Raw genomic sequence first — 212,380 nt, 5'->3', positions numbered from 1 at the left:
GAGTTCTCATCTTGTCTAGCTTATTGATGATAACTTCTCCTTAAAATGTTCCTGCGCTGGCTTCTATAACCGCTCTCTCTCCTGGTTCTATTTCTATCCATACCAAGCTCCATTATACCTTCTCTTTCTCACAAAGCATTCTCCAAGGCGCCAACCCTCTTTTAATGCCATACTGTCCTCGTAACTGGTTTAATGCCTTCTCACAGTTTCAAATATCATTCTTGAAAATGACTCAATTTTGCCTACACGTTGACCTATGAGTTGTACACCTACAGTTCCACATATACGTCTTACAAGCCCCTGACACGTAACATAATGAACACGTTTATTGATTTACGTCACCTATGTACTCCTCCTGATTTCTGGGCTTGGTGAATGGCATCACCATCCTCTCTTCCTCTGGCTTTCTTCTTGTTGTTTTCCACTCTTCCATCTCCCGAAGTTACTATATGTTTCTCTGTATGCCCTTCCCAGTCGTTTCCATAGCCTTGGCTCAAGCCTTCATTATTTCTTATCTGGATTACAGGAGCGTGGCTCCCACTCAAATCTCTTCCTACCCTAATCTGTCCTCCAAGTTCTTTTTCTAAAGCATTAATCTAAGTTTGTTCTTCCTATCTATGATGTTCCAGTAACTTCAGAATATATTCTAAACCCCTAAACTCAGTATTCAAAGGCCTTCATAGTTTAGTCCCTCTTACCTCTCCAAACCCTGGATACTCTCAACAATAGTTTCCGCCTGTTCTCCACACGGTTTGGCTTCCAGGGTTTTGCTCAAGCCTGATGTACCTTCTACAAGGCCTCAGCCTTCAGCAATCATCTGGTCGAGTTCTGCCGATTCTACAGTGCCTAACTGGAAAGAAAATTATCTTCTCCAAGAAGCTGTCCTTGAATTCCTCTCCTTCCTGCACCCTACAGGGTACTTCCACGAAACTTTTCAGTACCTCTAATATAGCACGAATCTGCCTACTCTGCATTCCTCCTGGAGTAGGTGGAGAGAGAAATTATTTGTCTTTCTATCTCCCGTCAACAGAAAGGATCAATAAATGTTTGCTGAGTATAACCACAAACACATCATAGCACATGGATGAAACTGAGTTTGTCTTAGTTACTGCCAACAGTCTCTGGTGCTTTATTCACTCATGTCTAGTCCCTCCCATCGTGGACAACTGAGGGAAAATAGATGTTTCGCCCGTGATCGTGTTGCTAGGGTTTAGAATTCCCATTCACTGAGCTTGGTGTGCTGGAGACGGCCTCCAGCAGGCTGCGCTGAACCTTCCGCACTTCTCAGGTACTCAAGCCTCCTGCCACTTTCAGAGGCTTATTGGTATCTTGGGTTCTTGAAAATGATGCTGTCCACACAAGATAGTTTGAATGGATTGAGCAGAGATGCCAACAGGCACCACATCTGTGGGTGGTTATCCAGAGAAAGGCAAATAACTAGTGCCCTCTGCTGACAGAGGACAGGCTCTCAGTGCACGTGTCTCATGGTGGTCAGTCAGCTGTCAGTGGGTGGTTTGCAAGTGTTGGTGAAGCTCTGGTGGGCCTCTGCCATTGGGCCCAGATGGTTCTCACTCCGTCAGAGCCTGGGGTGGGGGTGCGTCTAATGATACTGACTCTTTGTGGTTCCTCTAAGTCCAGATACTCCCCTCGGCCCAAATCCCCAGCCAGGGAAATCTAGTCCTTTCCAGTTCATTCATCTGTAGAATGAGAATACCATTGCTTATCTCAATCTTATCGTATAGATGCAGTGAGCTACACATGTAAAGGATATGAGGCTTTTGAACTTGCTTACATCCATTGTTTTTATAACCTTCATCTCTTTATTAACCCAGGCCAAACTCAGCATCTGTCTCCTCTGGGCATCACATTCTGTGCCACTGTCCCCACCCCAAATGCATCTGTGCTACGTGTGGTGGACAGACCCTAGGATAACCCGTCATGATTCCCTTCCTGGTGTTCACGCCCCTTTTATAATTCCTTTCCCTTGAGTGTGGGCAGGACCTGTGACTTTCTTCTAATCAATAAAATATGGCAAAGGTGATGGGATGTCACTTCATTGACCATGTCACATTACGTAAGACTCTGCTGCCACATTCACTCTAGAGAGTCTCTTAGCTGGCCTGATGAAGCAGCCATATGGCTTCCATGGCAAGGAACTGCAGGTGGCCTATAGGAACTGCAAGCAACCTTGAGGGTGCGCTCCAGGCAAATAACTGCAAGAGACTGGACCCTCAGTCCAACACGCCAAGGAAGTGAATTCTGCCAACAACCTGAGTGAGCTTGGAAGCTGCTTCTTCCTTAGTCAAGCTTCTAGATGAGATCTAGTCCAGCTGATACCTTACTTGCAGCCTGCGAGACCCCAAGCAGAGGACCCAGCTGAGACATGCCTGGACTCCTGACCCGCAGAAACTGTGAGATAATAAATGTGTGTTGTTCTAAGATGCTAAGTTTGTTGTGATTTGTTAGGCAGCAATAGCTAACTAATACACCAAGAGTAGGATGGCATCTGATCCAAGGGCAGCTATTCTGTGCGCTGTCTGGAAGGAAAGTTTTGTTCACACTAGAAGGAATGCAATTAACTAATCTTCTCAATTCTCTCCAGAATTTGAAAGTGATGTAGAGAGATTAGAAGGAGCAGGAGCTGAAAAGCCTTAGCCCCAGGAAAGCCATAAGAAAGCTGATCCAGGAATAGGCTGAAGCCATAAGACAAAAAAGTGCAGCAGGAGTTCCCAGCGAATACTGGCAGTGAGGGGCAGCCTGTAGAAGCAGAAACAGGGAGGGGCCGATTCACCAGGCGGCCGAAGGGAGATGGACAAATGCCTCTTAGCAAGCCAGGGCAATCAGCTGACTCAGTCTCTGGAACTGACTGGGAACCTCCTGGATCTTCATCGACAGCCCACTCTTCATGAGACAGAGCAACACCCATCTTCTTTAAGGGCATGCATAGCTTTTCATAAATTCACATTAACTTGTGTGAGTCTGATTGTGGCAGCCGAAAGCTGTCAAGTTAAAGCCTGAAGTCTGAAGGAGGCAGCGCGGAGTTGATATGGTGGCTGCACAATCTGTAAGGATCCGGATTGCTATCTTCTGCTCTGCCAAATTTCATCTGCTGCCTCATGACCCAAGTTGGCAGCATCAGCTCTAGCCATCTACTCTGTTTCTGCCTCAACTGGTCTATACTGAGTGCTCTGCAATTCAGTCCTGACACTAACCATTCAGCTAGTGCGGGCCCCACAAGTTGAGAGCAGAGTCCTCCACAAGGCGCCCCTCAGTTCAGATGTCAACCACAAGTCGCAGCAGGTTCCCAGGTCACCCCCCACACTTTGGACTGACTGGCCACAAATTTGGGCATTCCTGCGAATTTGTTCAATAGTTTGTTAGAATGACTCACAGAACTCAGGAAAGCCCTATACTTAGAATTATAGTTTTATTCTAAAGGAGTTCATAGGGTGTTACCCTCCCAGCACATCAAGGTGTTCACCATCCAGAAAGCTCCTCTGAATTTCAGGGTCCAGAGTCTGTATTGGGATTTCACTGTGTATGCGTGAGAACTAAATGATGGCCACACGATTGAACTCAATCTCCAGCCCCACTTCCTTCCCCAAAGGATAGGCAGCTGAAAGTCCCTGCCGTCTACGCCCGTTCTTAAAGCAGAGGCCCAAGTGGAGTCACCTCATTAGCATAACAAAGATGCTCCTATCACCCAAGAAATTCTAAAGGTTTTTGAAGCTTGATGCCAGGAACCCAGAACAAAGACCAAATTATTTGTCATACCACACTATTACATCTGCTTTCTAGCCGGGAGTAAAGAGCGAAGAAGGCCCATCCCTTCCTGTTAAAGACATTTACTGGACACTGCACAGGACTATTCCCTTATACCTCAATGGCCAGAACACAGCCGCTGTGCTGCAAGAGAGGCTGGGGAATGTGGGTTTTTACAGCAATGTGTCTAGCTAAAAAGCGAAGATGCTATTTCTGAGAAAGGGAAGATTGGCTATTCGGTAGGCAACCAGTAGTATTTACAAAGAACTCACCTAAAGGATAGAGAGAAACACAAAAGGCAGAAAGTTCTTTCACTTCAGCCTCTGTGGGAAGTTGAGATGTCAAGGAACCACTAACACAGCTTGAGTAGTTTCCATGGTAACAAATGCAAGTGTCCTGGCCCCCAACCCAGAGATCTGGCAGTGCCTGCCAGCAGCTGAGCTGAGTGTGCCCACGTCAGAGGCTAGATTCTTGTCCGTGGTATCATCAGGAACAGGAGAGACCCAGCAGCCAGAAGAGAAGAAGACAATGGCACACATCCCACAGAGCAGACAGGAAGAGCAGGCCACTCACTCCAGGAATAGCCTGTGTGATAGGCAGTCCACAGAAGCTAGGAATGCAGAGCCCAACGAGACAGACCCATCACCGCCCTCAGGGAGCATCGCATAGATACAGTACAACTGCACTGCAGAGGGGTGGAGGCAGAGTCAGACAACTAATAATTTGTGATCATTATTATGACAATATTTTTACTCCCAGGCCCCTGTGGCCATAGAAACCTCTATGAAGAACTGCCGTTCAAATGTTTTTTAATAGAAGAACTGTGACTGAGCACTGTAGTGAGCAACTGGCCTTCCTTTTAGGAACTCCTCATCTCCACAACCTGGAGTGTCATGATGACAGTCACGTGGCCCTCTCCCCTGACCACAGGAATGGGTGTGTGCGCCCGCTGGGAGAATGAATCCTCTCCCGGGAACTGAAAACCTGTGTGAAGTACACAGAGACTGAACACGCGTGGAGCAGTCGCCCCCACTGCAGCCCCTCAAGGTTCTGGTGCACAGGATGCCAGCGATGCCCGGCCGCCTGCCCTTCCTGGAGTCTGCTGCTTGGGCTCTTGCTTTGGTTCTGTGGGTTCTCCAGTAGGTATCTGAATTAGTTTCCTATTGCTGTTGTAGCAAATTACCACAAACTTAAAGAACCCACATTTATTATCTCACTGTTCTGCAGGTCATCAGTCCAACGCGAATCTCATCGGCTATCAGTGGGGCAGCTCTCCCTTTGGGAGGATCTAGAGGAGAATCCATTTCCTTGCTCCTTTGGGTTGTTGGCAGAATTCAGTTCCTTGTGGCTGTAGGACTGAGATCTTTGTTTTCCTGCTACTGTCAGCTGAGGGCCGTTCCTAGCTTCTAGAGGCCACCCACATTTCTTGGGTCTTAGCCCCTTCCTCCTTCTTTAAAGCCAGCAATATGGGTCAGCTCCCTCACATGTTTTGAATCTCTCCTCCTTCTTCTGTCTTATCTCTCTGACCGAGCCAGGAAATGTTCTCTGCTTTTAAGGACTCATGATTAAACTGGGCCCACCTGGATCATCCAGAATACTCTCCCCATCTCAAAGTCCGTACACTTAATTACATCTGCAAGTTCCCTTTTGCCATGTAAGGTTCCAGGGATTAAAGTGAGGGCATCTTTAGTGGGCCATTATTCTATATACCACACTACACTTCTGATTAATCGCTGAGAGTCTGGGGACCTGATTTCAATCCCAACTCTGCTTCTAGTCAGCTGTCTCATACTAGGCTAGACACTTCCTCTCTTTGAGCTAACAGGTCACACCAGGAGTTCGTGTCATAGTAAGCCATGTTGGCAGAGCTGCCTACAGGCTGACACAGAGCAGATGGAGCAGGTCAGTTCCCTGGAGGTGTCAGGGTGGACTGAGCCTGAGGGCAAAAGCAAGGCTGCCCCTGAGGAAGAGAGCAGGAGAGGCGGAGCATGAGCCTTGGACCCCAGGGTTTCTAAGAGGCAGGAGGGGGCTAGGCTCTCCGAGCTCGCCACATGGAGTGCCCAGCACACATGAGTGGGAGGGCAGGCAGCATCCGGGCTCAACCAGGCGACAGCAGCAGGCCACTCCCTGGGCCTGGGGCCCTCTGCAGACTTCAGGAGCCTTTTGAGATGCTCATCCTGCCCTTTGATTCTTGCCGGCCTTGTGGCCTCAGGCCATCCGAACACTTGGACACATACCCTACCTCCCTTCCTCCTGCCACACGGAGGAGGGCCCTATAAAGTCCAGGGGCTCTCTCCCCAGGCACAGAGACTTGCAGGGTCTGCCTCTCCCCGCCTCCCCCCAACCAGGCTCTGTTTGTAAAATCCCCTGGCGTTCCCCAATGCCTCGTTACTTCTACTGACCATAGATTTGGTCAGCAAAGCCTTGAGTTGGCCTCTAGACCCTTCAGGAAGAGAGTGATCCACAAATAGACTTAGGGCTCACTGCAAGCTCTCTTGGATCTGGAATAAGGAAAAGCACAGGCGGCCTGCCAGACCTGTCCAGGCATTTTCCCCTGCCCTGATCCACGTATCTTGAAGTCACCTGACTTTCTCTCACAAAAGGTTGGGCCTTCCAGCTCAAAGCCCTTTGTTCCTGAGTCTCTTTTTCCAGGAAGCTGGTCTTGAGAAAAACACCTGCTTTAGGGACAGGAGCTACTCACCGTAAAAGTCACTTGGAGGCCTGACTGCATGGGGTGCAGCGTCCTTGTGAAGAGTCCTCAGATGGCTCTAGAGCTGGCAGTGCTGCTTTTCAGTATTCAGGTATACTTTGCTATTTGCTTTTTTTGTGTGATATTTTTATCTACCCCAATACCAGCATTTCTGTGGATGTAATACTATTAATTCCGACATCGGGCCACCACTCTGTTGACCCTTCTTGGCTCTGTCTCCAATCCCTTCACCGGTCCCTCAATCATGCCTGATATTTTTCTAGTTCCTCTTTATCCCTCAGCTCTGACAACTTCCCAACCCCCTCACATCTACCACGGCCCCCACAGAGAAGAGAAAAGAAAAAAGCCCACAGACGCCCAGCCGAGGATTCCTCTGGGCGAGGGGAGGCATCAGAACATGCTGAGAGCCAGAAGATGTCCCAGATTGGCAAGAGAGAAATGGAAATGACTTCAGTTTGGCCCCTGGCCCGATGGGAGTTGCTGCCCAGAGGTAGTGCCCCTGAGCGCTGCGCTGCACTGGGGGAAGCCACACAGAGCTGGGTAGAGAAACCCTCTGGGCAGTGCCAGTAGCAGCTCCCACGGGTTCCCTGGATGGAGAGACTGAAGGCAAAGGAAACAGTAAAGTCTGGAGGGACAAGGGAGATGTTTTGTAATATTTACATTTTTTTTTCTGATTTTATGAATTCTGTACACTTCAAATAATATAAAATGCCAGTTCTAACACTGGAGTTTCTGTATTCCCCCAAATAAAAATGACATTATTAGACTTGTCCTCTTGTTCCACCATTGCAATCCCTCCATCACCACAGCCTTGAAGAGCTGGGATGCCCTGGGCAATCAGCACACTGAGACCAGGGTGTCTGCCTCCCTCAGGTGCCTATGGACCAGAAGGCGAAACCAACTGGGCCTGGCTCCTGGAAAGCGAGAGAACCAGGGGACCACAACAACAAGGTAAGTGAACGGAGCAAGGTCATAGAATATAAGGTCAATACAAAAAAGGGAATCTACATACCAGCAGTGAACTTTCAGAAAATGAAATTTAAAAGCAATACCATTTATAGTAATAGCAAAAAATAAAATACTTAAGGATAAACTTAACAAAATATGTCTATCAGACCTGTATATATACTGAAAACCTCAAAAGATTTGCTGAGAGAAATTAAAGAACTGAATGAGTGGAGATACACACTGTGAGCTTGGGTTGGTAGACTAAGTGTAAGGTGAACACTTTCTCCAAGCTGATCCGTAGATTCGGCAGTCCCAATCCCAATCCAGCAAGCTCTTTTTGCAGAAATTGACAAACTGATTCTAAAATGTCTTTGGAGATAGACATTTTAGAATCAGGAGATGCGAAAGACCTAAAGGAGCCAAAGCAATCTTGAAAAAGAAGAATAAAGTCTGAAGACCTACACTACCTATTTCAAGTCTTTGGAGACTTACTGTAAATCTACAGTAATCAGGGAAGTGTGGTATTGCAGTACGGACAGACATGTCATTCAGCAGAAATAGAAACAGAACAGAGAGTCTAGAAATAACCCCCCTCACATATGATTAGTTGCATTTCAAAATGGTGCAAAGGTAATCAACAGGGATATAGTCATCTTTTCAATAACTGTTGCAGGAGCAATTGGGTATTCATATGGAAAGAGAAATGAACCTTGACTCCTACCTCAAACTATAAATACAAATTAACTCATGCTGAACTTATGAATAAGACCTTTAAATATGTTCAAAGAAAGAAAAAAGAAATAAAATTATCATCCCAATTTCTTAGTTGTTATATAAATATTAATGAAAATGCCTTATGTCATATTTAATGACATACTGTGTGGCAAAGGAAGAAGGCATATAAGAAATACTCTCCCGTCATGCATGGACATAGGCCATTTGATTTTTGATAAATCAAGTAATAAATTTAAAAATATCTCTAAATGACAATAGAATATTTCTTCTAATCTGTGCCACTGACAAAAATTTAAAAGAATACCTATAGAATTTGTAGTCCAACTTGATGAGACCAATGACGGCATTCGTTGTGCAACCCTTTATGTCTGATATGTGTGGCAAGATTGTTATGTGGAGTGTTTGCTCATATACTTATCACATATTTATTTAGTGCCTAGTATGAGTGATGCATTATTCCAGGTGCTGGGGATACAGCAGTGAACATGGCACGTACAGCTTAGTGCTGTGTGAAATTAACCTCAAATCCAAATGGAAACTTACACAATTGGAAAAGTACAATGTTGAACAGCGGAAGTTAAATTTAAAATGTAGTAAAAGAATTAGAAGTGATGGAGTAGTAAATATAACCAGAAAACACACCAAACATAATTACTATCTATGCTGCTAATAGCAGTGCTGATTGGCATCACTGTTTTATCCATCTTGAAACGCTGGTATCCAAAGAAATTTTGCCATATCTTGTGGATGTACTGACAAATGCCATGGAATTGTAAATTTTACTAAAGTAAAGTAAGCTTGCTGAGTAGCACACTTGAGACATGTTCTGTTCAGAAGCTGGGGCTAACCAGACCCACCTATTGTATCCTGTCCAAGTACTTGCTAGGAACACTACTACTTTTGGAGTAGAAGTACTAGAATGAGAATCACATTCTTCTAGTTGAAAGCAGTCTCATTTGGCAAATATTTTCAAGATGATATTGAATTGGCAAAATTGGCATAGTTAATTAATTTTTTGGTGTTCGTTTTCACTAAGTTTGAAACCACAGGAGAAACATGATTTCTACATGTTCAGCATATTTAAGGGCTCAAAAGAAATTATTGTTACAGAAAGTAAAATAAGAAAAAAAGACTGCCCCCCCTACAGTATGAAGAAAATGTTACAATGAAGATAATTTGAACAAACACCATAGACGCATTGCTACCTCTCCCATTATCTGTCTCCAACTTTTGTGCGTTACTTTCCCCGGAAAAATTTGAAACATTAAAGAAAAATATTTAGATAAAATATGCGTTTGCAGATAACTGAATTAACTTGGAGTCTGAAGAACAAGCTGATTTCTTATTTACATTGAAGAATGATTACAAGACATTAAGTAAGATGGAAAACTTTCAATTGTCAAGTAAAAATAATGTATGGTTACAATCACTGTCCTCAGTGACCTGTTAGTGTGAACTGCAATTTTCAACCCTGACCTGATAAAAATCAAAAGAAAGGCTTGACCATGTGTTAGCTGTGCATGTTGCATTGTCCCGTGTGTTTGTGTGCTGTACCAAACGTATCAATAAGCAAGCACATCCATTGCAATATATATAAAATCCTTTCTAATATTTTTTTAAATTTTTTTTATTTTTTATTTATAAAAAATTTTTTTTTTCCTTTTTCCCCAAAGTCCCCCGGTACATAGTTGTATATTCTTCGTTGTGGGTCCTTCTAGTTGTGGCATGTGGGACGCTGCCTCAGCGTGGTTTGGTGAGCAGTGCCATGTCCGCACCCAGGATCTGAACCAATGAAACACTGGGCCGCCTGCGGCGGAGCGCACGAACTTAACCACTTGGCCACAGGGCCAGCCCCCTTTTCTAATGTTTTTTTGGGGGGGGGTTACCTGTTGCATTGAAATATTAGTAAATAACGTTTTATGTAAATACAGTTATATTTTTACTTTACAATATGTTATGAGCTGAATTGTGTCCCCTGCAAATTCTGTATTGATGTCCCAGCTCCTAGTACCTCAGAATGTGACTGTATTTGGAAATAGGGCCTTTGAAGAGGTGATTAAATTAAAACAAGGGCATTAGGGTGGTTCTTAATTCAATCTGATTGACATCCTGATAACAAGAGGAGAATAGGACAGAGAGGCACCTGGGGCACCTGCATACAGAGAAAAGGCCCTGTGAGGACACAGCGAGAAGGCCGCCATCTGCAAGCCCAGGAGAGAGCCCGCAGGAGAAACCAACTCTGCGGGTGCTTTGATCTTGGACTTCTATCCAGAACCGTGAGAAATAAACTTCTGCTGTTTAAGCCATGTAGTCTGTGATATTTTGTTATGGCAGCCTGGCAAACTATATAGCATACATACACTATATGTCGTAGGGTATTGTTCTATGAAATTTTAGTTTCAGTTGTGTATATGTGTACTGAGTCTCAATGCAAGATGCATTTCTAATATGAGTTGTAGGTCAAAATGTCTGAAAATGGGGGCCGGCCCCGTGGCCAAATGGTTAAGTTTGTGCCCTCTGCTTTGGCAGCCTAGGGTTTCACTGGTTCGAATCCTGGGTGCAGACATGGCACCACTCATCAGGCCATGCTGAGGCAGCATGCCACATGTCACAACTAGAAGGACCCACATCTAAAATATACAACTATGTACTGGGGGGATTTGGAGAGAAAAAAGAAAAAAAAAATGTCTGAAAAACATGGAGCTAGAAGAAACAAAGTATTTTGCCTCCCAGCCCTGAAACAAGCCAGTTGAACTAGAATTGTCTACTATGCAAACCTGGAGAATCTCTGGCCCCATTTTTCCCAGAAGAGGGACTAAGGAAAAGAAATGGCCTCTAAGGCTTTGGGTTCTTGTGGAAACGACTCGAGAACAGTGTTCCGTAGTGGAGTCTGAGGGTAGAAGTTTCAGGGTCTGTGAACTTGGATGGGAAAAAGGTACATGTTTATTTTCACTAATGTCTACCTGAAAATGACCATTTCCTTCAGTTATAAATGGAGGTAACAGATTTTAATAATATAAGCAGTACCTATAACTTTGTCATCAATAGAAATCACATACATTTTCGTATCACATTATACAAACTGTCCCTCAAAATACAAATTGCAACCATCACTATATTGAAAGTATCTTGGCTATCAGATTTACTGACAGTGCCTCTTATTGAATACATTCATAAAGAAGCACATGTATTACTATGCACAGACGTGTTCTTTTATATATTTCGATAATAACCATGTTTGTACATAATTTGTATCCTTCGGAACCCTACGTATTTTATCTTATGCATTTAAGAACATTTTTCTGAGATGAGTCCATAGGTGTGATGAGACTGTCAAAGGGAGTCTGTGGCAGATAAATGGTTAAGGAAATCTTCTCTTCAGCTATATTTTTATAGTCTTGGGTCCTGCCTCCGCTACACTTGACCTGAGTCGTTTTTTTTTTTTTAAACATTTTCTTTTTTCCTTTTTCTTCCCAAAGCCCCCCGGTACATAGTTGTATATTCTTCGTTGTGGGTCCTTCTAGTTGTGGCATGTGGGACACTGCGTCAGCGTGGTGTGATGAGCAGTGCCATGTCCGCGCCCAGGATTCGAACCAATGAAACACTGGGCCGCCTGCAGCGGAGTGCGCGAACTTAGCCACTTGGCCACGGGGCCAGCCCCTTGACCTGAGTCTTATCTGTTTCTTTCAGCTTTTCTCCTCTTGGTTGTGACAAGACTCTCTTTCTGACCAGTTTCTTCTAACCGAGGACTGCTTTGATTCTGACTTTGACTTGATGTCTTCTTGAAGGCAGCCTCTTCGTTTCCCACCTCCGCTCTTGCAGTGCAGCCCAAGGGGAGTGGCCCTGCCCTGCGACCTGGGCCAGGAAACCGACTCACAGGGCCATGACTTCAGGACTGCTGAGCACCAGTGGAAAAAGGTGTGTTAGCTACCCAGGACCACAAGGCCACCCAAGGAGCTGATGGCCATTAGAAAAACAGCTAATACCATCAACAGCGCAAAATGGGAACCCTTCAGCTCCAGGCCCCATGGACCTGTTCCTGCCTCCTGAGCGTGTTTGGCTTATTTTGTGGCTCCTCGACCACATCATTTCATATTTAGACCCCTAGCTCATGACCTGAATTTGTAGCCCTATACAGGGTCCTCTAGACCCAAGGTGTCCACATTTCCATTGCCCACCATCAATGGCCATATGGAGCATGTTCACCTCCCACAGCATGTCGTCGGCCAGTTCACACTAATTAGCATCTTCACTCCCTGTGGTTTCCCCAAGCACACAGCACTTCCATTCTTGCTCTCCCATCTAGCCAACACTGGGGGGAATTCCACATTCTCACAAAGAACAGAATGATAACTTCTGGTGGTGGGCAAGGACCACTACTAAATCTCCTCCAAACCATGCCCTTTGTGGGAGAAATCATCCTAAAGAGATCTTTAGCTCAGCTAAAGCTCAGCTCCTGCACAGCCCCTCTGTCAGTGGCATGCTCTGGCCTCTAGAGGGATCCCCAAGAACGAGGAAGAGGAGGAGGAGCAGCTCTGAGCCTTCAGGGAATGTGGGTCTCAAACCTTGAATCACCACCTGCCCAGGGGAATGGAGCTCAATCTTGGCCACATATCCTGAGTTCCCTGATGTCCTTTGGGTGGGAATGCCCTGCTTGATTTACCCTGTGTGGTCTGTCTGCCCACTGCCAGCCTTTATCTATGTGGTTGTCTGTGGTTATGATGCAGACACATTCTTGACCTCCTAGGCTCAGCCGAGCCTCACCTTCAGTACCCAAGCACAGGTCTCCCCCGCTACCAAAAAGCAGGGTATTTCCACGAAACCTTTCATAAGCTGAAATGCAATGCCAAGAGCGATTACCATTAATTTCTATGGGAAAAATTTTTGAGCACTCCCAGACCCAAAAGATAGCCTACCAAATCATAGGAAATAATGCATAACACCCAAAATAACACTAACTTATTATGGTAAAAGCAGGAAGGATGTGACAAATGCAAAGCCTGTATGAAGTAGAAATAGTGTATGCACAGTGTAGTCTCACTTGCCAGAAGCGGAAAGACAGCGAACACACGGGAAGGCCGACAGGCGGTGGTGGTGCTGATGGGCTTAGGCTGAGTCGTCGGAGTTTGAGGCAGTGCGAGGTCCAGGAGACGGGGGTGCAGGAGAGAGGAAGAGGTCATCTATTTTAACATTTGATCGTCGTCTGATTCCATGAGGGCAGACAGCTCACTGTCTACACCTTCTGTGTCTGCTGCCTCAGTGTCAAAGGTCGAGGTTCGTCCTCTGCTATGGCTGATGTGGAAGGCTTGAAATACGACGGTTTGCTTGACTCCCTAGCCTCTGTGACAGCAGGCTGGAAAACAAACACTGAACGCTATTTTCACAAAAGCAAAAATCCTATTCGGATTTCTTTCAGTTAGAGAAAACAGGTGCTAATACAGGAATTTCATAACAGCGATGTGGTGTAGCGCAAACTTTTGGATGGGGGGAACCTGTACTGCAGATTTTGGCAAACAGGTGCAGTCGGCGTATCTAGAAAGCAATCAGTCTGGGGCAAATGTATATATATCCAATCTCATCTAGGCTTCTATCTAAGACCAAATAATGCTCTGTATCATGTTAGTTTTGTTTTCTCCCTTTAAGCTGATTGTTAGAAGCACTTCAACATATTATTTTTCTTTTCTCACCTTTTTATTTAGAAATATTTCAAACATGCAAAAGAACTGAAAGAGTTGCATAACAAACAGCTATATTCCATCTACCCAGATTCAGCATTTTTTTTTTTCTTGTAAGGAAGATTGGCCCTGAACTAACATCTGTTGCTGTTCTTCCCCTTTTTGCTGAGAAAAATTGTTGCTCAGTTAACATCCATGCCCATCTTCCTCTATTTTATATGTGGGACGCCTGCCACAGCATGGCTTGACGAGTGGTGCTAGGTCCGCACCTGGGCTCCAAACCTGCGAACCCCAGGCTGCTGAAGCAGAGCACGTGAACTGAAACACGATGCCACCGGGCTGGCCCCCAACAATTTTTAACATTCCCCTTTCTTTGTGCCCTCACCCGTCCCTTCATATGTGTGTGTGATTGTGTTTGTATACACCCACCTTTTCTTCCCTGGACCGTTGGAAAGTAGGCTCAGGCATCAAGATGCTTCATCCTAAAATACTCAGAATGCATCTCCTAAGAATAACCACTTTCTCCATCAAAATGTCAATCCCAGAAAGGCTGCTCTGATGAGCTCCGCATCCCCAAAGGACCCGGGTCCTCTGCTGTTCAGTCGGGAGACTGGCCTTCTGGGCAGGCCTGTCAGCAGTGGCGGGCACCAGATGCCAGGCTGTTGCCTCTGGCTGTGCCCCAGGGCCGGTCACTGGGCCTGCCTTTTGTGGTTCAGCCGAGGCCTGGCCCTGATTCTGATTAACAAGCCGGAAACTCAGGGGCCAGTCTTCCCAGGCACAAATAACCCGCCAGTCCTGGTACTTAAGCTTTAAAATTTATTCTTTGGAGTAGCAAATACATTCCCATGTTATAAAAGGATGTATAACACCAAATCTCCCTCCCATTGCTGTCGCTCAGCCCTCAGCTCCTCGTCCTGGAGGAAACCAATCTCACTAGCTTCTTGTGTGTCATTCCCAAGATTGCTTATGTGTTTACAACATGTTTATGAGCAAATATGTGTCTATCAATGATTCCCTTTCATTACAGAAATAATAGCACGTTATACACACTGTTCTGCACCTATTTCCATCCACAATTTAAAAATACGTACGTAACTAAAAGATAATCACAATCTTATATTTGAAACTGGTGCCTGAATTCCAATACTCTGTTGTAGTCAAGCTTCAACAGCAGCTTGAAATCTAAGGGCTAGAGCTTTCCTCTATTTTAGGAAACAGTCTGGCGGCCACAGAAAGTGATGTTTGCTCAGGGAGCCTCCGTTCTTACAAAGGGGTTTCCCCAGAGACCCTGCGGAGAACTGTCAACAGAAATCCAAACTCCTCCTAATCCGAAAGACAATCCTATCTGGCGTAGCCCCGGGCCCTCTAGGACCGGTTTAAACTGACCCCAGTTTATCAACAACAGAACGTTAAAGCTGTTTTTCAGGGGCAGCAGCCAAAACTGCAAGTCGTGTAGCTGGAGCATGGCAGAGGAGAAAATTTTGACCTGAAATAGCACCGGGAACCAAAGATTCTCCACGCCAAAGGACCCAAGAACCAGGACACGATCGGAACTCGAAAGCCGGACTCTCTTCAGAAGGGAGGGGTCCACTGTCTAGGAAGATCCAGTGTTAGAGCCCCTTTCCACACTTTACCGTAAACGTTCAAAGTCTTCCAGTGGAAACCTGCCCCCCAGCGCCTCTGCAACCAACCTGCTCTCCTAACCTCTTAAATTGTGCCCCAAACCCGGGACTGAGGAGGCAGTTTGAGCGCTTTCCCTCGTGTCTCCTTGCCGGTCAATCTCACAATAAAGCCTTTTCTTTTCTGAAAAGCAGGTACCATAAGTATTGGCTTTTTATGTACATCAGGCACCAGACCCCCTTTTGCTTGGTAACACTAGTACCAAACATATTCCTGACTACTACAATATTGACACTCTCTCTTTCCAGCATCATGTGTACCACAGTGACAAGTACCCTTCTTTTTTTTCTTTTTGCATATGATTCAAAATTTCTGTCTTTTTAACATCGACTACATTTTTTTCTTTTTACCTTTTGACTCCCTTCACCCATTTCTTGCACCTCCCACCCCCATCTCCAGCAACCACCAATCTGTTCTTTGTATCTAAGAGCTTGGTTTGTTTTTAGATTCCACATTTAAGAGAGATCATACAGTATTTGTCTTTCTCTGTCTGATTTATTTCACTTAGCACAATGCCCTCAAGGTCCATCTGTGTTGTTGCAAATGGCAAAATGTCACTCTTTTTATGGCTGAATAATTTTCCATTGTGTCTATATATCACACTTTCTTTATCCATTCATCCAGTGATGAACACTTAGATTGTTTCCATATCTTAGCTATTCTAAATAATGCTGCCATGAACATTGGGGTGCATATATCTTTTCAAGTTAGTGTTTTCGTTTCCTTGGATAAATACCCGAAAGTGGAATTACTGGATCATATGGTAGTTCTATTTTTAATTTTTTCAGGAATCTCCATACTGTTTTCCATAGTGCTTTCACCAATTTACGTCCCCACCAACAGTGCACAATGGTTCTCTTTTCTCCACATCCTCACCAAGACTTATTATTTCTTGTCTTTTTAATAATAGCCATTCTAACAATTGTGAAGTGATGTCTTATCATGGTTTTGATTTGTGTTTTCCTGAAGATTAGTGATGTTGAGCATCTTTTCGTGTACCCATTGGTCACCTCTATGTCTTCTTTGGAAAAAATGTCTATTCAGATCCTCTGCCCATTTTTAAATCAAATTGTTTGGGTTTTTGCTCTTGAGTTCTTTTTATATTCTGGATATTAACCCCTTGTCAGATACGTGGTTTGTAAATATTTTCTCCCATTCAACAGGTTGTCTTTTCGCTTTGCTGATGGTTTCCTTTGCTGTGCAGAAGCTTTTTAGTTTGGTGTAGTCCCACTTGTTTATTTTTGCTTTCGTTGCCTTTGCTTTTGGTGTCAAATCCAAAAAATCACTGCTAAGACCAATGCGAAGGAGCCCACTCCTTATGTTTTCATCTAGGAGTTTTATAGTTTCAGTTCTTACATTCAAGTGTATAATCCATTTTGAGTTGATTTTTGCGTATAGTGTAAGATAGAGGTCCAGTTTCATTCTTTTGCATGTGCCTCTCCAGTTTTCCCAACACCATTTATTGAAGAGATTGTCCTTTCCCCACTGTATATTCTTGGCTCCTTTGTCATAAATTAGTGGATCATATATGCATGGGTTTATTTTTGGGCTTTCTATTCCATTCCATTGATCTATGTGTCTGCTTTTATGCCAATACGACACTACTTTAATTACGATAGCTTTGTAATTATAGTTTGAAATCAGGGAGTGTGTTGCCTCCAGTTTTGTACTTCTTTCTCCTGATTGCTTTGACTTTTCAGGGTTTTTGTGGTTCTACGCAAATTGTAGGATTATTTGTTCTATTTCTTTGAAAAGTGCCATTGGAGTTTTGGTAAGGGTTGCATTGAATCTGCAGATTGCTTTGGTGGTATGGACATTTTGACAATATTGTCTTCCCACCCATGAGCATGGAATAGCTTTCCATTTATTTTTGTCTTCTTCAATTTCTTTCACAAATATCTTGTAGTTTTCAATATACAAGTCTTTCACTTCCTTGGTTAAATTTATTCCTAGAACTTGTATTCTTTTGTATGCAGTTGTAAGTGGGATTATTTTCTTTATTTCTCTTTCTGATAGTTTGTTATTAGTGTATAAAAATACAGCAGATTTTTGTGTATTGATTTTGTATCCTACAACTTTACTGAATTTGCTTATTAGGTCTAACAGTTTTTTGATGGAGTCTTTAGGGTTTTCCATACGTAATATCATGTCATTTACAAATACTGACAGTTTTATTTCTTCCTTTCCAATTTAGATGTGTTTTGTATCTTTTTCTTTCCTAATTGTTCTGGCTAGGACTTCCAACATATGTTGAATAGAAGTGGTGAGGGCATCCGTGTCTTGTTCCTGATATGAGAGGAGAGGCTCTCAGCTTCTCACTGTTGAGTATGATATCAGCTGTGGGCTTGTCAAATATGGCCTTTCTTATGTTGAGGTATCTTCCCCCTATAACCACTTTGTTGAGAGTTTTTATCATATATGGAGGTTGAATGTTGTCCAATGCATTTTCTGCCTCTATTGAGAGGATCATATGATTTTTATCCTTCATTTTATTAATGTCGTGAATCACATTGATTGATTTGTGGATGTTGAACCACGCTTGCATCCCTGGAATAAATCCCATTTAATCATGTTGTATGATCCGTTTAATGTATTGTTGAATTCGGTTTGCTAATATTTTGTTGAGGATTTTTGTATCTATATTCATCAGGGATATTGACTTGTAATTTCCTTTTCTTGTGGCATCCTTGTCTGGTTTTGGTATCAGGGGAATGCTGACCTCATAAAATGAGTTTGGGAAGAGTTCCTTCTTCTTCTATTTTTTGGAAGAGTTTGAGAAGGATTGGTATTAATTCCTCCTTGAATGTTTGGCAGAATCCACCAGTGAAGCTGTCTGGTCCTGTACTTTTGTTTGTGGGAGCTTTTTGATTACTGGTTCAATTTCCTCACTAGCAATTGATCTGTTCAGATTTTCTATTTCATCATGATTCAGTCTTGGTAGGTTGTATGTTTCTGGGAGTTTATCATTTCTTCTACGTTGTCCAATTTATTGGTGTATAGTTGTTCATAGTAGTTTCTGATAATCCCAAGGATTATCAATTATGATTCTGTTGTATCAGTTGTAACATCTCCTCTTTCATTTCTGATTTTTAAAATTTGAGTCCTCTCTTTTTTGTTTTTTGGTGAGTTTAGCTAAAGGCTTGTCAATTTTGTTTATCTTTTCAAAGAATTAGCTGTTAGTTTCATTGATCTTCTCTATTGTCTTTTTAGTCTCTATTTCATTTATTTCTGCTCTAATCTTTGTTATTTCCTTCCTTCCACTAATTTTGCGCTTTGTTATTCTTTTTCCAGTTCCTTGAGGTGTAAAGTTAGGTTGTTTATTTGAGACTTTTCTTGCTTATTTTTTTTTATTATTATTTTTTATTTTTTAAAGATTTTATTTTTTTCCTTTTTCTCCCCAAAGCCCCCGGTACATAGTTGTGTATTCTTCATTGTGGGTCCTTCTAGTTGTGGCATGTGGGACGCTGCCTCAGTGTGGTTTGATGAGCAGTGCCATGTCCGCACCCAGGATTGGAACCAGCGAAACACTGGGCCGCCTGCAGCGGAGCGAGCGAACTTAACCACTCAGCCACGCGGCCAGCCCCTTTTCTTGTTTCTTAAGGTAGACATTTATTGCCATGAACTTTCCTCTTAGAACCACTTTGCTGCATCCCGCAAATTTTGGTATGTTATGTTTCCATTTTTGTTTGTCTCAAGGTATTTTTTGATTACGCCTTCGTTTCCTATTTGACCCATTGGTTGTTCAATCTCTACATATTTGTGAATTTTCCAGTTTTCTTTGTGTAAGTAATTTCTAGTTTCATGCCATTGTGCTTGGAAAAGATGCTTGATATGGTTTCGATCTTCCTAAATTTATTAAGACTTGATCTGTGGCCTAACATATGATCTATCCTGGAAAACATTGCATGTGCACTTGACAAGACTGTGTTCTCTTGCTTTTGGATGGAACATTCTGTATGTATCTGTTAAGTCCATCTGGTCTAATGTATCATTTGATGCCAAATATTTCCTTATTTATTTTCTGTCTGGATAGACTACCTATTGATGTTAGTGGGGTATTAAAATCCCATAGTATTACTGTATTGCTGTCTACTTCTCCCTTTAGTTCTGTTAATATTTGCTTTATACATTTATGTGTTCCTATGTTGAATGCATAAATAATTATATATGTTGTATCCTCTTGTTTAATTGACCCTTCTGTCATTATGTAATGCCTGTCTTTGTCTCTTTATAGTCTTTGCTTTAAAGTCTGTTTTATCTGATATAAGTATAGCTACTCTAGCATTCCTTTGGTTTCTATTTGCATGAGATTTCTTTTTCCATCTCTTCTGTTTCAGCCTGTGTGTGTCCTTACATGTAAAGTGAGTCTCTTGTAGGCAGCATATAGATGGGTCTTTTTCTTTTTTAAGTCTATTCAGCAACTCCATGTCTTTTAATTGGAGGATGTAATCCATTTATATTTAAAATGCTTATTGATAGATGTGTACTTATTGCCATTTTGTAAATTGTTTACTGGCTGTTTTTGAATTTCCTCTCTGTTCTTTTCTTCTTCTCCTGCTCTCTCCCTTTGTGGTTTGATGACTTTCTTTAGTGGAATACTAATATTCCTTTCTCTACTCTTTTGTGTGTTTGTTATTGTTTTTTGCTTTGTGATTACCCTGAGGCTTATATATAAACACTTACATCTATAACAATGCCCCCAGGCACTGCACAGGCAGCAGACTGTGTCTCATCCTCTGGTCTTTCTGTGAAGAAAGCCTCTTGGCTTGTCCTCGAGCTTCAGCCTGAGGGGCAGGCTTCAGGTTTGGCACACATCTAGTAGACTACATAGCTGCTGTAAGGGAATGTAGGCTGTGTATGCCATTTTGGTGCTCTCTCTCTGCCTTGTTCCAGCTCACCAGTATGTCCCAGAAAAGAGCTTATACACTCATCTGGAGCCCTGATTTTTTGTGACTGCTGCTTAAAGGACACCACCAGATCACCTGGCCAGTGGGGCTTAAGATTGTGGTCCTGCATGACTGTATATATTTGCATACTTTTAAGAGGTGCTCCCCAAGGGTCCGGCTTCCAAACAGCCTGAATATAGGTTCTGAGATCCCCGCCTTAGGGACACTGACAGGACTTGGCACGTCCTCAGTTACTCAGGGAGCCATTAAAAATATAATAGGGGGCTTGGACGAGCACAGAGGTTTAGAGACAGCCAAGAGCTGGGGCAGAGTTGAATGACATAGTTCATCTCCTACATGAGGCCACTCCTTCAAGACTGGGAGAAGTGGCGGTTTTATCTACTATATAGAAACCACACAGAGATCCAAGCAAAATGAAAAAAATAGAGGAATACGTTCCAAATGAAAGAACAAGATAAAACCTCAGGAAAAAAACCTTAATAAAACAGAGATAAATAATCTGCCTGATAAAGGGTTCAAAGTAACTGTCATAAAGATGCTCATTGAAGTGAGAAGAAGAATGGATAAGCGTAGTGAGAACTTCAACAAATAGATGGAAAATATAATAAAGGACCAAATAGAAGTCATAGAGCTGAAGAATACAATAACTAAACCGAAAAATACACTAGAGGGATTCAACAACAGGCTAGAAGAAGCAGAAGAAAAGATAAGTCAACTTGAAGACAAGACAGTGGAACTCACCTAATCAAAGCAGCAAAAAAAAAAGAAAAAAAATGAAGACAGCTTAAGGAGCTTATAGGACAACATCAAATCAACTAACATTTGCAACATAGGAGAACTAGAAGGAGAAGAGAGAGAGAAAGGGGAAGAAATCTTGTTTGAAGCAATAATGGCTGAAAACTATCCTAACCTGGGGAAGCAAACAGACATCCAGTTCCAGGAAGCCTAGAGAGTTCCAAAGAAGATGAATTCAGAGAGCCTGACACCAAGACACATTATAATTAAAATGTCAAAAGTTAAAGACAAGCAGAGAATCCTAAAAGCAGCAAGAGAAAAACACTTGTTAATACAAGGGAACCCGCATAAGACTATCAGCAGATTTTTCAGCAGAAACTTTGCAGGCCAGAAGGGAATGGGATGATATATTCAAAGTGCTGGAAGAAAGACACTTTCAACCAAAAATACCCTACCCAGCAGAGTTATCATTCAGAATTGAAGGAGAGAGAAAGAGTTTTCCAGACAAGCAAAAGCTAAAGGAATTCATCACCACTAAACCAACCTTACAAGAAATGTTAGACAGACCTCTTTAGGCTGAAATGAAAGGGGCAAATTGGTAATAAGAAAATATCTGAAAGAATAAATGTCACTGGAAAGGTATATATATATAGTAAAGGTAGTGGATTAATCACTTCTAAAGCTAGTATGAAGATTAAAAGACACAAGTAGTAAAAATACAATAATTAGTTAAATATACACAAGTAAAATGTGACATCAAAAACATAAAACAGAGTGGGGAGAGAAAAATGTTGAGCTCTAGAACAGCATCAAACTTAAGTTGCTATCAACTCGAAATAGACTGTTACCCCTTCTAATATGTAACTTAAAGTACTAGAAATAGTAGGCAGCTCCTACACCTGGAGCCTGCTGAAGTTATTCAAACCCGCCCATCCTAAACCTGCTTAGCTGCTTCCTCTACCTTGCCCACTCCTTCCCCTGTGCCACAATAAAGGCTCTTGCTCACATTTTCCCCTTGCTCTCTCTGGCTCCTGACCAACCTGGTGCTTCCTCATGTGGCCCTTCGTGGCATGGCATGCCCCCTCCTCTTGGGAACTATGAGTAACAAACTATCTTTTCAGTGGCAACCATTTCCTGATCTGTTGGTCTTACCATTCCTGAATCATATTTAATCCTACATTTGAAACAATCATGCAGTTTGTATAGTTAAGAGAGGGTATGGTAACATCTCTAGTGAATGTTAATCTAGAAGTTATATATTTGTGTAGATGGAGTACAAGGGAGAATTACAATGGTCTGTGTAATACTAGACTAGCTTGAGTTAAATTACTCCCAAGACTAAATGGTGAATGAGATTCAAAGTCAATGAATCAAATGCATGGTGATTTATCAGGTAAACTGATCATTTACAACAGAAAAACCAGAATTAACCATTTGATTTATTTACTCATAAAAGGGAAATTTAACTATGTCCCCAGTAGTCTTTAGATTTTCCTCCTGTTAAGAGCAGTAAAGAGCAGGGCGTCTAATTCCATCTATAAGAGTATGTATCTTACAGATTCAACACAATGTCTAACAAATCCTGGCTGGCTTTTTTCAGAAATTGACAAGCTAAAATTTATAGGGAAATACAAGGGACCAGAATAGCTAAAGCCATCTTCAGAAGAACAAAGCTGGAGGACTTGCATTTCCTGATTTCAAAACTTACTACAAAGCTACAGTAATCAAACAGTGTGGTACTGGCATAAGGATAGACATATAGATCAATGGAACAGAATTGAGAATCTAAAAATGTACCCTCACATGTGTGGTCGGTTGATTTCCTAGAAGAGTGCCAAAATAATTCAGTGAAGGAAAAAATAGTCTTTTCAACAAATGGTACTGGGACACTGGATATACACATGCTAAAGAATGAAGGTGGACCCTTTGCTTACATCATACACAAAAATTAATTCCAAGTGGATCATAGACCTGAATGTAGAACTAAAACTGTAAAACTTGTAGGAGAAGTAGTCTGACAAACAAGAGTAAGTCCGCATGACTTTGAGTTAGGCAAAGTCTTCCAAGTTGTCCATCAAAAGAGTGAAAAGATAATCCACAGAATGGGAGAAAATATTTTCAAATTATATATCTGTTAAGGACCTCATACCCAGAATATATAAAGAATCTTATATCTCAATACTAAAAAGACAAATAACCCAATTAAAAAATAGGCAAGGATAGGAACAGATATTTCTCCAAAAAAGATATACAAATGGCCAATAAGAATGTGAAAAGATGCTCAATATCATTAGTCATTAGGGAAATACAAATCAAAAGCACCATGAGATACCACTTCACATCCACTAGGATGGCTACAGTAAAAGGGGCAGTAACAAATGTTGGTGAGGATGTAGTATAATTGGAATCCTCATATCCTGCTAGTGGGAAGGTAAAATGGTGCAGACACTTTGTAAAAATTCTGCCAGTTCCTGAAACACAGAGTTATCATATGAACAGAAATTCCACTCATGTATATACCGAGAGAAATGAAAACATACGTCCACACAAAACTTGCATGTGAACTCGCAACATTATTCATAATAGCCCCAAAATAGAAACAATCTAACTGTCCATCAACTGATAAATGGATAAGTCAAATGTGGTATGTTCATACAATGGAATATTTATTCAGTCATAAAAAGCATTGAAGTACTACATTGGCTATAATGAAGTGCTGCAAACGGATGAAATGCTGCAAATGGATGAACTTCAAAAATATCATTCTAAGTGAAAGAAGTCCCACAAAAGACCACATACTGTATGATGTCATTTATATGAAATTTCAAAAATAGGCAGCCCTCAGTTCCATGCCATGTAAACCTTTCCAACACGGCTGCTTGTATCACCAACACATGCAAACGGGGAAGGCAGTAGAAAGAGTCCGCTAGCAAGATGATGTCATAATCCCTTGTAACCTATTCACCAGGGTGACCTCTGTTGATGTCCTTAGAACATGACATGCCTTTGTTGCATTCTGTTGGTTAGAAACAAGTTGCTAGGCCAGTCCACATTCAAGGAAATGGAATAACATGAGGGTGTGAATACCCGGAGAGGGGGATCACTGGAGCCATTTTAGAGTCTTCCCAGCACAGTTGTACAAACCTCTAATTTTTTCTTGGATTATCTAGAGTGGCTTCTGTTTTCCCAATGGAATCATGATTAACCCAGCCATCCTGTCAGGATTGCTTCTGCATCCCTTTTGTGAACTAGGAGATTGTTCTCTTGCCTAATCAAAGGTGCAGAGATCATAAAACCCCTGTGGCTTCCATCTCTATGCACTCAAATAATCTTCCCCAACAGACCAGGCTGCTTAGACATACCCTCCACCTCTGATATCATTCAATTCTAAGTGGTGCTAGAGGATTAGACTCAGGCCTTCCCTGAGGCCAGTTTCAACACCAGATACTCTGAGCAGAATGTGAATAAGAAGAATTTTTCTCCTATATCTTATTATCGAAGGATTTGTGGGAGATTGACGCCTTCCAGGGGTGCTGGATTTTACCCCCCTCCCCCACTCCAGTCACAGCATTTATTTCCTGATAACAATAAGGTTAGGGGAAGGCATGACCGTTAATCTGAAAAGTAAAGAAAGAAGAAGGAAAAGACTGCCTTTTCAACAAACGGTACTGGGAAGACTGGATATCCACGTGCAAAATGATGAAGCTGGACCCTTACTTAACACCACGTACAAAAATTAATTCAAAATGGATCAAAGACCTAAAATTATAAAACTCTTAGAAGAAAACATAGGGCAAAGCTTCATGACATTGGATTTGGCGATGATTTCTTGGATAAGACACCAAAGGCACAGGCAATGACAACAAAATAGAAATTTTTAAATGTTGTACATCAAAAGGCAATATCAACAGAATACAAAGGCAACCCAAAGACTAGGAGAAAATATTTGAAAATAATATATCTGATAAGGGATTAATATCCAGAACTCCTAAAACTCAAAAACAACAAAAAAATCTCATTCAAAAATGAGCAAAGGACTTGAGTAGACATTTCTCCAAAGAAGGTATAAAAATGGCCCATAAGCTGATGAAAATAGCCTCAATATCACTAATCATTAGGGAAATGCAAATCAAAACCAGAATGACATACCACCTCATGTTCAATAGGATGGCTACTATCAAAAACAAAAAACAAAAACCAATAAACAATGTCTTGGAAAATATGGAGAAATTGGAACCCTCGTGAACTGTTGGTAGGAATGTAAATTGGTACAGCTGATGTGGAAAACAGCATGGCAGTTCCTCAAAAAATCAAAAATAGAACTACCATATAATCCAGTAATTACACTTTTGGTTATACCCAAAACATTTGAAAGGGGAGTCTTGAAGAGATATTTGTGCGCCCATGTTCACAGGAGCGTTATTCACAATAGCTAAAATGTGGAAGCAACCTAAGTGTCCATTGATGGATGAATGGATGAGCAAAATATGGTATATACATACAATAGGATATTAGCATTAAAAAGGAAGGAAATTCTGGAATATGCTACAACACAGATAAACCTTGGGAACTTTATGCTAAGTGAAATAAGCCAGTCACAAAAAGACAAATATAGTATGATTCCACTTGCTTGAACTACTTAGAATAATGAAAATCATAGAGACAGAAAGTAGAGTGGTAGCTGCCAGGGGCTGGGGGAGGAGGGGATGGGGAGTTATTGTTTAGTGGGTATAGAGTATGAAAAATAGATAAGGAAACCTGACGTAAAATGGAGTTAAGAAACCATGAAGAGAGAGCTCTCACACACGTACCACTCATTTCAATTTGCATAAACCAGCAGGAATAAGGAAGATTTTCACATCCCTCAGTAACAGGAAACTCTTCGCCACTTCAGCCAATGAGAAACCACCACAACCCTGGATTGTCTTGTTCTCCTCTAACGAACTTCTGTTCAAAACAACCCTCCCCAATTTCCTCCTAAAAACTAATAAAAGCTGACCATCCCTTTGTCTCCTCGGACTTACCTATGGTTTGCCATAGTTTGCTTGCCCCAAATAGCAGTTCATGTGCTGTTCCCAGATAAACTCATTTTTGCTTAAATAAAGTTGCTCTCTGCTCTGTATAAGGTTGACATTACATGGTGTCAAAAGCAGGACCCCAAGGAGACAACCCAAGAGAAACTGATGGTCCCCAGAACTGTGTGTGGTACGCACTTGAGCCCTTGTGCTCTCCCCTTCCATGCGTTGTCCTCTTCCTTTTGGTTCAGTAAGTCTCCTCTTGGATTCAAGACCCCTCTCTTCGGTTGAGCTCTCTGACTTTATTTGGGATCTATTTTTGTGAATGCACCACCCTTCCTGATGAGTACTCTTTTGTTTTCTAAACTCCAGTTTTTGAGTTATGGTATTCCGATTCTCTGAGCACGTTTAAGAGGGCCCTCCTTCTAGGATGCTACCTGGTTTCATGTTCAGAAATTATGGTCCCTCCTCATGTGCGTTCTTAACTAAGTGGGCCAACCTAACCAAAGATAATTTAGAACTTCAGTGGCCATTATGGGGAACATTTGATCTCCCCAAACTTGTTTTTCTCAGAACTAGGTTAGAAGACTGTGGCACTAGAGTGAAACAAACTGAATGGGATGCCATTTTAATTGGTACCTTGAGGTTTCCAAGCATAGTCAAGATTTCAAAATTGCTTCTTTAAAGAATACCATTTCTAAATTAACCAAGGCAAATAGGCAATTGAAAGAAGATAAAAAGACATCAGAAGCTTCTTCTTCTCCTTTGCCCTCAACACTAACTTCCTCTTTCCCTACTGTGACAACCCCATGTGCTCTGTACCCTCCACTTCCTCATTCTAATCCTCTCACCTAACTTCCCTTTGTCTCTGAACCTCTCCCCACTTCCTCTTCATTCAAACTTATCAGGACCTGCCCTTTTAAAATTAGGGTCTTCCAAAGATCCTAACGCTAAGCCCTTAATTTCACGTCCCCTGGACTAAGGCTGAACTGTGAGCTGTAGTCAAGGACTTCCCCGGAGTAACTGAAGACCCTCATAGATTTTCCAAAGAATTTAATATAGTTGTCTACACCTACGAACCCAATTTCTCAGACTTATATCAACTAGTCCATATGCTTGTCGGTGAAGGCCAAGCTCAACTCTGGATGAAAACCGCCAATTGGGGATGATCCTGAAAGATCTCTAGAATTACAGATGGGAGACCCTATCATATGACCAGGCTCATGGAATTGCTAAATGACTGCCCTAGGCAATTCCCAGAGTCTTCCCCCAACCTATGGATTAGAATAAGATCCAGGCTTACACTCAAAAACCTCGTCAGCCTATGCACGACTATTATAGCTGACCCCAGATTGTTCTTAAGGAAATTTCTGGTCAGCCCATGGATGTCAAATCCACATGGATAGCTTTCAGCTCTATGTTCATTAACGGGCTAAACTGAGGTCTTTCCCTTTTAGTAAAGAGAACTAGAACAGAATGGGTAACTATGTCTCATATGACTTAGTTGATTTAGTAAATTGGTTAGCCCACACTCTAGATGAGTCTACGAAAAAGACCATGAAAATCCTTAATCTCTAACTTCAACAGAGGGAGGGTCCTAAGCAAAATCCTCTTGGCCTCTGTAATTATTGTAAGAAGCCAGAACATTGGTAAAAAGACTGCCATAAACTAAAATGTTCCCAGCATCATCAGTCACCCAACCAATCCTTCCAATGACCTCCCACTTCTCAATGGTGGCACTTCGAGGAATCACCAGGGCCTTTCCCAATCCTTCCTCTTAACTAGCTTGGAGAAACAACTCTTCAGATTGGGAATAAATCTCTATCAATCTTTATTGACACTGGAGCTACACTCTCGGTGCTCAACCACACTGCTGTTAGACAATGCCTGCCTCGGGGTACCAAAAAGGATAAAACAGTGGGGATCTCTAACAAACCTCCACAGGTTCCTCTTTCTGAAGCCATCCCCTTTTGTCTAGGCCCTTTGAGAAATATCCATCCTTTCCTACTATTTCTACCCGTATCCGTCTACTGGGTTGAGACGTCTTAGAAAAATATCATGCAGAGATTTCTTTCTCCCAAAAGGAAGAAATAATTTTAGAATTTGACAGTAACAGCTAAAATAGCCAGTGCAGTGAATCAAATGAATCCTCTTTGACATCCTTTAGTTGTACTGTCTCTGACAACACTAAAGTAGATACCAAAAATTCTAACCATTTGCCTCTATTGGATCAGTTGCCACCATCCCTGTTGGCAAAATCATCAACCAATATTGGTAGAATCCATAGTGCTCCTCCTATTAAGATCCAGATTGATCTCTCAAAGCCTCTCCCCAGAATTAATCAATATTTTATAAACAAAGAGTCTTACAGGGAATCATACTGATCATAGAGGATTATAAGGTCCTGGGACTCATAATCCCTTGTACCAGTCCCTGCAATATCCCTATTTTACATTTAAGGAAACCCAATGGCCACACATGGAGATTTGTCCAGAACCTCCGAGGCATAAACAATATTGTTATCCCTCGTTAACAAACTTCGTACTCTACCAGCCTCCATCCCTACCAAAAGCAAATTTTTCACCATAATTGGTTTGTGTAGCACCTTTCTTAGCATCCCTGTGGGTAAGACCAGTCAATATCTCTTTGCCTTTACTTGGGAAGGACAACAATACACCTGGACAGTAATGCTTCAGGGTTTTACTGAAAGTCTTTCTTACTTCTCACAAACCCTAAAAGCTGATTTAGATGATGTAGAATTTCCTGAAGGCTCTGCCCTATTACGATATGTAGATGAATTGCTTTTCTGCTCTCCTTCCCAAGCCTCTTCACCGGAGGACAGCATCAACCTGTTAACATTTTTAGCCTTAAAGGGACACAAAGTCTCTGAGGAAAAACTGACGTTTGTTCAAACCCAAGTTTGTTATTTAGGACACTTAATCTCAGAACAGGGGCTACACCTAGACCCAGACAGGGTCCACAGCACCCTGAACTTCCAAAGCTCACTCCTTACGTTTTCATCTAGGTGTTTTATGGTTTCAATTCTTACATTCAAGTCTGTAATCCATTTTGAGTTGATTTTTGTGTATGGTGTAAGATAGAGGTCCAATCTCGTTCTTTTGCATGTGGCTATCCAGTTTTCTCAACACTGTTTACTTTCCCAACACCACAGCTGTCCTTTACCCATCATATATTTTTGGTTGCTTTGTCATAAATTAATTGACTATATATGCACAGGTTCATTTCTGGTCTGTCTATTCTGTTCCTTTGATCTATGCATCTGGTTTTTTTTTTTTTTAAGATTTTATTTTTCCTTTTTCTCCCCAAACCCCCCTGGTACATAGTTGTATATTTTTAGTTGTGGATCCTTCTAGTTGTGGCATGTGGGATGCTGCCTCAGCATGGCTTGATGAGTGGTGCCCAGGATCAGAACTGGTGAAACCATGGGCCACTGAAGCAGAGCATGTGGACTTAACCACTCAGCCATGGGGCCAGCCCCTATGTATCTGTTTTTATGCCAGTACCATGCTGTTTTCGTTACTATAGCTTTGTAATATGGTTTGAAACCAAGAAGCATGATGCCACGGCCAGCCCTGTTGCCTAGTGGTTAAGTTTGGCACACTCGACTTCGGCAGCCTGGGTTCTGTTCCCTGGCCTGGACTTACTCATTGGTGGCCATGCTGTGGTGGTGATCCACATACATAGTAGAGGAAGATTGACACAAATGTTAGCTCAGGGTGAATCTTCCTCAGCAAAAAAATTATTTAATTAATTAAAAATAAATAAAAATAAATTGAAAAAAAAAGAAGCATGATGCCTCCAGCTTTGTACTTCTTTCTCAAGATTGCTTTGGCTATTTGGGGGTCTTTTGTGGTTGCATCACATTTTTGGATTGTTTGTTCTATTTCTTTTAAAATGCCATTGACATTTTAATAGTGATTGCACTGAATCTGTAGATTACTTTGGGTAGTAAGGACATTTTAACAACGTTTATCCTTCCAATCCTTGAGCATGGGATATCTTTCCATTTATTTGTGTCTTCCTGATTTCTTTCATCAATGTCTTGTAGTTTTCAGTGCATAGGTCTTTCACCTCTTCAAATTTATTCCTATGTATTTTATTCTTTTGGATGCAATTGTAAATGGAATTGTTTTCTTAATTTCTCTTTTTGAAAGTTTGTTGTTAGTGTATGGAAATACAAGTGGTTTTTTAACGCTAATTTTATATCCTGCAACTTTACTGAATTTGTTTATTGGTTACATCAGTTTTTTGGTGGAGTCTTTAGGGTTTTCTATATATAATATCATGTCATCTGCAAATAGAGACAGTTTTACTTCTTCCTTGCTGTTTCAGATGTCTTCTATTTCTTTTTCTTGCCTAATTGCTCCAACTAGAACTTCCAATACTGTATTGAATAAAAGTGGTCAGAGCAGGCATCCCTGTCTTGTTCTTGATCTTGGAGGAAAAGCTTTCAGCTTTTCATTGCTGAGTATAATGTTAGCTGTGGGCTTGTCATACATGACCTTTATTATGTTGAGGTATGTTCCCTCTATACTCACTTTGTTGAGAGTTTTTATCATAAATGGATGTTGAATTTTGTCAAATATTTTTTCTGCATCTATTCAGATGATCATATAAATTTTGTCCTTCATTTTGTTAAGGTGGTGTATAACGTTGATTGATTTGCAGATGTTGAACCATCCTTGCACCCAGGGATAAATCCCATTTGATCATAGTGTATGATCCTTTTAATGTATTGTTGAATTCAGTTTGGTAATATTTCATTGAGGATTTTTTCATCTATTTTCATCAGGGATATTGACCTGTAATTTTCTTTTCTTGTGGTGTCTTTGTCTGCTTTTGGTATCAGGGTAATGCTGGCCTTATAAAATGAGTGAAAGTGTTCCTTTCTCTTCTAGTTTTTGGAAGAGTTTGAGAAAGATTGGTATTAACTCTTCTTTAATTATTTGATCGGATTCACCAGTGAAGCTATCTGGTCCTGAACATTTGTTTCTTGGGAGGTTTAATTACTTATTTAATCTCCTCACTAGTAATTGGTCTGTTCAGATTCTCTATTTCTTCATGATTCAGTCTTAGTAGGTTGTATGTTTCATGGAATTTATCAGTTCCTTCTAGGTTGTCCAACTTTTTGGTGTATAATTGTTCATAGCAGTTTCTTATGATCTTTTGTATTTCTGTGGCATCAGTTGTAATGTCTCTTCTTTCATCTTTGGTTTTATTTATTTGAGCCTTCTCCTTTTTTTCCTTGGTGAGTCAAATTACAGGTTTATCTATTTTGCTTATCTTTTCAAAAAACTAGCTCTTAGTTTCTTGATCTTTTCTATTGTCTTTTTAGTTTCTATTTCATTTCTTTCCCCTCTGATCCTTATTACTTCATTCTTCTACTTGCTTTGGGCTTTATTTGTTATTCTTTTTCTGGTTCCTTGAAGTGTAAAGTTAGATTCTTTATTTAAGATCTTTCTTGTCTCTTTTTTTGCTGAGGAAGATTAGCCCTGAGCTAACATCTGTGCCAATCTTCCTCCACTTTATATGTGGGTCACCGCTGATGAGTGGTGTAGGTCCACACCTGGGATCTGAACTCAGGAGCCTGGGCCACTGAAGTGGAGTGCGAATTTAATCATTACACCATGCGGATGGCCCCAGGATCTTTCTTGTATCTTAATGTAGCCCTTTATTACTGTGATCGTCCCTCTCAGAACTGCTTTTGCTGTATCCTATAAGTTTTGATATGTTGTATTTCCATTTTCACATTTCTGAAGATATTTTTTGACTTCTCTTTTGATTTCTTCTTTGACCCATTGGTAGTTCAGTAGTGTGTGGTTTAGTCTCCACATACTTGTGAATTTTCCATTTTACTTCTGGTAATTGATTTCTAGTGTCATGCTATCATAGAAGGAAAAGATGCTTGATATGATTTTAATCTGCTTAAACTTACTAAGGCTTTTCTGTGGTCACTTAAAGAGGAAATCCACTTTAAAGATAAAGGCAAAGTAGATAGATTAAAAGTAAATGATGGAAAAAGATATACAATCAAAACCCTAAACACTAACAAACAAACAAAATACCTAGTCATATTGGCCATATTATTATAAAAAAATGTACTTCAGGGGCTGGCCATGTGGTGAGTGGTTAAATTCGTGCACTCGGCTTTGGCAGCCCAGGGTTTTGCCAGTTCAGATCCTGGGTGTAATGGCACCACTCATCAGGCCATGCTGAGGTGAACCAGAAGGATTTTCAGCTATAACATACAACTATGTACTGGGGGGCTTTGGAGAGAAGAAGAAGAAGAAAAAAGAATAAGATTGGCAACAGATGTCAGTTCAGGTGCCAATCTTTAAAAAAAAGTAGTTCAGAACAAAGAATATTAGCAAAGATAAAAGGGGACATTATATTATGATAAAGTGGTCAATTTGCTAAGGAGATATAACAATGCTAAATGTATATGAACCTAATAATGGAGCTTTAAAATACATGCAGCAAAAGTGAAACAACTAAGAGGAGAAACAGACAAATCCATAATTATAATTGGTAACTTTAACACTGCTATGTCAGTTATTGATAGGAAAAGTGGACGGTAAATTAGTAAGAAGATGGAAGGCCTGAACAACATCATCATCCAAGCTGACTTAATTGACATTTATAGAAAATTCAATCCAACAAGAGCAGAATACATATTCTTTCCAATTGCATGTGGAACCTTCACCATGCTGGAGCATATTCTGGGCCTTAATAGATTTAAAACAATTGAAATTATACAAATTACATTTTCAAACCATAATGGAATTAAAGAGAAACAGAAAGAAATTTGGAAAATCCTTAAAAAATTAGGAGTTAAACAACACATTTATAAATAATCCATAAGTCAAAGAGTAAATAAAGAACTTTAGAAAATATTTTGAATTTAATGAAAATAAAAATGCAAAATATAAAAATTTGTGGTGCACAGCTAAAGATGCAGTTAGAAATTTAGAGCATTAAGAAGAAAGGTCTCAGAGATCTCGTCAAGATGGCGGCATAAGCAGACTCTGAACTCATCTCCTCCCACAAATACAACCAGGTTACAACTATTTTTGGAAAAATTTCACTCGATAGAAAACTGAAAACTGGATAAAAAGAACCCCCACAACAAGAGACAGTCCTGACTAAGGTGGAAGAGGCAGAAATTACTTCTAGAGAGAAAAAAGAGTCACCTTCAGGAGCAGCAGAGTTTCTCAGCCAGGCAGGCAGGAGACACTCTAAGGTATGCAGCACTCCCTGGAGGAGTGAGGTCTGGAGCCAGGGTGGAGACTGTGATAAGCATCCTTCAGACTCAGCACAACTGAGATGAGGGTCTTACTATCTGGCTTCACTGGTTAATAACTGCAGTGGAGATACCTCCAGAAAAGCTATTGGACAAAAGCTGAAAATACCCATGTCTTAAAGGGATCATGCAAAAACTCACCCATCTCAGCAACCTAAAATCACCAGAGAGAAGGCTGACAGTCCTTTGGTAAAAAGGGACTCACCTGGTGGGCTCTGGATGCATCTTGGTGGGAAGAGAGACCTCTCCAGAGACTGAGACATTGGTGGTGGCCATTGTGACCTAGTCCAGGCGTGCTGATGCAGACCCCAGTAGATGCCACTGAAATTCTTCCTCTGGCCTGTTAGCCCAGGGGTCTGCCACATCCACTAGAGTGAAGATTTAATCCAGTTCAGCCAGGGCAGGCAGCTCACCCTGGGGTATGGCTCCATGCAACAGCAAGCCCTCAGGCTACTTGTTGGCCTGCATTGACTGAGTGCCTTGATTCTCTACAGGCAGGCAAGTGTGTCTGCCTCAGTAGAGCAGGGCCTATGTGAGGACCAGGTGAACTGTAGGGGGCATTGGTGGAGAGGTGGGGGCCTCTGCAGTGGGGCATCAGGGTACACTCCAGGGGCTTGGGAATTGTGCACAGACCAGAACTGTGTTGATGTTGTATGTGGTCCTGTTGGGTGGGGGGAGGTGAGGCTTATCAGCAGGAGAAGACCTGTGCTTCACAAGTAGCCATAAAAAGGATCAGCCCCACATTCCAAAACTGGAAACAATTGAGTGCTCCCGTGCCTAGGGTCAGCCCCACTCAGCTGCACTGCTAAGAGAACTGACAACAGCCTTGTAGGCCTCAGGCCTATGGCAACTGTAGGGCCCTGAGTCTAGCAACCTGCTACACTGGGTAGCTACCCAATTAACAGGAAAACTACAACAGGAGTGTGCTGTTAGACCTTGTAGCCAACAGTGCTGAGGCTCCCCAAACCAGATTTACAAACAGCTGGCCAGGGAAGGAAAGACTAGATGCCCTGGGTACCTGCATTAAGAGCAACCCTGCCACAGCAGAAGGACACAAGTATCCCACAAAGGGGTCACTCCTGGATCATTTGAACTGGTGATGAGAGAGAAGCACACTGCTGGAGCTCAAAAGGCATCTCTTACATAAGGCCACTTCTCCAAGATCAGGAAACATAGCTGACTCACCTAATACATAGATATAAGGACAGAGAAAGAGGCATAATGAGGAGACAAAAGAAAACATTCCAAGCAAGGGAACAGGACAAAACCAAAGAAAAACAACTAAATGAAACAGAAATAAGCAACCTATGTGACAAAGAGTTCAAACAAAAACTCATAAGGATGCTCACTTATCTTGGGAGAAGACTGGATGAACACAGTGAGCTCATCAGCAAAGAACTGGAAAATATAAAAAAGAACCAATCAGAAATGAAGAATACAATACAGGAAATGAAAAATTCACTAGATGGACTCAATAGCAGAGTAGAGGATACAGAAGAATGAATCAGCAAGCTAGATGAAAGACTATACAGAACATTCCAACCAAAACCCACAGAATACACATTCCTTTCAAACGCACATGGAACATTCTCCAGGATTGATCACATATTAGGCCACAAAACAAGTCTTAATAAATTTAAGAAGATCGAAATAATACCATGCATCTTTTCTGACCACAAAGGTATGAAACTAGAAATCAACTACATGAAGAAAACCAGAAAAGCCACAAAAATGTGGAGATTAAACAAAATGCTACTGAACAATGATTGGGTCAATGAAAAAATCAAAGGAGAAATAAAAAATTCCTAAAGACAAATGAAAATGGAAATACAACATGCCAAAATCTATGGGATACAGCAAAAGTGTTTCTAAGAGGGAAGTTTACAGCAATTCACGCCCACCTCAACAAAGAAGAAAAATCCCAAATAAACAATCTAACAGAGCATCTAAAGGTACTAGAAAAAGAAGAACAAACAAAGCCCCAAATCAGCAGAAGGAAGTAAATAAGAAAAATAAGAGCATAAATAAATGAAATAGAGACTGAAAAAAAATAGAAAAAATTAATGAAACCAAGAGCTGGTTCTTTGAAAAGATAAACAAAATTGACAAACCCTTAGCTTGACTCACCAAGAAAAAAAGAGAGAAGGCTCAAATAAATTAAATCAGAAATGAAGGAGGAGAAATTACAATGGACACCTCAGAAATACAAAAGATAATAAGAGAATATTATGAAAAGCTATATGCCAACAAATTGGATAATCTAAAAGAAATGGATAAATTCTTAGAAACATACAACCTTCCAAAACTGGACCAAGAAGAAGTAGAGAATTTGAATAGACCAATCACCAGTAAGGAGATCAAAACAGCAATCAAAAACCTCCCAAAAAATAAAAGTCCAGGACCAGATGGCTTCCCTGGTGAATTTTACCAAACATTCCAAGAAGACATAATACCTATCCTTCTCAAACTCTTCCAAAAAGTTGAAGAGGAGGGGAGGCTTCCTAACTCCTTCTACGAAGCCAACATTATCCTGATACCAAAACCAGACAAGGACAACACAAAAAAAGAAAATTACAGGCCAATATCACTGATGAACGTTGATGCAAAAATCCTCAACAAAATACTAGCAAATCGAATACAACAATACATTAATAAGATCAAACATCATGATCAAGTGGGATTCGTTCCAGGGATGCAGGGATGATTCAACATCTGCAACTCTGTCAACGTGATACATTGCATTAACAAAATGAAGAATAAAAATCACGTGATCATCTGAATAGATGCAGAGAAAGCATTTGACAAGATAGAGCATTTATTTATGATAAAACTCTAAATAAAATGGGTATACAAGGAAAATACCTCAACATAATAAAGGTCATATATGACAAACCCATAGCTAATATCATTCTCAATGGAGGAAAACTGAAAGCTATCCCTCTAAGAACAGGAACCAGACAAGGATACCCACTGTCACCACTCTTATTTAACATAGTATTGGAAGTCCTAGCCAGAGCAATCAGGCAAGAAAAAAAAAGAAAAGGGATCCATATTGGAAAAGAAGAAGTGAAACTGTCACTCGTTGCAGATGACATGATTTTATACATAGAAAACCCTAAAGAATACACTCAAAAACTTTTAGAAATAATAAACGAATACGGTCAAGTCGCAGGATACAAAATCAACATACAAAAAGCAGTTGCGTTTCTATATAAAAACAACGAAGTAGCATAAAGAGAAATTAAGAATACAATCCCATTTACAATGGCCACAAAAAGAATGAAATACCTAGGAATAAACTTAACCAAATAGGTGAAAGATCTGTACACCGAAAACTATAAAACATTGTTGAAAGAAATCAAAGAAGACACAAAGAAATAGAAAGATATTCCATGCTCTTGGATTGGAAGAATTAACATAGTTAAAATGTCCATACTTCCTAAGGCAATCTATAGATTCAATGCAATCCCTATGAAAGTTCCAAGAACATTTTTCACAGAAATAGAAAAAAGAATCCTAAAATTTATATGGAACAGCAAAAAACCCCGAATAGCCAAAGGATTCCTGAGAAAAAAGAACAAAGCTTGAGATATCACACTCCCTGACTTCTTTTTTCTTTCTTTCTTTCTTTTTTTTTTTAGGAAGATTAGCCCTGAGCTACCTGCTGCCAATCCTACTCTTTTTGCTGAAGAAGACTGGCCCTGAGCTAACACCTGTGCCCATCTTCCTCTACTTTATATGTGGGACGCCTACCACAGCATGGCTTGCCAAGCGGTACCATGTCCGCATCCAGGATGCAAACCGGCAAACCCTGGGCTGCTATAGCAGAATGTGCACACTTAACCTCTGCGCCTCCGGCCGGCCCCACACTCCCTGATTTCAAAATATACTACAGAGCCGTAGTAACCAAAACAGCATGGTACTGACACAAAAACAGACACACAGATCAATGGAACAGAATCAAGAGCTCAGAAATAAACCCACACATTTACGGAGAGCTAATATTCGACAAGGGAGCCAAGAGCATACAATGGAGAAAGGAGAGTCTCTTCAATAAATGATGGTGGGAAAACTGGACAGCCACATGCAAAAGAATGAAAGTAAACCATTACCTTACACCATGCACAAAAATCAGCTCAAAATGGATTAAAGGCTTGAATGTATGAGCTGAAGCCATGAAACTTCTAGAAGGAAACATAGGCAGTATGCTCTTTGACATCAGTCTTAGCAGTGTATTTTGAAGTACCATGTCTGACCGGGCAAGAGAAACAAAAGAAAAAATGAACAAATGGGACTACATCAAACTAAAATGCTTCTGCACAGCAAAGGAAACCATCAACAAAACGAAAAGACAACCTACCAATTGGGAGAAGATATTTGCAAACCATATATCAGATAAGGGGTTAATATCCAAAATACACAAAGAACTCATATAGCTCAACAACAAAAAAACCAACAACTCAATTAGAAAATGGGCAAAAGATCTGAACAGGGATTTCTCCAAAGAAGATATATGGATGGCCAACAGGCACATGAAAAGATGTTCAATGTCATTAGCTATCAGGGGAATGAAAATCAAAACTACAGTGAGATATCACCTCACTCAGGTCAGAATGGCTATAATTAACAAGACAGGAAACAACAAGTGTTGGAGAGGATATGGAAAGAAGGGAACCCTCGTACACTGCTGGTGGGAGTGCAAACTTGTGCAGCCACTGTGGAAAACAGTATGGAGTATCCTCAGGAAATTAAAATGTATCTCCTATATGATCCAGCTATTCTACTGCTGGGTATTTATCCAAAGAACTTGAAAACGCAAAGACATAAAGATACATTCACCCCTATGTTCATTGCAGCGTTATTCCCAATAGCCAAGACTTGGAAGCAAGCTAGGTGCCCATCAAGGGACGAGTGGATAGAGAAGATGTGGCATATATACACAATGGAATACTACTCAGCCATAAGAAAAGATGACATCCGGCTATTTGTGACAGCATGGATGGACCTTGAGGGTATTACGCCAAGTGAAATAAGTCAGAGGGAGAAAGTCAAATACCATACGATCTCACTCCTAAGTAGAAGATAAAAACAACGACAAACAAATCCATAGCGGCAGAGATTGGATTGGTGGTTACCAGAGGGCAAGAGGGGGGAGGACAAAAGGGGGGATTAAGCTCACATGTGGGGGGATGGACTATAATTAGTTTTTGGGTGGTGAACATAATGTAATCTACACAGAATTCAAAATATATTACAATGTACACCTGAAATCTATATAATATTATAATCCAACGTTACTGCAATAAAAAGAAAGAAATAAAAAAGAAAGAAAGAAAAGAAAGAAAGAAGAAAGGTCTCAAATCAATGCTCTAGGCTTCCTCCTTAAAAAACTAGAAAAAGAGAAGCAAATCACACCAAATCATGCAGAAAGAAGGAAATAAAGACAAGAGCAGATATCAGTGAGAATCAAAACAGAAAATCAGTAGAGAAAGCCAAAGAAGGCAAAAGGTGGTTCTTCAAGAAGAGGAATTAAAATGGGTAAATCTCAAACTAGATGGATTATGAATAAAAGAGAGTCTACACAAACTACTAACACCAAGAATAAGAAAGGTGACATCTTCACACATGCTGCAGTTATGAAAAGGAGAAAAAAGACATATGATGCATTTTATGCCCCCGAATTTGGTAACTTAGCACAGGGTCAGCATATTATGGCCCATGGACCAACTGAGCCCAGGAACTAAGTATGGTTTTTTACATGTTAAAAGATTGGAAGAGGAAGAAGAAGGAGGAGAAGGAGGAGGAGAGGAAGAAGAAGAAAAGAATATGTTGCAGAGAATATATTTGACTTGCAAAACCTATAAATGTTTACTATTTGGTCTTTTGTAGAAAAGTCTCCTGATACCTTAGATGAAATAGACAAATTCTTTGAAAGATACAAATTACCAATGTTCACAGGAGAAGAAATAGATTACCTAAATAGCCCTGTATGTATTAGGGAATAGGGCTGGGGCTTGGTGAGGCCAGTGAGGCAAAGTGAGAGTGCGAAGTTTAAGGAGCTACTTCCTTTCAGGATCTACCTAATTCAAGAAAGTAAAAGCTCCTTAAATTTTGTGCCACTCTGATAACAGTTTGTCAATTTCTTATAGAGTTAAATATATATTTACAATATTATTCAGCAATATTACTCCTATATATTTACCCAAATAAACAAAATCAAATGCTCACACTAAATGTACGTATAAATGTTTATAGTAGCTCTATTCATAATCACCAAAGCAAATCAAATGTTGAAAAGCTGGTGAAGAGATAAACAAATGCTGGCACATCCATTCAATGGAATACTACTCAGTAATAAAAAGGAATGGACTACTGTTTCATGCAACATGTATGAATGTCACATAGATTATACTAAGTGAAAGATGCCGGATTCAAAAGGCTACATATGGCCTGATTTCATTTCTGTGATATTCTGAAAAAGGCAAAATTATAGGGATAGAAACAGAGCAGTAGCTGCCAGAGGCTAGCGATGGCGGGAGGGATTGTTTGGCAGTGGGGCATGGGAGAGTTTTGGGAGTTGATGGAACTGCTCTACTTTGTGACTGTAGTGGTCATTACACAAGTGAATGTGTTTGTCAACACACACAGAACTCTTCACTAAAAAGTGTGAATTCTATCAAATATAAATTATAACAATAAAAAATGTGCGAGGAAGTTCTTCATGAACATGTAGAGGATTTCTGGGATATAGTTTTAAGTATTTAAAAAAGAAAAGTGCAAAAGAATATCTAAAATATGTTACCTTTTGGATAACAAAGAAAGGAAAATAAGACCGAAAATAAGTAAGAATACAGAAGTCTTGAATAACACCATCACCAAATTGACTCAATTGACTTTAAAGCATTCTGTCTAACATGAGCAGAATGCACATTCCTCCCAAGTGCACACAGAACGTTCACCATGGTGGAACATATTCTTGTCTATGAAACAAGTCATGATGAATTTTAGTAATTTGAAATCATGCAAAGTATGTTTTCTGACCACACCAGAATTAAATTTTCAATCAATAACAGAAAGATGTGTGGAAAATCCCCAAATATTTGGAAATTAAATTAGTCAAGGAATTTGAGTGAAGTAGTAATGCCAAATGCATTTCCAAATCTATGTAATAGTGATCAACTCAGTTTTCAAGGCTTAGAAGATGGTGTTTGCATGTAAAAGTTTACATGTTAAAATAAAATCTCCCAAAGCAAAAAATCTATGCATAGAAAAAATAATAGAAAGAAATAGATGGAAATTTTAAAATGAAGTATGTTTGTATGATAGACATATAGGCTAATTTTTCTACGTCAGAGTTTTTCCAACTTTTCTTTATCTGATGGGTTATATTTTTTAACAATGAAAAGCATTATTATTTCAAGAGAGGTAATCAGAGAACTTGTTAGCAGTTTTCAGGAAACCTTCGCTGACTCTCCTAGCTGGCTGAGTGCCCTTTCTCTGGGGCCCCTCTCTTAGCCTTTCACCTGTTTTATAATCATCTGTGCCTGTTTCTCTCTCTCCACAGCCCGGGCTCCGTGCAGGGGAGGAGCGTTTCTGGCACAGAGTGAGTATTAGTTTGCTGAATGAATGTAAGAACGTTGACTGGATATGCCATCCCTCTTACATCAAGAGACAGGAAACGTATGGGGAATTTTGTGAGACAAAGGCTTTGGAATAGGAACCAGAGGTGTGGGAGTCCCAGAGGCCAGAGACAATGTCCAAGCCAAGCTTAACCTATCCCACAACAACTGCCCCGTGACTAGTTTGACTTCAAAACAAGGGATTTTGGTGGCTTGAGTCCTGGACACTAGAAAGTCTATTGTAGGTACTCGCAAAGCTGATACAAGATGGCCTGGGGCCTCAAGGAGGATACTTTGGGTACAAGCTAAAGAATGGACTTTCCCATTCAGGACACCTGTGCCTGCACTCAGAAAGATTAATAAGAGTTCTGGAGTGGAAGAATGAGGATGGAAAAGCTGACTTGGAATGGAAAACTCAACTGGTAGGAGGCCCTTCCATGACCCTCTGGCCAAAGTACTGCTACATTATTTTAACTCTGTGTGACCAAGGGTTTGCGCCGTCAGAAGATCCAGAAACTGTACGTCACCAACACTGCACAGAGCTCAGTGACAGTTACCCAAGGAGAAACTGCAGCTGAGTGACAGACCTACACTGCAGATTCCCCGTGTGTCACCTTCAGGTTTTCTTTTTCACATCTAATGAATTACAAGTACAGATTGGCTGAGATTTGTCTCCTTTTTCATCTTTAGCATTCTTCTGGGTTTACACCTCATGTGAGTCCACTGTGCTGTTGTGTGTACCCAGATTTGTGCATAAACCTTAAAACACCATCTGGAAAAGCAAATGGCTCTTTGAAGTCTGTGGAGAAAGCACCAGATGGAAGCTTATGAGACTCTTGTTCCCAAAAGCCCTGCATCTAAAACAACCTCAAGTATGACAAAGACACAATTCATTCAGAGTCCTAGGCTTTGTTATCAATAAGATGTAAATATGTTAGCATGCATCGCTCTGTTCCTGTGGTCAGCAGAGTGACAGTCCCCAAAGTTGTCCACACCCTCATCCCTGGATCTGTGAATTTTACCTTACAGGGCAAAGGTGATTTTGCTGATGTGATTAAGGGTATGGAGTTTGAGATGAGGAGATTATCCAAGCGGGCACGATCTAATCACAAGTTCTTAAACGTGGAGAACTTTTCTGAGTTGCAGTGGGAGAGGTGCAACAACGGAAGAGTCAGAGAGATGGGAGCATGAGGAAGATTCAACACCCTTGTGCTGGCTCTGAGCAGCAGGGGCCTTTGTGCGCAGACCAGAGAGAGACATCTAGGAACTAAGGGCAGCCCGAGGTGACAGCCATCAAGGAAGTGGGGACCTCAGTCCAACACCCACAGGGAATTGAAGCCTGACTGAATGAGCAAGGAAGTGGGTCCTTCCCTAGAGCCTCTAGAGGGGAATGTGGTTCTGCTGGCACCTTGACTTGAGCCCAGTGACACCATGTTTCTGACCTACGGGAACTGTCGAATAATAAGTGTGTTGTGCAAGGGATGTGCATTGGCTATCAGTGGTGTTTCCAACTTTTGCTTACGAAAGCTTTGTTTATTTGTCAATTTATTCACTGGTAAGTAAATATTAGTTTGCCCATTGCCAAATTGGAGGCAGTGGATTTGTGGAGTTTAATTTTAATCTTAACATAAGGCACAGCTGTGAAATGTGGGAGAATCTTATCTGCAATTAGCAAGTATGAGACTTTCCACTGAGTTTTTATTGTGAATGTTCACACATGTCTCAACCAGATATGCACATAGTAGCCTTGTCCTTGAGTGTTCTGGGCTGGAATAAATTTGTGAACAGGCACTAAACAAAGTTATTCCTAATTTTTTGTTTTTGTATTTTTTCTCCTAGATTATGTATATGTATGAATAGAATAATATTGGATATGAACTTTGTAATGTTTTTACATGATCAAGTGTGCAAGTGTGAAGTATTGTTTCATGATGCCTTTGTCAGTTTTATAGATATGTTTAGGACCGTTAGGTCACAGTGTGAAATGTGTTACTCACTATGTGCCATAGTCTAAATGCTGTTCTAGATGGTTTCATTAAAATGCAGCTCTATGGATAAAGCTTATCTCATGATCAACACTCTGGGGTGTCAGACTTTTTCTTTTTTTTTTGCTACAAGATTGCTGATAGAGATGAAACATTGAGGAAAAAAAAGAATTCCCAGTGAGTAGAGTTTGTTTTCAAGTCATCATCGAGCTATCAGCCTCAGGATACCATGTGGGCTAGGGATTCCTCAGAAACCACATGAAACAAGCATGGACTGCTCCCCCTCAACTCTCTATTTCTGGTCAGAGTAATGAGGATACCATTTTCAGCAGCTGCCTATACTCCTAGCATGGGAGCCACTTGCCCATCCAACTCTAGGTCCACCTGGGTTGGTGTATTGGAGGCCACTCGTGTGCATAGGCACAGGGCCACACTTCTTTGTGAATAAATATTAAATGAAGTCACTTCTAATTTTTTGTCTTTGTATTTTATACATATATAGGTGTCTCTGTTGCTGCTCCCTAGCCCAAGACAAAATATACAGTGCACCTGACAATGGGAGTAAGAGCTTGGGGATAGGAGAGTGAGATTTTCTAGGAGGCCATCTTATTTGCTGGAAGGCACACGAATCTTCTAAATGGACTGACTTTAGTAACACTCCCTGTTTTCCAGCAGTTATCTCTCACCTTCCCCAAATTCTAGGAATTGGAGGGATCTGACCCCTCAAGATCTCAGAGAGCCATTGTCCTGACCTCAGTGATTCTCCATCCCCACATATCAGCTGGATGGATCATCTTCCCCTTTGGAGTAGCCTCTGCTTTTCATTCTTGGACAAGTTTCCCTTGGGACGGGCAGTCTGCAGACAGTAACATTTTAGTGACCACGCAACCTTTACATTATTCTGTCTCACAAACTTGGAGTGTGACTGACTTCTAACTTATCACCTTCTTCATATATGTAGTGTGCCACTATAAACATTTGTTGACTTGTACTCCTTTCCATCTAGAAAACAAACATTTAAAATCCAACTTTGGGAATTGGTGTCAAGATGGTGGTGGTGGCGTAGGCAGAATCTGAACTCACCTCCTCTCATGAACACAAGCAAGTTACACTAATTCTTGGAACAATTACCCCTGAGAGAAAACTGAAAACTGGATAAAAAGAACCCCTGCAACAAGGGACAGTGCTGACTGAGGTGGAAGAGGCAGAAATTCCTTTCTGGAGAGAAAAATGCCACCTTCATGAGCTGCAGAGCTTCACAGCTGGCCAGGAGCAAGCCTAAGGTATGCAGCCTTCCCTGGAGGAGTGGTGGACCTGAGCAGGGGAGCGTTACCACTATAAGCATCCTTCAGAATCAGCACAACTGAGACAAGTGTCATAATATCCAGCTTTGCTGGCTATTAACTACAATGGGGAATACCCCTAGAAAAGCTATCAGACATAAGTGAAAAAAAGCCAGCTATTAAAGGGCCCATGCACAAATTCACTGGCTTCAGAAAGCAATCTAAAATCACCAGAAAGAAAGGGGCACAGTCCTTTGGTGAAAAGACATTCACCTGTTAGGCTCTGGGTGCATCTTGGTGAGAAATGAGACCTCTCCAGGGACAGAGACATTGGTGGTAGCCATTATTGTGACCTCGTACCGGTGTGCTGACACAGACACTGGCAGACGTGATTGGAGTTCTTCCTCTGGCCTGTTAGCCCACAGTCTGCCCCACCCACTAGAGCACCAATTTAATCCAGCTCAGCCAGGGCTTGTAGCCTGCCCTAGGGACTGGCCCCAAGCAACAGCAAGCATTTGGGCAACTTTTCAGCCTGCACAGACTGAGTGCCTGGATCTTCTACAGCCAGGTGAGTGGGTCCACCTCTATGGGGCAGGGCGTGTGTGAGAAGCAGGTGGAGAGTGTGGGGCATTGGTGGAGTGTGTGGGGGCCTCTACAGTGGGGCAACTGGGTCTGCTCCAGGGGGTCAGGATGTGTGCACGGGCCAGGCCTATGTTGATGCTCTGTGTGGTCCTATTGGCTGTGGGGCTTATCAGCTTCGGAAGACTTGTTCTTCTCAAACAGCCACTTAGGAGATCAGCCCCACCTTCTAACACCTGAAACAATTGTGTGCTCCTGTGCCTGGGGCCAGCACTACTCAGCTGCAATCCTAAGAGAGCTCAACAGCCTTGCAGGCCAGAGGCCTACAGCAATTGTAAGCCCCTGAGCCTAGCAACCAGCCACGCTGGGGGCCTACTCACTAAACAGAAAAACTGCAACAGGAATGTGTTATTAGACCTTGAAGCCAACTGTGCTGGGGCTCCCCATGCTTGATAAAGTGACTGAAGGGTTCATAGCAGCCAAACACAGGTGAGCAATACAGCCAGCCAACCAGAGGGACAGACTAGCCTTCCTGTACAGCTGCAACAAGAGCAGCCCTGACACAACAGAAGGACAGACGTAGCCCACACAAGGGACACTCTTGGAACATTTGGAACTGGTGATGAGAGAGAAGCACACTGCTGGGCATCATAAGGCATCTCTTACATAAGGCTACTTCTCCAAGATCAGGAGCTGTAGCTGACCCACCTAGTACATAAACATAAGCAGAGAGAAAGAGGCAAAATGAGAAGGCAAAGGAATACATTCCAAGCAAAAGAATAGGAAAAAACCCCAGAAAAAGAACTAAATGAAACAGAAATAAACAATATACCTGACAAAGAGTTCAAATGAAAACTCATAAAGATGCTCACTGATCTTGGGAGAAGAATGAATGAACTCAATGAGAATGTCAACAAAGAATTGAGAAGAACCAATCAGAAATGAAGAATAAAATACTGGAAATGAAAAATTCACTAGAGGGACTCAATAGCAGAGTAGATGATACAGAGGAATGGATCTGCAAGCTGGATGAAAGACTAGAGGAAATCACCTAAGCTGATCAGATAAAAGAAAAAAGAATTACAAAGAATGAGAATAGTCTAAGGGAACTCTGGGACAACATTAAGCACACTAACATTCATATTATAGGTGTCCCAGAAGGGGAAGAGAGAGACAAAGTGGCACAGAAACTATTTGAAGAAATAATAGCTGAAAACTTTCCTAACCTAAGGAAGGAAACAGACATCCAGGTACAGGAAGCACAGAGAGCACCAAACAAGATAAACCCAGAAAGGCCCACACCAAGACACATTATAATTAAAATGTTAAAAATGAAAGATAAAGAGAGAATCCTAAAAGCTGCAAAGCAACAAGTAACACACATAGGAAACCCCATAAGGGTATCAGCAGACTTCTCAGCAGAATCCTTGCAGGCTAGAAGGGAGTGGCATGATATATTTAAAGTGCTGGAAGGAAAAAACCCACAGCCAAGAATGCTGTAGCTGGCAAGGTGATCATTCTGAAGGGAAGGTGAGATAAAGAGTTTCCCACACAAGGAAAAATTAGAGTTCGTTACCAAGAAGCCAGTCTTACAAGAAACGCTAAAGGGATTTATTTAAGTGGGAAAGAGAAGACAACAAATAGGGATAAGTAAATTATCACACACACAAAAAGGCAATAAAATCGGAGTAAACACAAAAATACAGTAAAAGTAGCAAATCAACTATGTATGAAGATAATATGAAGGTCAAAAGCCTTTTGGCTTTAGTACTTTTGTACTAAAATTACCTATTTCAATGATAAGAGAGTAATAGATATACAGACACAAAATAAGAAGTCAGATATGATATCAAAACTAAAAAATGTGGGAGGAGAGGAGTAAAAGAGTAAGACTTTTAGAAAGAGGTCAAACTAAAGAGACTATCAACTCAATATAGATTGCTATATATTTAGATTATTATATACGAACTTCATGGTAATCACAAATCAGGAACCTATAATAAATACACAAATAATTAAGAGAAAGGAACAAAACATAATACTAAAGAAAGCCATCAAACCACAAGGGAAGAGAACAAGAGAAGAAGAGGAACAGAGATGAACTACTAAACACTCAGAAAAAAAGTAACAAAATGGCATTAGAACATATTTATCAATAGCTACTTTAAATGTCAATGGACTAAATGCTCCAATCAAAAGGCATAGGGTGGCCAATCGGATAAAAAAAAAACCAGGACCCATATATATGCTGCATACAAGAGACACACTTCAGACCTAAAGAGACTCACAAACTGAAAGTGAAGGGATGGAAAAAGATATTTCATGAAAATGGCAAAGAAAAGAAAGCAGAGGTAGCAATACCTATATCAGACAAAATAGACTTTAAAACAAAAACTGTAACAAGAGACAAAGACGGGCACTACATAATGATAAAGGGAACAATCCAACAAGAGGGTATAACACTTGTAAATATCTACACACCCAACATAGGAGCACCTAAATATATAAAGCAATTATTAACAGACATAAAAGGAGAAATAGACAGTAACACAATAATAGTAGAGGACTTTAACACTCCACTTACACCAATGGATAGATCATCCCAAAAGCAGATCAATAAGGAAACATTGGCCTTAAATGACACTTCAGATCAGAAGGACTTAGCAGATATATACAGAACAGTCCATCCCAAAACCAAAGGGTACGCATTCCTTTCAAATGCACATGGAACATTCTCCAGGATTGATCACATATTAGGCCACAAAACAAGTCTCAATAAGTTGAAGAAGATCGAAATAATACCATACATCTTTTCTGACCACAAAGGTGTGAAACTAGATATCAACTACAAGAAGAATATCAGAAAAGCCACAAAAATGTGGAGAGTAAACAAAATGCTACTGAACTACAACTGGGTCAATGAAGAAATCAAAGAAGAAATAAAAAATTTCCTGGAGACAAATGAAAATGAGAATACAACCTGCCAAAATCTATGGAATACAACAAAAGCAGTTCTAAGAGGGACGTATATAGGCCTACCTCAACAAACAAGAAAAATCTCAAATAAACAATCTAACAGTGCACCTAAAGGAACTGGAAAAAGAAGAACAAAACTCAAAATCAGCAGAAGGAAGGAAATAGTAAAAATCAGAGAAGAAATAAATGAAATAGAGACTAAAAAACAATAGAAAAACATCAATGAAACCAAGAGTTTGTTCTTTGAAAAGATAAACATAATTGACAAACCTTTAGCTACACTCACCAAGAAAGGGAGATGGCTCAAATAAATAAAATCAGAAATGAAAGAGGAGAGATTATAATGGACACTCCAAAAAATACAAAAGATTATAAGAGAATACTACAAAAAACTGTATGCCAACAAGTTGGATAATCCAGAAGAAATGGATAAATTCTTAGAATCATACAACCTTCCAAAACCAAATCAAGAAGAAAGAGAGAATTTGAATCACCAGTAAGGAGCTGAAACAGTAATCAAAAACCTCCCCCTAAAACATGTCCAGGACCAGATGGCTTCCCTGCTGAATTCTACCAAACATTCAAAGAAGACATAATACTTATTCTTAAACTTTTCCAAAAAATTGAAGAGGAGGGGAGGTTTCCTAACTCATTCTATGAAGCCAACATTACCCTGATACCAAAACCAGACAGGGACAACACAAAAAAAGAAAATTACAGGCCAATATCACTGATGAGCATCGATGCAAAAATCCTCAACAAAATACTAGCAAATCAAATACAACAATACATTAAAAAGATCATACACCATGATCAAGTGGGATTCATTCCAGGGATGCAGGGATGGTTCAACCTCTGCAAATCAATCAATGTGATACATCTCATTAACAAAATGAAGAACAAAAATCACTTGGTCATCTGAATAGATGAAGAGAAAGCATTTGACAAGATAGAGCATTCATGTATGATAAAAACTCGGAATAAAATGGGTAGAGAAGGAAAGTACCTCAACATGATAAAGGCCATATATGACAAACCCACAGCTAATATCGTTCTCAATGGAGAAAAACTGAAAGCCATCCCTCTAAGAACAGGAACCAGGCAAGGATGCCCACTTTCACCACCGTTATTTAACATAGTATTGGAAGTCCTAGCCAGAGCAATCAGGTGAGAAAAAGAAATAAAAGGGATCCAAATTGGAAAGAAGAAGTGAAACTGTCACTTTTTGCAGATGACATGATCTTTTATATAGAAAACTCTAAAGAATCCATTAAAAAAACTTTTAGAAATAATAAATGAATACAGTAAAGTTGCAGGATACAAAGTCAACATACAAAAATCAGTTGCATTTCTATACACTAACAACGAGATAGCATAAAGAGAAATTAAGAATACAATCCCATTTACAATGGCAACAAAAAGAATAAAATACCTAGGAAAAAACTTAGCCAAAGAGGGGAAGGTCTATACACTGAAAACTATAAAACACTGTTGAAAAAACTTGAGGAAGACACAAAGAAATGAAAAGATATTCTATGTTCTTTATTTGACGACTTACTATAGTTAAAATGTCCATACTTCCTACAGCAAGCTACAGATTCAATGCAATCCTTATCAAAGTTCCAATGACATTTTTCACAGAAATAGAACAAAGAATCCTAAAATTTACATGGAATAGGAAAAGACCCTATTCAGGAATCTTTAGCCAAAGGAATCCTTAGCCAAAGGAATCTTTAGAAAAAAGGACAAAGCTGGAGATATCACACTCCCTGATTTCAAAATATCCTACAAAGCCACAGTAACCAAAACAGCATGGTACTGGCACAAAAACAGACACACAGATCAATGGCACAGAATCAAAGGCGCAGAAATAAACCTGCATATCTATGGACGGCTAATTTTCAACAAGGGAGCCAAGAACACATGAGGAAGAAAGGAGAGTCTCTTCAATAAACGGTGTTGGGAAAATCGGACAGCCACATGCAAAAGAATGAAAGTAGATTATTATCTTATACCAGACACAAAAATTAACTCAAAAAGGATTAAAGACTTGAATGTAAGACCTAGAATCATGAAACTTCTAGAAGAAAACATAGGCAGTATGCTCTTTGACATCAGTCTTAGCAGTATGTTTTCAACCACCATGTCTGACCGGGCAAGAGAGACAATAGAAAAAATAAACAAATGGGACTACACCAAACTAAAAAGCTTCTGCACAGCAAAAGAAACCATTAACAAAATGAAAAGACAACCTAACAATTGGGAGAAAATGTCTGTAGACCATACATCTGATAAGGGGTTAATACCCCAAATATACAAAGAACTCATATAGCTCAACAACGACAAAACTAACAACCCAATTAAAAAACGGGCAAAAGTTCTGAACAGACATTTCTCCAAAGAAGACATATGGACGGCCAACAGGCATATGAAAAGATGTTGCACATTATTAACCATCGGGAAATGCAAATCAAAACTACAATGAGATATCACCTCACTCCCATCAGAATGGCTATAATTATCAAGGCAGGAAACAACAAGTGTTGGAGAGGATGTGGAGATAAAGGAACCTTCATACACTGCTGGTGGGAGTGCAAACTGGTGCAGTCACTATGGGAAACAGTATGGAGATTCCTCAAAAAATTAAGAAAGAAATACCATATGATCCAGCTATCCCACTGCTGGGTATTTATCCCAAGAACATGAAAACATGAATGCATAAAGATACATGCACCCCTATGTTCATTGCAGCATTATTCACAATAGCCAAGACTTGGAAGCCACCTAAATGCCCACGGAGGGACGAATGGATAGAGAAGATGTGGTATATACACACAATGGAATACTACCCAGACATAAGAAACGATGATATCCGCCCATTTGTGACAACATGGACGGACCTTGAGGGTATTATGCTGAGTGAAATAAATCAAAGGGAGAAAATCAAATACTGCATGATCTCCTTCATAAGTAGAAGATAAAAAGAACAAACAAACACACAGAAACAGAGATTGGGTTGGTGGCTACCAGAGGGGACAGGGGAGGGAGGAGAGCGAAATCGTTTATTAGGCACATGTGTGTGGTGGTGGGTTGTAGTCTTTGGGTGGTGAACATGATTTAATCTACACAGAATTCGAAATATAACAATGCACACCTGAAATTTATATAATACTATAAACAAGTGTTACCACAATAAAAGAAAGAAAGAAATAAAATCCAACTTTGCTTTCCACAACCAATTTCTTTGGTGATCTCAGATTCTTACAGTTCCTGGCAAGTTTCATATAATACATTCAAGTCTATCCAGAGGCACAGATAGAGCCCCCGAGCAGAGAATCCTGTTTTCTGCAGGTTGCTTTGCAGGTTCTACACTATCCCCACCACCAACTTCTTAAAATCCTTCTCGCATTGATATGACTTGGGTTTCCAAGCTCTGGCTCCCTTCAGAGCCTGGCTTCTGGCATTAAGATGCTGTCTGAATGTTGTTCCCCTCTTTCTCTGAGCATAGTCTTTTTTCCTCCTCCCTTTTTCTTTGGTCACTGGTAGTTCAAATGTTAATTCCTTCTTCTTTTTTTAACCAATGTTACATCACCCTCTAACAATTCAGCAAGGTGGCGGGGCCGCGTGGCACTGGATAGTAGTAGCAAAACAAGTGGTGAGACAGTAAGTGTTGAGAGTTCCGGGGAAAGATGCAGACTAGATTTCCCCAGCAATAAACAGGCGCCTCACCGCGGGAGCATGTGGGCACCACAGTAAATGTGTGCGCATGCTCACCCGGAGAAAGGGGGGTGCACAAGGGCCAACAAAGGCCTATCACAAAGCAGAGTTGGGGCCAACATAGATCCGGACCATGCCCATGAAGTTCTCTGAAGTGATAAACTGAACAACTGAAAGCCCCCAGGAACTTCAGTTCCTTTTTATAAATAAGTGGAGCCATTATGGGGCCAATCAAGAAAGACGAGAGAATAAGATACTGGACTAAAGATGTAAAGCAAGAATTGATTAGACAAAATAATGCAAATAGCTAAATCTCCCACAGGAAAGACGTGTCAATGTAGTTGTAGATATGTGGTTAGATATTTGTGGTTAACTCATATGGCTATTTTTAGATACTCTGTCTTTATTACGTTTATGAAGCTACTTTTGGGCAACTTCGTTTGCCAGAAGTTTCTTCTTTGGGAACTCTGGTAAGGCACTGGTTGGCTTACAAGGTCGGGTGGCCTGGGTCTGACTGTTGGGCCAGCACCCCATTAGGACTTCACTCTCCCATTGGGTCTCCCTGCTCCTGAGCCCCTATTAAGGGAAAAGCACACAGAGTCAACAGTGGCTTTAGTCTTCTGAATGACAAACAGAGTTTAAAACCTGGAGGATGCTATGCTGTGTCTCTCCAGCAGCTCAAGGGTGTTGACTGATCTCACGGCACATCGTTCACCCACAAGCTGACTAAGTGAGAGCAGTGGCAGGGGTGGGGCATCTCCTCAGCTGAGCATGTCCTCAGGGATGAGCGGGGTGCTGTGGCTGGAACCCATCATCCCATGTTGGTTGAGTACTGTCCTGGGGCTAAGAATGCAGCACTGAACTAAATAATGTCCCTGTCCTCCTGGAGTGACATCTAAAGGGGAATGAAGACTATAAACAAATATAGAATGTAAAAAAATGAGGTAGGTGAAGGAGAGAGGAGGTGAGAGTTTGGGGGATGGATTTTAGATGAGGGAGTCAGGAAAGGTCCTCTGAAGATGTGACATGACAGAGACCTAAATGAACAGTAAGAGCAAACCTTGTGGGGAAAGAGGAAAGGGCAATCCAGGAGAGGGGAAAGCCCGGCGGCGTGGCTGTGTGCTCAAGGAATAGGCCTGGTGAGGGTGAGCTCAGCTTGTTATTATTATTATTATTATTATTTTATTTATTTATTTATTTTAGGAAGATTAGCCCTGAGCTAACATCTGCTGCCAACCCTCCTCTTTTTTGATGAGGAAGTCTGGCCCTGAGCTAACATCTGTGCCCATCTTCCTCTGCTTTATATGTGGGACGCCTACCATAGCTTGGCTTGACAAGTGGTGCCATGTCCGCACCCAGGATCTGAACCCATAACCCCAGGCCGCCCAAGCGGAACATGCGCACTTAACCGCTACGCCACCGGGCCAGCCCCAGCTTGTTATTATTAACTGTTTGATGAGGGGTGGAGTGGTTAGCAGACCGTTTGTAGCTATTGAGCACTTGAAATGACCAAACTGAGATAGGCTATAAATGTAAAGTGCATACTAGATTTCAAACACTTAATTGCCCCCAAAAGTAAAACTGCTTAGCTTTTTTTGTAATTACATGTTTAAATGATAGTGTATTAGATATATTGGGTTAAATAAAATATGTTATTTAATTTCACCTATTTCTTCGTACTTTTTAAATGTGGCTGTTAGGCAATTTAAAATGAGTTATGTGGTTCACATTTCATTTCTATTGGACAGCATTGGTCTAGAGACCTGGGTGCTGCTCTTATGTGGTCTGAGTCTTGGACTTCTGGTTTCTGCTCTATAAGGAAAGAATTTGGAAGTCATCTTTCCTGCCCTCATAACAAGAAAAAATGGAATTAATGAAAATTGAGAGAGAATTGAGGTCAGAGGACAAACAGCCACCCCCAAAACTGGAGAGATGGGCAAATGCAGAGAACACAGTTCAGTTTACCTAAGGCAGAAGCCACTGGAACTGGGAGCTGGTAGGAAGACTGAACAGATAATTTGGGTGATTTCCAGAGGCTGAGTCTAGACTCATTTGAGAGTTAAATACTCCTGGAGGCCCAGAGTAAGGTGCAGGGGAGCTCCCACAATTTTATGGGGTTTGCCTTCAGGAACCCCATCGGGTTCTCACAGTGAATATCCTAGAAAAATCCCCTCATGTTTGGCCACGGGGAGGGGAAAAGCAACCGTTTCTAAATAAGCCCAGAGAATTCTCCACAACAAAGGCCTCTCACCAAGGAGAAGCTATTAACCATAGCTTTATCTGACTTGGAGGGAGGGAAATTACCCAACTCTATTCCCCTCTGAGAGTCTTCCTGTCTCGTATAAACGGGAAAAGCACTCGTGTAGGTTCCAGCCCAGGGCGCAGGCCTATTAAAAGACCAAGTCCTAATTATAGGATTACAGAATGCTTACCCTCCCATCAACCTTACCACCACATCAACAGGGCTCCTGTATAATAATGTAGATTACAGCTGAAAGAATTATAACGCTCTCACTCTATTTAAGAAGCCATTTATAGGGAAACCAAATACAAAAGAGGAGACAAAAACAAGGACACTAGGACAAATTGAGGTCTCTGACGTGGACAGCTATAGCAAACAGTAGCCTAACTCCTACACAGGAAAACAAAACTTCACACCAAGGCCTATTTACCTCAGTTCCTTTTACCCAGTACATCATGTCTCAGGTTCAAGCAAAAATTACAGGCATACTAAAAGGCAAGAAAAAATTACAATCTGAAGAGACAAAGCATCAGAATCAGACTCACATGTGGCAGAGGTTTTGGAATTATCAGGCTGGGATTTTAAAGTAACTTTGATTAACGTGCTAAAGGCTCTAACAGAAAATTGGACAACATGCAAGAACAAAGGGGTAATGTAATCAGATAGATGGAAACTCTAGAAAAGAGTGAGAAGATAAACTAGAAGTTAAAAACATGGTAACAGAAATGAAGAATGTCTTTGGGGGGGTCATCAGGAGACAGCCGAGGAAAGAATGAGCGAGCTTGAAGATTTGTCAATAGAAATTTCCCAAAACGAAATGCAAAGAGAAAAAAGAATTTAAAAACTGGAACAGAATATCCAAGAACTGTGGGATAATTACAAAGGGTTTAACATATGCATAATGGGAATACTAGAAAAAGAAAGAGAGAGACGCAGACGAAATATTTGACATAACAATGGCTATGAATTTTCCATTATTAATGAAAGAAGCCAAATAGCAAATCCGGGATGCTCAGAGAACATCATGTAGGATAAATAAGAAAAAGTCTGCACCGAGGCATATCACATTCAAACTGCAGAAGCCAAAAACAAAGAGAGAATCTTGAAAGAACCTAGAGAGAAAAAACACTATCTACGGATGAACAAAGATAAGAATTACATCAGATTTCTTTTCACAAATCATGCAGGCAGGATCACAGTGGAGTGAAATATTCAGTCTTGAAAAACAATCAGCAACATAGAATTTTGTGTACTGTGACATCATGTTTCAAAAGTAAAGGAGAAATAGAGTTTCTCAGACAAACAGAAACTGGGGGAATTTGTCTCCAGCAGACTTGCCTTGCAAGAAGTGCTCAAAGAAATTCTTTAGAGAGAAGGAAAATGATATAGTTCAGAAGCTTGGATCTATAGAAAGAAAGGAAGACCATCAGAGAAAGAATAAATGAAGGCAGAATACAATGTTTATTCATTTTTATTGTGATCTGATCTACTAAATAACTTTCTCCAGAGTCAGAGCAGCAACAGTACTCTGGTTGATTGCTGCACATGGATAAGTAAAATGAATGACAGCCACGCAGCAATGGACAGGAGGGCGGAGCTAGGAGTATTCTGAAGCAGCATGGTGTTATTTGAAAGTGGATGTGGATTAGTTGTAAATGTATGTTACAAACTCTGGGGAATCCACTAAAATTTTTTTGAAAAAGAAGTTTAATTGATATGCTAAGAGAAGACATAAAATTGAAACATATAAAATGCTCATTTAAAACAAGAGATGGCAGAAGAAGAGGGGGAGATTTAAAAAAGAACAAACTCAATGAATAGAAAATAATTTCGAACAGGAAAGGATGAACAAACTGTGCTACATCCATACGTGGAATATTCTTCAGCAATAAAAGGAAATGAGTGCTCAAGCCATGAAAAGACATGGAGTAAACTTAAATGAATAAGCTAATGAAACGCGTCAGTCTGAAGGCTACATACTGTATCATTCCAACTACATGACATTTTGGAAAAGGCAAAACTATAGAGATGGCATCTTAGTCCATTCAGGCTACTGTAAAGAATACCATAGTCTGGTGGCTCATAAACAGCATAAGTTTATTTTTGCAGTTCTGGAGGCTCGGAAGTCTAAGGTCAAGATTCCGGCAGATTTGATGTCTGCGGAGGGCCAGCTTCCTGCTCTGGGGTTGGTTGGCTGTCTTCTCTCTGTGTCGTCACAGTGGAAGGTGAGGCAGCTCTCTGGGGTCTTTTATAAGGGCATTAATTCCATTCATGAGAGCTTCTCTCATGACCTAAGCACTTGCCAAAGGCCCTACCTCCAAATATTGTTACACTGGGGATTAGGTTTCAACATATGAATTTGGGGGAGGAACACAAACATTCAGTCTATAGCAGAGACTGAAAAGTTCAGTGGTTGCCAGGGTTTGGGGGGAGAGGTGAGTAGGTGTAGCACAGGGGATTGTCAGAATGGTGAAACCATTCTGTATGAGACTCTAATGGTGGTTATATGTTTTTATGCATTTGTGAAAACCCATAAAACTATCCAGTGCTAAGAGCAAACCCTGATGTAAACTATGGACTTTAGTTAATAGTAATATGTGAATATTACTTCCACAATACTGAGTTTTGAGTGTCCTTTATATATCTTAGTTACAAGTCCTTTGTCAGAAATATGGTTTGGAAATTATTCCATTGTATGGATATAACCCTAATGTACCACACTAATGCAAGATGTTAATAATAGGAGAAACAGTATTGGGTGTTGGGGTGGGATGGACATATGGAATTGTATTACTACCTGCTCAATTATTCTGTAAAATTAAAACTGTACTAACAATAAGGTATATTAATTATTTTTAAAAGTCTGAGTCTCATTTTTCCTCACTTTACAATGAGGATAGGATTAAGCTATCTCTTATATTCCTTCCATCTTTAACATTTATGATTTTCTTCTTTTAAATATATGTACTTTAGTGCTTGCTTCCACAGCACATATACTAACATTGGAACAATACAGAGATCAGCGTAGCCCCTGGGCAAGGATGACATGAAAACTGGTGAAGTATCCAATGTTATAAACCAATGTGATCTCAACAAAATAAATAAATTAAAAAAAGTATATATATATATATATATATATATATATATATACTTTATTTTTTAGAGCAGTTTTAGATTCACAGCAAAATTGAGCAGAAATAGAGGAAGATGGGCACAGACGTTAGCTCAGGGCCAGTCTTCCTCAAAAAAAAATAAATAAAGGCCATATGTTATCCAGATCATAGGCATTGGAGATCATCTGAAGCATTATGTCATGATCAAAGGTTTGGGAGACAAACTTCCAACAAGCCTCGTCTGGACGTCTTGGGAAAGCTGTCTCATAAGATGTTGTCTGCTTCAGATTCAGGAAATCTTTACTTTCAGGTCACCGGATGATGTGGAGGTCCAGTTAGAGTTCGGTGCTTTCTTTAGGTGTGTCATGTGAATCCAAGAGTCTGTTCCCTGGAGTTTTGCAGCACAAGGGTTAGTTAACAGTACCCAATAGAGGCCTTTCCAGTGAGACTGGAGAGGTGTCTTTTTCAATAGACGACATCTCCAGGTTGCAGGGTGTGATGCTTAAAATCTTCGTCTCCCTGGAATGCAATGTGAAAAGATTGCTCTAGCAAAACCTGGTTATTTTTAATAGAAGCAATTAGATATTTCCAATATTGGAGTATATCTCCTTTATCAGCTGTGGGTCAAATGAGACAGGAGCCAAGTGCATTGGGCATCCCGCGATTATCTCAAAGGGTGAGAGTTTATGAGTTCCAAAGCGAGGTGGATCTGAGATTTAGAAGGACCAATGGCAATGCTTTTGGCCAAGGTATTTGGAGGGTCTCTACAAATTTGGCCGACTGAGTCTTAATAACGCTGTTAGTGTGTTCGACTAAACCAGAGGCCTGAGGGTGGTGAGCACAGAGAAAGTGTAAAACAGGCCAAATAGCACAGACCTGTTGAAGTCCCTGACCAGTAAAATGGGTTCCTCGATCACTATGAAGCTTGAGAGGAGTTCCCCAGGGGGGATAATCTTTTCTGAAAGGGCTTTAGCCACAGGAGAGGCAGCAGCCTGTCTGCAACGGAAGCTTCAGTCCAGTGAGAAAACGTGCAGACCAGGACTAAAGCATATTTATCTCCACGAGACGGGGCAAGCTGTATGAAATCCACTTGCCAAACCTCAGATGGTCCATTGGGCAGTTTAAAATGTCCGGGGGCAGTATGAACAGGCTTCCCTGGACTGTATTTTGGACAAATGGGATAAGTGAGGTGGGCACTTTTTGCTGCTATGTTAACATTCCCCACCAATATGGATTCATGAATATGTTCATGAATATTATTGTTTTGTTGGTGGACCAGTGGTTAAATGCGTGCACAATGGTTAGAAGTGGGGATTCTGGAGACTCTGGTAGGACTGGCTTGTTATTTGGTCTGAACTAGAGCTTTCTCTTTTGTCAAACCAACAATTGATGAATTTCAAATCTTGTTTTTCCTTTTCTGAGGCCAACTGTTGGGCTTTTCTAGTTAGTTTTTCTAAGTTATCATTTGAGAAAAGATCCCTTTGGATCACGACAGAGGCCTGGCTGCTGTTGGTTTCTTTAAGGGCTGCATTTCTTGCAGAAATATCAGCAAGGTGATTTCCTTTAGCTTCTAGAGAGTCAATTTTAAGAATGCCCTGGGATCTTGATAATAGCTAAAGCAGCAGGTAAAAGTACAGCACCCAATAATTCCTGAACATAGGGGCAATTTTAAATTTTATTTCCACTAGAAGTAAGGAAGTGACATTGTTTCCACAACATTCCAAAATCATGAGCTACTCTGAAAGCATGTCTATTATCAGTATATATATTGGCAGCTTTGCCCTTGGCTAAAGTACAAGCCCATGTAAGAGCATATAATTCAGCCTGTTGGGCTGAAGAAGCCATAGGTAAAGGTGCTGCCTCAATGATATCAAAAGGAGTTCCAATGGCATACCCAGCAGAGTATTTGCCACTGTCACCTTTTAAATAGGAACCAAGTTGGTGTTACCCAAAGGATTTCCTACAGACCATCACGAGGAGTCAGGAGGTGATCTGTCAGCATTAGGCAGGAATGAAGGACTTCATCCTTAACGGAGGGGAGGAGAGTAGCAGGGTTAAAGTTATTACAGTGTAAAAAGGTTATGTGAGGAGCCGTTAACAAAAGGAGGTGAGGCAGCTGGCTGAAATATGTTGAGCGTGATGAGAATTCAGGAAGGCTTCTACTGCATGAGCTAAAAAATGGTTAAAGGGAATCCCACAATGCTTTTCTTGGTGGTCTTAAAAGGCCAGTGGCAGTAATGGCTCTAAGGCAAGCGGGGTGTCCCCACGCCACAGGATCCAGTTGCTGGCTATTATACCAGATGAGTCCGTGATGGTCTCCATGGTTTTGGGTGAGTATCCCAAGGGCATTCCTTTCTTTTCATATACAAAAAGAAAAAAGGGAATCTGACAACTGGGATGTCCAAGGGCAGGTGGTTTCATCAAACTCCTTTAAGGCCTTAAAGGCTATGTCATCCAATTCTTCCCATAAAATTGGGTTGAGGTTGTTGTTCTTTAGTAAAAGATACAGAGGTTTGGCCATAAGAGAAATTTGGAATTCAGTTTTGGCAGTGACCAATGAGAAAACCTTGCAGTTGGTGCTTAGTTTTAGGTTTGGGGAAACTGAGGACATCATGAAGCCTGTCTGGATCTGGATGTAGCTCTTGTTCTGATAGCAGATGCTCTAAATATTGAACCTAGGTTTGGGCAAACCGCAATTTCTCCTTGGCAGCTTTATGTCCTTTTAAGGCTGAAAGCTTTAGCAAGTGGAGGCTGTCTTCCCGGGAGGAGGCTTGGGAGGGCGAGCAAAGAAGCAAATCGTCCACATGCTGCAACAAAGCACAACCCCTAGGGAACTTATATTATCCAGATCAGCCTTCAGGATTTCTGGAAAATAAGAAGGGCTCTTAGTAAAACCCAGAGGCATTACTGTCCATGTGATATGTTTTCCTTCCCAAGTGAAGGCAAGAAGGTGTTGACTGGCTTCATCAATTGGAGTGCTAAAGAATGCACTGCATAAATCAATTACTGGAAGGTATTCGCTCCAGTGGGAATGGACGTTAGTCACATGGGAGGGCTGGGAACAACAGGTGTTGAGGGATAACAATGTTGTTTACTGCTCAGAGGCCCCAGACAAAGCTCCACCCTTGGCCCTTGGGTTTCCTGGAAGGTAAAATAGGAGTATTACAGGGTCTAGTACAAGAGATAATGAGGCCCTCGGCCTTGTAAGCTTCTCTTACGGGCTTTATACCTTGAAGGGCTTCTTTAGTTTTAGGGTGTTGGTTAATTCTGGGGAGAGGTTTTGAGGGATCTATTTGAATCTTGATGGGCGATGCCATGTGAATTTTACCAATAGCAGTTGGAGATTTTGCCACTGAGGGTGGTTGCTGTCCATGGGGAAGAATGATCAATGTTTCTAGAATCAGCTCTAGTACCACAAGAGACGGAGCAAAGAAAAGATGTCAAGGGGTCATTTAATTCATGTAGTTGGCTTTTTTGAATAGCTACTATCAAATTCTAGAATTATTTCCCCCTTTCGGGAAAAAGAAATCCCAGCATGATACTTTTTGAAGAAGTCTCGGCCGAATAAATGAATAGGGGCAGAGAAACTAAGGAGAACAGGATGTGCATCTCTCAGAGGGGTTAAATAAAAGGGAATAGGTTCAGAGGCAGGAACCTGCTGAGGTTTATTAGAAATTCCCACTGTTTGAACTGTTTTAGTACCTTGAGGCAGGGGCTGCTTTACAGCAGCGTGTTGAGCACCAAGAGCGTGGCTCTGGTGTCACTTAGGACAGAAGGAGATTCATTTCCAATCTGGAGAAATGTTTCTCCAAGCCTGTTAAGAGGGAGGATTAGGAAGAAGCCCTGTAGTTCCTCAGAGCCCTGTCACTCAGAATTTGGAGGACATTGGAACGGCTGGTTAGAGGGTTGAATGTGCTCGAAGCAATTAAATTTGTAACAATCTCTTTTCCAATGTCTGGCTCTTTGCAGTAATAACAGAAACTAGGAGGTTTTTGGTTTCATTTAGGACCTTCATTTGCTGGAGTTGAAGATTAAGAATTTTAGTGGTCTTTCATTTAGGTGACTCATCTAGGGTGGGAGAGAGTTGGTTTGCCAGATTAACTAAATCTGGAGTGGATATAGTTTTCTATTTTATCCTGGTCCTTTTTACTAGAAGGGAAGGGTCCCTGTTCGGCCCACTAATAAACATAGAGTTAAAAGCTACCTAGGTAGAACCAACGTCTGAAGGAAAACCAGAATTTTCTTTAAAGACAATCTAAAGTTGATTGTAACAGTTATGAACAGGTTCATCATGTTTCTGTGCACTGCCTGAATTTTGGGAAAGCCCTAGGAATTGCCTGATGAGGTCATCCAGCAATTGCCCAAGCCTAATCATACCATAGGTCTCTAGGTTGTAACTCTAGAGATCTATCAGGATTCTCCCAATTAGCGGTTTGCATCCAATGCTGGGCCTGCTCTTCACCAACAAGCATATGAATAGCTGTTGTAAGTCAGAGAAACCAGGTTGATAAGTTTGAATGACTACATTAAATTCCTCAGCAAATCTGTAAGGATCTTCCGTTACTTTGGGAAAATTTTTGACTGTTGCTCACAGTTCAGCTTTAGTTCAGGAAATATAAGAAATTAAGGGCTTAGCCTCTGGATCCTCAGGAGGCTTAATTTTAAGGGGACAGGTGCCCATAGGTTCAGAGGAAGAGGGAGCAGGGAGACGTTCAGGAAAAAGGACAAGTTTGGCAAGAGTGTTAGTATGAAGGAGCTGAGAGTACAGAGGAAGTGTAGATGGTGTAGAAAGGAGGGAGAAGGTGGCACCAGAGGCAGAACCTGAGCAAGGGGAGCCAGGGGAGAGGAAAATGATGGTGCTGGAGGAGGAGAACATGTGGCTTCAGAAGCCATTTTATCTTTCTTTCTTTGCCTCAGTTAATCTCAAAATTCTATTTTACAAAGAGATAATTTTAGACTCCTGGTAATGTTTGGAAGCCTCAAAATTCCAATCAAAATAAGCATTCCATTCAGTTTTGGAAATTACAGAGAATTTGTTACCACACAAGGTGGGGTGGGGGGGGGGGCAGTCATCTGCTTGCAGCAAGACATGCCAATGGTCAAGAGGCAAGGTGGTAGGAGAGAAAAGGCTTTATTACAGCTTGCTAGCAAGGGGGAAGATGGCTGACTAATGTCCGAAAGATCCATCTCACAGAACAGAGACTACAGACAGTTATATAGGGGGCTGGCCTCTGGGTGGGGCAGACATCTGGTCCCAGTTCCTGGTAGTCTTTTGTTTACTGGATGTGCATCAGAAACCGGAGCAGCGCCCTATACCCTGATCTTTCACTTGTCACTGATGACGGCTATCGGTATAGGCTCTCTGCCCAGGGGGTCATCACATTCCTAAGGAACTCAAAGGAACAAAGTCATCAACTTATAGCAGCTGCGAGGGACCATGAAATCTACAGAACATGTCTGGGTTAGTAATCAGAGGTCATTCAGTGTTACAATATAGTTTCTTTTCTACAATATGGCTTCCTTTATATCAACATTATGTTGAGCTGATATCACTATGGTTGTCCAATTTGGTTTTAAGAAAAGTAAGTTTGGAGAGTTCAAAAGTTCCTCATAATGGCCGTTGATATTCTAAGTTACTTTTGGTTAAATTGGTTCATTTAGTTAGAAATGCATGTGAGGAATGACCATGATTTTAAACATAAAATTGGCCAAAGTCCCATGGGAGGGGTGCCCTCAAAACATTTAGATAACTGATCTCTCATTTCTTAGAGATTTTTCTCTAGAGCAAAAGAATAATTCTTAAATATCCTAAACAGCTCAAACAGCTTAAATAGTTTGTAACTCAAACATCTTGAACAGCTCAAACGTCCTACAGGCTTAATACTGGCCAGTTCCAATAGAACACTCCAACTTCAGCATGACAAATTGAAGGTCAGATCAACGCGGTTCCACAGAACAGCCTGGTTCTCAAGGGAATTGGACTGAAGGTTGACCAACAAGTTGATCACAGTCACAGTGGTCAAGGGCACAGTCTGCTCCCAGGAGAGTCCGGCTGAAGGCTGGACCAGCACACTTCCAATGAACTGTCCAAAACCAGACTGAAGGCTAACCAGTTTGAGTAGAAAAAGTCTGGTTCTAAAAGGAATCAAACAGAAGGCTAGTGCAGTTCAAAGAAACAGCCTGATTGAGAGTCAGGCTGAAGTGCTACCTGAGCACGTGTGGACACACAAATCCTCAACCAGAAGAAGATGAAGCCTTAAAACAGATCTCGAATAAAGCCTGGAGAGTCTCAAATGCAAAAGGGGTGGGAGCTCGAATTGGTAGGAAGATGTACCCGGAAGTACACGGTGGGTGAGAGAAGCAGGGGCTCGATGGGCTCTTTTTTTTTTTTACCTTAAGCAAATAGACTGTCAGTTACTTCTCCAGCAAAAATGGGTTTATTTGGGATCCACAAAGAATTGCAATTTGGGGTCTGCAACTATAGTAGGCCATGCACAAGTCCCCCCACCAGCAAGGGAGGAGGAGCTGTTTTACAGAGGGGAAGAGGAAGTTGGGAGGGCTGCTGTAAACCAAGAGTCCATTGGAGGAACAGAGAGTTCAATGTGTAGTGGCTTTTCGTTGGCTGAGCTGTGACAGGCTCTCATTGGCTGAGATTCTTGCTGGTCAAGAAGAGAAAGTCTTTCTTCTTCCTGTTGGGCTCTGCTACTGAAGTAGGGCACGAGAGCTCCCCTTTTGGCCTCCTGACTCTGCTTTGATGAGGTTTCTGTTTATTAATTTGGCAAATCGATGAACCTAAATTAGCACATTCTTATTACCCAAAGTCCATAGTCTACATTAGGATTCATGCTCAGTGTTGTAGATTCCATGGATTGGACAAATGTGTAACTAAATGTATTCATCACTGCAATATCATACAGAAGAGTTTCACTGTCCTAAAAATCGCTGTGCTCCACCTATTTATCCCTCCCTCCCTCTAACCTAACCGAGATCTTTGTTGGGCTAGAATAGTTCTGTATCTTAATTTTGGTGGTAGTTACACAACTCTACACATGTGATAAAATGACAGAACTATACACACACATTGTACCAACGTCAATTTTCTGGTTTTGTTACAACACAAAATTGGGGTTCTCTTGCCTGGTGCACACACACACACAAAAAGCCAATTATTACGACATCAACTTTTGGTAAAAGAAAACAGCTTTATTGTTAGATCACTCTGCAAGGAGACAGGGGCATATGCTCTCAGATCTGTCTTCCCAGTTCAGGGCTTGGGCTAAAATTTATGGGATGAAGGGTAGGGCAGTCTGAAGCGTGGAGATAGATGATTGGAGGTAAGAAGTAAGATAGCTGATGATCTGTGCAAGTGTAATCAAGCTCCATGGCTCTTCATAGGACACGTTCACAAAATGGTGGTGTTAGCATGATCTGAGGATGGAGTTTTTAGCTCTATGTCATCAAAAAGGTCACTTATTGGGCATTTGCACAGGCCTGGTTGATGGATTGGTGGTCTTAACTGGCCTTGGCGTCTCAGTTCCTGAAAAAACACTCTTGCTTACTCTGTTGATAAGATGGGGTCAGTTGAACTGGTCCTAGAGGGCCTATGGTTACAGTTTTGATATTGTACTATAGTTACTGAGATGTAATCACTGGGGCAACCTGGTAAAGGGTACATGGGACTTCTTTGTACTATCTTTGCAACTTCTTGTGATTCTGTAATTACTTCAAAATAAAAAGATAAAAACATTTTAAAATGTTTTTGTTCAAATAAAATAGCTCTGAATTTTCGGAGAAAGGTTTAGAAAAAGAGAAACTCAACTTCTTGGAAGCTCTGCACTCTCTTAGTTCTATGTTGCAACTAAGCAAACATTAGTGGTGTTCGTGTATCACAGAGCAGAAGACCAAGCTAAAAAAGGAAAAAACTAACTTTGTGATGTGGTGAAATAAAAAACAATTCCTTTTTAGGGAAGCATCACCTGAAGTGATTTAAAGTGGTATAGAAAACACAACGGAAAGCTACTAACACAAAAGCTCCCTCAAGAATTTTAAAATGCTCATTTTCATTCCTTAAGACTATGTTAACTTCACTTGTTCCTGCAAGGAACAGAAAACCCAATAGTCAGCTACAGAAGTTCTTAGGGCAGACGTGCAGCTATTAGATTAAGGAAGTGTTTGGCATCCCTGTTCTGGCATTCTCAGGGGAAAGACTGTTCGTGTCATATTATCAAAAGTCAGAAGTCAGTCAACATTTTACACTTTTTATGTACTTTTTAATGTATTTGTGGTTTTTTGTTCAGTTTGACTTAATAGTTGAAAATATGCCCTCCGAAAAGGTATTCATTTCTGGGTGGGTAAAAGGATCTGCCCAGTGTCACATATTCTAGAACAATTTTACCTAGTTTAACTTATATTTGCCAAAAAAATAAAGAATTCAAAGGACCAAGCAATTCTTACAGATGAAGTTGCCACTGCCAATACAAGATAAGCTAAATCGTGTCGTAAAATTTAAAAAGTCTTCCTTTCTCTACGCTCCCTGCAATGGAAGCTATCAATGTTTAGGGTTTAAAATAAAGTCTAAGATGCTCAGAGACATTAAGTCATTTTGTCCTTTACTGTGCAACAGTGCTTTTAGTAAAAGGATTAAAGGAAGCCGACTCTGAAGCTCCCCAGAGTCCGAACGCCGAAAAGCCCCTCTCCACCTTCCGGTAACGCTTTCGGGTCTCGACTGCCCGCCCTCAACATCCAGCCGAGACCCGGAAGACGCGCGCCGGCCCGCCCACACTGAACGGCTGGGGCAAGGATAGAGGCGGAGCATCCCGGATAGAAGATGGCGGCCATTGGACGCTCTGGGCTGCCGCTGCCACGACTCGGTAGCCGGAAGTCCTCCGGCCCTCTCCGTCAGGAAGCGGAAGTAAAGGGCAGCGGCGGCTGGGCTGTTGCTTTGCCAGGCCGGCTTGTGAGCTGAGCGGCGGTAAAGGCGCGTGTCGGCCGCTCACTGGCGCAGCCGCTGCCGCCGCCGCTGCCGCCGCCCGGCCCCGCCCCGGCGTTGTCTCAGGCGCTGTCGCGGAGGAAGCGCGGCCCCGGCATGGGCAGGAAGGGGGACGCGAGCGGCGTGTGTGTCGCGGCTGCGCGGCCGGTGACAGGTACCCCTGGGATGGTGTGGGAGGTCTCGTGGACCGGGAGAGGGTTTGGGGCGCGGGACGACTGTGTGTCCTGGTCACCTTGAGTTTCCACTTCCTCTTCCCTGACTCACTGACTCAGTTTCACGTCCCATGCCTGTCCCCCATTTTCGAATCACCCCCTCCCGGCCCCCATTTTCGAGTCCCCCGAGTTGTCCCTCATTGGTCTTCTGGGCAAATTATCGTTTCTGCGAGGGTGGCCGCGGGCTCTCCTTAGCCATTCTGAGCCTTCATTGAAAAGATTTGAGACCCACGTGCCCAAGGGCAGAGGAGGTGGGGGAAGTGCCCTAACATGAATGTAGACCAAGCCTGACCCTAAGTAGATTGAGAACCAGCAGTTTGCAGGACGCTGATTGGAGAATGACCTGATCTTTTTATAGATTGCTGTTTTCCCTAAAATGAATTTGGGCGATGCATATTGGTTGCCCTTTTCATTTAATTCGAGGATCTGTCGGCTGGAAATTAGATGGTCCGGTTTGACTTTTATTGCAGGACCTGCCAGAAGAATCAGATCTGCATACATCGCCAATAAGTTATGGATGTGAACTTGGCCAGAATGTCTAGATTGTTTTGCATTTCTTTCCAGATTTGAGAACTAGCATGTTCTGTTCATTGGAAGACCTGGGGTCTTATGCTTGACTGTGCTGCACTATTTTGGAAACATTGGTCATGCGCCGCCAGCCGATTTTAGTGCGGTGTTTGGAGACGTGTTTAACAGCTCTTTAGCAACACCACAAAACTTGGGGAGATTGTAGCCTTTCCTCTTGGCTTGCTTTGGATAAACTTAGCTGAAACTCACTTTTATCGAAGGAAATGCACATTGCCTTGTACGGCAGCATGGCACTTTTACAAAGTGTGTTTAACTTGGGAATAAGTTGAACTATGAAGAAAATTCTGTTGGACTTTTTCTGCAGTTACCTGTGATCATTTTCATATCAGATATATAGTTTTACTACTTTTACTGGAAATTAGATTTCTGTGGTTAACACATGGTTTTGTAATGGTATAAATGTATATTAAATTTAATTGTTTGAGGAGTAAATGTATTTCTCAAGAAGGGTACTTCCTAATATCATTTATGTTGAAACTCAGATGGCTGTAAACTTGCTGGGTGCAAGTTGTTTTAAGAGTTTGTTAGCTGTTATCTTCAATTTAAAAATGAAAGAAGAAAAAGTTGGTGACGACTTAGAATTTTATGCCTCTTCTGTTTTCTGTAAAGTGAAAAGCATTTGCCACAATATAACTTTTATTAATATTTCCAATATCTTAGTGTAGATCAATGAGGAAGAGATAGTCTTGAATTTAAGGAAACCGGGTCACAGACTAGGTCTTACAGATGATACATTTGGGCCTAGAACTTTTTAAAGAGTGTTTTTTATTTATCCATGCCACAAGCGTTATGCCTATGATCATGCAATGCCGCATTGCAGATTCTGACAGCTATTATTTCTCAGACTATTCATCCTTATAAGGAACACTTAAGGACCCCTAGGGTCAGAGTGACGAGAGCTCGTGAAATGAAGGCATCCTTGAACAGAAGGCCACTGTGGTGAGGTTCTGGCCTCTGCTTCTCTGGTATTCCCTGCAGGATCAAGGATGTGGAGTCAGGGTGGGAGAGCCCTTCTTTGAGGTACAGCTTTCCTCCCTTTCTCACCTCTCGTGGTGCTATACGTTGCCCCAAGAACTCTTTTTTTTTTTTTTGAGGAAGATTAGTCCTGAGCTAACACCTGCTGCCGATCCTCCTCTTTTTGCTGAGGAAGGCTGCCCTGAGCTAACATTCATGCCCATCTTCCTCTACTTTATATGTGGGACGCCTACCACAGCATGGCCGGCCAAGCGGTGCGTGTCCACCCCCAGGATCCTATCTAGCAAACCCCGGGCTGCCGAAGCGGAACGTGCCATCTTAACTGCTGTGCCACTGGGCCGGCCCTCTCTGTCTCTCTTTTTAGAGAACAGTGCAAGGGGTCCTCTGGGTGAGTGCTGGTACACAGAGTTTTCATTTTTACCCTTCCTGAGTCCTAGGCTTTTTGTAGTTCCTTTGCCCTTCTCCTTTCTTTCCAGTTGTTTTCATTCATACCTTAATAGTGAAGCCTGTATTTGTTTATTTTATTTTGAGCACCTTCCGTGTCCCAGGTATTATGCTAGGCATGTGACTGTGACAGACAAAACTCCCTGCTCTTGAACAGCTCACATTTTCAGTCCCCAAAGCCAGCCGCAGAGCAGATCTGCCAGGCTGCTTGGTCAGTTTGCTCTGGTCCAACTTCAGGCCGGCACCCTTGGTTTCAGGTTGAAACTGTTCCTCGGCCGCCTGTGTCCCAAGGACTCTGCCCCAGAACATCCTTGGACTTGCCTCTGTTCTCACGAGAAAGCATTTGCTCAGTCTGGGTCTGCACAGTATGATTTCTCACCCTTTGTAAAGCCAGAGAAGCAGGGGAGAGAGCATGATACTGTAGAACTCTTAAAAAGGGGCAGATGTGGGTTCCAAGCATTGCCATAGATTAGTAGATTTCCTTCTTTTTAAAGTGGGAATGATAGGGTTTCGTCCATCATGCAGCGTGCTTAGGGAATATGTGCTGTTTGCCGGGTCCCATGCTCTGCACTGTGGTGACCAGAGCAGCCTGGCTGCCCCCTCAAGGAGCTGCTGACTCCCGGCTGCTGTGTGGGGACCTGCTAGCGTGGGGTATCAGAGCGCCTGACCCACCGCTTGCCCCCAGTGACTGCTCGGTTTCCTCAGGGCCTTTTGTCACTCCTGCTCCCACGCCATGCTGTGCCTGCAGTCCGCCTGGGGTCCCTGTGCCGTGGTGTCCAGTTTCTCATCTAGAATCACCACTTTTGGGGGAATACACATCTGGGCCCGTTAGGAAAAATCGTAAACATGGCCAGAGCGTAATACTGCTTGCACATAATTATATTCTATCACCACTTTAGAAACTTAGTGACTTTTGGGGAGGAGTTTTTTGATTTTTTTCCCCCTAACCACAGAGGATATATTTCCAAGGCGTATTTTTGAGGCCGTGTAATAATGATGATGTATTTTTGTGTAATTTAGGAGATAGTTTTTAGTTTCTCTTTCTTATGATAACATATTTTGTAGAAGAGTTAATTGGTATAGTACTTGGCGCTTTACGAAGTGGTTTCCAGGTTGCCTCTGCGTTTCCACAGTCACCGCTGTGGCAGATCCTGTTATCCTATTTCAGAGTCTGGGAGACTAAGGGCCAGAGAAGTTGGTAGGTAACATGCTTATGGTTGAACTGCTAGTAAGTAGCAAACTCTGTGATTGATTCCTGACTCTGAAAGGTCTGTTCACTAACCATGTTCACAGTCGTGAGGAGCAGGCTTCTGAGGCTGCAGTCCATGGCCCTGTAGGGAGGGTGTCTGAATAGTCCTAAGAGAGTTCTTGAGTGGTCTGAAATTGTATGTAAAACTTGTGTGCAAGTCCTTGCTTGCTCCTCTGCAGAAAGTGTCAGTAACTTTTGCTGGGTTCTGCAAGGGGCGTAAATCATCTGCTTCCCTCCCTTCCCCCACGGGCCGGGAACGCTGCTGGCAGGTTTCACCGTGAAACGTCTAGTTTGGTTAGCTTTGGTCTTTGCAAATGTTGATTTTTCAAATACTTATTTATAAATGGGATGTTCGTATTAATTTCTTTTGTTTCCAAAGAAGCTATCAGAGCCTGAACTTAAAACTCTTCTAAAACTAACTTTTCTATTTGGTATAATTTATTTTGCTTTTGACCGTTGTTCTTTAGACATATTGTGTTTTATATGAAGCAGGATGTTGGTGCGGAAGATAATGCTTTTTGTAAAAAGAAGATACTGACTGGTTCCCCCCAGTATGGGCTGTCTCCCCCAGCAATAGGGTTTATAGTCAGTATGGAGGAATCGGGGCTGCCTGGGCGAGCCTGCCCAGACTCTGGCATTCAGAAGCATAAGTTTGGTTTGGTGTTACCGCCATATTCACATCCCCTTTGGTTCCGGTTCAAACGGGTGGGACTTGATGCAGACTTTTATGTAGGTCGGGGGCAGTCTCATTCGAGTTCTGTCAGGTCGACTTCCGGGAGGAGAAAGCAGATCAAAGAAGTTTGCAGCTGGAGACCTTTTTCTGAACTGATCTGAACACAGGGTCTGAGCGTGCTTGGGGAGGCTGCTGCCGGGAGCTCGGGAGACCGCATTGTTTGGCCATGCTGATTTACTAGTGCCCCCAGCTTCCTTATTGTATAGGTGGGGACCCAGTGAGTTCTTGTATTTACTTTTTCCAGAACCTGCCTTTGCGTTCACGTTCAAGACCCATCGTGTTAGCTTCCTGGGGCTGTCGCACGAAAGCACCACAAACCAGGCGGCTTACAACAACAGTTTATTGTCTTGGAGTTTTGGAGGCCAGAAGTTCTAAATCCAGGTGTCGCAGGACCATGTTCCCTCTGAAATGTGTAGGGAGGATCTGTCCTTGCCTGTTCTGGCTGCTGGTAGCCGCAGGCGTTCCTTGGCTTGCAGTATAATTCCAGTCTCTGCCGCCCTCTTGCCCTGGAGTTCTCCCTGTGTCTCTGTGCATGCCAGTCACTGTGCCCACGTTGCCCCCTTTTTATAACACCTGTCATACTGGATGAGGGCCCACCCTAGTGACCTCATTTTAACTTGATTACCTCCGTGAAGGCCTATTTCCAGTTAAGTTCATGTCCTGAGGTACTGGGGGTTAGGACTTCAATGTATCTTTTTGGGGGACGCTATTCAACCTGTAACACCCATTATTTGTGTTTTTGTCTGTCTCCGTTTTATTTACCCTCATGCTTCATACAGTATGGTTGTGTGCAACCTGCTGTGCTACCAGCTGACTTTTATACCTCTGTGTGGTGTAGACACCCCAGGAAATGAAGTGGAGCTTTTGTAGGAAAGAGTGTAATGAGCTGTACACCTTTAGTTATGGGTCAGTCACTCAGCAAATATCTATTGAACTATCTAGGTGCTGTTATATTTTGGAAGCATTTCTTTTTCTGTAATATTCATGTTATTTTGTGTCTCTATTAAGCTTTGGGTTTAAACATTTCCTTGTAGCAAAACTTTGTCTTTTTCCTTTTTAGGGGTTTGCTATAAAATGGGACTTCTGATTGTGCTCACTGGACTGTGGCTATTTTCCTCAGTAAAGGCAGATTCAAAAGCGATTACAACCTCTCTTACGACAAAATGGTTTTCCACTCCATTGTTGTTAGAAGCCAGGTAAGAAGACATGTTTTTCTCTCACGTTTGAGTAAAAATGTAGGCTCTGCTAGTGACTATTTAGGAGCTTTTTAGGAAGTGAGATGATCATCAAATGTATTTCGTAAGAGCCTCTTTCAGTGGCACTGTGCTGTGTGCCATTCAAAAGCTGTTCGAGGGGGCTGGCCCCGTGGCCGAGTGGTTAAGTTCACGTGCTCCGCTGCAGGTGGCCCAGTGTTTCGTTGGTTCGAATCCTGGGCCCGGACATGGCACTGGTCATCAAACCATGCTGAGGCAGCATCCCACATGCCTCAACCAGAAGGCCTCACAACAAATAATATACAACTATGTACCGGGGGGCTTTGGGGAGAAAAAGGAAAAAAATAAAATCTTTAAAAAAAAAGCTGTTCGAACACAGAATCTGTCAGTAGGATACGACTGTCATGATTCCTAGAGGTACTTAGGGACTTCTTGAGACACACAGATTGAATTGGTTAAATTATTATGCTATCTTCCAGGAAAAGTATAAATGTGATAATAAGGGAAGAGAGAATTGTACTTAAAGGGAAATTTCTATTTATTTGAATTACGTTTAAGAGGTATTTAATAAAAGGAAGAGAGGAGAGCTTGGCGAGGTGGGGGAAAGAGCATGTGCTCCTCCTAAGAACTTGGAGGAGACCCCAAGAGAAGAGTGCAGGAGGAAGCTGAGGAAATGACCAGATTTATCTCTTCTCGGATGGTCCTGTTCTACATTTTAACATCTCCAAAATCAGGGTGCATTTTAAATGTAAAATTAAGTTTCATAAAACAATGATATGTCTTAAAAAATACGATATAGTCAATGATATCTTGGGAAATTTTGTATTCCAAGTGTACTTTTAGTTAGTGTTTATAACATAAATATAACCAGATCCAGTTTTTTAATGTTTACAGATGCAAACTTATTTTCATTGTATCTCAAGTAATATATAGTTAAGACTTGCAGAGAAGCTTTCTAAAGCCTAAATTTAGGTAGTTGAAGGGCACGCACTTGATAAGTCTTAAAATTTGCTGGTGCTAGAAATTTGAACTGTTGCGTTACTTCACTTCACTTTGTGGTCTACCTTCGTGATCTTCAACCTGGAATTTTGTCGTCTAACATTTTCCCCTTAATCCCCAGAAAATGTGAATGAAGAGTTTTGTTATGTTGATTGTGTGTGGGAGTAGACACTTGTGTCTCCTAAGGAAAAAGGCTCATTTGGTATTGATAAGAGGACCAGGGGGAAAGTGGGCCACGTGGGAGCTGGTCTTGACTTGCTGTGGAGTCTCGTGGCCTTTCCGCTGAGCACACTTTTCTTCTGTCACTTCTCTGTGCCTCCCTTTTCTCAGCAATCAAATGGCAAAACACACTACGCATTGCATGTGTTTCAGAGTGATGTTACAACAACTAACTTGGCTGGGTTGAGCCCCTGACGTGTCAGAATCTTGTTGGATGGAGGGTGGTTGTGGAAGTGAGTGAGTGAAGGTTTGGTGAGATCCTAGACTTCCTGGGCCAGGACTCTAATAACTGAACTTTTTTTTCCCTTTTCACCAATCTTATTTTTGATGATTTGTCTGGTGTCAGTCTAGGTCCTTGAGATTTACTTTCACTTCCTAAATAATTTCGTACAGTTAACTGTAACAGATGTCTTATGATATTCTGCTTAACATTCGTAACTGAATTCCATTCCATTACTCACGCTAACTAGAGTCTTGGTTTTTGTACATTGTCTTAGAAGATTCTTATGGCACATACCTATGGACTGTTGAGAAAGTGTGCTAAAAATTGTCAGCCTTATTTGATCAATTTTTTCAGTTTCTTTGATCTCTATGAAGTGAGTATTGTATACTGTTTCCTTCAGCAACTTCCCCATCATAAACATTTCTCCTTTTAATGACGTCCTGGCCATTTGCCATTTTGGGTCACTATTTTTAGTCCTCTTCTGTGGCTACTTGGAGACAGTTTGCCAAGGTAATGGGACGTGCAGGCAACTCAGAAACGAGCTGTGCTTAAAACCATTCCATGTTCGCCTCCAGAGCTGTCTGGGCCGCCATTCTTCCCGTCTAGGTCCATGGCAGACACTGATGGTGGATCGCAGCACTGTCCGTCTCAGTGAGGGAGAAGGGACAGAATCGCTCTCCACGCCGCGAGGCATGCGGCTGTCCGGCCCTTTTGCCTTCCTTGCATCTAGCCCTTAAAGACTAGCCCTTAAAATTCCTGTGTATATTGTTAGATTGGGCCTGTTGCTAATGGAGGGGTTGTGGCTTTGTGGTTGTCCATAAAGTGATATATATTTATTTGAAGTAAAACGGTGAATATGTTTTGAGCAGCTGTAGTTCCTAACAGAAATACTGTGTAAATAAAGTGCTATGATTAAAATTGAAACTGATAATCATTTATTGAGAACTAGATATTATAATTGCCCAAGAATGCAGCATGATAGAGATATAAATCAAATAGGTTTGAGTTGAGTTTAAATTCCAGAGTTTTCATTAACTGTGCCCTTATGCAAGTTACTAATTTCTGTGAATTGAAGTCTCTTTATTCTAAAGGTGGTCATAAGCCAGGGTGGCTGTGCCGAGCATGGTGCCTGTCGCACAGTAGGCCCTCCTTAAATGCCAGTTCTGTATGGAACGAAGACCAATTCTGATTTCCTGGAACAGCTTTGGAAATCTAAGAAAATTATTTTACCACCAGATTTATGCTATTTGGTGGACATTCAGGTTGTTTCTAGTTTTTTCTTCTGCCATAGATTAAAGACTTTTCTTATGACATTTCAGAACGTTTATGAGCAGAGAGAATGGTATAGTGTACTCTCCCTCTGCCTGTCACCCAGTTTTTATAATTACCAACTTAAGACCAATAACTATCGCCACTACCACCCTCCTCTCTTCACCTGCTGGAATATTTTAAAGCAAATCCAAGACGTCATATAAGTTCATCTATAAAACTGTAGACGTTTTACTCAGTGGAATGGGTTTAAAAAGCTAAAAAACAATTTAAAACAAAAAGCATACTGTAAACAAATGGCAGCGTTCCTTTTACTGATATCTTGTATTGTTCTTATCTTCCCTGGATTAGTGAAGTTCATGTACTAATTAATTTTCTTAAAACTGTTTGGAACTTAGACATTGTAAGACTCATTTATGCAGTGAGATGACAAAGAATCATGACAAGAAGTTTTACTGTAATTATATGAAAAGCATATATTTATTTGTGTACGGCCTTTACAGGAGGGTCTTAGCTTCCATGAATCCTTGTGCTCACCACGGCAGCTGTTGAGTGGACTGTCCTCCCCACTTCTGCTAGCTTATTTTGTGAATGCAGCTTAGTTCATGAATGTAGTGTTCATTTGCATATCATAATCTATGTCTTAGTACCTGTTTTCTTAGACTATAAGCTATTATAAGGTTGGTATGATGTTTATGCCAGTTACTAGAAAGCCTAGAAAAATGCCACACTCAAGGAGACACTAAATAATTTAATACATTATGATAATGGGTGTTTTCAGAAACCTATTTTTAGAGAAGCTGTGTGTTACCCGGAAATGTTTCTTATTTTTCCCATATTTCTGTGTCTAGCTGTGGAGTAGAGTGAGAGTTGTACACCCCAGTGTTGGCAAGTAATGGGAAAGCCTTCCTTTGGCTAGGTAAGCTGAGATCCAGCTCTGTAGTTTGCTTTAAGACAGTGAAAGATCACTACGTTAGTATCATGACTTGGAGGAGAAGACAAACAATTTCTGTGAATCGTTCAATGAGTACATGCGTTTTCTTTTAGGCGTTTTAGACTCTTGAGTGAAGGAAACTTTAGGATAGCCATTATTTTAGATCAGTGGTATAAAGTCAAGAAATAAAGTTAAGATGGCATTAAGTTCTAAGATCTGATTTTATTAGATCAGCGCTAACTTTTTAAACTAAAATTTGGGGATCTTGAAATTTTTGATTTATGGATGTTAAAAGATTGCAACATGCTGTCTTTAGTCTCCTAGAAATTTTTCTAGAGTTCATGTTTTCCTTGGGAGAACCTTAGGCAAAACATACCATTTGCTCTTTGTAAGGTCTTTCAGAAAATAGGTGAGCAGAGCTAGTACTAAAACTATCAATTCCTAATTCTGCTTCCACTGTGGGATTTCATAAGCTTTCTTTATCTTGGGGTTTCCCTGTTGTTACAACATTTTTATTATTCCTGGTTTCTTAAGGAATAACTGATAAGCTATTAAGTGAATAAGCTACTAAGCTAGTTTATTATTTATAGCTAATAAGCTAGTAAGAATTGCGTATCATTAAAAAATATATATTGTACGTGTTTGTTTAAAATAGCTATTGTAAATTAAAAGCCAAACTGGACATTTGGAAACTTAAAAACCTATTTTTTTACTCTGTTTGGTAATATAGCTTATATTAGAGGATTTTATTAAGTTATTTTGTTTCTGATATTTCTCCCTTTTCTCCCAGTGAGTTTTTAGCAGAAGACAGCCAAGAGAAGTTTTGGAATTTTGTAGAAGCCAGTGAAAATATTGGATCATCAGATCATCACGGTAAAATTGAAGCAAATGCTTCTTTGACTTTGGTATCTGGGAAAATATTAAAAAATGGTCTCTTGCAGAGTTATGTGTGGCATGGCAGTTAATGGAAAACTTTTTTTTTTTAAGATTTTATTTTTCCCTTTTCTCCCAAAGCCCCCCAGTACATAGTTGTGTATTTTTAGTTGTGGGTCCTTTTAGTTGTGGCATGTGGGATGCTGCCTCAGCATGGCCTGATGAGCAGTGCCATGTCTGCGCCCAGGATTTGAACTGGCGAAACCTGGGCTGCCGAAGCAGAGCGTGCGAACTTAACCACTGCGCCATGGGGCCGGCCCCCAAGGGAAAACATTTTTATCTTTAATGGCTAGAGTTGTGATTAGCCAGCAGCGCCAACACAAACTAATAATGATTTTTGAAGCAGTTTATAACTTTGGCTATAAGCACTAACTCTGATTTCTTTTCTCCCCCTTGTTTTTGTTCTTTTGTGTTCTTTTATGAAAAATGTTATGTGACTGTTTTGCGGAAGTCAAATTCATTTAAACTCATTTAGTATTAATAACCATCAGATTTGATTCAGTCTTTCTTTTGTTATGAAGTAATTACACAGCTAATTTGTTATCTGAGTTTGTTATCATTGTTAGTGCCATCCAAAATGTTTGCCATTATGCTTTCTAGCTGCCCACAACTTGAGTGTGGATGTATCAAATGAATGACAGTGTAGACTGTGTCACTTGTTTACAGTTTGTGATATGCTTTCACAAACATTTTCTAATTCAATATAAGCTATGTAGAGTATAAACATTAGTAGGCAAACATGCTGATACGTGAGTAGCTGAAACCTTGAATGTTAGATTGACAGGCGTAAGTCCTTGTTGAAGAGGAAATATGTGAAAATTATGTGACTACTGTTAATATTTAACTGAATTGATTTTTATCTTTGATTTTTATTAAAATAATACGTATTTTAGAAGTCAAGTCTGAATCTCTTTTTTGTGATACAAGTACATTAAAGTTTTGAATAAGCATCTGTAAGTTTTAGTTATGTCATTTAGAGTCATTTAGCATTGTTTATCAAAAAAGTTATTTTACTTTTAGTTTATTATTTCATAAAACAAATTTATCAAAATGAGTTTTAAAATGAAATTTGATCTCTGAAATTTAATTTCATTTAAAATGAAATTTCTTCAGTATAAATGATAATGTGTTCTCGGTTAAAGTTGAAGGAGTATGAATTCTTGGAAATGGTCATAAAAGTATGTTAAACATTTTATTTGAAATATTTTTCATAGTCCTACCATCCAAAGATAGTCACCATTAACATTCTGGCAACATTTTGAGGTATTTCTTTCTGATCTCCTTTTTTGCTTAAAGGATGCTAATGCCGTAATGAACCTTTTATATTTACTTTTTAAAATGTTAATATTTTTCTTAAAAAAATTTTTTTGAATAGATAATATGTGATTTAAAAGTCACAGCAATATAAAAGGCTATACACAGAAAAATCTTGTTCCCTTGCTGTCCCCGCTCTTTCCTTCTATTTCTCCCCTGCTTATTATAATCATTTAAATTAATTTGTTTAGCCTTCATTGTTTTTTAATTTTATTTTACAAATACATATGTATTCTTATTTCTTATTCCTTCTTAGAGTAAAAAAGATAGCTTACCCTATACATTGTTTTGTCCCTTGTGCTTTTCATTTAACAATGTATCGTGGGAATTTTTTCATACTGATGCATGTGTTTTTTCCCTTAGATAATTTATTCCAATTGTTGGTTTAAATGCTTTCCCCAAACTACAGTTTCATCAGTACCCTTTAATACCTTGTGCTTCCTCCTCACACTGCTCACTTTTGTTGGTTATTTGAATAGAAAACATGAGCTAAATATGTCATAGCTTCTGCCTGGGGGGCTCAAACGCTATTTGGAGAGGAGGAGTAGATAGTGAGTAAATAATTTAGTAAATGATGTGATAAAGAGGTAAGCAAAGAAATATGATGGGAACAAAGAGATGTTTTTGGTCTAGTAAGGCGTGGCGTGGGGATTGGGGGCGCCTCCTGGAGTAGATGTTCTCTCAGCTGAATTCTTCCTGGCGAAGTAGGTAAGAGTCATCCAGGTAAGTGGAAAATAGCAGTCCAGGGAGGGAACAGTGTGAACAAAGGGAAGAAGAAAGGAAGAGTCCCACTGCATTGTGTACTCCAGGGAATTCTAAGCATTTGACAACAGTTCAAGATGGTAAAGTGGTAGAATTTTGTGGTCATATGCTTTGATGACACATAGCTTTATACTTTATGACTTATCTTATTTGGATGTGTCTAGACGTACATGATTATTTTGGTTAATGTTTTTCCTTGACAGATACTGATTCTTCCTATTATCAAGCTATATTGGAAGCTGCATTTCAGTTTCTGTCACCTCTGCAGCAGAATTTGTTGAAGTTTTGTCTGTCTCTTCGTTCCTATTCAGCTACAATTCAAGCCTTCCAGCAGGTGAGTTCAGTGCTTACACATAATGCTATTTTAAGGGTTGTACAGTGTGATGATTGGATATGTTGCCATTGTCCTGGCATTGTGTTGCAGAGCTATAACTTTTCTGTCTGAAATGTTCTAGGATTTATGGTTTGTTTATAAAAAATAAGCAAAATTGATGTTAAATCTTCAAATCACAGATTATCAAAATATAATTTGCATTTATTTTCATTTAAGAAAAAAAAAAGGACATCCACACAAAAAAGAGACTTCATTTATGCCTTGCGGCCTGGGAGGTGTACTCTCGCTAACCCAATCCACCATGAGTCTGATGGCAGCCTGTAGATCTAGAGGCAGTTCCCAGGAAATACAAGGGACGGGAAACGTGAAGCCATGTCACAGGGATAGTCTGGAAAGTCCAGTATGTGGGAAACTTTGTAGTAAAATGATCTGATTTCTTCAACAAATAAGTTAAAAGGAAAAGAAGAGAGGCAAGGAGGAATTCAAGAGAGACTTAAAACGTGTCAACTTAATGCAATATGTGGATCTTGTTGGATTTTGAGTTGAACAAAATTACATTGTGAAAAAAAGAGCGAGAGAATCAAAGATGTGTGTACAGCGATTGTGTATTTGAGATAAAAGGAATGTTAATTTTAAAACCACTTTTTTATTATAAAACAGGTATAGAAAACTACCCACAAGAAGTATATGGTATAGTTAATTATTATAAAGCAAACACTCTTGTAATTTTCACCCAGGTCAAGAAACAGCCCAGCCAGGCGCCCAGGAAGTCCTTCGTGTGCTCTGTTCCCATCACAGCTGCCTCCCGCCCTCCTCCCACTTTCTCAGCTTCTGTTGGAATCACTTGCTGTGTTTCTTTATCATTTTATTGCCCAATAGTGTGTCTCCACACAATAGAGTTTAGTCTTGCCAGTTTTATAAAATTTGATAATTTTTCAGGGGGAGGTTCTCTTAATTTACAGGTTTTCCCTCCCTCCCTTTCTTTTCTGTTGAATAACTTGAACTGTTTGCCCGATACATTTTTTCGCAGTCTGTATTTTGTTGATCACACATTCATGATGCAGTTCAACTTCTTCCTCAGTCCTCCGTTCCCTGCAGATTGGCGACTGGATCTAGAGGCTTGATCAGAATTGCATTTCACCCGCTGGCAGGTCTGTAGGTGGTATTCTAGTCTTCCATGAGGAGGCGCCTCATGTCCGGTTTCTTCTCCTTTTTGCTTTAGCAGCCATTACTGCTCTGTGCTTAATCCATTAATTCTTGGGAGTTGTGAAGTGGTGACTCTTTCTGTCATTTCTTTTTCGTCTGTTCTTGGAAGATGGATATAAGAGGCACGTATCCTCATCTGATGCTGTTTCCTGATACTGTTCACATAGGGAAGGCAGAATACATGCTTGATTCTTTCCTTTTATTTACCAGAGGTTTCTGAATGAGTTTGATTCACTAGCATCCTTTTACTTTGACCATTTATTTTTGTTTGAACTTTTTTTTTATTGTGGTAAATATATATAAAATAAGTTGATCATCTTATCCATTTTTATGTGTACAGTTCATGGTATTAAGTACATTCATATTGTGCAATCACAGCCACCATCTATCTTCAGAATTCCTTCCATCTTACAAAGCTGAAACTCTGCTCCTCAAATAATAACTCCTCATTCTCCTCTTCTCCCCCACAATTTCTGGCAACTACCATTCTACTTTCTATCTCTATGAATTTGCCCATTCTAGATACCTCATATAAGTGGAATCATACAATGTTTATCCTCTTGTGTCTGGCTTATTTCACGTAGCATAATGTTTTTAAGGTTCATTAATGTTGTTGGTTTATCAGGATTTTGTTTCTTCTTATGGTTGAATAATATTCCATTGGCTGTATTTAACACGTTTCGTTTATCCATTCATCTGTTGATGGACATTTGGATTGTTTCGGCCTTTTGGCTGTTGTGAATAATGCTGCTGTGGAACATTGGTGTGCTACTATCTGGTTGCATCCCTGCTTTCAGTTCTTCTGCATGTTTACATAGGAGTATGGATCATCTGGTAACCCTGTGTTAAACATTTTGAGGGGCCAGTGCCATGGTGTAGTGGTTGAGTTCATGCACTCCAGTTCAGCAGCTCGCGGTTCACAGGTTTGGATCCTGGGTGTGGACCTACACACTGCTCATCAAGCCATGCTGTGGCAGTGTCCCATATACAAAATAGAGGAAGATTGGCATGGATGTTAGCTCAGGGAGAATCTTCCTCACCAAAAAGAAAAGTAACATTTTGAGGAACTGACAAGCTCTTTTTCCCTAGCAGCTGCCCCATTTTATGTTCCCACCAGTAATGCACCAGGACTTCACTTTCTCCATATACTTTCCAACACTTGTTGTTTTCTGTGTTTTTTAGATAATGGCTATCCTCCTGGGTGGGAAGTGTATTTTGTGGTTTTGGTTTTCATTTCTCTAGTGACCAATGATGTGGAGCATCTTTTCATGTGCTTATTGGATATCTGTATATCTTCTTTAGAGATATGTCTATTTAAGACCTTTACCCATTTTGGAATTAGATTATTTAGGTTTTTTTGTTGTTGGGTTGTAGGAGTTCATTATACACTCTAGACATTAATCACTTATTAGATATGTGCTTTGCAAATGGTTTTCCCATTCGGTGGGTTGCGTTTCACTCTGTTTATGGCGTCCTTTTTTTTTTTTTCCTGCTTTTTCTCACTAAATCCCCCCAGTACATAGTTGTATATTTTAGTTGTTGGTCCTTCTAGTTGTGGCATGTGGGACACTGCCTCAACGTGGTCTGATGAGCGGTGCCATGTCTGCGCCCAGGATCCGAACCAGCAAAACCCTGGGCCGCTGAAGTGGAGCATGCAAACTTCACCACTTGGCCATGGGGCCGGCCCCTATAGTGTCCATTGCTACACAAAAGTTTTTAATTTTGATGAAGTCCCATTTATCTAGTTTTCCTTTGTTGCCTGTCCTTTTGGTGTCATATCCAAGAAATCATTGCCAAATTTGATGTGATGAAGCTTTTTCCCTATGTTTTCTTCCAAGAGCTCTATAGTTATAATATTAGCTTTTAAGTTCAGCTCTCTGATCATTTTGAATTAATGTTTGAATGCAGTGTAGAATAAGAGTCCAACGTTGTTCTTTTCCGTGTGCATATCCAGTTTTCCCAGCACCATTTGTTGAAAAACTGTCCTTTCTCCATTTGGTCTTGGCACCCTTGTTCAAAATCAATTGATTATATATGTGAGGATTTATTTCTGGGCTCTCTATTCTATTCTGTTGGTTTGTCTTTCTCTCTTTGTGACAGGACCACACTGTTTTGCTTGCTGTAGCTTTATCCTAAGTTTGGAAATCAGAAAGAATGAGTCTTCTATCCACTTCTTTTGATGCCTCTCTAGTAGTCTTTGATTGCTTCCTTGCTATCTGGTATCATAAAAAGTTTCAAGTTCATTTTGTACATCTCTGACCCTAGATTTGTGTTCAACTATTTTGCTAAGAGGCTCATTAAAGTGTTTCTTTTTTGGTGGGGAATGGTATTTTAAGAGCACGATCTAGGCACTAGGGATATTCATTGCTAATGGGTTCGTCTTTGTTCTTATGCCTTTTAAGCAGGCAGAGATAGGAAAAGACTACATATATGTCTAAAGACAAAATATATAAAGCTACGTAAAGATGAAATACTTTGTGAGTTCATGCTGATATTTTCAATTCAAATTAAGGACTACTTTGTTACCTGTATATCGCTTTTCTTGCACATTGAGAATCTTAGTTCTCAAGGATACAAGGGATGATTGACTCTCATGATTACTCATTTGTTTTATCCATGTTGCATATACGGTAGCGTTAAAGACAATAGTCATCCTATTGCCACAATTGTATTTATTGAAAACAGTTAAAAAGTTTTCTTTTGGCCTAGTGATCCCCATTCTCCCTCCCCCCATTTTAAAAAATGAGTGTATTCTACCTAGAGTATAGATGTTTCATATTATATTATATCCGTTTTAACCCTCATTTTGTCTTAGTTCTACAAAAACTTTATATCTATAATGCTCACCATTTGTCCTTTTGCCAAATGTCTGTAGTCAGTGGGCTTTTTTTGACACGTGCATATTGGTAGATTCCTCAGAAAGGGCTCATGGGAACAGTATTTCCTCAGTTTTTGATTGTTTATTTAACATTCTGGGTATAAAATCCTTGGTTCGTATTTTCTTTCCTTGACTATTTTAAACATATTATTTCATTTCCTTTCAGCATGAATCTTCCTGTAGAAAGTGTGATAATATAATTTTCTTTCCCTTCAAAGTCTCTTGCCCTTTTTGTCTAGAGGCTCAAAGGAGTTTTTCTTTTTCTTTAAAGTCAGAATTTACTAGAATGTAGTTTAGCAGTGATTGTTGTGGGTCAGTATTTTCAGATATGCAGTATGTTCTTTTAATATAGAGTTTCAAACCATTTTTTATTTCAGGAAACTTTTCTTAAAAACTGATTATAATTTGTTCTTTTCTCTTGTTTGGAATTCATATCACCTGTATGTTGAATTTTCTTTGCCTAGCTTCATTATTTCTCACTTTCTCTTGAATCTGTTTTCTTTATTTTTGATTTTTAAATGTTTCTTGTTTTCACCTTCTATTTCTCCTAAGTCATTCCTTATTACATTTGCTTTTGTGCTCAATCTAGTTTAGTCTTTATTTCTAAAGTATTTTTCTTTTACTTCTAATTTTTCCTTGAGTCCATCACCTCATTTCTGAGTTTCTCTAATTCTGACTTAGGTTATTGCGTATGTCTTGTACAATTTCCTTAATGTATTTTAGTTTGTTTGAAATAACAGGTTACATTTTTATCTGTCTTCTAGCTGTATATTTCTGGCATGGTTTTATTGACTGTACCTGTGCTGTCCAATATGGTAGCCAATAGCCATGTGTAGCTATTTAAATTTAAACCAATTAAAATTAAACGAAATAAAAAATTTAGTTCTTCTGTTGGATTAGCCACATTTCAAGTGCTTGATAGTCACCTGTATCAAGTGGCTACCATATTGACCAGTGCAGATACAGAATGTTTCTCTCATTGGAGAAATTTCTCTTGTCCAGTGTGCATCTGTAAGAATAAGGGTGTTATTCTGTTCCCTGCCCCCTCTTTCCCAGTAGCTTTGTATAGGATTTGACATTGAGACATTTTGCTCATTTTGATGTGAAATTTGTTTTTCTTAACTTTTAGAGGTTGACATGGCGCCTTCTTCTGTTGCTTTTATGTAATGTTAAAAAATGCAGTGGCTTGGGCCTGTCCCCATGGTGTAGTGCTTAAGTTCAGTGTGTTCCACTTCAATGACCCGGGTTCATGGGTTTGGACCCCGGGTGTGGACCTACCACCCTTTCCCAGCCATGCTGTGGCAGTGACCTGCATATAAAGTAGAAGAAGATTGGCATAGATGTTAGCTCAGGGCTAAACTTCCTCAGCAAAAAAAATGTGGTGGCTTGGTTTTTGAGATTTCCTGACTGTTTTCTTCTGCACTTTTATTTGGACTTTCTCTTTCATTTTCCGGATATCTCTGTCCTACTCAAGTTTTATTTCACCCTCAGCAGTTTCTCCCTAGAGTGGGGCCCTGTCCTAGAAGGAGGTCTGGCTTATGAGCTTTGAGAGTTCAGACTGCTAGATTGCTCCAATGCCTGTGAACTCTACTGTTGATTCCTTGTGCTCACCTGGTATGAGACTGAACAAAACCCATTGGCCCCCATACTTTCCAGTGAATACCTGGGCTGTTTTGAGGTTTTCTTGTTTTTAGGATCATCAGAATCTCTGTTGTTTCCCTCTTCTTCCTTCTCCATGACCTCTGATAACTGCAGATCTTGTTGAAGTTTTGTATCCTGGGGATTTCCTTTCACCTAGTTTTGTCATCAGTGTGGTTCATTGGTTTCTCTTTTTGCTGTCTGGTTGCTCTGTTTTTATAGGGAACTTGGGGAGATTGAAAAACTATGCTGCCTCTTGCCATCTGTGTGGAATTTTATTACTTTTTATAAGTGTGATACTGTTACTATGTTTTTTGAAAAAGCTCTATTTTTTATTGAGACACACTGAAACTTTACAAATGAAATGAAATGTTATTTGGAATTTATGTCACAATAATCTAATAGAGTGTGGTAGAAAGGTAGATGGAATAAGATTGGCCGTGAGTTGGGAATTATTGAAGCTGGGTCACGGATACGTGGGGATTTATTATACTATTATTTCTTCTTTTTTGTGTGTTTGTAAGTTTTATAATAATTTCCAAAAATTGAAGAATGTAGTGAAAAGTTTTAGTATCAATTTTTCATTGCAAGCTTTCCATTTCTCCCCTTCTTTTCTTGATTATTTGTATTCCATCTCTAGAAAAGGACACTTTAATTTGACTATGTTATGTGAATGACGTGAGTGCGTATACCAGTGCTTATCCTTCTGTCCTTTCTTTCCCATCTCATTATACTCCCTCTTCTCAGTGTGCCTCTCGTGCAGGCTACAGATTGACTCGTTGCATTACGCCTTGGTGTTAATGCATTTCACTGTAAACGGAAACTCACGTCTCATTCAGCCCTTCCCTTGATTGTCTTACTGTGCTCCTTACGTAATTTTACCTTTCCATCTACGCTATTTTTTTTAGGCCCAGTTGTTTTTTTGTATTCTATGTCATTCTTCCTATTTCAGTGAGGGGCTTCATGTTAATTTCATATTGTACTTAATTAGAACTGCTTCCTTATACTTTGGCACTGAAACTTGACATTTGTGAGCTTAGTTTTCTACAAGGTACATGCTGCATTCCTTGGATATCTTTTGATATCTTCTGAGATAGAATTTTAAAGTTCTGTATTCGGGATGATAGTAACACCTGCTTCATGGGGTGATATTAGGAGGAACTAGATGAAATAATACAAGGAAAGCAGTGACACCTAAAGCTCTCACATTCTGTCACATAATGGGTGTTCAGTAGATGTTAATTTTTGCTTTTATTGATACTGTTTTATCATTTTATTATGTATTTAGAATATTTATGTATTTATCTTGCCTTTGCTTAGAAATTATTGTAAAAATGTCTTGTTTATTGTATGACAGATAGCAGCTGATGAACCTCCACCAGAGGGATGTAATTCGTTCTTTTCAGTGCATGGGAAGAAGACTTGTGATTTTGATGCCCTTGAGACCCTTCTCCCAACAGCGTCTGAAAGGTGGATTGTGGGTTTCTTTATAAGTGTCTTGTGCTCATCGTGCTTTCTTCTGTATCAAGTGCACCTTCTGATCTTTCTTAGGGGTTTTGGAGTCTGTAGGTATAGTAGTTTAGAGTACGGATTCTGGAACCAGACTGACTACATTTGAATCCCAGCTCCATCCCTTAAAATAGTTTTGTGAACTTAAGCAGATTACTTTTGTGATCTCATTGCAAAATGGAGATAATAAGAGTACTTAATACTGCTGTTATTATTGAGTAAGGACTATATCTGAGATTACATAGGCTTTGTCATCAGCTTAGTAAAGGAAACTGTTAAAGCCAGTGCCTGAAGTAATGATATTGATGATAATCTCTCGGGATATTATTAATTTCAGACAAAAGAAACTATTTAAAAGATAATTGCAAGCTTAATTTGAATATTAAATTGGTAATTAATGAGCTAACTCTTTTGCTTAAGGTAGGTTTCCTGTGGTTGACAGATATAATCAGTACTCTTGCTGTCTGCCTGGGGCACTAACCCCTTTGTACCACCTCTGGCTCTGTTATAAATGGGATAGTGGTGGTGTCTCTCAGTGCTGCTCTCCCGGATTGGACGGGTGTTTCAGGTGGGGGGCTTCTTCTGAAGTGAGACTGTCTACCCAGCACTTGTCCTCTGCTCCCAGATGGCATGAGTGCTTCCTACTTAGGGTGACAACCGGAAAGCACAGTGCGCATTCCAGCCATCTCGGGCTGGAGGTGTGAGCATTCAAAAATGGCTGCATGGTAAAGGAGTGCTCCCTTGGGGAAAACAAAATTGATTGATTTAAAGAATTGTTTGTTTAATCTGTTACAACAATAATATAGACCTTTATAAAGAAAAGAGTGATAGTGTCTCCTCTTCTGAGAGGTGGTTAAGTGTTTTTAATGGTTTGGCATATATCATTTTAGACTTTTTTCTGTGGTTACAAATAGGTTTATTTTACAAGAGGCACCTTCCATTTAGTACGTGTAGGTGTACCTCAGTGGGAGGGGTTGGTAGGTCATAAAGTCTGTGCATTAGGATCTATTCATATCTTGATTCCATTCTGAGAAAATTTTTGGTGGTGGGGAAGTTTTAAAATTTATGAGGAAAACTTGAATGTTAAATCTAATAGTACGAAGATCATAGTAGTAAAAATGATAGAGGAGGGGCATGCTGTATTGGCAAGTTATATGCTTCCAGTCATCGTCTGCTTTTTGGCATTATTTGTACTTATGTTTTCAGATAAAAGGATAATTATATTATATTCCTGTGGTAGAATAATTTACTAAAGCTTTAGTACTATGAGATCTGGATATGTATCCTTTTTCTGTTTTTTTCCCCTTTCTCCAGTAATGGGTAACAATTATTAATCAAAGTCTGTATTTTATAGTTAGTATTCATATAATATCCTTTTATTATTTTTAATTATGAACAAATAAGACCCATAGCTGACAATATTCTTACTAAAATTTTTTTAAGATGGTGATGCTCTTTATATTAAGATGCTTACAATCTTTGCTTGAATTATCATGGCTATAGCTACATTTTGTACTGTTTTTCATGTTTAAAAACTTGTTGAAGTTTACATTTTAAGCTTTTATTATTTCTTTTCAGACCCAAACCTTTATTGTTCAAAGGCGATCACAGATATCCCTCATCTGACCCTGAAAGCCCAGTGGTGATTTTCTACTCTGAGATTGGCTATGAGGAATTTTATAATTTCCACCGCCAACTTACATCAAAAAGCAGTGCAGGCAAAATCAATTACGTATTCAGACATTATGTATCTGTAAGTATTGACTTATTTATAGCTGCTTTAAATATTAATTTGCCCAGCATGACTAGCACATAAGCTGATAATTTCCCCCCTTATAAAATTATTTGAACTACTTTCTGAGAAGAGTAGTGCTTTCATCACATCTGTTATTTGCACATAGGAGGTACTTTGCTTGCCTTTCTGAAGAGATCTAAAACAATCAATTTTAAAAAAATGGCTTAATAAAGTTTACATTCTATTTCAAAATGAATGATGTAAATTATATTTAATTTGGTCCAGATTTAGTATGGTCATCATTCTATGGAACTGGGTCTTGAGTTCAGTTCCTTTCCAACCCCTTTTTTTCTTTTTGGAATGTTTTCATTTAGTGGAAGGGGGAGGATTTCTAAGGAGGTAAAGTGAGGCAGAATTGATGTAAAATTAAGCTTTTAAAACCTAGGTAGCATTTAACATTTAAAATATTCATGTGTAAATATGGTTAGCCTTTAAAGTTTCTGTGTCATCATAAGCTTAGTAAATACTGGATCCTAAGTCTATGCAAATAAAGTAAAAATTTTAAATGGAAATGTGTATGAGCAGAAACAGATTTACCAATATCCAGTTTTGGGCAACTGCCATCCTTCCTCCTGCCCTCCAGGCTCTGTTGCTGGTGTTAAAGATTAAAATGTCTAAAGGGCCATCCTTGTTCAGGATGGTGGTAAGTCTGTGACATTTGGTTAACCCGAACCCTACCTGAAGACATTTAAATTCAATAGAAATGTACACACACACACATTTACACACATGGTCCCAACCAAGCACTCTGGGTTTGAAACCTCACCGGTTCTCAACCCTGCTATGTAGGCTCTGGAACAGCTTTTTCTCTTGTTCTGTTTCTTCCCATAGTTTGGTTGTCTTTGCCTTTTCCACTGTTCCTTCATCCGGTGTTGCTTCCACCTTGGAATTCCTGTTCTCATACTTGTGTCGGGCTACAAACCTAGGGGAGGCTAGGATTCCCGTGGAAGTTTGTGTATTTCGAGTGTGTAACCCTAGGTGATGGCTGTGCCACATTAACATGGCTGTGTTCTGTACCATTATACGGTGATGGTGGTGATTGTGGAATACTTGTTCTGCTTCCAGAATCCCAGGAAGGAGCCTGTCTACCTCTCCGGCTATGGTGTGGAATTAGCCATTAAGAGCACTGAGTACAAAGCCAAGGATGATACTCAGGTGAAAGGTGAATTTGTAAATTAAGACCACTGTGTTTTCTTTAAATAGGAGTTAAAGGGGAATTTGTTTTTTTAATGGAAAAGAATAGACTGAGGAGTATGATGAATCCGTGTTTGAATCCAGGTTCTGTTACATCTGAGTTGGGTGATGTTAAGCAGATTAGCCAGGTCCCAATTTTTTTCTCTGTAAGGTACAGATAATGATATATTGCCTCTTCAAGTATTTGTGAGGAGAAAATAAAATGTATATGTGAAGAATTTAGCATAGTTGTTTGCACAGAAAAAGTTCGTTAAGTAGTAGCTGTTGTTATTGGTGACATCTAGGTCACAAACAGCCATTAATTTGTGACCCACTCTGAAATCTTAAATTATCCTATAATTAATGAACAATTTCGTGTTTTCTATTATTTTTTGTACTTGGAACAATTTACTATGGATACTTCCTGTTGTAATACTCTAGGGTTTTGAATTTTCTTATTTCTATCCCAAGTTTTATCTGTAGTCCTTTTATTTCTTTTGAGCTCATTTTAAAAATGATTGGTGTGGCTACATGGAAGGTAGCCTAAATGCCTCATCATTCTGTTTGTAGTAATTATATTTAGGGTTAAGTTGCCTCCTTGCAACTTCTTCAGAACTTTGAAATTGAAAAATCCATTGTTCACAATTTTAAAGGTATTAATTTAGAAATTTTCAACATGTAAAATTTTCCAAAGTCTAAGGGAAAAATGTATTCTTACCTTATCCAGGAACACAGGATATATTAAAAACATTTGTTCTGGGGCCAGCCCAGTGACGTAGTGGTTAAGTTTGCATGCTCCACTTTGGTAGCCTAGGGTTCACAGGTTTGGATCCTGGGCATAGACCTATACACTGCTCATCAAGCCATGCTGTGGTGGCATCTCACATACAAAAAATAGAGAAAGACTGGCACAGATGTTAGCTCAGGGTGAATCTTCCTCAAGCAAGAGGAAGATTGGCAACAGATGTTAGCTCAGGGCCAATCTTCCTTACCAAAAAGAAAGCAAAACAAAAAAAATTTATTCTGTCTGTTTGTTACCATGGCAAAATGTTAATTTGAGGTATTCAGCATTTCAAATGGTACTATAATTTCAGGTGTTTCTAATTTTTTTTACATTATTCAAATTTTATGAAGTTGATAAAATTTTTATTTCTGATCTGAGTAAATTTAGTCATGTATTTGCTGTGCTTTTATAGGAACTGAGGTAAACACCACAGTGATTGGTGAAAATGATCCTATTGATGAAGTTCAAGGATTTCTCTTTGGAAAATTACGGTACGTGTATTCCTTTTGGGAAATGGTCTTATTCTCTTTAAACTTCCATGCTTCCTTGAATTGTAAGCATTGTCTTTCTCATTACTGTCTGAGTTGCAGGCCTCCCAACAGTTCTTTACAAATGTAATCTGATATGAAGAGGTTGCCACTTAGTTTATAGTACAGTTTCTGATTTCCAGTCATTCTGAACATTCTTAGTGATACCATAGCTGCCTGCATATGGCTTAAATTGATTTCTTTCTCTGGGCCTTACAGTTCATGGCGTAGGGTTACGTGCCATTTTTTGATTCACGTAATAGGAGAAATCTAATTGTTTCACTCAATTTTTTTTCTGGAGAAATTCAATGTATAAGTTGGAAAGATCATAGCTATTTATTTATGCTAAACATAGTCTGAAAAAATGCAAAAGAGGTATAGTAGATTTTATAAATGTTAGGTTGAAATGCATTTTCTTAGAATTTGTCTTATATGACAGAGGATAGAAAATTTTTTTGAAGGAAATTTCATAACCATTTTATTAAAGCAGCGTAGAAAATATTTTTCTTTTTTCTTTTTTTGTTGAGGCAATGTTGGTTTATACATTGTATAGGTTTCAGGTGTACATCGTTATCGTTTGACTTCTGTATACACTACATCATGTTCCCACCAAAAATCGTTTCCGTCTGTCACTGTGCAAATGATCCCCTTTACCCAGTTTGCCTTCCTCCAACCCTCTTTCTCCTCTGCTAACTACCAGTCTGTTTTCTGTGTCAGTGTGGTTCTTTATTTTCCTCATATGAGTGAGATCATATGGTATTTGTCTTTCTCCCCGAGACTTACTTCACTTAGCATAATACCCTCAAGGTGCATCCATGTTGTTGTGAATGGCATGATTTCGTGTTTTTGTTTTTTTATGGCTGAGTAATATTCCATTGTGTATATACACCACTTCTTTTTTGGGGGGAGGCAGATTGGCCCTGAGCTAACATCTGTTGCCAGTCTTCCTCTTTTTGCTGAGGAAGATTGGCTCTGAGCTAACATCTGTGCCCATCTTCCTCTATTTTGTATATGGGATGCCACCACAGCATGGCTTGAGGAGTGGTAATTAGGTCTGTGCAAGGGATCCAAACATGTGAAGCCCATACCGCTGAAGCGGAGCATGCAAACCCAACCACTACGCCACCAGGCCAGCCCCACATCTTTATCCATTCATCTGTTGATGGGCACTTAGGTTGTTTCCAAGTCTCGGCTGTTGTGAATAATGCTGCAACGAACATACGGGGACATACATCTTTATGCATTCATGTTTTTTAAATTCTTTGGATAAATACCCAGAAGTGGAGTAGCTGGGTCATATGGTATTTCTATTTTAACATTTTTTTGTTTGTGTGAGGAAGATTCACTCTGAGCTAACATCTGTTGCCAATCCTCCTGTTATTCTGCTTGAGGAAGATGAGCACTGAGCTAACATCTGTGCCAGTCTTCCTCTATTTTTTTTGTGTGTGGGTTGCCTCCACAGCATGGCTGATGAGTGGAGTAGGACCATGCCCAGCATCTGAACCCATGAACCAGAGTGTGTGGAACTTCAACCTCTCAGTCCTGGGGCTGGCCCCACTATTTTAATTCTTTGAGGACCCTCCATACTGTTTTCCACAGTGGCTGCACCAGTTTACATTCCCACCAGCAGTGTATGAGGGTTCCTTTTTCTCCACATCCTCTCCAACACTTGATATTTTTTGTTTTTAATAGTAGCCGTTCTGATGGGCATGAGATGATATCTCATTGTGGTTTTGATTTGCAGTCCTCCAATAATTAGTGATGCTGAACATCTTTTCATTTGCCTGTTGGCCATCTGTATATCTTCTTTGGAAAAATGTCTGTTCAGATCCTCTGCCCATTTTTTAATTGGGTTGTTTGTCTTTTTGTTGTTGAGTTGTATGAGTTCTTTATATATTTTGGAGATTAACCTCTTATCGGATGTATTGTTTGCAGATATCTTCACCTAGTTGTTAGATTGTCTTTTCATTTTGTTAATTATTTTTGCCATGTGGAAGTTTTTAGTTTAATGTAGTCCCATTTGTTTATTTTTTCTCTTGTTTCCCTTGTCTAAGGAGACATGTTCAAAATGCTAATGCTAAGACTGATATCGAAGAATGTACTGCCTATGTTTTCTTCTATGAATTTTATGGTTTCAGGTCTTACATTCAAGTCTTTAATCCATTTTGAGTTAATTTTTGTGTATGGTGTAAGATGGTGGTCTATTTTCACTTTTTTGCATGGGGCTGTCCAATTTTCCCAACACCATTTGTTGAAGAGACTTTCCTTTCTCCATTGTTTGTTCTTGGCTCCCTTGTTGGAGATTAGCTGTCCCTAGATGAGTGGTTTATTTCTGGGCTCTCAGTTCTGCTCCATTGATCTGTGTGTGTTTTTGTACCGGTACCATGCTGTTTTGATTACGGTAGCTTTGTAGTCTTCTTTGATATCAGGGAGTGGGATGCCTCCAGCTTGGTTGGTTTTTCTCAGGATTGCTTTGGCCATTTGGGGTCTTTTGTTGTTCCATATAAATTTTAGGATCCTTTGGTCTATATCTGTGAAAAATGTCATTGGGATTTTGATAGGGATTGCATTAAATCTATAGATTGCTTTAGATAGTATGGACATTTTACATTAATTCTTCCAATTCATGAGCACAGAATATTTTTCTTTTCCTGTGTCGTCTTTGATTTCTTTCAATAATGTCTTATAGTTCTTGGTGTACAGGTCTTTCACCTCCTTGGTTAAATTTATTCCTAGATAATTTATTTATTTTGTTGCAATTGTAAATGAGATTTTCGTCGTTTCTCTTTCTGCTAATTTGTTGTTAGGGTATAGAACTGCAACTGATATTTGTATGTTGATTTTGTATGCACAACTTTACTATATTCATTGATTATTTCTTACAGTTTTTTGGTGGATTCTTTAGCGTTTTCTTTATAAAAAAATCATGTCATCCACAAATAGTGACAGTTTCACTTCTTCCTTTCCAATTTGGGTGCCTTTTATTTCTTTTTCTTACCGCATTACTCTGGCTGGGACTTGGACTACTATGTTGAATAAGACTGGTGAGAGTGGGCCTCCTTGTCTTATTTCTGTTCTTAGAGGAATAACTTTAGTTTTTCACTATTAAGTATGATGTTGGCTGTGGGTTTCTCATTTGTGGCCTTTATTATGTTGAGATACTTTCCTTCTATGCTCATTTTATTCAGAGTTTTTATCATAAATGGCCGTTGAATCTCGCCAAATGTTTTAAAAGGATTGTACACTATGAGCAAGTGGGATATCTCTCAGGGATGCAAGGATGGTTCACCCTCCACAAATCAATCAATATGATACATCACATTAACAAAATGAAGAATAAAAATCATATGATCCTAGAATTTTATAGCTGAAATTTTCCTTAGTAGTTATTTTAAATGTTGCAGTTATTTCTGATATGACTTGATAATTGTTCAGAGCCCTGAATTCTGCTTCATCTGGAAATCTTAATTAGGACATGTATGGTGTGCTTTTTTTTTAAGCAGGGATCACAGAGAAAGAGCGTGTGTAGGCTCAGCTTCAGATGCTTCAGCTTTAACCCTTGGCCGAGTGAAATGACTGACTAGACTAACAGTTGGCAGCGATGACTTAGTTCGTGTGGAATTACTGTGGCTCTGTTGAGTTCGTTGTATGCATACATACATTTCCTCATGTTTAACGTCGGTTTTGGCCTCGTTCCTGTGCAGTCAGGTTCCATTTTTATTGGGCCCAGGTTTCCAGAATCCCTTTCATATTCACGTTTCTTACGTTTGTTTTTGGATAGCATGATGATTTCATGTATTTACAGCACAAAGGGAATATGTGGAATATTAAAGACTTTTTTGCGGGGGACATTCAGAATAGTTATTTAGCTATCTAAAGTAATTGGACCATTTTTTGATATTCTTATCATGGACAAGAGTTTTAGTAACTGATTAGAAATGGTTTGGTTGGAAGGTGAAGGGCCTGAGTAAATATTTTACTTTCTGCATATTGCATTTAAGAAATTTTGAGTTTCTAACATTTAAAAGAATAGAATTTCTTTACCAACCATCCATCTGTCTGATCTGGATGATATATCTCTGCCTCTGATGACTTCTGTCTTACTGGCTTTAGAAAGAATGCACTGTGTTTTAAGATAAAACTAAACAAAACCCAATAATCTTGGTTAACGTGAATTGTATTCGTGTAACTAAAGGATTTATGAGCATGTAGCTGACACAAATTCATTTTGGGACTGGCAGCAATGTATTTCCAATTTTATTTTGAGAAATTAAACAGATTCAGAAAAGTATGGAGAGCAATATAACATACCCATGTACCCACCAGCTAGAATTGATTGTTGCTATCGTACTTGCTTTTCTGTACCAAAGAACTATCAAGTTTTTCCCCTCCACATGTGTCTTCTTTTGCTTGAAAAAGGAAACAAGGTGAATAAAACACCAGCAGTGGAATTGAAGTCCCCTTTGTTCCCTGCTCTTAGTCCCGCTCCTCACCCTTCCTCCGATATAGAGAATCACTTTTGTAGTGATTCATTTTTAATCTGTAAATTTTATGGTTTTTAAACTCAGTTATAGTTTTCTATATTAACTTATTTTTTAAGAATATCAATTATACTTTAATTTTTTTCCTATATTGTAGAAGTTTTCCTATGGCTAAGGGAAAAATCATGAAGATGAAGTTGGAGCCAATTCCTAAGTGTGCTTTGAGAAAGAAAAGATGCGTGAAAAGGATTGATTTTATGTTTCTTTCAGAGACCTGCACCCTGCCCTGAAGGAGCAGTTGAAAGAACTCAGAAAGCATCTTGTGGAGAGCACCAATGAAATGGCACCTTTAAAAGTCTGGCAATTGCAAGGTAATAGCCACGCAGAGGAATCACTGGCCTACTCTTTTTGACTAAATTTTATAGTGTTAAAAAATGTCAGATTTGAATTTAGTTGTATTTATTCATGTAATTTTGAGGGTACCACGGATTTTTACGATAGTGGTTAATTATGATTAATCAGAAAAGAAAGTCATTTTGTAGACAGATAACACTGTGCAGAAGTAATGTGTGTAAATGACTGTCAGATCTTTTTCTGTGTGACCAGATACATGGCTTGCGGTACTAGAAACATGTTTGTCTTAGTGTTTATGTTTCTATATGTATACATTTATTGTACGATGTATCTGTCGAATGTTAAAGGCATGTCTGTACAGCAGGATGTATGTGTGCTTTTCTGGTCCAGAGAACTCTTTATCAGTTTTCTCCTAATGTAAGTTACTAAAATCTCTGCTGTGCTTTGTGGTGTGTTGTAAATTCGGAAGGAGGAACGGCATGCAGTTGGATCAGAGAAGGGGTACAGTGAGCACTCTAGGGATCTGTGAAGTGAATAGAACCTGGAATTAAACCATGGGCACACTCTGAAGTGTGCAGCGTGGAGCATTTTTCAGTACCAAGAAGCTAGCGGGAAATAAGTGTGGTTCTGTTTCTCATTACCTTTGATTAATAACTTCAAACTGTGTTTGGCGTTGTTGCAGATCTCAGTTTCCAGACGGCTGCCCGCATCTTGGCTGCTCCTGTTGAGTTAGCTCTGGTGATCATGAAGGACCTTAGTCAGAATTTTCCTACCAAAGCCAGGTAACAGAGAGTACTCAGGCTTTGAGACGTTCTCCTTAGCATATACCTAATTATCTTCATGTTCACGTGCAAAATGAAGCAGTTAAAATACGGAAATACTTAGAAAATTAAAGCTCTGTTACTACCAGCACCACACTGCTAATGGTGCTGTCTTTCTGAGAAGGCGTCAAGAACCTGGCATTGTGTGGTTGAAGGGGCCAGCCGGGTGGTGTTCTTGGCACTGCCACTTGATGGCTGTGTGAACTCTGCAAATAAACCATCTCTCTTTACCTCACTTTCCTCAGTAGTAAGATGGAAATAACAGCGCCTACCTTTTGGATTGAATGAGTTAACAAAATCTAACGTATGTGGGCGTAACTAATGCAGGGTCTCTGGACGACAGTGTTTTTCTTCCTGAAGAACTTCACAGATATCATCTTAATTAATCTGGATGAAATGAGTTATAAAGGTTGACTTGTTTTACAGTGACAGAATAAAATTTTGAATGCATCTTTTTTGGTAATTGCTTTCTGTTGTGTAGTGGTCCTCCACATCTCATAAATGCAAGGCAAAATTGTTTCAGAAGCCAAATTTTTAGAAACGAATACTTAAATGATTGTCAGTCTTTTTCTGAGTCCCTGAATAAGCTGTTTTGACTTTTTTTTTTGGGCGGGGGGCGGTGAGGAAGATTGGCTCTGAGCAAACATCTGTGCCAGTCTTCCTCTATTTTGTATGGGACGCCACCACAGCGTGGTATGATGAGCAGTGCTAGGTCTGCACCCTGGATCCAAACCTGTGAACCCTGGGCTGCTGACGTGGAGCGCAAGAACTTAACCACTGTGCCACTGGCCTGGCCCTGTTTTCACTTCTGATATGAGATGCTTTGTAAATAAATTTGTTTATTTGATGAGTCTTGGAAAATACTTCTTAGCCAGGACTTACAGATCATATAGTACATTTAGTCCAGCATGCTGTTGAAGATCTATATGCAGGATTCTGCATCCACTATGTGCACTTAAGGAGCATGAGCACTCTGTTGCCTTAATTTATGTAACATTATTCTTTAGTCCATAAGCTATAGAGATCATGTACAGGAATAGGGTTATATATATTCAACTAAGATATTAGAAATAACTGTACTTGCATTAAAATGTTGCTATTATTGCTACTTTTCCTTGATGTTGTATCTTGTAATAATAAAATATACATTTGAGAGGAGAAATATATTTATCAATTGTAAAGCTTTCAGATTTTTTCCATTTAGAGTTTTTTTTGTAATTTATTCAGCAATGTGTTGTTTCATACTTAAATATAGGAAAATTGAAGACATTTATATCAAATATTAAACTAAGCTCTGATAATGTTTTTGTTTCCTTAGAGCAATAACAAAAACAGCTGTGAGTTCAGAACTTAGAACCGAAGTGGAAGAGAATCAGAAGGTATTAACCAATGGAAAATAGTGGCCTTTCTGTTTTACATTGTAGCTTTAAAAATGAGGAAATCTGAGTTAAATCAGTGACATTTAACAGTTTGACTCTTCTTTTGTCAAAGATGGTGGTATTTTGATTCATTTTGTAATCTTTTTTATATTTTTAATCAAAGTTGAATATGAATATAATTCGAAGTATCAAATGGTCCCACCTGTTTGTTTAGAAAAATGGCGCGCCAACATCTCATTCTCTGTTGTCCCCTTCCTGGAAGCATCTGCTTTCAGCTCTTAGCTGGGTCTTTTGGTGTTTGTCTTCAGACTTGTAGCAAGCTTAAATTGGCACTTTTTTTCAGTTTCAGAGCTTATGTATTGGCCTCCTACCACACGTGTGAGGTTTCACTTTCTTTCATTGCCCTCCTGCCATGTCTGGCACTACTCCATGTTGGCACTTTCCCAATCTCTCCACCTTCCCTGAACTTTTGTCATGATTTCTATCCATTTTTGGTCTCCACTCTGGGCTCGTTGTTCTTTGTGTCTAGTGCATACCAGTTATCCTGAGAGCTTCCTTTCACCTCTTTGGTTGGATCTCCTAGTTTGTGGATTCCACATTGTCTTTGTTTTTGGTTTAGTCCCTTATTTTGGTGCAGCAGTCATGCTTCTTGAGAAAAGTTGCATGCAAAGTAAATTTCAGACTCTGAGAAATCAATTTCTGTTTTTATTGATAGCTTGGGTGGATATAGAATTCTAGATTGGAAGTCATTTCGAAGTTTGAAGTTATTGCTCCTAGGAATTTTGGTTTCCATTGTGGCTGTTGAGAAGTCTGAAGCCTTTGTATAAGATCTGTTTTTCCTTTCTGGAATCATCTAGGATCTTTTCTTTGACCCTAGTAATCTGAAATTTCACAATGCTATGCTTTTTTGAAAAGTCTCCTGACTGTTGGGTGGTGGGTGGGTTCTTTAAATCTGGAAAATCGTTGTCTTTCAATTTGGGACATTTTCTTGAATTATTTCTTTCTTCTAGTTTGTCTTTTCTGTTTTCCTACAACTCTTTATTTATTTTGAAGATGTTTTTGTACCTTCTTGACTAGTTTGACCTAATTTAAAAAAATCTTTTCATTCCTCTTTTCCAACTCTTTTTGTCTTTTATTTTTAAACTTTCTATGAAGGATTTTTCAACCCCCTTTGTTGAGACTTTTCCTTTAGTTGTCAAGTTTTTAATTTCCAAGAGTGGTGGTGGTTCTTGGGTTCTTCTTTTTATGGTGTTCTTGTATCTTTATGAAGATAGCAGTGGTGCGTGTGTGTGTGTCTCCTCTCTGCTCAGTCTGTTTCCTCTTAAGTTGCCTTTCTTTCTGTCTTGCTCTTTTGCCTGTAGTGTTAGAGGCTTTCCTTAGGTGCTGGTGACCCGTGGCTAGCTGCTCATGTTGAAGAGTGAGGCAGGAAAGCTGATTGGAAGCCTTAAGGATGAGGCTTTTGACTGTAGGCTACACCCGTGTGGCTGTTTCCTAGGGAGCCCCAGTGATGGTATCTTTAAATCTTTGCTCTTGAACTGTTCAATCTCCAGAAAAGATCTTTTAATCTTCTGCCCGGAGGGCGAAGTCTGGCCGCCAGAGGGCAGAAGCCCAGGAGGGAGGGGCATGTGATAGCTTCAGCTGGGTCCCCTGTTTTCAGTATGGGATCCCCGCCCTCAGTTGTGTTTTGTTTCCCACAGTTCCCAGATTTTCTGTTTTACTCCTTCCAGCGAGTGGGCCTCCGTGTTTTTGGAGTAGAGGGAGTTGTAAGAGTCACCTGCTGTGTGAAATCCGCAGGGAGTCTGGGGCTCTTATGTTTGAAGGCTTTCTGTCAGAACTCAGATTTTAGACTAATAATTACCCCTCGTACCTGTGTTCTTTGAGCTGCCAGTTCCTGAGCCTTTTGGGGAGTCCGCAGGTGACCTGGGGTTCTTCTTGGCCTCTCCTGCTGTCGTCCTAGCGCTCAGCTTTCTCAGGATTGCAGAGACAGTCACTGTGCACACATATCCTTTCCAACTTCCAAAATTAGTTGCCTTTTTTATTTGATGTTATGGATTTATAGCTTTAAAAGAGTCCCTTTTTAAAAAACTGACATTTCAAAAGTGTTTCAGGAGGAAAGAAGGAGGAATGATTGTGTTCAGTCTACTCTCTTTACCCCAGATTTTCTTTTTTTTTTCTCCCTAAAGATTGGCACCTGAGCTAACAACTGTTGCCAGTCTTCTTCTTTTTTTTTCCTGCTTTATCTCCCCAAACCCACCCCCCCATACATGGTTGTATATCTTAGTTGCAGGTCCTTCTAGTTGTGGGATGTGGGACGCTGCCTCAATGTGGCCTGACGAGCGGTGCCATGTCCGCACCCAGGATCCGAACCCTGGGCCGCCACAGCAGAGCGCACAAACTTAACCACTCGGCCATGGAGCCGGCCCCATACCCCAGATTTTCTTAATCTTTATGCATATTAGTTGAATAGATCTAAGGAATAAATAAACCAAATATCTCAAATATTTACTAATTGAAGAAACTTTGACAGTTTTTATTTACTTAGTTTTTGATTTCCAGAATAACAATATCAAATATTAATTATGGGATTTTTTTTCTCCCCAAGGAAGATAAAACATTAAATTATACAGGCTATATATTGATACCTACTGGATTCTTCATTTTTTTGAATAAAATATTTTACTAAAGTATAAAATACGAAAGTATAAAACACATACAAAAATGCGTACAAATCCTACATGTTTAGTGTGATGACTTTTCACAAGTGAACACATATGTGTTACCAGCGTCCAGATCTAGATGTACCTAGGAGCTGTGCTGAGCTGCTCAGAATCAGCCTTTCTTACAGTCAAAGGGTGCTGTGCTCGCAGCCTGGAAGTGAGTGGACATGGAATTTTTCTCTGCTGTGTAAGAAATTCTGATTCTCATTGATGCAACTCTCCATTGTGTTGGTTGCCATTTAATCCTGGCGGAGCAAAGAAGCAAAAGCCATGGCTTCCTCATTGTTTTGTTTCGTGTTTTCCCCATGCAATACTAGAACTTAAGTTTATTTCTCTTTGTCCACAGACTGCGGGGGCATATAAAGGAGCTCAGCAGTCCCTTGGAGTTCCTTCCTAGGAGGGAAGCTCAGTTCTTCCCCTAGCCCTGAGAGAACTACAGGGTTACATTCTGTCCCTAGTATCTGATTAGTTTCTTCCCTTCTCTACTGTGTGGAATTCCTCCCTGTGTGGATTACCTCCCGAATATGTGAATAACAGTCCCCGTTTCCTGGGAGAGAAAGAGGAATTGAATGGAGAGGATATAAGCCAACGGAAACTACAACATGGTCTCAAAGCAGTGTTTCTGATGGGTCAGGCAGCTCTTTAGGGCTGCAAGGGCCACACAGCCACGTGTGTGCCAGGACAGCCACCGTCTCGGAGCACCAGGTCGTTGAAGGGCCCCACAGAAGCCCGGTCTTGGAGAGCTAGGTTGCATGTAGGTGCTGTCCTCAGCACAACAACTAGAAGTTTCTTGGTATGCCTTATTTGATGCTGTGAGGGAGGCGTGGGCTTTTGAAGCCCTTTTAGGTTAGATCCCTGGATTTCATCAAGAAGGCCCACCTGTGTTTGGTGCTGCAACCTCAGTTGGCATCACACACAGGGAAGAGTAACAGAAGTCCTCTTTTATGAAAAGTGACCCTCAGTACTTGGTTTATTTAACGCCCCCCGCCCCGACATTATAGGAAACGGTTGTATAAATCATTGTTGGAAGGAGGGGAGGAAGGAGAGGTGTAGCCCGTAAGCCGGCAGTTTCATCACAGTGTAGTAAATGCTGGGAAGGGTCTCTGGGAGAGAGACGTAAAGGAAATGTGAGCCTAGCCTTAGGGTCTCCTATGGTAAGTAAGGGGATGTCAGTACTTGTACATATAATAAAGCCAGAAGCATGGAAATTTTTGTTAAGCATTTCTTCCTGCTCCTTTTTTTAACATTTCAGTATTTCAAGGGAACTTTAGGATTACAGCCTGGAGATTCAGCGCTGTTCATCAATGGACTTCATATTGATTTAGATACACAAGATATATTCAGGTATGGATAATGTTTTTCATTCTCTGAAAAGTTTGTATCATGTGTAGCTCCTTGTGATGTGTTCAGATTGGTGTTCCTCCTTGATGTGGCTTGTTGCGAAGCCTGACGGCTTGCAGGCTCGGTGCGTTGTGTTCACGTGGGCCCATGTTCTCACCCGGCTGGGCAGGAGGATACTTTGCCATTTTTTATCATAATGTACACATTTAAGGCCTTGGGCATTTAGGGCCCAGTGTTTCTTGAGGACGCCCTTTTAGAGCTATTGTTGTCCTGTTAACCATAGAAATAGAAAAGAGCAGCGTTTTTTGCTTCTGGGAACAGTGTGAAGTAGATTTATTTGAAATACTGTCTTTGGTGTCTCAGAAAGTGTTCTGTCTTACATATATTATCTAAATACTTACCTTTTTGTTTTGTTAAAATGTGGTTCAGGACTAAATTGCTCTAAATTGTCCTCATGAATTTTTGTGGGGAGCAGTGGACAGATTTTATCCTTGGAATTGAAATGGACGCAGTTTACACTCTGGCTTCATAAATGTAAACACAAAAGCTGTTGCTAATGCTGCAGAAGGAGCGGTTTCCACAGTAAGATGTTTCTCACGTTAATTATTTTAATTGAGCTTTTATGTCCACATATCGCTTTACAGAGCTAGTGAAAAATTAGTGAAGGACATTTTAAAAGATTACCCATATTTTTCACTAAAATATATATGTATATCTTGAGTACTTGCTCATTATAAACAATTTTAAATAATACAGAGATGAAGGAACCTTATAAGAAGTAAATTCTTCATCCCATCTTCTTATTTGTTCCTCCTCCCCGAGCAAACCTCTGAGTGGGCTGTGAATTTCTCCAGACCCTTTCCTGTGGTTATGTGTGTGTGTACCTGTGTGAATTGATACTGATATTGAAACATACATTAAAGATATATAACCTATTATTTCTTTTCTTTGTTTTTAATAAACTCTTTATTTTGAGATAATTGTAGATTCATATGCATTTGGAAGAAATAATACAGAGCGATTCCGTAGAGTAACACAGAGAGTGTTTTTGAAAACATGCAATGTAAAATCCGGGTTTAGGATGGTTTCATCCTCAAATTGTGTGTTTATATTTAGAGAAGTTTTACACACAGTGTATAGGAATACGTTGACAAGTGTAAGTAAATGTGACCCGAGACCCAAGTCCTGCCTACTTTGTTCTGCATACTTGACAAGATGGAGCAAGGAGAACAGCTCCCTCTTTTGGTCCCTTAACTGGTTTGACAGGGCATTGAGTTTGAACTGATCAGTTGTTTTCATGGTGAGGATTTTTTTTAAAGCTTTTTCTGTTAAACACCTTTTTTTTTTTTTCCAGTCTGGTTGATGTCTTGAAGAATGAAGCTCGGGTAATGGAGGGTCTGCACAGACTGGGAATAGAAGGCCTTTCTCTGCATAATGTTTTGAAATTGAACACCCAGCCCTCTGAGGCCGACTATGCCGTAGACATCAGGAGTCCTGCTATTTCAGTACGTATTCCGTTAGCGTGTCCGTGGGGCCTTCTAGCCAGGTATTTTATTACAGTTTTTGCATTTGTCTTTTATGAGAGTAAGTTATTCCTACCACTCTTTTGTTGACATCAAACGAAGATTTACAACAATTGCTTGTATGTGGCTATGTGTACATTATGAAGTAGGCTCTCAAATGCTCCAGAAGGTTGAGTTATTATGTTTAGTGTGGTTAAGACAGTGATGCTTTTCCACTTTCCTATCCCCCAGAATTCAGCTAAGCATCTCTTGGGAAAGAGTGTTCGGTTTGTATTTTCTCGACTGCATACAAGTCTTGTGGGATTTTGTTTAAAAATTTCGATTTTTAGCCAGTAGCCTTCTTTAAAACGATTTTAGCATTTTATATGTGAAGGATTTATATAGATTAATATCTGCTGTATGATGGCTCTGAGCATTTGTCTCCTCATCTGTAAAAGAGAATGGAGGGAATATGGCTATCTTGGGCAGTGGTGGTAAAAGTGAGTGCAGTGTGAGGTGTGCTGAGCACACTGTTGGCGCTCCAGTTCTTTTTCTTTGTTTTTTGTACTGCATTTATTTTAGGGGAATGTTTTTTTATTGCAGTTATATTGGTTTATAACATTGTATAAATTTCGGGTGTACATCATTATATTTCGATTTCTGTGTAGATTACATCATGTTCACCACCCAAAGACTAATTACAATCCATCACCACACACACGTTCCTAATCACTCCTTTTGTCTTCCCCCCTCCCCTTTTCCCCTCTTGTAACCACCAATCCAATCTCTGTTTCTATGTGTTTGTCGTCGTTTTTATCTTTTACTTAGGAGTGAGGTCATATGGTATTTGACTTTCTCCCTCTGACTTATTTCACTCAGCACAATACCCTCAAGGTCTATCCATGTTGTCACAAACTGCTGTATTTCATCATTTCTTATGCCTGAGTAGTTTTCCATTATGTATATATACCGCATCTTCTTTATCCATTCGTCCCTTGATGGGCACCTAGGTTGCTTCCAGATCTTGGCTATTGTGAATAATGCTGCGATGAACATAGGGGTGCAGGTATCTTTATGTATTCGTGTTTTCCTGTTCTTTGGATAAATACCCAGCAGTACTGGATCATATGGTAGATCTATTCTTAATTTTCTGAGGAATCTCCATACTGTTTTCCATAGTGACTGCACCAATTTGCACTCCCCCCAGCAGTGTACGAGAGTTCCCTTCTCTCCCCCTCCTCTCCAACACTTGTTATTTCCTGTCTTGTTAATTCTGACAGGTGTGAGGTGATATATCACTGTAGTTTTGATTTACATTTCCCTGATAGTGATGTTGAACATCTTTTCACGTGCCTGTTGGCCATCTGTATATATTCTTTGGAGAAACGTCTGTTCAGGTCTTTTGCCCGTTTTTTAATTGGGTTGTTAGTTTTGTTGTTGTTGAGATGTATGAGTTTTTTATATATTTTGGATATTAACCAATTATCAGATATATGGTTTGCAAATATCTTCTCCCAGTTGTTAGGTTGTCTTTTTGTTTTGTTGATGGTTTCCTTTGCTGTGCAGAAGTTTTTTAGTTTGATGTAGACTCATTTGTTCATTTTGTGTATTGTTTTTGAGGGAAATTTCTTTTAAGGAAATAATGTAGAATGTAGATGATCCTTACTTGAGTTCTCACTTGGTGATATAATTGTTATTTTGATGAATACTGTTATGTCATTTGTTTTTCTGTTAAAAATGTTTTTAATTACAAGGAGTAAAGAGATTAACATAATTAACAACCATATGACCCATCACTGTACTTACTAAATGTTAACATTTAATCATTTTGTGTCAGATCTATTGTTTTCTTGGAAGAAAAAAATGTTTCGATCAAAGCCCTCTTTATATCTCTTCCCAGTTCCACCCCCTCCTCCCTGCAGATAATTCCTCTTCTGAAGTTGTGCATTCCTCCTGTCCCTTATTTTATCATTTTATTTCCAATTGGATGTTTTAAAAATCTGAAAAATGCCATATCAGTATCCTTCATCAATTTGCTTTATTTTTTTCAAGACTTGCGTAGGTTGATACATATAGATCTAGTTTATCAGATCATGTTTTATATTTTACTTTCTTTTAAAAAATCTTTCATACATTCACAGTTTAAAATTTAAGACATACAAAGGGGATATATTGAAAAGTCTCATCACCCAGCTGTCCATTGTTTCTCCCCAGAAGCGACAGGCATTATCAGTTACTTGTGTATCCTTCCAGAAAGGCTCTGTGTTTACACGAGCAAGGTAGTATACACACACTTTCTTACTCTGCCCTTTTTGTATGAATGGTACACACTGTTTGCTTATCCATTGCTCTCTTTATGGACGTTAAGTTCTTTCTGAGTTTTTGCTGCTGTAAGCGGTACTATAATGGCTCTTTCTGTACCTCTGTCAGTGTGCATACATATGAGAATTCGTATGGGGTAGATGTCTAGAACTGGAGTACTCATTGGTAGGGTAGTAGTAAAGTCTTCAACTTTATTTGGTCGTCTTCTCTAAAGTGACTGTTCCGGACACCTGCATTGGGTGGGAGTTCCCAGTGCTCTATATCTTTGCCTCTTCTTGGATATTGACACACTTTTAAGATTTTTTTTGTTTAATGAGTGTGAAATTTCATTGTGGGTTTAGTTTATATTTCTCAGATTACTAGTGAAGGTGTACATCTTTCCTTGTGTTAATTGCCTGCTTGAATTTCTTCTGTAAATTTCTTATTCATATTCGTGACTCATTTCTGTTTCTCATATGTTGCTTGTCTTTTTTTATTGATATGTTAGATTGCTATACGTATTCTTCACACTAGTCCTTTATTCGTTTTGTAGGTTGCAAATATCTTCTATTCTGTGACTTGTGTTTTAGTCCCTTATTTTTCTATTTGATCTTTAGATTTTTAAAAATGGCCTTTTCCCATGTGATTCTTCTTTAAAAAATTTAAAGCCTTATTGTTATTTCTGCAGATTTCCTTAATGGTGACTAAAGTGTATGCCCCATGTTGTGTTATTTTTTCTTAGTGGATCAACAACCTGGAGGTTGATAGCAGGTATAATTCATGGCCTTCTAGTCTACAGGAGTTGCTTCGACCCACCTTTCCTGGTGTGATCCGGCAGATTAGGAAGAACTTGCATAACATGGTAAGTGAGACTCCTTGTGTCTGGCTGTGAACTCTTTCTGCCTTGCCTTCTTCCCTACCTTTTTGTCATATCTAGAATGTTCGTATCTCTCCTTTGCTAGCTGCTTCTCCCCACCATTACCACCATGAAATAGGCTCTTTTTCTAGTCCCGAATTCAAACTGAAAGGGTTTTGACAGTATCGATCATTTGTAGGGCTGTGAGATGTCAATGGATGAGGAAATGCTCCTCACTCTTAACCTGGAGGTTTAGACTCTGTTGTTTTAGTTTTAAGATAGTTCTCCTTTTCACTCAGAAGATGAATACGTTGCTGCTGTTTTTCTTGAATATCTTAAGCCCTAAAATTTAATAGTTCAGTTTATTCCCTTAAATAAGTCTTTCCATTAGCTCCTACTTGTTCTCCTCTCCCTCTTGTTGTTCTCTTTTTTTTTTTTTTGAGGAAGATTAGCCCTGAGCTAACTGCTGCCAATCCTCCTCTTTTTCCTGAGGAAGACTGGCCCTGAGCTAACATCCGTGCCCATCTTCCTCTACTTTATACATGAGACGCCTACCACAGCATGGCGTGCCAAGTGGTGCCATGTCCACATCCGGGATCCGAACTGGCGAACCCCGGGCTGCCGAAGCGGAACATGTGCACTTAACTGCTGTACCCCCGGGCCGGCCCCTCTGGTTGTTCTTTATTTCACAGCTCTGGAGAGAGAGGAGGAGCAGTCTTAGTTGGTCCTCTTTCCCTCTCATTTCTTCCCTCAGAGCTCGTAGAGAGAGAGGGCAGGTCGGGCCCCTCAGAGCGCGCAGGGAGAGCTGTCCTCTCTGCCTCCTCACTCCTGAAACCGCTCTAAGCACATCATGAGCGTGCGATACACTGCAGCTATGACTGTGCTCTAAAAAGGGGTTCTAAATGAATTCTTAGTTCAGAGATCCTTAGACATGAATACACAAAAGCTGATCTCCATTTTCGAAGGTGAGAGAGTTAATAAAACTTGGATTTTGTTAGATGTAGTAAAAGCATAGGTATTAGCAATCTGGAGTGTGTAATTCCCCTGTCATCAGCATAAGACCATGAGAAGATCACTTCGCCTTTCAGTGCCACGTCCTTTGCACATAAAGGGGGGTGGCTGCTGTTTGTATAATTCCTCTTCTATCTGGTTCAGCAGTAGCTGGAAAAAGATTGCCATGAAGTATAAAGACTAAGGACATTGTTACTGGCCCAGAGCCATTTGAATAAATGTCATTTCCTGTGTTCCTTTCCTTTTCCCCCTAGGTTTTCATAGTTGATCCTGCTCATGAGACCACAGCGGAGTTGATGAACACAGCTGAGATGTTCCTCAGTAATCATATACCACTAAGGTAACAGTTGGATTGATTTGATGATGTATCTGATTTAGCTGAGGTTTGGTTTGTCATTCTTAAATGCAAGGCTAGTGCTACTGAATTATAGAAGAATTAACAGTGGGAATCATGAATGTCGGTTTTATCTTTTGCTCAGTATGAACCTGGTATCTTTTGGGACAGAGAATTTGATTCTCAATGAAAATAGGCTTACTACCATTGAATTATTAATAAATAGCATGTGTAAAAATAGTTTGTGGTCTCAACGTGCTTCTCAGTGAGAGGGAATTTTCCTAGGGGAGTATCCACATCACAAAGCCTTTTCCACTTTCAGCAGAGGTAAAGAGCTTTGCCAACAACTCTGTTAGACTGTCAAGGACTAAATATATACACACCTTTTTTTTTTGAGGAAGATTAGCCCTGAGCTAACATCTGCTGCCAGTCCTCCTCTTTTTGCTGAGGAAGACTGGCCCTGAGCTAACATCCATGCCCATCTTCCTCTACTTTATATGTGGGACACCTGCTACAGCATGGCTTGACAAGCAGTGCGTAGGTCTGCACCCAGGATCCGAACTGGCGAACCCTGGGCTGCCAAAGCAGAATGCGCAAACGTAACTGCTGCGCCACTGTGCTGGCCCTATACATACCTTTTTTTTAGATGCAAACAGACAGTTTATTTCACTTGTGTTGCCAAATCTACCAACAGGGTACTTGAATGGCTGGGTTTCCACTGTGCCTTTTAAGAACAATGTTTTAAGGTTTTATATATAGTTGTTAAGATATTCTCACTTACATTCTGAATAATATCTGGTAATTTTACATGTTGACAAAATTTCTTAGAAAACATGAAAATAAAGAAGAAAAGAAGTCTGTAACTAACAAATGTTGTTGTGTATTCTCTACCTAGTGCTGAGCTAAATGCTGTGAATGGTATATGAGCCACATTCCTATCTTCTTGGAAAAAAATACTCTGCATACTTTCAGACACTTTAAGAAGGTGTATGTTTAAGTGCTAGGTTATGGCCTACTAGTTTTAATTGCTTTAGAATTTCAGAGAAACAAAAGATTATAGACTGAGATATTTGGGAAAGACAAAGGTTTCATGGGAAAGTTGAATTTCAGATAGGCTTTGAAGAGAATAGAGGGTTTTCCTTGGTGGTAAAGCAGAGATTTTGAGTTTAATGAAATTTTTCACGTAAAGTGTGAATACCACCTGGTTAGATGGAGGAATAAACTACTGGATTACTGCCAGAGCTATGTTTCGATTAAAAGAGAAATATAAGAACACAGAAGGAGTTGGCTCATGGTACACAGTGGGCACTGATGACATATTTACTGAGTTGCATTGACGGACACAAAAAGGGAGCGTGGTCTTCAGATTGCAAAGATAGGTGAGAAGAAGGCGCTTAACTCACAGGCAAGAGAGAGGCGTGCTGTGAACAGTTTGGAGAGACCCAAGGCGGGCTGGCTGTTGTTTCACTCTTGGTTGCGGTTCATGTGCCACGCCAAGGTTTTGGGCCAAGGAGAGGAGAGGGTAAATCTGAGAGACTCCCTAGTGGTACTTGCTGGGGGACTGGGCCTGGGGGGAACAGGAGAAGTCGGAATTTGGGGCTTAGCTATTAGAAAAACTCTGATGCCCTTTCCAGAAATTGGAAACTTGGGAAGGGGTATTACTTTGTGAGGAGATAATTAGGTTCTAGCACCCCCTTTTTTATAAGAATAATATTTAGGTCATTTCTGTCTTAAGTCTACTCATGATTTCTATCATAAGTGGGATTTTAAAAAACAAAGACAATTTTCATCTAAAAACAAACCCCCTTGCCACCCCCATCCATGTGTACAGATATTTTACACATGCCTCCCAAGAGCATGATGTAATGTGTATATTTTCTTCTTCTATTTTTAGGCTATACCTTTTAAAATTTTAATTAATAGGCTTTGTATTTTTTAGAGCAATATTGACTGTTTAACCGGTATTGATGCATTATTATTAACTAATGTCCATGATTTACTTTAGGGTTCATTGTTTTGCATTGTACATTCTTTGGGTTTTGACAGACGTGTAATGACATATTTCTACCATTACAGTATGGTACAGATTAGTTTTACTGCCCTGAATGTTCCCCATGCTCAGCCTTATCTGTCCCTCCACCCAACGCTCCCAGCCCCTGGTGACCACTGATCTTTGTACTATCTCCATAGTTTTGCCTTTTCCAGAATCAGACTTATGGCCTTTTTTCCGATTGGCTTTTCACTTAGCAGTATGCTTTTAAGGTTTGCCATGTCTTTCTGTGGCTGGATAGCTCATTTCTTTTTTATCATTGAATAATATTCTACTATATGGATGTACCATAGTTCTTTTTTTCCATTCGCCTTGTTGACAAACATCTTGGTTCCTTCCAAGTTTGGAAATTATGAATAAAGCTGCTGTAAACATTTGTGTGCAGATTTTTGTATGGATATAAATTTTCAGCTCATTTGGGCAAATACCAAGGAGTGTGATTTCTTTATCTTATGGTAAAAGTATGTTTAGTTTTGTAAGAAACTGCCACACTTCTTCCAAAGTGGTTGTACCATTTTGCATTCTCACCAGCAATGAATGAGTGTTCCTATTGTTCCACCTCCTCTCCAGAATTTGGTGGTGTTGCTGTTGTGGATTTTAGCCATTCTAATAGGTATGTAGTGGTATCTTTGTGGCTTTAATTTGAAATTTCCTAATGTCATATGATGTTGAGCATCTTTTTATATACTATTTGCTAACTGGATTGTCTTGTTTGGTGAAGTGCCTTTTCAGATCTTTTGCCCATTTTTAGCTATTTTTTTTTTATTGTTGAGTTTTAGGAGTTCTTTGTATATTTTGGATATCAGTCCTTTATCAGATATGTGTTCACACAGATTTTCTGCCAGTCTTTGGCTTGTCTTCATTCCCTTAACAGTTTCTTTCACAGAGCAGAAGTTCTTAATTTTACTGAAGTCTAGCTTATCAGTCCTTCTTGTCATGAGTTGTACTTTCGGTATTAGATCAAATAAGTCATTGCCAAACCCAAGATCACCTAAATTTTCTCCTATGTTATTTTCTAGGAAGTTTGTAGTTTTGTGTTTTACATTTATGTTTATGATCCATTTTGAGTTAATTTTTGTGAAGGGTATAAGATCTTTAGATTCATCATTTTGCATATGGATGTTCAGTTGTTGCAGCATCATTTGTTCAAAAGACTACCTTTTCTCCATTGAATTGCTTTTGCTCCAATATGGAGGCTAGTGGCGTCTATATTGGCTAGTGCAAGGGTTTTTCTTGCTAGTGTGTAGATGTGTGATGGTATCTCTTTGTGATTAGTTCTTTTATTTTAAATTTTAAAATGTAATAAACTTTAACCTTGGTTGTAGCTTTTTGCTGAAGAACAATAGTAAATATTTTTATGCTTTCCACTTACGTATGATTCTCATATTGCTTATGTTAAATCTCAAAATCCCCTCTTTCTGTATGTTTTCACATTCTGAAAATTTTCATTTCTCCTAATTTTTGTTTAAAAACAGAACACAATCTCCATCTAAACCCATAGCAATGCTCTCAAAGTGTCAGTAAAAGCCTCATTTCACGAGGTGGAAACAGCTTGCTTTAACAGTTGAAAAGTCTATGCCACCTTTGGGACATGGCTTTTCTGTTCTGGAAGTGATCGATGCCTTTGCCTTTCATGTTGGAGTATGATGTGAACTGTGTTTTTCAATAGAGGATCATTTTCCTCTATTAGCTGCAGTATTTGTGGGAGTACGAGGATGCCATTCCTTTTAACTGGTTGCATTTTAACTATTGAACAAAAGCGATAAGTTTCCTTTTCTTCTTTCTGCCCTTCCTTCTCTTCTCCAGGCTTGGTTTAATCTTTGTGGTTAATGACTCTGAAGACATTGATGGGATGCAGGATGCTGGAGTGGCTGTTCTGAGAGCGCATAATTATGTCGCCCAAGAAGCGGATGATTATCATGCCTTCCAAACTCTGATACATGTATGTTTTCATTGCAAATGCCAAATAATTTTTTTAATCTAACTTATTCTGAGAAATAATATGTGGTAGGGAGATTCTATATTTCTATAAAGAGTAAGATAAATTATTCACACAAACTTTATATGTTTCCTGTTTCAGGAGTTGCCTTTACTTTATTGATTCACCACTGTTAGTAATAGATTGCTGAGATTTTAGCTGAGACCAGATTCCTTGGGAGCCTTATGATGTATCTTTGTCTTCTGCCTTTTGGTGATTTCAAATCACTGATTAATGCCTTTTGATACATGTGATGTTCTCTACTACATGTGATGTTCTCTACTTGTTTAAAAAATGTTTGCTTTTTTTTCTCTTTAAGACCATCATGATAGTTTAGATAAAGATTCAGTTTAATATTCAAGTCATAAAATTCTTAGTTTTTTCCATTTTAACTGCACACTCTGAAATGCCCTGATTTTTATATGTCTTTAAGATACTTGCTCAAGTTTAAACAAAGAACTCTTCTTGTTTTCTTGTTTTTTTCCTTATTTTTGAATATAAAAAATTTTGTAAGTATCAGTTGTTTTGTTTACAGATTAGTGGTAATTATTGAAAAACCATCTTTGAAGCAGTTGATTTTCAATACTTTTACTTGTAAACATGTCAGTCTTCTGTTTATTATGTTTGTTATGTTTATTATTTAGAGATTCAGTCAGAGGAGTTTTTTTATTGTTAAAACGTTCATTTGTTTATTGGCTAGTATTTATTAAAGACCCACCATTTGCCAGGCCTGGTACTAGCTGCAAGCGATACAAAGAAGAGGAAGACTTCACTTCTGTCCTTCAAGACCTTGTAGTCTTCCCCGTGGGGAAGCCTCCACGCGGATGGTCTCAAACATGTGGGAAGCCCGGCTGCCTATGGCAGCACCAGCACCTCACTCTGCTAGGGAGGGCCACGGGCGTTTTGTGGAGTGCGAAGTTGTCTCAGTTGAGTGTAGGAGGAAAAACTGCGTTAGCTGAACAATGGCTGCAAATCAGGTAGTGATTCCAGCTTGTTAGTATGACTTGAGCAGAATATTATGAGAGCAGAATGGCCCACCTGGTCATTGAGGCCATTAGGCTAGGTAACAGGTGTCCAGATTGAAGTGTTAAACTCCAGTGAAAAACACCATCTGATGCATGTTTGGAGATGGATGTGATAAAGGGTGAAGACAGTGGCAGGGGTGGCCAGTTGATGAGCCATTGCTGTGATCTCTCTGCGAAGTGATGGTGAAGGTAGTTCGCAATAGGACTGTGGAGAATGCAATCAGATCAAAAGAAGTGGCTGAGGATGGTGTTTTAAAGTCTGCTTGTTAAAGTCCACCCCCCCCCCCGACCCCGCCCCGGTAGCTATGTGTATGAAGGAAAAGATAAATATGAGTTTTCATTTCTTTTTATTTTTAATTGCAAAAGTAAAAAAATTTCATTGTATGTTTATTGTAAAAAGAAATTCAAATAATATTACAGTACGTTGATTTTGAATCTCTCTGTCTCTCCCCTCCCTAATCCTGCTGCATAGAGGTAACCACTATAGAGCCACTTTAAAGGTCACCTTGTAAACCTTCTGGATGTTTAGCTGTATGTGTACAGACAGTTTTGTTGTTTGTTTGTTTTTTTTCTTGAGGAAGATTAGCCCCGAGTGAACATCTGCTGCCAATCCTCACATTTTTGCTGAGGAAGATTGGCCCTAAGCTAACGTCTGTGCCCATCTTCCTCTACTTATGTGTGTTTTTTAAAAACAGGGAGTATGCCATACATGTTTTGCAACTTTTTCCCCTTGAACATCATGCACATAAGTTCTTATTTCAAGGATTATTTGTAAGTATTCAGATTTTTAAAAAACTAATCAATTTTTGCATTTGAGACTTAGTGTGATTGTGAACTGATTGTGTCATTTTAAGAATATGTAGTTTCTAATGTAAGAAGACGTCTTAAGGAGGTCATATGAAAAAGGGAGAATTGCTAATCTGTCCCATTTGACCTTTAAGAAAAATAGCCATGTTTTCCTCTACATTCAGAAATCTTTGATAGTAAACACTCTGAAATCTAGATTTAAAAGTGTAGTTGGTTACCTGGTTTTTCTTTCTTCAGATATATAACAAAGTAAGAACTGGAGAAAAAGTGAAAGTTGAACACGTGGTCAGTGTCCTGGAGAAGAAATATCCATATGTAGAAGTAAACAGCATTTTGGGGATTGACTCTGCTTATGATCAAAATCGGAAGGTAAAAACTCCTTTGGTGCTTCTCCTTTGACCGCAGCACTGTGCTTTCCTCACCTCCCTTTTTTGGGGTTGTTGTTAATAGAGGTGGTGGTGGATAAAGTATTTAGGTACTTAGTGTTTAAACATTTAGCACTTTTCTGTTTGCAATGTAGTGTATATTTCAATTTTGTGAAGATACTATTGATTCATAGCTGGCACATTAACTATTGAGTTGTACGACAGTCTCTGTTTCACAGAGCATTGGCAGTGCTTGTGTGATAGGTGTTCCGGCTAACATCTGTTGGTCTATGCTGCGTGCTTGCCAGGATGCGATGTGTGGCTTCATGTGTGTCATTTATCCAGTTGTTTAGGCTAAAGATGGAAATGTATTAAACAGAATGGCAAAGTGTGATAATGAAGACATAGGGAAAAATTTAAAATTTTTTATTTAAAGATAAGTGTTTCTTGTGAGACATTAAATACACTAAAGGACCTTTATCTATTGCAAGCAGGAATGAGGGGTCAGTTTATTGAGAATAAATGTTAAGGCAAGGAATCAAAGTACATTTCCAAAACATTTTAATATAAAACAATGAAAGAGTATTTATTTACCAACTTTTTTTTGAATGAAGGACAAGGCCTTTGGTTCTTCTGTTTGGAGATCCGAGCTATCATTCCTTAAACCATCGTAAAGAATTGTTTGTGATTTCTGTGTCATCTGAGTACAGACTCCATCTAGATTTTTATAATCTCCCTCCCAAGTCTTCTACAGTTGTCGTACCCGCACCTAATTCAGCATCCAGTGTTTTTAGCCTTTCACTTGTTTGAATGTTTCTAATCATTCATTTTGTTTTCTGGGGAGGCCAACCTTTCCTTTTTGCACTCTTATTTTGTTGGTTTGCATGATATTAAATTATGTGTTTTCACTAAGAAAAACAGTTGTTTTTGGAACAGACACAGTTGATCTTTGGTAAACACATAGCTCAAATGAGGGGAGCAAGTGTGTGCATTCTCAAGAGAAGGTCCCCACGGTAAGGCTCAGTGTGCTTTCAGAGCGAGTATTTGTTGCCATTAACGTGGTCAGTTGAGATTGGGTAAGAGATCTGCTACGGTAAGTTGATCCAGGTTTCAGAGGGATTACCAAAATACTCTTTAGTAAGAACAAAACACAAGAACTTAACGACTAGAGAAGTTTCTGAAATAAAGACAAAATTTTAATTTTAAACACATATAATAGTACTGGGTAACTTTTCTGTGCCAGCCCTGATACTAAAAAGTTGAGTAAGAGGTGGCACCCACATTGGGACATCACACAGCCTAGTGGGGGGGACACACAGTAAGAACAGTAAGGCTTTGGAGATCATGAAGTTGGTGGAGTTTGCACCCTGTAGGTGGAAGGTCTCCAGGAGGGAGGGGCAGCCCTGCCAGTCTGGGACAAGGTGATTATTGAGGGCTTGCTGGAAGAGGCGACACTTGTTGCCCTGCGAGTGAAAGTTTTTAGAGGGATAAATATGAGATTAAAACACAAAGCACCACAGGTTTATTATATGTGTAAATTATTACTTGTGTAAAAAAAGCAAAACTAATTAAAATACTGGTTCTCTACTAATAATTCTGAAAAGCTAAATTCATACCTGGAACTAGCGGATCTATGCGGATGACAGCTGGTTTGCCTTCTTCCTCTTTCCCGCAGATTGCGTGCTGCAGTGGTTTTTCGTAGCCAGTGATGAGGAATTTCACCCCAGCTTTGGTGACGTGTGATTGACATGTAACACTGTTAGTTGGAGGTATACGGTGTGTTGGTTTGATACCTGATTACCGCACTGGCGGGAGTTAGCACTTCCATCACCTCGCATAATTACCGTTTCTTTTTTGTGGTGAGAACATTTAGGGTCTAGTCTCATAGCAGTTTTCAAGTATATAATGCAGTGTTCACCTTTCCCCACATCTTCACCAACACTTATCTCGTCTTTCTGACAGGTGTGAGGTGATATCTCATTGTGATTTTGATTTGCATTTCCCTGATGTTTAGTGACATTGAACCCCTTTTCATGGGCCTGTTGGCCATCTGTGTGTCTTTGGCAAAATAACTCTTTACTTTCTCTGCCCATTTTTTAACTGGACTGTTTGTTTTTTTGCTGTTGAGTTTATGAGTTTCTTACATATTTTGGATATTAATCCCTTATCAGATATATGATTTGCAAATATTTCTTCCATTCTGTAGATCGCCTTTTCATTTTTTGATTGTCTCTTGCTGTACAGAAGCTTTTGATTTTCACGTAGTCCCACTTGCTTATTTTTGCTTTTGTTGCTTATGTTTTTAGTGTCATATCTAAAAAAGTCATTGCCAAGACCAATGTCAAGGAGCTTTTTCTCTCTGTTTCCTTCTAGGGGTTTTATGGTTTCGGGTCTTATGTTGCAGTCTTTAATCCATTTTGAATTAATTTTTGTAAGTGGTGTAAGATAGGTGTCCAGTTTTTTTCTTCTGCATGTGATTATCCAGTTTCCCCAGCACTATTGAAGAGACTATCTTTTCCCCATTGAGAACTTGGATCCCTTGTCAAACGTTAGTTGACCATGTATGCAAGGGTTTATTTCTAAGTTCTTGATTCTTTTCCTTTGGTCCGTGTGTCTGTTTTTGTGCCAGTACCATGCTGTTTTGATTACTGTAATTTTGTAGTGTAGTTTGAAATCAGGAAGTGTGATACCTCCAGCTTTGTTCTTTCTCAGGATTGCTTTGGCTTTTTGGGGTCTTTTTTGGTTTCATATAAATTTTAGGATTGTTTTTTCTATTTCTGGGAAAAATGCCATTGGAATTTTTATACGGATTGCATTGAATCTATAATGGCTTTGGGTAGTATGAATATTTTTATTTCGTTTTTTGTGTGTGAGGAGGATTAGCCCTGAGCTAACGTCTGTTATCAGTCTTCCTCTTTTTGCTTTAGGAAGATTGTCGCTGAGCTCACATCTGTGCCAATCTTCCTCTATTTTATGTGCGATGCCGCCACAGTGTGGCTTGATGAATAGTGCTAGGTCTCTGCCTGGAATCCGAACTTGTGAACCCTGGGCTGCTGAAGTGGAGTGCGCGAACTTAACCACTATGCCACCGGGCCAGCCCTAAGGAACATTTTAACAATGTTAATTTTTCTGAATCATGGAGCACAGGATATCTTTTCATTTTTTGTGTCATCTTCAGTGTTTTTCTTCGAAGTCTTGTAGTTTTCAGTGTCTAAATCTTTCACCTCTTTGGTTAAATTTATTCCTAAATATTTTATTGTTTTTCATGCTGTTGTGAGTGAGATTGTTTTATCTTTTTCAGATATTTTGTTGTTAGTGTATGGAAACGCACCTGATTTCTGTATGTTGATTTTGCATCCTGCAACTTTACTGAATTCATTGATTATTTCTAATAGTTTTTTGGTGGAGTCTTTAGGATTTTGTATATATTAGATCATTTCATTTGCAAACAGAGGCAGTCTTACTTCTTCCTTTCTGATGTGGATGCTTTTTACTTATTTTTCTTGTCTCGAGGCTCTGGCTAGGACTTCCAGTATTATGTTGAATAGCAGTGGTGAGAGTGGGCATCCTTGTGTTGTTCCTGATCTCAGAGGGATGGCTTTCAACCTTTTACCTTTGAGTATGGTGTTAGCTGTGGGCTTGTCATATATAGCTTTTATTATGTTTAGGTATGTTTCTTCTGTATCCAATTTGTTGAGCATATTTATCCTCAAAGGATATTATATTTTGTCAAATGCTTTTTCTGCATCTATTGAGATGATCATATGATTTTTATCTTTTATTCTTTTAATGTGGTGTGTCACATTTATTGATTTGTGTATGTTGAACCGTCCTTGCATCCCAGGGATAAATCAAACTTGATTATAGTATATGATCCTTTTAATGTGCTGGTGAATTTAGTTTATTAATATTTTGTTGAGAATTTTTGCATCTATATTAATCAGGGATATTGGCCTATAGTTTTCTTTTAGTGTCCTTATCTCTCTTTGTTGTCAGGGTAATGCTGACCTCATGAAATGTGTTTGGGAGTGTTCTGTCGTCTTCAATTTCTTGCAAGAGTTTGAGAAGGATTGGTATTAATTCTTCTGTAAATGTTGGGTAGAATCTACCAGGGAAACCATGTACTCCTGGGCTTTACTTTGTTGGGAGGTTTTTGATTACGGATTCAAACTCCTTACTCATTATTGGTCTGTTCAGATTTTCTATTTCTTTGTGATTCATTCTTGGTAGATTGTGTTTCTAGGAATTTATCCATTTCTTCTAGGTTGTCTGATTTTTGTGGTGTATAATTGTTCATAGTAGTCTCTTGTGATCCTTTGTATTTCTGTGTTATCAGTTGTAATATCTTTTGTTTCATTTCTGATTTTGAGTTTTTTCTCTTTTTCTCAGTCCAACTAAAGGTTTGTCAATTTTGTTTCTCTTTTCAAAAAAACCAGCTCTTAGTTTTGTTGATCTTTTCTGTTGTTTATCTGGTCTCTATTTCTTTTATTTTTGCTCTGATCTTTATTTCCTTTCTTCTGCTAACTTTGAGCTTGATTTGTTCTTTTGTTTCTAGTGTGTCATGGTGTCAAGTAAGGCTGTTTATCTGAGATCTTTCCGTTTTCTTAAGATAGGCGTTTATTGCTATAAACTACTCTGTTAGAAGTGCTTTTGCTGCATCCTGTAAGTTTTGGTATGTTATGTTTCCATTTTCCTTTGTTTCAAGATAATTTTTTGGTTCCCCTTTTGATTTCTTCTTGACTGGTTGTTAGGGAGTGTGTTCTGTAATTTCCACATATCTGTGAATTTTCCAGCTTTCTTCCTGTTACTGATTTCTAGAATGTTATGTTTGCTTGAGAAGAATGTGTATTCTGCTTCTGTTGAATGGAATGTTATATATATGTCTGTTCGATCCATTTGGTCTAAAGTATAATTCAGTTCCAATGTTTCCATATTGATTTTCTGACTGGATTATTTATGCATTGTTGACAGTGAGGTATTGAATGCCCCTACAAACATTGTGTTTTTGTCTGTTTCTCCCTTGAGATCTGTTAATATTTGCTTAATATATTTCGGTGCCCCAATGTTGGGTGCTTAAATATTTATGATTGTTATATCTTCTCAATAAATTGACTCATTTATCATTATATAATGACCTTTTCTCTCTTGTTCCAGTTTTTGGCTTAAACTCTATTTTGTCTGATGTAAGTATAGCTACCCCTGCTCTCTTTTGGTTTCTACTTGCATAGAATATCGTTTTCCATCCTTTTAATTTTGAGTCTGTGTGTGTCCTTAAAGCTGCAACGAACCTCTTGTAGGCTTGCTTATCTGGTTGCATCTTGTAGGCTCATATAGTTCTGTCTTGTTTTTTCATCCGTTCAGCCTTTTGATTGGAGAATTTAATACAGTTACATTTAGAGTAATTATTTATAGGTAAAGGACATACCAATGCCATCTTATTGTTTTCTGGCTGTTTTGTACTTTTCTTGTTCCTTTCTTCATCTCTTGTGGCCTTCCTTTGTAAATTGACGATTTTCCATGATAATATGCTTTGATTCCTTTCTCTTTATCTTTTGTGAATCTACTGTAGATTTTTGCTTTGTGGTTACTATGAGGCTTACATAAAACATCTTGTAGATATAACAGTGTGTTTTACACTAATTACTTAACTTTGATCACATCCAAAAATTGCCCTTTGATTTCCTCCCCTTTGCTTTTCTTTCTTTTTTTTTTCTTGCTGGGAAAGATTCACCCTGAGCTAACATCTGTTGCTAATCTTCTTCTCTTTCTTTTTTTCCCTTCCCGAAAGCCCCAGTACGTAGTTGTATAGTCTAGTTATAAGTCCTTCTGGTTCTTCCATGTGAGCCGCTGACACAGCATGGCCACTGACAGACGAGTGGTGTGGTTCCACGCGCAGGAACTGAACCTAGGCTGCTGAAGTGGAGTGTGGGGAACTTCAACCACTAGGCTCTCAGGGCTGGCTCACCCCTTTTCTGTTTTTGATGTCTAAATTTACCTCTTTTTTATATTGTATATTCATTAACAAATATTATAGCCAGTTCTTTTTAATACTTTGTCCTTTAACCTTTATACTAGAGTTAAGTGTAACCCATCATCATATTATAGTATTAGAATATTCTGATTTTTCACTATATGCTTACCTTTACCAGTGTGTTGTATGTTTTCGTGTTACTAATTAGCATCCTTTCATTTCAACTTGAAGAACTCTCAGCATTTCTTACAAGGCAGATTTAGTGGTGGTGAACTCTCTCAGCTTTTGTTGTCTGGGAAAGTTTTTCTCTCTCCTTCATTTCTAAAGGATAACTTTGCCAGGTAGAGTATTCTTGATTGGCAGTTTTTTCCTTTCAGCACTTTGAGTGTATCATTCTACTCTCTCCTTGCCTGCTGAGAAATTCACTGGTAGTCTTTCCTGGTAACTTGCAAGCTTCTTTTCTCTTGCGGCTTTTAAGATTCTTTATCTTTGATTTCTGAACAGTTTTATTATAATGTGTCTTAGGGATGATCTCTTTAAGTTGATTTGTTTGGTGACCTATGAGCTTCATGAACTTGGCTGTCCAAATCTCTCCCCAGATTGGGAGATTTTTAGCCATTATATCTTTAAATAAGCTTTCTGCCCCCTTTTCCATCTGTCTCCCTCTGAAACTCCAATAATGTACAAATTATCCGGATACCATTTCTTTCTTTTATTCTTTTTTTGTTTTCCTCTGACTAATTTCAAAGTTTATGTCTTCTCACAGATTTTTTTCCTTTTCTTGATCCATTCTGATGTTAATGCTATTTTATTTTTCATTTCAGCTGCAGAATTTCTGTTTGATTCTTTTCCATGATTTCTCTCTCTCTGTTAAACTTCTGGTTTTGTCTGTATATTGTTTTCATGATTTTGTTGAATTTTCTTTCTGTGTTTTCTTGTAGCTCCTTGAGTTTCCCTAAAACAGCCTTTTTGAACTCTTTATTGGGTAAATTGCTGATCTCCGTGTCTTTGGGATCAGTTATTGGAAGTTTGTTTGATCCTTTTTGATGATATACTTTGTTGATTTTTATGTTCCTTACAGTTTTGCATTGGTTTCTTTGCATTTAAGGTAGCAGTCCCTTCCTGCGGTCTTTACTGACTGCCTTTGTGAGAGAAGTACCTTCCCTCCAGACCTGCTAGGAATTCTGAGGCTTTCTCAGACTGGCTATGGATGCACCTGCTGCAGGCTTGTTGTTTCTTCTTGTACAGAGTTCTGAAGGCTGTATAACTTCCTTGATTCTACAACACTCTGGCCTGGGTGCTGATAGCCCTCCTTTTCTTTTCCCCAATGTGGCTCTAAAGCTGAAGTTTCTTGTCTCTCTCTGGTCTGCAGATTTGGGCTGGCTTTCTGTGTGTGCTCACTAGCCATCTGGCAAAGCTTACTGTTGCTGCCACTGTTGGGAGCTGGCCACAGGGTGGGCGAGTGTGCGGGTGAGGTGCACAGAACACTAGGGGTGCCAGGTGCCATTTGGAGAGATCTGTGGACGAGCTCTCCTGGGTGGCTCACAAATGGGCTTCTTGATGCGGTGAGTAGGATCTGCTCCCTGAAATGCCCTCTGAGAGCGCTGTCTGCTGCCCTCGCAGCTCTTCCCTTCCCCAGTCACGCAGCTCACAGTTCAGTGCTCTGCATGGGGCCAGAGGAGTGAGACTCTTTGGCAGCAGCCCACATAGCGGGGGAACTCGAGTGCCCCCTCACTTGCTCTTACTTCTCGCTGTGGGAGAAATCCTGGGACCAAAAGATCTCTCTTGCCCTGAGCTGTGCTGTCTTGGGGGAAGGATGATGCAGGGCAAGTCAGACTTCCTCTTACCTTCTCCAGTGTGTCCAGACTCGTACTTTTTTGCTCCATCGGTGTCCTGGAACTTCTCTGCTGGAAACCTAGACTTCCGCAAAGGCTCTCCCGTCCCTGGGTGATTTCTCAAGACAGTTTTTCCCAGGGGTTCCCGGGCTGTGGCTGAGAGGGGCTGGACCCAGCTCTGGGCCCGTGCAGGGTCCAGAGCCAGGGTTGAAGTCTGTACGCCTGTTTCCTGATGCACAGGTGAGTGCCACTTCTCCTGGGTCACTTGTCATGCAGTGCTGGGTTCCAAAGCTCCCACAAAGGCACTTTTGTCCGTAGACGGATGCCAGATTGTTGTTGTGGGAGGGGATACCAACGAGGGACGTTTTATCCAGCCATGATGCTGATATCATCCTTATTGTGGTGTTAAATCTCCTTGTTTTCAGGTATATCAAGTCAGGTTTGGAGGTGAAGCTGGTCATGAGAAATACTCAGTTTAAACTGAAAATGCTTCCATTATGGTATTGCAGCCTTCTGCTCAGTTACTTACGTTTTATGGTATTTTAAATAAAGTAATATTGATACAGGCACCTGGTGATTTTTTTCACATTTCATAAACAGCAAAAGTAATATTCTGTGGAAAAGAATAGGTGAAATAAAAGAAAAATAGGGGCTACTTTGGGAATACCAAAGATTTGAGGAAATTAATGGAATTTTCTCATATTTCACATTTGGAAAATGTTTCATTTTCTCTCATCGTATTGACAAAAAAGTACCTGTTGCCTTTTTTATCATGGATGATTACTATGTCGAAAATATTTGCTAGGGTGCCAGCCCAGTGGTATAGTGGTTAAATTCACGTGCTTCACTTCAGCAGCCCTGGATTTGCAGGTTTGGATCCCGGGTGTGGACCTCGTATGGCTCCTCCAGCCACAATGTGGCAGGATCCCACATAAAATAGAGGAAGGTTGCCACAGATGTTAGCTCAACGACAATCTTCCTCAAGCAAAAGGAGGAAGATTGGCAACAGATGTTAGCTCAGGGCCAGTCTTCCTCAGACACACACACACACACACACACACACACACACACACACACACACACAAATTGCTTGAAAAATGTTGAATACAGTGGAAAAATTGGGAAAAGGGTGTTTTTACATGTTGTCTTTTATGTGTTGACATCTTGATTTTGCTGAAGAATCAAATGGGAGCAGCACAGACTTCACTCCTCAGTAGTTTCCTAGACTTGGCCACCTTCTGCATCTTTACTGATAGAGGCCCTTCCCGTGTAAACAGACCCTAGTGTTTGTATTTATGCCACTTAGTTTCCCAGCTGTTTGAGTAGACACATACTCTCAAGAGAAGGATGTTGTGAGATTCCCAGTGGTCCTAAGAATCTAATGATTAATAAGATTTTTTAAGTTGCAGGAGCTGTACCCCCACACAAAAAAGCCCGAGGAAATAGATTTCTTTGAAAAGGAGGAAGGAGTGCATTTTTTTTTTTTAAAGGAAGAATGAGTGCATTTTTTTTTAAAAAAAAGGAGGAATGAGTGCATTTGGCAAATGTTATTACGTTTATAAATATGTGTACTTTTTGTTATAAATCTGAAGCTGTGATATCTTCTATGGCTGATATTTGAATGAAGTAATTATTTCTAAAACTCAGCAGAACAGTTAAAGTAGAACTTTTAAACTGAACAGAATATACTCTAATAGGTGTATATTTATCTCTTTCGAAGCCAGTAAGATAATGGTACTTAGGAAAAGTTCTGACTTTCACAGGCAAACATTTTGCACTAGGCATATTAACTCTGAGTCTTTATTTATCTCAGTTGTCATTTGTGAGTGGCTCATTTATAAGACTTTGCCTGTAATTAATGTTTTTAAGTTATTTGAATTAACATTTTTGCTGATCATTTGATAGAAATTCTCGCATGCAATTTTTAAGCTTGGCTCTTTGATAATTGGGTTGCATTCTGTTATTTGGTCTGGTGAACTATTTACAAGTTGTAAAATGAAAGGTACATAGTCAAAACACCTCCTTTCCACTCCTGACTTTCACTCAGGTGCCATTTCCAGGGAAAACCAATCTTAGTTACTTCTTATTGTCACTTAGAGTTATAATGTGGGTTTTGTTTAGTTGGGGTAATGGTTTTCAAAGCTCAAAGTATATTAAAATTGAGTTTTTATGAACTTCTCTGAAATAGTTAATGTGGAAGGAACAGAATTAACATGGTAGGAATTTTGGGAATGTAAACTTTACAAGTTTAAACAATGATACAGAGAAATGGCAGAAATCAACCTAGAAGGCCTTTCTGCCTGTGCTGTGTTAAAGTCCGTCAGCTAAGTCTGTGCCGTCAGCTGCTACTGTGGCTAGATCTGGGTGGAATCTTGAGTAGTCTGTTGATGACTGATGTTAGTTACCCAATTGAATTACTTTTCTATTTGTGCTATCTTAAAAGGTTATGTATAAAAAATTCTGCTGTTTTCAGAAAATATCAATTGGGAGATGTTTAACCAGAATATTTTAAGGAATTCTTTTACATCTTGAGTAGTAATATAGTTTTTCCTTTGAAAACTTAGTCTTGGGTCTGTGGTTGATATCTGGAGGAAGTACCTCTGTTGACAGTCAGGGAAAAGTTTCCATCTCAGATATATTTGCCATTTTGTGGGCCTGGCAATTCCCTGCCAAGAAAACTCTTTTGTTCTGGAGAAGGAAAAAAGATTGAGCTCAGTATATTGTAGAGCAAGTTTTGAGCACTGTTTTCCCACCAACCTCGTTTTGTTTTCTTTAGGTATAATTTCTTTTTTAGTGACATGGACTTTTAAATTTAGAATTGAGTATAAATATTTCGTCTCAGGCTATCTGCCCAGGAGCACTAATAATTTATGGCAGTCTATAGTTGTGCTGCCCATTAGGATAGCCTCAGCCACATGTGGCTTTTAAAATGGAAATTAATTAATTTCAAGTGCTCAGTAGCTACATGTGGCTAGTGGCTACTGCATTGGACAGCAAGGACAGACTGTTCTGTCATCGCAGAAAGGGCTGTTGTATAATTTTGGCTGTAGTATATGTAATTCAGGTTTGGTATCCTGGGCTGCTTAAAATTGCCCCCACCCTCACCCCTAAACCATTTCCTAATTTGTAAGGTTTTGAAGTTTTATAAAAACTTCAGTAATTTAACTCATTAACCCGGTAGGATATTAACTATGTTTCTTTTGATATTTTTTTAAAGAAATTTCTTTAGTGACCATATTTCTGTTGATTTTTTTTTGTTAGAACATGTATGTATGAAAAATATACTTTGTTCATTGTCTCATGAAGGACAAAAGTGTGCTGTTTGTGGCCCCTTGTGTTTCAGGAAGCGAGAAGCTATTATGAGCAGACTGGAGTTGGTCCGCTGCCTGTCGTTCTGTTCAATGGAATGCCCTTGGAAAAGGAACAGCTAGATCCTGATGAACTGGAAACCATCACAATGCACAAAATCCTGGAGACCACAACCTTCTTCCAAAGAGCAGTGTACTTGGTGAGTGGTATTTCAAGGCTGATTTTGAAAGAGAATCGTTTGCTTACCTTTTTGTAGTCTTTGTAGTACGCAATAAAATTCTTGAAGTATCATTGTTTTCTATATGCCACTCATAATTGGTTTCCAGACTCCCAGCAAGTTCTGCTGTAATGCAAGTATTTATGAGACTTTCTGTACATGGGTGTTGAAATAGCTAATTGGTTTCAAAATTTTACCCCCAAAATTCTTAAGAACTTAGCAATTATAAGAGATATTTTTTCTACCTGTAAGGAATTTTGACTTTGGAAAGACTCATATATTTTCTATACATAGTTATTCTTGAGATATAACTCACATGTCTAAAACTTAACCTTTTAAAGTGGAGTGTTCAGTGGTTTTTAGTATGTACACAGAGTTATGCAGCTGTCACCTCTGATTTCAGAACGTTGTCATCACCCCCCCACATTACACCCGCTGCCCAGTAGCACGCACTCCTCATTTTTCCCTACCCTGCCCCTTGGCAAGCACAAATCTGTTTTCTGTCTCTGTGGATTTGCCTGTTTGGGGCATTTTGTATAAATGGATTCATACGATATGTGGTCTTTTGTGATTGACTTCTTTCACTTAGCCTAGTGTTTTCAAGGTTTAACCTTGTTGGAGCATGTGTCAGTATTCCTTTTTTGGCCAAATGATATTCCCTTGAATGGATATATACCGCATTTTGTTTATCCGTTCATCAGCTGATGCATCTTAGGGTTTTCCTACTTTTTGGCTGCTATGAATAATGCTGCTATAAACAATCATATTCAAGCTTTTGTGTAGATATGTGGTCTCAGTTGTCTTGGATACATACCTAGGAGTGGCATTGCCTCTAGAATTATGTAGTAATTCTGTTTTTACCAGTTTGAGGAACTGCCAGATTGTCTTCCAAAGCAGCTGCACTGTTGAACATTTCTACCAGCAATGTATACAGGTTCCACTTTCTCCACATTCTAGCCAACGCTTGGTATTATCTGTCTCTTTGATTATAGCCTGATGGGTGTGAAGGGGTGTCTCATTGTGATTTTGATTTGCATTACTCAAACATGAATGATGTTGATCATTGTTTCCTCTGCTTATTAACCATTTATATTTTCTTTGGAGAAATATCTACTCAAATTATTTGCCCATGTTTAATTGGGTTACTTGTTTTGTTGTTGAGTTGTAAGAGTTCTAGATACTAATCCCTTATTATATGTATGATTCTCAAATATTTTCTCTCATTTTATGCTTTGTCTTTTCACTTTCTAGTGGTGTCCTTTAAAGCACAAATGTTTTTAATTTTGATTGAGTCCAATTTACTTTTTTTCCTTTGTTGCTTGTGCTATTTGTGTCATTTAAGTAAGAAATGTGCTTAATCCTAGGTCATGAAGATTTATACTTATGTTTTCTTCTGAGTATTTTATAGTTTTTCTCTTAATGTTTAGTTCTTTGATCCATTTTCAGTTAATTTTTGTATGTGGTGTGAGGTAGGAGTCTGCCCTTTTTTCCATATCCAATTTGACATCCAACTGCCTATCTTTTGGGATATTCATTTGTCCCAGCACCACTTATTGAAAAGAATACTCTTTTCCCATTAAATTGTCATGGCACCCTTGTCAGAAATAAATTGCCCATTAATGTGTAGGTTTATTTTTGGATTGTCTCTTGTTTTCCATCTTTTCTTATGTAAGTACCTCACAGTCTTGATTACTGCTGTAATCAAATGTGAGTTTTCCAACTTTGGGTTTTTCTCTTTTATTTGTTTTTTTTTTTTTAAGATTGTTTGGCTCTTCTGTGTCCCTTTCACTTCTACATGAATCTTAAGATTAGCTTGTCAGTTTCTGCAAACAAAAGGGCCATTGGGATTTTGATAGGAATTGCATTGAATCTGTAGATCAACTTGGGGAGTATTGACATCTTAACAATATTGAATCTCAATTGAATTCTCAATTTAAAAAAATAGCTCTACAGTATTCCGTTAGTATAAGAGAAATTTTGCCCTACTTGGCACATTTGGCAATGTCTGGACACATTTTGAGAGGGGATTGCTCTTGGCATCTGGTGGGTAGGAGTCAGGGATGCTGCTAAACATCTTACAATGCACAGGACAGTCCCTCCCCTTCCAAAGAAGTGGGACAGCCCCTCCCCTTCAAAAGAATTATCTGGTCCAAAATATAAGTAGTGCTGAGATTAAAAAACTGCATTAAAAGGATGTACCCTCATTACATTTCTTAGATATGTAAATTAATGTTTTTCCATCAAATTTGGGTACTTTTCAGTCATTATTTCTTCTAATAGTCTTTCTGCCTGTAATGACTTCTAACACGAAACTATTCAGAGTTAGGCCAAATTTGACAGGTTAAGGACATAGTCCTCCACAAGATTGCCTTCACTTCAGACACCAGTCACAAGTTCAGGGGTCCCCAGGCCACCTTCCTTTATGATCATCAATTGGCTACAAATGCAGGGGTTCCCAATAACCCTCTCAATTTTGATAATTTGCCAGAATGGCTTATAGAACTCAGGACAGTGCTATCCTTACAATCAGTGTTATTATAGTAAAAGAATACATATCAGAACCAGCCAAACGGTGAGATGCACAGGCAAAGGTTTAAGAAGCTTCCAAATGTAAAGATTCTATGACTTCTTCTCATGAAGCCAGGATACGTTACTCTCCTGGCCCACTGATAGGTGATAAATGTCAGATGTTGTCAACCAGGGAAGCTCAGTCAAGTTTTGGTGTCCAGAGTTTTTATTGGGGCTTCATTATATAGATGTGATTGATTGAAGCACTGCTCATGTGATCAGTCTCCAGTCTCCCTACTGTTTCTAGAGGTTGGACTGATAGCATGCTGCTCAAAACCCCAGCCCTTTAATCATGTGGTTGGTCTTTCTGCCTTAGGCAGCCTCCGTTCTGAGTTGTCTTATTAATGTAAACTATGTAAGGGCTCACCGTGAGTCATCTCATTAGTATAAACTATGAAGTGTGGTCTGAGGGGCCCTTGATAAATAACAAAGACATCACTGCTATCACTCAGGAAATTCCAGGATTAAGAGGTTACCTCTCAGGAACCAGAAAGCCAGCCAGATTCTTTGTCACACACTGTCCCTTTCTTTCTCTCCTCTCTGGATATATATATATATATTGATACTGTATAGTGTTCCACAGGTCTCTTTTTTTCTGTTCCTTAGACTGGATAATCTCGATAGATGTATCTTCAAGTTCACTGATTCTTTTTACTGCCAGCCAAAATCTGCTATTAACCCCTTCTAGTTAATATTTCATTTCAATTATTGTACTTTTTAACTCTAGTTTTTTTATTTGGTTCTTTTCCATAGTTTTTTCCTCTTTATTGAAATTGTCTATTCGGTGACACATAGGTCTCAAACCCCTCAAAGGGTTTCTTTTAGTTTTTTGAATATATTTAAGTAGCTGATTTAAAATCTCTTGTCTAGTAAGTCCAATGCTTGGGCTGTCTCAGGAACAGTATGTACTAACTGCTTCTTTTCCCAAGTGTGGCTGTACTTTTTTGTTTGTTTCGCATGCCTTTTAAGTTTTTGTTGCTAACGCCGTGTTAGTTACGACAGTGTGGCACTCTAGACCTCAGAGGCTGCGCCCTACCAGGGTTTGTTGTGCAGCTGTTGTTTGTTTACTGACTCTCCTGTACTGATTCTTTAGTCTGTGTTTTTTGTCATGTGTAGCCTCTTGAGTCTCTGCTGGTTAGCTTATTGGTCAACTAATGACAAAACAGAGATTTTCTTAAATTCGTGAATCTAAAAAAGTCTCCCAGTTTTCCCCGAGGATGTCTGTTTACATGCTGGGGCACATCTGTAACACTCAGCCAGGCTCTTTACAACTCTGCCTTAGCCTCCTGTTCTTGCTTGCACTGAGTGTCAGCGTTAGTCAGAGGTGGGAGCTTTGGGCCTTCAAAGATGTTTGCTGGGCCTGCACACCCCCCTGGGCACCATGCATAGGACCTTTTAGATTCCGAGGAATATGTGAGAGCTCTTCAAAACCCCTATGGACATCTCATTCCCCAGCTTTTTCTTTTATATTTTGGGCCAGCTTCATGTTAACCCGACTGTTATCACCACTTCATGCAACTGAGACACTAATCAATTGCCCCGATTGCTTTTGATGACCACCCCCAGGAAAGGCTCTCCACCCACACTGAGTGAGGTCTGGTTCATCTCAGTGGAGAGAGTGCCTGGGAACTTTCCTCGGCTGCTGCTTCTCGCCTTGATTGCAGGGCTGTTGGTTTTCAAGGCTCCTGCGTGGCTGAGGAGAGGGTGGATAGTAATAGGGCAAGTTAAAATTATTAAAAGTTGAAAAATCACGAAGGTTACTTTTCCTACCAAGGTTCAGCCTTTTTCTTGAATAAAAGTCCCTTGGAATTTTGCCAGCCTTTGGTTAATTTCTGGAGTTTTGAAAGTTTGACATTTTTTTCTAGTGTTCTTCATGTTCTTTTGGAAGAAAGGCTTTTTAGAAATCTGTCATTTCTGTTGAATGTCACTCTCAAATACTGTTTTAATTATCAAATAATGTTGATATAGTATTAACTCTAAGCAGAAATATATGCTTAAGAAAAATTTCATTGAAGTAAAATATATAAAGCATAAACTTTTACCATTTTGACCATTTTTAAATGCACAATCTGCGACATTAGGTACACTCACAGTATTGTACAACCGTTACCACTGTCCGTCTGCAGAACATTTTCATCATCCCAAACAGCAACCGTCTACCCATTAAACCACAACTCCTCAGTGCCTTTTCCCAGCCACTGATAACCACTGTTCTACTTTCTGTCTGTGAGTTTGCCCATTCTAGGTATGTCATGTACGTGGCATCATACAGTGTTTGTCATTTTTGTGTCTTGCTTATTTTAAGGTTCATACATATTATAGCATATATTAGAATGTCCTTCCTGTTAAGATTGAATGATGTGTATATACCACATTTTGTTTATTCGTTCATGTGTTGATGAGCACTTGGGTTGTTTCCACCTTTTGACTATTGTGGATAATGCTGCTGTGAACATTGGTTTACAAATATCTGCTCAAGTGCCTGCTTTCAGTTCTTTTGGGTATACACCTAGAAGTGGAATTGCTGGATCATATGGTAATCCTATGTTTAACATTTTGAGGAACTACTAGAGTGTTTTCCATAGCACCTGTGTCATTTTACATTCCCACCAGCACATGTTCAAAAATTACAATTTCTCCACATCCTCACCAACACCTGTTACTTTCTAATATTTTGATTATAGCTCTTCTAGTTGGTGTGAAGCGGTGTCCCATTGTGGTTTTTATTTGCATTTCCCTAAGAACTAATGAGACTGAGCGTCGTTTCATGTGCTTAATGACCATTTGTATATCTTCTTTGGAGAAGTGTCTGTTCAAGTACTTTGCCCATTTTTGAATTGAGTTGGTTTTTTTGTTGTGAAGTGTAGAAATTCTTTTTATATTTTGAATATTTATCCCTTATTAGACATATGATTTGCAAACATTTTCATCCATTCTGTTGGTTTTCTTTTCTCTTTCTTGAGGGTGTCCTTTGATGCACAAACGTTTTCAGTTTTGATGAAGTCCAACTTAACTATTTTTTCGCCTGTGATTTTGGTGTCATGTTGAAGAAATCATTGTCAAATCCAATGTCTTGAAGATTTTCCTTAGTGTTTTCTTCTAAGAATTTAATAATGTTAGCTCTTAAGTTTATGTCTTTGATCTATTTGGCATGAATTTTTGTGTGGGGTGTGAGGTCAGGGTCCTACTTCATTGTTTTGCATGTGGATATCCAGTTTTCCCAGCACCATTTGTTGAAAAGATCAGAAGTATGTTTTTAGAAGAAGTTATTTATTTTATTGTGCTCATTGTCAGTGCATTCATACAAAAAAATGGTGTTGGCCAAATTCCATTTCCTGTGCCCCCATGAATAAGGATAGGTCCTAGTACTTTTGTTAAGGAATTTCTTCTTCATGGAACTGCTGCAATGAAACATGAAAACAGAGTTTATATTTGAATGAGTTTGGCTTATTTTCCAAAGGTAATAATAGTCTAGAAGGAATGGTAATTATTTATTTCTTTGTTTAGTGAAAAAATAAAAGATAATTCAAACAATTTGGCTTTCCAACTCCATTTAAAACATTTCTTCTTCAACATTTTTGGATGTAAAAAAAGTTTTTGTTTTTCAAATACTAACTTATCTGTTGTTTAAAAGAATAATCATTTTCAAATATTATTCCTTCTTTGAATGCTAGTTTTCTCTACTTCCCTTTGCGTTGCTAGTGAGAAGTTTGGTTTGATCTAGATAAGAAAGTTTTTATTTTAAATATTATGACAAAAGTAATATTTGCTCCTGTACATATTCAGAAAATACTAAATTTGGGGAATATTAAAATATATAAAGTAAAAAGGAAAGTTCTTCCCTTTGTCTCAATCCCTAGAGAAATATTTCTCTGTGTCTCCTTGTATACTGATTTGTGTGTACTTCTATGTGCATTTTTAAACTTACCTTTCTAATTGAATATATCTTAGCTTTGCATTTCTCAACATATAACTCTATCTCAACACTTTTAGATTGCCGTATGGTATTCTATTTTAAAGAATGAACAATTGGGGCCGGTCCTGTGGCTGAGTGGTTAAGTTTGCATGCTCCTCTTCAGTGGCCCAGGGCTTCACCCGTTCAAAACTTTGGCACAGACCTAGTATTGCTTGTCGGGCCATGCTGAGGTGGCGTTCCATATAGCAACAACCAGAGGCACTCACAATTAGAATATACAACTATGTATTGGGGGGCTTTGGGGAGAAGAAGAAAGAAAGAAAGACAAAAGAGAGAGAAGAAGATTGGCAACAGATGTTAGCTCAGATGCCAGTCTTTAAAAAAAAAAATGAATGAGCAATGACTTAATCCTGTCATGTTGGACATTGCTTGTAGATTTTCTCTCTTATAAATAGTGCTCAGTGAATATTCTAATATGTATATCTTTGTACTTTTTTTTCTGAGAAATACAAGTTATTGAAATTGTGTCCAAGAGTAATGTACATTTGAAATTTTGAACTGAATTCATTATAAATTTCATATAAAGATATGATATGCAGATGATGTGAAATTGAAAATGTGTATAAAGGTGTAAATGAAGAGAAACTTTCACCCATTCTCTCCTGTTCCCCTGTCACTCTTCTTTGCTTTCTGGAAACAATGACTCTGTGTGTGCGTATGTGTGTGTGTGTGTGTCTGTGTCTGTCTGTGTGCGTGCGCGCGTGTAGATGAGCTGCATCAAGACATGTACATTTAAAATTTTGATAGATGTTGCTAAATTGCCCTCCTTGAGCTAGTTCAGCTTTTGACTGGGGCCAGTTCAGATTTGTGACAGAGACCAAGTTGTGTGCGTGGGCTTACACCTGCACTGAGCGGTCGAGTCCTCTAAGTCTTCTGAGGTGGTCGGCTCATATGCTCATGCTTAGCTTATAGTCTGAGAATTTGCGTGTGAGTTCTCTCTCTTGAGGTAAGTAGCCACAGTCGATGTCTAACTGGAAGTTTTTAGACTTGACTGTGTATATTTGATTCACATCTATCCCTCCTGAAAATCGCTTTATAATATGGCTTTGTATGAAATATTTTAAGTGTGAAAATCTTGAAAGTTTCCATATTTACACTTGGCTCTGAGATCACCTTTATGAAGTACGAGTATTTCTATGATATGAGAGGTATAAAAGAGAAGAATAAACGGTAAGTGATTTCCCCTCCCGCTAACAACTGAGACTGGGAAATGTAGGGTTACTTAGATGCCTGAGATTGAAAAAAGCTTTGGATGGATTTTTTTTTTCCAAGATTTTATTTTTCCTTTTTCTTCCCAAAGCCCCCCAGTACATAGTTGTATATTTTAGTTGTGGGTCCTTCTAGTTGTGGCATGTGGGACACCAGCGAAACCCTGGGCCACCGAAGCGGAGCGCATGAACTTAACCACTCGGCCACGGGGCCGGCCCCACAGGTGGATTTTATTACAAAGTGTATTAACTGTTTGAGAGAAGGCATTTCGCTTTCTTCTTTAGAGAGAAGCTCCCTTTGAGCGGATCTCAGAATGGATTTCTGCTTCTGTTAACTCTTAACTAATTTGTAGAGCTTACTTATTTCTGGGAAAGCACGGTGGTGTGCATTTCATATTTACTTCTCATTAGCTCTGTGACTTTGGGTAAGTTACTTAACCTTTCTCTGTGACAGCTTCCTCATCTTTAAAATGGATGTCAGTAATGTCTGCCTCACATTGTTGAAAGAGTTAGAGATACTGTACATAACGTGCCAAGCTGTGCTTGGCAATGATGGGGAACTATGACATGCTGGTAACTTGTGTTTTTATCTATTACCAGTACATAAGAAGATATTATAAAGTTAATGATTTTTTAGTTCCTAATAAATTATTAGTGATCAGATTTGTTTAACACTCATCCTGCCCCCACCCTGTGTCTTATCTCCTGCAGGGTGAACTGTCGCACGATCAGGATGTGGTAGAGTACATCATGAATCAGCCAAATGTTGTTCCACGAATCAATTCGAGGATTCTCACGGCCGAGCGACAGTACCTGGATTTAACAGCAACCAGTAAGGAGCATTTCCGGAGCAACTTTGGGCTTTTTTTGATTTGTTCTTCAGAATCTTTGCATTTACTGAATTGTAGTGTTCACAAGATAACCCACGATTGTGACACAATTTTATGTTTAAACTCATTGCACCTAAAGTTCATAATATGACCTCCTAAATTCACAGGGGTTTCCTCCAAAAGGAGAGAAATTCTTCCTGGAAAATCCTTTTTAAAAACTTTGGAAAATATTCATTGCCTTTTAAATGCCAACTAAACAGGCATTAGATAATAAGAATAGACCTGTATTCTTGACTTTCTTACAGTCATAAAACTCTTAAGCAGCTGTCTTTTCGTCATCCTCCTTCTGGAATCAGCAGTAATGTCGACAAATATCTCAGAGTTTTACACTTGAGAACATAAGAATGCCTTTTAAAAAAATAAAGTTTCATTGAGAAATAGTGTACATACCATAAAACTCCACCTTGTAAAGTGTACAATTTTTAGTGTATTGTCAAAGTTATGCAATCATCGCTACTATCTAGTTTAGAACATTATCATCACCCCAAAAAGAAATGGTGTACCTGTTAGTAGTCACTCTCTATTTCCCCCTTCTGTCCTCTAGCAAGCACTAATCTGGTTTCTGTTTCTATGGATTTGTCTATTCTGGATATTTCATTTAATTGGAAATTCTTTGTAACTGGCTTCTTTCATTTAGTATGATATTTTTAAGGTTCATCCATATTGTAGCCTCTCTCAGTGCCTCATTCCTTTTTATGGCTGATTAATATTCCATTGTATAAGTAGTAAACACTTTGCTTGTCGATTATACCTTTTAAGAGGCAGCTGTGTTAAGCCCAGGTGTAATTTGCTCCTTTTGCCTTCCCTTGAGACTCCGAAGGCCACTTTAGCTAACAGCTGGAAATAAGATGGAGCTGTCATCAAGCGCCCAGGGAAGGTCACTGGGGAGGGAAAGACATGCAATGGTGAAGTCAAAACCATGTATATATTTGTTATTGTAGTTGAACATAATGAATGTATAGATCTATTTATGGTTGTTCCTTTATGGCACCTATCTCTAATCTACTCAAGACTGAATTCCTTTTCTTTTAGGCAGAGGAGAATGTATATATATGCTTGCATTTGAGAGAGAAAGTAGTCAGAAAGTGAGCTAAATTGTTTATTCACAGCTAGGTTTTAGCTTCTTAGCAGAAGTTTTAGTAGAGCAGGGCAAGTCTTTGTCCTGAGTTTTTATCGCTTGCGTCATTTTAAATTAAACTATAAAGAGTTATCTTTGGAGTACTCATGAGTAAGGAGCATAAAAATAGTTCCTGTTTCTGGCTGTCTTTCTTCGCTGCGTGTTGTCGTCATCAGCTCTGAAGCAGTGCTAGTCCACGGCGGCAAAGGTGCAGTCTGCTTGGTGAGCAGTTGGAGCTGTCAGTGAAGGAGCAGCTGTCATCCTCCTGACCTAGTGGTCAAAGCTCTGTCATCTTCGCTGCTCTTGGCCTTTGCTGTCCTGTGGCCTTTTTAGAAGGACACTACGTGCTTTCTCTCATCCCCTACATGATGTCGTGGCGATGTCTGTCTTGTTTACCATTGCTCTCCTTCACTGGAATATTGACTGAAAGGACAGTAGGCCCTCAGTGTGCTGTGTTGTATGAAAGGATAGGTGGATGAGTGGGTGGACAGGTGAATAGGCGGGAGGGTGGGCAAGCAGGCTGTGCTTGGAGGACAGTGAGAGAAGAATGGCATTTGTATTGGGGTGTAATAATGCAGAAGATTGGCGAGATTGCTGGAGATAGAAGGTTTATGATACCAGGCTGGAGACCGTTTTGTAGGGAGGAAGAAATTACTGGGTAGTTTAGAGCAGAGGAGTGCCTTGATGACGCTGGAGTTGTAACAAGAATGATCTGAGGGGGAAATGATTAATAAGAGCATTGCCCGAGGGCACTAATTGGAGAACATGATTCTGGAAATGACCTTTTGTTTTTGTTAAGGTTAAAAATGTATTGTTTTGGGGCTGGCCCCGTGGCCGAGTGGTTAAGTTCGCATGCTCCGCTGCAGGCGGCCCGGTGTTTCGTTGGTTCGAATCCTGGGCGTGGACATGGCACTGCTCATCGAACCACGCTGAGGCAGCGTCCCACATGCCACAACTAGAAGGACCCACAACGAAGAATATACAACTGTATACCGGGGGCTTTGGGGAGAAAAAAAAAAAGGAAAAAAATAAAATCTTAAAAAAAAAATGTTTTGTTAGACATGAAAAAATTAAAATAGAGTTTTCTTATATTTTCTCTCCCACTTATCCCTCCCCCAATAGGATAGGGAAGAGCTTACCATGGTGGGTGAACTAAGGAAGGTAGAAATGGAGTCGGGGTTCTCTTTGAGAGCTCATTCTCCAGTTGTGAAGTGACTGGAGTGGGGATAGAATAAATTTAAACCATTAAACTGACATGTACATATATGAGAGTTATGTGAGCCATGTCCATTTTTTATTAACTTTGTGTCTTAAAATGTGATTAGTGGGGTAGGGGTTATGCTGTGAACTTGTTCAACAAACATGAAACTCATGCATTTTTTCACTCATGCATTTTTGTAAATCTTGTATTATGGTCAAATCAGATTATCAGTTGTAATCTTAATATTAGATTGAACTTAGGCATGTTAATTATAAAACTGTTTCTTTTTTTTTCAGATAATTTTTTTGTGGATGATTATGCTAGGTTTACTGTCTTGGATTCTCAAGGAAAGACTGCTGCTATAGCCAATAGTATGAACTATCTGACAAAGAAAGGTAATCCATTTTAGGCTTATTTCGGATTCAGCAATTTTTTTTTTAGTATTTGCAAAAATAATTCAATCTTTAGTGTCTGTTGGGAAAGATTCCATCATTTCCTTTATTAATTATTTCTTATAATGATTTGAATCGAGAAAACACTGGTTTAAAATTTAATTCTTGATATATTTTTGAAAATTCAAATGTTATCTTTATATTTTATATTAAATATTAAAATCAACAGAAAAAAATTGTCATGGTTCAAAATGGAAAAGCATTTATGATGTAAAAATGGGTTAATGGATTGAAAATTGATTTGATTTGCCTCTTCAGTGACAACATTGGGTTAATTTTTTTTAGGGTTTATAAGATAAACTTGGTTCTAGGAATCCTTTAAGTTTTTAAACTGAATTTTATGTAGAGTTATTTATTTAAGTTAAAGTTGTGTGAAATGATATCCTTTTAATGGCAGACAGAAGCTTTTCCCCTCTGGTCACATAGTAAGTGTGTCAAAGCACTGAGTGTCATTTTAGGCAGCTGTACATTTTATCCCACTGTAGTCTTCTCTCAGAGAGAATTTCTGTTTTCCCAGATGTATGTAAGTACAGGCAGTTGCTCCATTTGGTTCCTCAAAGAGATTGCTTCTGAGGGGCACTGGACCATTGCTCTATCACTCATGAGACAAAGGAGCAGAGAGCATGTTAGGCATTACTTAAAATTTTGACTCTTATAGTAGGCATGAACTATGGAAATGACATTTTCTTTTCTTCTACTCTTTTTCCTTTACCTTTGTCCAGGAATGTCCTCCAAGGAAATCTATGGTAACTTGAAACTTCAGAATGTTCTATTCCTTTTCTTAATTATCTTATGTGGTTTTAGGCACCATTGTGATTCAGAATTTATTGACACTTTATTTTGATGTTTCTGGAACATGTGGGTAACAGTGGATAATTTACCAGTTCAAATAAACTTTGTATAAGTGTTTGCAAAGAATTGTATTTCAGAAAGTTACAAGTTAATGTGAGTAAAGACTGTAACGTTACCCACATGTTCAAAGGCTCTTTTTCATTTTACATACTGGCAGATGCTCAAACCATAGTAGAATTGATAAGTGCATGCTCCTAGTTTGTAATTAAGCCACATGGGAAGTTGCACTGCTTCCTTTCTAGTAGAGAAGTTTTACTACTTTTGCTTTGTATCTTTATTAAACTATTTTCTTATTTTTTGCATGGTTTTCAGAAATTATTTGGCTTAACAACAATATTGAAACATAGAATGTGATTTTTTTCCTTCCAACTCCTTAAGTTGTTTTTGTTTTCTACAGATGATTCTTTTATTAGGCCAGTAACTTTTTGGATTGTTGGGGATTTTGATAGCCCTTCTGGAAGGCAATTATTGTATGATGCTATTAAACATCAGGCAAGTATCACAGCTTATTCTGTACTTTGTTCGAGGCTGCCGTTGTCCTCATGGGCATCTGTGTGCTGATAGTACTCTTCTGGGCGGGGAGGTGGGAGTCCTGCTTTCTTAGCACTTGAGGGAAAGGAGCATTGTTTCTACAGAGGTCTGCCACCTAGTGAGAAAAGAAAGAAGACTGCTATATTCTGGCTTTATTTAAGGGAATAGATTCTTTTAGAGAAAAAATTAGTGAGATCCTCATCACAGACAAATTTTTATTGCATGACTGTGTTCTTGCTGCAGAGATGCTACAAAGATCACGTTGTGTATTTATGGGAGAGGCAGGGTCTTTACATTGAAAGAGGCCCAGATGTGGGGGAAATACCCTGCAGACACGTTAGTGTGCATATAATAGAAGTAGATCTAGGCACACAGAGGGGCACACACACAGATGGTCTGAAAGATGCAGCACAGAAATCGTAGAACTTGCGTGAATGGCCCTGGCGAATGGTTGAGAAGAAATTGACTCTTCTGGAGAGTGTCGTTGTCAGAAAATGAGATGTTACAATTCCTTTTCTTGTGCAATTTTCGATTGGATCTTCATCCACATTTTACACCCCTCCTGTGTCCCCTTGCCACCCTGTGTCCCAAAGAGGCTTACTGAGATACTGAAATAGGTGATTTCTGAGTGCCTTTATTGTCTAAGGAAACAGACTAGATGCGTTGGTCAATTCCAAGTTAAATCAAGGTGAAGGAAAGTGGATAGATATGCGGCAGTCAGATTTATAAATGATCCGAGTGGTGGGAGAGTGGGAGAACAGGGAGGGAGAATTGAATTTTTTAAATAATTATTTTAATTTAAGGGAAGTACAGATTCAGAAGAAGTGCGTGAATCACAGGATAACACAGTGTCACAAAATGAACACACCTGTGTGACCACCACTCAGGTCAAGAAACAGAGAACGATCAGATTCTTGAAAGCCCTCCCCTGCATGTGGCCCCATCACTACCCCCTTCTGTTCCCCCTTCTCACACTGTAGAATAGGTTTGCCTGTTTTTACTTTATTTAAATGGAATCTTATAATACGTATTTCTTGTGTGTAGTTTCTTTACTCAACATTTTTGAGATTTATCCATGCTATTACAGATAGTGGTAGTTCTTTTCATTGTGTGGTATTGTATCATGGCTGTACCACAAAGTTTTGTTTGCTTGGTTGTTTAATCTGTTTGATGGACGGACAATCGCATTGTTTCTGCTTTGGGGCTTCTGAAGAATGCTGCTATGAATATTCCTGTATGTGTCTTTGGATACACATAAATATGAATTTCTCTTGCTTATGTTCTTGGTATAAGCAGTTTTTTGGGTTTGTGGGTCCCAGATATCTTCTCCCATGTGGATTCTTATCTTTTTACCCAGGGAGAGATTAATTTTTACTAGAAATCTGGAAAGGCCATGTGAACGAAAGAAAGGTTTGAGCAAAGACCTGAAGAGTGGTTGAGACTTAGGGAAGGGAAGATGGGTTGTAGTGGGGCTCGCATGCCAACGTGAGGCATGACAAGTACTAGAAGAATACAGAATGCACCGGGGAGACACAGGGCTGTGTATTGGATGGATGCTCTGTTTACAGGGATGGTGAGAATGGAGTTGGAAAGGTAGGCTAGGGGCCAGTTCATGGGGGGGTTCAAATGCCTGACTGCGGCATTTTAATTTTTTCTCTATGCAGAGGAGAACTACCAAAGACTTTTAAGAGAAGTATCATTTGCTGCTTATGGAATATGACTGGTGTTAATGCCACTTTTCAAGTTCAAAATATCTACCATATAACTCTTATTTCCCATTTTGTAAATAGAAATCCAGTAACAATGTTAGAATAAGCATGATCAATAATCCTAGCGACGATGTAACTTATGAGAACACTCAGATCTCCAGAGCAATCTGGACAGCTCTGCAAACGCAGACCTCCAACTCTGCTAAGAACTTCATCACAAAAATGGCCAAGGAGGAGACTGCAGAGGCCCTGGCTGCAGGAGCTGACATTGGGGAGTTCTCTGTTGGGGTAAGTCTCTGTGCGTTGCGTGACGCTTCCTCCTTCTGTTATTTACAACAGAAGTTCGCCCCCAGGGCCTGCCGTGTCCTGTTCCTGATCAGGATTTGTGATTCTAGTTCTGAGTCTCAGAATTTATTTTTAAGTTGGAAGAATCTCTCTAAGAAGAAATAATTCTGCCACATTCCCTTTATTACTTTTAAACTTGGTAGGTTTCAAGATGTGCGTGATATGAGTTTATGTATATTTTAAGCACAAAGCCATTTATTTTGTATAGTTTTTAAAGAATAGACAATATTTGATTTATTTATGGAGCAGAAAACTGAGATTTAAGTCACTCAATGAGTTGGACGCTTCTGTGTTCTTGATGTGTTTTTAATGTTGATTCATTTATATACTATGTACTTTTGACTAAGTGTTTTGTAGTTTTAAAATTTCTTATAAAATGATGAATATACTTGATGTTTCAGTTAGAAAAAAGGCTCTCACTTGAAGTGAGCAAGACTTTAAAATGCAGAACGAAGGTATCATGAACAGTAGTTCGGCAATTGAACAATCACATAAAAGACTTGTTCAAGGAAATAAGCATTATTTGATAAGTGGGATGGTGGGGGAAAATGGGAGGGAGAGTAGAGAATGGAGACATCGTAATGTTAATTATTAAAATTAGTTACTACTTTCCACTAAAAGAGGATTTTATGATTTATTCATTATGATTATACGTTTTTCTGGTTTACTTAATAACAATTACTTTTCCTTAATAACAATTACTTTCCTAGGGCATGGATTTCAGTCTTTTTAAAGAGGTCTTTGAGTCTTCCAAAATGGATTTCATTTTGTCTCATGCCATGTACTGCAGGGATGTTCTGAAGCTGAAGAAGGGACAGAGGGCGGTGATCAGCAATGGAAGGGTGAGGATTTTGTCCTGAGACAAGCTTGCCTTCCAGTTAGATCAGTGAGCAGTCTGACAGCGTTCTCCTGGAGCTAGCACGCTCTTCAGACAGAGCCGCTCTGTCTCCAAAGGTGATTAGGGCTTCTGCAGTGCTGATGATCATTTCTACTCTCCTATTTCAAAGGAAGTTTACTCATTTGACATAAATGTCCTGTGTGAGACCTTCCTGCTGTTTAACTTTGTCCTGCCACTGCGTTAGGTGGTGAGAATGTGGTGGCTCTTGGAATGTGGATCAATAAGGCCTTTGATACATGAAGTGTTCATCCCCCGTGGCGACCGTGTTATAATTTGTGCAGTCTACATGAATTTAATGGGTTCAGACGTAGACTATTTCGTAAATATCTGCAGCCGCTGAAATGAGACTTGGTGGACACACCAAAGTTTAAACTCTTAGCGTTTAGAGTAAAATCTCTGATATCTATCCCTACGTCTCTATTTTGGCTTTATTATTTATATTCAGTGAGAATAATGAAAACTGTGTTGCTATTTTGTTTACTTCAGAGTCTGCTTACTGTAAAAATATTATAAAGTATATAAGTCTACACTCTGTCATCAAGGAATTCATAAGTAAATAAGTAACTATGAATTGATGTGGGTTTTATTTTTACTCTCTTCATTAATTTTGTGTAGACATGAACAGGTTGAGTCTTTGAAGTGACTGGTTTATAAGATGGCCTGAGGACAGCAGAGGCTGTTCTGGCCTGCTGATCCAACACTGACCACCCTGCTCTTCTTCGCAGATCATTGGGCCACTGGAGGATAGTGAGCTCTTTAATCAGGACGATTTCCACCTCCTAGAAAATATCATCTTAAAAACTTCGGGACAGAAAATCAAATCTCATATTCAACAGCTTCGGGTGGAAGAAGATGTGTAAGTTTTGCCACACAAGAAATTAATTATGTCAGAGTCCATGTCATAGGGGCTATATTAATTGGACTTTCCTCATGCAGCCTACTCCAAGATGTTTTATTTCCAGCTGTAAAATATAATAATGCTCTTCAAGTATTTGTTTATGCTTCTGTTGAAACAAGTTAATTTATTTTGTAGCCAACTATTTAAAGAACTTAATTAGTTCTCTCCATTTTTTTTTTTAACTTTTGATTGTGGAAAATTTCAAACATATGCAAAAGTAGAGGGGTGAGTTGGAATACTTAAGTAACCTCATTATCTCTTTAATTACCCTTCAGTTTTATTTTGTTCAGGGAAGGAAAGGCAGGTCAAATGCTTCTTTTCCTTTATTTACTAGTTTGGAATAGTGAGTTGTTTCCCTTGCATCTCCAAAGGTGATGATGAGTTAGTTATCGTTGGTTTTTTATTTTTATTCTTTCAGTGTTATTATTAGCTAATATATTTTAGTAAGTTATTTCTCAATGGAAGAAAATAAATTATTTGGCTGGTCCATATACCTGCTGTGTAACTGGAGCCCATAGTCATATACACATGGTTTCTGCATTGAATATCAAATGAATGTGTGGTTGGAGGATGTATTTTTGTGTTTAGGTTTTTGAGGAACCATCCATATCTTTTTCCACAGAGGTTGTACCATTTTACTTTCCTGCCAGTAGTGAGTAAGGGTCCTGATTTCTCCACACCCTTAACACTTGCCATTTTCTGTTTTTTGAAAATACCCATTCTAATGGGTATGAAGTAGTTTCTCCTTCTGGTTTGATTTGTACTTCCCTAATGATTAGTGATGTTGAGCATCTTTTCATGAGCTTATTGATCATTTGTATATCTTTGGAAGAATATCCAAGTCCTTTGCTCATTTTGAATTGTTTGTTTATTTTTTTGCTGTTGAGTTGTAGGAGTTCCTTATATATTCTGGTTATCAATCCCTTACAGATATATGATATGCAGATATTTTCCCACTTTGTGGATTGCCTTTTCACTCTCTTGATACTGTCATCTTTCATGCATAGTTGGAGGATATAAAATTTTAATGTTCTGAGTTTTTCCTTCATCTTTTTCATATACCATCCTGCTGCAGGGTTCAAGATGCAGGTCTTAGTGGAGTGTTGACTTTGATAGCTGCCGAAGTCTTGTGTGATATGGGAAGGAATCTTTTTTGCTCTCAGCCAATACTAGGGCTACCAATACAGAGGTTCCCTCCTACCTCAGTGACTCTTGAGTGGTGCCCCTTGTTCCGGCCTATCAAACACTTCCCTGATGCAGGCCAGGAGGTCCTCCATGCCTTGAAGCCACCATGTCATGGGCATAGACTTGGTGTGGTGTGCCCTTGGATCACTCCTCTCTCTGGAGGCTTTGTGGGGAGCCCCTTGGAGTCTTTGTGGACTATACAATTGCCAGATTATGCACAAAAGACTTGCCTTTCAACAACCAGAGATGGCTCTGGGTCTGTCCTGGGTGAATTGAGGGAAATAAGGTAGTCATGGGGCTGTCAAAAGATTGATGGTAAAACTGATAGGCTTCTTAGAGTTACCTTGCCTGCCTAGGGTTTTCATTAGTGCCAGCGCGGCTCCACCTTGGGGAGGCCCCCCTGTGGCAGCCACAGCTTCGATTCATGCCCCATACCTGCAGCCAGGAGGCCATCCTCAGCTTTCTGCAGCTCAGCTGCAGGCTCTTGGTTCCTGGTGCTTCAGGAGCCTGTAGGGAGTTCCTTGTTTGCCTCTTCTCCCCAGTCCACACGGCCAGGTTTTGTGGCAGTGTTGACACATCACAGGAAATGGCCTGTATCACATGTATTCAGAGTTAGTATTGAGAAGTACCAAAAGAGGCGATTTGATATAGTCGTTTCCTTCAGTGAGAAAAAGTATAGGCTTGATTCCAGGTCAAATAAGTCCACAAGTGCTCTTTGAGAATTCTTAGAATTTAGTCCTCGGTTCAACGGATTAGTGCGTTTTTTTCAGTCTTATGATTTAGTTCAAGATCTTCTTCAGTTAGAAATCCAGAAGAGGGGGGGAAAGCAGAATTGCTTTTCTAAGTTGTTCACTGCAGTGTTGATTGTAACAGTGAAATAGGAGACAATCTAGATGTTCAATGTATATCCATAATATAATATTATGTAGTCGTTGCAAATATTGAAGGACCCCATATTTATTAGCCAACAAAAAGATGTTTATAATACACTGTTAAATGAAAAATCAGGTTACCAAATAATATAATCCTACTTTTATATATATATATGTGTGTTGTGTATATATATATATATATTTAAAATATAGAAGAATCATGAACCAAAATGTTATCAGTGCTTATTTCTTAATAACGGTATTGGGTGTATCTCTGTTTTCTCTTTGAATTTTTTTTCCGGTGAGTTGTTACTCCAGTACTCATAAGAAGTAATAAAGTTCTTCAGAAGAGGATGAGGGAGAATGTAAATAGCACTCAGCGACAGTGTGTGTGGGCCAGGCCCTGAGCCAGGTGCTTCCCCTGTTGAGCCAGTGCAGGCTTTACAAGAGCCGCGCGAAGTAGGGGTGATCTCCGTTTCACATATGGAAAAGCCAGTACCTTCCCCAAGGTTATGAAACTAATCAGTTACAAAATCAGTACTTTTTCTCATGCCTATTAGTACAAAGTTCATGCTTTCTTTAAACCATCTTGTTCGGCGTTCAGTACTTAGGCTGATTACGTTATGTTCAGCAATTATTGGAAAAACCTTCAGTTAAAGAGATGCTAAATTTTCACCTTCATCTTTCAGGGCAAGTGACTTGGTAATGAAGGTGGATGCTCTCCTGTCAGCTCAACCAAAAGGAGATGCAAGAATCGAGTACCAGTTTTTTGAAGACAGACACAGGTATAGAATTAACGTTGAATTTGTGCATATTCTTGGACATTAAACTCAAGGTTGGCTTTACCTTGGCTCCTTTATTTTTCCATATAAAATGTGTATATAAGTTCTTATAGGAATGAAAAATTTGTCTCGTGCAGTTTTAGATATATTCATATGTAAAATTCATATACTGATTTCAGTTGCATAAAAGTTGACATTTATTTCTAAATAAATCTGCACTAGTTCTGAATGCACCCTTTTAGAAAACAGCATTTAATGAAGCAAGTTAGTTGTAATTTTCTGCCAGTCAAGAATAAACGGAAGTTGTTAGAGCACTTGTCTCCTTCATCTTTTATTGAAAACTGCTTTGTTTTCAATAAAATAAAAATAAGTTTAGCATTATGAGAAAGTCCTTGCCTTTTGTTTTCCAGTTTTTTTATTTTGAAAATTTTCAAACCTAGATAATAGTTGAAAGACTATTTCACTGAACACTCAAATATCTTTAAGCTAGCTTCCCAAATGGGAGTGCTATGCCACGTCTATCTGTCGTCTGTATGTGTGTGTGTGTATGAACGTGTATGTGTCTGTAGAGTGTGTATGATGTATATCTATGTTTTTGTACAAACATACCCGCACTCACATTTTTTCTGAACCATTCGAAGGTGCATTGCAGACGTCGTTACACGTCATGCCTGAATCCTTCAGCATGTGTCTCCTGAGTACTGGGAGCTCCTCCACAGTGCTGTGAGCATACCTCAGCAGTTTAACCTTGACACAGTAATATTAAGTAATGCACAATCCAGGTTCAAATCTCCCCTGTGCCCCAGTAATGGCCCTTTACAACTGATTTGTTTTTGTTTTGGTTCCGATCACACATTGCAGTTAACTGTTGTGTCTTTTTAGCCACAGTTCCGTGCTTTTTGTTGTTGTTGTTGTTGTTGTCTTTTATGACAGTGGCTTTTTTAAGAGTCCAGGCCAGTTGTCTTATGGAATGTCCCACAGTCTGGATTGTTTCCTGATGATTAGACTTAAGACTGACTTGTTTTTAGGAAGAAGCCTGCAGTTGATAGATGTGGCCCCGCCTTATGAGGCAGGAGTATATCCAGATTGCGCCCTGGAGTCACCAGGGCGGCTTTCGACAGGGAAGCCTGCACCCTGCTCCTCGGTCATTCTGATTCAATTGGTCTGTAAGGTTTGACTTTGGTTTAGCTGACCTGTGCTTTCTCACAGCTGGTCCTTGTGGGGATCAAATCCAGGCTGGAGTGGAGACCCTCTTCTTTCTCCCTGGCTGCGTGTCCTAATTTCTTCTGTTGGCAGAGGGTGAAGACTTCTGTGGCTCCCTGCTAATATCCCTAGTTGGATTTTGCCCATTAGCACCCATCTTCTCATCACTCTGTGTACTTTCAGGAAGTAACTCATCATCTGGTTACTACTGCAGCAAACATATTTCCTAACTGACCTGCCATGTTGTTTGCCTTTCATAGCCAGGGTAGTGAGTACTGAGCAAGAACTCTTCCCTTTTCAGAACATCATTTTCCCCAGGAGTTTTATGTAATTAAAATACCCTAATTACAAGTTCTATTATGATACAAATTATACTTAGAGAAATTCTTCTCATTAGGGTTGTGTTAGTAAAATGAGTGTTTGTTATGTTTAAATCAGAAGTTTCTTATTTATGCAAGAAGCAAAACGGTCTGAATTATTGGTTATGTATACGCTTGCCCTAAGAATGTGGTCCATGGAACAGCAGCAGGGCATCATCTGGGAGCTTGTGGGAATGCTGGGTCTCTGGCCCCAGCCCAGACCTGCTGAGTCAGCGCCTGCATCGTTACGAGACGCCCCCAGGTGACTCCTGGGATTGGTGCAGCACTGTGTCCTTTGACATTTGCTCTGCTCGCTTCTCGGAAGTGTGCCTGATCCCCAAATTTTGTTCCTATGTCTGTCGCTTTTGGCCTTATCCTGGTCTTTTCTCTGACAATACAGTGAGGATACGTAAACATGATGTTGTTCGTTTATATTGTTCTCAATTTCCACACCAATACCACATAACGTGCACGTGAAACGATGTTTCAGTCCGTCACGGACTGCATCTACAATGGTGGTCCCATAAGATTAGTGCCCTGGAGCCTTGGTGTGTGTAGCTGTACCATCTAGATTTGTGTAAGTGCCCTCCATGATGTTCGCACAATGACAAAATCGCCTGACAACGCATTTCTCTGAATGTATCCCCATTGTTAAGCAACACGTGACTGTATTGCTCTTTTTTTGGTTTTTGTCCTGCCCTCTTTTTTGTTATAAAGATATTGAGGTGGTTAAAAGACCTCACAGAGTTAGTTTCTGGGTATGCTTGTTCTGGATCACCTAGAACACTGGCTCCGAATATGAACGTGTCGTACAGAACTCTGTCCCAAACCTGCCAGGTTTACAGGTTTTGCCCTGGGCAGGCCTGATGAGATGCTCTTCTCTCTAGAGGACTGTTGGATCTCCTCTCCTTGTTCCCTTTGTGAGAGTTTGTATGATGCTATTCTCTTAGGAGCTTTTCCTTTTGGAATTCTAGAGTAGCACAGAGGTCCATGTTATCCAAGGACGGTAGCTCTCCTGCTTTGCCTTCTGCTTAGAGAGTTTGTTAAAATGCAGATTGCTTGGATGTACCGCACGGTTTCTGATTCAGTAGGTCTGCGGTGGGGCTTGCCAGTTTGTTTCCAACAAATTCCCAGGTGAAGCTGATACTGCTGGTCTGGAGCTATACTTTGAGAACAGCTGTATTAGAGTAAAAAAACTTTTGTTGTATTGGAGTAATTATTGATGCCTGGAAATGTTAATAAGAAAAATTGAAAGCATCTGCTGCACGCAGTCAAAGCTGTTCCAATGGTTATTTCTAAAGCAGTTAAGATTGGAAACAGCCTTTATCACCATTTAAATTATAGTTTCCCAGTGTTATTAGTTATGTTCTATTTTGCACTTTTGTTTTCATCCCACTGGGTAAATGTTCTTGCATAAACATTGAAATTCCATTAAAATATTGTTCAGAGCAAACAAGGATAAGCATTGATTTAAGCAATTAATATTTTTGGAAAATTGGGTGTATTTTTAAGTCCTTGCAAGTTTATTCCTTTTAAAAATGTATCAGAGGCTCCTGCTCTTCTTAAGTCACCTAAGTCAATGTGACTTCAGAAGGAGGCCATGCAACTGGAACCTCACCTATGGGAAAATGCAGTTCTCCCCAGAAATCCTAGAGGTACAAACTGAAACCTGACTAGCTGTTGGTTTTCGCTTATTCAGAACAGGCGAAATACATATAACTTAATGCTGACAGGATGTGGTGAAGTTCGTTTCTTTGCCTGGTAAATTTGTTTAGTTCTTCGGGAAAAGTGACTGATAATATATATTAGCCACAAAAAATCAGTAATCTCCTATCTAGGACTTTGTTGACGCTAAAGAAATTTACAGGTCTGAAAAAAGCTGGCTGTGCAAGGTTATTTACAGGTTGAAAGCCATCGAAATGTCCAGCAATCAGAAATAGCTTAAGTAAACTGTGGCAAAGTCACTTCATAAATAGAAGATTATTTCTTATTCAGGGTATTTGATATGTAACAATATGGAAAAATCTTTACGACAAGGTGGTGGGAGAAGGAAGGAAATTATTACAAAATTGCAAATATTCTGTAGATACAGCTGATCTTTAGATAGGCATTTAAGAAGGACTACATAAAAATATGCCACAAAGTGGTTGAGTTGGGATGGTGAGATTTTATGATTATTTTCTCCTTTTTCTCTCTTTTTCAAGTTTTCTATAATGTTCTAATGTTTATTTTATTATTTAAAAAAATCAGTGTGTTTCTTCTCTCTTCATAGCCTTGTTGCCAAGTAATAAAAATTGTCATAATTTTCTGTAACTGTCAAAAACAAATGTCAGAAGCTTTTTGCACTTTTTGGTTAAATGCAATTTCAATCTAGTTTTCTTCTCTTAGCACAAATCTTTCAATCCATTTTGAGTTAACCTGAGTCTTTAGAGGGTTTTGCAGACTTTGAGGAAGACGTGATCACAGTTGATCACCATGTAGCCTTGTTGTTCTAGATCTCAAATTTTTCCTGAAATGCTAAGAGGGCTGATAGGTTATGCTGGATCAAAAAAAACCCAAAAATCTGTTTCCTGTTTTTCTCCAGATTCATGTTTTATCTTTTTGATCTCTGCAGTGCAATTAAGCTGAGGCCAAAGGAAGGGGAGACATACTTTGATGTCGTGGCTGTCATTGACCCCGTCACCAGGGAAGCACAGAGACTCGCCCCCTTGCTTTTGGTAGGGACGGCTGCAGGTGGTCGCAGGCCCTGTGACTCTGAGTGTCGTTGTTCTCTTCGTCATCTTCAAAGGGCCCTGGAAATGCTGCAGGGCACCTTGGGCAGAGCAAAGGCCTTCCTAAAGATGGGTGGTGGCTCTGAAAACAACTTCAGAACCTTTGGTTGGTTATTTCATGTAATTAAGAAAAACAGTTATCGTCCTTATCAGAGCAAAATGTCTTTGAATTAAATTGATTTATGCCATATTTTAATTTATACTGGTGAGGAGGTAAAATGGTAAAAGAATTCTGCTTTATCATTTTCCTTTTTTCTAAGTAGCATTTTTTTGTAGTATGTCCTTTAACTATGTATAAGATATTACAATTTTAAGAAAATTTGTAAAAATTTAGAAGAGCTCTGCCAAAACACAGTTGCCTCAACATTTTTTTTGAGTAGTGTTTGTTTAAGGGTAAAGTTTTATCAAAGTATAATTAACGAACCTTTTTTGTGGGTATATGTATATGTTTTCTTCTTACTCTAGTACGTAAGCTGCCCTGAGGAACCTTTCGAGTTTTCCTTGTGTAGACAGGTGTCCATTCTCCATCTGTTGCTTTCCTGGGAGCAGTGATTTGCAATAGCCCCCTTCTCAGGTGTTTGTCCAAGTGATATGGACTTGTGATTAGACCGTGCGCTAGAGTTGTGTTTTCCAGAAATTTTTCCACTGCAGACGTTATGGCGTTTGTTATCTTAGCATCTTTTCTTGAGATATTAAGAAATGTTCTCTCTCTTAACTCAGGGTTAAGTGATAAATTTCTGAAGAGAAAATGTAAATATTTTGCCTCAAATATTAGTCACTTTCTCTATAGGAAAAATTTTATGTTTTGTCGTCTGGTTTGCTCTTTTAGGTTTTAACTCAGCTGATCAACATGAATCTAAGAGTATTTATGAACTGCCAATCTAAGCTTTCCGACATGCCTCTAAAAAGGTAAAACAAACTGTTTAAGAAGTCACCAATTGAAAAAATGATAAACCTGAAAGCTGATGTTGAGCGTTAAGGATCAAATGTGTTTACAGAGGGATGTCATGTCTGAAAAAATCATTTACTGAATGTGCAGTTTTGCTAAGTTTCTGCTCTAATCAGAAGTTCTAAGAACTTAGTGTGGCCTGGGCGCGATTAGGTGGCATGAACTCAGGCTACTTGCTTTTGTGCTTGTCTGTCTTTTTGTTTTTTCTGGGCAGGATTATATTATTTTCTAGTTTTCAAACATTTGAATCAATGTAACTATTAATTTATCTAGTTAAAACGTGTTTTGGTACAGAAAGACACTTGTCTCTCCTTTTTCATCTTAGAAGAACAGTCATTTCTAGTGGACTATGTCATCAGAAGCCTGCTGAGGCTCATTTGCATGTTTCTTGAGAAGTTGAGCAGGCTTAGCTTTGGAGTGGTCATTTATGAAAAAGTTAGATAAAAAGCAGTTAATAGTAATAGTGTAGCACGTGTTGGGGCTATGAGAGGTTCCTCACTTGCAAATGTACTGTGTTCTGTGAATTGAAATAGTGTTTGAAAGTGACAGCTGTCACCGTTGTCTTTGTATAGGAGAAAGGTTTCAATTATGACGTATAGTGGTTTCAGGGCTCGCTTGAGAACCCAGTCACCATTTAGGACTTTGTTTTTAAGAGAAAAACTAATTTTTCTCACCAAAGGGAGACATGCGGTCAGGAAATGCTCGCGACCGCAAGAGCAGCCACCCACAGCAGTACAGGAAAGAATGGCCTCCCCTCTCAATCCTGTCCCTCGTGCTCTTCTCTTGCATCTGCAACAACCACAGAAGGTATAATTAGATCAAGAGATGGTTTTGGAAACACTTTTCTCAGTCTGGAAGGCTACCCCTCCAAATCTAGGTTGTCTTAAGCCAGTTGTTTACCTGTGTGGATCACTGTAAACTCAAGGACTGTGGTTGCATTAAAAAAAACTAACATTTTCCTTTTCAATTTCAGCTTTTACCGTTATGTCTTGGAACCAGAGATTTCTTTCACTTCAGACAATAGCTTTGCCAAGGGTCCAATAGCAAAATTTTTGGATATGCCACAGTCTCCTCTGTTCACTCTGAATTTGAACACACCTGAGAGTTGGATGGTAGAGTCTGTCAGGACACCATATGATCTTGATAATATTTATTTAGAAGAGGTAAGAATATCATTGCTACCAAGTATCAAATCGTGTGTAAAACCTGTTAAAGATGTAGTGGTGGTAGTCTGTGACTGAGCAGGCTGGATTGCAGTCTGGCTGTGCTTCTGAGACAGTAGTTCTCAGGTATAATTGTATTTTAAAAAAATAGCTTCATTGAGATCTAATTCACATACTATAATCATTGTTTTAAAGTATACAGTTCAGTAGTTTTAGTATATTCACAGAGTTGTGTAACCATCACCACTACCTAATTTTAGAATGTTTTCATCACCCCCGAAAGAAACTTCATACCCATTAGCAGTCACTCCCCATTCTCCTTGGCCCATGGCTACCACTAATCTATTTTCTGTCTCTATGGATTTGCCTATTCTGACATTTCATCTAAATAGAATCATGTATTTTTGTGATTAGCTTCTTTCACTTAAATTATTTTCAAAGTTCATCCATGTTGTAGCATATGTTAGTACTTCATTCCTTCTTAATGCCAGGTAATTTTCCATTGTGTGGCTGTACCACCATTTATTTCTCCATTCATCAGTAGACATTTGGGTTGTTCCTACTTTTTGGCTGTTATGAATTATGCTGCTATGAGCATTCGTGTACAAGTTTTTGTGGAAATGCTTTTATTGCTCTTGGGTACATACTTGGGTGTAGAACTGCTGGATCATATGGTGATTCTGTGTTTAACCTTTTGAGGTATTGCCAAGCTGTTTTCCAAAGTGACCTCACCATTTTCCATTCCTGCGCTAATGACAAATGATGTTGAGCATTTTTTCATGTGTTTATCGGCCATTTGTATATCTTCTTTGGAGAGATGTTTGTTCAAATCCTTTGCCTATTTTTTAAAATTGGTTTGTCTTTTTTTGTTGAATTGGAAGAGCTCTTTATATATTCTGGATATTAGTCCCTTATCAGATATATGATGGGCAAATAGTTTCTTGCATTCCGTGAGCTGTCTTTTTACTTTCTGGATAATGTTGTTTGAAGCACAAAAGTTTCTAATCTTGATGAAGTCTAATTTACCTATTTTTTTCTTTTGTTGTTTGTGCTTTTTTGTGTTACATCTAAGAAACCATTGTTTAATCCCGGGTCACAAAGGTTTTACTCCAATGTTTTCTTCTAAGACTTTTCAAAATTTTAAACTCAGATTTAGGCCTTTGATTCATTTTGAGTTAATCTTTGTGTCTGGTGTGAGGTGGGGTTTCAGCTTTATTCTTTGAGTGTGGGTATGTAGTTGTCCCAGCACCATTTGTTGAGAAGACTGTTCTTTCCCAGTTGAATGGTCTTGGTGCCCTTGTCGCTGTTCAGTTAAGCCTAAATGTGGGGGCCGGTCCCATGGCTGAGTGGTTAAGTTCGTGCGCTCCACTTCACCCTCCTGGGATTTTGCCAGTTTGGATCCTGGGCACCACTTAGCAGGCCATGCTGAGGCAGTGTCCCACATAGCACACCCAGAGGCACTCACAATTAGAATATACAACTATGCACTGGGGGGCTTTGGGGAGGAGAAGCAGCAGCAGCAAAAAAAAAAAAAAAGAACATTGGCAACAGGTGTTAGCTCAGGTGCCAATCTTTAAAAAAGAAAAAAACCCCAAAACCCTAAATGTGAAGGTTTAATTCTGTACTTTCAATTCTATTTCGTTGATCTATGTGTCTGTCCAGACCCACTGTCTTGTTTACTATAACTTTGTAGTAAGTTTTGAAGTTGGTAAGTGAGTTTTCCAGTTTTGTTCTTCTCTTTCAAGATAGTTTAGGCTATTCTGGATTCTTTGCAGTTTGGAATCAGCTTGTTAATATCTGCAGAAAAGGCTGTTGGGATTTTGGTAGGGATTGTATTAAATCCCTAGGTCAATTTGGAGAGTGTTACCATCTTAGTGGTATTAAGTGTTCTGATCCACTAATATGGGATGTCTTTCCATTTATTTATGTCTTGTCTTTCTTTCAAAAGCGTTTTGTAGTTCTTAGTATACAAGCCTGTATAAGATCACATCATCTACAAATAGAGGTAGCTTTACTTCTTTTTTTACAATCGGGATGCCTTTTGTTTAATTTTCTTGCCTAATTGGGAAATTTTAAAATTATTAATTCACTCTCTTGTTATAATCTATTTCAATTTTCTCTCTCATCTCAAGTCAGTTTCTGGAGTTTGTATCTCTTAGGAATTATCCCTTCTATCTAGCTTCTCCGCCTTGTTGGCATACAGTTATTCATGGCGTTTTCTTAGAGTCTTTTATACTTAAGTTTAGTGGTGATGTCTCCTTTTCCTTGTTGATTTCAGTAAGTTGGCTCTTCTCTCTTTTTTTCCTCATCAGTCTAACTGAAAGTTTGTCAGTTGTTGATATTTTCGAAGAACCAGCTTTTGGTTTCATTGCTTTTGCTCTATTGTTTTTCTGTTCTCGATTTCATTTATTTCCATATAATTGTGTTTTGAGTCTCTAAGGTCCTTTTCCCCTAATCTGTCTTCCAAGATGGAGAGCTCATAAGTGTAATTTCACTCATCCCTCTCCTTAGTCCTCACTCTCTGTGCCTAGCTCAGAGTGTGTTAACAGAGGAAGTAAAAGACATTGTCTTGGGGCCGGCCCGGTGGCGCAGTGGGTAAGTGCGCACGTTCTGCTTCGGTGGCCCTGGGTTCGCCGGTTCGGATCCCGGGTGTGGACGTGGCACCACTTGGCACGTCATGCTATGGTAGGTGTTCCACATATAAAATAGAGGAAAATGGGCACAGATGTTAGCTCAGGGCCAGGCTTATCAGCAAAAAGAGGAAGATTGGCAGCAGATGTTAGCTCGGGGCTAATCTTCCCCCCCAAAAAAATAAATAAAAAAAGACATTGTCTTTACTTTCAAGGAGTTTATAATGTCTCAGAGCCTCCTTCCTTTTTAAGACATTTGTCTCTCTATCTGCCCCAAATATTTCCTGCTTCAATTGAAGCCTGTTTCCTGGTTCTGTCTTCTTGGGAAGTGGGAGACAGGAATCTTGACGATAGTTACCAAAGGACTTCTCAGCCTTTTTTTCATTAGGTGAAATAGTTTCTTTAAGAATAATCCCTTAGGTGCTAAGTTAGGGGGCAGGGGGAGAGAGAGAGAGTGTGTACATACACTTGCCTTGTTCCTACCCTAGTCCTATCCATCATATTTTTAATAAGTAGGAAATACAGTCTGTACCCTTGAGGAACCAGCTTTTGTTGAAGGGATTATAAAATGGCCCCGAAAAGCACTAAAGAACAGTTCAAGGAAGTATAGAATCGAATGCAAACCAGGTTTCTTCCATATCTTCAGAGTTTTTGCTGCTCTTTCTTAGGCTTCCTCCAGTTTCTCTGCACTCCACTGAAAATACAGAGCCCAGGACTTTGTGGGCATATGGAGGTTTACTTCTAAGCTCTTATTATTGGACTTTCAGAATTTAGTGTTGCAGTAACATGTTCAGCTTCAAATAGTACATTATTAGCAGTAGATAGGGTTCCAAACCAAGTCTGAACAAGCCTGGGATAGAAACTCTTTAATTAGCTGAAGCCAAGCTGTCCTGAGACCCTATGGTTCTATTGTCTTTTCTGCAAGGAATTAGCAATAATTTAGGCAGTTGGTGCAGAACATGAATGGTTTATGCCATTATGTAGCCATTACATTTTGGGGATTTGCATTTAGAATGGCAATATTTTCAGCTATATTCTAAAGGCCAAGATGAATTTGCATTTTTTTCTCTGATGTTTTTCTGCTCTTTCTCATTGTTTCTCTGTTTCTCATATAAGTTAATCCTTGTGGGGTTGTCTTTATCTGTCTTCTCCACTATTTAGCTTTTAGATCCATACATTCTTTCAGCAGTTTATTGGGTGTGCTTTTCCCCGTATCACCTTCCCGGATCGGAGTCTTATCTTCTTGTCTGTACTTTTGGAATAACCTCCTTATTGTTTTTTCTGTGTCCTTTTTCCTGACTCTCTTTCCAACCCACCTGAGTTTTTAAAATTATATGCAATTGTTAACCGCCAGCACAATCAAGATGTAGAGCATTTCCATCACTCCAGAAAGTTCTCTCATTCCTCTTTGCAGGCAGTGCCCCCTGCCCCAGCCCAGCGCAGTGGCTGGTCTGTTTTCTGTCACTATAGTTTTGCCTTTTCTTGAATATCTTATAAATGTGATCATACAGTATGTAGCCCTTTATGTCTGGCTTCCTTCACTTTGTGTAATGCATTTGCAATTCATCCATGTTGTTGCATATATCGTAGTTGGTTTCTTTTTGTTGCTGCGTAGTCTTCAAGTGATTTGATTTTGAAATTGCAGGTGGACAGCGTGGTGGCTGCTGAATATGAGCTGGAGTACCTCTTACTGGAAGGTCACTGCTATGACATCACCACAGGCCAGCCCCCGAGAGGACTGCAGTTCACTCTGGGAACTTCAGCCAGCCCAGTCATCGTGGACACCATCGTGATGGCCAATCTGGTAAATCACCAGTCCATCAGGAGGGGATACTGAGTCACATTCATTTGGGCACTATTATTTATGATGGGCAATTAGCGTTCTGAACATGAGATTAAAATTCATGGCTGACTGAATTTGGTCAATATAAAAATTAGTTAAACTCGTAGACTGGAATTACGTGTCAGAAGACAACATGCTACAATATTCTGCTCTGCCCAGATGGGCCCCTGGAAATGCGTTGCTTATGAGCTGACAGCGTTTTTCTCTCGTGTGGAGTTTGCAGCTAGCTGTTGGCACGTCGCATGTTGATGCTTCCCTGAAGTGCGGCTAGAGGCAGGCTTCTCGGCCTGAGTGGCCTGTACTCGCTGGTGGTTCTAATGTGTAGATTTTTTTTTTAAGAATTGCACTGATTTGTTAACTATCTAATTTAGAATGTAGGTAAATTATCTAATTTCTAATTTAGAAAAAGAAATAACTGTCCCTCAGAAACAACATTTGATATTTCAGAGAGAACTAAAATTTGTCTTTTCTTCTTGTCCTAGGGCTACTTCCAGTTAAAAGCCAACCCGGGCGCTTGGATCCTCAGGCTAAGGAAGGGGCGCTCGGAGGATATCTATAGGGTCTACAGGTAGGCTTCAGTGGTGCAGAGGCGTTTTTCAGAACATTTTGCAATGAGAATCAGCTCGAATTGAATACTACACCGGCAGTTAGCCAGGCGAAAAGAATTTAATTTAGACTTGTATGTGTGATGAAACAATGCTTTTCCAGGAAATTAAATATAGAAGAATTGTCAAGGTATAGTTGGATAATAAGTGGTATAAATACTAATAAGTGTAGTCAAATTTCACTCTTCAGTCATTCCTTTGTGCTAATGGTATCCCAGAATCAAATCATTCTGTCATTGTGATGAAAACCTAGGCAGGTGAGAAATTGAGTCATTTCAAGAAAGGAGAAAAGACATGAAGAGCAGTCAGGCTTTTCTACCCAGATAGTCTGCTGGCCGCTGAGTGAGTTGCAGAGTCACAGTGCATGTCACTTTGGCCTTGGACCCTTGGTGCTGGCACTGGTCTTTTCTGTCTGAGGTCGTATGGAAATAGTCCCAGAGCGTTCTGTCAGCAGCCAGGGTTTTGCTTTAAGGTTTGCTGCAACTGACTATTAGTTTAAGAAAATTAAACTGCCTTTTAAAAAACTGTGTTCTAAATTCTGCTTAACACAATTTAAATTAGTTTTAAGCTATGTGAAAAGACTTTATGTCCATGTATTTAGGGAATGATTTCCATTAGCGTTTATTGAAATCATCCTCCTGCTTGTGTCCTCATCTGAGCTCCATGGCGTCCTACCTGACACGTGGAAAGCAATGTGGATTTCTGCATATTTCTTACCTAGGAAATAGAAGACTTTTGTATTCTAATAACATCTTCATTATAAGTAGTAGATTTCCCTCCCAATAATATTTTTGCCAAATATGGTTTTACCAAATTTTAGTCTGTCATAAAAAGTTTATCTGTTGTCCTTCTAAACCCTGTCTCTTTTGCGTGCCCTTTCTTGGCCACTCTTTCCCCCGACCCGTCTCCTCCTGGAATCTGGGCCCTCTTCCTTCCGTGCTTCCCATTGGGCATTCCCAGTGTCTAGTGTCTCCTGCCCGCATCAGAATCTTACCTTTACCTGAGAACTCTGCTGGATGGCAGTGATTCCAGGGAATTCCTGTTTTATCTTGGCTTTCACAGTTAACACCTTGAAAATTGATGACTGGAAATTTTCGGCATTATGGCTGGTTAGTAGGGAAATGTTATTTAAAATTCTTCCTCTTTCGCCCCGTCCGCCTGCAGATAGAGTTTGTTGTAGTTCTTCCTGCGGAGCGCGGGCACCAGGCTGAACACGGGGCCTAGGCTTGGCGGGTTGTGTGCCTCCCGATGAAGGGGAGGGGAGATGCCTTTCCAAAGCTGCAGCGGGGCCATGTGTTGCTGCTTGCCCGTTAACGAGTAGAGGCGATGGGTCTGGTGACTGGGCAGCGTGGCCCGTGCCCCCAGGCACTCTTTTATTGAAAGCACTGTACTTGGCTCAGACCTTGTGCATACAGACGGTGGTTAAGATCTCGTCACAAGCTTGCCAGCACTGGGAGCTTCTCTATGCAAGGTAATTTGAGGGGGACTCAGGAACGGAGTTTGGGCTGTGACTGAGTGGCTTGCTCACTGTGAAGGATAGATTTCGATAAGCGTTGCTGTGGACCTTAAAGGGCTTCCTGCAGGTTGTGAGAAAATACTTTGTTCTGAGAACTTCTTTATGATAAAGATGATGGACTAATATGGGGGATTGATGTCGGACCATTTACTGTGTTTTGAAGGTTGTGATTTGTAATCTCTATCTTACGTTCTCCTGTCTTTTCTAAGCCACGACGGTACAGATTCTCCGCCTGATGCCGATGAAGTTGTTGTCGTCCTCAACAACTTCAGGAGCAAAATTATTAAAGTGAAGGTGAGCAGTATGTTAAGGCAGGCACTCTATTATAGTTGGTGAAAGCAGCAGTAATCTGGTACTCAGTAACTGTTATGTAAAAATAGGTATCTGGAAACCAGCCCCAAACTCTGAGGGGGCGTGAATGTGTTAACTCCAGTAATGATGCTATTATTGTGGTAATAATGTCTCAGTATGTGCCTTTACCAGATCGTCATGTTGCACACCTTAAATTTACAGTGTTATTTGTCGCTTATATTTCGGTAAATCTGAGGGGGAAAAAGGAAACCCGCCCCAGACTTTAGTTCACCTTTGGAATTTTCGGTAGTGTTACAGGAATGCTACTTCAAATGCAGCACGTCTTTTGTAAATGAGTGTGTGGCTTTCCTCAACTGCGAGGCTGCACCTTTTGGGTAATCTCAGTGAGCAATGCAAGTCTCATCTGTCATAAAATGTTTTCATGGATACTGTGTGGCTTACATAGCTATAATTCACATTATTAGTGATGATGTTATTCTCAGAAAATTGGGGAGAATGCCAGTGAAAATTTCAACAGTAATATATGGCAGCTTCATTTAATTTCTTCTTACTTCTACTTTGTATTCTCAGAATTTTGAGGTTCTTAATGCCTTAAGTTCAAGTAAAAAGTGTTAGAGGATAAATAATGATTGCACACAGTAAAATTTAAAGCAGGCCACACACACATGATTGAGCAGAAACATGGTCCCAGTGCTGGAGGGCCAGTTCAGCCTGTCCTTGTGCGAGTAAATCCCGAGAGAAGGCTGGGGCGGGAAATGGCTGCTGACAGTCAGAACTCGTGCGGCGGCGCTCTTCCCCAGAACGTGCGGAGAGCTTGGAGCATTGTGTTTCTGTTTTTACTCAGGCTGTATTTCCTACACAGTTGAATCTGAGTTTCTTTGCCTGTTTTTCAAGCTGGAAACACTTATTGTCTAATTAAAAGAGGTTGCTGTCTCCTCACTTAAGGTTTTAACATGAGACGTGACAATACTTCTGTTGAATTCGTCTAGACTCGGGGTGGGTTGTACCTGCTTGTGGGAGAATTAATTCCCTAATGTTGACAATACTCTCAGTGTACACCCAGTGAAAATCAGTTTAATGCCTGTTAAACCCAATAGGTTGAATGAGTCATCACCTATGATTGCAGGTTCAGAAGAAGGCAGACATGGTGAATGAAGACCTGCTGAGTGATGGAACCAATGAGAACGAATCTGGATTTTGGGACTCCTTCAAATGGTAAATTGGCATCATAGGAAAAGTAATAGTTTAAAGGAAAAACTGAGATGAAAGCACCATCCCTCCCTTTGTTGAGTAGAATAATGCTGTCTGTGCCTTTCAGATTCAGCTCTTTACAGCCAAATCAGGCACTTATATTTAGAGTAGATGAGTACTTGCCTCTTGACTGAAAGAGGTTAATGTCCTCTCATGGTGAAGTGACTTCTGTTCCATGCTTCTTGACTCTTGTTGGGTTGTGCCTGCTTTTTGGAGAGTTGATTGATAATTGCTCAGTTTACTTCCCATTGTATGGATTGCATTCTGTGGAAGAGCCTGTGTTCAGTCTGTTCCTGAAGCTACGCGATGCCTTGTAGGCAGCATCCTTCTCACTATCTATCCTGTGGGGTGGTTTTGCTGGCCTCGTGCTCTCTCCCTCATGTCTACTCCCTCTGCATTGCCCTCCAGAGAAGGAAGAGGAATCTGTACCAGCATTTCAAGTGTTCTTGTTTTTACCTTTATCATTATAGGGGCTTTACGGGAGGACAGAAGACTGAAGAAGTGAAACAAGATAAAGATGACATAATTAATATTTTCTCTGTTGCATCTGGTCACCTCTATGAGAGATTTCTTCGGTTAGTCATGTTGATCATTTTAGTATATGTGAATGAATTTATCACGTTATTCTTGTTTAGAGAGGAAAAGTTTTATGGGATTCTGTACGTTGTACTTCTGTGTATTTGAAGCAGTTCTGAAGATTGTGAATAGATTATTCTATATAATTGTATTTGTTTTGATCTGGTTAACCTCAGGAAGTTGAGCTATGTAGTAAATGCATCTTATAGGTATTATAAGGCTATAAACCTTTAATATCACTGTGCGCACATTATAATAATGGTGTATAATTGGCTATCAAGCATTGCTTAAATCAGAAATTAGGAAGTTAAAATAGAGAATAGAAGTGTAACAGAGCCATGGACCTACCTTCTAGAAATCTATAGGATTTTAGAGCTAGGAGGGATCTTAGTTCTCACAAAAGAACACCTGTGTTGCATAGACAGACTGAGACTCAGAGGTGAGGGACTCACCTGAGGTCACCCGGCCAGGGCCAGGAGAGGCCACAGGCTTGGGCTGGTTGACACAGTGGTCACCATGGGCAGGGCCTCAGGAATGCCTTGTGGCCAGAGATCAGGAAGGCCATGACGATGTGCCTCTGCCTGAGAGTGACTTTGCTAACGCCCGAGTTCTTTTTACTTCCAATTATCCACTACAAGTCTAGTCAACCATGCATAACGACGTTTCCGTAGCTGCTGCGCCGCATGGACGACGGAGGTCCCGTAAGACTAGTACTGTGCAGCCTGGGTGTGTATAGGCTAGACCGTCTTGGTCTGTGTGAGTGCACGCTGTGCTGTTCCCACAACAACAGAATCACCTAATGACGCGTTTCTCAGAACGTGTCTCCGGCGGTGAGCATTGTGTGACTGTATGGCAAATAATCCAAATATCATGTTACTCCTGTTTAGCCCTCCTGTTCCTTAGAAGTAGTATCTCACTAAAATAGCGTCAGGTGTTAGTAATAACTGAATTTAATTAAGTTCCTTGACTCAAAATTTGTTTTTGTTTGTTTTCAGAGTAGGAAATCCTGTAGGCAGCTGTAGCCGTTTGCCCCCCTTAGCCTCTCCCTGCTCTCCTCCTGGCAGGGCCTCGGGTCCAGGCTGTGGGAGGCGGTGCAGGCACACACAGCTGCCATGGCTTTACAAGTTTTCTTTTTAGAGTGATGTAGTCAGTCAACCATAACCTCTCCTATTCATTTGTACCCTAATTAATATATCAGTTCGTGAAGCAGTTTATTTAAATATGTTACATGATTAAAACATTTGCCTTTATCAATTAGGTACATGTTTATAGGTGAGAAACCGTCCTTCTTTCCCGTTCAGTGATCACTTTATGGGAAGGAATAAGTGAATTTTCCGTCACTAAGCATCTTTCTTTGTCTAATTGAACCACTGGTTAGCTCTGCCATGAAGAACATTTCATGGTCTCATGATTGACTTGACTTGATTTTCCTGAGATTAAAAGGCATTGGAAGATGATGATTATTTGCTTTTGTTTGGCAGCATAATGATGCTCTCAGTACTGAAGAACACCAAGACTCCTGTGAAATTCTGGTTCTTGAAGAATTATTTGTCCCCCACATTTAAGGTTTGTTCCTCAGGGAAAAGGAAGACCTCTTACCAAGGAGATATGTGCAGTATAGTATACTTTCTACTACCTCTATTTTATCTGTATAATTTTTAAGTTTTCCTTTTATTAGTTTGTCCTAATTCAGTTGCATATTTCTGTGTTGATCATTCTTTCACACTGGCCTGTTTTGGGGGGAACAGTTGTTCTGAAACCAAACACAAAACGGTGGCCTGTTGGAAGCTTGGGTGACATGGGAGGAGAGTGTGTGTCTCTTGTTCTGATGAAATGCTGTTTTCTTCCTCTGAGCATGCATGTCCTAGTGTAGTGTAGAACACAGTTCCAGTGAGGAGGAGGCTTAGTTCTGTCCCGAACAGCTACCCGGTAATCCAAGGAAGGAAGGCTTCATCTGCAAAACGCACAACACGCTTGACGGTGTTCTCCTTTATTTGTGTCAGTATTTGACATCTAAATCAATTTATTTGCATCGTTTTTGCTGTTGTTCTGTAGAATTTACTAAACAACTTTCGATGTATTCAGTGATATCTCCCTTGGATAAGAAATTCGCTCCTGGTTCCCTGAAGGCATCTGTATTTCAAATCTGAAAGACTTATTGGCAACAAATTTGTTCAGAGTATTTGGATTTGCAATGTCATTCCCTGGGTTAGACCTAGCCGTGAGAAAGGCTTAAAATCAAGCTCAGGGGCTGCCCCTGTGGCCAAGTGGTTAGATTCATGCGCTCCGCTTTGGCAGCCCAGGATTTCCCCGGTTTGGATCCCAGGCACAGACAGGGCACCGCTCATCAGGCCATGCTGAGGTGGCGTCCCACATAGCACAACCTGAAGGACCTACAACTAGCATATACAGCTATGTACGGGGGCTTTGGGGAGAAGGAGAAGGAAAAAAAAAAGATTGGCAACAGATGTTAGCTCAGGGCCAATCTTTAAAAAAACTCAAGCTCAAAAAATGTTTTACTGATGTCACATTTAGAAAAATAAAGTTCATTTCCTTAAACACATACACACACGAACACACAAATGTAAGTTAGTTATCTAAAAGCCTTCAGTTAAAGATTTCTGTCACTTCACGCGGTGATCAGAAGTCGTAGGAAGTGGGGACATGACAGAAGTTGGCACGCGTTCTTTTACGTAGTCACGCGTGCGTCAGTGCCGTGTTTCCTTACAGACCCTGTCACGGCCTTTGTGCTTTACTTGTGCCATAGTCACAACAGTCGACTTACATTATGAAGTCGGTTTCTTTAATCAAAATAGATGATTGATTGTTGTTCCCTGTGTCTAAAAATAGGAGTTTATACCTTACATGGCAAACGAGTACAGTTTCCAGTATGAGCTTGTTCAGTACAAATGGCCCCGGTGGCTCCATCAGCAGACTGAGAAGCAGCGCATCATCTGGGGTTACAAGATCCTCTTTCTGGACGTGCTCTTCCCGCTGGTTGTCGACAAGTTCCTGTTTGTGGATGCTGATCAGGTGAGCTCTTAAAGGCCAGATTTAAACAGTTTGTCTTAAAGACGTTAGGCTTGCTATTCCTTTGTATATGATTTTGGTTTTTTCAGTTATGGAAAAATGCTTGCTTATTTTACGTTATTTAGAAAATGTGGAAAGGCATCACCCAGATGTGATCACGTTTAAAATTTGCATTTGATGTATTTCATTTTCATCTTTTTTTCTAGGCCTTTTTTACATCGTTGTGATTACAGCATCTATGCGGTTTTGTATCTTATTTAATTCATTTAATGTACAAACTAAAAATTGGAAAACCGAGGTTGAACAGTGCTTGCCATCCTCTCCAATTATTTGTCCAAAAGCTAGGAGTTACTAACATGGATGAGAGAGAGGGAGCTTAAGTAGATGGATCCCCAACTTTGCTAATATGGAACTCTTCAGATATTCTTCCTCCCGTCAGGATGTGACTTAATTAAAGGGAACATACTGTGATTTTAGAGCGTACTAACTCAAAAAGTGTGAATACACTTCTACCCTACAGCCTTGCCCTTGACCCTGAGCTCCCTGAAACCTGAGTTAATCATCTGAGTGGGAGTGATGGAATGTGTGCAGAAGTCATTCGAACAAAGGCTTCCTCCCCCTCTTTGGGCCTCCCTGCCTCATCTGGCTCGCTTAGGTGGCAGCTGGCTCAAGCTGAAGCCTGCTTTCCTGATTCTACCACCACCACACTTAATCCTTGTGCTGGGCATCCTTCCACGTCCATCCATATATTAATTCACATAATCCTCCCAACAACCCTGAGATAGATACTAGCATCATCTCCATTTTACAGATGTGAAAACTGAGTCACAGAGAGGCTAAGCAATGTAAATTTGCTTTATTTTCCTCTTTAAATACTTAGAATACTATGTGCCAAGGGCCAGGCTAAGTGTCTTACCTGTTAGTGAGGGCAGTCATCTAATGAGTGGGGAATCCAGGCTCAGACTCAGTCTGCTGCTAGAGCCTCCGTGAGGCCTAGTGTGGCACTCTATTTAAAGGATGCTCCGTCTGCATGGTTGTTCACGCAGTGACTTGTGGTCTTCTTTCCTCCAGATTGTACGAACAGATCTGAAAGAGTTAAGAGATTTCAATTTGGACGGTGCCCCTTATGGTTATACTCCTTTCTGTGATAGCCGACGAGAAATGGATGGCTACAGGTTCTGGAAATCAGGATACTGGGCCAGTCATTTAGCTGGGCGAAAGTATCATATCAGGTATCAAAAAAGGGACACTCCTAATGCTGCTATTTGGTTTTGTTTTCATTAAAATTAATTTTGTGTATTTAAAATTGTGAATAAGTAATACATTAATATGGTTCAAAAATAAAAATTATAAGAAATACACAGTGAAAAAAAAATCTTCCCAATCTTGTCTCTCTTCTCCCCAGTTCCCACTCCCACTACAGATAACATCCTCTGTTAATTTACTGTATGTCCTTCCAGAGTTTAATTCTTACATAAACAACTATGACTTCTTTTTTATACAAAATATACTGTGCTATTTACAGTTTTGTGCCTTGGTTTTTTTACTTAATGTCGCTAGTAGATCTTATCAATATGTAGAGAGAGCTTATTTTTTTTATGTCTCCATATTATTCCAATATATGTGTTATTTATGGTCTTTTGCTATGACATTAAATGTTTCAGTGAATGATTATTTTGTATATTTCAAGTATATGTGTAGAATGAATTCCTAGAAGTAGAACTCCTAGGTTAAACAGTATATGTGTTTGTTGCTTTTCTGGTGAACAATATTATCTTCTCCAGGCAAAGTGTGGTTTGGCAGATGTGGAGGGTGGGGGGCTGTAGAAAGCAGCACCAGCAGAGGTAAACGTTGGGCTACGGTGATGGCAGTATTACACTCTCTTCTTGGTCCAAAAGAACTCTTAACACTGTGGGATTTTTTTTCCCTGCAACATTTAAGACATCATCAAGATGTCTTTGACTAATAGTTATTTATCAGTTACTATAGATTTTATCACCTAATCTGTTGACATTTGTTAGAAATCTTCTTTTGTCAGAGATTATTTCCTTTGGAAGGCAGTTAAAGAAGGAAGAGTGACAAAGTGAGCTTGTGGTGGCAGAATCTGGGTTTTGAAATAATTTCCTTAGCCGTCTTAGAATTAGCACATACTGACCCTGAGCTCCACCATAAGGCCTCAACTTTTCAAAGAGCATCCAGAATGTTTGCCTAGTGACCTGTTCCCTTATTCATTGGGGTCGCTTTTTCTGCCATAATCCCTGGTTATAACAAATGGATCTCCTCTCTCCAGTGCATTGTATGTCGTGGATCTGAAGAAGTTTAGGAAAATAGCTGCTGGTGACAGACTCAGAGGACAGTATCAAGGTCTGAGTCAGGATCCTAACAGCCTTTCAAATCTTGATCAAGTAAGTTTGGTTAACACTTTCAGGGATGGGTATACAATGTTGTTAGAAAGCAAAGTAGTATTTAGCTTTCAGTTCTCTCCTTTGTTGGGACAGTGTCTTGTTCATGGAAAGGAATTTTGCGTATGTGTGTATATGATATTTTTCTCTCAAGAGAAGACTTAGTAGTGAAAAGCCTTCTAGGTCTGATGTTCGTTTGAGGAGGGAGATGAAAGGAGGATGCTGCCTATTTGAATCTTTACTGTATCTTCTAATTTGGTACCCAAGCTAATCTGATAAATTTGTTTCTTTGCCTGCTAGGGTCAGTTTGTTTCTCTTCTTTAGGAACTAACTCAGGACTCACAGTAGAGAATATAGTATCACAATTGCCCTTTTTCCTATGGGAAACCATGGTGTTTTTAAAGAAGTTTAGCTGAATAACGGTTTATTAATGCTAAACAGTTTTCAGAGGTAAGATTGTAGTTTAAGTGTTTTAAATACATAGATTCACGTATTTTGTTTGGCTTAAGTCTACCTTAAACATTTTAAAACCTTTATTGTGATATATAGCACCTGTAAAGAGAAATGTACAACATAAAAATATACAAATATGTATATATTCACATGCATCAATGAATTCCACAAAGCCAATGCCCATTTACCACCACCCAGTTCAAGAACTAGAACACAACTAGCATCCCAGCAGCCGCACTTCATCTCCAACAGAAGCACCTGACTTTCCTGGTAATCACCCCCTTGCTTTTCTTTGTAGAATTACTAATTAACCATGTATCCTTAAACGCTATGGTTTAGTTTTGCCTGTTTTTTTCTCCCTATCTCAGTGGGATCATAAAGATGCACTCTTTTGAGTCTAACTTCTTTTGCTCAATCTTGTTTGCAGGGTTCATCCGTGTTGTGTGTGGTGGTCCTACATTCCGTTGATCTCTTCTACGTTTGGGTTGTTTTCCGTTTTTGTCTCCTGTGGATAATGCTGCTGTGATTGATCATGCGCATGTCTTTGTGCACATGTACACATATTTCAATTGTGTGTACAACCACAAGTGGAATTGCTGGATCATCAGATTTGTATATCTTTATCTTTACTAGATAATTCCAAACCGTTGTCTAAAGTAGTTCTAATTCATACTCCCATCAACAGTGTAAGAATTCTTGTTGTTTCACGTTTTGGCCAGTACTTGTTGTCAATCTATTAATTTGGTAGGTGTGAGCTGGCATCCACGTGGCTTTCATTTGGAAAGCACCTTCTGGTCTCTGTGGTTTCTGATAGAAATCAACTGTTAATCTTGAGAATCCTTTGTGACAAGTCACTATCTCTTTTGCTGGTTTCAAGGTTCTTTATCTTTTCACAGTTTGCTTATGGTATATCTGGGTGTGGATCTCTTTTGAGTTTATCCTACTTAGAGTTCATTGAGTTTCTTGGATGTGTACGTTAATGTTTTTCATCAAATTTGGGAAGTTTTCTTTATTTCTTCAGGTACTGTTGCTATCCCTTTCTTTCTCTCTCCCCTCTTGGGACAACCATTATGTGTATGTTGGTATTTTTGATGGTGTCCCACAAGTCTCTGAGATTGTTTATTTTTCTTCATTTTTCTTTCTGTTCCACAGACTAGTTAATGTGAACTGACTTATCTTCACTTGACCTGATTCTGTTTTCTGCCTGCTGAAATCTGTGGTTGAATCCTTCTAGTAAATTTTCATTTCAGTTATATTTTTTAACTCCAGATTTGCTATTTGATTCTTTTGTATACTTTCTATCTCTTTATTAATATTCTCTAATTTTTTTCATTGTGGTCATAATAGTTTATAACATTGTGAAAATTCAGTTGTACATTATTATTTGTCAGACACCATATAAGTATACCCCTTCACCCCTTGTGCCCACCCCCCACCCCATTCCCCCTGGTAACCACTAAACTGTTCTCTTTGTCCGTAAGTTTGTTTTTGGTCCACAAATAAGTCAAACCATATGGTGTTTGTCTTTCCTTGTCTGGCTTATTTCACTTAACATAATACCCTCAAGGTCCATCCATGTGGTTGTGAATGGGACGATTTTGTCTTTTTTATGGCTGAGTAGTATTCCATTGTATATATATACCGTATCTTCTTTATCTCATCGTCAGTCAATGGTCTCTTTGGTTGCTTCCTGTCTTGGCTATTGTGAATAATGCTGCAATGAACATAGGGGTGCATAAGCCTCTTTGAATTGCTGATCTCAAGTTCTTTGGATAGATACCCAGTAGTGGGATGGCTGGATCATAGGGTATTTCTATTTTTAATTTTTTGAGAAATTTCCATACTGTTTTCCATAGTGGTTGCACCAGTTTGCATTCCCACCAGCAGTGTATGAGGCTCCCCTTTGCTCCACAACCTCTCCAATATTTGTTATTTTTTGTCTTGGTAATTATAGCCGTTCTGACAGGCATAAGATGATATCTAAGTGTAGTTTTGATTTGTGTTTCCCTGGTGATTAGTGATGTTGAGCATCTTTTCATTTGCCTATTGGCCATTTATATATCTTTGGAAAAATGTCTGTGCATATCCTCTGCCCACTTTTTGATTGGATTGTTTGTTTCTTTGTAGTTCAGTTGTGTGAGTTCTTTATATGTTATGGAGATTAACCCCTTGTTGGATATATGATTTTCAAAGATTTTCTCCAAGTTGGTGGGTTGTTTTTTTGTTTTGATCCTGGTTTCCCTTGCCTTCCAGAAGCTCTTTAGTCTGATGGAGTCCCATTGTTTATTTTTTCTTTTGTTTCCCTTGTCTGTGAAGACATGATATTCAAAAAGATCTTTTCAAGGCTGATGTCAAAGAGTGTACTGCCTATATTTTCTTCCAGAAGTTTTCTGGATTCAGGTCTTACCTTCAAGTCTTTGGTCCATTCTGAGTCTATTTTTGTGCATGGTGAAAAATAATGGTCTACTTTCATTCATTTGCATGTGGCCGTCCAGTTTTCCCAGCACCATTTATAGAAGAGTCTCCTTTCTTCATTGTATATTCTTGGCTCCTTTGTCAAAGATTAGCTGTTCATAGATGTGTGGTTTTATTTTTGGGCTTTAAGTTCTGTTCCATTGATCTATGTGTCTGTTTTTGTGCCAGTACCAGCTGTTTTGATTGCTATAACTTCCTTGTATATTTTGAAGTCAGGGATTGTGATGCCACCAGCTTTGTTCTTGTTTCTCAGGATTGCTTTAGCTGTTTGAGGTCTTTTGTTGCCCCATATGAATTTTAAGATTCTTTGTTCTATTTCAGTGAAGAATGTCATTGGGATTCTGATTGGGATTGCACTGAATCTGTAGAGTGCTTTAGGTAGTATGCACATTTTAACTATGTTTATTCTTCCAATGTGTGTGCATGGAATATTTTTCCTTTTTTTTTTTAAGATTTTATTTTTTTCCTTTTTCTCCCCCAACCCCCCCGGTACATAGTTGTATATTCTTAGTTGTGGGTCCTTCTAGTTGTGGCATGTCAGATGGCACCTCAGCATGGTTTGATGAGCAGTGCCATGTCCGCGTCCAGGATTTGAACCGATGAAACACTGGGCTGCCTGCAGCGGAATGTCCAAACTTAACCACTCAGCCACGGGGCCAGCCCTTCATTTTTTTATGTCATTATCAATTTCTTTCAGTAATGTCTTATAGTTTTCCTTGTATAGGTCTTTCACCTCCTTGTTTAAATTTATTCCTGGATGTTTTATTCTTTTTGTTACAATTGTAAATGGGGTTGTATTCTTGAGTTCTCTTTCTGTTAGTTCGTTATTAGAGTATAGAAATGCCACTGATTTTTTGTAAGTTGACTTTGTACCCTGCAACTTTGCTGTAGTTGTTGATTATTTCTAATCGTTTTCTGATTGATTCTTGAAGGTTTTCTATATATAAAATCATGTCTTCTGCAAACAGCAAGAGTTTCACTTCTTCATTGCCTATTTGGATTCTTTTTATTTCTTTTTCTTTCCTAATTGCTTTTGCCAAAACCTCCAGTACTGTGTTGAATAAGAGTGATGAGAGTGGGCACCCTTGTCTTGTTCCTCTTCTCAGAAGGATGGCTTTCAGTTTTTCACCATTGAGTATGATGTTGGCTGTGGGTTTGTTACATATGGCCTTTATCGTGGTGAGGTACTTTCCTTCTATACCCATTTTATTGAGAGTTTTTATCAAATGGATGTTGGATCTTGTCAAATGCTTTCTCTGTGTCTATTGAGATAATCATGTGGGTTTTTTCCCCCTCATTTTATTAATGTGGTATATCGCATTGATTGATTTTCGGATGTTGAGCCATCCCTGTGTCCCTGGTATTACCTTCACTAGGTCATGGTGTATGATCTCTGATGTATTGCTGTATTTGGTTTGCCAATATTTTGTTGAGGATTTTTGCATTTATTTTCATGAGCTGTATTGGCCTGTAATTTTCCTTCTTTGTGTTGTCCTTGTCTGACTTTGGTATCAGGGTGATGTTGGCCTTGTAGAATGTGTTAGGAATTTTTCTGTCTTCCTCAATTTTGTGTTAGGAATTTTTCTGTCTTCCTCAATTTTTTGGAATAGTTTGAGAAGGATAGGTAATAAATCTTCTTTGAAAGGTTGGTAGAATTCTTCAGAGAAGCTGTCTGGTCCTGGACTTTGATTTTTTAGAGGTTTTTGATTACTGTTTCAATCTCTTTACTTGTAATTGATCTATTCAGATTCTCTATTCTTGATTCACTTTTGGGAGGTTGTAAGAGTCAAGAATTTATCTGTTTCTTCTAGACTGTCCAGTTTGTTGGCATATAGTTTTTTCATAATATTCTCTTAGTCTTTTATTTCTGTGGTATTTGTTGTAATTTCTCCTCTTTCATTTCTGATTTTATTTATTCGAGCCTTCTCTCTTTTTCTCTTAGTCTGGCTAAGAGTTTGTCAATTTTTTTTGTCTTCTCAAAGAACAAGCTCCTTGATTCTTTCTGCATTCTTTTTTGTTTCAATTTCATTTATTTCTGCTTTAATTTTTATTATTTCCCTCCTGCTGAGTTTGGGCTTTATTTGTTCTTCTTTTTCTAATTCTGTTAGGTGTAGTTTAAGATTGCTTATTTGAGCTTTTTCTTGTTTGTTAACATGGGCCCGTATTGCTATAAATTTCCCTCTTAGGACCACTTTTGCTGCATCCCATATGAGTTAGTATGATGTATTTTCGTTCTCATTTGTCTCCAGATATGTTTTGATTTCTCCTTTTGTTTCTTCGATGATCTGTTGGTTGTTCAGTAGCATGTTGTTAGTCTCCACATTTTTGTTCCTTTGCCAGCTTTTTTCTTGTAGTTAATTTCTAGTTTCATTGTGTTATGGTTGGAAAAGATACTAGATATGATTTCTATCTTCTTAAATTTATTGAGGCTTGCCTTGTTTCCCAACATATGGTCTCTCCTTGAGAATGTTCCATGTGCACTTGAGAAGAACGTATATTCTGCTGTTTTTGGATTGAGTGTTATATATATATCTATTCAGTCCATCTGGTCTAATTTTTCATTTAATTCCACTGTTTGTTGATTTTCTGTCTGGTTGATCTATCCATTGATGTGATTGGAATGTTGAGGTTCCCTACTATTAGTGTGTTGTTAATATCTCCTTTTAGGTTTAATAGTTGCTTTATATACTTTGGTGCTCCTGTGTTGGGTACATATATGTTTATAAGTGTAATGGCTTTGGTGGAGTGTCCCTTTTACCATTATATACTACCCCTCTATGTCTTTCTTTACCTGTTTTATCTTGAAGTCTACTTTGTCTGTTATAAGTATGGCAACACCTGCTTTCTTTTGTTTCCCATTAGCTTGGAGTATTGTCGTCCATCCCTTCACTCTAAGCCTGTGTTTGTCTTTGGAGCTGAGATGTGTTTCTTGGGGGTGGCGTATTTTTGGTTCTTGAGTTTTAATCCATCCTGCCACTCTGTGTCTTTTGATTGGAGAATTCAATCCAATTACATTCAGAGTGATTATTGGTATATGAGTGCTTACTGCTGCCATCTCGTTGCCTGTTTTCTGGTTCTTCTGCATTTCCTTTGTTTCTCATACTGTTTATTTGGACTACCAATTTGATTAGGTAGTTTTTTTATGATGGTTTTCTTCATTTTCTCCTTGTTTATCCTATATGTCCCTGTTCTAATTATTTGTTTACTGGTTACCATTAGGTTTGTATAAAAAACCTGACAGATGTGATAGTCCATTTTCTGTTAGCCTCTTATTTCCTTAGACTATGCTAATTCCATCCCTTTCCTCTTCCCTTCTAAGTTATTTATCATATCTTATTCCATCTTGTGTTGTGAATTTATCATTAAAATGATTATTTTTATTTTGGTGTTTTCCTTCTCTTTATCCTTAATGTTAAAGTTAAGCGTTTACTAACCTGATCTGATACAGAACCACCATTTTCTGACTATTGCCTACCTATTCATCTCCTTGCTCAGGGCTTGGTAGCCCTTTTCCTATTTCCTTTTTTTTTTTTTTTTTCAACTTATAAGGGCCTTCTTGAGGATTTCTTTTGGGGGGGATCTTGTGGCAATCAACTCCCTTAGCTTTTGTTTATCTGGGAAAGTTTTTATTTCTCTGTTATATCTGAAGGATATCTTCGCCAGATAGAGTATTCTTGGCTGAAAGTTTTTGTCTTTCAGGATTTTGAATATATCATTCCACTCTCTCCTAGCCTGTAAGGTTTCTGCTGAAAAATCTGCTGAAAGCCCATTAGGGGTTCCTTAGGTTATTTTTTTCTGCCTTGCTGCCCTTAGTGTTTTTTCTTTGTCATTGACTTTTGCCACCTTTACTACTATATGCTTTGGAGAAGGTCCTTTTACATTGATATAATTAGGAGAACTGCTGGCCTCATTCACTTGTATTTCCAGCTCTTTACCCAGGTTTGGGAAGTTCTCAGCTATTATTTCTTTGAACAAACTTTCTGCTCCGTTCTCCTTCTCTTCCCCGCTCTGAAATACCTGTAATCCTTATGTTGCATTTCCTAATTGATTCAGATATTTCTCTGAGAGTTTCTTCATTTCTTTTGAGTCTCAGTTCTCTCTTCTCTGTCGGAAGCAGGTCTATATTACTGGCTAATTCTGGCCTCCATAATGTCAGCTCTGTTGTTTAGGGAATCCAGAATTTTCTTTATCTTGCCCACTGTGTTTTTCGTCTCCAACAATTCTGATTGGTTTTTCTTTATAGTTTCAGTCTCTTTTGTGAAGAAGCTCCTGAATTTGTTGATTTGTCTTTCTGTGTTTTCTAGTAACTCGCTGAGTTTCTTTATGATGTCCATTTTGAATTCTTTGTCATTTAGGTTATGAATTTCTTTTTTTCAGGATTGGTTTCTGGATACTTCTCACTTTCCTTCTGGTCTGGAGATTTAATTTGCTTTTTCATACTGCTTTATGGTGTGGATTTTTGCCTCCTCATAGTGTTATTATCTGGTTGCAGCTTCCACCTGCCATCACTGGGTGGGGATCAGGCACTGTGTATTCTGGGCCCAGCACAGTCAGGGCCTCCGTAACTCCACCCGCTGACTCCTTTTCTCACTGTGCAATGCTCTGACTGATGGCAGATCTGGAGCACTGGGCAGGGGGAGGGTTGCTTTCTTTCACCTGCGCTTCCCCAGCCACTAGCATTGCAATTAATTTTGTTCATTGTTGCACTCAGCTACCTTGCTAATCTATATACACTGTTGGATTTTCTATATACATCATCATATCATCTACAAATAAAAACGATTTTACTTCTTTTCCAATTTTACATTTTTAAATCTGTTTCTTGCTTTGTCTACTTGCTAGGCGTTCCATATTGTTGAAAAGAAATGTTGATAGTAGACATTCTTGATTCAAAGGAAGGTTTTCAACATTTCACCACTAAGTGTGATGTTTGCTGTAGATGTTTTGTAGATACCTCATTCAGATTAAAGAAGTTCATTTTATTCCTGGTTTGCTACTTTAAAAAAAAATCTTTTGTGTTAAATTTTACACATTTTTTACGTCTGCTGAGGTACGGTTTTTCTCTTTTATTCTGTAAATTTAATTATATATCTAAATATAATTTCTGAATTGCACCATGTAATATATCCCAACTTGGTCATGATTCATTATCCTTTTTAATGTATTCCTGGATTCTTTGTGCTAGTATTTAAGAATTCTGCATTTATGTTTTTGTGTGACATTGTCTTATAATATGTCTGTCAGGTTTTGACATCAAGGCTGTGTTGACTTAATAAAATGAGTTTGGTTTTGTTCTTTTTCATTTACCTGTAATTGGTTTGTGTAAGATGAACCTTCTTTCTTTTCTTAAATGTTTGGTTGAATTCGCTCATGATGTCACACAATGTTTTCTTTGCATTTAAATTATGACTCCAATTTCTTTAATAGTTGTGGGACTGTTGACATTTTCTGTAACTTCTTTTATCAATAGTTTTGTTCACTTGTATCTATATTTCCTAACGTATTATCGTTGTGTTATCCTTTCATTTTCTTTTCAGTTTGAAGATATACTTTATATACTGTGATATGTTTAGATGTTATTGAGAAATGTATATCCAGAGCTGGAGTGTTTTCATCACACCAGTTATCTTTTTAAAGTCCATGGTAGGACCTGTAGTGGGGTCTTCTCTCTCTCTCTTCTTCTTTAATTTGAATTCCTGACAGTGTGTATTTGTGCTTTCTCTTTTTCCCATTGTTCAGCTCACCAGGAATTAATCAGTTTTATTAGTCTTTTCAAAGAAGCAGCTTTTAGCATTTTTTTGTACTGTCTATGTGTGTTTCTTTTCTATTTTACCAACTTATGTTTTTTATTATTTCTTACCTTTCACTTTTTAAATTTAATTTGTTGATACTTTTGTAATTTCTTGAGATAGGCGTTTAGTTCATGATTTTTAGTCTTTTCTAACGTATGCATTTAAAATTATCAAATTCAGGAAGATTTTGTCTACATTCCACATGTTTTATGTGTAGCATTTTCCTTACCCTTTGGTTCAATATATTTCTAGTTTCCATTGTGATTTTTTTGTTGACTCATAAGTTATTTCCAAGTGATTCCAAATACATGGGGATTTTCCAGTTACATTTTTTGTTATTTCTAGGTTAGTAGTTCTGTGGTCTGAGAATGTATTCTGTGCGATTTCAGGTATTTGAAGTTTGTTGAGATTTATTTTTTGACCCAAATATGATTAGTTTTGGTAAACATTTTACCTGGTTTTATATTTGGCAATTGCTACGTATAATATTTTTTTACGTATGTCTATTAGGTCAAGTTTAGCAATGTGTTCTTATGTGTTTCTTGTCTATTTTTTCTGTTAGTTACTTAGAGTATTGTGTTTAAAATCTTTCTTTCCATGTTGTGAAATCTTTCCTGTCTTTGGTTTTGTCAAGTTTTGCTTTATGTATTTTCAGACTGTTATCGTTAAATGCCAAAAAAACCTTAGAAGTTCTATATATTTCTGACAAATTAACCTTTTACTATATCTGGTAATGTCTTTTTACTTTCTTTTTGGGCCTTAAAGTGTGCTTCATCTTATCTTAGTGCAAATACGCCAGTGTTCCTTTCAATTGTTACATGGTATATTTCTTGTATCCTTCTATATTTCAGTCTTTCTCTGTCGTTATGTTTTACTTCTGTTTCTTATAAATAGATTATATCTGTTTGTTTTTTCATTTGGTGTGACAGTCATTTAATTAGAACATTGGTCCATTTGTGGTTAATGTAATCACTAGTGAGCTTAGCTTTTCTACAGAATTCCTCTTTTTATTCCATGTGTTCTTTGTTTCTTTTTTTCTCCTTAGTCAGTTTCTTTCAGATTCAGAGTTTTTTATAATTCCATTTTCTATTAGCTTAAACTATATACTTTTTCACAGTTCTTTTAATGATCATTGCAGAGATTACAGTATGAATTTCTTACTTTGCGAAGGCTACTATTAATCAGTATATTTTACCCACCTACCAGACAGTGCAAAAACATCGGAACAGTGCTTCTCAAATTTGGGCATACATGAAAGAATCACCGGGAGAACTTACTAAAGCATTAGTTCCTGGGCCCCATCCCCACAGCCTGAGTTAGTAGGTATACAGTTGGGCCTAAGAATCTGCGTTCCCAATAACCTCTTTGCTGCAAGTCTGCATACCACATTCTGGTAGCACTGCCATAGAACTTGTTAACTGCATTTGTCCTCAACCTAAATGCCTTGTTGCCCTGTATTTTAGATCTCTCTCTCTTTTAATCCCAGAAGAAGTTATTATTCTTGTGTAATACAGTCGGTATCTGTTTAGATTTAGATTTTCTGACATAGTTACCCTTTCAGTTACTCTGCATTCTTTCTTGTATTTCTGGGCTTCCATAGAGGATCAGTTTCCTTCTGCCTGAAGAATATCCTTTAGTTTTCCTTAATGAGATCACTGGGAACAAATTTTCAGTTTTTGTTGTCTGAAAGTGTCTTTATTTTATCTTTATTGTTATTTTTTATTGTGATAAAATATACATAACATAAAATTCACCACTTTAACCACTTTTAAGTGTACAGTTCAATGGCATTAAGTATATTCACAATGTTGTGCAACTGTTTATCTCCAGAACTTTTTCATCATTTCAAAGTGAAACTCTTTACCCATTAAACAATAACTTCCCCTTCTCTCCTCCCCTAGCCATTGTTAACCTTTATACTATTTTCTGTCTGTATGAGTTTACCTATTCTAGTTACTTTTAGAACCATGCAGTATTTTTCCTTTTGTGTCTGGCTTATTTCACTTAGCATAATGTTTTCAGGGTTCATCCAAGTTACAGTATGTATCAGAATTTCCTTCCTATTAAATTGAATTATATTCCATTATTCCATTGTATGTATATACCATATTTTGTTTATCCATTCATCTCTTGATGGACGTTTGGCTTATTCCCATCTTTTGAGTATTGTGAGCAGTGCCTCTATGAACAATGGTGTGCAAGTATCTGTTTGAGATCCTTCTCTCAGTTCTTTTGTGTACATACCCAGAAGTGGAATTGCTACATCATACTGGTTGTTTGTGTCTTAGGACAATGGAACGTTTTATTGTGTGAAACTCAAAAGTTTTCCTGAGAAAAAAACTTCAAGGCATAGAGTGCAGTTGGCTAGAAAACATGTGGGCTTCATTACTTGGGATCAAGCCTCAGTGGACAAGGGGGATTCAGAGCGTACTTTACGCAAAACTGTGAAGTATAAGAAGCACACTCTATGCTTAGCTTGGCTTTGAAAAGGTATTTTTCTTAGATTTGCCCTCATGAGGGAAGTCCAAGTGCAAGCTATTTGTGAGTTTTAAGCTAAAGTTTTTCAGGTGCCTATTATTCCTAGATGTTTTATGGTTCCTCTAAACTTTGTGGTTTGTAAGAACACCATAAATATGTATTTTAGCTTCTCTAATAAGGCTTTTGGCAAAGACCTTTTCAGATCTAAGAATTTGAGATTGGCGTGTGATATGTAATATGCAGTGAACATCACTAATTTGCTTCGTGTTTATTTAAATTTCCTCCAGAACTTTTGATTGTTGTGTTTTATTTTCTTTATCAAACAGGATTTGCCCAATAACATGATCCATCAAGTGCCAATTAAATCACTCCCTCAAGAATGGCTTTGGTGTGAAACATGGTGTGATGATGCCTCTAAGAAAAGGGCAAAAACAATTGACCTGGTAAGCCGTCTGTGGTTCTTTCCTGCCTCGTGTCCAGTGTGCTGTGTGACTGGTTGGTCATCGGTGCACAGATGCTCATTCGGGCTTTCTCTGCAGTCGTGCAGCATGGGGCCTGCAGAACGTCTGACAGTAACTCCAGCAGATCTCTTCTCAGCTACAGCAGGAAGCCAGACCGTCTAGCGTCTGCTGGGGCTGTTCTCATCCACTGCAGCACTCCTTGTCTTCCAGCTCATCTCTGTGCCTTTCCCAAGTGGACTCTCTGTCCTGCTTTCCAGTAGCTCCCTGCAACTTCTTTAACCATGTTCCTTCTGCTAATCTGTCATTTGGTTCCTTAGTGTTGTTCTTTTTGTCCAGTTAGGACTTGTAACCCAAGTGCAGAAACTCCTTTGAATTCTGTATAATGGACCCTTTCTTCAGCTCAGCTAAAGTATGTTATTTTGGTTTTCACAGTGTAATAATCCAATGACCAAAGAGCCCAAGCTGGAAGCAGCTGTTCGAATTGTCCCCGAGTGGCAGGACTACGACCAGGAGATCAAGCAGCTGCAGATGCGCTTCCAGAAGGAGAAGGAGACGGGAGCACTGCATAAGGAGAAGACGGTACCAGAGCCCAGCCGCGAGGGTGAGTGCAGACACCTGCCTTTCGGTCAGTTCTTCTTCCCGTTCCTCATCTCTGTTTGTTGCAAAATGACAGGATAATGCATAAAAGGGAAAGAAGAATCACTTGTCAGTCCTTCCATCCTGACCTGAGCCACTGTTTATTTCTCACTTTCCTTTTTCAGTTGGCCTTCTAAACAGCATTTATTTATTTGATCTTTACTGAAGAAGGTTGTCCCTGAACTGACATCTGCGCCCATCTTCCTCTATGTTGTATATGGGGCGCCGCCACAGCATGGCTGATGAGTGCTGTGGGTCTGTGCCTGGGATCCAAACCCATGAATGCTGGTTTGCTGAAAGAGCATGCAAACTTCACCAACAGGCCAGCCCCCTAGATAGTATTTATTAATGCAATTGCTGATCTTTTTTTCAGGGGTGGTTTTTTTTTTTTTTGGTTTTAATTGTGATTATTATTGTTTAGGTTCATGAGTTTTGTGATACATAAGTGAAACCTGACATTGTTTGGGGGATCTCTTGTCAGATTCCTTGGTTTTTCGTTAACTCTGTCCGGGCACTAGTGAATGAACACATTTAGGGTCAAGACAAAGTCCATGTTGATTGGGAAAAACATACTCTTTCCATCAAGCACATCGGGGTGTGGTGGAGTGTTTGGATTTAAATACAAAGTCTTCATCTGATGGTTTTCCTGTCCTGTGAAGGAGAGGTGGCCAGTTGAACATGGTCATTAGAATAGGAAAATGACCTTTTGTAAACTATTAACGAGATGCACTCTGCCTTTTACCATTTATTCAGCTCAAAACCAATTCTAAAAAAGCAGTTACAGAACATAGATCTTGAGTGACTCAGCTAAACATCCTGAAGGCTATACCATGATATGAAACGTCACAGCTAGAGGCTGGATATTTACCGTAGAAGTAATTCACATTGATGAGCACATCCTCAAGAACTTCCATAGATAAATGGGCAGAGTGTAGACATACTGTTCCCATAAGAGGAAAACGCAGATGATAAATGAATTCGAGGAAACGGTAATCAACTCGAAGGACTCTCATCAATACATACGACATAGGAAAAATAAACGTTGCTAATGCCATTTGTGGGGGAGATGGTGAGGGGCTGCTCTGGATCTGCCTTGCTGAAGCCTTTTGTATTAGAATATTCCTTGTTAAAAAGCAGTAAATCAGGCATTGGGAGCCATTAAAATATTTGTGCCCTCAATAATTCCTCCCTTGAGAATTTACCTTAAAGAATTAATTCAACACAACAAAAAAGTTATCTACATAGAGAAATTTCTTTTGCTATTATTTATAAATCAAAGCATTAAAAACAGCTTAAACATCCAAAACTAGAGAATAGTAAATGAGCTACACTGCTCCATAGGAAAATGTTTATATGTTATTAAGTGAGAAACGAAGCATCTTGACTAAAAATGTGTGCATTTTTCCTTAGAGTAAATATTCTGCCTGTGAAAATGATGCAGATGGAGTAGGGATGTGCAGGTAGTTTGTGGTTTTGAAAATAAAAATTTCGTTTTTGCTTTCAAAATATAATACAAACATATCAAACCGAAACTCTTAAAAATTGTAAAAGAGAAAATGGAGGTGGGTGCACAAATAATACATTACAGTACCAGAAAATGCCCAGTCTGTATTTGTATAACTGGAGGATAATTCATTTTATTTTTCATTGTTCTCCTTTTCTATAGGACCTCAGAAACGTGAAGAATTATGATCTCCAGAGGACGATAGGAAATTACACCATTTGAAAAACACTTTTTATATTAAATGCTAGTTTTTTCTGATCTGTCTATACAACTGCTGATGAACTGGCCGGGCAGGTGTGCCACGCCTTTTGATTCTGAGCGTTGATTTTGACTTCTGCACGTCGGTGGGCTCTGGATCTTTGGAGTCAAGGCTCTCTTGGATTTGTCCCTCAGAGGAAGACAAGGGCTGATGCTTTGGAACTCTGTGGGGGGCAGTCTTCTAACCAGAGGGGAGAATGGTGAAGGGAATTGGACGGAAACAAGTGCTGGGGTGTGCCACCAAGAGCACAAGTGTGCCGCACTGTCACGGGAAGCCAACCAGCCAGGGCCGCCGTGTCCTTCCTTACCTCAGTTTCCCTGCAGTGGAGCCCAGTCTGCAGCCTGCGCTGTGGGGCAGGTCCCGTCCGGAGCCGCATCGGCAGAAGTTTTGTCCGAGGTCCACACGGCTCGAGGTTTATGCCAGTGTGCTCCTGTGCCCTTCTGGCCTTCTCTTCCCCGACATCAGGGTCATTATTGAATTGAAACCCAACCAGCAATCATGTGTCTTCAGGGTTGGCGCAGGGCAAATTAATTTTGGGACAGGCTGGGGGTGGGTGGGGGTGAGGGTAGGGAAAATATCAGGAGAAGCAGGCTCCGGGGGTTGTGGGGAGGTGAGGAAGACCAGAAATTGGCTGTTCTCTTTTATAAACCATCAGTACCATTGTGACTAATTTGAAATGAAAACGTTATTCTTATTCTCCACCAACCCCGGTGAACTTTTTAGCTAATTGTTTTATAAACAATTTTTGTATTTGTGAAAGTCTTTGCTTTTTCTTCCCGCTTTCTAAAGATACTGTCTCTTACTGACTTCCTTACTGGATACAGCCATAGCGAGTCTCTGGGAGCCGTGCTGGGGCTCTGGGCTCCCTCAGGACAGGCACACGTCCTCCCCCTCTCCTCTGGAGGATGTTTCTCCCTCAGACCAGGGCAGTTGGCTTTGACTTTTCTCCGCAAAAGGCCCCCAGGTCTGAGACCAGGAGAGATTTGGCTGTGTGAGTCCTGTTTTTCTGTACACCCTTGCGTATTGCTTTTAGTTTAAGGCTGTGGGTTGCAGAAACTGCCAGCACTCTGCCCATTCTGACTCCACATAGTTGATCTGGAAGCAGCGTTGCTTTTTGTGTCTTTCCTTCGGCAGCCCAGCACGGCCCTTCCAGAGCAACCTTTGCTGGTGAGTGGGCCGTGCTGGGAGGCCCCCCACAGGAGGCTTCCAGAGTGCTGCTGGCCTCGTGGGGGTGCCGCTCCAGGTCCGTCCCCCCCACTGCAAGCAGCTTTTGTCTCTCATGTTTTGCCTGCTTTTTAAAAATAGGAGGAGGGGGCGCAAATGGAGAGCTAAGTCCTGACTCTTCTCAGCCAGGTCACGTATTGACTTGCAGTCTCTTAAAAATCAAAGTCTTAACAAACATCAAGTAATTTATTTTTGCTGTATCCACCTGCACAGATTTGCTCAGGAGTCTCTCAGGCATTCGGAAGGAGCTTTTGAGTTTGTTTTTATAATTCCGTTAAAAATTGGGGAAGGGGGCAGCCCAAAAGATTTTTAGAAAATTGATCCAAGACTGGAAGATCCCTCCGAGTCATTGCTGTTGACAAAGGCTGTAGCAGGAGTCCCCTGCTCAGAGCAGCGGCAGGGGTGGATCAGTGGCAGTAAAAAGAGTGGTTCGGCTTCCTCTGAGGGTTCACGGAGCCTGCTGAGAGACCCGTGTTTGCTGTCTGCAGCTGCAGGCAGAGTGGTGCATTTTTCTAGTTTATTCTCTGAGAGGTTGAGCAGGAAATACTAAAGTCATGGGATATGCTTTTAAAATGCTGGTTCCTTGGGACATGGAACAAGCCACTTCCTCTGTGTCTTTCCATCAGGTCTCTTAGGCATATTCCGTATGAGAAAGTGCAGTGTGAAACCTCTTCTCTGTGTAGTGTTTATCCTCATTTCCCCTTGTTCGTCCCACCCTAAACATCAGTCTTATTAATATTGAATCTAAATATGCAAGGCCCAGCTTGCTCCTGAAGTGGCCTAGAGCCCGCCTCTCCTGCCAGTGACTGTGGTTCATGAGACGCAAGCACCTTTCACCGTGAGCCTCTGGTGCCCGAGGGAATGCTGTTTCCACAAAAATCTGGTCTTGGTTAGCACTGTCTTTTGCCTCCACTGTGTGAGAGCAGATTGTGACTGAAAAGATAGGTAGGAGAGAGTTTTTTCCAAGGAATAAGAATTAGTTGCATGAAATGTTCAAGCTTCTGGAAACTTCACAGTGAGTTGTTTTTAACTGTGTAATGGATTTTTCTCTCTCAATATGCCCTACTGGAAAATTTTCTTTCTGAATCAGTGCCAGAGTGATATGAAATAATGTGACATGTCAGAATGACACGCCACAGTGTAAGTTGTTGTGTTCTGTGAACAGTGGTATTTGATTGAGCTCAAAACCCAAGCACAGAGCCTGCTGCTGGGCGTGTGGAGCATGCCTGTGTTTTGTTTTAAAATTGTCCTCAATACTCGCCGCACTGAGAAGGATGTGCCGACTGTCAGACGCTGCATTTCCAATGGAAACATGCAGATGTTCGCTGCCTGCCAAGTGCATGTGCATCCTGGAGGGCCCACGTGTGGGGTGAGCTCAGCTGTTGGAAGAGCAAAGATTGTACATCTATTAAGAAATAGTTTCCAAGAATGGAGCTTAATTTACTCTGCTGTCCTTAAGTCCTCATATTATGAACTGCGTGAATGAACAACTTTTATCTGGTTGCAGGACCGAGAGTCCCTGAGTGAAGGGCTGAAAGCTAGAGGTGGCAGTGCAGTTTTCAGAAGAGAGGGACTGGCCCAGGGGATAGGGAGCAAAGGAATCCCAGTTTCCTTTTGCTGGGAATTATCCTTTACTGGCACCATAATTGGAAGAGGTCAGACACCACCCTCATAGCAGTGAGTGTAAATGATTCCGCTTCCCCCACATCTCCTGTGTGAGTCAATTTGGGTACTTGAAAGCAGTCCTTTCCTAAAATTGCCATGAATGATTAAAAGAAATAATTCAACTTAAGAGTTACAGGAAATATCTACTACATTTTCTGAATAAAATGTTATTACTATGGTATCAAATTTCATGGAAATGGAAATGTTTTGGTAAAGCCACCTAATGGAAACTTTGTCTTGGTAACAACAAATGGAGGGTGCATTGTGTGCAAAATTATTTAATATATATTCCATTGTGTAATTTTAATAATTAGGTTTTTTAAGTATTTGATTTTATGGGGACACTTTTGTGGGATGGTAAATCAACTTAAATATAGCTGTCATGTGTCTAGTTGGGTGGGATAACATTTTTTATTTAAGCTCATGTTTTCCCTGCCTTGATGTAGTGAGGAAAGATCTTAATCAGGACTTTGGTAATTACCTGATTGAATTCAAGCGAAGTAGACTTCATTAACTCGGGTCCTTACTGATATTTCAAAGTATCTGGAGGATTTCAATTTCTCTTTCATTATTTGGTCTTTGATTTCTCAATTTAATACAGAAACGACACTTCTGAGTGGCATTGAGTCAGTGCACTGAGTAGAGGCTCTCTCCCCCTTAGGGTCTCACTGAGTACTGATAATTTATAAAAACAAACCGCAAAATCGGTTTCAGGAAGCTGCATTCTCCCCAGAAGTAGTGCATAAAGTTTCAACTCCATGGTAATGATTTTGCAAGCAAGAGGCCGTCTGAGACTTTCCCAGTTACCTAGCAACACAGAGGCCAAACGTGGAAGATTTGCTAGGACACAAGTTAGGGCAGGAGCTAAGGCCTTCGTCCCACTGTAACTTATACATTGCCTTACTTGTCACCAGTTAGATTTCCAGAGAAATGGGCATGATTCCTTTCCAAAATAAAAGAAAATACATTAACCTAAGGTCAACAATTTGAGAAAAAGATTATCAAATACCATGTTTTCCAACCAGTTATCCTTGGTAATAACGGGAAAATGTTCGAATTTTTAAGGAAACTATGTACTTAAAAACAAGAACACCTTCTTTATAACTGTTCTGTTTTACTTCAGTCCTTCTCCATTCAATGCAGCCTAGGTCCAGGTGCTGCCTCTCGCTTGGAAACAAGCTTTGGGGCTCTTAATGTCCATAGAGCCCTCTGCACCTGAAGTGAACTGAGAATGAATTTCTGGGTACTGTAATGAAAACAAGGTCTGGTCAACAAATAAACTTTTTCTTCTCTTCTTTAAACTGTCTGGCCAGTCATTCAGCTTTTATGTTTAGGAAGGGTGGATTGCTAGAGCTCAAAGTTCCACTCCTTCACCTGACAGAACAGTCAGGCCTGGACAGGAAGAAGAGCTTTGCCTGAACATCTGGTCTGGTGATGGGTCGGGGTCCAGATGCAGCCAGTTCTCTGGATTCTCAGGACAGCACCCATGCCTCTTCTAGGTCCCTAACCTTGGAGAACTGCCCCAGGCGGGATCTGGCAGGCAAGCTGCCCCAGAAGGGCTAACCCCAACAGGAAGGGTGGCGAGTGCTTTGTTCGTGTTGCAAATTCTCTGAGCTAGATTTGAAGTTGAAGATATGGTTCCTGCTGTTCAGGTGCTCATTGGACGCTGCAGGCTAGTGTAGTGAGTGCTCTTGCTGAGGTGGAGGTTGGGGAAGGGGACCTCGTGGCTGAGAACACAGCAGAGGGCACCGAGGGTGGAGGAGAAGAGGGATTTGTTGGTCGGGGAAAGCTTCCACAGGAGATGACTGAAGCCTGAGGGCAAGTAGGAGTTATCCATGTCGGCTGAGGGAGGTGGGGACAGAGGGAGGACAGGAGCCAGGACCTCTCATTTAGACAGTTGCAAGTGAATCTGGGTGATCACAGTCATAGCCAGGAGAGAGGTTCCAGAGAGAGGGTCTGAGTTTGATCCTGGGGCCACAAGAAAGCCCCTGAGGGGTTTTAAGCTTGGTGCTGACATGAAATTGGGTTTCTCTTGTCATGAACTTTTTATTGATGTGTAGCACATGTAGACACAAGTACACAAACATACACCTTGATAGATTTTCAAAGTGAACATACTTGTGTAACCATCACCCAGACAGAGGCATAAAAGGAAGTTGGGTTTTATTTTAAGTAACATTGAAGCATTTGATTACAGTCTGGCTTCCAGTTATGGCAAGAGCATCAGACTAACCCTCCTACTGATAATTATACACACTGTTGAAATGCACTGGAAAGTGACTAGAGACAGGCAAAAACTGGAAGGGACTCAACCACTGAAAGAAGAGAGGCACATGGGATGAGATCCACATTTAAGTGACTATTCCTTATGTGGCCCACAGGGAATAAAACAAAAAGTGGAGTTTTACTAGGGTGAAGAGGCAAGTCAGAGTTCGGGACTGCCTGAGCAGCTGGAAATTGAAGGGGGAACTTCCAGAAAGGGGGAAACCACAGAGCCTTGAATTTGCTTTACGTATTCCTCTCAAGTCCTTGGCCGACTCTTAAATTGTGCATGAACAGGCAGGATTCCAAGAGGCCCGATGGAAAGCAGCAGCTGGGAGGCTGGAAGGCTCAGCAGAGATTGAGCAGATGTCTGGTGCTGGGGAAAGTCTGAGATTTATATCTCACCAAAACTTTCCATTCAAAACCTAGAGGGTCATAGTTTAGGGTTAGAACCACTTTTCAGAATGCAGGTCTGGGCCTTGGACTAAAGCAGAACTAGAATAGACTCAACTCTACCTAAAGCCTAAAATCAAGTCTTCAAAAAATTGAAGTGATCTGCTAGTCACTTAACTGTCTCCTAAAACAAAACTCAACAGTTTTCATGGAAAAAATAACAATCCAGAGTTTCTACAGTATATTGTTCAGAATGTCCAGTAAACAATCACAAATCAGGAGACATAAGAAAAACAAATATATGACACATAACCAAGAAAAAAAAAAAAGAGAGAAACAACCACAGACAACCAAGATGTTGAAATTATTGAATAAAAATTTAAAAATCATGATAAATATGTTAAAGAATCTATAGAAAAGGATAGATACAAAGGATGAAGAGGGGAATTTTAGGAGAGAGATGACATTTTTAAAAACTAATGTATGGGCTCAAAAGAAGATCAAACACTGCAGGAGAAAGGATCAGTGAACTTGAAGGCAGGTTAATAGAAATTACCCAAATTGAAGAGCAAAGAGGGAAAGATTAAAAAATAAATGAACAGAGATGCAATAACCTGTGAGGCAGTATCAGGCAGTATAACAAATATGTTAAGTGGAGTTGTAGAAGAAGAGGAGAAAGTACTTGGAGAAAAACACATATTTGGAGAAATGTTGGCCAAAAATTTTCAAAGTGTGATTAAAATATCAACTCATGGATTCAAGGAGCTCAGAGACTCCCTGTAATATAGTTTCTAAAAAATGCTGTCTGGATCCGGTTTTGAGGCCCTGGCTCTAGAGACCAGTCAGTTATCTTGAGCAGCCCGTTAAGCCTACACCTTGAACCACCCTTCTAGGACTCTAGCATTCTGGGCACTATGCAACCACCCTAATCACCTGAGCCCAGATAGCAGACACCAGGGATGGATCCTGTGCCCAAGAACCCACTGAAAATATTCAAATTAACTACTCTTACTAGTTTTAAGCCTTATTACCCTGCCTAACTCATTCATTCCTGGCCAAACCACAATAAAGGCTTTTGCCCACAGTTCCTACATCACCTTCTTCCTTGTGACCAACTCTAGTGCTTCCCCTGAGTGGTCAGGTGACGTATGAGTATAACAAAACTGTAAAACTTGAACTGTTGAATTCGGTTTCTCTCTCTCAACCTGTGTCTGACCTCACCATGTGTCACCCTACCCCCAAAAGGGAGGATAAATATAAAGAAGGCCACACCTTGGCACATCATAGTCAAATGGTGAAAACCAAAGATAAAATCTTTTAAAAAGTAGCCAGGAAAACAAAAAAAGACACGTGATACACAGGAACAATAAGAATAATAGCTGACTTTTCATCAGGAAGAAAGGGAACAGATGACAGTGGAATACCATTTTAAAGTGCTGAAAGATGGAAAAGCTGTCTTAACATTCTGTATGCAAGGGAGATAGTCTTCAAAAATGAAGATGAAATAAAATCATTTCAGAGTAACAATGCTGAAAGAATTCATTGCCAATAGACCTGGACTGTAAAAAATGGTAAAAGTTCTCCAGGCTGAAAGGGAAATGATGCCAGGGAGAAATTCAGATCTACAGAAAGGAACAAAGAGCACTGGAAATAGTAAATATGTAAGTAAATATACTGTTTTTTTCTCTAAGAAACTTTTGATTACTTAAAGCAAAAATGATAGCTCTATATTGTGGAGTTTATAATATGTAGAAGTAAAATATATGACAGTTGCACAAAGCAAGGGAGTTATAAGGTTCTTACATTATATGTGAATTGGTATGATAGTACTGCAAAATAAACTGATAAGCTGAGGAAGCATATTGTTTACATACATATTGGAACAACCATTTAAAAAAATTAATTATAGCCCAAAATAAAAAAATTAAAAGATAGAATGGAATGGTTAAAATTTTTTAATTAAAAAAAAAACCCATAAAACTTGATCAACCCTGTAGAGGCAGGAAAGGAGGAACAAAGGAACAAGTACAGAGAAGATAAATAGTAAACAAATGGCTAAATAGTAGAATTTAAATGGAAAAAAGTTTTGATATTTGCATTATATATTACTGATTTTAAACACTCTAAATAAAAGGCTGAGATTTTCAGATTGTATTTTAAAAAGCAGTTTACAAGAGATGTGCATTAAATAGAAATAGGTTGAAATTAAGAAACATACCACACAAACATTTAATAATAAGAAAACTGGTGTGGCTATGTTAATATCAGACAGAGTGAACTTTAAGACAATGCATATTACCAGAGGAAAAAGAAGAACATTCTATAATGATCAAAGTCAATTAATCAAGAAGATATTAACAATCCAAAATATGTATGCACCTAATGACATTACTTAGAAATACATGGAGCAGGAGTGACAGCATGCAAAACGGCAAACTATACAGATCTGGGGTCAGCCACTCCACCGAATCAACCACTAAGCTGGAAAAAGCAACTGGAATCAACTATTTTGGAACTCTGGAACACGTTTGGACACTTAAAGCAACCAGAGGAGCACTTCAAGAAGGAAGAGGCTTCTGATCTTTTGTAAGTGAGTGCCATACGTGAACCAGCTACCACTCCCTGTTCCTCAGCACCATCTTGGCCGTGGGGACAGCAGCCTGCATTCGTGGAGCAGCTGGCAGGTGCCAGGCTGGGCAGTGGTGACCTTGTCCTTGAAATATTTAGATTTGTGCATTTGGACTGGTCTAGTGATGCCTGAGGAACTGGCACAGATGCTTGCCTTGGTTTGGCTCTCGGTAGCAATGGCTTACGCTGGTGTCATTTATCAGAAGAGTTAAAGAGCCAGGACCGTTTGTTCTCCTTGTTGGAGACAGACATTGAAATAAATTGTTCTCAGGTCACTGCTGGACTGCAGAGATAATGGAACAGAAACTTCAGGGACCACACCACAAGAAGAATGCAGACTTTGTAAAAATAGTCTGGAAAAGTCACAAGCAGATGGTTCCACCCTCAACAAGCAAAAATCCTCAATCCCTGAGAACTATGAGAATTAGATTTCCAGAATTAACATGTTAAATACCCAGAATGTCCGTTTCTCAACAAAAAGTTAAAACTCACAAGCAAACAGGAAAGCAGGGCCCAGTCACAGGGAAAAATAATTTGACAGAAACTATTCCCTGGAAAGCCAAGACATTGGAATTATTAGACAAAATCATTGAATCAACTGATTTAATGTGCTCAGTGAGCTAAAGAAGCCTTGGACAACGAACTAATGGAAATCAGGAAAATGACATATGAACAAAATTAAAAATATTTAAAAAGAGAAATTATAAAAATGAATCATATTCTGGAGCTGAAAGATAAACACATGAAACGTTCACTAGAAGGGTTCAACAGCAAATTTGAGCGAGCAGAAGAAAAGGATCAGAGAATCGAAGATTAAGACAATTGAAATAATGCAGTCTGAGGAGCAGAAAGAAAAACGAACAGAGTCTGAGGGCCCTATGCACATCATCAAGTGTACCAGCCTATGCATCAGAGGAGTCCTAGAAGGAGCAGAGAGAGAACTGCAGAAGAAGTATTTGAGGAAATAATGGCCCAAACTTCCCAAATCTGTTGAAGGACGTGAATCTACATATCCAAGAAGCTTAATGAACTCAAAGCAGGGTAAATTCAAAGATATCCACACCAAGACACATTGTCAGATTTTTGAAACCCAAAGACAGATTTTTTTTTTAAAGATTTTATTTTTTCCTTTTTCTCCCCAAAGCCCCCCGGTACATAGTTGTGTATTCTTCGTTGTGGGTTCTTCTAGTTGTGGCATGTGGGACGCTGCCTCAGCGTGGTCTGACGAGCAGTGCCATGTCCGCGCCCAGGATTCGAACTAATGAAACACTGGGCCGCCTGCAGCGGAGCGCGCGAACTTAACCACTCGGCCACGGGGCCAGCCCCCCAAAGACAGAATTTTGAAAGCGGCAAGAGAGAAGCAACTCATCACATACAAGGGCTCCTCATAAGATTAACAGCTAAGTTCTCATCAGAAACCATGGAAGCCAGAAGGCAGTGAGAGGACACATTTATGTCCTTAAAAAAAATAAAAGAAAACAACTCTTGACCAAGAATTTCACATCTGGCAAAACTATCTTTAAAGAATGAAAGAGAAATTAAGATATTTATAGATTTAAAAAGCCAAAGCAGTTCATTACTAGTAGCCCTGCCCTACAAGAAATGCTAAAGGGAATATTTGGGCTGAAATGAAAAGACACTAGATAGTGACTCAAAGCCATAAGAAGAAACATTGGTGAAGGAAACTGCATAAATTGTAATCCCCAAGGTAACCACTAGGAAAATAATTTTAAAATATATAGAAAAGGAAAGAAATTGGGAATCAAACTGGTACACTTCAAAAATTCCAATGAATACCCAAAAAATTCAGTAATTGAGAAATTGAGGACCAAAATGTATGACATGCAGAAAACAAATAGCCAAATGGCAGAAGTGAATCATTCCTTATCAGTATTGACTTCCAATGTAAATGATTTAAACTCTTCTGTTAAAAGGCAGAGATGGGCAGATGGGGGGAAAAACACAATGTATCTATATGTTGTCAACAAGAGACTCATTGTAGATAAAAAGACACAAAGAAATTTAAAATAAAAGGATAGACAAAGATATTCCATGCAAATAGAACTGAAAGAAAGCTGGAGTGACTATGTTTTTGTCTGATAAAATAGACTTATGGGTCAGCCCAAGTGGCCTAGTGGTTAAGTTTGACTCCCGGGCACAGACCTACACCACTCATCAGTGGCCATGCTGTGCTGGGGGCTCACATACAAAAAGAGGAAGATTGGCAACAGATGTTAGCTCAGGGCAAATCTCCCTCAGCAAAAATAATAATGATAATAAAATAAAATAGACTTCAATTCAAAAAAATATTCAAGAGACAAAGAAGGACATTATATATTGATAAAAGTTCAATCCAACAAGATACAACAATGATAAATTTGTATGCACCTAACAACAGAGCCCCGAAATATATGAAGCAAAAATGGACAGAACTGAAGGGAGAAATATAGTTCTACAATAATAGTTGGACACTTCAATACCCATTTTCAAAAATGGATAAATCAAAGAGACAGAAGATTCATAAGAGTACAGAGGTCTTGAACAACACTATAAACCAATGAGACCTAACAGACATAAACAGAACGCTTCATGCAACAGTAGAATATGTATTCCTATCAAGTGCACATGGAACACTCTGTGGGACACGTGATATGTTAGGCTACAAAACAATTCTTAATGAATTTTAAAAGATTGAAACCATATGATGTCTTCTGATCACAGTGGAATGAAACTAGATGTCAATAATAGAAGGGAAACTAGAAATTTCACAATAATAAAAGTCACAAAAATTAAACAACACACTCTTAAACAACCAATGGGTCAAAGAAAACAATCACAAGGGAAATTTTTTTTAAATCTTGAAATGGGATAAAAACAAGAACAAACATTCCAAAAGTTATAGGATGCAGTGCTAAGAGAGAATTTATAGCAGTAAATGCCTACATTAGAAAGGAAGAAAATCTCAAATTAGCAACCTAACTGTAAATCTCAAGAAATGAGAAAGAGAAGAGCACACTAAGCCCAAGCAAGCAGAGGGAAGGAAATAATAAAAATTAAAGCAAAGATAAATGAATTAGGGAGTAGAAAAGTGACAGAGGAAATTAATGACACCAAAAGTTGGTTCTTTGGAAATATCAACAAAGTTGACGAGCCCTTAGATAGATTGATAAAGGGTGGCGGGGGGGGGGGGGTCTCAATCAAAATCAGAAATGAAAGTGGGGACATTACTACTGATTTTACAGAAATAAAGTGGATTATGAGAGAATACTATGAACAATCGTATGCCAACAAGTTGAATAACCTAGACTGAAAGGACAAATTCCTGTAAGCAAACAAATTACCAAAATTGACTCAAGAAGAAATAGAAAATCAGACCAGACTATAACAAGTAAGGAGATTGAATCAGTAATCAAAAATGTCCCAACAAAGAAAAGCCCAGGACCAGACAGCTTCTCTGATCAACTCTACCAAACATTTAAGATGAATTAAAACCAATTCTTCTCAAGCTCTTCCCAAAAGATGAAGAGGAGGGAATGCTTCCTAACTCATTCTACGAGACTAGCATTACCCTGGCAGCAAAGCCAGACAAAGACACAAGAAAACTAGAGGCCAATAACCCTCATGAATATAGATGCAAAAGTCCTCAGCAAAATACTACCAAATAGAATTACAGCATATTAAAAGGATTATATACCATGAGCAAGTGGGATTTATCCCCAGAGCAAGTATGGTTAGATGTATGAAAATCACTCCTTGTAATATACCACCATAACAGAATGAAGGAAAAAATGCCACATCATCACCTCAATTGATCCAAAAAAAAGAGCATTTGATAAAATCCAACAGCCTTTCATGATAGAAACACTCAATAAACTAGGAATAGAAGAGCATGTTCTCTCCACGATAAAGCCCTTATATGAAAAACCCACAGATGCTATCACACTCAATGACGAAAAACTCAAAGTGTTCCCCCTAAGATCAGAAGCAAGATGCGGATGCCTGCCTTTACCCTTGTTCAACATAGTACTGCAGTTCTAGCCAGCACAATGAGGCACGAAAAGTATCAGTTATCCAAACTGAAAAAGAAGGGAGAGTTATCGCTGTTTGCGGATGACATAACGTGTAGAAAACCCCAAGGAATCCACAAAAAAGTTGAATTTAACAATGTTGCAGGATACAAAATTGACACACAAAAATCAGTAGTATTTCTATACATTAGCAATGAAAAATTGAAAAAATAAATTAAGAAAACAATTTCATTTACAAGGCATCAAAAATAATAAAATTCTCAGGAATAAACTTGACCAAGGAGGAGAAAAACTGTACACCGAAAACTACAAAACGTTGCTGATAGAAATTAAGGGAAATCTAAATAAATGTAAGGACAGACTGCCTTCATGGATTGGAAGACAATATTGTTAAAACGACAGTGGTTCCCAAATTCATCTACAGATTCAATGAAATCCCTATCAAAATCCCATTGGCGTTTTCTGCAGAAGTAGAAAAACAACCTGACATTCATGCAGAATGTCAAGGAACCCTGAAAAGCCAAAGCAGTCTTGATAAAGAAAAACAAAGTTGGAGAACTCACCTTTCCCAATTTTAAAACTTACTGCAAAGCTGCAGTTATCAAAACTGTGGCACTAGCGTGAGGATAGAGAGAGAGACTGATGGAATAGAATAGAGAGCCTAGAAATAAACCCTCTCATGTATGGTTAGTCAATTTTGTGTGTGTGTGTGAAGATTGGCACCTGAGCTAACAACTGTCGCCAATCTTTTTGGTTTTCTCCTGCTTTTTCTTCCCAAATCCCCCCAGTACATGGTTGTATATTTCAGTTGTGGGTCCTTCTAGTTGTGGCATGTGGGATGTCGCCTCGGCATGGGCCCATGAAAGGTGCCGTGTCCGCGCCCAGGATCTGAACCGGTGAAACCCTGGGCTGCCAAAGTGGAGCAGGTGAACCCAACCACTCGGCCACAGGCTGGCCCCAAGTTACTTGATTTTTTTTTTATTGAGTTATTGATAGGTTACAATCTTGTGAAATTTCAGTTGTACATTAATGTTTGTCAGTCATGTTGTAGGTGCACCACTTCACCCTTTGTGCCCACCCCCCACCCCCCACCCCACCTTTCCCCTGGCATCCACTAAACTGTTCTTAGTCCATAATTTTAAATTCGTCATATGAGTGGAGTCATACACAGATTATCCTTCTCTCGCTGGCTTATTTCACTCAACATAATTCTCTCAAGGTCCATCCATGTTATTGCAAATGGAATGATTTTGTTCTGTTTTGCAGCTGAGTAGTATTCCATTGTATATATGTACCACATCTTCTTTATCCATTCGTCTGTTGCTGGGCACTTAGGTTGCTTCCACGTCTTGGCTATTGTAAACAGTGCTGCAATAAACATTGGGGTGCATAGGACTTTTAGGATTGCTGACTTCAGGCTCTTTGGATAAATACCCAGTAGATGGCTGGATCGTATGGTAGTTCTATTTTTAATTTTTTGAGGACTCTCCATACTGTTTTCCATAGTGGCTGCACCAGTTTGCATTCCCACCAGCAGTGTATGAGGGTTCCTTTTTCTCCGCAACCTCTCCAACATTTGTTGCTATTAGTTTTAGATATTTTTGTCATTCTAACGGGTGTAAGGTGATATCTTAGTGTAGTTTTGATTTTCATTTCCCTGATGATCAGTGATGATGAGCATCTTTTCATGTGCCTATTGGCCATCAGTATATCTTCTTTGGAGAAATGTCTGTTCATGTCTCCAGCCCATTTTTTGATTGGGTTGTTTGATGTTTTGTGGTTGAGTTGCGAGAGTTCTTTATATATTATGGCTATTAAGCCCTTGTCAGATATATGACTTGCAAATATTTTTTCCCAGTTAGTGGGTTGTTTTTTTGTTTCAATCCTGTTTTCATTTGCCTTGAAGAAGCTCTTTAATCTGATGAAGTCCCATTTGTTTATTCTTTCTATTGTTTCCCTTCTCTGAGAAGGCATGGTGTCCGAAAAGATCCTTTTAATACTGATGTCAAAGAGTGTACTGCCTACGTTTTCTTCCAGAAGCCTTATGGTTTCAGGTCTCACCTTTAGGTCTTTGATCCATTTTGAGTTTATTTTGGTGAATGGTGAAAAAGAATGGTCAATTTTCATTCTTTTACATGTGGCTTTCCAGTTTTCCCAGCACCATTTGTTGAAAAGACTTTCTTTTCTCCATTGTATGCCCTCAGCTCCTTTGTCAAAGATAAGCTGTCCATAGATGTGTGGTTTTATTTCTGGGCTTTCAATTCTGTTCCATTGATCTGTGCACCTGTTTTTGTACCAGTACCATGCTGTTTTGATTACTGTAGCTTTGTAGTATGTTTTGAAGTCAGGGATTGTGATGCCTCCCTTTTTGTTCTTTTTTCTCAGGATTGCTTTAGCAATTCGGGGTCTTTTGTTGCCCCATATGAATTTTAGGATTCTTTGTTCTAATTCTGTAAAGAATGTCATTGGGATTCTGATTGGGATGGCGTTGAATCTGTAGATTGCTTTAGGTAGAATGGACATTTTAACTATGTTTATTCTTCCAATCCATGTACATGGAATGTCTTTCCATCTCCTTATGTCATCATCCAATTCTCTCAGAAAGGCCTTGTAATTTTCATTATATAGGTCCTTCACTTCCTTAGTTAAATTTACCCCGAGGTATTTTATTCTTTTTGTTGCGATTGTGAATGGTATTGTATTCTTGAGTTCTTTTTCTGTTGGTTCATTACTGGAGTATAGAAATGGTACTGATTTATGCAAATTGATTTTATACCCTGCAACTTTGCTGTAGTTGTTGATTACTTCTAACAGTTTTCTAATGGATTCTTTGGGGTTTTCTATATATAAGATCATGTTGTCTGCAAACAGCGAGAGTTTCACTTCTTCCCTCCCTATTTGGATTCCTTTTATTCCTTTTTCTTGCCTGATTGCTCTGGCCAGGACCTCCAGTACTATGTTAAATAAGAGTGGTGATAGAGGGCATCCTTGTCTCGTTCCTGTTTTCAGGGGGATGGTGTTCAGTTTTTGCCCATTGAGTATGATGTTGGCTATGGGTTTGTTGTATATGGCCTTTATTATGTTGAGGTAGTTTCCTTCTATGCCTATTTTGTTCAGAGTTTTTATCATAAATGGCTGTTGGATCTTGTCAAATGCCTTCTCTGCATCTATTGAGATGATCAGGTGGTTTTTATTCCTCAGTTTGTTGATGTGGTGTATCACGTTGATTGATTTGCGGATGTTGAACCATCCCTGTGTCCCTGGTATGAATCCCACCTGATCCTGATGTATGATTCTTTTGATGAATTGCTGAATTCTTGTTGCCAAATTTTTGTTTAGAATTTTTGCATCTGTGTTCATCAGTGATATTGGCCTGTAGTTCTCTTTTTTCGTGGTGTCCTTGTCAGGTTTTGGTATCAGCGTGATGTTGGCCTTATAGAATGTGTTAGGAAGTGTTCCATCCTCCCTAATTTTTTGGAATAGCTTGAAAAGGATAGGTATTAAATCCTCTCTGAAAGTTTGGTAGAATTCCCCAGGGAAGCTGTCAGGTCCTGGGGTTTTATTCTTTGGGATGTTTTGATTGCTCTTTCAATCTCTTTCCTTGTGATTGGTCTGTTCAAATTGTCTGCCTCTTCTTGAGTGAGCTTTGGGAGATTGTAGGAGTCCAAGAATTTATCCATTTCCTCTAGGTTATCCATTCTGTTGGCATATAGTTTTTCATAGTATTCTCTTATAATCTGTTGTATTTCTGCAGAGTCTGTTGCTATTTCTCCTCGCTCATTTCTGATTTTTGTTTATTTGAGCTTTCTCCCTTTTTTTCTTTGTAAGTGCGGCTAGTGGTTTGTCAATTTTATTTATCTTCTCAAAAAACCAGCTCTTTGTCTCATTGATCCTTTCTACTGCCTTTTTCGTTTCAATAGCATTTATTTCTGCTCTGATTTTTATTATTTCTCTCCTTCTGCTGAATTTGGGCTTCATTTGTTCTTTTTTCTCTAGTTCAGTTAGGTGTGCTTTAAGGTTGCTTATTTGGGATTTTTCTTGTTTGTTAAGATGTGCCTGTATTGCGATGAATTTTCCTCTTAATACAGCTTTTGCTGTATCCCATATGAGTTGGTACGGCATGCTATCATTTTCACTTGTTTCCAGGTAGTTTTTTATTTCTTCTTTAATTTCTTCAAGGACCCATAGCTTGTTCAATAGCATGTTGTTTAGTCTCCACATCTTTGTCCCTTTCTCAGCTCTTTTCTTGTAATTAATTTCTAGCTTTATATCATTGTGATCAGAAATGATGCTTGTTGTTATTTCAATTTTCTTAAATTTATTGAGGCTTGCCTTGTTTCCCAACATATGGTCTATCCTTGAGAATGTTCCATGCACACTTGAGAAGAATGTATGTTCTGCTATTTTTGGATAGAGTGTTCTATATATGTCTATTAAGTCCAACTGGTTTAGCTTTTCATTTAATTCTACTGTTTCTTTGTTGGTTTTCTGTCTGGATGATCTGTCCAATGATGTGAATGGGGTGTTGAGTTCCCCTACTATTATTGTGTTGTCATTAATATCTTCTTTTAGGTTTGTTAATACTTGCTTTATGAACTTTGATGCTCCTGTGTTGGGTGCATAGATATTTATAAGCGTTATTTCTTCTTGATGGAGTGTCCCTTTGATCATTGTATACTGCCCCTCTTTGTCTCTCTTTACCTGTCTTATCTTGAAGTCTACTTTGTCTGATAGAAGTATTGCAACATCTGCTTTCTTTTGTTTGCCATTAGCTTGGAGTATCCTCTTCCATCCCTTCACTCTGAGCCTGTGTTCGTCCTTGGAGCTGAGATGTGTTTCCTGCAGGCAGCATATTGCTGCATCTTGTTCTTTAATCCATCTCACCACTCTGTGTCTTTTTATTGGAGAGTTCAGTCCATTTACATTGAGGGTGATTATTGATGTATGAGGGCTTAATGCTGTCATTTTATCACTCATTTTCCAGTTTTCCTGAATTTCCTTTGTTTCTTGTCCTGTGTGTTTTGGTCTACCCATTGATTTATGTAGTTTTTTATGATGTGTTTCTTTGTTTTCTCCTTATTTATTATTTGTGTCTCTGTCCTGCTTTTTTGTTTAGTGGTTACCCTGTGGTTTGTATTCAGAATCTTGTGTATAAGATAGTCCATTTTCTGATGGTCTATTTCCTTAGTCTAAACTGATTCAGTCCCTTTCCTCCTCCTCCCCTAAGTTGTTTTTCTCACATCTTATTCCATCTTTTATTGTGAGTTTGTGGTTAAAATGATAGGATTATCTTTTATTTTTGATGTTTTCCTTTCCTTTAGCTTAATGCGATACTTGAATATTTGCTATCCTATTCTGAGTCTGTCTACCTATTTATCTCCTTATTCTGTGTTTTGTGACTCCTCTTTCCCCGTTTTTTTCCTCAGGTATGAGACCTTCTTGAGGATGAGGGAGGGTCTTTTGGCTACGAAGTCCCTTAGCTTCTGTTTGTCTGGGAAAGTTTTTATTTCTCCCTCATATCTGAAGGATATTTTTGCAGGGTAGAGTATTCTTTGCTGAAGGTTTTTGTATTTTAAAGAGAAATCTGCTGAAAGCCTGATAAGGGTTCCTTTGAAGCTTATTTTCTTCTGCCTTGCTGCCCTGAGTATTCTTTCTTTGTCATTTGTTTTTGCCAGTTTTACTTTTGCATTGACATATCTAGGAGATCTGGAAGCTTCTTCCACACAGATTTCCCTCTCTTTTCCTAGGTTTGGGAAGTTCTCTGCTATTATTTCTTTGAACATGCTTTCTGCTCCATTCTCCTTCTCTTTTCCTTCTTGAATACCTATAATTCTTATGTTGCATTTCCTAATTGAGTCAGATATTTCTCGGAGACTTTCTTCATTTCTTTTTAGTCTCAGTTCTCTCTCCTCCTCTATCAGGAGCATTTCAACATGTCTATCTTCGATTATGTTGATACGCTCCTCTATGATGTCCACTTGAGCATTCAGGGAATCTTATTTTGTTTTATCTCTTCCATTGTGTCTTTCTTCTTTAATATTTCTGATTGATTCTTCTTTATAGTTTCAATCTCTTCTGTGAAGTAGCTCCTGAACTCATTGAATTGTTTCTCTGCATTCTCTTTTACCTTGTTGAGTGTTTTGATGATAGCTATTTTGAATTCATTGTCATTTAGATTACATACTTCTGTGTCCTCAGGACTGAATTCTGGGTGCTTGTTGTTTTCTATCTGGTCTGAAGATTTGATGTAGTGTCTGATATTGCTAGAGGAGGTGTGTCAGCTCTTACGCATTCTGGTATTATTTGGTTGCAGTTACCGCCTTTCAACACTAGGTGTTGGTTGAGAACCATGTATTCTGAGCCCTCACCCTTCAGCCAAGATCCCAGGCAGTGGAGTGGGCATGGGGCAGGTTGGAGGATGGCACTTTCTCCTTCATGCTCTCTGGGCTTTCTTGCTCTGTTCTCGCTATCTGGTCTCCTGGGATGTTGGCTTGATGAGGTCACCCCCCATGAAAGCTCTCCCCCTGGTAGAGATCTTCCCTCTAGGCTTCATGGGCCCTCAGAGGTCCTTGATGTTCCCATGAATGAACATCCCCTCCCTTTTTCCTTCCCTCACAGAGCCTCCCACGGTCGTGGATCCCAGTCTTTAGGGGAGGGAGCGAAGTTCTCTCTTACCCCATTCCAGCTCCTCTGAGGGGGGCTCCAGCCTCTCCGTCCTCTGTCGTATGGCTGCACGTGTCTCTCCAACATTTTTGTGTTGTGTTAGGATGTCCTCTGTTGGAGTAGGGATGCTCCTTTTCATTGTATGTTGGAGGGGAGAGAGTCCCGGGCAAGTTCATTCCACCGTGATGCTGACGTCACTCTTGCCTATTTTTTAAATTGTGTGGTTTTTAAATTATTGAATTTAAAGTGTTCTTTATGTAATCTAGATACAAGGCTCTCATCATATGTATGATTTGAAAATATTTTCTCCCATTCTGTGGCTTGTTCCTTCACTTTTGACAGTGTTTTTCGAAGCAAAAAATTTTTGATTTTGATGATGTCAAATTTATCTATTTTTTTCTTTTGTTGCTCACAGATTTTGTCATACCTAAGAATCCATTGCCAAACCCAAGGACACGGAAATTTACTTCTATACTTTGCTCTAGGAGTTTTATAGTTTGTAGCTCTTACCTTTAGGTCTTTTATCCATTTTGAGTTAATTTTTATTTATGGTGTGAGGTAAGGGTTTAACTTCATTATTTTGCATGTGGCTTTCCAATCGTCCCAGCCCCATTTGTTGAGAAGACTGTTCATTCCCCCATTGAATAGTCTTGACACCTTTGTTTAAGATCAGTTGACTATATATGTGAAGGTTTATATCTGGACTCTATTCTATTCCATTGATCTATATGTCTGTCTTTATGGCAGTACCACACTCTTTTGATTACTGTAGCTGTATAGTAAGTTCTGAAAAGAAGTGTGAGTCCTCCTACTTTGTCCTTTTTCAAGATTGTTTTGGGTATTCTGGGTCCCATGAAAGTCAATACGAATTTTAGAATTAGCTTGTCAGTTTCTAGGGGGAAAAAGGGGCTGGAATTCTGATAGGGATAGTGTTGAATCTGTGGATTAATTTCCGGGATATTGCTATCTTGACAATATTAGTTCTTTCAATCCACGAACATGGGATGTCTTTCCACTTATTTAGACTTTAATTTGTCTTTTTTTTTTTGAGGAAGATTAGCCCTGAGCTAACTACTGCCACCAATCCTCCTCTTTTTGCTGAGGAAGCCTGGCCCTGAGCTAACATCCATGCCCATCTTCCTCTACTTTGTATGTGGGACGCCTACCACAGCATGGCGTGCCAAGTGGTGCCATGTCTGCACCCAGGATCCAAACTGGCAAACTCCAGGCTTCTGAGAAGCAGAACTTGTGAACTTAACTGCTGTGCCACTGGGCCGGCCCTGGCAAGATTTTAAATTACATATTCAATTTCTTCAATAGATATAGATTTATTCAGGTTATCTAGTTCATCTTGGGTGTGTTTTGATAGTTTGTGACTTTCTAGGAATTGTCACATTTCATCTAGGTTGTTGAATTTATGTGCATAGAGTTTTTTGTAAGTCCCTTTGCATCCTTTTAATGGCTGCAGGATCTTATAGCCCCTCTTTTATTCCTGACATTGATAACTTGTATCTTTTTTCTTCTTATATTTATCAATTTTATTCAAGATTTATGAGTTTTACTGATCTTTTCAAGGCCAGCCTTTTATTTCATTGATTTTCTCTATTTTTTCCCCCTATTTTCAATTTCATTGATTTCTGCTCTTATTTTTTATTATTTCCTTCCTTATTCTTGCCTTTGGTGTATTTTGCTTTTCTTTTCCTAGTTTCTTGAGATGGGAACTTACATAATGAATATGAACCTTTCCTCTTTTCTAAGGTAAGTGTTTAGAACTATAAATTTTCCTCTCAGCACTGCTTTAGCTGTATCCCACCAATTTTGATATGTTGTGTTTTCATTTTCATTCAGTTCTGTGTTTTTTGTTTTATTTGAGGCTTCTTTTTTGACTCATGGATTATTTAGAAGTGTGTTGTTTAGTTCCCAAGTGTTTGGAACTTTTCCTGTTGTCTTTAGTTATTGATTGCTAGTTTAATTCCATCATGGTCAGGGAATATACTCTGTATGATTTCAATTCTTTTAAATTTGTGAAGGTTTGCTTTATGTCCCAGGATGTGGATTATCTTGGTGGATTATCTTGGCTGGAATGTTCTATAAATGTCAATGAAATCTTGTTTGACAGTGTTGCTCAGTTCTTTCATATCTTTACTGATTTTCTGTCTAGTTGTTCTGCCCATTCTGAGAGTGGGCTGTCGAAGTCCTTGACTGCGTTTGTGGGTTTGTCTGCTTCTTTCAGCTCTATCGGTTTTTGCTGCATGTATTTCGATGTTGATTTCGTTGTTTGGTGCACACATGTTTAGGATCATTATGTCTTCCTGGTGGATTGATTCTTTCATCATATGAAAGATTCCTCTTTGTCTCTGGTAATTTTTTTCTCTGAGGTTTACTTGATGTGATATTAACATAGAGCCATGCTTGCTTTTTAAAAAATTAATGTTTGTGTCTTTTTCCATCCTTTAACTTTCAACTTACCTACGTTGTTATGTTTGCCAATCCACTTTGCTAATCTCTGTCTTTTAACTGGTGTAGTTTAACTTACACTACAATAATTACATTTAAAATAATTATTGATTTATTGGGGCTTAAGTCTGCCATGCTGTTGTTTGTTTTGTGTTTGTCTCCTGTGTTTCTGTTTTCTTGACTTTCTGTGGATTATCTGAGCATTTTTTAGGATTCCATCTTGATTTCTTTGCATGCATATGATTTTAAAGCTTAGTTTATAGTCAAGAGGTTTGGCTTAAAGGAGGTGATTATTATGTACATATTCAAATAAGAGATTTAGTGATCATCAGTATTTCCAATATTTCAATATTGCCAATATTTTTCTGATGTTTCTTGTTCCTCTGTTCCTTTTTTCATGCTTTCCTCTGGTTACTAGAACATTTTGGGGGGCCTACATTATGATTTCTCTATGCTTTTTTTTTTTAGCATGTCCCTATGTATGCTTTTGTAGCATTTCTAGGTGTGACAGTATACATACACAACTTATCACAGACAGCTGGTACCGACATTTCACTCCTACAAGAAAAGTATAGAAACCTTACTTCCACTTGGGTCCCTTTACCTTCCCCACTTTTAAAATATGCTTGTCTTAAGTATTTCCTCTACACGTCTTGAGCATCACATTGCACTATATTATAATTTTTACTTCAACCATCAAACCCAATTTTACAAACTTATGAGAAGACGGATAACATTATATTTACTCCTATTTTTTTTTACCCATTTCACTTTTCTTTCTTTTCTCTTTCTTTCTTCCTTTCCTGCCTTCCTCCTTTCTTTCCTTCCTTTTTTTCCCCTGTTTTCCCTCCCCAAATCCCCCCAGTACATAGATGTACATACTTTGGTTGTGGGTCCTTCTGGTTGTGGCACATGGGACGCTGCCTCACCGTGGCCTGGCGAGCAGTGCCATGTCCACGCCCAGGATCTGAACCAGTGAAACCCTGGGCCGCCAAAGTAGAGCACATGAATTTAACCACTCAGCCCAGGGCCGGTCCCCTTTCTTTCTTTTTCTTATGTCCCAAGACTCCTTCTGTTATTTCCTTTCTGTTTGGAGACTGTCTTTAGCCATTTTTCAGGAGTAGATCTGCTCATGACAAATTCTCTTAGTGTTTCTCTGCCTGAGACTTACCTGATTTCTCCTCATTTCTAGAGGACACTTTCACTAAATATAGTTTGGCATCGACAGTTCTTTTCCTTCAGCACTTGAGAAATGTTGTGCCATTTCCTTTCGTCTCTTGGGATTCAGGTAAGAAATTTGCTGTCACTTGAGTTGTTTCCCACAGGTAACGTGTTATTTCTTTCTAGCTGCTTTCAGGATTTTTTTGTCTTTAGTTTTACGAAGTTTGATTGATATACCTTGGAGTGAATTTCTTTAGGTTTACCCTGTTTGTGGTTCACTCACCTTCTTAAATGAATAGGTTTATGCTTTTCACCAAATTTTGGTAATATTCAGCCATTATTTCTTCAAAATTTTTTCTGTTTCATATTTTCTCCTCTCCTTCTGGGACTTCAATAATACAAATTTTAGATCTTTTGCTATTGTCCCACAGGTCTCTGAGGCTCTGTTCACTTTGCCCCCCATCTGTTTTCTCTTTGTTGGTCAGATTGGATAAATTTTATTGATTTGTCTTCACTAGTCTTTCATGTCTCATCTCCAATCTATTGAGCCTATCCAGTGAGTTTTTAATTTAATTTTGATTATTTAATTTTTTAATTCTTTTTTTATTTTTAGGAAGATTAGCCCTGAGCTAACATCTGCCACCAATCCTCCTCTTTTTGCTAAGGAAGACTGGCCCTGAGCTAGCATCTGTGCCCGTCTTCCTCTACTTTATACATGGGACGCCTACCACAGCATGGCTTGATACACAGTGCGTAGGTCTGCACCCAGGATCCGAACCAGTGAACCCTGGGCCACCGAAGCTGAACGTGTGAACTTAACCGCTGTGCCACTGGGCCAGCCCCTAATTTTTTAATTCTATAATTTCTATTTAGTTCCTTTTATATCTTCTATTTCTTTGCTGAGATTTTCTTCTTTTATCTGTTTCAAGAGTATTTGTAATTGCTCACTGAGGCATTCTTATGATGGCTGCTTCAAAATCCCTGTCAGATAATTCCAACACCTGAGTCAAGCCAGTGTTGCCACTTGTCAATTGTCTCTTCCCCTTCCAGTTGTGATTTTCCTGATTCTTGGTATGATGAGTGATTTTTTATTGTATCCTGGACATTGTGGCTATTATGTTTGAGACTCTGGATACCATTTAAGTAGTCTATTTTAAAAACAGCCATGCCTTTTAAGTTAGTATGCTGGTCCTAGCCTACTTTTGTGGGCTGTGGTTCTAATGATAATTTCGTTTCTGAGTCCTTGCAGTGCTATTCTGGTCTGCTTTGTTTGTGTGCTATTCAAAGTCTACTCTGAAAATCTGGGTCTCAAACCTTTTGGTGTATTCATTCTGGCCAGTTTCTCATGTGGGTCAATCAGCTGTCTGCCCAGAATATCCTATGCAGGCTTAGAGAATTCCTCTCTCCAGCTCTCTTCTCTCCAAAATCCTCCCACCATTCCGTCGTTTGGAGGGTGAGGGGCACTGCCTGCCACGGCTGGGTGGGGAGAAGTCCAGACTTCCCACTTGTTCTCAACGGATGCTACCCACAGGAAGGAAAGCTGCTGGGCTGTGGGCGGAAGTCCAGACTCCCTTCTTGGCTAACATGGCTGGCATGGGGGAAGAAAGTGCCCCCAGGTCATCTGCTTTTGCTGTGTTGCCACAGGCTGTCTGCTACCAGTGCGTGGGAGGCTACAGTCCCGAGTCACACTGGTCTCTGCTGGGCCTACGCCTGTAGGGAGGAAGGCTTCACCCGGGGTACTTGCTGCTGCCGGGTGGGGGACGTGTCTCTATTCATTCTTCACTGACTGCATGTTGGCAGGGCAGGCAAGCGCTGCCCTAGGCTGTCTGCCACCATTGAGTAGCCAGTCTGCCTTCCATCTGTCACAGTCCTTGTTTTGGGCTGAAAGTTTGTGTCCTCCCCAATGTGATGGTATTTGGAGGTGGGGCTTTTGGGAGGTGATAAGATTTCGATGAGGTCATGAGGGTGGAGCCCCCATGATGGGATTAGTGCCCTTGGAAGACCAGGAAGAGACTCCAGAGCTCACTCTCTCTCCATGAGCATGCGCCAAGGAGAGACCGTGCGAGTACACATCAAGAAGGCAGCTGTCTGCAAATCAGGAAGCAGGTTCTCACCAGACACTGAATCTGCCAGCACCGTCATCTTGGACCTCCAGCCTCCAGAACTGTGAGAAGTAAATGTCCGCTGTTTAAGCCCCTGTCTCTGGCATTCTGTTACTGCAGCCCGAGCCCACCATGTCCTCTTAGGGCTGTTGGTTGTACGAGGTCCAGGGTTTTGGTTGTACTTAGTGGAAGGAACAGGGAGGAATGGCATCTACATCATCTTGTCTGGAACCCTGTTGCAGCTTGTTTGAAAAAGCAGAAGCTTTTGATTTTTACAAAATCTGATTTATAGATTTTTTTTCCTGTTATAGTTCACGGTCTTTGTGTCATATTTAAGGCTTTTTGCCAACCCCAAGATTACTGTATTAGTTATCTATTGCTGCATAATAAATTACCCCCCAACTCAGCAGCTTAAAACAGCAAACCTTGCTTATTTTCACATGCATCAGGAATTTGGGATCAGCTGGCTGGGCTGCTGTGGCTCAGTTTCCCCTGAGGCTGCGGTCCTCCTGAGGCTTGAGGTAAGCTCACTCACGCGACTGATGGCAGGCCTTCCCTGCCTCGCCGCGTGAGCCTCTCCTCACCATGTGGAAGCGGGCTGCCCTCTCCCAGGGCTGCCTTGGGGCCCGGCAGCCGGCTTCCCTCAGAGTGAGTACTGAGAGAGGGAGAGAACTCCAAACGGAAGCAGCCGTCTTTTAATAGCCTAATCTTGCAAGTTTCATCCCATCTCTTCTGCCATATTCTGTTTGCTAGAGATGAGTCACTAAGTCTGTCCCACATTCAGGGGGAGTGAAATTAAGCCCCACATCTTGAAAGAAGGAATATCAGAGAATTTGCAACCATCTCCTTAAAACCACCACAGTCACTAAATTTTCCTCCTATGTTTTCTTCTAGAAGTTTTATACTTTTAGCTCTTATACTAACACCATGATCTATTCCAAGTTGATCGTTATATGTGGTGTGAGGTAAGGATTGAGGAGGTTTTGTTTTTTTTTTTTGCATTTGGCTATTTGTTGAAAAGATGACCTTTTCTGCATTGAACTGCCTTCACACCTTTGTTGATCATTAATCAACCATATACATATATGTGTCTATTTGTGCACTCTATTTTGTTCCATTTATCTACATGTCTATATTCACATCCATATCACACTGTGTTTATTTCTGTGGCTTTCTAATAAGTCTTGAAATCAAGTACTGTGAGTCCTTTTTCAGAATTATTTTGGCTATTTTAGGATATTCACACTTCCATATAAATTTTAGAATCAACTTGTCAACGTCTACAAAAAGCTTGCTGGGATTTTCATTGGGATTACGTTAATCTTTGATCCACCTTGGGAGAACTGACATCCTAACAATATTGAGTGTTCCAACCAACGAACACAGTTTCTCTCTCTATTTATTTACGTCTTTAATTTATCTCAGCAATGTTTTGTAGTTTATAGTGTATGGGTCTTGCACATCTTTTGTCATGTCAGTAGGGACTGGAGACACCAAAGAGCCAAGGCCAGAGAGCCACTGAGGACGGAGGTTTAGGCTGTAAAGATTCTTTCCCTCTCTGGTCTAGCCCAGGCACAGCAACAGTCACGAGGGAAAGGCTGGATGGCTGAAGGAACGAAAGAATGAACAGATGACAGCATTTCTGGGGCCAAGGTTCACAAGTCTGTGTCTGATGACCCCTTTAGTTTGGATTAATAGAACAATATCCAGCTGCCCTCCGGGGGGGGTCAATCCATCTACATAGTGATTGTTAGTGACTGGGAGCTTCGAGCTCAGTGAGATCACAGAGATCCTCCTTCCTGACTCCCAGGCTGGGGCTGTGAACTCCCCAGGGAAGTCACCTTTCTAGGGCATGACAAATAAACAACAAGCAATAGGATATATTGGAGTATATGAGGAATCCATTTGGTGTAAAACTACTTTGGCCTGAACTTGTTTTTCCAAAGGGGCCTGACTGGCCGTTCAGCATGCATTGTGTATCTTCTTTAAGTATTCGCTATGTCCCAAAGACAGAAACAACGCCCTTAAAGACAAGGATGTATCTTCCTGCATATCGGCATTTCCTTAAGGATAAGCATCTCCCTAGACTAAGGATTGATTGCTGACCTGCTGCGCTCACCTTGTGACCACCCACCTTGAGACCACTGACCCGCTGTGTTCACAGAATTGCTGTGCCAGCAAAGCAGTCTCCTGAATTTTGTAAAAGGGACATTCCAGTCGTCCGTGATACATGCCCTTTGATACACATGTGCCCCCTCTGTCCACCCTGCTTCTTTGGAGTGCTCCAATCCTCTGTGAAAGGACTCTCCCGGGCTATATGGTCCTCAGGTATGGCTCATAGTAAACTCACCCCAATTTTGATTCATAGCTGGGTTATGGGTTATTTGCGTTATTAGAGATGCTAGCCCCGCTCAGTGCGGGAGGACTGTGCCAGGCACCTCACAGCTGTTAACTCCTTTAATCTTCGTGACAACTCTCTGAGGTAGATGCTTTTCTATCCCCATCTTTGACAGATGGAGAATCTGAGTTGCAGAGATTAAGGAGCTGGCTCACAATTACACAACTAGTAGGTAGCAGGTGTTTAACACATGTTTGTTGCACCTGGATATGAATAAAAACATGGGCCAAACACATAGAAAATGTGCCATAGTACCCATCTGTACTGTGAATACCATACCCAAGGTACCCATACTACATTCTTCTTAAGGTTTACACAGGTTTTATACAAAGAAGGGCGTGTAAAACGCATCTGTTCGGTTTAGAGGTTCATAATACAACAATATGCCCACCAGGGGTGAGCAGGAGGACAGGGCAGGTGCTGTGGAGGCCCCTGCCCCCGCCCCCTCCCCCTACCAGAGGGTATCGTGTTCCTAAAATTTGTAAAAATCATTCCCTTACTTTTCATCAGAGGTTTCGCTCCTGGGTATGTAATTTAAAGCAACATACTAGGTTGAGCGGTGAGAAACTGAATACAGGTGATTTCACGTGGTTTAACCCTTGCATTTTCAATGGGGACAATAGTGTCCCAAAGGAGGTGAAAAGTAGTTCTTGTCTGGGGGGAAGTGGAAAAAACTTGGATATTACTGTGGTTTGTGGTGACCCAAAGAGCCACAATCTATGACAGATACACAGGGTAACTGTGGAGTTAAAATCTCATGGGAGGGTGGCATTTTAGGGAAAAAAATCTAAAAAGGCTCTTTTGGGAGGTGATCATGAAAAATAAGTTGAGAAACACTGGTTTAGCCTAACATGATCTAGTTTCCCTGGCTTTGAATGCTGTATAAATGGGATTCCATGTGCACGTCAGGGGTGTAGACACTAGGTTTGGGTTCATGCATGTGCGTGCAGCCCATCCCTCCGCCCTGCTGCCTCCTGGCCGCTGTGGGAACATGCCCGTCTGCTCACCCGCTGGCTTCTCTGCCAGCGACCATCGGACCGTGGTCAGGGTTTTTGTTACAACACGACTACTGCAAACAACACCGCTGCAAACAACACGGCTGCAAACAACACTGCTACAAACAGTCTTGTACATGGGCCTGGCGCCAGGTGCTCACGATTCTCGGAGAGTATACACGAAGGAGCGGGACCCTGGGCCACAGGCAGGCTCCTTTGTCAGATGTCCACCTTTAGAAGATGCCAGGCTGTGTTCCAAAGTGATCGCTCCATTTCGTATTCCCACCAGCTGTGTATGGGAGCTCCTACTTCCTAAGTCTTTCCTAATAGTCTATATTGACAGAGATTTTAATTTTTGCTAATCTAGTGAGTGTGGAATTGCATCTCATTGTTTTAGTTTATGTTTCCTTGGACAGAAATGAGGTTGGGCATCTCCTCACATGTGCACTGGCCTTCCTGGGTCCTTTCCTAGGAAGCAGGAAGTCTAGGTTTTAAGCCGTTGAGTTGTGTCTTTCTCTTCTTGGTTCACAGACTTGTTTTTTTAAAAAATATATTCTGGCTCTGAATCATTCTTCAACCATATGTATACAAACATCTTTTTACTCCCCGAGTTTGTTGCTTTCTTTTCATTTTCTTTATGGTGTCCTTTAAAGACCAGAACTTCTTAATTTTAACGTACACAATTTTTAAATATCAATCTTTTCCCTTTTGGTTTATGCTCTTTTTTTGTCTTAAGGAATCTTTCCCAGGGCCAGCCCTGCGGCCGAGTGGTTAAGTCTGTGGTTCCCATTATGCTGCCCTGGTTTCCAGTCCAGACCCTGCTGTGGCCCCAGCCCCCACGGCCAGGCCGCGCTGAGGTGGCTCCCACACGGCAGAGCCGGAAGCACCTACGACTACGATATACAGCTGTGTACCGGGGGGAGAAGAAAAAAATCTTTCCCGAAAGAATGAAATCTTGCCGCTTGTGACCACATGGATGTACTTAGAGGGCATGATGCTGAGTGAAAGGTCAGAGAAAGCAGAATACGTTGTGATTTCATTTCTATGTGGAATGTAGAAATCAAGTGGAACAAACAAAAGAAAACAGAAACAGATTTATAGATGCAGGAAACGCACTGGCGGTTCCCAGAGAAGGGAGGGGTTGGGAGCGAGAAATAGGTGACCGGGACGAGGAGGCACGAACGTCCAGCGTAAAGTCGCTGAGGCCCGCGGATGTAACGCACAGCACAGGGAGGACATCAGTGATGTTGTCCTAACTTTGTCTGGTGACAGACGGTGACTACACTTGTCACGGCGATCGTTTTGTAATGTATACAAATATCAGATCGCTACGATGTACACCTGAAACTAATACGCTGTTGTATGTCAATAGTACTTCAAAAATAAAAGATCTTGCCCTACCCCAAGGCCCTAAAGATCCCCCTTTGTACGCCCGTTCGTTTCCCGGTGTGCCTCCTATATGGATGCTCCGAGATGCTCACACCCTCCAAGCGTTCGCGCCCCAAGCTCACTCCGGGTGAGCTCGGACCTCAGGCTCCGGGGGGCCGAGAGGGCGGGGCGTGCGGAGGCGCAACCGCAGCTGCCGGGCGCCGGCAGGGAGGGGACCGCGGCGGCCGGCAGGTGGCGCCCGCGGCCCGCGCTCCTGCACTGCCCGCCGCGGCCCGAGAGCGCCCTGCGGCTGCTTCCTCCTGCGTCGTCTTGGGCTCCGCCCCCCGTTCCTAGCTTCCAAAGGGCCTGGTCTCGGGCTCTCAGGACGATGAGATCATCTTGGAGTTGGGAGGGGCCTGCTTCCTTCGCAAAGCCTTCTCTGCAGTCCCCGCCACTCCCTATTGCCGCGTGCTCAGCTCTGCTCCCTCATGTACTCAACTCGCCGGGCACTCAGAGGCATTTGAGTTTGAGCCCTCCTTTTTCAGACTTTAGTCTTATTAGATGGAGAGGAATGCAGGGCTTTGTGAGTCAATCATTGCTTTAAAAAGTTTATTCTGGTGATACCTATATGGTTTGGAAAATCTGAAAAGTGCAGAAAAACAAGAAAAATAGCCTATATTTTCATTTAAAAAATAAATTCTGTGACTACTGTGTATTTTTTCTTGTCCTTTTCTGTGTAGTCCGTTCTTTTAAACGCCTTCGCGTAGCTGGGCTCGCGGCCCGGGCCCCAGCCCTGGAGGGCTCCCGGACTGCGGAAGCCGCGCAGGCCAGCGGCCCAGCCCCGGCTCGTGGGGACCGCATGACGGCCCATCGCTGGCCCGAGTCCGGTCTCGGTTTCCGTGTCAAGAGGCCCAGGACAGCCAGCCGCGCCCCACCGTCGGGCCCCACCCGGCCCGCGCACTCTCCTGCGGGGTGGTGGCCTGCGAGTGCCCGGTGACATCCCCGCGCACAAGCGGGGCCCGGGAGCACCGAGCCGCGCCAGTGCTCCATGCGGGCGACGACCCTGGCGCCGGGGCCGGCCCTGCTTCCAGACCTTTCCTGATTCTTGCGGGCCCCGGGCTTGGGTGCCGGGCCAGGAGCGCGGAGCTGCGGGGCTCAGATCCGAGGGTTGCAGAGCCCTCTGCTGGACGCCGGGGCGGCGGCTCCAGGCGACACTGCTGCTCTGCTCACGCCCGTCCCCTCGCCAAGGTGGGTTTCGGTGCCACGAGGAGCCGGCGCGGGCAGGCGGCGAGGTCCGGGAAGCCGGGCGGCGCCCGCGAGCCCGCAGAGCCCGGTGGTAACTGATGGCAGGTATTTGAGAATGAGAATAAAAACTGTTCTCTTTCAATTTACATGCAATGCTTTCAGACGGCTCCTGAGTTATTAGCGTATACATGCTCGTTAAGCGTTTGGACCTAACTGCTTAATAAACGGGCCTCCTCGGCGTTTGGGGAACCTCTGGTTTGAAGAGCTGGGCCTCCGGAAATTGCCATCGCCCTCAGGAGGGGCGGCGGCAGGTGTGTGGTTTGGCAGTTCCCTCTGGACAAGCAGGACACCAGAAGGGCCTGGATATCAGGGGGAAGGGCAGGGGTGGAGGCCCAAGCTGCCCTGTCCGCTGCACCACTGACCGGCAGTGTTTCTTCTCTGAAAGCAAAACTCTGAAGAGGAATTCAGGTGTGGTTTCATCTACACCCAGCTGGCCCGATCAGCTGAAGTTTAGAGAACAGTGGGAGAAACAGCTGCCGTGGGTTTGTCGAAGGCTTGGCACAGAGGCGTGTTAGCACATGGGGAGCTGGAGCATGCTGGTTCTGGGGCAGCTGGTGACAGCCCTGCACACCTGGGGACCCTGTGTCCACAGCAAGAAAAAGTCAGGTCTTCCTGGGGTTGGACATCTGGTGGCTTGGAAGGCAATCTGGCAGCATCTGTTAATACTCAAACTATGTTTACCCTCGGGTGCAGCAGCCCTGCAGGGCAAGGACAGCAGGTGAAGCTGTGCGCACAGGGAAGGCACCACTGCCCCACAGTGGGAGCAAAGTGATGGCCGTCTCTGGGGCATGGCTGAGTACATCACGGTCATCCACGTGGGGACCATTCGGCAGCCGTGAGAAAGACCCGGGGATGCCTAACAGACCTCACAGGGATTCTTACGAGATGCCTTGAGAAAATGAAGATGCGGAAAAGTGTGTGAAACAGGACCCCACTTTGTAACGTGAACAAACCAAAGCCCTCTGTCCATAGGTGTGCATGTGCACTAACATGCTGACCGTCACTGCGTGTGAGGACGGAGGGAGACGTGGAGATCACAGGGAATGCGAGTCAGGGTGTTAGTACAGGACACTGGAGACAAGATGTGGGCGGGGGTGGGCAGGTGTGGAGCGAAGCAAGAAGGACAAGAAAAAGGATTACAATGGGCTACAACAAACCCCTTCTTACGCATTTCTGTGGAGGGTTAGACGTGTACGTTTGTGCACACACATATATGCATGCTTTTATGTCATTAAAGGTGTGTTTGCCTAGGAACGCCTAGGCCGAGTGGGCTGATAAGCCGGTCTGCTGCAGACATAGCGCATGAAACCGCCACATACTATGCTCTCAGTCTGCGGGCTGGGCACTTGGGAAGGGCTCAGCTCAGTGTCCACGTGGTGTTGGCTGTCAGCGGGGGCCACTGTCATCTGAAGGCTCGGTGGGCTGGAGGGCCCCCCCGGGGCAGTGCGCCCGTAGGGCTGCTGGCTGGCCGTGCAGCGCTGCCTGGTGGCTGGGGCCTTGGCTGCTTTCTGAGTGGGCGTCTCCAGGGGCCTCCTTGAGTGTCTTCACGGCGACCTCCAGGGCAGTCCCAGGAGAACCGCAGTAGCAGGAAAGCAGCCAGAGAGAAGAGTGAACTGATGTGTGTGTCTGTTCCAACAAACTGTCTTTAGGAAAACAGGCTGTGGGCCAGATTTAGCCCCTGGGCTGTAGTTTGCCAGCCCCTGACCCACGGCCTGGTAGGCCATGCTTAATGCTGTGGCTTTTCCCTTGAGAGACTGGAGCCTCTGAGGGTCTCGAGCAGAGAACTCACCTGGCATGGCTCAGTTTTGACAGGGCCACTCTGGCTGCTGTGTAGAGGACACATGAAGGGTCCCCAGGGAGGTCGGCCTCCAGGGAGCAGGCTCCCCGTGGTCCAGGGGTCAGGGTGGTGGTGACAGGGAGTGGGGTTGGGTCCTGGATGTGCTCTGAAGCCAGACACAGATCGGCTGATTGGTTAATTTACTTACATAGAAAGAAACACAAATCAGACGCTTATTGGCACCCGGCCGTGTGTGGCTGTCCTGAGCTCGGGCTGTTGGCCAGGGAGCTTGGGGGCTGAGGGTGGAGCTGGCCACTCTGGAGGGTGACGGGGCGGCAGTGGCTGGAGATGGAGTGCCTCCGCAGGAGTGGGGGCCAGTGCTGCCCACGCAGCAGTGAACGTGTGCGGGAGGGCCCGGCTTGGGAGCCTGAGCGCTGGGGACGGCCCCCGGAAGCCGCCTCACGGGAAGTGTGTGGAAACACTGGGGTCCTGGATGTGGAGCGGCCTGCGTGCAGGGCCAGAGCACAGCGGCAGGGCTGTCCAGCGTGCATGGGCCACGACGGGCCGATCCCTGACCTTTGGGCTCTGTTCTGTAAAAAGAAACATGTAAACACATAAATAAAAATGAAGTTGTGGGTTTTTTGACTCAAACTAGTGATTCACGTTCTGCAAGTGTTGGTCAGAGTTTAAACAAAACTGCAGATCTGGCATTTTTTTCCCCAACTTTTTCTGAAATTTTTCTAATATGTACAAAAGTTGAAAAAGTGGTTAAACTGCCACCCATGCACTCACTACCTAGCTTCAACACTTAGCTTGTGCTCCAGCCAGGACATACCTGCAGCCGCCCTGTCTCCACCATCAAGCTCTCTGCCTCCTCGTCTGCCTCTGAGCCTCCACCGGAAAGCCCCCGGCGGCCGGCTCCCTCTGAGTCCATAATAGTGGCCTGGTCTTCGCTTATTTCCACAGTAGGATTGTAGTTTCCTTCTGGGTGAAATTTATTAAGTAAATTTACCTTTTAAAACCAGAGAAGAAACAGTGGTCCCCAAATTGGCCCCAGGGCCTGGAAGAGGAGCAGATGCTGTGGGTGGTGTGGGGGGAAAGGGACTTGACTGGGGCTGGCAGTGCTGGAGGGACCCCACTCTGCCAGGCCAGCGGGCAGGAGGGACGGCCCGGCCGTGAGGAGCATGGAGCCGCGTGAAGGAGGCAGCTCTGGGACAAGCCGCTCACTGCATTCCAGCCCCGCCT

General features: G+C 40.1%; 1 protein-coding gene and 1 non-coding gene across 3 annotated transcripts; both read left to right on the top strand.

Annotated features, from left to right (window-relative positions):
* The first annotated feature begins 56,861 nt into the window (after positions 1–56,861).
* On the top strand, positions 56,862–56,965 carry LOC139076881 (U6 spliceosomal RNA). Its single transcript, XR_011528918.1, has one exon. It is a non-coding gene; the product is annotated as a U6 spliceosomal RNA (small nuclear RNA).
* Positions 56,966–65,810: 8,845 nt separating this feature from the next.
* Positions 65,811–182,899, top strand: UGGT1 (UDP-glucose glycoprotein glucosyltransferase 1). 2 transcript variants are annotated; one of them, XM_070580963.1, is made up of 41 exons: positions 65,811–66,145; positions 71,253–71,388; positions 75,841–75,923; positions 78,263–78,393; positions 85,473–85,585; positions 87,203–87,377; positions 88,485–88,581; positions 89,789–89,867; positions 94,655–94,755; positions 95,421–95,520; positions 96,878–96,938; positions 100,908–100,999; positions 102,351–102,501; positions 105,542–105,661; positions 106,921–107,006; positions 110,857–110,992; positions 113,098–113,229; positions 124,375–124,539; positions 133,021–133,141; positions 135,814–135,912; positions 136,692–136,715; positions 137,219–137,313; positions 139,143–139,349; positions 140,117–140,248; positions 141,030–141,160; positions 143,949–144,044; positions 148,218–148,320; positions 149,204–149,283; positions 150,297–150,486; positions 154,762–154,920; positions 155,442–155,527; positions 157,290–157,374; positions 158,519–158,607; positions 159,114–159,218; positions 160,701–160,785; positions 162,070–162,252; positions 163,321–163,481; positions 164,540–164,654; positions 176,176–176,292; positions 176,743–176,911; positions 178,613–182,899. In XM_070580963.1, exons 1-41 carry the CDS (start codon positions 66,088–66,090, stop codon positions 178,636–178,638), a joined length of 4,674 nt encoding a protein of 1,557 aa, XP_070437064.1. In that variant the 5' UTR covers positions 65,811–66,087; the 3' UTR covers positions 178,639–182,899. The 2 variants fall into 2 exon arrangements, with proteins under 2 accessions (XP_070437064.1, XP_070437065.1); XM_070580964.1 differs by lacking the exon at positions 136,692–136,715 and having other exon boundaries at positions 65,890–66,145.
* The last annotated feature ends 29,481 nt before the right edge of the window (positions 182,900–212,380 follow it).

Source organism: Equus przewalskii, chromosome 17 (assembly GCF_037783145.1).
Source record: "Equus przewalskii isolate Varuska chromosome 17, EquPr2, whole genome shotgun sequence".
In the NCBI taxonomy this organism is placed as follows: Eukaryota; Metazoa; Chordata; class Mammalia; order Perissodactyla; family Equidae; genus Equus; species Equus przewalskii.
The sequence above is the reverse complement of the archived record's forward strand: the minus strand, read 5'-3'. Positions and strand labels throughout refer to the sequence as shown.

What these genes read in the sequence shown, in the direction of transcription:
- UGGT1 (XM_070580963.1), top strand. Translation starts at nt 66,088, where the DNA reads ATGGGCAGGAAGGGGGACGCGAGCGGCGTGTGTGTCGCGGCTGCGCGG. An exon ending in ATTTGTCCCCCACATTTAAG is followed by an intron (nt 160,786 to 162,069) that starts GTTTGTTCCTCA and finishes GTCTAAAAATAG; the next exon opens with GAGTTTATACCTTACATGGC. An exon ending in ACCAGAGCCCAGCCGCGAGG is followed by an intron (nt 176,912 to 178,612) that starts GTGAGTGCAGAC and finishes CCTTTTCTATAG; the next exon opens with GACCTCAGAAACGTGAAGAA.